We start from the raw sequence: 288,358 nt of genomic DNA on the forward strand, positions 1-288,358 counted from the left end.
TGCTCCATAAGTCACAAAGAAAGAGGTACAGTGGATTTCTTTGGATATTGGAGAAAATTATCACTACATTTCAGTTGGCTACTCTGAGTGATTTGGCTAGGGTTGCAAAAGTATGACATTTTTAAATGGAGCCTTAGCAAGAGAAAATTTAGGCTGGACCAGACTCCATGAAAGCAACTCTGCAATGAGCTTTATAACAATAAATCCAATCATTTCCAAAGTATCTGTGGCAGAAGACGATCCTGTAGAAAGCCCATGTCAAGCCTTAATAGGGGAATCATGCTGTAGGTACCTAAGATTTTAATGCAAAGTTCATGGCCAGTAACTATTCTTTTGATTAAAAGTTCCTTCTTTTTTTTTTTTTTTTTTTTCCAGAAACAACATCCTGGGAGTCACTAAACAACTGATTATGATAGAGCGACAAATAACCTAAGCTTATGCTCATGGACTTGGTGTTAACTAATACTCCAAGCTATACAATTGGTTGGGTCCAGAAATTATCCATCAATTAGAAATGTTGTATCTACAGGTTTGACCTTAAGCAGGTCCTGAAGTACAAGTAAGTTGCATAAGCACATATTTTTCTCAAGAATAACAAAACCAGACACTAAAGTGGTAAGGACAAATTTTAATTAGTGACAAATTACTGCAATAGGGAAGAGGGTCCAATAGAAACAGAATTCAATTTCAACTGTCTTGAAATTCACTGGTTCCACCACAGATACTTTGATTGATAAAACTCTCCCTTTTTGAGAACATGAAGATATACTTGTTTATGGATAGTCATATTCGGATAGGTGAGAGCATTTTGGTATTTGGAAGATAAATTTAGAAGAAGAATACACATTAATGTCAGGCAGCTAACATTAGCTGTATAGGTGGACTGTAGAGGACCTTTGCCATCTCATGTCACCTAATATTTTGGAGTATTCTTTTTATTTTCTGTAATCTCTCAAACTATAAGGCCTGTTTTTCCTGACTAGAATTCAGAAAACTTACATTTGTAGGTTGCTTACAGTTTTAATAAGAACAGACATATAATCTAAGTTCCAACAATCAGATATGACTGTGAAAGACAGAGATGCATAAATAAGACAAGTAAGAAACCTGTTCTATATGGGGGAAAGGATAGTGGTAGAAGCCTCCCGTTTTTCAGAAGTGGCAGTAATATTTCACCAGCACATTTTCCCAATGTAGTCACTGTTTTTAGAATTAGCCTTTAGTCTGGCTCGCTGAGTCTCCCTGAGATTTTGTAATCTTTCTAATAGTCTGAATAAATTCATTTTCTGTGTAAATTGGTCTGTATACAGTTGTTTGCACCTGGGTACTGTGACCCATATAGTAAAATAATGGCCACTGAAACCACAAGAATAAATCATTTCACATAGGAAGAGCATATATAAACGTAAAGCAGGCCTGAGAACACACTACTGAGAACTTTACATTGAATCATGTGAAGTAGGTGAAGTTAACAAGAGAGAAGGATAAAGAGATATCAGAGAGGCATGGAAACAATCCAAGGTGCATGGATCATCACATTCAAAAGTGAGAGTGTTTCAAGAGGAGAATGATCAGTCTGTTGAATGCTCCCAAATGGGCAATAAGTGAACAGTAATAATAGTATTTGTGATATTTACCTGATTATCTAATTTTATTATCAGAAGAACCCTATCATAGAGCTAGTAATTGTTGCCATAAATTAAGAAGAATGTGGATGGCAGGGAAATAATAGTGGACATTGTAAATAACAATGTAATCGTAATGAAAACAGATTATTAGTTGGAGGAAGACAAGGGGCTTAAGAAGGCCTTGTTTGTGGTATGAAAATTTAGGGAAATTTAAAGAAAAAGAATGAGGCTAGCACTGAATCTATAAATTACTTTGGGCAGTATGGCCATTTTCACAATATTCCTATCCATTAACAGGGAATGATTTTCCATTTGTTTGTATCCTCTCTCATTTCCTTGAGCAGTGGTTTGTAGTTCTCCTTGAAGAGGTCCTTCACATCCCTTGTTAGCTGTATTCTAAGAATTTTATCTCTTTGTAGCAATTGTGAATGGGAGTTCACTCATGATTTGGCTCTCTGTTTGTCTGTTACTGGTGTATAGGAATGCTTGTGATTTTTGCACACTGATTTTTATCCTGAGACTACTGACTTTCTTCACAGAATTAGAATAAACTACTTTAAATTTCATATGAAACCAAAAAAGAGGCCACATAGCCAAGACAATCCTAAGTAAAAATTTTTTTAAAAAAATGGAGGCATCATGCTACATTACTTCAAACTATATACTACAAGGCTACAGTAACCAAAAAAGCATAGTATTGGTACAAAAACAGATATGTAGACCAATGGAACAGAACAGCAGCCTCAGAAATAACACCACACATTTACAACCATCTCATCTTTGGCAAACCTGACAGAAACTAGCAATGGGGAAAGGATTCCCTATTTAATAAATGGTGTTGGGAAAACTGGCTAGCCATATTCAGAAAACTGAAACTAGACCACTTCTTTACCCCTTATACAAAAATTAACTCAAGCTAGATTGAAGACTTAAATATAAGACCTAAAACCATACAAACTCTAGAAGAAAACCTAGGTAACACCATTCAGGACATAGGCATGGGCAAAGAATTCACCAAAAGCCAAAACACCAAAAGCAATGATGTTTTGACGAAAACACCAAAAGCAATGGCAACAAAAGCCAAAACTGACAAATGATATCTAATTAAACTAAAGAACTTGTGCATAGCAAAAGAAACTATCATCAGAGTGAACAGGCAACCTACAGTATGGGAGAAAATTTTTGCAATCTATCCATCTGACAAAGGGCTAATATCCAGAATCTACAAGGAACTTAAACAAATTTACAAGAGAAAAACAACCCCATCAAAAAGTGGATGAAGAATATGAACAGACACTTCTTAAAATAAGACATGTATGCAGCCAACAAACATATGAAAAAAAGCTCATCACTGGTCATTAGAAAAATGCGAATCAAAACCACAATGAGATGACATCTCATGCCAGTTAGAATAGCGATCATTAAAAAGTCAGGAAACAACAGATGCTGGAGAGGATGTGGAGAAATAGGAATGCTTTTACAGTGTTGGTGGGAGTGTAAATTAGTTCAGTCATTGTGGAAGACAGTGTGGTGACTCCTCAGGGATCTAGAAGCAGAAATACCATTTGACCCAGCAATCCCATTACTGAGTATATATCCATAGGATTATAAATCATTCTACTATAAAGACACATGTACATATATGTTTACTGCAACGCTATTTACAATAGCAAAGCCTTGGAACCAACCCAAATGCCCATCAATGATAGACTAGATGAAAAAAATGTGGCACATATACACCACTGAATACTATGCAGCCTAAAAAAGGATGAGTTCATATCCTTTGTAGGAACATGGATGTAGCTGGAAATCATCATTCTCAGCAAAGTAATACAGGAACAGAAAACCACACACCACGTGTTCTCACTCATAAGTGGGAGCTGAACAATGAGAACATGGACATAGGAAGGGGAACATCACACACTGTGCTGTCGCGGCAGGGGTGGAATCTATAGGAGGGATAGCATTAGAATAAATACCTAATGTAGATGACAGGTTGATGGGTGCAGCTAACCACTATGGCATGTGTATACCTACGTAACAAACCTGCATGTTCCACATCTGTATTCCAGAACTTAATTATATAATTAAATTAAATTATATTAATTATATTATATATATTATATATATATAAAAAGAACAGAGGTATATTGGTCGTGTTTCTAGTGAACATAGAGAATACATGATTCCAAACACAGATACTTCAATGTGTCTTTTTTATTGTAAACTTGATGGCACTGGGAAAGTTTATGTTTACTAGCAGGAAGTTAAGAGAATTCTTGTCTAGCCCAATTTCTATGCAAAGTACAGGACAAGGTTATTTGCTAAGAGAGGAAATGAGAGGGTATAGGTCTGAGGAGATAAATTGTTTGAGAGAGATCTTACAGAAATGAGATTAAAGTAATTAGAAGAGCAGAAGAGCTTCAGTGTTATGGCTACATTAGGTCTTCCTATGTGATTTTCTCAAGGAAATCTCATCAAATGTGTTTAGGATACAAATTACCAATCACCACAATCACTACACTTATCCTGAGTTGGGAAACTGGAAACATAAGATAAAGATCCTTGCCATTGTCTTCATCAGTTGAATGCAGACATGCAGACACTATGATAAAAACCAGAGGGAATAATGTGGTCAAGGAGAAGGTGGGGATTGACCTTAATGTGGGACTGTTTCATAGAGATGGTACCCTTTACTTGAGTGAATGGAAGACTTGGGGACTACGTGTATGTGAGGTGGAGAAGTACTCAGGACAAAAGCAGTGTCCTTTGAAAATGTCTTGGTTTTGATAATCTACTCTCTACGCATTCTAAAAGAATGTAGATAGTTAGGAAAACAGCTCATACACGTTTCTCACAAAATATATAAACTTAGGTTGCAAACTCAATTCAATTCATTTAGTTATCTTGTATTATCACCTTCTGAGTAACACCTGGATCAACTGGAGAGTCTAGGCAGAAATACTCAAGACATTTTAGATACATTCAGATATCTAGTAATATCAAGCAATAACTAGAACCTTGATATTATTAACAATAACATTTTACTGTGCTGATAGGGCCTTAGGCAGATACAGCCATCAACTGAATAAACAAATCAGTAAACCAGCATTTACGTTTAGATGGCTGAAAACAAGACAAAAAAGGAAACAAACAATTGAAGACAATTCTCAGGACATTCTGGGATTTTACTTTCCGATGCTAGGTTAGTGTTAAGCTTATCAGTTACTTTTATATGGTGTTTCTTATGATCTAAAAGCAGTATGACAAGGGGTATCAGTTATACTGTCTGGAAAGTAATCCGTAAAGTGACTGAGGTAACACATGAAAAGTAAAATAATCTTCTATAGATAGTTAAATTTGCTAAACTGGAGGTTGAGAACTGAAGTTTAATTCTATCTTGTTTCTTATATATCCTATATTTTTCTACTTTTTATGAAGAGCAAGAATAGATTACTGTCATTGTTATTATTTAGGGAATACTTAGGAATGTTTTATCAGAAAATTAATATATATATATTTTTTAGATGAAATCTCACTATGTCGCCCAGACAGGTATGCAGTGGCGCCACTGCTCTCTGCTCACTGCAACCTCTGCCTCTCAGGTTCAAGCAATTCCCCTGCCTCAGCCTCCCAAGTAGCTGGACTACAGGCATGTGTCACCATGCCTGGCTAATTTTTTGCATTTGTTAATAGAGATGGGGTTTCTGTATGTTAGCCAGATGGTCTCTATCTCCTGACCTTGTGATCTGCCCTTCTTGGCCTCCTAAAGTGCTCGGATTACGGGCATGAGCCACTGCGCCAGACCAATACACTTCAAATGTAAAATATTAGAAGATTTGTAGGTTCTCCAAATATCTGATTGCATGTTAGTTAATATTTCTTCCCAAGGAGAAAGCAATACCTAATTTGAAATAGAAGTTATAATAAATTAGAATTTACTTTATAAAACTGCTTCAAAACAAACTTTGTATTTATTCTTTATTAACTGAAGGATATATTTATTTATCCCCAATTAGTTCCCACTTGAGGTTCTGATGGAAGGTAGTTTTACCTCTGTATGCTTAAACACTTATTTCAGATTACATAGGGTAAGAATGGCTATCACCACTTCACAGGTCAGCTAGTGGCCCTGAACTGTGGCCAAAGTATCTGAGCTGCCTATTTCTTAATATAAATTATCAAATAAGACAATTACACTTAATGCAAATCAGGCTTAGCCTAATGCACAATTGCAAGTGGTAAAGAATTGAATCCAGTATACTTTCAGAAAAAAATAGCACTGTGTATACAGAGATTTTGCACCTTGGTTCTATTATTGTTGCTTTCGTATGATTTGTTTTTGTTCTGCAGATGCATAATTGGATTAATCATGATCCTTGGGTCATGATACACTCTTATTGTTTGTCCATTCATAGCATTCTCTCCTCCTTCTCTCTTTCATTTCATTCTTTATTACATGTATTAGTTATCTTTTTATAATAATCATTCAGAAATAGAAAATAAAACTTAGGAAATCTTAGACAATAACTTACACCTAATATATGGTTGATCTTGGCTAATTCGTTCCCCTGCCTTTGGCTAACTTGTTAACACTATCCTGAAATGTTTCATGGCTTCCTACATGTCTCTTTTATACAGCTTATCACATGTATACACATGCATACACACATATATTTTCATTATTTTTAATTCTATAAAATGGGTTGCATGTTGTATGTAATCTTTTTGATTTTTTTTCACTTTTGAACCATATTGCTATGTATCACTGTAATTTAACTACTGGATAGTATTTCATCTAATGAAGATAAATACAGTTTAATAATCACTCTAATTCATGAGCATTTCAGATTTTGGTATTACAAGCAGTGATTGACTATTATTTAATAAATGTTCCCTCTTGTACTTATGGAGAAGATTCTTCTGGGTATATAATTAGGAAGGCAATTACTATACCATAGGATACATTTATATTTGCCATGGATATTTATCCAGCTTTAGTTGTCATTATTTGAAACTAAATTAAGAAAGGAAAAAGAAAAGTATTTTTTCTCCAATGACATTTTGAAAGTAACATGATCTATTTCTGACTTGAAATAGTTAATCAGTAAATAATGTAGAAAAATTACTTGTAAATGGGTCTGCTTGTATCTTGAGAAGTTCATTTTGTAATAATGTCTCTCATTTCCTTATATTCATTGAGATTAACCATAAATAAAATGTCATACTGACACAGTTATTATCCAGTATTTGGCAGGTGTATGATGCCACAAGGAGATGAATAAAGGTTACATATGGAAATATTGAAAATGTTTCCTCCATTATAAAGAGCAACTTTTAGAGAAGAGGGCCTCCATATTCATAAATCTATCACTTCTTGCCTTATTTTTATTAAATTTTTAATTTTCATTATTTCCTACAATGTGACATACTGTTTTTGTATTATCTCTACCTACTTTAACACATTCAGAATTACTATGATGCCAGTAATTTTATTTCCAAAATTGAAACTGGTGGAAGTCAAATCATGTTGCACTTCCTGGCAGCAGGGTTCAAGTCTAACTCTTATTATGTAATTGTTTGTTCAGTGTATTCTGCTTGTAAATAGTGGTCCTACAATATGTTTTGTGACATTCGAATGGATTGTCCATATTTCTTCTTAATAGCACTTGACTTGATGATAGTCCTCAGACTATTAATACATTCTGCCATCATTCTGCCATAATTGATCCCATTTACTGCTATGCTTCTTTTGCCCCATTTTGAGGAGAAAATATAAATTTGCATATAATCCCTTTGAATACACAAAATATGCATGAATTACTTTCTGTACTGTTCAGCAAAAGTATCCATGAGCAGATAAAGGCTTATCTGTTTTTTGAGTGATTAAAGGTTTGAAGCAGACACAGTAAACAGTAACTGTTGAAAGTGAAGCAAAAGTAAACCAAGTTCTCATTTCTTATCCTTACGTTCATATGCTGATGCTCTTCCCATTTTGGTAACTTCCCTTTCTCTTGAGTTGGAAAAAAGATGGAGCCCTAACAGAGTTCCAAATTTGTAGAATAATGGAACAATCAGTATTGGACTGAATCAGCTGCCTGGTCCTTCTCTCTTACTACTAAACGTACCTCATAGGAAATGGAAAGGACAGCATCATTCATTCATCCCTTTATTCAGTAGTCAATCAAAACTATACATAATTATTAAAAACCTAAATCCTTCTTTCCACTGTGTCTGAGCAATACACAAAACCTCAAGATATTATTTTCTCTAAACACTATTTTATTTTAGGTACTAAAGGAAAAGACATACATGACAACTTTGTCACTGACAGGCTGTGTAACACTTAATGCAGTTCTTTAGTTACCTACCTAAAAACTATAACAAGTAATGGTTGTCAAGGTTGGAAAAGGTTTGAAATTTCGATTATCAGCCTATATATTACACATGAGTTGGGACACCCAAGTTTATCTGTAAGGAAGATAACTAAAAAATGGAATATATCCGGAAGATAACTAAAAAATGGAATATATTTTGCCACAAAAATAATTTTATACGTAGAGGTGAGGTTTTTAATCAGTACATAAAGTGAGCTTAATTCATGATGAACTTGGTGTACCTTGTAGTGTTATTTGATTTATAACTACCCACAACTGACATTTTTTTCCCTAAAGAAAAAATATTTTCCAAATTTCGATTCATTCTTCACGTAGGCAACAGCATCTAGAAACAAGATAACTACATGAGAGAATACATATGCCTATATGTCTAGATTTGCAGATGTGTATTCAGTTATGAAACCTGTGAAGGAAAGGAAAGGAGGGTTGCCTGGACTGGAAGTCATCGAGGGTGCTTCAAACTTATATTCATTCACCTGCTTGGGTGCAAATCATTCACAATTTGGAAAATTGTTCACCATTGCAAAATATGCTTCAACTTTTCTAACTCCCATGTGTGAGAGAGAATGAGGAAACTAATAGTAAGTTAATAAATGCAGTCAACAACTGTATTAATCAACAAATGCAGTAATGCAGTCAACAACTATTGATCATTCACTATGTTCCAGGAACATAGCACGAACCTATGCTAAATATCAAGATTTAAGTTTAGAAATACTTTTCCAAAATGTTCAAAGTGTAGTGGCCAACATCAAGTTTACGTATATTAATTTTATTGAAAAAACTAGTTGTAGTTCAGCCAATCAACTGTGTGAGTTGAGCTCACTGTTTGATCTTTCTGACATTGTTTTATCATCTATAAAGTGAGGATAAATGAACTAGAAGATGCCAAGTATTTTTTCAGTTGAAAAATTGAGCGGACTGTCAATGAAATTGCCAATAAATGAAATAACATGGTCCAAGGGGTGTGCATAATTCAAATTCAGTCCTGGCAGGTCATATTTGGAGATGGTGGATGTGTGGTAGCTTATGCTTCAAAGAGCAGTGGACTTTAGTGTAAAGTTAGTAACAAAGTTATAGTTCATATGAGGCCTATGTTGACTGATGCAGTATTAGCTAGTGGCTGGAGTATCATTGGATGCTGAGAGAAATGAAGAATAAAATACTGCAAGTATGTTCTAGCCATGTTATTATAGTAGGCACTAATAGGAACAAAGAAGGGTAATAGGGCAGCAGTTCAAAATGTATATTAGTTAGGGATCAGAGGTTCTAAGCTACAGAGACTCTTTCATTAATATAAACAGACAAGTAATATCACTGCTTAAAGAACATCTGGGCCGGACATGGTGGCTCACGCCTGTAATTCAAGCACTTTGGAGGCCAAGGCGGGCGGATTACCTGAGGTCGGGAGTTCAAGACCAGCCTGACCAACATGGTGAAACCCCGTTATAAAAAAATAAATAAATAAGAAAAAAAAGAACATCTGGTAGCTCACTGATTTAACGGAAAAGCTGAAATATTCTATTTGGAAAAAAGCAAGAAGCAGGTAGCTCTGAGGGCTTAGTAGCAAGAACTACTCAACAATTTCATCAGTGTGCCGCCATCATAAAGAATGACATACAGCCGAGTACAGTGATTCCGCACAGGATTCACATTCCAGAGAAAGAGTTTCCAAGTTGCCTAGCAAATGTCATGTGAACATTTCTCAACTAGGAAAAAACAGCATCTTGATTTTTCAGTCTTATGAAAGACTATGCCTAATGGGCAAGAAAATTCACAAAAGGAAATTAGGATGTTATTTCCAAATCCATATCCTTAGCCAGGCCAAGGGCCAGGATCCATATTCATGGAGAAATAGAATGGTAACAATAAGCCAGGGTAAGAAGCCTGGCATATGAACTTTGCATAGAGAATTTCCACCTAGGGTGTAGGCACCTGAAATCTATTCCACAGCTCCCTCACTGGTAGGAAAGACATCTCCTAAATATACCACTGGTTCCAGATCTTGCTAACTGAAAACCTCTGAAGGACTGATTCATCTCGGGTATACTAACAAGTTAAGTGTATAATTAAGCACTTTCCATATTTTCAGGCACACAGAAATTATGGGTAGCAGTTACTGACATTAATGTTGATATATTATTATAACATAATCATCATAGTTACCATTAAACATAAGTTGAATGAGAAGAGATTCAGGGAGAGAAACTATTTCAGTATGGTTTGGTTATAAGTCCACTTAGAATTCAGGTAGAATACTTGGAATAGAAGAAGATATGAATAAATAAAATGTAATACTTTCTCTGATACTATCTCTGTGATTCTGGACAAGTCACTGAACCTCTCTGCACATGCTTCCTCCTATGTAAAATGGCATTAATAGAAATAGTAATACTGCCTATTGTATACGGTTATTATGAGAACTGAGGTAACACAATGAAAAGTGCCTGGGACAGTGCCTGATACATAATAAACATTATGTAAGTGTTATCTCCTCTTCTTGGTATCATTATTATTACTTTAGAGTTCACAAAGTGCTTTTCACATATGTTACTTAATTTTATTCATGCAAACAATTCTGTAGTGAAAGTATCCTTAAAATTTTAACAGTAAAAATAGGTATTTTATTTTTATGATATGGATAGTAATACTCTCATCTTTTAACTATGAGTCTATTATATTAGACCTTATAGTTGTATAAAAAGTCGTATCACTGAAGGACCTCCATGAAGAAAAAAAAAAAAGACAAAATTCCCAAATGCTGGGTAATAACATTTAATAATAATTGGTAGTTACATTTAACCTTTAATAATAATTGGTAGTTACATTTTACAATTTTAGTGTAATCATTTATGTATACATAAGTGATGTATACATCATGTAAGTGGTAGGGAAGAGGTCTCCTAAATATGCCAATGGTTCCAGATCTCAATGGCATATACATCACTTATTATGTGATGCACACATAAATGATTCTAGTGGAAATACAGTCTTTGTTCTTTATGAATAAAAAACAGATGCTCTCTTTTATAATGAGAAAATAAGAATATTAAATTACTGTCCTAAGTCTCAAGATTACTTGGCCAATTATAGTCCTCTGCCCTCTTTCCTTCCACTTCCACCCACAACCCCACACTTTCTCATTTCTATTTGTACCTTCTGCAAAATGGTCTCTCTGGGCTTCATTGCTCTTTTAATATGGTAAAAAACAGAAAGGCCCATTTTCAAAGGAAACTTTAATATAGTGCTGACTGACAAGGCACAGAGCAAGTAAAGGTCCTTACATTTTCCCCCAAATCTAAGATATATGGGTAAAGAATAATTGTCTAAATAAAGTTTTTTGGTGGGATCATATCACAGAGATGTCTATAATTATTTAAATTTTATAAATTTTTCTTCTGTGATGTAAAAAGATATAAAGGCATTTTCTTTCTAACTTCATAAGATGGTTCAGAAATTTCAAACAATGGCAACAGGATCATACTGATCAATGCTTATCCTGAAATAGAGATACTTCTTCTCCCTTACAACAAAAAGTTTAATTTTGAAGCTAGTATAAATTATACTTGAAATGTATTATTTACTTCCATGTCTAAGTCTTAGGAATTAACTCTAATCCATGTACGGATGTCTGATCTTGATCCTTGTGTTTTGAAAGATTTAACTCACTTTATCCTCAGAAAGTGTTACTCATACTGACTTAAAAAACAATCAGATAGCAAAGTAGAATTTACATCTATTTCTTTTAAATAAATGCCACCAATTTGGCCATCTCTAGCATCTAACTGCACTTATTTTATTCTTCCAAATGTAAAGGAATATTTCAATCATCAAATTTTACTTAATACAGTGTAAATTTCTCACCACTATAATTATCATAAGCACATCCTGCATGTGTCTAAAAAGAACATTTTAAGAAGTGTGCAAACTGGAGTTTTTCTGTCAGGATAACTTTATGCTCTACACTCAGTTTCCACTTCTGCAGTTACAAACATGACAGCTGTTTGTATTTGAGTGCCAAGAGTGTGGAGTACATGTTCACTCAGTTGCTTGCTGCCTATCTAAATCCTGGCTTTGATTTTTTTTTTTCTAGCTATGTTCCCTTGGACAAATTACTTAAATGCCCTATGCTTCCTTTTCACCTAATTGGAGATAATCATAGGGTTGTTAGAAGGATTAAACAACAAAATAAAGAACAAGTATGGAGTGTCTAGCACATGTCAAAGGCTGAATAAATGCTGGGTACTATCTGCCCTAATAAAGTGATAGTGCAAAGTCATATGAATTATGGTGTGATTTTCTTTTAAATAGAATCTCTATTTAAAAGGAAATCACCACATAAGCCATAATTATACTAGCCTTAGAAATTATTTTTTGAAGTATTCTCTTGGGAATAGTATCAGCATATTAATTTGGAGTTGGAGACATCTTCACATTTATATAACATTTCTTCTTCTAGCTTTTTTTTTTTCATTCTCTTCACCCAGTCTCTTATGTTCTCTTCTATTAATAGATTTTATCAAGTTGCAAGATAAAATGCCTAGTCAGCTATGGCAACTCCACTTCTTGGTCCCGGGTCACAGTGGAAGGGGAACATGCTACTGTATTATCTTATTATCTTTTTCTTTTTTTAACAGACAAGGTTTTTCTCGGTCACCTAGTCTCACCTCAGACTCCTGGGCTCAAGCAAGTATCCTGCTTCAGCTTCCCAAAGTGCTGGGGTTAGAGGTGTGAGCTACCATGCCTGGCTCCCCTCCTCATTTTAAAGTTTCATGTCACTCTGGAGTGGACTGCCTCTGGAACTATCCTAAAGAGAAATGTCACGCCAGGGAGATCCCAGGGCGTGTTCCACATCCTCAATACAAGATAGAACAAAAAGGCACTAATGGTCCTTCTACTGCTTGTGGTGTTTCCCCTTAAATACCCGAGGTAAAATATAGGAAATAATTTATTTTTCAAAGTTCAGAAGTCGTTTCAAGAGGTTTGGATCTCTTTTTTAAAAATGTCGAATTCGAGTGTGTGTTTGAGAGAGAAATGAGAACCAATGCTGGTTGAAGTGTCTCACATATCCAGTGTTCCTGAAATGATTACTTATTCATGAAAATGTCGTCTTAGTTAAGTCGTTAAAACTAACAGCAGAGATTGTTCTGTTCCCTCATCATGTGTCAGGGGTGCTGTCCTTAGGCAACTCAGGAGCTCACAGTAACACAGTAAAGACCCAAAGTGGTAGAATCAAATTAAGCAGCAAAGTTGAACCAAATTAAGCAATGTTAACTATTTATTTATAGCTCACCATGTTCTAGAAGGATTTATGGCAGCTAGAATTTCATCTCTAGGGTTGAGAAAAAGAATAATATGTTTATAATTCAGTTATATTTACTGTATGTATTAAACAGATATCCTGAAATTAAAGAAGTATTCTGACATTATTTGGGGAAGCTGGTAAGAGTAAAGTAATACATAATCTCTCTGCACATTCATCACTCTACCCCAGGACAAATTCAAAAAGCTATAGTTAATTTGATCTCCTAAACCCTCATTATAACAATTTTTTAAAGTACTATCCTGGGGAATGATGATACATTTTAGTAAGAGAACTAAAAGCAAAGTATTAAAATGCCAGTTTTTAAAGTGTTATTAAGGTTTATCTGCTTATAAATACGTTACTTAAGTGAATCTGGAATAATTTGGTTTCCAAAAAATCCTCCTTTGGAATTTTAAGGCACATATAGGGAAACTTAAAAAAATCAATAATATGAGATAACTAAATTTCTACTTTCTGAATGATTTTATAAGTATTAAACCTTTCTGTTCAGTAAAAACAAGATTAATGTTTCTCAAACATTGGTGGACATCAGAATCACCTGGAAGCCTTGATAAAACACAAACCTAGTGTTTCTGATCCTGTATTAGGTCTGGAGTGAAGGCTTAGAATTTTTATTTCTTACAAGTTTCCAAGTGATGCTAATATGGCTGGGTTGCTTTACATATGGTCCGAGATAACTAAGGTTAATTAATGTTATCACATGGAAATCTTGCTGCTCCAGTGGACTGACTAAACACTTACATAAACACAACTACTGATGGAAATACAACAAACATTCACCAACCATTTAAGTAGCTAGAGCAAAATTTAGATTAAAATATCATTAGAAAATACTACAAATACAGGGTATATGCCTATAAAATATATAATTATTTAAATGTCTTAAATGTTAGAACATTATTTTATTTTCAGAAACTTTGCTTTCTATGAGGAATAGATCCTTAAAATTCCTTTCATGTTAAATAAAAACAGGACTTTCGTATTAAATAAAAAACAAAAAGAGGCTGAGGTTCTTATGTGTTTGTCATACTCTGTAAGATTTAGAAAGTTCTTAAAAGACCAGTATATTTATTAACCAGATAAATTTTGTATTGTACAATTCCGTAATTAGGAAAGAATAACTTTTAATAATAATAAAATCCTATATGTTTTTTCAACGTTAGATAAACATTACCATGTTAATTATCTCCTTCAGCAAATATTGATGCAGTTGGGTCATTATACTGACTGCTAATGGAAAGATCTGTTTTATAAATCTGCCAAAAGTTAAAGCTTAGTATGCTTTATTTTTGCAAATAATTTATAGACCATTAGTGCTTCATATTTGATGAATAAATGAAATTAGGTTATCATAAGCAGAGCTGTCAGTATTGCCCATAATGTGACCTTCAGAAAATCTGTAATTATATGTAATATTTCAGAAATGCAAATGACTTGTTTCCATATCTCTCTTGAAATATGCTGCCCTTGGCTAAAAGACATCAACAAACATCATTAAAAAGTACAAAGCCTGTGAGATAATTGTATATATTTTTCCAAGGACAAAACAATCAAATTTGTTTTCTCTCCCCATTTTGCTGATCACTACAGCCTCACAGTCTATCTAAACATCTCTGGAGGGAGCTTTGTACATTTTAGGACATTATTGTTTGAAGACAATCTGTAACTTGGCTACAGACTTGAATAGCAAGATGCTGCAACCCTGAAAAGGTCAAAGATGCTGTTCCTCTGGTTTGCTTGTTGATAGAATAACTTGTCTACAGCAGTTAAAAAGATCTAAAATAAGCTAATCATAAGCTAGTAATTTTCACTGTGCCTTAAGGTTCATAGTTAAGTATATATAAAGCTTTGATGACAATTGCAAAAAGTTGTGTTTGTGAAAGTTTCCTGAAGTGCCAGGAAAGCTGCATATAACAGGCAGTGCAGTTAAGTAGGATGGAATTGGAAGACGAAATTCCTGAAGATGAAACCTGAGTACCACTTCCTGGTGGTGTGAACTTGGGCAAATTGTTTAATATTCCTTTGCCTGAGTTCCTCATCTCTAAAATAGAGATACAAGCAATAATTGTACCTTTCTCATACAGTTGCTGGGAGAATAAAAAAAGTCAATATATGTCAAATGCTTAGGTAAGTGTCTGGCTATTTTGTATGATACATATATATGTATAATATTTATATATTTTATTATAGAAATTTATATAAAATTTATGTATTTATCATTTATAATAAATAGTATATGAGTTACAGCAATTATCACTTTTATTTCCTTCATTTTTACGATCATTCCATGGTTCCCTTTGTTTCTTACCCTATCTTATATCCATTTTCAATGCTGATCAATTTCTACTGTCTCCATTACTCTTATGCCTAAAATCCTAATTCTAAAATTAGACATTACCTAAATCAAAACTGTTATAATATTCTCAAATACTAGCTTAAATCATTCATTCTTTCTTTCTTTCATTCACTGCTTTACTGAAACACAAATAAAAATGTCTCATTTTATCATTTTATCTTCTTTTTGATCAGCAGATTTGGACCTTAATACTAATTAACTACACCAGTCACTCTGATATAGACTGAAACACAGAATAATGAAAGTTTAAGTATCATATACTTGGTGGAAGTTAAATGTTTATATAAAATGGATACCAAATGGAAATAAAATGTTTCTCTATTTTGTGCATTAACAATGATCCCAACATCTTGCATCTTCTTTTATAATAAATACATTTCCCAAGCTAATTTTCAGACCCTGAAACCTTGAAGACTACTGAAATTAATAAATTTGTTGTAGCTCCAAAAGTTTCTTAGCTGATCATTACATTGGCTGGCCGGAATGAGGAAAGGGCCATTGCTGATACTTGTGTATATTTGCCAAACTTGTTTAATCATAATGAAAGACAGAAGATGAAGGTGTCATGGAAAGCGGATTTTGTGTAATGCCATGAACTGAGATGATTTACATAAGCGTTCAGAGGTGTTCACAGAAATCAGACATTAGAAAAATCCCTCCTAATCCAAGATTTGGAATATCCTTCTTGTAGTCAACTGGTACTTGTAGTATAGTGAAGTAAATTATTAGCCCTAATTACCTACCTATATCCGTGCTCTTTGCCATGTAACTGCAAGTTCTCCCACTCAAGGTGAATTGTACTCCTCTGTCACTTCTCTTTGGGCTTTATCATTTGATGTACTTTGACAATGCATGTGGACTGAAGTGCTCATGTGACATTTCCCAGCCTAGCCTTTTCATCTTGCTCAACTGCCACTGCCATGAGAGGAGCTTCTACTGAGAAGCTATTTCCTCCTCAGCCTGGTTCCCAGAATATGCACATGTGGAAGAGAAGAAAGCCCGACTTTCAGCAAGAAGCCTATTCCTATGCTATCTGCAACCTGAGCAGAGCTTCCAGCACAGTCCAGTCCAAATCAGCTGACCCTTGAGTAATCTGCCTATACCAGAGAAATGAGTATTTTTTTGTATGCCACAATAAATATTTATTGTTATGATTATCTATTACATAGCAAAAGCTGACTGACATACATTTAGTTTCAGGATTATTGAAAAGGCATTATCTTTTCAAAAAAGCTAGAAATAATTTCAAAGATAATTGTGCCAGATGACATAATTGTATATACTTTGTAGATGGAATTAGCAAGATTATTTTTAATGCAAATGACATTTAGGAATGCTAATTAACTTATGAAACACTATCACATATAATTAATAAAGGAAATTTATATTCTCTGTTCCCTAAATGGCACTATAGGAAAATATGTAATATGTGCTCGTTAAGTTTGTGGTTATGATTATAATAATTAAAATGAAGTCAATAAAAGTATATAACTGAAAAAAAATCAACCAAACATAACTATAAATTGCATTTTAGATGGATATTGGGACGTATAAAGTATCTCTAATAACTTGAGAGTACACTATTTAACAATTAGAAGACTAATATTTCATCAACAGAATCAAAACAAGTATTTGTTAAAAAACAAAGAACATTTTAAACAACTAACAGTATTTTCAAAAGAGCACAACAAATGTATTGGCCATATAAAATTGAAATAAAAAGAATTGATTCCAAATGTTAAAAAAGTTCTACTTCTATATGATTCTCCTCTAAGATGAAAGCAATGATGTAAGTTCAACTATGTAAGAAAAAAGTTTTAAAAATTGCATTTATGGCCACTTATATTCAAACAATTTGTGTTGATAATGCAACAAAACTTTAAAAATCTCTTTCATTACCATTTAGCATCAATTACATGGAAATCTTTCACAATTTCAGTATCTTTTAAGAGACAAACAATTAACGGTCCATTTTACAGAATAACAGAGCTAAACTACATTGAATGAAATAAGATACAGTTACATAGGAAAAAGGATGGCACTACCAACTGAAACTGGCTGATTTTAGTATAGACATATGACTCACAAAATTTCATGCACATTTAAGACTAACCATTAAGTTGAATTGATAATTATGTTTAGAGATCAATTCTAAAATTCTAATTAAAATATTTTTGAAAATCTTTTCAGTATGAGATTTTCATATATTCTACTTTATTGTGCTTCTAACGTGGTAAATTGCTAAGAAACTGAGCTATTTTTTAAGAGTTTCTATCTCTGCTGAGTTCAAAAGAATGCCCACTCTCCATAAATAAAAAGTAAATAAAGGAAATGCATCAGAAAGTTGGATAATAATGTCATCATGCTTCTGAAGGAATTTCTTGATTTCTTTGTCATCATGACCTATACTTGAATTGTTGCCTTCTTTGGTTTCCTTTTGAAGAAGCTGCTCCAGAACCCAGAAAAGGTAGAAAATGCTTTCATAGCGTGTCACATCATAACTGGCTTGTTCCTACAAATAAACAACAAACTCCTTTAAAAATAATTGTTTATAAATTACCTAAGAAAAATTTCATATAAAGATACCATATTTTGAGGTAAAAGAAAAATATTTGATATATTTAACACCTTCTGTCAAAGATGGGGAAATTAAAAAAAAATTACTTTTTTCAAAGACTTTACAGTCATGGTGAATGACTTTTCTTTCTTGATGGTTCATGAAGCTATAAGTCCTTTCTCTGCATTCTTGCAGAGAATACTAAAATGAATCTAAGAATATTTGGCAAGAAGCCTTACCAATGACTTGGCAAGGAGTCATACCAGTGTTGAGTGTTAAATTCAATCTTTTGCTAAAACTTTTTAATTCATGGTACTTATTTTGATATTAAACAATCCTAGAATAGGCAGAGTAATTATCTGTAGGTGACCAGATGTTATATCATCCTGAATCTAACTGATACAACTCAGGGAGTGGTAACATTAAATCATATACATAGTCATGAGGAGAAATGTAGATGCACCTTGTAGAATTTTAATTTGGTATAGATGCTTGAATGTGAGATAAGTCAAAAAAAGGCCTAAACATGAGACAATAGCAAGCATAAGATGAGAGAATAACAGAATCAGTTAAGAAAAAAAACTGGCTTTATCATTAGCTAATTAATTAAGAAATGTGTCAGAAGCTCTATGAGGTGAGCAGATTGCTTATCACTATTTTATAGGCAAGGAAATGGAACCTCTGAAAATTAGACTAATTAGAACTCAAATCCCCAGATCCTAACCAGGAACTTTTTTTTTCTCATACATTTTGTTCAAGTTCATTAAGAAAGTATTAACATTGGGAAAAAAGAACACTGTTGGAAACATTTATGGAATCTATTCACTGTATTAATGCAAAAATGAAAGAACATTGTTTTAGAGCTGGGACAAATATATTCTTCAATAAGGTGTCCCAATAAGCAGAGTAAGATATATACAGGCATACCTCATTTTAGTGTGCTTTACATTACTGCACTAAGATATTGCAATTTTTTCAAATTGAAGGTTGGTGGCAACGCTGTATCAAACTAGTCTATCAGAGTCAATTTTCCAATAGCATGTGCTCACTTTGTATCTGTGTCACATATTGGTAATTATCACAGTATTTCAAACTTTTCATTATTACTTTATCTGTTACAGTGATCTGTGATCAGTTACCTTTGATGTTACTACTTTGTTTTGAAATACCACAAACCATGCCCATATCATATGGTGAACTTAACTGGTAAGTGTGTGTGTTCTGACTGCTTTACCAATTGGCCATTACCCATCTCCCTTACTCTCCTTAGGCCTTCTTATTCTCTGAGATGAAAAAATATTGAAATCAGGCCAATTAATAACCTACAAATGGCCTCTAAGTGCTCAAGTGAAAGAAAGATTTCACTGTCTCCCATTTTAAATCAAAAGCTAGGAATGATTAAGCTTAGTGAAGAAGGCTTGTCAAAAGCTGAGACAGGCCAAACTCTAAGACTTGTGTCAAAGTTGACCAAGTTGTAAATTAAAAAAAAAAAAAAAAAACAGTTATTTAAGGAAATTAAAAGTACTCTTCCAGTGAACACACATATAAGAAGGGTAAACAGCCCTGCTGGTAATATAGAGAAAATTTTAGTGGTCTGGATACAAGATACAAGATCAAACCAATCACAATATTCACTGAAGCCAATACCTGAACCAGAGAAAAAAGGCCTAACTCTTCAATTTTATGAAAGCTGAGAAAGGTGAGGAAGCTGCAGAAGAAAACTCTGAAGGTAGCAGAGGCTGGTTCATGAGGCTTAGAGAAGGAGTCACCTTTATACAAAAGTACAAGGTGAACCAACAAAATGCTGATACAGAAGCTGCAGAAAGTTATCAAGAAGTTATAGGTAAGATATAGGAAGATTTATTAATGAAGGTGACTACACTAAACAACAGTTGCTCAATGTAGATGAAACAGCCTTCTATTGAAAGAAGATGCCATCTAGGAATTTTGTAGCTACAGAGGAGATACAAATGCTTAGCTTCAAAGGATTGGCTGACTACTGTTAAAGATTAATGCAGTTGGTGGCTTGAAGTTGAAGCCAGTGCACATCTACCATTCCAAAAATTATGCCATGTATGTACCTATGCAATAATCTTGTATGTTCTTCACTTTTACACCAAAACCTAAAATGCAATAATACATATATTTAAAAAATTACAGAACCCTTAAGTATTATGCTAAATCTACTCTGGCTGCAATCTATCAATAAAACAACAGGCATGGAGGAAAGCATTATTTACTGAATATTTTAAGCCTATTATTGAGACTTACTGCTCAGAAAAAAAGATTCCTTTCAAAAGATTACTGATAATTGACAATATACCTGATCATCGAAGAGCTCTGATGGATATATATAATGCTTTAATATCTGCTAACACATTTGTTATGGAGCCCATGGATCAAGGAGTAATTTTTATTTACAAGTCTTATTATTTAAGAAACTTATTTTATAAGGTTATATCTAACATGGATACTGATTCCTCTGATGAGTATGGGCAAAGTAAATTGGAAACCTTCTGGAAGGGATTCATCATTCTAGATGTCATTAAGAAGATATGTAATTCATGAAAGGAGTAAAAATATCAGCATTAACAGGAGTTTGGAAGAATTTGACTCTAACTCTTATTGGATGACTTTGATGGCTTCAAGACTTCAGTGGAGGAAGTCATTGCAGATGTGGTGAAAATAGCAAGTGGAACAAAATTAGAGGTGGAGCCTGAAAATGTGACAGAATTGCTGCAATCTTATAATAAAACTTGAATGGATACATACTGGTTTCTTACGGATAAGCAAAAAAAGTGAGTTATGGATATGGAATCTTCTCTTTGTTAGTATTCTATAAATATTGTTGAAATGACAATAAGGTTAGAATACTATATAAAATTAGTAGTTAAAGCCATGGAGGAAATAAAAAACAATACTAATACTGCTTACAGTGTAAGAAACATATGACAACCACACAATGCATGCACCTAGAATTTGATCAACATCAACTAAACCAACCAACACCATGTGCCTTATACAACCAAATTCATGGATTCATCTTTAGGAAAAAGTCATCTACTAAAAAAGCAAATTTCAAAAATGGGAAAAAGCATCTCATATACCATATGTTAAAGTAGGAACATAAGAAACATGAAAAAGGAAAGATTATGCCTCTAAACATAGTAATTCTCCAGCAACAAATTATAATAGAAAATAAATGTATTAAATCCTAGAAAAGGAATTCAAAATATCAGTTTTTAAAAAGCTCAATGAGAGAACACAGATAAATAACACAAAGAAATCAGAAAATAATTCATTATATAAATGAGAAATTTATCAAATAGATAGGTATCATTAAAAAGAACTTAGGAGAAATTTTAGAACTGAATAATTCATTGAATAAAATACAAAATACATTTAAAAGCTTCAATCAACTAGATCAAGCAGAATTTAAAAGTCCAGAACCTGAAAATTGTTCTTTTGAAATGATCTACTCAGATGAAAATAAAGATGATAGAAAAAAAAAAGAATGAATAAAGAATATGTGACATTTGGCACATGATAAAGGAAACAAATATTTGTATTTCTAGTGACCCCAAATGCAAAGGGAGAACCAAAGGGAGAGAAAAGCAATTTGACAAAATAATAGCTGAAAACTTCTCAAGTCTATTTTAAATAGAGATTTAGACAGCCAAACACAGGAAACTCAGAGGTCCCCAAAGAGATAGAATTCAGAAAGTTCTTCCTCACAGTACATTACAATGCAGTAAAAAGAAACAAAGAAGGTCATTATATAAAGGAACCAACTAGAAAGAAGAGATACTGATTCTAAACAAATATGCACCCCACACACAAGATCAACTAGATATACATAATAATACTTACATCAGATAAAACTGTAAAAATTCAGAGACAAAGACAGCAATAGCAAGAGAAAAGCCCATGGTCACTTTTAATGAACACTCATCATATAAACAGTGAATTTCTTAGCAGAAACCTTACAGGCCAAGAGAGAAGAGAATAATTTAATCAAAGTTTAAAAAAAGGAAAATAATTCTGCCATTCAAGAAAAATATACCCAATAAAGATATTCTTCATAAAGAGAAATTATTTCCCAGACAAGCAAAAGCTGATGAAATTCACCATTAGACTGACCCTACAAGAAATGCTGAAAAAAGTCTTATAACCAGAAATGAAATAATGATATCTACCATTATGAAAACACACAAAAGTTTATTATGCACTAGTAGAGCAAACGAATAAAGAAGACAAATAACTTAAATGGTACCAATACAGAAAACTGCCAAATCACAATAAAAAGCTAACAGATAAAAGGAAAGGAACAAAAGATACATAAAACAGCCAGAAATCAATTAATAAAATGGCAGGACTAAGCCATCATATATTAACAACAACCTTGAATATAAACAGATTAAACTTTCCACTTAAAAGATATAGATTGGCTGAAGGGATTTAAAAACATCACCCAACTATATGCTGCTTACAAGAAACTCATCTCACCGGTAAAGACACATACAGACTGAAAATAAAACTATAGAAAAAAAATTCAATGCAAATGAGAAGTCAAAAGGAGCAGGAGAAGTGATACTTAGATAAAATAGACTTTAAGTTAAAAAAATTGAAAAGAAAGAAGTCAATCTATGGTGATAAAGGTACAATTTACCAAGAGGATAAAACAATTTTAAGCATATATGTACCCAACACCATCGTCTACAGATATATAATGCAAATATTATCAGATCTAAGGAGAGAGATAGGTTACAATACATCAATAGTTGGGAACTTCAACAACCCACTCTAAGCATTAGACAGAGTATCCAGACAGAAAACAAAAAGAAGTATTGGATGTAAACTGAACATTAGACCAAATGGACCTAACAGACACTTACAGAACATATCTTGCATGAATACAAGTTCTTCTTATCAGTACATGGAATATTCTCCAGGACTGACCATGTTAGTACACAAAAGAGGAACTTTAGAAATGGAAAAACTACATTGAAATTAAATAACATGTGCTTGAATGGGCATTAGGTCAAGAAAATATTAAGAACAAAATTTTTAAAATGTCTTGAAACAAATAAAAATCAATACTCAACATATCAAAACATACAGGATATGGCAAAATCAGTGCTGAAAGTTTATAGTAATAAAACCCTATATAAAAAGGTAGAAAGATTTCAAACAATCTAATGATGTAGTTCAAGAAAGTAGGAAAACAAGAACAAACCAAATCAATTCTTAATAGAAAAAAAAAATAAAGATCAGAGCAGAACTGATAAAATAGGAACTCATACAAACAACATAAAAGATCAACAAAAGTTTTTTTTTTTTTAAACTAAACAAAATCAATAATCTGTTATCTAGGCTAATTAAGAAAAAAAAAGGAATATCCAAATAAATACAATCAAAAATGAAAAGGGAGACATTGCAACAAATACTACAAAAATACAAAAGATCATCATGGACTATTATGAACAACTATACATTAACAAAATGGATAATCTTGAGGAGATAAATAAATCCTGGATACAAACAATCTGCTAAGATTGATTCAGGAAGAAATAGAAAACTTTGACAGATCAATCACAAGTAATTAAATTGAATTAGTAATAAAAACATCTTCCAACACAAAAAGAGGTCAGCACTGGATGGATTCACTGTTGAACTCTATTAAACTTATAAAGAGTAACACAAATTATCCTCAAACTCTTCCAAATAACTGAAGAGGAGTGAATTCTCCCTAACTCATTCTATGAGACCAGCATTACCCTAATACCAAATCCAGACAAGGCTGTAACATATAAATAACACTACAGGTCAATATGCCTAATGAACAGAGTTGCAAAAATAATCCACAATATGCTAGAAAACCAATTACACAGTACATCAAAAGAAAAATACACCATGATCAAGTAGAATTCATCCCAGGAATGCAAGGATAGTTCAATATATGTAAATCAATAAATATAATACATTACATCAATGGAATAAAGGACAAAACCCATGTGATCATCTCAATAGATGAAGATAAAACATTTGATTACATTCAACATCTTTTCATAATGAGAAAGTTCAATAAACTAGCCATAGAAGGAACATACTTCAATATAATAAAAGCCATATATGATAATCCCACAGCTAACATCAGACTAAATAGAGAAAATCTGAAAGCTTTCCCTTTAGGTACTGGAACAAGTGATGGATGGCTAGTTTAACAATAACATTTTTATTCCACATAATACTAGAAGTCCTAGCCAGAGCAATTAGGCAAGAGAAATAAATAAAATGCATTCAAATTAGAAAAGAGGAAGTCAAACTGTTCCTTAAGGCAAATGGTATCTTTTATCTAGAAAAACCTAATGACTCCACCAAAAATTCTTAGATCTAATAAACTCAGTAAAGTTGCAGAAAACTGAAACAACATACAAATCCCTGTAGAATTTCTAAACACTAATAACCAACTTATTGAGAAAGATATCAAGGTGATAGTCTCATTTAAAATAGCTATAAAAAATACCCAGAAATACATGTAACCATAGTGGTTAAAGACCTTTACAAGGACAACTACAAAATACTGATAATAAAAATGGAAGAGAACACAGATAAATGGACAGACATCCCATTCTCATGGATAGGAATAATTAACATTAAAATAATCACACTACTAAAAGTAATATATAGATTCAATGCAATCCTTTTCAAAATACCAATGTCAAGAAACAATCCTAAAATGCACTTGTAAACCAAAAGGAACCCAAATAACCAAAGCAATTCTGAGAAAAAAGAGCAAAGCTGGAGAGACCACACTACCTGACTTCCAACTATATTATAATGATTAAGTAACCAAAACAACATAGCATTGATATAAAAGCATACATAGACAAATTCAACAGAATAATGAATGTAGAAATAATTTCCTTTATTTATAGCCAACTGATTTTCAACAAAGATATCAAGAACATCATTGGAAAAAGGACACCCTCTTTAGTAAATGGTGTTAAATAAGTTGTATATCAATAAGTGAAAGAATGAAAATGGGTCCCACTACCTCTCCATATACAAAAGTCAACTCAAGATCAATTAAAGACTTAAATGTAATCCCTGAAACTATGAAACGACTATAAGAAAACAAAGAAAACACTTCAGTACATTTGTCTAGGCAAAAATTTTCAGGCAAAGACCTCAAAAACACAGGCAACAACACCAAAAAGAGAAATGCATTCCTGTGTTCATTACAGCACTACTCACAATAGCAAGTAAAAGAAATCAACCTGGATGCCCGTCAACAGTGGAGTGGATAAAGAAGATTATATATATGGACATGCTTTTGTGTATATATATACATAAAATCTTTTATCTAGAAAATGGAATATATATATACCATGGAATACTATTGCAGCTATAAAAAGAGAACAAAACCATGTCTTTTACAGCAGTGCAAATGCAGCTAGAGGCCATTACCTAAGCAAATTAACGCAGGAAGAGAAAACCAAATACCACACATTTTCACATATAAGTGGAAGCTAAACATTGAGTACACATGGACATCAAGATGGAAACAGTAGACACTAGGGACTACTATAGCAGTTAGGGTGAGAGGGAAGGGGTAATAACTGAACAACAACCTAGGTATGCTCACTACCTAGGTGAAAAGATCATTTGTATACCAAACCTCAGTGATACACAATTTATATATCTAATAAACCTGCACATGTACCCCATGAAGCTAAAGTGAAAGTTAGAAAAAAAATTTGATTTGGACTATAGTGAACTAAGAAGTTTCTGCATAGCAAAGGAAATTATCAACAGAGAGCAGAGGTAACTTACAGAATGAGAGAATATATTTACAAACTGTTGATCTAAAAAAGGAACTAATATCCAGAGTATACAAGAAACTCAAAACAATACAACAATAAAAAATAAATAATTCAACTAAGTGGGCAAAGGACATGAGCTAACATGTCTTAGTAGGAGACATACAAATGGGCAACAGTTATACAAACAAAAAATGCTCTACATAATCATCAGGGAAATGCAAATAAAAACTACAATGTGATCCATCTTATCCCAGTTAGAATCACTATTATTAAGAAGACAAACATACAAAAACAGAAGCTGGTGAGAAAGTGGACAAAAATGGAATGTTTATGTACTGTTAGTAGGAATGCAAATTAGTGTCGCCATGGAAAGCAATATGGTGATTTCTCAAAAAACTAGAATAGAATTACAATACAATACAACAGTGCCACTACTATTTGTCCAAAGGAAAATAAATCAGTATATATAAAGGATACCTGTGTCCTCATGTTTACTGGAACACTATTCCCAATAGCCAAGATCTAGAATCTATCTAAGCATTTATCAACAGAAGAATGTATAAATGTCTTAGACACTGTAGTGCACAGTCATACAGAGCGAGTTCAGATGTTTCTCTTTGAAGTCATGGTCTCTTGAGTATGCCCATGCTCTGGGTGTAAGCATAGTCACCATAGAGAGCTATGTCCTGTGAACTCTGAGCCTGCCTTCTTTTTTGGCTTCCCAGGTGTTTCATAATCACCCATGCCTTGCATACAGTTATCAATGTGGCAATGGATGAACCTGTGCCCTGAGCCCAGTGCCATTACTGCCCCAGACTCGAGAGTCATTATTCCCTCCTTGCAAGCCTGTCCTTGAGGCCTCAGCCCTGTGTTTGATCCACTCATCAGATTCCAGTGCCACCACAAATATGAAAGGGCTAGCAAACTTAACCCAATGCCAAAATAGATTGCTTCAATTACATCTTCTCCAGCAGGAAAATAAAAGACTGAAAGACCTAGTAGTGACTGTTATTAAAGGTCCCAGCAATTCTCACCACAACTGCAGATATCCACAGTATTGGCTGCTATTATGGAGAGATTAAAATTCTATTTAAAAAATTCTGGAGCTGAAAATACAATAAAATGAAAAATACAATTAATATTTTCAATAGCAGAATGCATCAACATAGAAAAAAAAGGTTGAAAGACAAGTTATTTGAAAATATATAAAGAAAAGAAGAAAACAATTTATGGAACAGATTCAAAAGATCAAATATTGTAAATTATGAGTTAAAGAAGAGAAAGAGAAATATTAAAGCACAGAAATCTTATATTATTTAAAAAGCTGAAAATTTCTACAATCTATGGAAAGATAAATTTTCTGATACATAAAGGGCAAAGGTAATCACATTCAATCTAAACAAAACTGTACAAAGAAATATTATGACCAAAGATTCAAAAATCAAAGTCAAAGTGAGGATCATGAGAGTAGCAAGAAAAAGAAGCATATCACATATAAGGGGTTTTCAGTAAGGCTATGAACAGAATCTCAGAATTCTTAGAGGTCAGAAGAGACAGATAATGTATACAAAATGCCCAGAAACAAACAACCCCCCAAAACAACAACAACAACAAACTGCAAACCAAGAATAATTTATCTGGCAAAGAAGCTGTCTTTCAGAAATGAATGAGAGATAAGGATTTTCCAAGATAAAAACTGAGTTCATCACCCCAGAACTGCCTTAGAAATTGTGAAAAGGAATTATTTAAAGTAAGAAAATGATGCTAATAGTAACCTAAAACATGAAAGTATAAAACTCACTGGTAACAAGTAAGTACAAAGTAAAATTCAGAATATTCTAATACTGTAAGAATGGGGTGTAAATCACTTAAATCTTTAGTATGAAGCTTAAAAGAGAAAAATACTAGAAATAATATGAGATAAAATAATCTGTTAAAGGATACACAATATAAAAAGATGCAAATTGTGAGAATGAAAACATAAAATGTGGGCAAAGAGTAAAAGTGCAAAATTTTTTATAAAATAAAAGTTAAGTTTTATTTAAAATAGCAAAGACATGGAATCAACCTAACTGCTCATCAACAGTAGCCTGGATAAAGAAAATATGGTGCATATACCCCATGGAATATTATGCAGTCACAAAAATGAATGAGTTCATGTCCTTTGCAGCAACATGGATGGAGCTGAAGGCCATTATCCTAAGTGAATTAAGACAGGAACAGAAAACCAAATACTGTATATTCTCATTTATAAGTGGGAGCTAAATATTGAGTACAAATGGACAAAATCAGAAGACCAATGATACTGGGGCCTACTTGAGAGTGTGGGGGTAGGAGGAGAGTGAGGATTGAAAAACTACGTGTTGAGTACTATGCTTATTACCTACATGAAAAAATATGGTGTATACCAAAGCCCTATGACACGCAATTTACCCATGTAACAAACCTGCACATGTACTCCCTGAACCTAAAATAAAAGTTGGAAAGAAAATTAAAGCTACATTGTTGTCAGCTTAAAACATACTGTTATATAACTATAAGATGCTTTATGTAAGTCTTATGGTAACCAGAAAGCAAAAAGCTTTGTAGATACACAAAAGATAAAAAGTAAAAATTCAAAGCATAACACTAGAGAAAAATATCTAATTACAAAGTGAGACTGTAAAAGAAGGAAAAAAATCTACAAAATAACTAGAAAACAACAAAATCACAGTACTAAGTTCTTACTTTGCTATAATTACTTGAAAGTAAATGGATTAAATTCTCCAATCCAAAACCACTGAGTGGCTGAATGGATAAAAAATATATTACCCAATTAAATGTTGCCTACAAGAGACTGACTTCACCTTTAAGTACATGGATATACTGAAAGTGGAGAGAAAGAAACAGATACTCCAGGCAAATGAAAACCAAATACAGAAAGGGTCGCTATACTATTAATAACATAAATGTGGCTACAAATGTAATGCACCACATTATCATAATGAAGAAAAAAAGCCATATGATAATCTGATACAGAAAAGGCATCTGGCAAAATTCAACATCATTTCATGCTAAAAACTTTCAATGAATTAGATATAGAAGGGACGTATCTCCACACAATAAAGGCTATATATGACAACTCCATAGTTAACATCATTTTCAATGGTATAAAGTTGAAAGTGTTTCCTCTAAGACCAAGTACAAGACAAGGATACCCACTCTTCCCACTTGTATTCAACAGAGTACACATGTTCCTCAACTTACGATGGGATTGTATTTGAATAAACCCATTGTAAGTTGAAAGTATTGTAAGTTCAAAATGTATTTAATAGATATAAACTATCAAACATCATATCTCAGCCTACCTTACCTTAAATATGCCAGAACACTTACATTAGCCTAAAGTTGGACAGAAAACATCTAACATAGAACGTATTTTATAATAAATTGTTGACTATCACACGTAATTCACTGAATAGTCCTCAAAGTGAAAAATAGAATGGTCGTATGAGTACTCGAAGTATGGTTTGTGCTGATATTGCATTGCTCTGACACTACTTTAAATTAAAATTTTGTAAGTTAACCATCATAAGACAGGGACTATCTGTATTGAAAGTCCTTGCCAGAGCATTTGGTCAAAAAATAAAATAAAATAAAAGGCATTCAATTAAGAAAGAAGTTAAACCATATCTGTTTGTAGACAATATAATCTTGTATATAGAAAACCCTAAAGACTCCATCAAAAAAATGTTACAATAAATAAGTGGAAGGTGTGAGCCCCAAAAATCTGAGACAGGTCTCAGTTAATTTAGAAAGTTAACTTTGCCAAAGTTGAGAACATATGTTTGTGACACAGCCTCAGAAGGTCCTGATGACATGTGCCCAAGGTGGTCAGAACACAGTTTGGTTTTATACATTCTAGGGAGACATGAGACAATCAACACATTCAAGATGAACATTGATTCAGTCTGGAAAGGTGGGACAACTTGAAGCAAAGGTGAGACTCGAAGCCAGGAGAGGGTTTTCCAGGTCATAGGTAGATAATATACAAATAGTTTTATTCTTCCAAGTTTCTGATTAGTCTCTCCAAAGGGGGCAATCAGATATGCATTTATCTCAGTGAGCAGAGGGGTGACTTTGGATAGAATGGGAGGCAGCTTGGCCCTAATCAGTTCCCAGCTTGACTTTTCACTTTAGCTTAGTGATTTGGAGGCCCCAAGATTTATTTTCCTTTCACAAAGAATACAAAATCAATATACAAAAATCAGCAGAGCTTTTATACACTAACAATGAATAAGCCAAACAGTAATCAAGAGAGTAATTCCATTCACAATAGCTACAAAAATCCAAAATACTTAGTAAAAATTTACCCAAGGAAGTGTAAAAACTATACATTAAAAACTACAAAATTCTGATTAAAGATATTGAAGAATATACAACTAAACCGAAAGATGCCCCGGGATCATGGACTGGAAGAATTAAATTGTTAAAATACCCACATTATCCCAAATAATATACAGATTCAATACAATTCCTATCAAAATTCCAATGAATTTTGCACAGAAAAAGAAAGATAAACAATTTTAATAATTGTATAGAGTTACAAAATACCTCAAATAGCCAAAGCAATCTTGAACAAATAGGGCAAAGCTGAATGCATCACACTGCCTGATTTCAAAATCTGCTACAAAGCTATAGAAAAAGAACAATCTCTTCAATGAACGGTGCTTGGAAAGCTGAATATTCCCATGTAGAATAAAATTAGACACTCATTTCACACCATATGTGAAAATCAACTCAAAATGGATAAAACATTTAAACTTAAGATCTGAAGCTATAAAACTGCTAGATAAAAAAGGAGAAAGCTCTATAACATTGGTCTCGGCAATTATTTTTTGGATATGATCCCAAAGTAGAGGCTAGAAAAGAAAAGCTAGTCAAATGGAATTATACTAACCTAAAAAGCTTCTACACAGCAAAGGAAACAGTAAACAGAATGAAGAAACAACATGCAGAATGGGAAAATATATTTTCAAATCATATACCTGGTAAAGGGTTAATATTCAAAATATATAAGAAAGTCAAACAATTCAATAGTAAGAAAATAAACAGCCTGATTGAAAAATGGGCAAAGGACCTGAACAGACGTTTCTCAAAAGATGACATACAAATAGCCAATAGGTATGTGAAACAATGCATTAACATTACCAATCATCAGGGAAATATAAATTAAAACCACAATGAGGTGCCACCTTATACCTGTTAGGATACTATCATCAAGAAGGTAAGAGATTACTGTTGGTGAGGGTATGGAGAAAAGGGAACCCTTGTAAACTCTTGGTTGGAATGTAGATTGCTGAGTCCTTATAGAAAACTGTGGAGAGATGCCTCTAAAAACTTTTTTTAAAGAATGTAGCAAGTCTATGATCCAGTAATTCTACTACTAAGTATATATCTAAAGGAAATAAAAATCACTATGCCAAAGTAATATCTGTACTACCATATTTATTGCAGCATTATTCATGATAACCAACATAAGGAATCAACCTATGTGTCCATCAACAGATGAATTGGTTGAAGAAAATGTACTATATATACACAATGAACTATTATTCAGCCTCAAGAAAGAAAATAAATCCTGTCATTCAGGATAACATGGATGAACCTGGAGAATATTATGTTAAGTGAAATTATCCAGGCACAAAAAGACAAATACCACACAATCTGACTTACATAGAGATACTAAAAAAGTTGAACTCAGGGAAACAGAGACTAAAATGTTGGTTACCAGAGACCAAGAAATAAGGGTACTGGGGAGAGGTCAAAGGACACAAAGTTTTTGTTAGATACAAGGAATGTCCATCATGGTAACTAAAATTAATAACAATATGTTATATATTTGAAAATTGTTTTTAAGTGTTCTTATCACAAACAAGTATAAGATGTAATGCATATTTTTTAAAATTCAAACCCATGTAATTGAATTTCTACCCTCTGTAAAAGAAATAATGGATTTGATCATAATTTGGCACAGCTAGTGTTATTCAGATACCACAGATAAAGTTAGTGTCAGTTACATCCAGCATCATTCACTAACAATTGCATACAGTAATTTATGGGGTATAATGCAAACAAATTAAAATTAAGGAGCATTTAGTTTTATTGTGTTTGCTTAGATCACCAATGCAGCAAAAATTCCAAATTATCTTTCTAGTTGTCAATGTCAACAAATTGGAAATAGATTTTTAATTTATTCAATTAGGTGCAAATAATATTCTCATTTTTCTGTAGATCTATTTTGAGTTAAATGGTGGGTGCTAAATCTCAAGAGGTTTGGAGGTTTGAGTTGGTGCTTTTTAATGTATACACTTATGAAAAAAATTTTCTATATACTATAAATATACATAATTTTTATCTTTCAATTGTAAGTTAGATAGAAGAGTGGTGGAAGCTGCCTTAGAAATTTCAGGCTAGGTTCTCCTTTGGTATATCCATTGTCTCTCTTATCTTATGTCATTTAATAAAAATAAAATGGTAGAGGCAAAATGAAAAATACACACAAACTAGCTCTTCGGTTCAATTGCAGTATACTCATACTCCTATAAAATTTGATAATATATCCATAGGTGATGTGTATTATGTGAATAATGTGTGTGTGTGTGTATACTATTCCCTTGATTTGAAATGGCTTTTATTATCAGTCTCCAATTAGCATCATCTTGAACAGCTTTCAGTACCTATCACAGATGCCATGTATCCATTGAGCCTTTCTTGAGCCCTATAATTTTAACTATTCTGCCTTATATTCTTTTTTTTTTTTTTTAAAGAAAGAAAGAAAAAGAATAAAGAAGAGGAGGAAAAAGGAAGAGAAAGAGAGAGAGAGAATGGGAGTATTGCTTTCTTGCCCAGGCTAGAATGCAGTTTAGTAATGGGTATTGAAAACCTCTTTTATACCAATAATTATACTTGATGTAAACAGGAAGGAATAAGGGAAGAAAATAACAAATAAACAGTCAATCAATATTTCATTTAAACCTATGAAATGCTATGTGATTACTGAGGAGTGATTTACTTCCAATTATGTAGTCACTTATGGAATAGGTGTGAGGTGGTAATGTATGTTTTATGTATTTGAAGTGGAGAGTTCTATAAATGTTTATTAAGTTTACTTGTTCCGGGTCTGAGTTCAAGTCCTGGATGTCCTTGTTAATTTTCTGTCTCGTTGATCTATAAAATCGTTAGCTCTTCTTGTTACATTGATCCTTTTGCCATTATGTAATGTCCTTCTTTGCCTCTTTTGCTCTTTGTTACTTTAAAGTCTACTTTATCAGAGGCGAGAATTGCATCTCCTGCTTTTTATTTGTTTATTTTTACTCTGATTGGTTGATAAATCTTCCTCCTTCTCTTTGTTTTGAGTCTTTGTGTATCGTTGCATGTGAGATGGGTCTGGATGCAGCAAACCAATGGGTTTTGGCTTTTTATCCAATTAGAATATATATAACTTTAATACTAGTATTTGATGCTAGCTGGCTGTTTTGCCCATTAGTTAGTGTAAATTTTTCGTTGTGTTAATGTTCTTTTCTTTTTGATATATTTTTGGAAAGGCTGATATTGGTTGTTCCTTTATAGGTATAGTGCTTCTTTCAGAAGCTCTTGTAAAGCAGGCCTGGTGGTGGTGAACTCTCTAAGTACTCGTTTGTTCGCAAAGGATTTAATTTTTCCTTCGATTATAAAGCTTAGTTTGGCTGGATAGGAAATTCTGGGTTGAAAGTTCTTTTCTTTAAGGATGTTAAATATTGGTCCCCACTCTTTTCTGGCTTGTAGGGTTTCTGCTGAGAGATCTGCTGTAAGTCTGATAGGTTTCCCTTTATGGGTAACCTGACCTTTCTCTCTGGCTGCCCTTAGTATTTTCTCCTTCATTTCAACCCTAATAAATCTGGCAATTATGTGCCTTGGGGTTGGTCTTCTTGAAGAATATCTTTGTGGTGTTCTCTGTATTACCTGGAGTTGAATATTACCCTGCCTTGCCAGGTTGGGAAAATTTTCCTGAATGATATCCTGAAGAGTATTTTCCAACTTGGATTCATTCTCTTCATCACATTCAGGTACACCTATCAAACGTAAATTAGGTCTTTTCACATAGTCCCATATTTCCTGGAGACTTTGCTCATTCCTTTTCATCCTTTTTTCTCCAATCTTGTCTTCTCGTTTCATTTCACTGAGCTGGTTCTTGACTTCTGATGTCCTTTCTTCTACTTGATCAATTCGACTGTTTAAACTTGTGCATGCTTCGCGAAGTTCTCATGTTGTGTTTTTCAGCTCCATCAACTCACTTATATTCCTCTCTAAATTGTCCATTCTCGTTAACATTTCGTCAAACCTTTTTTCAAGGTTCTTAGTTTCTTTGCATTGGGTTAGAACAAGTTCTTTTAATTCACAGAAGTTTCTTATCACCCACGTTTTGAAGCCTGCTTCTGTTATTGGAACACACTCGTAATCTATTAAGCCTTGTTCCGTTACTGATGAGGAATTGCGATCCCCTGTAGAGGGAGAGGTATTCTGATTTTGAGTATTCTCTGCCTTTTTATGCTGATTTCTTCCCTTCATTATATATTTATCCATCTGTTGTCTTTGTAATTACCGACTTTCTAACTAGGTCTCTGAGCAGACGTCCAACTTGTTGATTCCCAGCGCCGAAATCTGAGCAGTCCACTGCGCCGGCCAAAATAGCAGTGTTAAGATTGATGGTGCTTTTCTGCCCAGGAATCTCCGGACTCTGCACCAAAAACTGGCGTGCTAAGGCACCAGCGAAACCGCCGCGCCGGCCACAAGAGTCGCCCTGGTGACACGTGGGGCTCCTCTCCTGGGAATCTCCTGGTCCGTGAGCAACAAATATTCGTCTGAAAGTGTGGCGTCCTTTTGTTCTCTGCGCTTTCACTGGGAGCTAGGAGCCCGAGCTGCTAGTGATCAGCCATCTTGGATCTCTCCTCCTCTGCCTTATATTCTTGTTAGTTATACATTTGTTTTATTGCCTGTTTAGACTCTAAGCATATTGAGGGGAGCACATATATTCTTGTCACTATGGTTTCTAAAGAGTATACAGCAATGTCTTTCCTTTCCATAATAGATCCTCAATATATATTTATTGATTTGAACACGAATTGCAGTACTTTAAAAAGTTACAACTATATTTCCTTTCTACATATACCCAGTAATGAGATTGTTGTATCATATGGTAGTTATATTTATAATATTTTGAGGAATCTCCCTACTGTTTTCCATAATGTACTAATTTGAAATTTGAATGTACTAATTTGGATATACGAATTTGGATGTACTAATTTCATTTCCACCAACAGTGTATAAGAGTTCCCTTCACTCTGCATCCTTGCCAAAATTTTTTTTTTTTTTTACTTTTTGATAATAGAAAGTCTAACTGGGATGTGGTGATACTTCATTGTGGGTTTCTTCATTTTTTTCCTTTGCTGTTCAGAAGCTCTTTCGTTTGACATGATTCCATGTGTCTATTTTGGTTTTCATTGCCTGTACTTTTGAGGTCTTTAAAAAAAGAGTCTTTTATCAGTCCAATTACATGAAGTATTTTCTGGTTTTTTTTTCCTGATAGTTTCATAGTTTCAGGTTTTACATTTAAGTCAAAGAGACATCTGCATACCCATGTTTACTACAGCACTATTCACAATAGCCAAGATATAGAATCAATTCAAAATGCATATCTAATGATGAATGGATAAAGAAAATGTGTATATATGGAATACTATTCAGTCCTAAAACAGAATAAAATACTGTCATTTGCAACAACATTTGTGGCAACATGGTTGAAGTGATGGCTGAGACTCTTCCCCTTGTTTTAGAGTAACTTTTACATACTAGCTGTCAAGTTGGGACTTATCCACACCAGCACTGGAAAACATCCAATGCAGGTGGAACGTGCCCACCTAGAAAGCATCAAGGCGTTTTGCCTGAACATTCTTCCGGCAGCTGAATGAGCTCAATACTGAAGCAAGATGGCTGTGTATATCTGACACAATGCTATCAGTTTCTCTTTTCATTTAGGTCTTTTAGTTGGAAGAAAGCTGGAAAGGAAGATTTTATAATCCCATGATTAATTCTCTCATTATCTAATCACATTTTATATAATGGGGAGCTTTCTGAAAATAAAATAATTTTCTGGTTAAAAAAAATCACCAGATAGTAAGCAATATCAATTTCTCCTTCTTCCTCATAATCAGATTCCAGGTTCCAGATGACAATGGATCAGTTAAATATTTACATTATTGACTATCTTTTTATCTAATGTTGATTAAAGAGATGTAAGTATAAGTAACTGAGTTAGGCTTCTGGGAGAGCTCATTAATCACTGGAAAAGCACGTTCAAATGCACATTTCACGTTCCCCTTTATTAACATTCCTGCTTGAAAATATACATGCAGTGCTTGGAGATGGAATAGCCTCTTGCAAGCTTGAGAATGAGTGTCACCATGGATCAATAGAGAGGGTCGCATTCCCGACAGCAATGTGCAGCCCAATATACTCACACAGTATGGTTGTTCCTTTCCTGCACTATGCCACATTCCCGTCTTTCATTTTTGTCCTTTAAAATGGAAACCTTGAGAGTTCATCTAGGCAGGGAAGGAAATCTTCAGGTCCCTTACTCTTTAAAAGATGCTTCATTCTCTATCTCTGATACAGAAAAGACAGAGAAATCTAAAGGGACAAAAAGAAAGTCACATTCCTTGGATGCAAAAAAAAAAACAAACAAACAAACAAAACAGTGGAACAAAGGGTACTGTACATTTGAGGTTCAGCTTGTAGTATGGATGTTTATATTTAATGCTGTAAAATATAAACATGTAACAGCTCATTAAATCAATCTGATAATGAGTGCTAGCCAGGGACATGCAGAGCTGTAGTCTGATTTGTTCAGAAATAAGCGTGCTCCTATGGAAGGGGTAAAAGCACAACACAACATTTTTCTTACTCCTACAAAGGCAATAAGTAAAAGAAAATATTTAGCATATTACAGAGCAGAAAATCAAATCAAGGAGCATAGCCATATAACTTAAATGTTAAACTAAATGTTCACTGAATATAATATACAATTGGGTCAGCATCCTAGGTGCCAGATTTTATTAGACAGAAGCATTAAGTAGTAATAACTAAAATGAGTCATCTCTAAAAGAACACATTCAACGTAGTAGTTTAAACGAAAAGGTCAGTTGTCACCATGAGAATTCAATAGGAAACTTACCCTGACTTTTAATAAATTATCCTTTTTTATTTAGTAGAAGGTAAAGAAGGTAGTCGATTTTAGTCCAGAATTCTAGGGGGATGAAGTTAACTCCCTATTATCCATTTACTAATCAGCATGAAACTTCTGAAGCATAGGAGAAAGTACCGAAGCAGCTAACAAATAAGCAGGGGCTCAGCTAGGGGCCCAGTAAAGTAGAGCATCTGACCATGGCTTGCAACAGTGCTCAAATGCTCAAGAACAGAGTCAAAGAATCACATGCAAGTTATATACATATTTACATATATAAAATCAATGCACTCATGATTACAACAGAAGCACATACTGGTGTAAAAGTATGTTTCTTCCAAAGGTTGTGTTACATTCTTTCCCTCTCCCCATAACCTAGGTGTTGGACCTATACTGAGAGATTATAAAGCTCTGGTTAGAGTGGAGTACAGTTAATTAGGGGAAATTTCCTAGAGGTTACTATTGTGAGGCAGGGCAAAAAGTGAGTGAGGGGCATAGATTCATGAATCATCTTTTGATCCAAGCACCCAGCAAAGAAAAATGAAAAAGACTCCGTAAGTATTAATCCATGTCGCTTTATACAGATAACAGCAATTATTTGCCTAAAATGCTAAATCCAGGAGACTAGTTCTAAAGGCTTTATGTCTAGTATGTGTGGTAACTTTGATGAAAAGTTCTAAAACTGTTAATATTTTTGATCTTGATATTTTACACTTTTTTCCTATTGAAAACAATTCAACAAGTATGCAAATTGTATATATATTTGTGAAAGCAATATATATATAACATAAAAATTTTAAAAACTATGTCATTATATGGCTTGTTTAAAAATGATTTTCTTATTAATCTATTTTACTTACTTTTCACAAATCTATTTCTTGAAGTTGAATTTATATAACAAGGTAACAGCAAAATGAGTAAACTGAAAAATAAAAGCCTATGAAGAGGAGTTTGTACAAGAATCACAAAAAGAAAAAGGTATGTATTTGTCTAACACAAATATCAACTGAGACTCCCAATAAGAACATATGTGGCAGAGGCCCTTGTTGGTTGATATCTCTGAGAAATCAGAATGTTACTTTGTAAGTAATATTCTATGTAGAGAATTCCTTCTTTGTAAAGGAATACCATCAAATTAACATATATTAATTACTTTATTAAACCTCAGTTCAGTCATTTACTAGTTATATGATCTGGGCAAGTTATTTAATCTTTCTCAACTTCATGTTCCTCATCTAAAACTTGGAAATAAGAACAGTAACTCCTCCATTCAGTTGCTTGGAGGATGAAATTATATATTTAAACCACAGCAGAAGAGTATACATTTTTAAATAAGTATTATCTACTATCTGTTATCATTATCATTACTGTTATATTTTTACCCAAAGTGAAAAAATAAGAGTCTCAACTCTTAAGCTACTTTGTAACTAGGTAGAAATTACTAGTATTATTCAAATACACTGTGGTGAATTCTTGAAGCCATTTCAAGCTCATTGTGAACTGCTCGTCTAGAGATGGTATAAAGAACCTGAGAATGCATCATTATCTACTTGTCCCTATCAAGAAAGTCCTTCATAGACAGTAGTAATCTAGAAGACAATTCCTTTTTCTCTGGAAGGATGGTACTAAGGAATCTAAATATGAATTGACTTTTTAAAGCCTTTTTAATTTCAGAAGGCCATGAAGAAGGTGTAAGTGTGGGTTAAACAGAGTCTTATGAGATATGAACAACTAAAAAAAGGTCCATTCAACCAAGTGCCTATCTCTGACACCCTAATGTCAAACAACATTTTAAAAACAAGCTTGATTTCTTTATTTAAACATATTCTCTGGTTATCTGAATAATGTCAGATGGGAAAATTTGTTCAAGTCTATTCTAGAGGAAAGTTGATATGATTTCCTGATCCCTAAGTAATGTGCCTTTATAGTGTCTAAACCAACATCATCATAGATTAACTCCTAAGTGCCTTAAAAAATTTATCTTCACACATTTATCTGGTGAAATATCCTGTGATTTGACTCCCATTTACCACTTTCTTGGTCAACCAGATTGAGGAGACTGGTGGATATGGTGATAAAATAGATGCCACACTGATGTAAATTCGTGCAAAAACTGTACCTTGCAGCTACACTACTTTCTCAGTATCTCTGTCTTAATTATGTGGCTATCAACCCCACTTATAAGAAATTTCCTCTATTTTATACTACAATATTACAACAATCTAAAGCTGGAAATCTTTTTCAAGTACATATGAAAAGCAAATAGATCATTTATTAGCCTGGACTTCCATCATCACAATAGTTCTTAACAAAACAATAATGATCAGGCAATCTGTTTATTAATACAAGCGTTTATTATGTGAAAGAACAGGGTTCAGAAACTGGAATAAAAGCAGCTAAATTCTCTAAGGACTAGCTCAGTTGGTGTAACTTAGGAATTTAAAGCTTTACATGTCTGTGTGCGTTGCTCTACTCCCTCCCTTCCTATCACAAACATTTACTGGGTACTCTCATGTGCCTAACTCAATGGTAGGCACTGGGGACATAGAGATGAATAGAAAATGGTCTCCACTTGTAAGAGCTCCTAGTGTATATCTAGAGAGATAAAGAAGCAAATAAATAATGGCAATGCAGAGTACACACTGTGAATTATAAAAGAACTCTAAAGGGAATAGTTTTAGGGTGGGAGAAGATGCTGAAGGGCAGGAAATGAGCTGAAACATGAAGGATGATTCTGCAGACTCAGTTCCTTCTAGAGTATGGCAGGATTCTTGAGGAGAGGTGACTTGAAAATTGTTGTCAGCATAGGAAAAATATCTGTTTGGTTGCTACCAAGGAGTACCTGCTCTGCTTAGTGATGATGCACTCAGGCAAGGAGGAGGCAGAGAGCTTAAAGGGAGAGTAGGGAGAGGTGTCATTAATCTCTGAAACAACTCAGAATAATCTTTACAATTTAGCCTTCTGTAAAACAATGGGACCAGATTTGCCTGATGTGGGCAGTCAAGGGCCAAATAAGTTTTATGTGTTAACAAAACCTCAGAGTGTGTCGGGATCCATGAGGACTATAGTCAGTTAAATTTATATTTTTTTCTCTGAAGGAAGATATGGATAGACAAGAGGAAGCATAAATGCAGTATTTTGGGGACAGTATAAAATATTTCATTGTTAGGCTAGTAATTAAGACAGAGTTTGAGAAAAGAGATCAAAGCTGGTGAAATATACAGTATATATTGAAAAGTAGAGATCTGTATGTCCATTATTGATGGAAAACAAACATTTAAATAGTCAGCAAGGGTAAAATCAACAGGAAATAGTCTTCCTAGGACTCTGAAGATTTTCTAAAATAGCATCAAACTCTGCCCAACCAGGCAAAATACAGGAGGCCAGATTTGTTGGAAAAGTTCAGTGGCTGCCCAGCCAGGCAAAAACCACAGGCTAAAATCATTTCCTAGGGTTAAAACTTTGAAAAATTTACCAAAGTGACCAGGTATACTTTTTATGAGCAGTGGATACAAAACCCATGATTAGTGACAACAAAAAGATCAGCTCACAGAGACCAGAATGTTTCTAATAATTTTGTTTAGAAATTGAAAGCAAATTTTACTGACCTCAGATTATTACTTTACAAAAGACAACTGAACAGAACTGATTCAAAGAAATCAAAAGTCAGCATGAGGCCGGGCGCCAAGATGGCCAAGAGAAGCCAGCGCCTGAATGCAGCTCCGAGTGAATGAGATGCAGAAGGCTGGAGGACTTCACGGTTCCAAACGAGGTGCAGGGTTCTTTTCTGTGGGACTGATAGGGCACTGGAATCGGGCCTAGGGAAGGAGCCACAGGGCGAGAACCGCCCAGCGGGGCAAATCAAGAAGGCGGGGCAGGGGGTGGGGGCGGGGGCGGGGGCACGGGGTTGTTCCCCACCTGAAACGTGCAGCCGGCTTGAAGGGTGGGGACCTTAACCCCCCTTGGTGCTCCATTTAGGATCCTGCGCTTGCCTCATCCCTGTTGCAACCTACAGTACACAGGTCTGGCAGGGAGGGGTGGGCAGTCAACGCAAATCTGAGCAGCTGCTACCGCCAGGCTCGGCAAGTTGTTGCAGGGACCTGGGCGGGAGTTTGGACTAGCTAGCAGGACAGACTGTCCCACTGAGGGAGGCAGAGTTGAAAGCAGGGAAACAGACCATAAGGCTTGGCAGGCCCCATCTCCACAGAACTCAAACTGAAGCCCTCGCTTGAGAGCTTAGCAGCAAATATACCAGCTTGACCTCAACCAGGAAGATCAAGCTCTGGGAGAGATGCCATTAGGAAGGCGGGGCCAATCTCACCTGCAAACAAACTCCAGGGAAGGACTACCTGCTTAGCAACCTGACTGAACCTGAGAGAGCCCAGCAACGCCTTCTACAGGCCAAAAAAGGTACAGCACCAACCTCAATAGAAAATCGTCTGCTCAGAGACTCCTCCTGAAATCACCAACTTCAAAGATTAAAGGGAGACAAATCCACGAAGATGGGAAAAAAACCAGCGCAGAAAGGATGAAACCACCAAAGAACAGAACACCTCTTCTCCCAGGGATCACAACTCCTCACCATCAAGGGAACAAAAAAAGACAGAGAATGAATCTGATGAACTGACAGAAGCAGGCTTCAGAAGGTGGGTAATAACAAACTTCTCTGAGTTAAAAGGTCATGTTCTAACCCAATGCAAAGAAACTAAGAACCTTGAAAAAAGGTTAGACGAAATGCTAACTAGAATAACCAGCTTAAGGAAAAACATAAACGACTTGATGGAGCTGAAAAACACAGCACGAGAACTTCGCAAGCCATGCACAAGTTTCAACAGCCGAATTGATCAAGCAGAAGAAAGGATATCAGAGATAGAAGATCAAATCAATGAAATAAAATGAGAAGGCAAGATTAGAGAAAAAAGATTGAAAAGAAATGAACAAAGCCTCCAAGAACTATGGGATTATGTGAAAAAACCTAATCTATGCTTGATCGGCATACCTGAATGTGACGGGGAAAATGAATCCAAATTGAAAAACATTCTTCAAGGTATTATCCATGAGAACTTTCCCAACCTAGCAAGGCAGGCCAACATTCAAATTCAGGAAATACAGAGAACACCACAAAGGTATTCCTCAAGAAGAGCAACCCCAAGGCACATAGTTGTCAGATTCATCAGGGTTGAAATGAAGGAAAAAATCCTAAGGGAAGCCAGAAAGAAAGGTCAAGTCACCCACAAAGGAAAGACCATCAGACTCACAGCGGATCTCTTGGCAGAAATCCTGCAAGCTATAAGGGAGGGAGGGCCAATATTCAATATCCTTAAAGAAAAGAACTTTCAATCCAGAATTTCATATCTGGACAAACTAAGCTTCATAAATGAGGGAGAAATAAAATTCTTTGCGGACAAGCAATCGCTGAGAGATTTCATCCCTACAAGACCTGCCTTACAGGAGCTACTGAAAGAAGTACTAAACAGGGAAAGGAACAACCAGTACCAGCCACTGCAAAAATGTACCAAATGGTAAAGAATAATGATGCAATGAAGGAGCTACATCAATTAATGGGCAAAACAACCAGCCAGTAACAAAATGGCAGGATCAAATTCAAACATAACAATATTAACGTTGAATGTAAATGGCCTAAATGCCTCAATCAAAAGACACAGATTGGCAAACTGGATAAAAAGTCAAGACCCATTGGTGTGCTATATTCAGAAGACCCATCTCACATGCGAAGACTCACACAGACTCAAAATAAAGGGATGAAAGCAGATTTACCAAGCAAATGGAGAGCAAAAAAAAAGCAGGGGTAGCAATCCCAGTCTCTGATAAAATGGACTTTAAACAAACAAAGATCAAAAGAGACAAAGAAGGGCATTATATAATGGTAAAAGGATCAATGCAACAAGAAGAGCTAACTATCCTAAATATTTATGCACCCAATGCAGGAGCACCCAGATACATAAAGTAAGTTCTGTAAGACCTACAAAGAGACTTAGACTCCCACACTATAATAGTGGGAGAAATTAACACTCCACTGACAATACTGGACAGATTAATGAGGCAGAAAGTCAACAAGGATATCCAGGACTTGAACGCAGATTTGGACCAAGTAGACCTAACAGACATTTACAGGACATGCCACCCCAAATCCACAGAATACACATTCTTCTCAGCACCGCATTGCACTTACTTCAAAATTAACCACGTAATTGGAAGCAAATCACTCTTCAACAAATGCAAAAGAACGGAAATCATAACAATCTCTCAGACCACAGTGCAATCAAATTAGAACTAAGGATTAAGAAAAGCACTCAAAACCGCACAATCACATGGAAACTGAACAACTTGCTCCTGAATGACAAATGGATAAACAATGAAATGAAGGCAGAAATAAAAATGTTCTTTGAAATCAACGAGCATGAAGACTCAACATACCAGATCCTAAGGGACACATTTAAAGTCGTGTCTAGAGGGAAATTTATAGCAAAATGCCCAAATGAGAAAGAAGGAAAGATCTAAAATTGACACCCTGTCATCAAAATTGAAAGAGCTAGAGGAGCAAGATCAAAAAAACTCAAAAGCAAGCAGAAGACAAGAAATAACTAAGATCAACGCAGAACTGAAGGAGACAGAGACACAAAAAACCCTTCAAAAAATGAATAAATCGAGGAGCTGGTTTTTTGAAAAGATCAACAAAATTGACCGCTAGCCAGACTAATAAAAAAGAAAAGAGAGAAGAATCGAATAGATGCAATAAAACACAATAAAGGGGAGATCACCACCGATTCCTTGGAAATACAAATGACCATCAGAAATTACTACAAACAACTCTATGCACATACGCCAATAAATCTGTAAGAAATGGATAAATTCCTGGACATTTGTACACTCCCAAGACTAAGCCAAGAAGAAGCTGAAACCCTGAATAGACCAATAACAAGATCTGAAGTCGAGGCAGCAATTAATAGCCTACCAACCAAAAAAAGGCCAGGTCCAGATGGGTTCACAGTTGAATTCTACCAGACATACAAAGAAGCTGGTACCATTCCTGTTGAAACTATTCCAAACAATACAAAAAGAGGGAATCCTGCCTAACTCTTTCTATGAGACCAACATCATCCTGATACCAAAATCTGGCAAAGATACAACTAAAAAAAGAAAACTGCAGGCCAATATCCAGGATGAACATTGATGCAAAAATCTTCCATAAAATAGTAGCATGAATCCAACAGCACATCAAAAAGCTAATCCACCATATTCAAGTAGGCTTCATACCAGGGATGCAAGGCTGGTTCAACATACACAAATCTATAAACATAATTCACCACGTAAACAGACCAAAGACAAAAACCACAAGATTATCTCAATAGATGCAGAGAAGGCCTTCGAAAAAATTCAACAGCCCTTTATGCTAAAAACTCTCAATAAACTAGGTATAAATGGAATGTATCTCAAAACAATAAAGGCTATTTATGACAAACCCACAGCCAATATCATACTGAATGGGCAAAAATTAGAAGCATTCCCTTTAAAAACTGGCACTGGACTAGGATGCCCTCTCTCACCACTCCTATTCGATATAGTATTGGAAGTTCTAGCCAGAGCAATTAGGCAAGAAAAAGAAATAAAGGGCATTCAATTAGGAAAATAAGTCAAATTGTCCCTATTTGCAGATGACATGATCGTATATTTAGAAGACCCCATCATCTCAGCCCAAAACCTCATTAAGCTGATAAACGACTTTGGCAAAGTCTCAGGATACAAAATCAATGTACAGAAATCACAAGCATTCCTATACACCAATAACAGACCAACATAGAGCCAAATCATGAGCGAACTCCCATTTACAATTGCTACAAACAGAATAAAATACCTACAAATACAACTAACAAAGGAGGTAAAAGATCTCTTCAAGGAGAACAACAAACCACTGATCAAGGAAATAAGAGAAGACACAAACAGATGGAAAAACATTCCATGCTCATGGTTAGGAAGAATCAATATTGTGAAAATGGCCATACTGCCCAAAGTAATTTATAGATTCAATTGTATCCCCATCAAGCTACCACTGACCTTCTTCAGAGAACTGGAAGAAACCACTTTAAACTTCACATGGAACCAAAAGAGAGCTCGCATAGCCAAGACAATCCTAAGCAAAAAGAACAAAGCTGGAGGCATCATGCTACCTGACTTCAAACTACACTATAAGGGTACAGTAATCAAAACAGTATAGTACAGGTACCAAAACAGAGACATAGACCAATGGAACAGAACAGAGGCCTCGGAAGCAAGGCTACACATCTACAACCATCTGATCTTTGACAAACCTGACAAAAACAAGCAATGGGGAAAGGATTCCTTGTTTAATAAATGGTGTTGGGAAAATTGGCTAGTCATATGCAGGAAGCAGACACTAGATCCCTTCCTTACACCTTATACAAAAATTAACTCCAGATGGATTAAAAATTTCAACATAAGAACTAACACCACAAAAACTCCAGAAGAAAACCTAGGCAAAACCATTCAGGACATAGGAACAGGCAAGTACTTCATGATAAAACACGAAAAGCAATGGCAACAAAAGCCAAAATAGACAAATGGGACCTAATTAAACTTAAGAGCTTCTGCACAGCAAAAGAAACAATCATTAGAGTAAACTGGCAACCAACAGAATGGTAAAAAATTTTTGTAATCTACCCATCAGAAAAAGGGCTAATATTCAGTATCTACAAAGAACTAAAGCAGATTTACAGGAAAAAAAAAACAAACAAACCCATTCAAAAGTGGGCAAAGGACATGAACAGACACTTTTCAAAAGAAGATGAATATGTGGCCAACAAACATATGAAAAAATGCTTATCATCATTGGTCATTAGAGAAATGCAAATCAAAACCACATTGAGATACCATCTCACGCCAGTTAGAATGGCAATCATTAAAAAGTCTGGAGACAACAGATGATGGAGAAGATGTGGAGAAAAAGGAACACTTTTACACTGTTGGTGGAGTGTAAATTAGTTCAACCACTGTGGAAGACAGTGTGGCAATTCCTCAAGGATCTAGAAATAGAAATTCCCTGTGACCCAGCAATCCCATTACTGGGTATATACCCAAAGGACTATAAATCATTCTATCATAGAGACACATGCACATGTATGTTCATTACAGCACTGTTTACAACAGCAAAGACCTGGAACCAACCCAAATGCCCACTGATGATAGACTGGACAAAAAAAAATGTGGCACATATACACCATGGAATACTATGCAGCCATAAAAAATGATGAGATGTGTCCTCTGTAGAGACATGGATGAACCTAGAAACCGTCATTCGCAGCAAACTGAAACAAGAACAGAAAACCAAACACGGCATATTTTCACTCATAGTTGGGTGATGAACAATGAGAACACTTGGGCACAGGGAAGGGAACAACACTCACAGGGCTAGGTCGGGGGTGGAAGGGAGGGGAGGGAGGACAGCAGGGCGGGGGAGGTGAGGGAGGGATAACAGTGGGAGAAATGACTGATGTAGGCAACGGGGTGGTGAGAGGGGATGAAGACAGCAAACCACCACGGCATGTATGTACTTATGCAACAATCCTGCAGGATGCAGGACGTGCACATGTACCCCAGAGCCCAAATACAATTAAAAGAAAAAAAAAGTCAGCATATTTGTCCCTTTTTGTTCCTATTTTTACTATGTATCAACACTAATTCAATACAGTTTATCAGAACATGAAATCAAAGTATTAGTGAACTGCACAACAAATGAAAAGAAGAAAAAAGCTGTACGCATTCTGTATTCTTATGGACATTCATATTATGTTTATTTTTTCTTTTTTAAAAAAGTACAATCCATCACCATTCCCCATTCCTTTATTAATCAGGTTTTCTGAGGTATAATTTACCTACAGTGAAATTCACCCTTATCAGGACTTTATATACTAATTTTGATAAATTACTTTTGAGAAGAAATATCATAATATTAAAAATATCTGCATAAAGAAAAAGTAACCATACACTTCAAGTATATATTAATATTTCAAATATTTTGTTACCTTCCATATAATTTTTATTAAAAAATATGCACACCATTTAGTAAGTCTGCTTTTAACTACAATTCATAAAATACTTCATATTTAACTATAATTTTGTTGCCTCAAGATATTCTAGATAATTTTTTTCCACTTAATAAATAGTAAACATATTTTCTCTTATGATTTTCCTTTTTTTAAAATAATTTCAACTTTTGTTTTAAATTCAGGGGATACATGAGCAGGTTTGTTATATGGGACAATTTTTTTTTAAGTTCATATGTAATACAAAAAGCTTAGGAGAAGGAACTAGACTTCAAACTATGAGATGGTTTTTCTAATTTAATGATTTTCATGATCTTCATGTTGAGAAACAGCTGGGGAAATTTTTCCGTCACAAAAAAGGCAAATGGTCCCAGAAAATGCTTTCTTGTGTCAGTGGCTGGCAAGAGTTATTACCTGATGATAAATGTTTTTAAAAAGAGGCAAAGAACAAGAAAGGAACTTAGGCTCATTGATAATTTTGTAAGTTCTCTTCAAATAACATTTCCTTAGTGACTAAGTCAAGCACAGTGCTGAGATAGAAATTACACAACAATCAACAAAAAGTATGGCTTTGTATCCTTTAGGCCTTACCATTCGTGGTTGAGTTACATATATAAATAATTACAGAATAATATTATACGTCTGCAGGAGGGTCATGTCCAAAGTGTTACTGTAGTAGCATTGCTGCTGAATGAGTTATAGTCGGAAGGAAGCCAATGCTCAGCAAATCTCTGTTTAGAAAATTAAACGAGGAAAATCTTCAAAGTACAACTAAATGCATTTTGGGAAATTCACATTAACTTAAATACACTAAAAATAATGCAAACAGAAAAACTTAGGATGCATATATTAATACACACGTTAAAAAAGTGGTTCTTGCAGACTTTAATATAGCTATTGAGAGGTGCCTGGCACTCACCTTCTCCACAAAGCAGGAGCAAAAACAGTCAGTAGATAATCAAACATCAAATATGGTATCTAATAGAGAACAATGGGATTCAGCAGGAAAGTGACAGAGCTCTGAAGCATAGAAAGAGAACGAACCAAAGAAGACAGTCTGGGTAGGATTGGCTTGAAGCCAGGAGGCACTCTCTATTGTGGGAAAAATACCTTTTTCGACAGACATCCCCACTGCAGACTCCTGCAATCCTAGCCAAGGGAGACTTCCTAAGCCCTTGTGGGCCCTGAGACTGGTATATAAAGTTTCCTGGAATCCACACAATGGCACTGTTACAGAGAGGGAGTTTATACTGAGTTCCACACCCTCTCCAAGATCCAAGCAGATGAAGCATGGAGCCATCTGGAGAGCCCAGCCCCCATGAAACAACATCCTGTTTGGGGTCCAGCAGCCCCTCTGTCTCCATATCACTGAAGCCCTGTTGACATCATCCTACATTCATCCAGAGAGCTGCAGTGACATAAGGCCAGCTGGACTGAGTGGAGGGGCTGGGTCCCAAGCGTTCTCACCCATGCAGTGTCCTCTACCTCAGGAAATGGGCTGCCTCCAGGACAGAGAGAGTAACAGAATACACTCACTAGAGCCCCAGAGCCACCTGCTTCAGACTGATGCCACTGACAGCAACCCTGCCCCCTCCAGCAGTAGGGCCAGAGAACACCTAAGCGGGTTCTGGGACAAGCCTGCACCACCAACTGCCACCATTTCCAAGTCCTGAGCATGCCATCTGGAGACTCAGGGATATACCTGCCCTCCCCAAGTCAGCCCATGCCCACATGCACCATTGGGGGATACGACAACGATGCCTATAGCCTCTTGCAGTGGCACCTATGCATATGTCTAGGAGTCTGGAGATCAACCTGACCTTACCACCACCAGCAGCACTCACCAGGGAAGCCTGAGGAAAGGTCGCCTTTGCCACCACCACTGCTAGCAATGACACTCAAGCACTATTGTGGGGAATAGGGGATGGCCTGCATAGACTCCACTACCATCACAGCCACTATGTATACCACTCATAGGCCTGAGGACATGCCTATCCACCCAGCCCACCACTGCTACTTACAACACGCAAGCAATATGCATGGAAGCCCAAGGACTGGCTCACCCAGACGTATTACCACTTGTCTCAGTGGACACTGGCTGGGGGCCCGAGAACTGGCAAACCGTGCCTGAGCACCTGCCCTCTTGATGTTCCTCTCCCCAGCAAAATCTCACCATAGCATCCACTAACATCTGCAGCCCAAGCAAATGAGGAAGACGCAGACAAACCTGACATTGATTACAGCCCCCCAAATCATACAAAATCTACCCTACTGTGCAAACTCACATTCAAAGCAAAATAATATTATTAAATCAACACTATAGACACATCAAAAAAATGTGTTTTCCTATGAAAATCAATCCATACAACTTGAAAAAGCAACTATTGTACCATATACACAAATTTCAATATAAGGACATGAAAATATGAAAAAGCAAGGAACATGACAACTTCAAAGGAACACAATAATTCTGCATTAACAGATCCCAACAAAAAGGAAACCTATGAAATGACTGAAAAAAAATTCAAAATAATAATATTAAAGAAACAGTGAGACACAAGAGAAACTACACAAAACAGTCAGGAAGACAACACATGATCTAAAAGAGAAATTCAAGACATATAGATATCATCAGAACAGAAATCAAACTGAAATACTGGAACTAGAGATTTCAATAAATAAAGTTAAATCACAAAAGTCATCTTCAACAATAGACTAGATAAGCAAAAGAATTATTGAACTTGAAAATAAACTGTCAGACAAAAAAAAAGAAGGAAAAAAGGAAAAAGAATGAGAAAAACATATGTGATATATGGAATATATTTCTGTTTCACCAGAAGGTGAACAAATATATGAATTTTCAATGCTGTAGAAGGTGAAAAGATGGGCAAAATAATAGAAAACATATTTAACAAACTCATAGCTGAAAACTTCCCAAGTTTTATAAGAGACAAAGACATCCAAATATAAGGAGCTCAAATAATCCCAAAAAGATTCAATTCAGAAAGTTCATTTCCAATATATGTTAGAGTAAAACGGTCAAAAGTAAAAAACAAAGAGAGAATTCTGAGAACAGTAATAAATACAAAACTATACTATTTCATTTTCACGGTGCTCTAAAAAAGTACTTGAGCTTGGATAATTTATAAAGGAACAAGGTTTAATTGATTCACAGTTCTGCAGGGCTAAAGAGACCTCAGAAAACCTACAATCACGGTGGAAGGGGACGCAAACATGTCTTTTTTCACATAACAGCAGGAAGAAGAAGTGCCAAACAACGGAGGAATAGCCCTTTATAGAGCCATCAGATCTTGTGAGAACTCATTCACTATCACAAGAATAGCATGAGGGTAACCACCACCATGATTCAATTATGTCCCACTGGGTCCATCCCACAATATGTGTGGATTGTGGGAACTATAATTCAAGATGAGATTTTGGTGGGGCCACAGCGAAACCTTATCATTCCACCCCGGCCCCTCACAATCTCATGCTCTCACATTTCAAAACACAATAATGCCCTCCAACAGTCCCCCAAAGTCTTAACTCATTCCAGAATTAACCCTAAAGTTCAAGTCCAAAGTCTTATCTGAGACAAGGCAAGTCACTTCTGTCTATCAGCCTGTAAAATCAAAAGTAAGTTAGTAACTTCCTATAAGCAGTTGGGTACAGGCACTGGGTAAATACACCTGTTCCAAACGGGAGAAATTGGCCAAAAAAAAAGGGGGGGGGCTACAGGCCCATACAAGTCCAAAATCCAATATAGCAGTCATTAAAGTTCCAAAATGATCTCCTTTGACTCCATGTCTCATGTCCAGGTCATACTGATGCTAGAGGTGGATAGGCTCCCATGGCCTTGGTCAGCTCTACTCCTGTGGCTTTGCAGGGTATATCCCCCCAACACCCAGCTGCTTTCATGGGCTGCCATTAAGTGTCTGCAGCTTTTCCAGGGACATAGTGCAAGCTGTCAGTGGATCTACAATTTTGAGGTCTGGAGGGTGGTGGCCCACTTCTCACAGTTCCACTAGGTAATGCCCCAGTGGAGACTCTATATGGGTGCTGAACTGTCCTAGCATAGGTTCTCCATGAGGGCTCCGCCCTTACAGTACACTTCTTCCTAGACATCCAAGCAGTTCCACACATGCTCTGAAATCTAGGCAGAGGTTTCCAAACCTCAGTTCTTGACTTCTGTGCACCCACAGGCCCTACACCACATGTAAGTCTCCAAGTCTTGGGGCTTGTACCCTCTGAAGCAATGGCCCAAGTGTCACTGTGGCCCCTTTTAGCCATAGCTAGAGCTAAAGCAGCAGGGACACAGGGCACCAAGTTCTGAGGCTGCATAAAGCATGGGTGGGGGTGGGGGAAGGAGGGCCCTGGGCCTACCATTTGTATCTTCTAGAACTCCAGGCCTGTGATAAGAGTGGCTGCCATGATGGTCTCAGACATGCCCTGGAGACATTTTCCCCATTGTCTTGGCAATTATCATCTGGCTCCTTGTTACTTATGCAAATTTCTGTAGCCAGTTTGAATTCCTCCCCAGAAAATGTTTTTTACTTTCCTTCTGCATTGTCAGGCTGCAAATTTTCTAAACTTTTATGTTCTGTCACCTCTTGAATGCTTTGCTGCTTAGAAATTTCTTCCACCAGATACCCTAAATCATCTCTCTCAAGTTCAAAGTTCTACAGATCTCTAGGACAAAGGCAAAATGCTGCCAGTCTCTTTGCTAAAGTGTAGCAAGAGTCACCTTTGCTCCAGCTCCCAAGAAGTTCCTCATCTTCATCTGAGTCCACTTCAGCCTGGATTTCATTGTCCATATCATTATCAGCATTTTGGTCAAAACCATTCAAGTCTCTAAGAAGTTCCAAACTTTCCCACATCTTCCTGTCTTCTCAGCCCTCCAAACTATTCCAACCTCTGCCTGTTAACCAGTTCCAAAGCTGCTTCCACATTTTCAGGTGAAGACAACGGCAGATACCACAGAGAGTAGAGTGATTTACAACAGCATCCCACTCTGTGGTATCAATTTACGGTAGGTATTAGTTCGTTTTCATGCTGCTATGAAGAATAAACCTGGAAATAAATCTAACCATAGAGGTGAAAAAACTCTAGAAGGAAAATTACAAACTTCTGATGAAATGAATTGAAGAGGATACAAACATATGGAAAAACATTCCATGGGCAGGGACTGGAAGAATCAATATGACCATACTACTCAAAGTAATAAAAAGATATACAATGCCTATAAAAATACCAAAGGCACTCTCCAAAGAGATAGAAAACACAATCCTAATATTTGTATATAACCACAAATGAACCCAAATAATCAATTCAATCCTTAGCAAAAAGTACAAAGCTGGAATGATCACACTACCTGGCTTCAAAATATACTATATGGCTATAGTAACCAAACCAGCATGATATTGGTATAAAAATAGGCACATACACCAGAGTAACAGAATAGAGAACCTAGAAACAAATGCATATATTTACAGCCAACTGATTTCAACAAAGGTATCAGAAACACACACTGGGGGAAAGATACCCTCTTCAATATAAGGTATTGAGACAACTGGATACCCAAAGGAAAAAAATAATGAAACCAAACCCCTATCTCTCATGATGTATAAAAATCAACTCAAAACTGATTGAGGATTTACATGTAAGAGCCCAAATTATAGAACTACTAGAAGAAAACAGGGGAAATGCTTCAGGATATTGGTGTAGACAAGGATTTTATTGCTATAAATGCAGAATTACAAGCAACAAAAATAAAAATAGACAAATAGTACTATTACATTAAACTAAAAAGCTTCTGCACAACAAAGGAAAAAATCAACAGAGTGAAGGAACAATCTGTTAAATGGGGGAAAATATTTGCAAACTGTTCATCTGATAAGGAACTAATATCCATAATATACAAAAATCTCCAACAAGTCAATACCAAAACCAAAAACAAATAATCTCATTAAAAAGTGAGAAAGGAATCTGAATAATTTTTCTAGAGAAGACATATAAACGGGCAATCAGTATGAGAAAAAGTACTCAACATCATTAGTCATAAGGGAAGTGAATATAAAAACAAAATTAGATATCATTTTACTTAGTATTACAATGGCTATTATCCAAAAGACAAAAAATAACAAATGCTGGTGAGAATGCAGAGGAAAACAACTGTTGGAGGGAATGTAAATCTGTATAGTCATTATGGAAAACAGTATGGAGGTTTCCTAAAAAAAACTGAAAGTACAACTACCATGCAATCCTGAAATACCATTACCAAGTATTTATCCAAAGAAAGTAAATCAGTATATCAAATGTACATATGTACCCCCCGTTTATTGTAGCACTATTCACCTTAGCCAACATATGGAAAAAAAAAAGTCCATCAATAAATGAATAAACAAAAACAATGTGATATATCACATAATAGTATTTCACTGCCTATATATGTATATACCCATACACACACACACACAAATAGTATTTATTGCAACATAAAAAAGAGTAAAATCCTGTCACTTGCAGCAAAACGTCATTTGCAGATGGAACTGAAGGTCATTATGGCATGTGAAGTAAGACAGGCATAGAAGACAAATATTATAGGTTGTCACTCATATCTGTGAGCTAAAAAATGAGATTAGAATAATATTTACCAGAGGCTCACAGGTGGGGGTGGGGTGGGATGGAGTTGGAGATGAAGAGAGGTTGGTTAATGTTTACAAGCAGTTAGAAAACATAAATTGCTGTGTTTGATAGCACTGTAGGATTACCATAATTAACCATAATTTATTAAATATTTCAAAATAGCGAGAAGATGAGAAATGTTCTCTGCACAAAGAAATGATAAATATTTGAAATGAGACATATCCTAAATACCCTGGTTTGACCGTTACATATCATTTGCATGTATCAAAATATCACATGTACTCCATAAACATGTGCAATAATGTATACATTAAAAAAGCTACTACTAAAAAGCTCTTATCTTTTTTCAGATACATATGGTAAACCCAATACCATGTATTCTGAGAAACTACCTACATTTGTACATTTGTGAGAGAGATATCAATTAATTTACTTAACAACAGATGCTTGTATGAACTTGGACATATGCTTTATAAGCAATTATTTTCTAAAAAAGATGTCCATAGTAAGTTTACTATCATTGGCTAATATCAAAGACATATTTAAAATAAAAAATTAAGCACATTTTAAATGTATTTTTTCTTAATTTTAGTCTGAAATTTTAATAAATTTTACCTTTGTTAGGAACTAAATTAGAAGAGTGTTACATTCTTTCTTCAAATTAACATCCCAATATATTGTCTGGATTTATATAAAAATGACATTAAGAACTTTACATAAGATAATGTATTTAATTCTACAATGAAAATCCTCTAAATACTCCAAGAAAGTGGCTTCAGCAGAATAAAATATTTTATATGAAAGTTTTTTTGTACTTTATTATGTTTCATATGTAAAGAAATGCAGTTCCTTGTAAAATGTTCCAGTTATTGGGAACAAAGCCCACTTATCTGGATGTCTAGTTTCCAATGTCAAGCATCCGATAATTTGCAGACCCTGAGACAGTGAAAAGGCTTCCACAAAAACCCTTCCTGGTAGACGACAGGAAGTAGTCTATGCAGGGAAATCACTGATATCCTCTCAACTTACATCAGAGCTAATTCATATCTTCTCAACCCACATCAGAGCTAATTCTGATGGTAAGAAGGTCAGAGGAAAAAATGCTACTAAAAGACATTACTAGAAGTGAAAATTGAGAGCAAAGGGTAAGATAGAAAAAAATATACAACTCCAACATGAAAGTTTCTGGATCTTTTAGAGTGGGAAAGAATCTCAATATGATTGCACTGCAAATATAACTATGACACAAATCAAAAACAGATGACTATTCTGAAAAATTTGGAAATGATGGAGATTGTGGAATCATGTGCTTAATGATTCAATCAATCATGGCTATATAAAACACCAATAAAATATTTGAACCACCAGGTTTGGTGTAGTTGTCTGGCTAGTGAACACACTGATAGACTGGGAGGATGATGCACTCTGATTCCATGAGAAGAGGGGACATAAGCATTGGGTTCAGGACTCTTCCAGACCTCACTTTATGTGTCTCTTATTTGGCAGATTCTGATTTATGCATGTGCCTTCCTGAGTTCTGTAGGTTACTCTAGCAAATTATTGACTTAAAGGAAATAGCAGGAACTCTCCCATATTTGAATCAATTTGTTCAGAAATGTAGGTGGCTTGGAAACCTCTGAACTTGCAGTTGGCATCTGAAGTGAGAATATTCTTATTGGTAACTGCACCTGTAACCTGTGGTGCCTGCACTAATTCCAGGTGGTTACCATCATAATTGAATTAAACTGGAATACACTAACATGTCTTGAAATTGAGTTAAATTATGGGAATTATGCAAATGACCTAAGGAAGTCACAAAAATATAAATTTCACAAGATTTTCCCCTCGTATTTCACCCTTTCATTACCTCATATAATACTGTTCAACTAGCTATCCCTTGATGTCTAAGACACTGACTTTTTCCAGTTCAAAATCATTCAATTAATACAGAAGATGGCATAGGCAGTCCAAAAAAATAGATACTCATAACCACCAAACGTGTGAGAAATGGAGTGACATATCCAGCAGATGAGGACTGCCTTTTTCTACCCAGTTTTTCCATTAAAACCCAAATGCAAAAGCAGCAGCATATAAGTAACCACAGGGAAAATGCAACAAGCTATGTTTTTGTATTTATGGTTTCTACAAATTTGACCTAGGCAGTTAAATACAGAATGAGTCAGAAGTCATTAGAAACACTTATATGTTCTTTTGCAATACTTTTTTATAATAAAATGAAATTTTGAAAATGGTATACTTTGTCCAGAATGTTTTGGGTTTTTTTTTTTTTTTTTTTTGGCTAAACATTAGACCAAGGAGACTCTTCCTGATAAACAGGTTCTGTAGTTGCAGAAGGTTAAAAAGATTGACTACTATAATTCTCTTCTTGGAGACCCATAATTCAAATAGAAACTTGGAGATGCTTTCAGCAAATTACTCTGTTTAACACATTTTCAATATTTGTTGAAGAGAAATCTTTAGAATGCTTTTTTGTTTATTTATAGAGAATCAGTGTCCTGCAGGACACAATGTTGGGACTAAGAAGTGATTAGAAAAAGCCAATGTAAGCTTTAAAAGACATTAAGTAGTCATAGAAAAAAAAAATCTAGATACTTTCAAATGTCAAAAAAAAATGGGGTCATGTTTACTGACATCAATAAACATATGTAATCCAAAAATACAATAATTATTACTGCATACTAATTTTTAATTTTAATTAAAAGCCATATAAAATATATCTGATTTTCCATGTGTAGAATCAAATTTTGTTTTTTAGATCCAGAGCTAAAGGACTACTTCACTAAGGTGAACAAGTCAGAAAGGAAAATTTCTATCCATTTTCCTGGAGTTGCTTTGTTGAAGAAAAATCCATTAGTAAGCTTTCAAGGATTTTTCTGTTTCAAAAAGTCATTTACATTCCTCCACAGGCAGTGTGTTTTTGAAGTGTGCAGCAGGAGGATGGGTGGTGTCTTCTTTCATAACTAGTGTCACTCAGGAGGTCAAGAACACTTGGGTAAGTTCTTTGTAGATTCTTTCAGAGTAAGCAAAAAAGTGACTTTGTTCTTTCTGTTCGTACTTTTATGTTTAAGACTCTGGGAAAGATGAAATGCTTTCCTTATTAATTTTCCCCCAAAATTTATCATTAAAAATAACATTCTTTATATAAAATGGCATAAATACAAAGTGGTATCAGTGATACATTGATTCAATAGAGACAATTACAGTGCTGCCATCATAAGGCTTGTACTCTGGCAATGTGAACAGATAATAAACGAGTAATTGTGTAAATAATCATTAAGTTCTATGATGGAAAAATGCAGAATTCTCTGATAGAACTCCACATTTATCACAGTTATTTCTGTCTGCATATTATACAGCTTCTCAGTGACTTTTCCATACTTCATCAATAATAAAAGCTATCTCATTCTAAAGCACAGGTGCCCAAACAGAATAGCTTTTTTTGCAGTATTTTATTTAAGTGTATATAACAGGCTCTATTCCCTTTGTTCTGGGTTTGCTTCACACACATGGGGGATCAGATATGCATTCTGATCAGAGGATGGAATGTGAAGCCCCAGATACTCTGGGATGGGCGTTTTTGAAAGCAGATCCTGTAAGGCCCCTGGTCTTGTGTACATTGACAGGTTATTCCTAGCATGGCATGTTCTCCTTGTATCGATATCATCTCAGACACCTTCTAAAGCTGCAACAGAAGTATATATTGTAGAAAACCACAAAGGTCACTGCTCTCGGGGCATTTTTATCTCTTCAACTAGTAATAGGCTTGAAATAGCAAGGAGAAAGGGATTTTTCAACTTTAATATTGAGAAAAGTATGCTGTTTGCCATACCATAGTTATGAAAAGTACGCATGACCTAAGAGTTCTAAATTCAGCATTTTGCATAGTCTCAAAGAACCTCTGAAAACTAGATTTAAGGGGGGAATAAGCCACTTATAATTAATCTCTAATTTGGTTTAACTCAATCCATGTGGTTTATCATTTTAAGTGTGGTTGATGTGCATGGTGTTTATTCTATATATAATACAAGAGAATTCCAAAACATACTCTTATCATCATTTTCTAATTCTCAATGCTTGACTCACTTTAAGAAATGAAAAAACCAGCAGTTAATACTCAAACTTTCAAAATGTTCATAGCATATAAACAGAAACACTGTTATATTTGATTTAATATATTTAATTATTTAATATGAGAAAATATTTACATACTTTTTTATATCAAATTCAAAGGAAAATAAGTATACATTTTAGTTAATTTGTTTTCTCAAGTTACTTATGTTTAGGCAACTATAATAATACTCTTTTCATGGTGAAGATATATCTGGTCCCCTTGATTCTGTTTATCAGTATAATTGAAAAAAATTGATTTTGATTGTTTTTAAAAGTTTGAAGGTATAGGTCACTGAGTATGCTAACCTCATGAGATTTCAAATGCTGTCCACCCACCTTCGATAAGTGTCTATATGTTGCCATACTATACGTAGTACCATGTAGAAGCCTGGATTACAAGTTAAATTTTAAAATGCCCAGTCCTAGACCTGCAACTCTGTTATTTTAAGTTAAACCATACAACACTTTTTTGATAGTTCTGACCCATAAAAATAGCAATTTCACATGATGTAATCTAATAAAATATATATTTCTATAGCACTAAATAAAATTCACTTGAGTGGTTTGTGTTATCTGTTAATTAAAAAATAAAATGAAACAGAACAAATATAACAGCAAACCTCTGAACAAATATCTACAGGTCATTTGAAATTAAAACATTCATTATAAAATAAAGTGGTTATTTATGATTTAGGATGTTAACAGTCATTGAACCCAGATTGTTAATGGCTAACTATTGATTTCATGAAATTAACTCTTAAATGATCACTATCTAAAGTTTGCACAATGTCTCCATAATTTCTCTATTATTATATTTATTTTTCTCTTAAGACTTAAAAGCTCATTTATTATTAATTGTGAATTTTAGCTAAAAACCTATTTCAAATCATTTATAGTAGTCATCAGGAAAAGTCCTATAACTTATTTAACACTTCATGTTTGGAATATCAATAATCAGTGTTATTTAATTTATTAATTCCTTTTATTTGCCATCTAAAAATAGTGAGGCCTCAATATCAAGAGGTTATTTGTTCATGTATTTACTTATTTTATCTGATCCAAGTAGGAAAACTTATGCAGAAATCCAAGGGAATCAGCTTTTCCCCAGTAACACAACAATGCCACCTCTGATGACTACTCAGTACCTGAATCAAACCAGTCTTTCAAAACTGGTTACTGCAAAAGAATTGTTTGATGTATTATATTACGAATTGACTGAATTACATTTTAGTTATTAAAGACTGAGCGTCATTAAATACTCCCTTCCCATCTATTTCCATCAGGTTCAACTCATTATGACTTGGTCATTTCTAATTCTTTGTGAAAAGTACCAATGAAGTTTTCAGAATAGTCATACCATGGATTATCTTTTTCAAGCAATCTTTTTGTTCACATTTAAATTGTTTTTTATTTTCTTATTGTGTCTCAGTAAGAATAAAACTTCTTGAAGGGAGGGAGAATCATTCTCACATCTTCTAGTGCCTTTTCTCGGGTTCCTTATCCAATAAGCTTTCCAAAAAAAAAAAAAAAAAAAAAAAAAAATGGCTGTCTACTTGGTTTTCGGATCACAGCCTTTATCCCCCTTCCAAAATAAAACTATCAGGGAGACAGACACAACAATTCCAAACTATTCATTTTAGAAATAGCCAGAGGTGACATTTCTGAATATCACAATTTAAGATGGTTATTCAAGTCTGAACCATGAGCCATCTACTTAGATAGATATGTGAGTCAAAAAGGTTGGAAAGAAAATCTTCCCTTGTCAGCAACCATCAGCTGGTTGACGCTTGAGGGAAATGGCTTAATTTTCCTTCCTTCTTAAAACTGGCATTTCAACTGTCAAAAGATTGTTTTCTAAATATTGGCCATAAAAATCTGAGCAATAACAGATGTTCAACACAACTTTGAAGGGTTATAAGAGATTTAGAAAAAAATATAAACATAATATATATGTAAACACACACACAAATATATTTTTTCACAAACACACACACATCCTGTGGGTAGCTAGTGACACTTTCACTAGTAAAAGTGAATTGTCATTACATTAATTTGCTTCAGCTAAAAATGAGGTTTTTATATCTTTGTGAAATAATTAAATTCAAAGTGGGTATTTCCAGGACTTCTATCAGTATGAATTTTAAACTCCATTTTTTTCTTAAATGTTCCACATTATATTTTTAGCCTTAAATTGGTAGTTGCCTCACAAGAGGCAATTGTCTACTCTGAAATAGAGTAATAGAAGAATTATATTAATGGGCATGACCTTAATGTTTAAAATTTCACTCTGCATTTTTCTTTCTCTTCCTTCTTTCCCTCCTTTTCCTTCATATCTTCCACAACTTTTCTATTTGTCTAATTTGAGAGGTACTGCCTGAGACATTTTGTCCTTGGAGTTACTATGGTATTTTGCCTCATATATTGCTAAGGCATTATGATTAATATTTTCAATGGGTTTAACTGATTAATAAACAGATTGTTTTGGCAGTAACACGGTGAGGTTCCTGTTATTAGACATTATATAAGGAGAGGTGGCATTTAAGGGAAGGCAGAGGAAATTAATATTTATCGAATACGAAGTATGGTCAATCATTGTGCTAGATATTTGATATATAAATTCTCATTTAAAACACAATGGGGGCAGGGTGCGGTGGCTCACGCCTGTAATCCCAGCACTTTGGGAGGCCGAGGCAGGTGGATCATGAGGTCAAGAGATCGAGACCATCCTGGTCAACATGGTGAAACCCTGTCTCTACTAAAAAAAAAAAAAAAATACAAAAAAAAAACCCAAAAAAAACCCCACAATGGGTTAGGTGGTTGTGTTAGTCCATTTCCTGCTACTATAACATATAACCACAGACTGAATAATTTATAAAGAACACAAGTTTATTTGGCTCATGATTCTAGAGGCTGCGAAGTCCACAAGCATGGTTCCAGCATCTGGTGAGGGCCATCCCATGGCTAAGGGTATCATATGGTGAGTGAACACAGGACACAGAGAGAAAATGGGACCTGAACTTATCCTTTAATCAAGAACTGACTCCCATAATAATTAACCTATTCCTGCAATAACAGCATGAATCCATTCATTAAGGCACAACCCTCAAGGCCTAATCACCTCTCAAAGGCCCAGCCTCTTAAAACTGTTACAAAGGCAATTAAGTTTCTAACAAATGAATAGTTGGGGTACACATTCAAACCACAGCAGTAGGATAATTATCACTATCATACAGATAAAGAAACAGTGAAGCTGACCTGGGTCATAATAGAGCTGAGATTCTCATGAAGTCTCTATGGCTCTGAAGCATGTGCTCTTTCTTATTCTAAATTCTACTATCAAGTGGTGTGACCTTGGAGAAGTCAGTTATATAATGATTTGTATCATCACATTCCAGAAAAAGGACTTGAAGTAGATGAATCACCTAATCTCTCTGGATTACAGTTTCCTCATCAAAAAAATGAAGACTTCAACTCAGTAATCCCTTGGAGAGTATCGTTTGATGAATTCCTTATGTCCTAGAGTTCCCCCAAAGCGCCAAGATTAATGGGTATATCCATCTCTCATGCTATATGATATGCATCTTACCATGTAATATGCATTTCTTTGAAACTCTTAAAATTTTCACATTTCAAAATCTGTTAAATTATGTTTAAGACATTTATTTAGTATAAATAAATTTATTAAGACATTTATTTAGTATAAAACAATCTATGATTTTTTAAAGATAAAAATCCCTTTCCAAGATCCTGAATTTCTGAATTCTTGAAGGCTGACAAATCACTAACAATAGCTAAAACTACTTTCTGTTTAGTTTACATACCCATTTCAAGGTTCGTTTCACAATTTCAGAGATTTAAAATGTGCTTTGAAGGGTTTTATATATTTTACGATGATGTCAAATGTAGCAAAAAACTAAAACCATTGTTAAACAACACTCTGATCACAAGTCCTTCATACGTATCACATAGTCTCTTATTAATACAGTCATTCATTCATATAACATTACCTAATGGGCTACTATATGCTACATAAAATGCAGGGCTTCTACGGTAGTGAAACCAGAAGATGTAGTATGTCCTTTCCAGGAGTTTATACTCTAGCAGAGGAGATAGGAAATAAATGGCTAAACATATATACACATTCATATACACATAGAATGTTGAGTAAAATGAAGAAAACAAATAGAACACTGACACAGATCAAAACAGGAGATGGGGACATATTCTTGATATGACCCTCAAGGAAGCTGAAGGCCTAGAGAATAACCACTTTTTTGTGTAGGGAAGCAGGACGAGCACTTCAGGTAGAGAAATTAACATGAGGTGAGTTAGATGACTGGGTCCATGTACACATACAAAAAAGCTAACAGTTCCTTCAGCTATGACCCCTTAGTTTTAAAAGTAAGCAAACTAAAAGTAAGTGAAGCTTTTAAACTCCCTGCCTTTTTCAGGGCTCACAGAAAAACAACTCTGCCACCTTACATAAACATTTCTCCAGAAAGCAACTTTTTATTCACTGATTTATTTATTTTTAGAGGCTGGGTTTTGTTATGTTGCTCAGGCTGGATTAGAGTGGTTATACATAGGCATGATCATGTCATATTATATACCAGAACTCCTGGGCTCAAGCAATCCCCCTGCCCCATACTCCTGAGTAGCTGGGACTGCAGGTGCATGCCACTGCAACTGGCCACAGTAGAAAAGGCCAAGATTCAGGAGCAAATGTGAGAAAAGACCCACAGCAACATATATGGCATCAATAGCGTCACGTTTTCTTCCAGCAAAAAATCCCCAAAAAACAAAACAAAAAAAATCTATTCTGGCAAAAATACAAAGCTATTAAAAGGCTCTAAATGGTGGCCAGGGAACACTGCATGTCATTTAAGGGAGCCAAAGAATTACTGGTACCCTGTTCTTCCCATTTCCTTATATTACTGTAATTTAATGTTAATATCAAAATGATCCGAGCAAACTTGGACTCTTGAAGAAATCTAGATAAAATCACATTTGGAAAAAAAATAATTATCTTGGAAACTTTTCTATGACAATTTTAATAAAGCCAATAATCTAGAAATGTGGATGCCCTAATGGTGTCTAGGACTGTCATTCGATTATGTTCACTAGTGTTTTATGTCCTTGTAGATCTATGTCCTTCTACACTTTAAAATCTTGAGGAAGAAATGTGACTCACTCTTTCTGTGTAGTTCCAACTTTAATAAAGTTGACATGTCACATTTAACAGAATAAAAATAAATATTTAAAAATATTTATGTATTTATGTATTAAAGAAAGAACATGAGAGGTCAAGATTTCAGGCCTAGCCCTGGTTTTGCCACTTGCTCTATGGTCCTGAAAAAGACTTAGTTTCTCTTTATTTGACTTGAGGTCTCTTCATTTGTAAAAAAAAAAAAAAAAAAAGATGGACTACATAAGAGAAACTTAAATGATCTAAGTCACCTTCAGCTGTAGAAATCTATAATTATCAAAAACAAAGTGAGATTTCATCTGAATGTTAAGGAATTGCAACTCATGGTGCTAAGCATGCAAATATGAAACATGTGTGAGATGTATCATTTTTACTATAAAAGTCTTCTTTATACATAATTCACAAGCATTTGTAAAAAAATTCAAAATTAGTAGAAAATCTCTCTCAAATCAAACCTACACTGGTATATTTAATCTAAAAAAAATGTACTTCATAGTTATTATAAAACGAAAAAGTAGTTTTAGTAACATTATCAGAAAACAATAGGATGAGCAGGTAGTACAAATTCAAGACACAAGCTTCTTTTGGAAACTATACTTCTTTGCTGTAAAAAATAAATTTTAATAATTCAACTACCTGATGAAAGCCAGCACATCACAGCTTCACTCAGAATGTAATTACAGTTTTGCTAGCTCTGTAACATTCATGTTTGTAAACACTCTGAATGGCATGTAATTATATGTTCTCTCCTAAAATGGTCCCTGAACTTCCCTGCTAAATGCCTTTAAAAAGTCATTCCAGAATTAAAGAAAGTCAAATAAAAGATATATCCATTTAACTTTAGAGTTTGAACATACTGCTTTACAAAGTAAAGTGACATTCAGCAATATTACATCACTTAATCTAAACTTAAGTGATGATTCTTTTGTTCATTTCCTTGGCATTCTAAATATGGAAATGCATTTAGTCCACCTAACCTGCAAAATGCTATAGCTTAGCCTAGCTTAACTTAAATGTACTCAGATCACTTACATTAGTCTAAAGTTTAGTAAAATATCTGGCAACAGAGTACACTTTGGCATATCTGTTGTTTACCTTGGTGATTGTGTGATTGGGAGCTGTGGTTCACTATCCCTGCCCAGCATTGTGGTGAGAGAGTATTCTTCCACATGGCATTAGCCCCGGAAAAGATCAAAATTCAAAGTACAGTTTCTGTTGCATGTGTATCACTTTCATATTATCTTAAAGTAGCGGAAGCATTGCATGTGGGGGACCGTCTGTATTATAGTACTTGCCCCCTTTCCTCTCTTTAGTGGGTGATGAGATAGCCCTGAGAAACAGTGCCACATCTGTGCGGAGCCAGAGCTCTGATAAGAGGGAATGTCCAGGAGTTGTGGGGAGGAGATAGGCACTCATTACATCCCTATACTTCCCAATTCAACAGGTATGTATTGAGGGTCCACTTTTACCCATCCAATCAGCCCCTCTCATAATCACCAAATATTTATCCCAAACATGCAACATTCTCAAGACTTCTGTACTTGCTTCCCCTTCTTCTTGATATTTGCTTCATCAAATTTTCACAATCCATTCCTTCACTTCATATTGGCTGGTGTTCAAATGTCAACTCTGCCAACTCAACAGAGACATCCACCCTAACTTTGTTCATTTCCTAGGATCAGTACAACAAAATAGCACAACCTGGGTAGCTTAAACAACAGATAATTATTTTCTTACAGTTCTAGAGACTGGAAGTCCAAGACCTTGGTCTCTAGGACTGGCAGGGTTTATTTCCTCCAAGCCCTCTCTCCTTGGCTTGCAGATGACTGCCCTTGTGTAGCCTCTTCACATGGCTATCCCTCTCTGAATATTCACCCTTAGGATTTCTTCCTGTGTCCAAATTTCCCCTTCTAATAAGGACTTTAGTCAGATTGGATTAGAGCACAGTCGAAAGCATTCATTTTAACTTAATCTCTTCTTCAAAGGCTTTGTTTCTAAATATGATCACATTCTAAAGTATTGGGGATTAGGGGTTCAACGTATGGTATGGCAGAACACAGGTTAATACAAATGTCATAACTGACCATTCTATCTAATGACAAAGCTTCATAATGTTCCCTCTCCTCACTGTAACTTAGTTTCCTTTGTAGCACTTATTATTTGACATAATTTATATGTATTTGCTTTTCCTCTGGCTCCCTCCCCTGGAATGTAAGGTCCAGGAAGTACTTTGTTTTGCTCACTGCAATATTCCCATCACATAAGTCAGTCTCTGGCATAGAGTTGATATTGAGTACATAAATATTGAATAAGTAACTTTTCTGAGGACTCCTTCTGCATTAGGCATCCGGCTGGGATGAATAAGAAATGGATCCAGATGGAGGACATGTCCTGACAGCAAGGGAGTAGACCTCAAACAAGGATTGCTGTATGAACCATGGGTGCTGTTCTTCCAGTTGCCAATCTCTTCTTTTCCACCTTAGTGACCAGGCTATGCTGCCTGTGGGCACTGCTGGTTGGGACCTCAGAGATGATCACAGGATCAGGAGTACAGGTGAATTAACACCTACTCTATATGTAGACTAGTTTATCTATCCTATATTCATTCTTGAGAGAGTTTTGCTTAATAGCTTTGTCTTTCTTTTGACTTAAAGACTGAGGACAACTTTAGATATGGCTTATTATCTTCCTTTATTTTTGATCACTCTTAATATCTAGACTTCTACTCTAAAAACCCATGGTTTATGCAACAGTTATTTGGAAAAAGAAGGGGGAATCAAGCGGAAAGTTTATTGAACAGTGCTCTAGATTTTTAAGAACTTTTGACTTTAAATTTGCATAGTAGTGTGTGTGTGTGTGTGTGTGTGTGTGTGTGTCTTTATTTATTTATTTTTGCAAGGAAGACATGGAAGTTTTTCCTTTCGTAAGTATTCATCCTGTTGATCTGTCAAACTAATGAATGCTCTGTATCTTAGATTTTTTCAAACAATTTGAGACATTAAAACTGCCATATTTACTTGTATAATTTTTCACTGAATGAAACTGATAAAAATCAGTATAAAATTTGCAACCAAAATAACGCTACCTCTACTTATCAACTGCTTATTTTTCATGATGTTGGCATTCTTTTCTTTGCTTTTAATTTCTTTTTAATTCTTTGCTGCGGATCTACCAAGGTTTTTGATACTCACTGGCTAAAAAAACATGTCGTAGAATGATGTTTACCAAACTGTGTTTGGTTAAAACATGTTTCATGTAGACATTTTTGAAGTACGAACAATAATAATAACAGACAACCATATGGTACAATTATAAAAAAAGATAATCAGAAATATTATGTCTACCACTCAGAATAATAACAATACAAGAACTATCATGGAGTATTTACCATGTGTCATATACTGGACTAAGCACTTCACATGTACTACATCAATAATCCTCACAATAATTTCACAAAGGAGAAAACTGAGTCTTAGAGAAGTTAGCTAACTTGCTTAAGTTCACCCAAGTACTGCGTGCCTGCAGCAGGATTTGAACTCTTATTTGCTTGACTCCAGAACTCAAATTTGTATGAATATACATGTGGCCTTTCAGAGAATACATATGCAAAATTTCGAATGAGAAAGCCCATGTAAAAAAAGAAATAAAAAATATTAACATTTATAAGACAATAATAACATTTTTGTTGCATGGAAGTTTAAATCTTATTAAATGCCTGATTTTTCCAGAAAAATAATAGTTGATCTATGTTGACATAGTTTAAGCATCCAAAAAGCAAAATTAAAAGAGTGGAAGCTGTTGTCTAAAAACAACAGGCCTAGACTTTTTTATAGACAAATTATCAAGCTTTAAGAGGTAGATATTAGGTTGGTGCAAAAGTAATTATGGTTTTGTAGTTAAATTAATGGTAAAAAACACAATTACTTTTAGACAAACCTAAATTCCCTTCCAATCTAAGCCTCTACAAACCAATCAAAGGACCCTGTGGAATAAGACATGCAAATGGAGAGTGTGTTATAGAGAAGAGAGATAGACAATGAAGTGACCATTATTGTATGGAAAGGATCAATTCAGATAACTTCTATGAGGGTGATAGGGATGGGAGAAATTCTACATCGGATACTGCCAAGATAATCCTCTCTGAAAAGGTGATATTGTTATTAGATTAATGATGCTCTGAGAGACAAGAAGTGGCTGAACATGGTAAGATAGGAAAAAGCTTCATTTCAAGAACAAATAACGACAAGGGAAATAACCTGAGCCAGAAAGATGAGGAATATGTTCAAGAAATAGAAGAAGAGAAAAAAATCTTCATGTGAAGAGGGAGAGAAATATGAGATCCTTTTGGAGAGGCAATTTCAGTGATTCAAGTAGTAAATGGTGGCATTAGTTATGGTGGTTACAGAGGAGACAGTGAAAAGTGGAGAGGTTTGAGTTGCAGTTTGGATACACTGATATTCAATATACATGCACTGTATATACATAATATACATGTCTGTATAGCCATTTTGATCTTAATATGATCAGGGAGACATAAATACAAAGTAAAAACTCATTTTATAAGTCATTTGATATAATACTTTGAAATGTCATAAAGACATTCTCAGAAAGTGTGAGCTTGGAACAAGAAATGTAGTTTATTAATAATAAAGCGATGTTTCTTAATGAAATAAAATCATTTTATAGCATTTCAATCCATCTTTCTTATCCCGGTTAACACTTATCTGTGTGAATAGGTTTTCTATTAAAGTATACTGACCAGACTGTTTAATGAATCTTTCTAGACTATATTAAGGCTCCACTTTCCACTGGAATCATAAACCAGCTAAATAACAGATTTAGGTGCACATAGCAGCTGATATCAACTCTCCCCTTCTGACATCGTTCAAATTTTATTTCACAGATTTTCCACAATCACTTTTAGAAACTCACATATTACAGTAGAGAGAGGAGTGGAACAAGGCCAGAAAATCCAGATCCAAATACTGCAGCTAATTAATAAGGGATACTGAGCCTCAGTTTATTTAACTGCAAAAAGAGAATGCTCAATGTCCATTTTGCTTCTTGTAGCATTATTCTGAGACACAAATAAGTGATGTGAAAAGAATTTTGAAAATTTTAAGCTGTAATATTTGGTTATTCTGTAATAATTTATAATTCTCGGAAACACATGAATTTCATAATATCTGGACATTAAATGGAATAAAACCTAATAACATCAGCTCAGAATATTTATAAGATTTGCATCTGGTTTTTGATCAATGGCAGATTTATGATCCAATGATCATGGTGGATCAGAAGTACTCTGCTACTGGTTCCCCCAGGTGGGACTCAAGACCTCCATCTCTAAAATGAAAGTGTGGGAATCACCAAATATTGCATTTCAAATGCTTCTCTGAGTACATGAGATCAGTAACTAAGAAAAAATCAAGAGATTCTTTTCCATGATTTAATATGCATGAGTAGCCCCAATAAAAATTCTTTTTGCTTAGGATTGTCTTGGCTATATGGGATCTATTTTGATTCCATCATGCTACCTCACTTCAAACTCTACTACAAGGCTACAGCAATCAAATTCGTCTATATATCTGTTTTGATACCAAAACAGATATATAGACGAATGGAACAGAACAGAGGCCTCGGAAGTAATGCCACACACCTACAACCATCTGATCTTTGACAATCCTGACAAAAACAAGCAATGGTGAAAGGATTCCCTGTCTAATTGTTGGGAAAACTAGCTAGCCATGAGCACAAAGCTGAAACTGGATCTCCTCCTTACACCTTATACAAAAATTAACTCAAGATGGATTAAAGATTTAAACATAAGACCTAACACCATAAAAACCCTAGACGAAAACCTAGGCAATATCGTTCAGAACACAGACATGGGCAAGTGCTTCATGACTAGAACATCAGAAGCAATAGCAACAAAAGCCAAAAAGACAAATGGGATCTAATTAAACTAAAGAACTTCTACGCAGCAAAAGAAATTATCATTAGAGTGAACAGGCAACCAACAGAATGGGAAAAAATTTTTGCAATCTACCCATCTGACAAAGGGCTAATATCCAGCATTTACAAGGAATGTAAACAAATTTACAAGATTTCAAAACAAACAGCCCTATCAAAAAGTGGGTCAAGGATATGAACAAACACTTCTCAAAAGAAGACATTTATGCAGCCAACAAACATATTAAAAAAAGCTCATCATCACTGGTCATTAGAGAAATGCAAATCAAAACCACACTGAGATACCATCTCATGCCAGTTAGAATCACAATCATTAAAAAATCAGGAGACATCAGATGCTGGAGAGGATGTAGAGAAATAGGAATGCTTTTCCACTGTTGGTGGGAGTATAAATTAGTTCAACTATTGTGGAAGACAGTGTGGCAATTCCTCAAGGATCTAGAACTAGAAATACCATTTGACCCAGCAATCCCATTACTGGGTATATACCCAGATTATTATAAATCATTCTATTATAAAGACACATGCACACATATGTTTATTGTGGCACTGTTCACAATAGCAAAGGCATGAAACTAACCCAAATGCCCATTAATGATAGACTAGATAAAGAAAATATGGCACATAGACACCATGGAATATTATGCAGCCAAAAAATGATGACTTCTTGTCCTTTGCAGGGACATGGATGAAGCTGGAAACCATCATTCTCAGCAAACTGACACAAGAACAGAAAACCAAACACCACATGTTCTCACTCATAAGTGGGTGTTGAATAATGAGAACACATGGACACAGGGAGGGAACATCATACACCAGGGCTTGTCAGTGGGTGGGGGGCTAGGGGAGAGACAGCAGCGGGGTGGGAGGCTAGGGGAGGGAGAGCATTAGGAGAAGTATCTAATGTAGATGACAAACAACCATGGCACCTGTATAACTATGTAACAAATGTGCATGTTCCGCACATGTACCCCAGAATTTAAGTATAGTAAAAAAAAGAAAATAAAAAAGAATCCTTTCTGATATAAATAGATATTTCTTAAAAGGAGACATTTATGCAGCCAATAAACATATTTTAAAAAGTTTGACATCACTGATCATCAGAAAAATGCAAATCAAAACCACAATGAGATATCATACCAAGTGATACGACGTAGGCATACCAAAACCACAATGAGGTATCTCATTGTCAGAATGGCCATCATTTAAATGTCAGGAAGCAATAGATGTTGGCAAGGCTGTGGAAAAATAAAAATGCTTTTACACTGTTGGTAGGAATATAAATTAGTTCAACCATTGTAGTAGACAGTATGGCAATTCTTCAAGGATCTAGAACCGGAAATACCATTTGACTGAGCAATCCAGCATTGGGTATATACCCAAATGAATATAAATCATTCTACTATAAAGACACATAGTCATGTGTATTTATTGCAGCACTATTTACAATAGCAAAGACAGGGAACCAACCCAAATGCCCATCAATGATAGAGGATAAAGAAAATGTGGTACATATACAGCATGGAATACTGTATAGCCATAAACAGGAATAAGATCATGTCCTTTGCAGGGACACAGACGAAGCTGGAAGCCATCATCCTCAGCAAACTAACACAGGAACAGGAAACAAAAAACCAAATACCACATGTTCTCACTCATAAGTTTGAGTTGAACAATGAGAACACATGGTCATAGAGAGGTGAACAACACATATCAGGGCCTGTCGTGGGGTGGAGGGTGATCGGAAAGAACTGAGAGGACAAGTCACCAGGTCACTAGGTGCAGCAAACCATCACGGCACACGTATACCTTTGTAACAAACCTGCACACTTTGTACACGTACCCGTTTCTTTTTAAGAAGAAATAAAGTAATCCTTTCCTTAGAAAATTATTTTTTTGCCCATTAAAGGTGCCTAAAATTCGGAATGTCAGATTAAAGGGAATTACACGCACAAAAAAACTTAAAAGTATATCCTGCTTAAACTGTATAGAAACTTAATAAAAATAATTTGTGATGGAAATATACAGAAGAGAATTTCAAGGAAGTAACTATTTCGACCAAATCCTGCTAGTTGGCTAAAGCTCTAAATCACACTTTAAAAGATATTCTAATATTTAGTAAATATGCCTTTCTAACTGCAGTCCTTGAAAAGCGCCTTAAATTTTATTAAAAGGCAAATGATGTTTTTTGGACACTATATTTAGCCAACTAATATTTATGGAAATCTGATATAGCAGGATCATGAATTATAATTAAATGAAAAAGAAAGAAAAACTCCAGTTGCTATATGCATAGATAATGTATTGTACCAAGTAAGTTAAATATTATTTAACAAAATAACTCAAATAATTTAATGCATAATACTTTTTGACACTGCAAGTATTTTTCTAATATAATTAAATTTAATTTATTTAAAATGTTCTGATTAGTTGTACATGCCTTTGAGCATTAATGTATTAACTAGACTTAGGCGCATCAGGTGACACACTTAATATGCCATGATGCTAAAAAATAAAAATAAAAACAAAAAGTCCAAATCTTTTGTTCACCAACAACATAGTAATGGAAACCAAAGTCATATTACTTCTTCATTTAAGGGTATTTCTTTACAGCCAATATAATAAAGATTTCTAAACAAATTACTTTCTGTTAGATAACTGAAACTACTGTATAATTTTAGATGGCAGACTTCATTCATTATAGATAGGACAGATAAAACTTATACCTGAATATGATTCATTTTATAGTTTTAGGCATTATTTATAAACGCGAAAATATGTCATCGTTGTATCACACAAATTACTAAAAAGTACACACCCATACAAAAGCTAATGTTTCTTATGTACTTAGAATGAACTGTGATGGAGACTACATCTGATCAGCAGTGACCTGAACATCTCTATGCACAGTATTCCCTCAAAACATATGGTTAAAAACATAGCTTCATTAGAAGAGATTCTGTATTCACCAACTGCTTGATTTCAAAGTTACTGTGAAAAGTAACTTCATTTAGCAACATTATTTTATGGGGAGAAAAATTCTGATTCTACACGCAGTTAAAGAAATATGATGCAACTTAGACTAGTAAACATTGCAGCTGGCATAGATAATGTGGTCAAAATGGCTCCAGTGATTTAAAGTGACAACATCAAAGGGGCCAGATGGACAGATACAATTAGGTAACTCATGAGCAGGAGAATATTCCAACACAACTCATATAACTTGTGGCTTTTCTTTAATGGGGTGGGGGACAACAGGTGACAAACCGTGGCACTGGAGCTTTGCACTTATCACTTACAGGAGATAATAAAAAATACTTTTAAATTATTGCCTGTAGGAATGGTAAATTTTTATCAAAGGCACAGAAATCATTCTTTGTGATGAAGCTAATGTCCCACTCCTTTGAACAATACTCTTTTTCCAATGAATTCATCACTAAAAACTTCCTACTGCTTCAACCATTTGCTTAATAGCAGACAAAATTAAACTAGACCCATATTTTTTAAATATTCTACTCTGTAGGTCTTTTAAGTAATCAGTAATTACCAAAATGAGAAATTTTGTCCTGGATATGACTCAATGAAATACAACCATCTAGGCTGTATAAAATATACAGTTCAAAGCTGCCAACACAATGTAAAATTTCACTCAAAGCCTCTCTAAAAAAAACTGCTGGCAGATGTACTCCAGTAAATGGGAAAAAAATAGATTCTAAAAAGAAAAATTTGTTGACATAAAAATGGAATACAGAGATACAAACTGATATTCATGTACAAAACCAACCAATCAAATCAAAATTGTGGTAAGGAGATTAGCATAATACAGACTTTATTGCAAATAATTATTAATATATAATAAAAAAGTACTCAAAATATGGAATTGAAATCTGAAATGGGCACAAAATGTAGAGTGATGTGCCTCTGCTCAGTGTATAGGTAGGTGGATAAGATGAGAGTGCTTAGGTCTCTTTTTTTTTTTTGGTCTGGGGCTAATACTGATTATCTCTATCCAGTGACTCAAAAAATATACATTTCAATATATATATATATAACTAGAATACATTAACTTTAAACTAATAAAGGGAAAACACTATAAACAAGACAGGAAAGAGAGAACAAAAATAAATTATCAGAGTAAACAAACAAAAAAAGATGGTAGAAATACGTATTAACTGTGAGATAGAAGAAAACAACACATCACTAATTACCATATTTAACTTGATCTCAATATAGGGCCTCAATTTCTTCCTTCATAAAAATTATCAAAATTTGCAATTATTTTATTCTTCTTGTTCCAGGTCTCTCCCTCCAGTTCTACCCTAGTAAAAAGTATGTGCCACAAGGGAAAAGATTATCATTTTTATTAACTAATACCTTTTCAGTAATTTGCATAGTGCCATATGATGTTTACCTTATGACAAATATAAATTAACAAAGTACTAAATAAATGAATAGATCAAAGATACAACAGGCAAATGCTAAAAAAAAAAAATACAAGTAAACATGGATATATAATAGATAAATTAGACCTCAAGGTGAAATTACTGAATAAGAGAAAGTTATTTCATATTTAGAAAAGTTACCATCCCTGACAAAGTTATATCAGTCAACTTACAACTGAGACACAAAAAAATGAATTACAAACAAAACAAAAAAACTGTAAAAAACAGAGGCAACAGATATATCTACAATAATATTAGGAAAAAATTAACATTTCTAAGATAACAAGATGAAGTAGACAAAAATATAAGTAGGTAATGAACATACACAGAGACTGTTATGCAACAAACAGAGAATATATTCTTTTGAAATAACCATGGCATATTAAGAAAAATACAATAGTCATGTGTTAGGTCACAAACAGGTCACAAAGAAAATTTCAAAACACAACAAAAAGTGTAAGTCAAAGGCCATTTTTAACCATAATGCAATTAAATTGGAATTTAAAAAACTAGAATAGCAAGAGTGCCCACAACAAATTCAAACTACTTGGAAATAAAGAGACAAGAGTGAATATTGTAAAAATGTGAACTATTAAAGAATAATTGCAATCTCACTATAAATTCTAAAAAAAATACATTAATGATATAACCAAGTTGACTGTAAAGTTAACTAGGAAAAAAATATCAAAATTATCAAAAACTAATAAAATTTTTAAAACCCCCAAATCTGACTCATATAATTAAAAAGTATGACAGAGTCTCATGTTGCTGCCTATCAGATGCATGGCAAATCAGCTGTACTCAGAGGCTGCATTCTACTAGGAATTCAGCTTGAGAAATCTGTTATTACCTATCTAAAAGCAGTAATAGTGTTCAGCCAATAGATTGTTAAGATTTAAACTTTTCAAAATTTCAATACATTAAAATCTGTAGATATTTTTCAAAGTTTGCATATCCCAATTGTTAAGTAACGCATTAATTCACTTACGGCACTTTATTTGCCAGATACTTTGTCTAGTACCTAAATGACATTTGAATTGCACTGTAGGGTTTCCAGTGTTCTTTCACATACCTGATTGTAGCATCCATGAGACAGATGCATTGACATTCTTCATACACACACACACACACACACACACACAAATACACACACACATACACATACAGCCGCAAAGATGTTTGCCAAAATCTGTATAGCTGTGACTGATGGGACTGGGTCTGGATGTCAGGCCTTAGCCAGACTCTTGCAATTTACACCCTGTAGCTCTAAGAGGACCAACATTGGGAACTTAGACTCACAGATGGAAATGAAAGGGTATTTCCAAAATCACGCAACATGCTCATAGGCTTATGTCACTAAATAGGTTTTCATTACTGTATTTTTCTTCCTTATTTCTCCATTCATCAAACTGTTAGCAATACTAATTTCATGAAGCCTGTCCTTCCTGATAAATTCAAGCAACCCTTTATGTATACAATGGCATAGACAGGGCTTTATGAGAACATAGGACTGGGATACCAGATTCTGAGATTAGGTAGGCACCTGAGTTGAGCCTGAAGGAAGGGAAGGAGTCAGAAGAGAGAAGGAAGGGTGGGTTTGAGAATGGCATTCCAGGTAGAGGAGTAGTGTCAACTACAGCAAGAATGTAAAAAGGAAAATAAGGTACTTAAGTGCACACTGTGCGAGATGAGGCTGAAAAGGCAGACAGGGACCAGTTCCTAGAGCTTCTTCACTGTGCAAAGAAACTTGAATTTTACCCTGTCACTAAAGAGACAGGATAAAATTCTTGCCAGAGAAAGGATGTAAGTAGGAAAAAAATACTTTTTAATAGAGCCTTCTGGAAATCATCTGAAGAACTGACTTCCAGGGCAGGGCAAGATACCAGAAGAAAATTGTATTAAAAAAAAAACAGTGATTTTAAAAATGTATTGACAAATTACTGTTGTATGTATTTATGAAGTATAAAGTGATGTTATGATTTTTAACTCAATGTGAAATGATTAAACTAACATATCATGACCTCAAATACTTAACATTTTGTGATAAGAACATTAGAATATTCCAATAGAGTATCATTCTTCTAGCAATATTAAAATGGATAGTTCATAAGAATGCACAGTACATAGTTTGAATTCTCTTTGAAAAGAACTTGGTAAAGTTCTATTTAATCCACTGTTTCAATGATCATTTCCTGATTCTACTCATTCCACATTGCATTAAACACAGATGTTTCCTTATTAATGTGACAGTTGTGTTTCCAATTCAGAAGGGGTAAGACTTTTCTGGAACCATCTTTTCAATAGTAGCAGAATTATTCCCCATTAAATCTTTACTTTGTAAAGCCAATCCCATTAGTAAAGCATGGAAATCTTTTTACTTTGTCTATTTTAAGAATCTTCCAAGCATACTCATTAAGGAACTAGAGTTTAAAGTAAGATAGACCTCAGCCTTACTTAACCACATGCAGTTTTTCCATCTTCTTTGAACCTCAGTTCCTGAACTATAATAGATCTTCAGTAGAGAGGTCTGTAATGTTCAAATGCAGTAATTTTCCTTCTTTTCTTTAAAGATGGATTCTTGCTCTGTTGCGCAGGCTGGAGTGCAGTGGCACGATCTCAGCCCACTGCAACCTTTGCCTCCCAGGTTGAAGCAATTCTCCTGCCTCAGCCTCCGAATAGCTGGGATTACAGGTGCTGACCACCATGCCTGCCTAATTTTTGTATTTTTTTTTTTTTTTAGTAGAGACAGGGTTTTGTTTCACCATGTCAGTCAGATTGGTCTCAAACTCTGGACCTCAGGTAATCTGCCCAACTGGCCTCCCAAAGTGCTGGGATTACAGGTGTGAACCACACAGCCTGGCCCTAAATGCAGTAATATTCTTAATTATCTAGCACAGTTTCTACATACAGGAAGGGAAAAAAAATCCATAATACCTATTATTATTCTTTTTTGGACAGCATAAGCTGATCCTTAACAGTGGCTTTGAAACCAGCAAGCTTTTGATTTTACCTCAGGCACCAGTTTCTGACCTTAGAAAAGTTATCATCTCATATATAAAACAGAGCAGAAAGCTGAAACTGGATCCCTTCCTTACACCTTATACAAAAATTAATTTCAGATGGATTAAAGATTTAAAGTAAGACCTACAACCACAAAAACCCTAAAAGAAAACCTAGGAAATAGCATTCAGAGCATAGGCATGAGCAAGAACTTCATGAATAAAACACCAAAAGCAATGACAACAAAAGCCAAAATTGATTAATGGGATCTAATTAAACTAAAGAGCTTCTGCACAGCAAAAGAAACTATCATTAGAGTGAACAGGCAACCTACAGTATGGGAAAAAATTTTTGCCATCTATCCATCTGACAAAGGGCTAATATCCAGAATCTATAAGGAACTTCAACAAATTGACAAGAAAAAAACAACTCCATCCAAAAGTGGGCAAAGGATATGAACAGAGACTTTTCAAAAGAACACATTTATGAGGCCAACAAACATATGAAAGAAAGCTCATCATCAATGGTCATTAGAGAAATGCAAATCAAAACCAAAATGAGATACCATCTCACACCAGTTAGAGTGGCTATCACTAAAAAATCAGGAGACAACAGATGCTGGAGAGGATATGGAGAAATAGGAACACTTTTACACTGTTGGTGAGAGTGTAAATTAGTGCAACCATTGTGGAAGAGAGTATGGAAATTCCTCAAGGATCTAGAAGTAGAAATACCATTTGACCCAGCAATCCCATTACTGAGTATATATCCATAGGACTATAAATCATTCTACAATAAAGTCGCATGCACATATATGTTTACTGGAGCACTATTTACAATAGCAAAGCTAGAACTCGAAATACTATTTGACCCAGCAATCCCGTTACTGGGTATATACCCAAAGGATTATAAATCATTCTACTATAAAGACACATGCACACCTATAAATAGCAAAGACTTGAAACCAACCCAAATACCCATCAATGTTAGACTGGATAAAGAAAATGTGGCACATATACACCATGGAATACTATGCAGGATGAGTTCATGTCCTTTGCAGGGACATAGATGAAGCTGGAAGCAATCATTCTCAGCAAACTGACACAAGAACAGAAAACCAAACACTGCATGTTCTCACTCATAAGTGCGTGCTGAACATTGAGAACACATGGACATAGGGAGGGGAACATCATAGACCGGGACCTGTCAGGGTGGGGAGCTAGGGGAGAGATAGCAGGGGTGTGGGGGGATAGGGGTGGGATAGCATTAGGAGAAATATCTAATGTAGGTGACGGGGTGATGGATGCAGCAAACCACCATGGTATGTGTATACCTATGTAACAAACCTGCACACTCTGCACATGTACCCCAGAACTTAAAGTATATATATATTTAAAAAGCAGAGCACATGATACCTATACCAGAGGGTTGCTTTGGGTTACTCTGAGGATTACCTGAGATAATGTAAGTCAAGTGTGCAGCTTAGTGTCTAGAGCAAGCACTCAGGACATGTTTATCACTTCTATGATCACCCACTACCACAACCATCTGCTATTATTACTACCCTTTTCTGTGCCCTGTCATAAGTGTCACAAGCCAGACACAAATGGTGTCTACATAAAGCTCTTTAGATAAGGTACTGCTATGTGGCTATTACTAGGGTAAATATACACTTTGGCCACATATTTTTTTCTTCTTTTTTCTCCAACTATATGTTTTAATTTTTAAATAAAAATAATACATATTTTTCTTATTAAAAGAGACATACATAGTACCATGGAAATTTGGATAATTTGGATTACCAAAAAAATACATATGTCATCTATAACCCACCACTCCATAATTACTGCTGACATTAACACTGCATTGTACATTATTCCTTTTTTCTATTCATTTCTGGTTTTGGTTTTGATTTTTTTTTTTAATTTAAAGAAACGTATATAAGACATTGAGTATACTGGTCAACTATTTAATTTCAAATATTGAGGGGGAAAATGTTGGGGTAAATAATACTATCTCTTATTCAGACATAAGGGGTAAAATTAATAGTAAGTCATAAATAGAGTAAATTTCTCAAATAACCTTAACCAGAATCCAAATGACTTATAATACTCAATATTGTCCTTTCAAGAGAAACACAAAAATAATAATTTTTAAAAGTAGAGCTTAGTTTTTAAAAAGAAGCTCATGGTCATACAGAATTAATACAGTCTCTTTAGTTCAGCTAATATCCAACAAGAATGACATGTACAAGCATCACACTCTCCAAGATTCATAACTGTCAAGAAAATGTTGAATTATGCTGAACTAACTCTTTGTTAAACAAAATACAATTAACTAGAGTAGCCCATTAGTTGGCTATTCTAGTAGAATTTTGTAGTCTGTGAAGAATGAGCCATCAAACACAGATCTCTAATGTCATTACTTTTTAGATTATACTTTCTAAATCTCCCATGATCTCATTCCCTATTGTAACAGAACTTATTTTATGTTCTGATACAGAACTATTCACAAAACATACATGCAAGGGTTCAGACCATACTTTAGATGTAACTCTTCTCAAAGACTGAACCTCAGCATTTTCACAGAGTAGTACTTCTCCAGACCTTGGTCTATCACAAGATTTCATTGTAGTTTTCAAAGCACCCTGATGCACATTGCCTCATACTCTTCATAGGCCTTTACATTATGTAGTGTAGGCATTGTAATCTTTGACTTATAATAAAGGAACTCAGAATTAGAGATATTAAATGCCATTTTTTCCTAAGGTCAAAAATCCCTAAAATTGCAAAGATAGCATAGCACTTTTGTTTTTGCTATTATTAAAATGAACAACTATGGAAAAGTCTCTGAAACTCCTTAAAGGTCTTTTATCTTACATTAGTAGATGCAAGGATTGATCTAGATTATATTTTATTTTTTCTTGATGTTCTTTAAACCTATGAGCTATAATGCAGTAGGGCACGATGCTCTGGGTTCTAAAACTGATGTATTAGAAAACCATGTTCTGCTGGTGTTAACCTCTCCTACTGGCGTTATTAATCTCTTTTCCTATACATAGTGTTATGGTCTCCCTAATGAATTTGTGACTCCCTAATTCATATGTTGAAACAATCAATAATGTCATGGAATTAGGAGGTGTGGCCTTTTGGGAGATGATTAGAGTCATGAGGGCAAAATCCTCAAGAATGGGATTAGTGCCACCATAAAATAGCATCAAAAGAACTCATTCTCCCTTCCACCATGTGAGGATGTAGCTAGAAAGCACCATGTATGAATCAGGAAACAGCTGCCAATGCCTTAATCTCCAACTTTACTGTCTCTAAAACTGTGAGACAAAGAACAAACAGAAAAACACAAAAGCAAAAAAGCACAATAGAAAACAAAAGCAAAAAAAAAGTTGGTTATTTATAAGCAACCCGGTTTATGGCATTTTGTTACAGTAGCGTGAACAGAATAAGATACATGGGAAATTCCCAAAGTACAGTTCACAATCCGATGTGAGTTTAAAACTATCAGAACAAAACTAATATTAATACATTATTTGTCTCTTTCACTGTGCCAATATTTGCACAGATTATGTATAAGGCATGGTGAATAAAACTCTGGACATCATAGCCCCTCTGATGACTGTAGCATCACTTGAAGAAAGTTATTTTATCCATGCATTTTTATTTTCAAAGGTTTTTGTTGCTGTTGTTTGCTTTGTTCATTTTTAACCATGTGCCACGTCCCATAGCCTCTGAGGTTTTCTGATACAGGGAGGCTGAGGCTCAGCTTTCTAAAAGAGAGACATTTTCATTCTTAGAGCAAAGCTACCAAGCTCAGATGGCATTTTTATTTCTACAGAAAGGAAACAAAATAGTATGATATTTAAGTTAAATAACAGAATTTGATTAAAATTCCAAAAATAAAACTTTACTACAAATTTGAATCCCTAATTTGGCCCACTTAAGTATAGAACTTAGATGTTCAATTCACTTTTTAAATGATTTCCCAGAGCCACTTGCAAATAAGCAAGTTAAGTTATATTCCAATAAGGATGTATGTCTAAGCCATTAAAGACTAACCAGATACCATGTAGTAAGAGTTCACTGTTTTAGAAGCTATCACTATTCCCTCTTTCAAATCCCTGCTTTCAACTCTGTAGGTGCTTTTCAACAAACTAGTTAAAGACCAAAATGAAACAGAATACACAATATAGTTATCCTCTCATATGCCTCGCTAATTTGAACACGTTTAAGATAAAAACACACATAAATACTGCTATTAATTTGTACTGGATTCTGCCACTGCTTTTATACTTTAATATTAGATATGCTCTTCAGTATGGGTTTAAAGCCAATATGCCACATGGGATAAATACTTATGGAAACGTTGCCTCACATGTTAACATAACATTGTATAAAGTAGCAGTTCCACCAAAAAGTGTCATATTCTCAAGAATAAACAGCAACTAACTGAATCAAAGAGGTTTTCCAGAACCATTACAGAGAATCAAACTAAGTTGCTACTTTGGCATTCCAGGCATCACTAAATACCTTTTCTACTTTACAATATCTGCTACAGCTCTATAATAACTCAGACTGTAAAGGAGAGGTCTTTCTTCAAAAAATTATTTGGAATTCTCATTTTTCCTTATTTGCATTCTTTGAATATGTAAGCACCTTCAAGAAAATATACCAAAAAGAAACTAATGCTTATATAAAACGCCATGAACCATAAGTTATAGGTAAAAAATTGTTATCTCCAAGTAAAGTGTTAGCAAAAAGATGGAATGCTCTTTTGCTCAGAGTGAATAAAAATGCAGTTATATTCCTATCAGTTCACCTCTCTCTCACACACAGGCACCTTTTTGTGCCATCACTACCTTCAGCTGACCTGAGATGCCCCCTTTCAGTCCCACTCTCACTCCTATGAGGCTTAAAGCCTTTATTTTCTGTGAGGTTGTCAGGGAACGCCCAGCCACCACAAAAACTTCTTTTATCTTATATGTTTTTGACTTGTTCTCTACATTAAAACATTAACATTTTCTCTATTTACAAATCTGAATATATTAAATAATATACATAGCTGTTTCTTCAACAATTATTTTTAGGTTAATATATAAATGGCTTATTGTTATTTTTCATGGAAATAACACTTTCCTGTTTTTATTTTTGTTGTTTTGAATTGTGTTTCCCTAATGTTAGTGATGCAATTTTTTTTTTTAAAAAAACACCAATTATATTATATATGTGTTCATTAAAAATAATTATTGATGATCTACTTTGGTTTGGATACTGCAATCACATTTCTCTTCCAATTAAACTCTAAGTATCCCTGTGGCTTAACCCAGGACATTCAGCATCACACTTGCCCCATGGTAAGAGCTCAATAAATATCACAATATTAATAACAATAAGATAGTTTTAAAAGAAGCTACAGTTCATATTCAAAATAAATTGGTTAATAAATGAGAACAGAAGTATGATAGCATGCTAAACAGCACTGCAACAATAGAATTGAGACTACCTTTTGTCTCCTTGACCTGGCTCTGCACTTAGTGTGACAACTTCAGAGTTTCCTTGAGAGAGGAGTTTGGCGGTTGGCAATCTAGTTGAGAAGGGAGTGGGAATACACAGCAGAAGACCTAGATGTTCTGTGTCACAACCACCAAACGCACTTTCCCTGAGGTCCCGGCAGAATCCAGCCCATGGCCCATAGTAGGGACTCTAATGATGCATCCTCATAACTGCCCTTCTTTAGTTTTCAATCAAATCACTTTTATTCTTTAATTTTCATTTACTTATTAAGATGCAATGTGCTTATCACTCTTGTGGGCACTGTTCAAATGTCAGGGACCTGTCTCCCAGGCCGTTTCCTTCTGCTTCCCATGCTGCCATCATCAGAAATGATTCCCTTGCCCTGTGGAAGAACTTTCTAAGGCTCTGCAGTGAACAAATAGTCTGCCTGGTCAATTGCAATGAATTTCATACCTACTCTACACTAATAACTAGAAGTGTTCCAGTTCTAAAACCTGAAACTCCCAACTTTTACACCCAAATGCAGCTTCAGTTTTCCTGTTTCTTTCTTTTAATCCCTGGACTTGTCACTGGACACCATTAGGCCATCCAGATACCTTATAATTGCTTCCTATTCTTCAATAAGTGCTTTTAAAGCACCAAATATGTGCCATGCGTATCTATCTCATATAGTCTCAGAAAAACATAGAGAGCCTTAAATTAGTTTGTACCCGAAATCATTCTTTGGAAGAACTCAAAGGATGCCTGCATAAAGTAAAGGCACATAAAGTGAAGTGGAGATACATATTCCAATGTTCTTTCCTTTCCTTTTTTCCTTTCTAATTCTGAGTGAATTACAGCTTGGAAAACAAGTAATGTGAATTTCAGGATCAGTGAGAGTTACTGATTACAGATTACTACATTTTATTTAAAGTGAAAGTCTTCATTCAATCAACACATTCTTTCACAGATGATTGATAGAAATAGAACAATAAATAAGAAATTTTCACTAACTTCAGTACATTCAAAAAAACAGACATGTAAACAATACTGGATTAATTGGTTCCATTAAAATGTGTTAAGGTCTATAATACAAAGATAGGAGTAGGAAAGAGATGGTTGCTCCTGTCCATGTTGATTAGAGAAGTCTTCATAGAAGGCATTAGGTTTCAATTGCATCAGAAAATTATTCTGAACAAATATGATTTTACTTACCATAGGGAGCAAGAGAAAAACAATCAGGAAAAGGTATGTTACTGAAATGCATTTGAAACTTTCTCGTGACCCTACAATGACTCTGCTGACTTCTTTTCAGTGACTCATAGACCTCATCATGGCAGCCATTAAAACTGCAGCAATACATTTTCATACTTATGGAAAAAAGGATTAATCATATTTAATTGACATTTTATTGTTAGCATAGACAAATACAAAGGAAATAATTCTCTTTATTTTCTGTATTTACTCCACATTTCCCTTTAATTAATTATAATCTAAAGCACAGAATTATTTTGACAGTGACCACACACCTGGATCGTCCACAACTATTTGTTCTGTATATAATGGCTCCATGAACACCATTTCAGAACACTGAGAGAGAGCACCACTGAATCTTTTATTTAAACTCATTTTCCATTTTTCATTAACTCACCAAAAAAAAAAATTCCCTCACTCCTTTTAACTCCTAGTAAAAGCACAGAACCCTATAAGATGACAGTTATTGCTAAAAAGTACTTCCTCAACACAAAATCCTTCAGTTTCTCAACAAAAGAATCTACGAGGAAAAAATAATCTCTAAGTGAGAGGCTGATTGAGCTACATGAAGAAACGTAATGCACAGCCTAAAAAAAAATTCTAGACTTGCCAAGCAACAGGGTGGAGGATTCAGGGGCACTAATGCTATATATACTTCAAGATATAACCAAAGCCCTTGAACTGCCAATGCTTAGTACTCCAGTTTCTCTGTATCCCATAAATTCATCAAAAAGTACTATAGCTAACGTACAGAATTCCATGCCTGAGTCAAGTAAAAAGCACTGAAAACAAGTGCCACAACATGCTCTCCAGCAGAGGAGTGAAGATGGGTTTTTACTGGTGCCTAAGTACACAATGACCAGGGACAGGGAAAATCCACATGGACTTCTTTAGAGAAACTGTATTCAGTTCTAATGGTGATTTTCTCATTAGATATAAGTAAAAGGAAAAAGCCAATTAAACGACAACAACAAAAATAATACAGATCCTACGAGAAACGGTAAATTATTTTAAGAAAAGGAATGGTATCCTAAGTTTAATAAAGCAGAGCAAAACTCTGAAAATAACTTACTGAAGAAACAAGAATAACCAAAGAAAATATTGTGACATGTTTAGTGGCATGAAATGATACATGTCCATTATAAAAAGCTAAAATCCAATATAAGGAGTGAAATCAAAATGGAATATGATAAACTGAGAATAAAAATAAAAAAGAATTAAAATTTCAATAAAAAATTGAAATTCACATTGAAGATAAACTCAAGAATTATTACAGAAAATTAAGTAAATGGTGAAGAAAAAATTTGAGAAATTCACTTGATAGTAATACAGAAGAACAAAGAAATGAAAATAATAATAAAGATAATAAATATAACTAACTGGAGCTCTATAAACCCCATAATGACTGGTCTTTTCAAAGATATAATTTTTAAAATATGTCCTTAGCTTAAAAAAAAAAAAAGATGCTGGTTTAAGGATTCAGTGCACTTAACAAAAAATCTCAATGAAAATACACAGTTTTACTTTTGAATGTGTAAAATACATAATAAAACTAAAGTAACTGAATTAGTGCCATAGCAGTGTACAAACTGATAGGCAGATCAATGAACAAACACTATATATGTGAAAATGAAGTTTATGATAAAAGAAATATCCCAAACAAAAAGAAAAAGTTAGTAATACTAAACGAACAACTGAGAAGCTGAATGTTTTCCTACTTAGAGTTCCACCTCAATCCATGCATTAATATACTTTCCAAATATATTAAATAACTAAATGTAGAAAATTAAGATATAAAATTGCATGGAGATCTAGTCATACAGTGAATAAGGTGACCAAATTAATCCTCTTGCTAGAGAGTATGTGAAAGTAATAAACACACTCCCCCTCACAGATGCATGTAGACACACACATATATATAAACTTATTGAAAGGGAACACTCTGAAAAATAAGGACTATCTTTGGAAGTTAGAAACAATAAGAAAGAATAATACAAAAAGATGATCTGTCAGACAGTACTGAAGCTACCCTATTAGGAGAATTTGCCAATTCTTCCCACCCAGCATCTTGGGTTTTACCTGACTACCTCAACACAAGGTAGAAGACAAAGGCTACTAGCTGTACAGTGTGAAATTTTAAAGCTGAGACACCCACATAAAGCTGAAGCCATCAAAAGGCACAATCAGTAGGCAAGCTGGGGAAAAAAAAGACTCACAGGGCAAGATAGTGTGAATTCTTCCTAGGTTTCATTGGTTCTCAGTGAATGGGAGAATGTAAAAAAAAGTCTCTGAAAATTTAAAGTCATTAACCTACCCTCCCTCACACAGGCTGGGAATGTAGTTCACATCTAGTTTAAAATTTGTACAGACTGTCTTATTCCTTACAGGTTAATGAGTCCTAGTTCCCATAGCCATCTGTACATCATTTTTCTGGGAGGAAAGAGATGCGAAGATTTTTGACTCTTTTCCTTTTCTAATATTATTATCATTGCCTTTAACTGCTTTCCTCAACATGTGGCAAGGATTAGAGGATAGATTCAGGTATGGTCAGTCACTATTATAAATACAACATTAAATATACTCTGATACATTCCCTGCATAATTTAAATTTAAGAATAAAAAACATTTATAAAATTATCAATTTCTGTATATCCATTTAATGTTTCATATTAAAGTCATGATTCTCTAACAAAAAAGATTTCAATTTGCAATAAAACTTTTGAATTGCTATGCAGAAATTTCGAGAGCTGAGAAGGCTAAATGCAGTTCACTGAGTGATTGCTCTAGATCTTCAGAAGATAGTTGAAATTAACCACAATGTATTCATATACTGCTGGAAGGTTTCTGTTATGTTCTTAAGGCTTGGGAAGATGTTTTACTATGACCCTCCAATGTAGATGGAGAGATTTTGTTTACAGGAATAAAAATAATCAGAAATTCCAAATCTACATTTTAGGACTGGCTTTGTGACCAGGAACTCTATTCTTAAAGAATTATTAGGCCGGGCACGGTGGCTCACGCCTGTAATCCTAGCACTTGGGAGGCCAAGGTGGGTGGATCACCTGAGGTCAGGAGTCAAGACCAGCCTGGCCATCATGGTGAAACCCCATCTTAAAAAAAAAAAAAGAATTATTAGGGAAGAATAACATTAGGAGAAATACCCAATGTAGATGATGGGGGAATGGATGCAGCAAACCACCATGGCATGTGTATACCTATGTAACAATCCTGCACAATCTGCACATGTACCCCCCAACTTAAAATATAATAAAAAATAAAAGAAAAAAATAATTAATACCATGAGGCATAAAAGTGTGTATGATGACTCTGACAAGAAAAAGACAAATGCAAACAGATTCATGAGTCATTCTAATAAGCATCAGTAGTGACATTAGGCCTATGTCAGCATCTGCTCTAAATGATTCTTGAGATACTCTCCAAACTAAAATGATAGGAACAACCGCAAAAGTGATTCTGATGTAATCTGTTTGAAGACTACCCATAAACATCAAATTGGACTGACTGTCCTGTAAAGTCTTTGATTTAACTCCCTGAGGATAAAAATACTTATACTTAACCACGAAACTTGATTATAGAATTAGGCTCAAAGGAGTGGATTTTTCAAAGCCGTTAAACTCGTTAGCCACAGAGCTAGAATTAGAACTCAGGGCATTACTGAGTTCCCTCACATTTTATCCATTCTATTACATGTCTCTCTTAATGTCTATGTTCATGTCATGATCAAATCATGAGTAAATTAATGATTATTTTTAAATGTCAGCCTAACCCTTTTTAAATAAAAACATATAGCTTATTTTCATATTTTGAGTTGCATTGTCACAGCATCTTTAGAAATGTCTTCTGAAATTAGAAAGCAGAGCCATTACAACACAAGTATATCAAGACCTATGGTGTTTAGTGATAATCATCCTGGTCTTTAATACACTGACCATACCCTCTAGCAAAAACTAGCCAGAGGTCAGATGGTGGTTCTGAACAACTTGTTCTGTAATCATTTTTTTTTTTTAAGTATGTCTGCCTACATTTTGACATCTTTCCTCCGGTTGGTTTTTCTCAACAGGGCTTTGAATTAAAACAGTGAAAGAATAATTTAAATTACCAAATATTTAATATGTTAATAGAGAGGATTTTGCAAAAATCACTATGGGATTTTCTGCCAAACTGCTCTTTAGTTTAGGATTCTTTGAGTCTTAAATTGATTCATCATCCTTTCCAGCTTTTCTGATGAAGTGTCAAAAATATTCAATAATAAATGAAATTTAAATTACATGAAAGATGTGTGACTCAGGATTTGCCTGGCTCTAAAGTATTCCATAAGCTGCCTCTCTAAACTAAGTCTTTCCCAGGGTTTCCCAGAGAACTAAGGCATAGCATGGTTTAGTGAATGCTTCTTAATTCAAACCACCATTTCACTGTCCTCTACGTTTTGAGACATCAGTGTAATGTCTTTATCTGATTGCTTTTTTTAAAAAAAATAATAGTAATGCTGGCCTCATAAAATGAGTTGTCAAGTGTTGTCTCTTTTAATTTTTGAAAGAGATTATATACAAATGGTAATATTTCTTTCTTAAATTTTGGTCAAATTTGCTAGTGAAAACATCAAGGCCTAGAGTTTACTTTGTTGGGAGATTTTAAACTTTTAAATCAATTTGTTAAATTGGGTAAGACTATCAAGGTTACCTATTTCTTCCTGAAGGAGTTTTGGTAGTTTGTATTTTCCAAATAATAGGTCCTTTTCATCTAATTTGTTGAATTTATAAACTAGAGATATTTAGAGTAGTCCTTTATTACCCTTAACACCTGTAATGACGTCCACTTCTATTACAGGCACTGGCAAGTTGTACCTTTTCTTTCTTTCTCCAAATGCTTGTAATTTGGGAAAACAATGCTTATAATTTGGAGAAAGAAAAATTGCAATTTACCAACGACTATAATGGAAGTGGACATGATTACAGGTGTTAAAAGGGTAACATCTGTCAATTCGATTGTTTTCATCTTTTCAACATCATTCATTTATGCTCTTATATTTATTATTTTCTTCCTTTTGTGTGGTCAGGGCTCAATTTTTTCTTGCTATTCTAGTTTCTTATATTATTGATTTAGAACCTCTCTAACAACTAGCATAAATTCTACATTTCTCAAATTATTACTGCTTTACAAAGTGCATCTCATAAATTCTCATGTCATACTTTCATTTACTTCATCCTTTTTCCAATTTCTCTTGAGACTTTGTGTTTGAGCCATAGGTTATTTTTAAATGTGATGTTTATTTATAAATTGTTGAAGGATTTTCTAGATATCCTCCAGCTATTAATTACTAGTTATATTATGGTTGGAGAACATCCCATGTAGGATTTATTATTATTATTATACTTTAAATTCTGGGGTACCTATACAGATCATGCAGGATTGTTACATAGGTATAAACATGCCATGGTGGTTTGCATCCATCCCCTCATCATCTACATTAGGTATTTCTCCTAATGTTGTCCCTCCCCAATCCCCCCACACCCTGCTATCCCTACCATAGCCCCACACCCCCCAACAGGCCCTGGTATATTATGTTCCCCTCCCTGTGTCCATGTGTTCTCATTGTTCAACACCCACTTATGAGTGAGAACACGTGGTGTTTGGTTATCTGTTCTCATGTCAGTTTGCTGAGAATGATAGTTTCCAGCTTCATCCACATCCCTGCAAAGGACATGAACTCATCCTTTTTTATGGCTGTATAGTATTCCATGGCATATATGTGCCACATTTTCTTTATCCAGTCTATCATTGATGGGCATTTGGGTTGGTTCCAAGTCTTTGCTATTGTAAACAGTGCCACAATCTTCTTAAGGTCTGTTTCATAGTCCAGAATGATATCTCAATACCTACTCCATACCCCTTGAAAAGACTATGCATTCTAGTGTTACTGGGTCAAGTGTTCTAGAAATGACACAAGTCAAATAGTTGATGGGTTTGTTAAGGTTTATATTGCTGATTTCATGCCTAATTTTATTATTACTGACAGAGGAGTAATAAAACCTGCAAGTATAACATATTTATCCAATCCTCCCTACAGTGTTATCAATTTTGCTTCACAAGTTTTGGAAGTTTCAAGCATTTGTTAGGCTCACACACATTTATCATTATATTTTCTTGGTGAATGGACACTTTTGTCAGTATGTAATATCTCTCTTTGTCCTTGATGTTCCTTGTTTAGAAATATATTTTGGCTAATATTAACACAGCCAATCGAACTTTCTTTGGATTAGTGTTTGCACACTATAGAACTACGTTCTTTTAAATTATTTAAATGCTTATTAGCTTCCACTTAAATTTTTTTTTGTTAAAGGTCTTTATTATTTTGTTCTAGAGGTTAAAATATACATTTATAGGGTTGAGTGTGGTAGCTCATGCCTGTAATCCCGCACTTTGGGAAGCCCAGGCAGGCAGATCACCCAAGGTCAAGAGTTTAAGACTAGCCTGGCCAACATGGTGAAACTCCGTGTCTACTAAAAATACAGAAACTTTAGCCAGGTGTAGTGGTACACTCCTGTAGTCCCAGTTACACTGGAGCTGAGGCAGGAGAATTGCTTGAACTCTGAAGGCAGAGGTTGCCAGGAGCCAAGATCGTGCCATTGCACTCCAACCTAGGCGACAAGAGCAAAACTCTGTCTCAAAAAATAAATACATATACACATTTAAAATTTCTCAGTGTATGTAGAGTTAACATTTTCTATTTCAATTGGAAGCCATACAACAGAAAATTCTTGATATCCTGATAACTTCATATGTCAGTTATCATATACATTGCATCCATATACACCAAGTAATGTTTAAGCTTTGCTTCATCGGCATATATGTTTTTAAAGAATATAATAAAAGCAACATGGCCTCTTATATTTACCCTCTCAAACACTACTTTTGCTCTGCCTTTATTCCTGAGATGACAAGTTTCTCTGTTATATCACAACTCCCTATAGTCTAAAGCACTCCTTTTAGCGTTTCTTTCACAGGTCTACTGACAATGAATTATGTTAATTTTCCTACATCTGAAGAACAGTTTACTATTCTGAAGGATATTTTTACTAGATGTAGAATTCTAGGTTGACAGTTAATTGCTTTTAGCAACTTGATGTTGTTCCACAACCTTGGAGACACAATGGTTTCTGATGTGAAAAGTGTGGTCATTTGCAATTTTGTTACCCTGAATATAATGTGCCATTTTCCTCTGGCATCTGTAAAATGAAACAGATGGTAATTACAATGTTCATTTTTTGGGTAATGGGTACACCAGAAGTCCAAACACCATCAATATGCACTATATGCATGTGACAAACAGGCACATGTACCCCATGAATCTAAAATAAAATATAATTTAAAAATTATTAAAATTTTTAAAAATTAAGTATAAAAAGAGAATTATCTTTAATTTTCAAGAAGTTTTTTATGGTATGTCTGGGTGAGGTTTTCTTTGAGTTCATTATGTTTATGGCTTATTGAAAATTAATACATTTATGGTTTTCTCCAAATTTATAAAGCTTTTGGCCATTATTTCAAATATAGTTTTGTCACAAATTTCTTTCCCTTTTCCTTTAGGGACCACAGTAGTATATATGCTGTACCTTTTGATACTGTTTCACAGATTCCTGAGACTCTGTTCAATTTTTTGCAGTATAATTATTCTCTTAAGATTAGATCATTTCAACTGGGGTGTCTTCATGTACACTGACTTCTTTGTTATCTCTATTCTGCTAATGGGCTCATCCAGGGAATATTTTATTTCAGACAGTATATTTTTCAGTTCTAATGTTTACTTTTTAAGACATGTATATGTTAAAATTATGCACATATATATCTGTATATATATGAGCATAAAAGTTTTTGCATTAAAGTCTTTGGTAATTTCAACATTTGAGTTACCTCAAGGATTGCCTCTGATGATTGTCATTTGCCTTGAGAACTGGGGTCAACATTTTTCTGATTCTTTTAATTGTGTATATTGAGTAGTTTTTGACTGTACCCTAGAAATGTTAAGCATTATATTGTAAGTACTACATTTTTTTGCTTTTATAGAATATTGATTTTCTTTTTTATAGTGTAAAAGCAGCTATAAAAAAGCTGTATTCCTATAAAACTTTATTTGCAAAAGCAGGTGGCATACCCACAACCAAAATCATTAGGTTCAGAGTACAAATTTCGCCTTGCCTTCTATTAGTGGTAGTTTCAATGTCAGTTTTCAATGTCTTTTCTCTGAAGTTTGGGTTTTTCCCATTATGTGTACCACTTGGGAGTTTTCCTGGGTCAGTGCTTTACATCATAATTCAGTTATCAAAGTCTCTGCTATGTTGTTTGGATTTTGTCTCACACATGTCAGGGGTGAGTCTGGAAATTATATCCTTCCTACAGAGAATTAAGGATGCCCTTCTCCAACTCTCTCCTGTCCAAACAGTTGTTCAGAGACAGCAGCAAGCTGGAGAAGAATATCCTTAATTCTCTGTAGGAAGATTCACCTTAATTCACCTCCACCCTCTTCTGTTCCCAGAAGTCTCTTTATGTACTTTTTCTTGCCAGAGAGACTGAGTTTTTCTCAGTGCTTCCACCATTCATGCTACTCGTACACAATTACATAACCATTACAATACCCACTGCAGGAACCAGATTTTAGAAATACAAAAAGAGAAACAAAAGTCCCAAGGATTCCTTCCAAACTCTGCAGCCCATAAAGTCCCCATTACCAGTCCTATTGCCCAGAAGTTGTTTCTGTTAAAGATTTTGCTGCTCTCAGTACAACAGAGTTCCTTGACAGGGGCTGCTCTTGAATCAAAGCTTGGACATTTAAAAAAAATGAAAAAATGATAAACATATTCTGTTGGTTTTTTTTCCTTTGTTTTGACTTCTTTAACAACTCATATACTACTTTTTTACATTTCAGAGTTCTCAGGTAGTTGATTTTTATATTTATTTTCAAATTATTTTGGTTTTAATCAATAAGAATGATAGACTGTAGTGGCTTTATTATATCTCATCTGTTATACTAAATCACATTTTAGATTTTGAGTTTAAAGAGTTTAAAGTGTTATTTATTATGTTAAGGCAAAATTATAAATCAAACAATCTTTATTCTCTGGCCTCCCACAACAAATCTTTCAATCTCCTTCAGATGCTCAGTGCCATGGTCACACAAAAATTCAGAAATTACAACCAGACTAATTTAGTACCTCTCCAAAGTACTTCTTAAACATTTGTCCTATATTTATGTTGAGACGATAATGGACATCGTAAGATTACATAAGTACAGTAAAAAAAAAAAATCTTTGTGGTTACCTAGACCTGTTTTCCACAGAAAAAAACCATCTATTGTCAAACATAATACCTGAACACTTGTTCCTGAAGATGGCTCTAATAACATATTTTTTATAAATGCGTATTAGTATCAGTGGGATTTTATATTTTAAGCTTTATATATTGTTGAATAATAATAATTTCAGCTAACAAAAATTGGGCACTTATGACAAGTTTGGTAAATGCAAATGTAGATTACCTCACGAGAGCCACAAAAACTATGAGATGGGTGGCACTGTTGTCAATATTTTAAGAAGAGATAAATTGAGGCTTAAAATGATTAAGTATTATTTTAATTTTCATTTAAATATGTAGTTTATTTGTTGAGGAAAATGAGTTGTTTTTCCTGCACCAACTAGGTTTTAGTTGCATCCTTGTGGTTCATTTAACATGTTCTTCTATTTGTTTTCCCTGAAAGTTGCAATTCATTCTAGAATCTTTAGGTTTGATTCATTGACAAAACTACTTCAAAGGTCACACTACAGTTTAACTAGACAGCTGATTCCAAAGTTCATGCTCTTTACCATTTGATTTAGTTTATCCTTGGAGATTCTCTTAAAATGTTCTAGCCTGTAAGTGGAAAATACCCTAGCTAACTTTTACCTTTGTTACTAGCTGAGCTCAGAAATGGAAGTTTTTCTTAATAAGTAGCAGTTTCAAAAAGGCATCCAATTATGTGGAAATTTTTATGCCAGTAGGGTATTTTGGGGGAATGTTCAGCCTTGTTTTATTTATACCTAATAATTATTTGAATTAGAAACACCAGTATGGAAGAAAACTGCACAAATCTGATAAAATAGGGCTCATTATCCAGAATTTCTCTTAAGTTCTAGTTAAACAAAACAAAATTAAATAAAGAAACTTCATGCCCAGAGCCCCTAATCTCTATTTTGTCTACTTGAGCACAATTTGATGTGAATTCTAATTCTATTCTCTCTGATAGACTGATTGCTGACAGAGCCAGGCTTCCTAAATCTAAGATATGATCAAGACATGCATAATTTCAGAAAAGAATATGGTTCCTCTCTCAATTGAAATAGGTCATCTGTTTCATGCTCTGAGCTATGATTACTTTTCTTTATCTTATTAAAAATGCTTATTTTGTTGCTACATTTTGCCTTGATATAGAAAATTAGTTTCTTTTAGAGAAGTAAATGTATAAAGTCATTCCAGATTCAGAATCTTTAAACTGCATGTTCTATTTTTATTAATGAGTTGCTTAGCTTTTATTTTACTTTACAAGGAAAACAGACAGAAAAGTAAAAATGCTTCCTGATGTAGGCTGCAGAACCTTTGAGATTTCTCCTGTTAATGTGCTTTTCTTACAAATTTTAAAATCTATTTTAATGTAGAGTTCTAATCTACTTTGTAAACATTAGGTCTCTGACATATTTATATAAGTATGCATATAATACCCTAAATTCAGATTTCACCTGTGCTTATCAATATTCCAAAAGCATTATTCAATTTTTAATAGCTTGGTTACTGCACCCAAAAATACGCTGATCAGATAGAGGTATGACCGCATCTAAGGAGAAAAAACATTTCTGTGAAAAATCACTTAAAATTTGAGGTTTCATTTTAAATCAATATACATCTGACACCTAAAGACATGTTTTATTTCCTATATAAAAATATTTACAATGCAAAAAACATGCATCTTGAGAACATGCAATTCATAAATCGAAAACATTACAGATTCTGTTTTTTTAAAATAAATTTTTAAAACTATATAGACAGTGAAAGTGTCATGTGGTTTGTATTTATAATTTGTTTTGTGTTTATAATTTGTAAAAATTATCTTTCATTTATAATTTGTAAAAAATGGAACATTTGGGCATCTCTCCTTCTCAGATACTTCCTTCCTTTTAGATCAACATTAATTTTTCAAAATCTATGAATGTTAATACAGAAATAATTCATTTATTTTAACTATTATAAAATACTCGTTTTACATATACCACATCAAGCCATATTTTGAAATAGAAATTTATGCTATATCCAAATTTAAGCTATTATAAACATGCTGAAATGAACATCCTTGTACAGATCTCCTTGGTATAGTGAACTTGCTATATTTTACACGATATGCATCTTTAATTTTGTCAGGTGATAATTTCTATTTCCCCATATAATCATAGTATCTGATAGTGCTGTCAAGTTAAGTTTTAAAAAGATATTATATCAATATAATCAGTATGAACATTTTATTGTTTTTGTAATTTACATTTTCCTGGTACCATGAGGTTGAGCGTCACTCATGTTAATTAGCCTTTTGGGTTTCTCCCCATTTTTTCCTTTTTTCTTTTTTTTTTGGAAGTTTTTATACTCTTTTTTTTTTTTTTTTCCTCGAGACTGAGTTTCACTCTTGTTGCCCAGGCTGTAGTGCAATGGAGCACTCTCGGCTCACCACAACCTCTGCCTCCCAGGTTCAAGCAATTCTCCTGCCTCAGCCTCCAGAGTACCTGGGATTACAGACATGCGCCACCACACCTGGCTAATCTTGTATTTTTAGTAGAGATAGGGTTTCTCCATGTTGGTCAGGCTAGTCTCAACTCCTGATGTCAGGTGATCCACCCGCCTTACCCTCCCAAAGTGCTAGGATTACAGGTGTGAACCACTGCCCCCAGACTTTTCTCTTCTATTAAACTACCTTTTCATATCCTTAGGCCCACTTTTCTCTATTTCTAATTGGTTTCTAGTTCATTTTATATATAATATAAAATTATAATTATAAAATCTTATAAATTTATATTATAATAGTATGTTATTTATATTATAAAATTTATATTATAAAATTATTTTATATTGTATATAAAAGTATATATCATATATATCATTACATATATTAATGTATACATTATATATAATTTATAAGTATATAATACATATTATTTATACATAATTATATATCATATATCATATGTATTATACATAATAAAAGTATATATTATATGTAATTTAAATATAAAATGAACTAGAAAGCAATCAGAAACAGAGAAAACCATACTAATCTTTGATTTATTATAAATTTTAAAGATTTTTAACAGAAATTCCTTAATCTTATTTACCATGTCAACAACTAAAATATCTTCATAAAAACATTTTATTTATAAAGGTTCCACAGAAAGAAAGAAATGTTCCGTAAACAACTCTCTTTGCATATTGAGGCCCCAGGAACTTGATAACAAGTTAGAAGGAAGATGAAGCAGCTGCTGGTACTTATTGGGCATATGGCCCCAGGAGAAACAAAAGAAAGCTGAAGAACCAGTCTACTTTCTTGTTAAATGGACCTCCTGATGGTTGCTAGTAGAATGAAACCTTATCTATTGAACGTCCTGAGCAGAAAGCTCCTGAGTAAAGAATTACTTATATCAAATAAACTCAGAATCTATGAGAAAGAGTTCCTCAAAGATGGTTACACAATCTATAATATTTTCTAGATTATAAAAGACATGTTTAAAAACTTACAGCTCCTTCTGTGTGGGAAACCCTACAAAATCTCACTTGGGGACCTCATTTAGTATTCTAAGTCTGAAAGACATGTCTTATATGCAAAACAAGGACCCAGGGAACCATACAGGATGTCACACATCTCTTTCTGCTTCATCTGTGCCCTTTGATTCTCTATATCTTTGAAATTATTAATAAAGCTGATACTGAATAAGATCACTATGATTCATGGGATCCAATTGGACAATACAATCATGAGTGTTGGTTCACAAGTGTTGGCAGCTATTTTGTCAGAGCCTGACCTGGACCCCCCACACTAAACCTCTCCATTGCCTAGTGTCTGCCTTGTTTCGAGATTCTCTCTCTCAATGCTTATCTGAGTTTATGTGATACACCATAGAAACCATATGTCTTTCTACTGATCTCAGTTTCTTCACAAAATGCTATTTCTGCTACCTTCCTGCTTAACCTGACCTCACGGCAACTGGTAAGTTCTATTCTACCTTCCTAGCAAATAATCCAGGGATGCTCCACTTCAGCCAGAGCCTTGAAGACAAATTCGATTCTACTTGGAAAGCAACACATCACTTATGAATAGGGTGGAGTTAAGTTATTTTTTGGTTTTACTTTAATGACATCCAGGTTGGAGCTGAATTGGTATTCTTTAAAACATCCACCCAAATGTCCATCAATGACAGACTGGATAAATAAAATGTGGCATATATACACCATGGAATAATACGCAGTCATAAAAACAAACGAATTCATGACCTTTGCAGGGACATGGATGAAGCTGGAAAATATTATCCTCAGCAAACTAACACAGGAACAGAAAACCAAACACCACATGTTCTCATGCATAAGTGGGAGTTGAACAACAAGAACATATGGACACAGGGAGGGTAACATCACACACAGGGATCTGTCACGGGGTGGGGTAAAAGGGAATGTTAGAACAACTACTAATGCATGAGAGCTTAAAACCTAGATAAAGGGCTAATAGGTGCAGCAAACCACCATGGCACATGTATACCCATGTAACAAACCTGCATGTTCAGCACATGTATCCCAGAACTTAAAGGAAAATAAAATAAATACAAAAAAATCCACATATGTAAACTCAACATGTACACTTCTTTTTCAATGTCACCTTTCCAGAATAAACAAAACACATTACTTTGTTAAATATTGAGAGATAATTATATAATGATAAGACAGCTTTCAGTAGCAAAAACTTCTAGTAATAGCTGATCAGAAAGCTGATTCTGTGAATATCACATCACATCTAGATATCTAGAGAAACATAAGTTATTAAAAACTTCATATAAAAATTTTAAAAACTTACTAAAACCATGATTGCTTTTTACATAAATATTCACCCCACAGATACTCTGTAGCTGTTTACTGACTGATCTTGTTAGATATCAGTTACTTGGTTTCTATTTGAAAAGAGGGAAAAAATCTTTCCAGAAAAACAGCTTCTCATGAAACTTTCCAACACAATGTTCCAATGGCATAAAGCCTGATAATTAAAGTCAATATCTTGACTTTTGTTTCGTTTTTGAATAACTATAAACAATATAGGCCCTTAGAAAATCAAATATGTCACTGGTCTATGATATCATACAGAAGACACTTTCATTATGTTATTGTTAAAATAAATAGAAAACTATGGTGATTATGTCATAAGATGGTGAATATACAATAATTGTGATGAGAAAATGCTGTCTCTAAAAAAAAAATGGCAGACACATCTTAATGTTAACCTACTGATAAAGAAAAGACAACAAAGGGGAAAATCCAAAATACACATTTAACAAGATATTAGGAAACTTTTATCCTCAGCAATGCATAAATAATTTCAACAAGACTCAAGAAAACTACATTCAAATAGACACAGCTAGAGAAAGGATACTAGGACAAGAGAAGACAAAACCACCTTTCAAAAATCGGATTCGATGGTCACAGTAGAATATATACAAAAAATGTATTAAATTTGAAACAAATATCTACTTTACTTTCTCTGCTAAAAAGTAGGTGAGACAACACACATACCAGCTGCATGAGACTAATATAAAATGGTGTTAGTGAAATACAAATAATAACATGGTTAGTCAGTAACAGAAATTATTCCATACATCATCGTCCAGGTTCTAGAGTCAGACTTCTAGGCTTCAACAAACTGGTGCTGTACTTCCTATGACTGTGGGCAGGCTACTTAAACTCTCTAATCCTAATTGCTCTCTTTCGTAAGACGGGAATAAGACAAATTACTAGTGTAGTTAAGAGAATTAAATGACGTAACTTAAAATTAATCACTAAACAAAAATATATGCAAAATATTTGCAGGACTATGAAATGTTTGGAATGGTGTTTGGCACATAAGGCTTCTCAGTAAATATTTATGATAATTATTATTGAATCCTCCATTAATATTTATTAAACAGATCTATCTTCTGCCGTCAAATACCTCAGAAATTCGATTAGACTTATATAGAGTACAATATGATGTGTGCATATATATATATATATATATACACACACACAATCATTTTTTGAATTAGTGACTACTTAGAAAAGTTTATATCATTAAAAACTAAAACCATTCTTCAGACAGTTCTTGGTGACATCTTAGCTTTCATTATATTGACAAAGAAAGTCTTTAAAGTGAGCTAAAACACTAAGTATAAAAGCACTGAGAAAAATTATATTTCCTTTAGGTTCAAAAATATGTTAAGATTTCAAAAACTATATTTTAGTTAAGGTACAGTTTACACATAATAGAATGCACAGAATTTAAGTGCACATTTTGATGAATTTGTAATTGATATGTCAGAGTTGTACATATTTTGGAGGTACATGGGATATTTTCATACATGTATACAATGTGTAATTACCAAGGTTATTGGGATATCTATCACCACAAACATTTATCTTTTCTTTATGTTGGAAACATTACAATTTTTCCCTTCTAGCTATTTAAAAAATATTTAAAAAGTTAATTAAAATTTCTATAATTATATTTAGTTATAATTAACTATGTCTAAAATTCACTAACTGTGCTATTGAATACTAGAACTTATTTCTTCTATCTAACTGTAGTTTCATACTCATTAATCAACTTCTCTTCTGCTCCCTGCCTCTGATAACCACCTTTCTACTCTCCACCTCAATATGATCCATGTCTTTAATGTCTTTAGCTCCTATCACATATGAGTGAGAACATACAATATTTGTTTTTCTATGCCTGGCCTATTTCACCTAACATAATTGCTGCTGCAAATGATGGGATTTCATTCTTTTTTATGGCATAACACTATTCTATTCTATACATATACCACATTCCCTTTGTTCATTCGTTGATGGACACTTAGGTTGATTTCATATCTTGGCTACCGTGAGCATGTGAGTGCCAATATCTCTTTCCTTTCTTTTGTATATATAGCCAGCATTAGGATTCTTGGATCATATAGTAGTTCTATTTCTAGATTTTTGAGGAATGTTCACACTGTTTTCTATAATGGCTATGCTACTTTACATTCCCACCAACAGTCTATAAGCATTCTCCTTTCTCCAAGTTCTCACTAACATTTGTTACTTGTTGTCTTTTTAATTCTAGTTGTAGTGAGATGATATCTCATTGTGGTTTTCATTTGCATTTCCGTGATGATTAGTGCTGTTAAGCTTTTTTTTTTCATACGCCTGCTACCCATTCATATGTTGAGTTCTTTATATATTCTGATAAGCCTTTGTCAGATAGCTGGTTTGCAAATATTTTCTTCCATTTTGTGGGTTGTCTCTTCACTTCGTTAATTGTTTCCTTTGCTATGCAGAAGTGCTTTACCTTGATATATTCTCATTTGTCTATTTTTGCTTTTATTGCTTGTGCTTGTGAGGTCTTACCCAAAAAAATCTTCGTCCAGGCCAATGTCCTATAGCATTTCCCAAATGCTTTCTTCTAGTAGTTACAAAGTTTCAGATATTACATTTAAGACTTTGATCCATTTTAAGTTGATTTGTGTATATGGTAAAAAAATGAAGATATAGTTTTGTTCCTTTGCATATGGATATCTAGTTTTCCTGGCACCAATTATTAAAGATACTCTCTTTTCACCAATGCACAACTTCTTAGCAAAATAAGAGCAAGCAGAATTAAACAATATAAACCTGGCAAACACTAGTTATTGTTGTGGTGTGACTATTTTTCTTCTGATTTTAAAGTATCTTAACTGTCAGAATATCTGGGTTTGAATTATAGACAGCTTTAGCATATGCTCTTTCTGCAGTCTTAGTCAAGCTACTTCACCACCCTAATGTTTTGTATTCTTATCCATAAAGTAGGTGAAAATTATAACTGATTCACGGAGTTATTGTGAAAATTAAGTAAGAATATATACATAATTTTCTCTGCACGTACTGATATCCTCCAAACAATCTATTCAATCAAACTCACTTTCCACATTGCTTCCTATTGTTAAATGCTAAGACTTCACCCTGTTTCCTCAAAATCTTTGGCATCTCTTGTTACATAACATCCTAATGCCTCTACATTCAGTTATCCTCTGCTTATTCAGTTCAAATGCATTTTTCAAGTACTTCCTCTTCCATAAATTCTTTCTTGCAACCTACTATGGTCAGTTCCTTGATCATGGAACTCCTACAAAAAGTACCACACATTTTAACACTTTCCTCTTTTTCAATTACTCAATATAGCTTACTTTTTTCTCCTTGACATCAGTGAAAATAACTTTAAAAAAAATCTAACAGAGCTCTTAAGAGATTTTATCATTCAGTAGTCAGTTGAAAATTTGCTGACTAGATGATATACCATGTCAGACATCAAATTCAATTAGATTGCATAATAATTTTAGACTACGTCATTAGATGTCAGTACTTTGTTAAAAGCCATTTAAATTATATACATATACAATTTTTTATTAAAGTTCTTTCTCTTTACCAAGACATTTCTACCTATCTCTAATTTCCTTTAATTGTGCCTTTTGACTACAGAAATGAAAAGAATATTAAAGTAGCTATCAAATGGAATACATGTAATAAACCAATGTCAACATTAAAATATGAGAATGACTTATGTTGCTTCTATACATTTGTCACCAGTGATATAGAAGACTTTGCACAGATAAAAGGGCTTAGAGCAGTGGTCTTCAAGCTTGGCTGAATATTGAAATCATGAAGGTCTCTAACAATACCAATACCAGAATTCCAAATTCAGAGAACCCTATGTAATAGGATTGGCATATGACTTGGCAGCAGGTATTTAAAAGTTAGCCAGATGATTTTCATTAGCAATGAGGAATGAGAAATACTGGTTAGGGACTACTCTCCATTCAGAATCCTCTCCAGTTCACTTTTCTCTCACTTTGCTTTACAAACATGCTGCCTGCCTGGAGGGATTTAAACTTGTTAATCTAAGCACTCTTCTACAGTCACCCATGGCATCTTTGGCACATATATGCAAGTAAGGATTATAAAGTGGTTTTACTTTCAAAATCCTTTCTGAAAGTATCTTTCTGTAATTTTGGTAGGCAGTAATATTACACAAATATGTTAAACATAAAGTAGTAACTAAAATATCAGCCTGGCAAGAAGAGAGGAAAAAAGGGAAAAGAAAAGAAAAACCTGTATTTACATTAACTATAAATGAGAGCTACAGTTTCAAGTTATGTGTACCTGACTGATGGCTCCCAGATCCTCAGCAAAGCCATTAACTTCTGATAGAAGCAGAGATATAATAGATTTTCTCAACAAGCTGCAATTTCCCAGGGTTACCAGACTCTGAGAGACATAATGCTGCACCTGAAACTAAAGACAAAAATGAGTAAGTTTCTATATTCCATCAAGTAAAATCAAAATGTATTTTCTAAGACCTTACTACTGAGCTAAATGCTGTGAGGAGTATAAAAAGTATCATCATAATTCTCAAACAATATACATAAAATATAGGTCAGTCTCAAGCAAAATCATAAAATACCCAAATTATAATATTATAGGCCCTAAGATTTTCTATAGCAGTTAATATTTTGAAACGTGAAAAGGGGGCCAAAATGGAAGTTTTAGTTGAAGTAGCAAAAGATAATAGTTTAGGTAATAGGCTATGTACAGAATGAATAAAGGAGATGATAAACCAAGATACTTAAGCTCTTAGTTTTTAGACAGACAGACAGACAGACAGACAGACACAAACAAAAGGGTGAGAGGAGAAGGCTGAAGATGTCTTTGGGAAGAGCTGTTGGTCCTCGATGAGTCCCACCTCCACACTGGAGAGGGACAAGTGGAAGGAACTTCACTATTTGCCACAAGTCAAAAGAAAGGAGCTTCAGAGTGATGAGAAAAATGTGGAACACACTGAATTTTCATCTAAAGGCAACAAAATTACTTACCATTTAATAAATTTAAAAGAACAGTGGGAAACAATAAAGCACATTCCATAGTTATTAGGAGAAAGGCCATTTGATTATTAATCATATTAAGGTGTGTATAAATCATAGCTGGAGTTTTATTAAATCTATTCTTTAAGTAGCTGGGAGAAAGGAGCTCTAAGGAGGATGTCAAAACACAGAAACAGTCATATACTTTGTCATTGCTTTTTACAAGCTTAAAATCATACTGAGGAGACATTACTTTCAATTAGGAATAAATAATGCCATGTGAAACTAGGAAATGTCACATCTGTGTCCTTCAGGATGAACACTTACAGGTAGATATCTCTTAAATTGATATTTTAACAGTACACATTAATTCTGAAAGTTAACCAATGACAATACGAAAGTGAATGGATAATAGCAGCCCTCCTTAACCTTTTTGGCACCAGGGACCAGTTTTGTGGAAAAAAATTTTTCCACGAAAGGTGGTCAGGGTGGATCATTTTGACATGAAACTGTTCTACCTCAGATCATCAGGCATAAGATTCTTATAAGGAGTGTGCAACCTAGATCCCTCACAAGCACAGTTCACAATAGAGTTTGCACTCCTATGAGAATCTAACTCCACAACTGATCTGACAGGAGGTGAAGCTCAGGAGGTAGTGCTAGTTCCCCTGCTGCTCACTTCCTGCTGTGTGGCCTGGTGTCTGGGGACCCCTGGATAACAGAGTTGATTGAAATGTCTATTAAGTTAGTAAAAATGCTTACCATAGTGACAGGCACCTAGTAAGTGCTCAATAAATGAAATGTTACAATTTAGGATGACAGTATGAAAGCATTCATGACTAACATGAATTTAGTTCACCTTGAAAAGTTAAATACTGTAAATAAAATATATTTTTCTAGATTTAATACAATTCTATTGAAGAACATTGCTGAAAAGAGAATTTCATCATAAAGAGCTCTTCTGTAGTATAGCTATAAACTTTCTTCCCAACATGACAAGTCCATACAAAGACTATAAAACCATTAATGTGGTTTAAAATTATATGAATATTATTATCAAAATAATCTCTATTCTTCCTTACATTTTAATTGAGACTTGTCCTTTTGTAAATACAGTGGAATTTTTTTGAAAGACTGACATGGAAATTAAGACTGACAACAGTATTATATGTGAAGCTACTGTGGTCCAAACCACGGGAGGACACACTCAACACACATGATAGTCTTTTTCTATCACATCTTCCTGTATTTCAGAAGCTGGAGAACTAGAAGTAATTCTTCTCAGATTCCTCTGCAGTTAGTTAGGATTTTAAATGTGAGTTCTGTCAATCAAAAGTACTCATTTGAGACACTGATTTAGAAATGTGTTACCAAGGAAAAGAAGTAGGTACAGGGCATGAATTTTGTTGGTACAGATAGCAGCTGAGGTGTCACAGTTCTGGTTCATCCAACAGCTGGTTCAGAGCTACCTAATTACTCAGGTTCCTCTAATCACAGTAGAAGTAGCAGCTACTTTGGTTGCCCAGGGATTTAGAGAGTTATTCCTATAAATTTAGCATTCCTAAATATATTTTAACCTAAATGTTTACCTACAGGACTGACAAAGCTCAGTGCCACATTAGTCTTGAAATATGAATGGGTAGAAATTCTTATAACTTTCCTAATTAATTTTTCTATATTAACTGTGCAGGAGATAGGAGGAACTTGGAGAAGAGCCATGAATTATTGTAAAGTTAATTAGGTAGTGTTTCCAGTTACACAGTGCTGTTGTTCCAGAAGTAGTTACTTTCCTGGAAGGATCAACACTGCCCTTAACACTTGTTAGGTAGAGCCCTGGAATTCTTCAGAAGTTTATGGGTCTAACGCATGTTGGAATACTCCCTCTAAAGTGAAAAATCAGTTGCTTTAGTATGTATTTACTATCACTAAGAAAAAAGATACAATGTTTGATAAGCCTTTGTGAATACTGGAGACAACATATTACCATTTGGCTTAGTATTTGGAAGCATATTTCAAGTAAATCACAAGGCTGTACACCTTAAGAAGAGGCCAGAATAGTATATAAAGATCTCCAGCTGGTCTAAGTTGGGAAACAAAAAGCTCTGTCCTTTAGATCTCATGATCAGTAAGATCCAATGTACTTGGAGTTGGTCAGAATATCAAATGGAGTCTGTGGCCTATTCTAATTAGAAAATCACAAAGGAGGGACTCTGGGTTTAGAACAAAGTCGTACCTTTCTTGTCAAGTAAAATTATTCTCTATAGAAAATAAAAATTTACATATGTCATTTAGCCCTGCCATAAACTGAATGCCTGCCTGATAGCGGAATACCAACTAAGTGTATACCCAGAGCTACTCATTTGAATGAGGCATTACATAAAGCCAAAAATGCACAACAATACTCCATTAAGTAGCCATAGCATAAACAAAACTGATATCAAGTTAAAACTAAAAGCAGAAGTGAATGTTGTTTGATCTCTCAGTACTTATAGTTCCAACTGGGAGACTTCCTCTTATAAGGATGAGGTAGTGTTCAATAGTAGAGAATTTATGTTCTAAACCAGAGGCCAATATATGAGGCTCTTTCTCCCATGAGTTTCAGGGTGGATGAATAAACTGCATGCACAGAGTATAGATTGTAACTGAAGACACTCCTCTAACAGCATACCACAACACTTCACCCTACTATGATGTTTTTTAAATAATTTGAACAAAAGCTTAAAAATTAAATTTTAGATTATGCAATAGCAGGAGAGACAGACACTGTGAGTAGCACATCAAGATGATTCAAATAAACTCTCTAAGCTATAATGATGAGTCGCAAATAAGTAAAATGCAATAGAGACATATATGTTTTGTCTATTCAAATTCCTGTAACCTATTAAAAGAATCAGAATTACAGATACTTAAAATATTTGCTACCTGCTAAGCACGTATCCAGATTTAAGCTAAAGATAATTAATATCCAGAAGAATCCAAAAGCCTCAAGAAGGGACCAATGGGCACCTTCATAAAGGTTCTTGTATTTTCTAAGAAAATGTCTCCTGTGGAGCTTGGAGATGGGGCAGGCAGTGATTTCTGTTAGACTTTGTAATTTGGGAAATGACTTGTTCACACCAATGTGATTCTGTTTGAGAATCTGGAGAGCTCTGAGGCCCTCCCTAACAATCTTTATTAAGAACCACCTGCCAGTATGTAAAGCGATTTGTGCCTATTTATGACCAACTTCTCAAAGGCAACCACTTAATAAACAAAATTTCACTTCCTTATCATTGGGGAGTGTATGACATTTGAATAGAAGTCAAAAGTAATAATAAGGCATGATATTTTATGAGGTCAAAAGAATGTGGAGGCTGCAGAAACTATATGCCTTCTGATTGTATAAAATCCAGTTTTATTCTTGAGTCATTTACATTTGTTTAAAGATGTATATACATTGCTAACATCAGATACATCAAATTACAAGAAAATAAAAAAGATGAGTGCCATAAGCTCACAAGTGAATTCTGTAAAATAAAATTTAAACAAAAAAGTTGAGATCAAAGGTACATGATTATCACTGAACAAGTGGCAGAGATTGGTTATATGGAAAGACTGTCTAGAGATGCATGTTAAAATGAGGAACAATTCTTTTCTATGACATCTATTCATATAGCTCTACTAATGAAGGAAATAAAGTTAAACCAACTAAGAATGCCCATCAATGATAGATTGGAAAAGAAAATGTAGCACATATAGACCATGGAATACTATGCAGCCATAAAAAAGGATGAGTTCATGTCCTTTGCAAGGACAGGGATGAAGCCAGAAACTATCATTCTCAGCAAACTGACACAAGAACAAAAAACCAAACACTGCATGCTCTCACTCATAAGTGGGTATTGAACAATGAGAACACATGGACACAGGGAGGGGAATACACACACAGGAGCCTGTTGGGAAGTGGGGGGCTAGGGGAGGGATAGCAGGGAGTGGGGGGATGGGGGAGGGATAACATTAGGAGAAATATCTAATGTAGATGACGGGGAGATGGATGCAGCAAACCACCATGGCATGAGTATATTTATGTAACAATCCTGCATGATCTGCACATGTATCCCAGAACTTAAAATATAATAAAAAAAAGGTTTCTTATATATAACATAAAAAATACATAGTTTAGAGTAAAAGTTTCTGCTATAATTATTTACATAAAATGATGTTCAAAATAATTAGATGTGTTAAAATTCTCGATAAGAGAAGAAGTTATTCATGAAAATGTCGTAATTCTAAAGAATAGGACAAAACAAAATTAAAGCTATAATAGTTATGTATTCATTCCTTCGATAAATATTGAATACTGAATGTAATTAATCTATGTTCCGGTGATTCAGCTAGTCCCTATTATCACTTAGAATTCAATAAAAAATAGTATTATTTTTGCTTCAGTAATTACTTCTGCTTATGTTGTACAAGATACTTTAAAAAGCTGTAAAAATGCAATCCAGCTTATCATGATCTGAAAGGATACTTTTCAAAAAGTTAAAAATATTTACTCTCACACAAATTTAGAATTAACACATGTCAATGATATATTTATAGCATCAATGAGGGTAAAGAACATTTGAGGAACTGAATATAGAATTTGAAAAAAAAAAGCAATTAGACCATTACGTTAGATACAAAACTACTTAATATCTTACATGATAAACGCTTACCATAACTCAGGACTTCTTTTCTACTGTATAAGAATCATTTACATCTATATTATAGAGGGATCTACAGAATAACATGAAACTTCAGAATCAGGGCCCTGCCAAAGTACATTCCCCTAAAAACTTAAATAATAAATTAGGTCGTCCTGTTAGATGAAGCCCCAGTATGTCACTGACAGGACAATCAACAAACTTTTGCCTTATTTCCAGAATTTCTGATAGTATATCTTAACATCAGATAAATCAGTACATTTTAATGTCTTGCAGAATTCTTAAGAAACAGGTCCTCAATGGTGAAAAGAAAAAGAAAAATGTGAAGAGATATAACATGAAATCAGACAAAAAACTTTCAGAAAACGAATAAGCTGGGGTTGCCCTGCTGACAAAAGGCACCACCAGCACAAAAATTTCAACTAAGACTTTGGCCTTTATTATGTAGAAGAGAGACTAACATGTCTAAGATTAAGCCTAAAGGACTATAGTCTTAGTGAAATGTGGCCTGGTAAAGATCTAATGTGTCAGCACAAATAACCCCCAATAATTAATAATAATAATCATACCCATAAGTAGCACTATTAATCATCGCCTATAACAATCTGCAAATCCAGCCATGTCTACGTTGGGTCTGCAACAAGGAAACCTCATGCTGAGAGATGAAGCTAATTTTTTTTTTCTGGCAACTGCAAGATGCAAATACAAAACCACTCTTGAGGAACACACTCTCAATTCAGGTTTTCAGAATTCTGATAGAATAAAATCAAATATTGGTTAATAATGAAAGTTAAGTAAGTAAACTGGAAATCTGTTAAATAATAAGGAAAAATAAAAAATTGGACTTCTAAAGACTTCGGACATTAATTAGACTTATCTGATATGGAATACAGAATAACTATAAGGAATGACAAGAACTCTTTGATAAAAATAAAAATACCAAAATAAGAAATATAAACATTAAAGTTTAAAACTCAGTGAATAAAATAACAAACAAATTAATTACAAGTAAAGAGAAAGGCAATAAACTGGAAAATACATAGAGAAATCATCCATAATACAGGAAAGAGAAAGCATGTGCATGTAACATATGAGTAGAGGTTAAGAGACATAGAGAATAGAATAAGAAGGTGCAATATCTTTAAATAGAGTTCAAAAAAAGAAAAGCAAAAAACTAAGAGACTACTGGAGAAGAAACAATACAGCAAAAAATAAAGGAAGAAAGGTTTTCAGGCCTAAGAAACAACAAGAATTCGAATTCCCAGAGGAAAGAGCACAATGAATACTAACATTAGACTGACAACATAATTACCAATAGCAACAATAGAAGCCATACATCTTTGATTCAGTATCTTCAAGTTACTGTGACAAAATATGTATTAACTTATAATTGTATACCACTATCCTTTAAGAACAGAGAGAAATTAAGGTATTTTCAATGTATAAATATGAGTCACTTTAACATTGATAGAACAGTATACAGGGACTTAAAAAAGAAAACCAGTCCCAGGAGTCTCTTTGTGTCTGATATTCTGAAAAGGTCTGTTTCCCTTTTCTTATGTCTATTTGTTTTAAAGTTTTAAAATATCTACATTTATATTTTATTTTGGCCTCTATCAAAACATCTCATATTCTGATACTGACACTGCCAAGTATACAGTGAGAAAAGGAAAACCATTCAGAAAACAAAAAAATATTTATGCCCTCAGAGAGCTTGTAATAAAAAGCAAACTCACACTTAATCAGCACATGAAAAAAATAAATGAAGAAAAGAATGAAAAGCAGGTACATGTAAAAGTTAGATATTGTAAAAGCTAAAAGTTATTGAAGAAGAAAATAGAAATAGATCAGATTCAGTCCTCAAAGCTGCTCTAAGTAAAGGACTCTTCCTTAGAACCAACAAAAGATCAGATAGAGGATATGGAAGTAATTATTCAGGTTCCAAATAAAACCAACATACTAAATCCAACAAGATATCTATCTAGGCGATATTAAATCACAAATAAAAACAAAGCCTTTATTGCTTCCTAAACAATTAGCTGTTAAGTTTCTTTAATAGAGGAAAGGTATCCACCAAATTCAAGTCCTAAAGTATTTTCTACATCATAGATTAACGTTTTCCTTGGGGAAGGGGAATGACAGAGTGAAGAAAACTTTGGGTGAAAAGAAAGAGCTTAGGGTATCACTTAGGAATGTTAGTTATAACATCCTCATCAGATTAAAATAAATTGGGTTATTTTTTTAAATCCTAGGAATATTCCCCTAAAGTAATACGAATTATCATTAGGTTTCTGGTCTGATAATGATTTCTCTAAGTTTTGAGCAGTAAAATGAATAAAACAAAACATTACCTCTATAAAAATGTTAAACTAGTACCACAAATAATAACTAAAGTGAAAAAAATCATTCAGAAAACAGTCCATAAAGTAGGACAAAAAAGAGTCAATAGTGCTAGTCAAAAAATATTATAATCAGTTAAAACAATGAAGAGTGCAAAATAGCTTAATAGCAAAACATATGAATAGGTAATTGATACAGAAATTGTAAATACCTATATAAAAGTTCTATATCCCCAAATAACCAAATTAAAATTAAGATGTCACTTTATGCTTATTAAGCATAATACAGAAATAGTATAAAAGAATAAAAGTACTATATGTCTACATTTAAATTTTATTTTCTTATAAAAGCTAAATTATAAAGCAACACAGTGAGACCCTGTCTCCACAAAACATACAAATACAAATAAAATAGCTGGGTGTGGTGGTATACACCTGTGGTCCCAGTTACTTGGTGACTGAGGCTGGAAGATTGTTTGAGCCCATGAGCTATGATTGTGCCAATGCGCACTGACCTACGTGACAGAGAAAGACCCTGTCACTATTTAAAAAAAAAAAAAAAAAAAAAAAAAACTAAATATCCAGCAATGTAACAATGTAGGAATAGGTAAAATTAGGTTAAATCTACTCAATATATACCACAAATCACAACATTAAAGTTATGTAATGACACAGAATACTTACAGTACAATACATAGTAAAAAAAAATGTGAAAAATAATGGTTTAAGGAAAGCAAGTGGTGGTTTTAAAATAGGTTTAAAATTTTATGTATATTTAAAAAGACCAGGAAAGGAAAATTTTAAAGATTTCAGAGAAGCAAGATGTGAAAATTAATTCAATTTAATTTTAGACTTCTACTGGTGTTGATGTTTCTGTTTGAAAAAAAAAACTGTAGAAAATGTAAATTTAAGAAATCAATTAAACTGATATAAATATTATACATCATTAAACTTCTAATGGGACACACTTTTTTTAACCTTATAAAAAGATAAGCAAAATAAGGCTTCTATTTTGAAAATTCTCTAATACTTTTCAGATATAATCTAAAAGAAAATTAGACATAAAATAATTTTCCAGAGATGTTCATTTTAAACACGGATTGTCAAATAAAAACTCACAGTAATTACCAAAATAGGTTATGCAGCAATGTAAATTTTTCAGACTAATAGTGTAGATGATAACAACAACAAAAACTGCAGAAGGCCAGGCGTGGTGGCTCACGCCTGTAATCCCAGCACTTTGGGAAACCGAGGTGGGTGAATCACAAAGTCAGGAGATCAAGACTATCCTGGCCAACATGGTGAAACCCCATCTACTAAAATACAAAAAATTAGCTGGGCGTGGTGGCACACGCCTATAGTCCCAGCTACTTGGGAGGCTGAGGCACGGGAATTGCTTGAACTGGGGAGGTGGAGGTTGTAGTGAGCTGAGGTCGGACCACTGCACTCCAGCCTAGAGACAGAGCAAGACTCCGTCTCAAAAAAAAAAAAAAAAAGAAAGAAAGAAAAAGAAAAACAGCAGAAAACACAAAACTAGCTCTAATTTAACACCACACTGAAAAATTGTTCAATGACTTGTTTTATAGATTCTAATTGGTAGGTTTGCACACACTGGCTAAAATCTCTGCAGCACGTGAGCAATGCAGCTCAAGTTGCTGCCAAAAAAACAAACAAGGGACAGTGAGCAGAAAGAAGATATTGCTTGAGTGAGTGACACAGAACTACGAGATGTTGGATTTAAAATATGGGAGACTACAGGAAATATGAGATCTCATGTCACCTAACATCTGGGCCCTAAAAGCCACTTTGATTTCATTATTCAGTCCTATTGAGGAAAGAAAAAAAAAGAGGATAGAAAAGTAAAATAAACACTAGAACAAGATTTTTTCAATGACATTGTATTAAAAAAGTGTAACAGCACTTTGTAACCCATAAATATATGCAATTATAAATTTTAATATATAGTAAAAATAAAAAATGAGAGGATTAGAGAAATAATATAAAGTCTAAAAGGCTAAATTAATTATTACTTTGTGGCATATGGCAAACTTCATTTGAGATGGCACAGATTTTTTTCTTTTTTGAAAGATGCTGAAGGTAGGTTGTATTTTTTTTTATTGTATCACAGATTTATGGAAAATGAAAAGGGCATGAAGTTCAGAGACAACCCAACTAATAATCAATGATAATCAGAACTCAGGTCAGCAGAAATGTAAACATAAAGATCTCCCTATGACTCTGCATCAGGCAACAAAGGTCACCGTGGATACTACAGAGGAAATCCAGATGATCCTGAACTCAAGGATGCTCTTGCCACTCTGGAAACTTTACCACCTCTATCCTCACAGAATCGTTCATGCTTGTGAAAGAGCAAGCATGCATAGTACTGTGAAGAACAAGTTCTACTAATTTTCTGCTTTCCAGGGGCTTGTCTGAACCTAACCTATAAAGCAGATAAAAAACGCTGCCCTTAATACCTATTATATATTCTCTTTTACAGTAACTCGGAGATACCAAAAATAACGTATGTATAAGAAAAATAGAATAGAGCTGCAGGTAAAATGCTGACAAACAGTGAATATTTAGGAACTAAAAACAAACACACACACACAAAATAGTGTCATTCAACAATGAATGCAGGATGAATTACAGCTTCATTAAATAATATGACTAGATCTTAACAGATACATGTCTTAACAGATACAACATTGAGCAAAGCACTGGAAGTTACTAAAGAATATTTATGCTATAATTCAATTTACAAAAAGTTCAAAAGTATAGAAAGCTGAATTATGTTCTTTAGAAACACAAACATAGATAATGTTACCACTTTTAAAAAGTAGTAGTAACATACAAGTCAGGCATTCAGTATGTTCAACAATGGGTTTTCCAGTAAGAAGATACTGCTTTAGCTAAATAAAAACAGAAATCCTGTTGAGTAGTAAAATCAAGTAGGAAATGATATGGGAAAGACATGTATAGGAAAAATTTGAAGTTTAGGGGCACATTCTTTTGGATGTTTCTAACAAATTTTGTCCAGGGTCTGAACCTAGAATTTTAGTAGACAAAGTGTAGTTTCACTTAGACATTCCATTGCTCCTAGCACGCACCATGGATAAAGGCAGCAATTAGGAATTTGTTTAAGGCTAAATGAAGGTTTGTCTATTTCCAAGTGTCCACCTATCTTTTAATCAGCACTCCCTGTTTATGTTACCTTGTCCTTCTACAAATGAAAAAAAGCAAAAGAAAAAATAATAGTGAGTATAGGAAGGACTGTTTGCTTGTCTAAAGTGTCAATAAACTTCTTTTACGTAACTAGCATGCAGCAAAGTCAGTTGAGTTTAGTCAGGGACTTCCACGATGCACAAAGATAAACCAGCAGAAGAATGGACTGGGGAGGCTGTGCCAAGAGGGTGGTACGGAAATGCCTAGGGATGAGTTCCTCTAATTCCTAGGGCTTCATTGCATTTTGTTTTATCTCATTTAGCTTTCACTTTCCTTTGTCTGTGGGTTGATTACCATTGAACTGAGGCAGATTTATTGTCCACTGGAGGCCAAAACTAATTTCTGAACATGTCTTCACTATGCAGAGCACTGGTATAGAGACCTTTAGGACATCTCCATAATACCTTTAATGTCACTTTGTTGAGCACTAGAAGTATGGAGCTAATATTTTATGACTAAGATATTTTTATTAACAAAAATGATTACTGCTTATTTTCTTACTGACATCAGAAACTAAACAATTCTTTTTTGATAATCATAAAAAGTTTATTTTTCCTTAGATTTTTACATATTCTAGAGCAACAACTGATCACTTATGCATTCTCATTGTTAACATTTCTGTAAGCAATCTCGTCCTTATCTCAGTTGCTTCAGTTTGATTTTTTCCTTTTTAGCCATGAATGTCAGTATGTGTTGTTATGCCCCCTTCTACAGCCACGTAGCTATAAAAACTGTATAACTTCAACACAACCTAAGCAGCTGAATTAACCTAAAACACTATCTTGCTTTTTCATTGATCCTCATTTGAATGCATCTTTTAAATTATTATCAGTAGTATATAAAGTATAATTGGCAACTTTTGAGTTTAAAATGTACTTTTTTATTTTACCGATATCACCTCCAATACAATCCAATTTGATTCGGTTCTGAGTAACACTAAGTCAAAGCTTCAGAACAAATAGCTGTCAAAGATGGATTGCCAATGTAAATAGTACTTGAGTTCAAGTAAACCTTTTAAAAAATACTCCCTAAATGATTCTTTGAGCTGTAAAGTTACTATAATTGTGAATACCACTATTTAGAATAACCCATTGCTTAATATCGAATTCCACCTTGTCCTGATGAAATCCTTGCCATTATCTGAATGTTTTTTGTCTTATGGATTACATTCTATGTTTGCTTAGCCCTTCAGGCTGTATTTCACGCCATATCCTTTTTTCAAATAAACACAAAGACTCTACTTGTTACCTGGCTACAGACTACAGAAGATAAAAAATACATATTAATTCTGTTATTCAATGTGAACTCCCAGGCACCATTAAAATACTGTGCACTATTATAGGAATACAAAAGAATGTAACAGTAATTATGTTTTGGGGAATATTTTAATTCATTAGAATATAACTTTGTTGAAAAAAGATAAAATTGAAAATTTTGTGGCAGAGACTGCCTGCCTCCTTACCAGCAGATCCCTTTCCCTTCCCTCCAAGCCCATTTGCCAGCTTCCCTTGCACTTGGAGAAGGCATGTGACTGGGTTCTGGGCAATGGACAAAGGCCAGGACTGGAAGCACACCACTTCCAGTCCTGGCCCATTAAACACCCCCACGCGATTCTTCAGATCTGATCTCCACCTGTCTTTCAGCTGGATGCAGAAAATCCAGCAGAGAATTCCAAGGATTTAGGGAATTGTGAAGCAACTGCAAGAAAAAAGCCAGGATTCCTGAAGCAGCACTTGCAAAGCTTCTCAAAAACACCTGCTTAGAATGTATGTAGAAGGAATAACCTTGCACTGCACTAAACCACTGAGATTTGGGGATTGATTACTACAGCAGTCAACCTACCCTGACTAATGTGAATCAGATATATATTTTCCCTATCTGTTGGGAAAACTATCACCAAATTTCCATTCCTATTTTTATTGTTTTAACTTGCTAACGTTTGCATTCTAATTTCATTTTTCTCAGCTTTATTAAGGTATAATTGACAAATGGAAATTATATAGCGACCATTAATTGATTAAGTTCTGAACTCAGTCTTCTTAGTTTTTTATATGCTACCATTTAAAATACAGATTACAACCCAAGTAAACACCAGGAATCCTGCATGTGCTCAAATATCTAATTGCTGACAATAATCTGCATCACATTGAAAGGCTGAGGTGCCCTACCTTTATCTTTCAAAACTTTATCAGTGTTTGGACTCGCAGTAGCTTTTGCCATAAAGCCAGTATCTGAGCACACAAAACCAAAACAGACATTAATCTATAAAACGCTTTTAGACTTGCATACATGTCCCAGAACAATGTACAAGATTTGTAGTCAACTACTAGTACTTATAAGTAAATTTTAGCAAAAACTAACTAAATAGAAGTTTTTGGTAAAAACTCTGTTTTCTAAAAAGAACATAAAGAAACACATTAACCTACTTCACTGCTCTAAATAAGAGTTCAACTGAGAGGATAAATGAGAAAATAAGAGGACTGCCAGTCACTGCTGCTGAAATCCCTTTATTCTCTAAATACATCTATAGTAGGGAAGATTCTAAGCCTGAGTCTCTCTCAATTTCCAAAGAATTAACCTATGTTAAACAATATACTCTAATCCATTCCACAAACTTCCCTTAATAATCTTGGCATACAATTGTGGTGCTTTAAAAATTATGGCCTCCAGATTCTCTGGCATTTCTCCCATCGAAAGGTAGAGTCTCTGTGCCCTTTCCTCTTGAAACTGGGTGTGTTGTAACTGGTTAACCATCAGTGCACAGTGGGAGTGATGCTATGTGACCTCTCCCAAAGATAGATCATAAGAGACCATGCAGCTTCTGCCTTGCCCATAAAATGCTCCCCACTGAAAGCTTCAGCTACTGCATAAATAACTAACAATTCAGAGGCCACCATTCTGTGAGGAAGCCAAACTAGGGCACATGTAGAATCCATATGGAGAGGCCCAGATTGCATAAATAAACAGCCCTCAAGATGACATGGAGATCCAGCATCCAGCTGCTTCAGCTCCTTCTGTTCCAGATCCATATCACTCTCTGGCTGAAACTTCATGGAAAACCTCAAGCCATAACGACCCAGCAGAGCCCTTACCAAATGTTTTACCCACAGAACCTGTGAGAGATCATAAAATGATGAGTCTTGTTTCAAGTCACAAAGTTTTAGAGTGATTTGTTAAGAAGCAATAGTAACAGGAATAAGAACGTCTAACCATTGAGTAAAATAACCATATAATCTCTACTGACTGTCATATATCACTCTGCTGAGAATCTCTTTAGTTTTGATACTATCTTTTTGATACAGGTTAGTTTTAGGTACCTCAAATCTAAAATTGTATAAGGAACTAGCTAGTTTAAAACAACTGCTGTACCAAAGATCACTAAACATAGTTTCATTATCATCTCTCTTGACCTCATATGCAGGGGATATATAAGAATCAAGATGAATGATGTTATAATGTATAACATTCAAGCCAAGAAACTACTGTCATAGTAAACAATAAATTTTTGAAATGTATTTTAAAATAAAATTTCAACAGGATGAAATCCTAGTCCTCCTTCTCATTTATATTAACTTGATCAACTTTATAAAAAGAACTATGCCTGTGTACTACAGATTAAATTAAGAACCTCCTTCTGATTGATGACATACTTTGACAAATAAGTAGTTTAAAAAACAATGAAATCTACTAGTTAATGATATTTTAAAGAGTAAATTAGAATTAACTATGCTAAAATTAAAATTATAATTTGAGTAGACACTATCTAGAATACAAATATATCACAGGCAATTACCTCACAAAAATACAGCTGATTAAGTAATCAGAGGTTCACTTAAAAGTGCTTTCCTTCTGGACAGCTCATAAGGATAGAGATTTCCTGAATATTAAATGTTAAACAGCAACTATGTAACACCTTTTTATGAATGCATAACTGTCTGTTCTGAAATTTTTCTCAAAAAGAATTTTACATTCCCTTTTTTGAGAAAAAATTGGCTCTGCCCATAAGCACTCATATAACCCTCATGTACACTGCAAATAAGTTTTTTTTGTCTAAAGATTCAAGTCACGTTCTTAATTTTCACAATAGCTAGTTTTTCTGCTTAGTTACCAGATGGCCAAAATGTACGATCCTCAGCTAGTACTACTTAATATAAACACTTCAGATATTTTCCAGAGAGTTTAATGTTCCCTAAAGTTCCAACCCAGCAGAACCAGTTACTAGTGATCCTAACAGTCTAGCACATGCCTTCATTATAGCACTTCTCAGACTTTACTTAGTGTCTAAGTTCTCATACTTTAGCAAGGTCAGACACTGTCTGTGGCAAATGAACAAGTGAATGAATATCATCTAACACCTCATCAAAAACAAGGTGGAGAAAACCAATATTAACCAAAAAAAAAAAAAAAAGTCAACTGTTCATTCTTCTGACATCTCTAATTTCAGCCAAGTATCATCTTAGATCACTACTAAAAAGTATATCTGACCTGTATTGGCCAGTTTGCCTTCAGAAGTGCCTCTACTAAGTTATGATTTAATGTTGTGGGCTTGACTGACCAGGAACCAACAGAATAGATAAAACACTTGAAGATTATTATTGCTGACATGCCATGGCTGCAGATATTATCCTTTAATAACATATGGATCTAGGATATTAGTTATAATTTGCCTAAGTGTGTTAACTTCTGGCTCCTCATAGTGATAAGCAATATAACCCTCAAAATAAACAAATTGCCCGTCTGTGTGACTGATTGCTTTGGCTGCTGGAAGAGAGGGCAACTTTGGAGACAGTGCATTCTATTCAGCACCCTTTCTTGTGGGGGTTAGAGGATATGGTGGAAGTTTATCAAAAAATTTAAAAAGCAACACCAAGGGGTCATTCAGTTCAACACAGTAGTCACAGTAATCCTTTTAAGGAGGCTTAAAAGGAAGAAATGAGCTCCCACTATTTGGTACAGTGGGCACAGAACACAATCCATATGTTATATGTATGTAAACCAAAAAGTATCTGAGACAAGTCTTAATCAACTTAGAAGTTTATTTTGCCAAGGTTAAGGAAAATGGCTAGGAGAAAAGAAACATATAATCACAGAAAGTCTGTGGTCTGTGCCTTTCTCCAAAGATAACTTTGAGAGCTTCAATATTTAAAAGAAAAAAGTGGGATGGAGAGGGGAAAAGAGAAGATACGGTAATCCACATGTTGCAAGAGAAAAGGAATAGGTAGGGGAACAAGTCTTCTTCATATTCTTCTTGTATTTTTCTTGTTCTCAGTAAATCAGCACTTTACATAAGGTAAGGTGAACATAGATGAGGTCCCTGTGGAGATATTTAATGTTTTATCTGTAGCTAACCGCTTAGTAACAAAAGGAAAAGGCAGTTGTTTCCATGACTCAGCTTTCAGCTTAATGTTTTCCTTTGGCTTAATAAATTGTGGTCCTAAGTTTTTATTCCTTCTATGTGTTTACATAGACAGGACTATACTTTGAGAAAGTGAAAATACACCCAGCTACCACTTGGCCCATGGTGTTCCTAAACAATTCTCTGACAGAATTTAGCCAAGCCATAGCAGAACTGCAAAAAAATGATTAACCATTCTTCCTTTTGCATGATTGCTGCTTTCTTATCAATGAACCTTGAGCCCTGTTTTATGTCTCTGGACTCCTGAAGAAAGATTACTCAGATATTCATTTGCTAAACTGTCCCCTGCTTTTTAACAGTAACCAAATCTAGAGCCAATTCACACTTCCTAAACTATGCTTAGAGTCATGCAGCATATGCCCAAACAAAATCTCGTAACTCTCCCTTACTGAGATACTGAGATACTATGTTAGATGTACTTAGCTTGTTGAACATCGCCTCAGATGATATCTTTTCTAGCTCTATGTTAAAAAATACTGGGACCAGGCACCGAAAATTTAACTGTTGCTCGAGGATATATTTACTCATGGAAGATAAGATTTTTATCCAACCAAAATAACTTGCTCATCAAGACTTGCTTCAGGATACTCACTTACCTATGCCCATCAATCCAAAACTATCATGTCACATATTCTTCCCAATCCCAACCATCTCCCTGCTTGGTAAGACTCACCTGAAAACTACTCATTTCAGGCCCTAAAATTCTATAACCTTTCCCTAATATTCCCATTTGCAGATACTCCTACATCTCCGTCAAGGGGGTGCTATTATAAACCTAGGTTTGCAAGATCAACATGTTTTATTTTCTCATGGTCTTTTGGGGTATTCAGAATCAACAGCCCACAAGTTTTCATCTGCTCACATAACAAACAGGTATTACTGCATAGAAATATCTATGGACTAGGAAACACAAAGGCTCACTTATATGGTGCCCTTGGGAAATTACCAGAGATCTGATCAGTCTAAGCATCCTGATATTTACCTTGCTTTCCAGCCCTCCACCACCAAGGAGCCAAACTTTGTATCACCCATGATTACTTACCTCAAGAGTAGGGTAATTTCCTCTTCTAACTACAGGTGACATCAAGGACAGAGAGTTAGAAACAATTCCCTACATAATATTATATGTATATAGTCTAATCTATCTCTCTATTTTCTCTTTCAAAGTCTTCTACCCTCTTAACCTTTTCCTCAAACCAAAAAAAAATTAATAATCTCTACACAATAGGAGTTATATATTTAGAAAAATATTTAGAATTTTGTATATTCAAATTTCTTTCCTTCCTTGCTTTTATTTGTATTTTTTATTCTTGTGGGTATTCAAACTTCTGATAATTAACAATTATAGAAAATTTTTGTGTGGACTATCCAAGGAACAATTATTCATGAATTTACAACAGCTGTTTGTATATGTTCTGGTGTTGAACTTTTCAAGAATCATCACAAATATTAATCCCAAATGTAAAAGCAACTGTTTAGGAAAATAAAATAAAAGTTACAAGCCACATATTTTAGCTATAACTTCACAAAATATAGTTGTTCACTGCCATTATCTAAATAACCTCCTTTTAACAGAAATAAGGTTTATTTCTATACCCATCTTTCAGGATCCTAAAATACATTACTTTATGTAATATAAGAGTTTATTAATTGCCTGCAAATGATCTTAGAAATCAAGTACATGCATCAAATATAGTTATTGTGAAGGTCTGAAATGAGCAAATAAAAGAGTTAATTATAGCATCTTTATTTCCAAATCTTTATTTGCATATAAACACTATTTTAAAAATACTACATGATAATTCCTACCAAATATAACTTCTTAATATGCATCAAAATGTTAAAATACATTAAGATTTACTTATAACATGGCTTATTTCAAGTGCCCTTTTATAGAATATTTTGAAATTATCTCATCCTTTATATATAAACTATCATAAAATTTGTTCTATGAACAAATTTCAAAACATAGTTCATAGAGCAGTGGCTCACGCCTATAATCCCAGCACTTTGGGAGGCCGAGGCGGGTGGATCACGAGGTCAAGAGATTGAGACCATGCTGGTCAACATGGTGAAACCCCGTCTTTACTAAAAATACAAAAATTATCTGGGCATGGTGGCACATGCCTGTAATCCCAGCTACTCAGGAGGCTGAGGCAGGAGAATTGCCTGAACCCAGGAGGCGGAGGTTGCGGTGAGCCGAGATCGCGCCATTGCACTCCAGCCTGGGTAAACAGGAGCGAAACTCCGTCTCAAGAAATAAAAAATAAATAAAAAAATAGAGCACATTATGTTTATAGAGTTCTTTATGCTAGAATTTTAAGCATTCTCTCTCGATTCAACTTTCTATCCTCAGAATCACCTTATGATTGTTCACCTTTTACAAGATTAGTGATTTGTAGTTCAGAGAGGTGAACTAATTTCCCAAGGTCACACAGCAAATAAATGGTGAAGTCAGGACTCAAATCAAGACCACTTGACAATCTGATACGAGTCTATGCTTATTAACTACATGCCAAACTACTAAACACGTGAGTCCTTAAATAAATCTTTGTTCTAATATTGGAGATGAATCTATAAACAATGGGATGATGTCTCTGATATCTATTTATACAGCTTTAATCAATTGTTAAAATAAAATTAGACTGCAGCTAAGTTTTAATTAAATACTCTTGAATATCTAATCATGTAATCAAATTCAATATAAGCAGTTCTGATTTAAGGTAGATAGATTTTTTTCTTTTCCTCCTGCTCACAGCAAGAGATCTATTCAAGAAGATGTATTCATATACATTAATTAGGAGACAGACCATGGATTCTCACACTATAAAAAGGAATCATTTATAACATCCAAAATACAAACAAGCATAAATACTGCTATTTTTATACCTGAAAAATGCATGTTATTTGTGAATACTTCCTTCTATATTTTGTGGCTACTTATGTATTAACCTTTGATTTTTATAAATTCAAGGAGTCTATAACATGTATTTTTCCTTTAATAGCAAGATTCTAGCCAAATGCTAAAGCCTCACGAAGTCTGAGTTTTAATTACTTTTCTTGTTATAAAAATGATATCCTAGGAATTTTCTCTAAGTTTAACATTAATGTTCAAACAAATGCTTGTGAAATTTATTGACTAAATTGCCTTTACTTTTTATTTTCTGGCACCTGGCAGATGCCTTCTTTACCACTTGTCAAGCTCATAAATAGTTTTACTTGTATGATCATACTCTTAAATGTGCTTATCCGGACAGCAGCTGGCCTAGAGATTAGTGCCTATTCATGAGAGACTGGGACAAACTGCTCCTATTCTTTTTTTTTTTTCCACAACATTTACCATCCCAAGCCCAGAACTAGGCTTAGAGAATCCCCAACAGGTGGCCTGGAGGAAGATTTGGAGATCTATTCAAGTGTTAACTACAGATTTTTCCTACTTGGCACCAGAAAATGCTGAACCATCTGCTAGGTATACCTCAACACTCATTAAAACTATCTTGTCATGTTTCTTCTCACCTGGGAAGACTGTGTGGACATTAATGAGATTCCATATCTGATGGTGGGCAACACATGGAAGCCAGACTTGCTCAGCATGCATTGATTTAGCTTACTTTAACTTATATTCATTTAGCTATGCCCAACAACATAGGTCTCATTCTTGGCAGGTCTTATATTTCTAGTGTTGCCAACTGCACATGATATTAGGGAATTCTTTTCTTTTTTCATAGTGTAGACTGTAGAGAAAGCTGAAAATTTCATTACGTCATACAACTAGAGCAAATTAAAATATAGGAAACTCAAGTTAAATTTCAAATAAACAATTTTTTTCAGTATAAGCATGTCTCAGACATTGTATTTCATCTGATAATTTCACATGCAATATTACGATTATTTAAATTTGGTAAAAGATATTTAAACCCTCCCTAATATTAACCAGTTAGTAGGTCAATTTGACTTGATGGAAAGACGACTGGAGAATATGTCAGAAGACAGAATTCTCAGCCTCATTCTACTTTCCACCAGACTCTGTGACTCTAGGTATATGCCATTGACCTCTATGAGCTCCATTATCATTACTTATAAAATGTATAATATATCTTTCCTGTAAACCGTACAAGACTGAGAATCAACTAAGTGAAAAGAAGTGAAAGAATTCTAAAAACTGAACATAAGGGAAGCCTATCTATGATATTAAAAATTAGTAGGTTTTTAATACAGGAAACTCATGTTATCTTTTCACATATAAATTACAACCCATCTGTTTGAAAATAAGACTACTGCATTCATTTCTCCTACTATTCCAATCTGCATCTACCCAAACCACTCTACTAAACTATTTTTGTAAAGGTTACAATGACTTCCTTAAATAACCTAAGTAAATCCTGACCCTATATTCTCTATTACTTAACCTTGTTTAGTTCACTACATTTACTACAATATGCAATAGTTTCTTTACATATTTTTCCACCAGCACTTAGTTCACTGTTTGGCACAACGTAGATGTTCACTGAATACGCTGAGTAAGTAAACAAATAAATGCCGCTTAAATATACTCATCTAACAGCGTGCGTCTAACACTGTGATGCGCCACCCAGATTACATTTCAATGAAGCACTTGTTGCCCCAACCACAAGGAGCGCTTATCTGCAGATAGTCTTCAGCTGCCAGCTCCTCCAGACAATGCCTCACCTGTAGAGAGCCACGTCACTCAAAGTCATGCCCCTTCATAGAATGGCCCACATTCCAGAAATGACCACTGCAAGAGTATAATGACCTGGTGTTCTGGCCCAACTTAGGACAGCCTTAAAAATCCATTCTAGCTCCAGGAATCCCCAGGGTGTCAGTGAGCCTATTGAGGCTCCACTTCTCTTTCTTATGCTGTTTCTGTCCTTTCTCTTCTAAAGAGGTTGATCCTAAAGGCCTTCTAAATAAATATCCTTCACATTACACATCTTCCTAGAATCTGCTTCCCAGGGAATTCAACCTGTGAGATACTCAAAAAAGCTTTTAATAGTGATAAAACTCTCTCTGAAACAACCTCCTCTCAAGGTTTTCATCTTTTCATCTGTTGCCTGACCTCCTTTTTCCAAAATTTAAAATACCAGACTAACCCAGGACCAATCCTGGTCCTCTTCTTTTTTCATTTTTGTTTACACTCTCTCTTAATTAATCTCAGACATTTCTATACTTTTCGACATTGAGGGTCTCCACACTGATCTCTCGTCTATACCTCTCTTCTGAGTTTCACACTTCTAGAGACAAAAGTTCAGTTGAATAGCATCTCCTTTTAGTGACATCATCTGGAATTAGGGATACTCTTGCTGCCCTTAATCAATTTGCCAAATACTGACCACTGAACTGATTTTTTCAAAACAAAAATGGAATCACATTATTCTTTTGCTTCAGTAAATTTCCATTTTATTTCTGACATAGATTCAAATCATTTTCTATAATCTAAATACTTTTTTTATTAGTGAATATTGATATTTCATACTTCATCATATTTGTAGCTGGGATCCTTTTCAGAGTGAAATGGAATGCTACTAACAATTAGTCTAAGACACCAGGCCATAACAGAACTGGCCCAAGCAATCACAGACACAAGTTCACTCTATGTATAATGTGTCTACTGTACTCTTTTCAAACTTTCTGAAGTTAAAAAACACTTAGACACTCCTAATTCCAATGCATTCTAAATAGTTTTGCCTGGGTAAATAACTGTTAACATATCTGTTATATATTAATAGTTTGTTCCTAAAAGACAGAACGTTCTTACCTAGTGTCCCCCAAGGATCTGACAAGCAGCATTTCTCATTTCTATACATTATTTTCAAATAAACAAATTAGTGCTTGTTACCTAAAATTTTATAGCTAAGTGAAATTGTCAGTTCCCCAGAATTTCAAATTGTGGGGTACCAAGTGCTTCTGAGTTACAAACTTCAGTAACAACACTGAAAATGACTGAGGCCACTAAAACAGGCTTTTCATGCTTTCAAAATCAACTTTAATTACCAGTTGAAATTCAGCCCAATTTGGAAGTGTGTGGTAATTAGTAAATAAACAAGTCTAAGGTGGAGATTTTTAACTACTGAATATTATAAATACCAAATTAAAACTGCATGAGATATCTTTATGGGTTTTACAAAAGACAGATGCTAAATTTGTCTGCTGAGGAGAGGGTGAATTCTATGCATTTAAGCTGATGAATCTCCAGTGCCTAGTAAAGTGTTAGTAATCTGATAAACACTAAATATGTGTTTGTTGACTTAACAAGTGGTCTGGGCCGGGCGCGGTGGCTCACGCCTGTAATCCCAGCACTTTGGGAGGCTGAGGCGGGTGGATCACGAGGTCAAGAGATCGAGACCATCCTGGTTAACATGGTGAAACCTCGTCTCTACTAAAAATACAAAAAATTAGCTGAGCATGGTGGTGTGTGCCTGTAATCCCAGCTACTCAGGAGGCTGAGGCAGGAGAATTGCCTGAACCCAGGAGGCGGAGGTTGCGGTGAGCCGAGATCGCGCCATTGCACTCCAGCCTGGGTAACAAGAGCGAAACTCCGTCTCAAAAAAAAAAAAAAAAAAAAAAAAAAAAAAGTGGTCTAACCATTTTCTCTTAGACTTGATTATCCGCTGATCATTATTAAGTTGAAGTATAAAGCAAGTGGATATACTTAGCGTATGTGCAGCAGAAAGTAGGTACAAGGCCCAGAGACAAGTGGAAGTACACAACAAAATGCTCCCCAAAGACACTGCATATGAGGCAGCTATATTTAATGAAGAATCAAGGCCAGAAAAGGTGGCTTACGCCTGCAGTCTCTCACTTAGGGAGGCTGAGAGGCAGGAGGATCACCTAAGCCCAGGAATTTGAGGCTACAGTGAGTTGTGATTGTGCTACTGCACTCAGCCTGGGTGGCAGAGTGAAACATTCTCTCAAAATATAAAAAATTTAAGAAAAGAAAAGGAAATGAAGTCTAGCATTTCTCTGCTCTTCCTAGCATCAACTTCTCAGTGTTCTTAGAAATGATTACACACATTAGTTGTAGCTACTTTACTGGATTTCAATTCCAGTTACAAAATAAAATATTATGGTAGACACAGCATTACTATGGTAGTATTCACAGCCTTGGTACTGATTTAGGCTTCAAAAAAATGAAATAGTTGAAAATTTAGCATCTGTCTTTTGTGTATAAAACCCATAAAGATATCTCATGCAGCCAAGGTGTTTAATCTGGTACTCTGCAGCCTTTGGTGTTCATTGGAATAACCTCTGGGATATTTTCAAAATGCATAACCATAAAATTTTTCAAGAACCATAAAATCAGAATGTTTGTGGATAGGCCCAGGCATCTGCATTTTGGAAAATCTTCCTAGGTAAGAGCCATTATACTACTCTTTGACAAGCCCGGTTCAAGCTACCTTTTAAGTTAAGCCAGGAAATATACTAACATTGTGTACCCATATCTGGAGTGATATTATTAGCAGGCTTAGCAGTATTGGTCACCCTTAGACTAGATCTTGGTTTTACTTGAAATATTCCAGCAACAATGTCATTTTTTAAAGAGCAAGGGTAGATAAAAACATGATTTGCAAATGTCTGTTGTTGAGACTGGGGATGTATTACATAGTTGTTCATCCCTACTTTTGTATATGTTTAAAAATTCCCGTAACTAAGAGCTTTAAAAGAAGGGCCACTGGTAAAACAAACATATGATTTTGACTAAAATGACATGAAGTCCAGCTAATTCTATTTCTCAAATAACTTTTGAATTATATTCTCTGTTCTTTCCTGCCACCACCCTATTTCAGGCCTTTATTAGATTTTACCTGAAATCTAAAATTACTTCTTAACTCACACCAGTACTTCCTAATAAATTTGTAATTCACTGATTCACACATCCATTCTTAAAACAACAACAACAACAACAACTTATGAAGCACATCTATTTCCAAAGAACTAGCATATGTCAAGAAGCTGATATCCTCTCAGGGCTGCCAAAGCTAGTTTTCTAAGTCATTAATCTGATTGGACCACTTCACAGGGAAAACAAAACAAAGCAAAATTATCACCTATGACAGTGGTTATTTTAAAAGGTCAGATAATAAATATATTAGGCTTTACAGACCTTAGATCTCTGTTGCAACTACCTAACTTTGCCATTGTGGTACAAAAGCAGCCACAGACAACACATAAACACATGGGCGTGGATGTGCTCCCGTAAAACCTGATTTACAAAAACAAGTGGCAGGCTGGATTTGACCCAATAGCACAGTTTGCTAATCCCTGATCTGTTAATAAACAAATTCCTTAAAACAGTAATTAAAGGCCTGTAACAACCAAATTCCTTGAAAATAATGATCTAAGACATTCAGTTAATATGACCTCAAACCACCCATATACTTTTATTTCCTGCACAACTTCATGCTCTGGAAATTCCTCCATTTTTATTTTTTACATCACCACAGCCTTGATAAATATTTGGTTCAAAACTTATTAATACTCCAATAACCACAACAAGTATCCCTTTATATATAAAGTTTTCCCTATATTCTATACTTACCTTGAATCTTGAGAGAGTGAGAATCACCCCATAGAAATACCTGTTACATAAAGTTCTATGAATGCAATTATACATTATAAATTCCTTAAATTCTCCATGTTTATCATCACTGCATCTAACCTGTAACCAGAGAGTTTATCAAGGGCATTTCTAGATGCTCCAAAACACCAGTAAGTATAGTATCATGGACACTGACAGAAACCTTAGCCTCTCTGGGTAGATATTATGTTGTTTCTAAGAAAAGACCACTGAACAGCACTGATGAAACTGAACCTTATTTCTTTCTCTTAAAGCCCAAAGCAATAAATACGCAGAAGTGGAACTTCAAGGAGAATTAACAGCATGTTTTCTATGCATTTTATGTATACGCTTTGTTCTAAAGTTATTTCTTATTCCTCTTTTTTTTTTTGGCCATGACCATAATGAGATTTTGGCCATGTTTTCTCCTCAAGCAAAGCAATATGAAACTGGTCAGATGAAAGGGATTGTGAGAGGTCAGGTTATTTTCATCCCTCTTCTCTTAGGAAGAAACATTCTTTACATCCTAAGAAAAGGAGAAATGATACTATTTTTAAAGACATCAAGAGAAAGAGATTTTATAACCTTCTCTAATAATCTGTTCTAATGCTTAACAAATTTTGTTGTCAGAAAAAAAATCTTCATGTAAGTCCTTGTGCTACAGAATAAAATAATTATGTTTCTGTTTTTAGGAGAAAGAGAAAACAGCAAAAATTATCTATGTAAAAAGCTTGTATATATTTTAAAATATTAAATTATCCTTAATCTATTTGCCATTATCCTTTTAGAATTTTTATTCCTTGAAGCAATAATCCTGGTTTTTAAACTGCAAGGTGTTTGAAACCTATTTACAAATGTTTTCCTGGTCTAAGACACCAGTACTAAATAACTGCTTATACTGTCATTATTTCCCTACAACTTATAAAAATGTAATATTCTAATTTCTATTTAAATGGAATAAAATACAGAATTTAAAATTCAACTCCTATTCTTTTTAGACCTCGAGTAATAATGCCCCCCCAACGCAGTTTTCGTAAGTTGATCTTACATAAAAGATTTTTCAAATATACATTTTTATACGGTATAATATCTAATTAAAAATAAAATAAACATAGTGTTATCAAAAGTGGGAGGCTAGAAAGCTCATAAAATTTTAACGAGTCGCCTTAAATAAGAAAAACATAGCAGGGAACACTGATGGCTCACAGAATAGTATTCATTCATATTCAGAGCACTACTATACAGAAGTACAGTATCTAATCAGAAGGCTGAAGGAGTGACATGGTAGGAAGAAATTCTTATTTGCATCTAAGTTTTACCATATTTTACATATTATTTACCTTTTCAACCTAAATGTATATTTTCAATAAAACACTCTTTCTCCTTCAATATAAAATACCTTCTATTACTTAATTGTATTTTATTGTATAATTATAAATGTTCCAAACAACAGATTTTTCAATATAATTTCAAAATGTTTTATGGTTAAAATGGCATATGCCAAATAATGATGCCAAAAGTACAGATAAAACCTGCTGACCAAAATCCAATGCCCCATAAAATAAATTTGTCATACTGTACCAAAATCATATTTACAAACATACATGTGACTAAAACTCTATTAAATAAGATTAACAGACAATGCTTGTATTAGAAGACTAGATAGCTATCATGTATAGATCAGTGCCTATCAAACCTAGACATACTTCAGAATCACCTGGAAAGCTTTTAAAATGATAATGATATCTGAACTCCATCACCTAGATATTTTACTTTTTCTGGGATGGATCCTGAACATCAGTATAGTCAAAAGCTGGTAAAATGACTGTAGCACACAGAAAAGGATGTGAACTACTGATAAAGCAAACAGAAAGAAAAAAGAAATGATTTTTATATTCAGCATACACTAGGACTGACAATCCCGCCCATCTAAGGGCAAAGTAGAGATTAAAGAAAGAGAAACCCACTTAGCCTGCTGAAGTAAAAATGTAATTTTATTGACAGGAAAGGGGCAAATGTGTGGAAAGGGACCAAATATGCAGAAAGAACAGACAGACTCATGAGAAATGATAAGTTGTCAATTAGCTAGTTTTACAGTCTCATCAGTGAGTTTCTCTCTCTCTTGAAAACCACAACTTACTTATTCTACTATTCTATTCACTCCATTCTCTATAAAAGCTAGATTCTACTCTTTTCCCACAAATGAATATTTTGTTCAACCCTTGTACAACCTAAAAGGTCTAGAGTTCACCGGCAGCTGCTTCAGGTGCTTGTTCCAATTCTAAATTCCTAGGAATGTAGATTCTTGCTTGAATTAAGCAACCTCCTCCAGAAAATAGGTTATAACCAAGAAGGAAACAGGTGTACAAGGGTAGGGGGAGTATGTGATCGTAACAACTGAACTCATTTTTAATGAGTTTGTTTCTAAAGTCTCTATTTTGTTCCACTGGTCTGTGTTTCTGTTTTTATGCCAGGACCATTGCTGCACAACAGGGGACTTGTGTGATCTTAACAAGTAAACTCATTGTTAATGAGTTTGTTTCTGGGTTCCCTGTTCTGTTCCATTGGTCTATGTGTTTTTATGCCAGTACCATGCTATTGTAGTACTGTAGATCTGTAGTATAATCTGAACTCAGGTAATGGGATGCCTTCAAATTTGTTCTTTTTGCTTACGATAACACTGTTTTTCTCTTTTTTTCATGGTTCCATATAAATTATTCCATATTCATGGATTGGAAAACTCAATATTGTTAAAATGTCCACACTACCCAAAGCAAACTACAGATTCAATGCAATCCCTATCAAAATACCAATGACATTCTTCACAGAAATAGAAAAAAAAAAAACTGTGCCAACTAATGTCATTCTAAAAGATGAATAATATCTTTCCTTGCAAGTACCCAGTAAGCTTTTTTTCTTTTCAGTCTTAGTTGTTATTTTCTGTCACTACTATCATCAGCTGTTGCCCACGAATGAAACCTACAATGGGCCCAAGACTATGATGATGGCTTACAGAAAAACATCTTTTGGGTATGCAGTCTCATAACACTCTCTGATGCTTCTGGCCTGCCATGGTGGGTATCTCCCTTCCAAGAACAGGACTGGATAGAATATGAGGAATATATGATCACTTCCCCAAATTACATAATGGTATTAAGTTCAAGTATGACTACAGATAAAATTATCTACTGGCCCATTAATATTAATACTACCCTTTCTGAAAATGGACATGGGAAGAGTTGTTTTTCTGCTACTGAAACTAACTCACTTGCTCTCCAACTAGTAATATCCCAATTAAGAACAAAATGACCAGATACCACAATGGTATAACTCAAATATGGAAGGAGTTTCTTTGGCTAACTCTATCTTTTGGTCAGCTTAGTCATCTTGCCCTGCACTATACTGTGAACCAAACAATCATTTTAAAGATAGTTGGCCAGATTAAACAAGGATAGGGGATGGATACGAAGATATAGATGTTTATATAATATTACAAAGTACTGATTAGTATGCTACAGAATGGGCACTATATCCAGGAATCTATTTGTAGGTTCCAAATAAAATGCTTTAGATATGTGGCACCAAACTTAAGGCTTTGGTTACCCTCCCTACCACCCCCCGCCACCAATGATTAGGAAGATGTTCTTTGGGTTATACATGGGCACAAGGCCAGACAGTTCATAGCCTTACAAAGCCTGTGAATCTCCCTCATTCGAAATCCTGCTGAGCACTATCTGTTTTCCTTTGGTATGATCATTTTTTTCTTCCTCAACTGGACACTAAAGATGTTATTTGGCATGTGGAAGCTCTAAAAAATTATACAAAGAAAGCTTTGAATGATTGCTTCATGAGAATCTCTCTTTTAAATACTCTCATGAGAAAGGCTGGCCTCCAAAATTGCATATTTTTGACATACTTACTGATGCACAAGGGGAGACTTGTGTGATCCTAACAACTGAATGCTATGTTAATATCCTTGATGCATCACACAATATCACTAAATCAATAACTGATATGAAAATCAAAATAATCAATCTCTCAGACCAAACTCCCACTATGAATTATCAGCCTCATGGATTTTGGGGGGCCTGGGATATCTGGGAGCAGAAGCTGCTTCTTGGTTTAGGTGTTATAAGTTATTTACTGTACTGTTTTTTGCCTTTTCTGTGGCTGCAACATTTGCCTTCAATGGAGCCAATGAACTGCTGCTAAAGCTATAAAATATCAAGCACCCTCCCTCTAAGCCCAGGGACTATCATGAAAAAGGTAGGCATGTTAAATTGTAAGTGCTGGTTTTAAAGTGTGGAGTATAGGAAAACAGCCTGCTGCATGACAAGAATGATATCATCTGGAAGCAAAACTATCATGATAACTGATATTTGACTCCTGCATACCAAGGTGTTCTGTAGCAAAGTCTTGAGACAATGTTTGGAACATAAATAACACCTTGTAAAGATGCTTATCAGTGGTCACAAGGGTTGACAAGAAAGTCTGAAGTATGACCGTCTGTACCTGTTTTTCACTAAAAGCTTGATAAAGAATGGTTTTTGGAGAGTGGGTGCAAGGATCCACCATCTCACAGCCACCTGAGACATTACTTCCGTTCATAAGTCCCTACTAAATATTTTTTCTGAGAAATTGGATTTATATTTCTTTGGCTTCTCAGCTCCCTTAGCCCTTCAGGGTAGGTTCACACATACCTGCTCACCAGAGAACAAGCAAGTACTTTCATGGTCTAGCAAATGGACTATTTTCATGTATATTTTAAAAGAATGTGCATACTGCTATTGTTGGCTAGGATTTTCTATATATGTCAGTTAGGTCAATTTGGTGTTTAATATTCTTACAGATTTTTCTACCTACTTTTTCTATCATTTACTGCAGAAGGAGTATGAAATTGTCTATCAGGCCTTTCAATTTTTCAGTTCTGTGGCTCTGTTGTTAGGTACAAATACATTATGTTATGTCTTCCCAATATGTATTGACACTTTTATCCTTATGAAATGTCTTTCTTTGCATTATTTCTTTCTTAGTCTATTTTGCCTGATGTTGATGTACTTATTCCAGCTCTCTTATGCTTACTGTCTGCATGTTGTAACTTTTCCCAACATTTTAAACTTATTTTTGCCTTTGAATTTAAAATGCCTCATATATAAATAGCATATAGTTTGAACCTACTTTTTTTTTTTTACCAATCTGACAATCTCTTTTAATTAGAATGTCTACTTCGTATTTTAATTTTTAATTAATATATATTTATTAAACATTTCATAAGTATTTGATTATTTGAATAATAATCAAAATGTTAGGATTTAGGCCTGCCATTTTGCTTTTTAATTTTTTCTCATTTATTTTTTATTCCACTTTTCCTTCTTTACTACCTTCTTTGCATCAAATGTATACATTTTATGTTTACCTGTTGATTTTTTAGTTATATTTTTAATTTTAATGGTTGCAATGAGTATTACAATATGAATCTTAGACTTAATAATCTCCTTCAAGTAAGTACTGACTTATTGTCAGTAAAACAAAGCAAACTTCTTAGATATATAATTTATACATATAAATTATAAATGTTAATGGTCTAGAATATATACAAATGTTAAAATGTTAATACTCTAGAAAGAGCAATTTAAAGAATGACAGTTCTAAAATAACTGTAACAGCTAAAGATTTGTTAATATGGCAATGAGGTATATTATTATCAGCTGGTGGAAGGGATCTTTCCCAACATTGGATATATTATGGAAGGTCCAAGCAACTGGTCTAGCAGTCAAGGACTAGTATCTAAACATCAGGACAATAACAAAGACAAATTAAAAAAGAGCCCCTTTGAGCCAAAGACAGTGGTATAGGAATGTAATAAATAGGCATTTCAATTGAAATAGATTTGGGAGTAACAGAAGAGGGGGTGGGTAAAAAAAAGTCATAAAGAACTTTTTGTTGATCCTGAAAATTCTACCTTTTTGTATAATAATCAATACAACAAAATAAGAATAAAACAACAAAGACATGACTACCTCTGAATCTAACTCTGCAGATTAGTTACCTCAGAAAACTAACTCATAGATGATACTACTTTTACTACTATTTTATCACTTTAGCAAGGGAAACAAACAGAGAAAATACGAAAAAGTTCAAAGTGTGAGTTTATTTGGGGATATCTGTTCTGTTCTATTGGTCTACATGTCTGTTTTTAGCCAGTATCATCCTGTTTATATTACTATAGCTCTTTATAATATGGTTTCAAAACAGGGACTGTAAACGCTTAAGCTTTGAGCTTCATTATCCAGATTGTTTCTGCTACTTGGGGTCTTTTGAGGTGCCATAGAAATTTTAGCACTTCTTTTATATTTCAGTGAAGACAGACTTTGGAATTTTAACGGGGATGGCACTAAATCTGTAGATCACTTTGCTGGTATGGACAATATAAATTATTGCAATTCATAAATAAGAGATATGTTTAAATTCTTGTCTTTCAGTTTCTTTCATAAACATAGTATTCATGGTACAGATTTTACACCTCTTTCATCAGACTTATTCCTATTTTTAATGCTATTATAAATGAGATTGCTTCCTTGATTTATTTTTCAGATAGTTTGCTGTTAGTGTGTAGAAGCACAACTGAGATTTTAAATGTTGATTTTGCAGTCTGCGACTTTACTGAATTCATTTACTAATTCTAACAGTTTTCTGATGGCATTTGTAGGGTGTTCTATATACAATTATGTCATCTGTGAACAGAAATAAAGTAACTTACTCCTTTCTAATTTAAATATTTTATTTCTTTTTCTTGCCTAATTGCTCTGACTAGAACCTCCACTGATATGCTGAATAGAACTGTTCTGAGTGAACACCCTTATTAAGTTCCTGATGTAGAGGGAAACCTTCAACTTTTCACCACTGAGTATGATGTTAGCTGTGGATCTGCTATACACGGTCTTTATTATGTTGAAGTCCATTCCTTCTATATCTAATTTGTTGAAAGATGTTATCGTAACAGAATACTGAATTTTCTCAAATTGTTTTCTGCATGTGTTCAATCATAATTTTTACCCTTCATTCTGTTAATGTGGTTATGATGAAAATATGATTAGCATACTTTACACCTAAAAGTATGATTCATCCATATGATAAATCCTACCCTATCATAGCATAAGATCCTTTTAATATGCTGCTGAAATTGGTTTGCTACTATTTTGTTGTACACTTTGCATATATGTTCATCAGGGATATTGACCAGTAACTTCCTTTTCTTGTACTATCCTTGTCTGGCTTTGGTATCAGAGTAATGCTGTCCTCTTAAAATGAGAGTTTGGAAGTGTTCCCTTCTCTTCAAATTTTGAAAAAACAACTGGAATTAATTCGACTTTAAATGTTTGGTAGAATTCACCTATAAAGCCATCTGGTCTTGAGTTTTTAATTGTGGCAGTTGGTTTTGTTTGTTTGTCTTTTCTGATGTAATCTCTTTTTTCATTATTGCCATGTTAAGATTTTCCATGTCTTCAGGATTCAGTCTTGGTAGGTTGTATATTTCTAAGAACTTGTCCATTTCTTCTAGGTTATTCAGTATGTTGGCATATAACTAACAGTAGTCTCTTACGATCTTTTGCATTTTTGTGGTACCAATGGTAATGTCTCCTCTTTCTTTATAATACTATTTATATGAATCCTCTCTCTTTTTTTACTATTCTAGCTGAAGGCTTCTTAATTTTGTTTATCTTTTCAAAAAACCAACTCTTAGTTTTGTTTACTTTTTCTACTGTCGTGTGTGTGTGTGTGTGTGTGTGTGTGTGTGTGTGTGTTTTCTAAGCTAGGTCAAGGGTAGGTAGAACAAAAGGATTGTATTTTGCTGTGAGTGTATGCATGCCTATAGGCAGACTGCCTCTAACAGAAGGAAAAGCATGTCTTTTTAATCATTTGGGATCTCTAAACTCCATGAAGCTATATAAGCAAGGAGTAAGACTGCTGGTGACAGCGAAGTCAGAGAATTGTTGTATTTAAGTCTATCATCTTTCTAGTTTCATTTATTTCTGCGCTAATTATTATTTCCTTTATTATGCTGCCTTTGGGCTTCTTCTTTTTCTAGTTCTTTTAGATGTAAAGTTAGGTTGTTTAAGATCTTTCATTTTTAAGGGAGTCATTTACTGCTATGAACTTCAGCCTTAGAAGTGTTTTCATTACAACCCATAAGTTATGCTATGTTGTGTTTCTATTTTTCTTCATCTAATATTTTTTATTTCCATTTTTATTTCTTCTTTTATCCACTGGTTGTTCAAAATGCATATCCTTGTGAATTTTACAAGATTCCTCCGGGAATTGATTCCAGCTTTATACTATTGTGGTCAAAGTATGTATACATGAGATGATTTCAATGTTCTTAAATTTGTTAAGTCTTACTTTGTGGACCAACGTATAACTTATCCTGAAGAAAGTTCTCTATGGACTTAAAAAATGTGTATTCTGCTGTTGTTAGATAAAATGTTATGTGTATGTCTGTTTGGGCCATTTAAACTACAATGTTATTCGAGTATGGTATTTTTTTTCTGTCTGGATGATCTATCTATTGTTAAAAGTGGGGTTCTGATGTCCCTTACTATTATTAAATGGTATCTTTCTCTTCAGTTCTGTTAATATATGTACCTAAAACAGGTGCTTTGATGTTGGGTTCATAGATGTTAACAGCTGTCATTTCTTTTTGGAGGAACTAACCTCTTTAACATTATACAGTGACATTTTTGCATCTATGACAGTTTCTGAATAAAAGATTATTTTGTCTGATATAGGTATAGCCACTCCTGCACTCCTTTATTTACTATCTGAATGGAATATCTTTTTCTATCCCTTCACTTTCATCTCAGCTGTGTGGTTAACACTGAAGTGAGCTCTTTGTAGGCAGCCATGTGGTTAAATATTCTTCTTGTTATTTTATTTTAATCTATTCATCTACTCTGTGTCTTTTGATTTAAAAATTTAATCCATTTACTTTTAAAGTAATTGTTGACAGGTAAGGGTTTACTACTTCCATTTTGTTAATTATTTTCTGACTGTTTTGTAATTCCTTTGTACCTATCTTCTTCTCTTGCTGTGTTCCTTTTTGAGTTATTAATCTCTTCTTTGGTACGCTTTCATTTTTTTCTCTTAATCTTTTCTGTATCAATGAGAGGCTTTTTCTTTGTGGATATCAAGAGCTTACATAAAGCATCTTATTTATAACATTCTAGTTGAATCTAGGAATAACTTTAATCATATGCAAAAATTACACTTTAACTTCTAACTTCTTCTTTCCTCCCTTCCATCAATAACATGCTTTTGATATGATACTTTACATTATTTCATACTGTGTATCCATTAACACATTATTGTAGCTATAATTATATTGAACAATTTTTGTCTTTTAATTTTTATACCAGAGTTAAAATGACTTATATACCACCATTACAATATTAGAATTTTCTGATCTTCACTATATATTTACCTTTTCCAGTAAGTTTTATTATTTCCTGTATTTTCATGTTGTTATTTAGTGTCCTTTCATTTCAACTCAAAGAACTCCCTATAGCATTTCTTGTAAGACAGTCTTGTTATGAACTACCTCAGCTTTTCTTCAGGAATATCTTTATCTCTTACTCATTTATGAAGGACAGCTTTGCTGTATAGAGTATTCCTGGTTGCCTTTCTTTCTTTCAGCACTTGGAACATATACTACCACTCCTTTGTGGCTTGTAAGATTTCTATTGTGAAATCTACTGATAACCTTATGGAGGTTTACTTGTATGTCATCAGTCCCCTTTTCCTTACCACTTTCAAGAGTCTCTCTTTAATAGCAAGCTCAGAAAAAGAAATCCATGCACTATGGTCAACTAATTTTCAATAAAGTTGCCATGAATACACACTGGGAAAAAAAAATCTCTTCAATGAATAGTGTTGAGAAAACTGGATATATACATGCAAAACAATAAAATTAGATCCTTATCTTACACCATATACAAAAATCAACTCAAAATTGTTTAACGACTTAAATATAAGACAAAAAAAATTCTAAAACTACTAGCAGAAAACATAGGAGAAATGTTCCATAGCATTAATCCAAGCAATATTTTTTGTATATTATCCAAAAGGACAGGCAATAAAAGCAAAAATGAACAAGTAGAATTATGTTGAACTGAAAAGGTTATGCATAGCCAAGGAAATTATGCAAAGAGTTAAAAGACAACCTCTGAAATGGAAGAAAATATTTGCAAGCCCTGTATAAGATGAGGGGTAAAATCCAAAATATATAAGTACTTAAATGATAGAAAGAAAACAAATGATATTACTCAAAAGATGACACATTAATGGTCACCAGACATGAACAAAAATCTGCTCAAAATCGCTATTAGAGAAGTGCAAATCAAAACCACAGTGAGATATCACCTCACACCTTTTAGAATAGTTACCATCAAAAAGACAAAAGATAACAAGTGGTGGCAAGAATTTGCAGAAAAAGAAACTCATACACTGCTGGTGTGAGTGTAAATCAGTACTTTCATTATGGAAAACATCATAAAGATTCCTTAAAAAAGTAAAAATACAACTATCACATGATGTAGACATTCCACACCTGGGAATATATCCAAAATAAATAAATATTTTGAAAAAACATATATTCTTCCATGTTCACTGCAAGCCTACTCACAATAACTAAGATATAGAATCAACCCAAGTGTGCATCAACACTTTCTTTATCTGAATAAAGAAAATGTGGTGGGTACCTGGAAAGATGACCAAATAGAAACAGCTCTGGTCTGCAGCTCCCAGCAAGATCAATGCAGAGGGCAGGCAATTTCTGCATTTCCAACTGAGGTACCCGGTTCATCTCATTGGGACTGGTTAGACAGTGGGTACAGCCCATGGAAGGCAAGGTAAAGCAGAGCAGGCCATTGCCTTACGCGAGAAGCACAAGGGGTCAGGGAACTCTCTCCCCTAGCCAAAGGAAGCCGCAAGAGATGGCACCATGAGGAATGCTGCACCCCAGGCCAGATACTATGCTTTTCCCATGGTCTTCACAATCTGTAGACCAGAAGATCACCTCGGGTGCCTTTGCCAACCAGGGCCCTGGATTTCAAGCACAAAACTGGGTGGCCATTTTGGCAGACACCAAACTAGTGGCAGAAGCTTTTTTTTTTTTATACCCCTGTGGCACCTGGCATGCCAGGGAGACAGAACTATTCAGTCCCCTGGAAAAGGGGCTGAAGCCAAAGAGCTAAATGGGTTTACCTCAGTGGATTCCACCCCCAGGGGACCGAGTAAGCTAAGATCTACTGGCTTGAAATTCTCACTGTCAGCACTGCAGTCTGAAGTCGACCTGGCACACTCAAGCTTGGGTGGGGTGTCCGCCATTACTGAGGCTTGGGAGGCAGTTTTCCCCTCACAGTGTAAACAAAGATGTGGGGAAATCCCAACTAGGCAGAGCCCTCCACAGCTCAATAAAGCCACTGTAGCCAGACTGCCTCTCTAGATTCCTCCTCTCTGGGCAGGGCATCTCTGAAAACAAGGCAGCAAACCCAGTCAGGAGCTGGGTTTATGAAAGAGGCGGCTATGGGCACAGCTTCAGCAGACTTAAATATCCCTGCCTGCTGGCTCTGTGCAGCAGAACTCCCAGCACAGTGTTTGAGCTCTGCTAAGGGTCAGAATGCCTCCTCAAGTGGGTTCCTGACCCCCATGTCTCCTGACTGGGAGATATCTCCCAGCAGAGGCTGATAGACACCTCACACAGGAGAGCTTCAGCTGATACCTGGTGGGTACCTCTCTGGGAAGAAAGTTCCAAAGGAGGGAACAGCAGCAATCTTTGCTGTTCTGCAGCAAGACGATAAAGCACGAAGACAAGATTAGAGAAAAAGAAAAGGAATGAACAAAGCCTCCAAGAAACATGAGAATACGTGAAAAGACCAAACCTATGTTTCATTGCTATACCTGAAAGTGATGGGGAGAATGGAACCAAGTTGGAAACAGTCTTGAGTATATTATCCAGGAGAACTTCCCAAACTAGCAAGATAGGCTAACATTCAAATAAAGGAAATACAGAGAATATCACAAAGAAAATCCTTACGAAAAGCTACCCCAAGAAACATAATCATCACATTCACCAAGGTTGAAATGAAGGCAAAAACGTTAAGGGCAACCAGAGAGAAAGGTCGGGTTACCCACAAGGGGAAGCCCATAAGACTAAGTGTATCTCTCTGCAGAAACCTTATAAGCTAGAAGAGGGTGGAGGCCAAGATTCAACATTCTTAAAGAAAATAATTTTCAACCCAGAATTTCATGTCCAAACTAAGCTTCATAAGTGAAGGAGAAATAAAATCTTTTACAAACAAGCAAATGCTAGAGATTTTGTCACCACCAGGCCTGCCTTATAAGAGGTCCTAAAGAAAGCACTAAACATGGAAAAAATCAACTGATAACAGCCACTGCAAAAACATACCAAATTGTAAAGACCATCCATCGACACTAGGAAGAAACTGCATCAATTAACGCACAAATAAATAGTTAGCATCATAATGACAAGATCAAATTCACACATAACAATATTATCCTTAAATGTAAATGGGCTAAATGACCCAATTAAAATACACAGCAAATTGGATAAGCAGTCAAAAGTCATTGGTGTGCTGTATTCAGGAGACCCATTTCATAAGCAAAAACACATATAGGCTCAAAATAAAGGGATGGAGGAATATTTAGCTATGGAAAGCAAAGCAGGGGTTGTAATCCTAGTCTCTGATAAAACAGACTTTAAACCAACAAAGCTTAAAAGAGACAAGGCCATTACATAATGGTAAAGAAATCAGTGTAATAAGAAGAGCTAACTATCCTAAATATATATGCACCTAATAAAGAAGCACCCAGATTCATAAAGCAAGTTCTTAGGACACACAAAGAGACTTACACTCTCACACACTAATAGTGGTCCCTCCGCCTTCTGTTGATGCCTTTAGAGGGCTCAGCCTGCCTGCACCCAGCTGAATAAACAGCCATGTTGCTCACAAAAGGCCTGGTTGGGATTCTCTTCATTCAGAGCACACATTCCTGGGTTTTGGCACCAAATGTTAAAATGCACGATCTGAATGAAACCCCCCCTCCAACAGGCTTTGTGTGAGCAACATGGCTGTTTATTCACCTGGATGCAGGCAGGCTGAGGCTTAAAAGGACATCAGTGGAGGGCAGAGAGATAGGAGCTGGTTTTATAGGTTTGGGGAAACAGTGGAAAGTTACAGAAGTTACAGTTGGCAGTTTTTTGCAAGTTGGGAGGAGGTCATAGGTTGCAAGCTGGGAGGGGGTTGTAGGGTGTAGACTCATGAGGTTGGTCAAGCTGGGAGGGCATTGTAGGGTGTGGAGTCACAGGTTGGCCAAGGTCAGTTACAAAGTCCAATGGCCTTGTCAATAGAGGCCAGAATAAGAAACAATAGAAGAATATCTCAGGTTAGTTAGGCATTGCAAGTGTTGATCATTTCTTCCAGCAACTCATCTGGGGTGTACATGCAGGTCACAGAGATTTCCATGCCATTCATGGTGAGGTCAGACCTGACAAGTGGGAGACTTTAACACCCCAGGGTCAAAATTAGACAGATCAACAGACAGAAAATTAACAAGGCTATTCAAGACTTGAACTCAGCTCTGGACCAAGCGGACCTAACAGACATCTACAGAACTCTCCACCCCAACTCAACAGAATATACATTCTTCTCAGTACCACATCACACTTATTCTAAAATTGACCACATAATTGGAAGTAAAACAATCCTCAGCAAATGCAAAAGACAGAAATCATAAGTCTCTCAGACCACAGTGCAATCAAATTAGAACTCAGGATTAAGACTCACTCAAAACTGCTCAACTACATGGAAACTGAACAACCTGCTCCTGAATAACTACTAGGTAAGTAACAAAATGAATGCAGAAATTAAAGTTCTTTGAAACCAATGAAAACAAAGACAAAATGTACCAGAATCTCTGGGACACAGCTAAAGCACTGTTTAGAGGGAAATTTATAACACTAAATGCTCATAAGAGAAAGCAGAAAAAAAGGCTAAAATCAACACATTAACATCACAATTAAAAGAACTAGAGAAGCAAGAGCAACAAATTTAAAAGCCAGAAGAAGACGAGAAATAATTAAGATCAGAGCAGAACTGAAGGAAATAGAGACGTGAAAAACCCTTCAAAACATCAATAAATCCAGGAGCTGGTTTTTTTGAAAAGAACAACAAAATGGATAGACTGCTAGCCATACTACTAAAGAAGAAAAGAGAGAAGAATCAAACAGATTAAATTAAAAAAATGTTAAAGAGGATATCACCACTGATCCCACAGAAACATATACTACCATCGGAGAGTACTATGAACACCTCTAAGCAAATAAAGTAGAAAATCCATAAGAAGTGGTAAATTTCTAGAAACATACAATCTCCCAAGTCTAAACCAGAAAGAAGTCAAATCCCTGAATAGACCAATAATAAGTTCTGAAACTGAGGCAGTAATTAATAGCCTACCAACAAAAAAAAAATCCAGGACCAGATGGATTCACAGCCAAATTGTACCAGAGGTATAAAGAGGAGCTGGCACCATTCCTTCTGAAACTATTCCAAACAATAAAAAAAGAGGGAATACTCCCTAACTCATTTGATGAGACCAGCATCATTATAATACCAAAACTTGGCAGAGATACAACTAAAAAAGACAATTGCAGGCCAATATCCCTGATGAACACTGATGCAAAAATCTTCAATAAAATATTGGCAAACCAAATCCAACAGCACATCAAAGAGCTTATCCATCAAGATCAAGTCGGCTTCATCCCTGGGATGCAAGCCTAGTTCAACATACGCAAATCAACAAACATAATCTGTCACATAAACAAAACCAGTAACAAAAACCATGATTGTCTCAATAGATGCAGAAAGTGCCTTCAATAAAATTCAACACCCCTTCATGCTAAAAACTCTCAATAAACAAGGTATTGATGGAACATATCTCAAAATAATGAGAGCTATTTATGACAAATACACAGCCAATATCATACTGAATGGACAAAAACTGGAAGCATTCCCTTTGAAAACCAGTACAATACAAGGATGCCCTCTATCACCACTCCTATTCAACACAGTATTCAAAGTGCTGCCCAGGGATGCCCTCTCTCAACACTCCTATTTAACATAGTATTGAAAGTTCTTCCCAAGGCAATCTGGCAAGAGAAAGAAATAAAGGGTATTCAAACAAGAAGAGAAGTCAAATTGTCTCTGTTTGCAGATAACATGATTATATATTTAGAAAACCCCAGCGTCTCACTCCAAAGCTTCCTTAATCTGATAAGCAACTTCAGCAAAGCCTCAGGACACAAAATCAATATGCAGAAATCACAAGTATTCCTAAACACCAATAACAGACAAACAGCCAAATCATGAGTGAACTCCCATTCACAATTACTACAAAGAGAATAATATACCTGGGAATACAACTTACAAGGGATGTGAAGGACCTCTTCAAGGAAAACTACAAACCACTACTCAAGAAAATAAGAGAGAACACAAACAAATGGAAAAACATTCCATGCTCATAGACAGGAAGATTCAATATCATGAATATGGCCATAATGCCCAAAGCAATTTTTAGATTCAGTGCTATCCTCATCAAGCTACCACTGACTTTATTCACAGAATTAGAAAAAAACACTTTAAATTTCACGTGGAACCCATATAGCCATGACAACCCTACAATCCTAACCAAAAACAACAAAGCTGGAGGCATCATGCTACCTGACTTCAAACTATACTACAAGGCTACAGTAACCTAAAGAGCAAGGTACTGGTACCAAAACAGATATATAGACCAATGGAACACAACAGAGGCCTCAGAAATAACACCACAAATCTAGAACCATCTGATCTTTGACAAAACTGACAAAAACAAGCCATGGGGAAAGCACTCCTTATTTAATAAATGGTGTTGGGAAAACTGGCTAGCTATATGCAAAAAACTGAAACTGGACCCCTTCCTTACACCTTATACAAAAATTAACTCAAGATGAATTAAAGACTTAAACATAAGACCTAAAACCATAAAAACCCTAGAAGAAAACCTAGGCAATACCAAAGATGAAAACCTCATGACTAGAAAAAGCAATGGCAATATAAGCAATGGAAACAAGAGCCAAAATTGAAAAATGGGATCTAATTAATCTAAAAAATCTCTGCACAGCAAAGGAAACCATCATCAGAGTGAACAGGCAACCTACAGAATGGGAAAGAATTTTTCAATACACCCATCTGACAAAGGGCTAATATCCAGAATCTATAAAGAACTTAAACAAATTTACAAAAAATAAAAAATCAAAAAGTGGGTGAACGATAAGAACAGACACTTCTCAAAAGGAGACATTTATGCAGCCAACAAACATATTTAAAAAAGCTCATAATCACTGGTCATTAGAGAGATGCAAATCAAAACCACAATGAGATACCACCTCACACGAGTTAGAATGGCAATCATTAAAAAGTCCGGAAACAACAGATGCTGGAGAGGATGTAGAGAAAGAGGAATGCTTTTACACTGTTGGTGGAAATATAAATTAGTTCAACCATTGTGAAAGACAATGTGGTGATTCCTGAAGGATTTAGAACCAGAAATATCATTTGATTGAGCAATTCCATTACTGGGTATATACCCATAGGATTATAAATCATTCTACTATAAAGGCACATCCACACGCATGTTTATTGCAGCACTGTTCACAATAGCAGACTTGGAACCAACCCAAATGCCCATTAGTGACAGACTGGATGAAGAAAATCTGGCACATATACACCATGGAATACTATGCGGTCATTAAAAAGGATAAGTTCATGTCCTTTGCAGGGACACAGATGAAGCTAGAAACCATCATTCTTGGCATACTAACACAGGAACAGAAAACCAACCACCACATGTTCTCACTTTTAAGTGGGAGTTGTACAATGAGAACACATGGACATTGGGAGGGGAACATCACACACTGGGGCCTGTCGGTGGGTGAGAGGATAGTAGAGGGAGAGCATTAGGAGAAATACCTAATGTAGATGATGGGTTGATGGGTGCAACAAACTTCCATGGCACGTGTATACCTATGTAATAAACCTGCACGTTCTGCACATGTATCCCAAAACTTAAAGTATAATTAAAAAAAAAATCACTCAGTATCAGCTGTTACCATGACAGTCACTCAAAATTCAATTGATTATATATATATATATATATACACACACACACACACACATATATATATACTTTCCCTAACAAAAACCTCTTTGCTCCACTATATTTTTCCTTAGTGAACCTTCCCCTATAGATGTAATTTTCTTTTTAAGAACATTAAGAAAATACTTTAATCAAATAATTCCCATTCCATAATTTTTTTTTCTTTTACACAGGAATGGTGGATATCTGAAAGGCATTTAGGAATGTTAACTCAGAGACTGTGAAAGGCAAAAACATGGTCAAACTGTGGATGTGCTTAAGATGTTTCTGTGGCATTTATTTGAAACTAAGTATGTGACAGGTACCATCCAAGACTGTAATACTATAAATTTGATGGGAGCAATCTAGGTAATTTTATTATCCAGTGAGGATTAGGGGCTCTGGTCAAGCCAACAAAGCTGATGAGTATTTATATTCAATTGCAGTTGAAAAAAAATGGCAGCTCCTTCCTCAATTTCCTGCTCTCTAGCTCTCAAAGTAAGAGCCTGCAGCCAAAAGCTCTCTAACAAAGAAATGTAAACTGAAATCTCTACTCATATCTACTCTTCCCAAATTAAGTACTAGTAATTTCTCCCACCTTCTCACAAAAATAAACTAGCAAATTGGCATACACACACACACACACACACACACACACACACACAAATATCCTTACTTTGCTTTTTCATTCTTGGTAACTGCTTTGCAGAATCATATACGAGAGTCAAACAGAATTGAAGGAAAAAGTAGTGAGATATGAGAAATGTCTAGTCTGTGTCCCACCATTGCCTTCACTGAAGGCCCTCCCTCTTACTCTTCCTGCTATGTCTTTCTCTATTCCAAAGAGTTTACTGCAAATATGGAAAATATGATACTTCTAGATACCAAATTAGGCCTGTTATCTCCAAGTATTAATATATACTTGAGAACTGCTTGAAACAAATATTCGCAAGGATGTTAATGATAAATGTGGCCTTTATGGATCATCTCTTACTCCAGAGAGCTGCATTTAACAATAAAATAATAGTATTTGCATAAAGTTTTACAAATTTACAGAGTACCTCCACAAATATCATTTTATCCTCCTCCAATCCACTTTCAAAAGATAAAATGCAGTCTCAGAGAAGGCATATAGATTTCTAATAAGTGAAAAACTCTGATTTCCCAATCCAAATCCCCAGTAATTTCCTGAATTCTATACTATTTTAGCTCAAATGATTAGCTGATGGAGAAATTTCAGTGTATTATGTCATAAAGGTAAGTAGGATAGGAGTAGGGCATATGGGCAACTTCTAATCAGCCTCAGTCCTTGAATATGCTTTGCTCTTTGCAACTGAGTTCTTGGAAACTTTGGACAAGTAGCTCTTTATAAAGTGAGAAGGAGATATAGAAGGTTTAATACAAGTTGCCTCGGATGGTAAGTGAACAGGACTCAGATGGCCAATTACATATTTTTTTCCATTTATCATGGGGTGTAAAAGGAGAAATTATTCCATCAAATATGGTATTCTGAAAAATCAACTCAGGGCAAGTCAATTTAATTTGACATTTACATTTAACAATGCTCAGCATGCAGTCATTTGCGGCTATTACTTACCAGACTGCAAATTTTTAAAAGTGCTTCTTAATAACCCCTGTGATTGAATTGTTGTTCTGCCAGCTTTAATTGACACTCTTGCACCTAAGAATGTACAGTTTCTTCAGTATTGATTCCCTTGGTATTAAATTAATTCATAAGAAATGAAGTCTCATGTTCATAGATTTGAAATGCATCAAAGAGATAAATTAATCTCTTTTATATAGCATTTGTTGATGAGCAGAAAGTCTCTCCCAGTTGCTGAGTCAGGTTATGTCAACCCAACATTTGCCAAAACAGCTTGCATGTGATGCCTGCTCAACTCACAGTGTCTACTTAGTAACAGTTGAAATTAGAAAACACATAGCATCATATTGGGAGACTGGTGTTCAATGCAGCATTTGAAAACTTCAGTAGTACCCATAACAAATCATCCAAAAAAAAAAAGTTTGTTCTTTCAGTTACTTAGTGGTGTGTGTGTATATTCTGAAATTAGTTGTCTCTATAGCATAGTAGTTCTCCATGAACACTGAACATTAGTATTGCCTGTGAAACTTAGAAACTTCACATTTCCAAAGATTCAATGGGTCTGGCTGGGATTCATGCATCACTATTTTTAAAAATAGGCTAAAGACTCCTGCTAATTTTATGTCAGTTAGTAGAAAAATTTGAAGAAATGCACACTAGAGTTCTCTGTGACTGTTTAATTTGATTTCTCTTAATTCAATTATTTAAGATTAGATTGCTATAAAAAGAAGTTTCAATATTATTCTCTAAGGAATGTATCTTCTGGCAAATATAAAGACTAAACAACCATAAACACATATTGATAAGCGGACATACACAAATCTTGTTTAAATGTAGCATGAATTAGTGTTCAAATATTCTGATTTGAGTTGTTTTGATTTTACTTTTAAATCATGCAAAGATCAGACTAACAACATTTAATTCCTGACATTTTGTTCTACTTGATGTTCTTTCTCATAAAAAATGCTTACCATAAAAAAAGGAGATATTCATGGAAATTAATAAAATGAAAAAAAGGCCTCTTACTTTGGACTAAAATTGATCTTATATGTTAGAATAACTTGGTTTGACAATACAAAGTAAAACTTTGTATGAGGTAAACTAAGACAAATTTCCGAGCCTGTTCTGGTTTCAAGTACTTAACAAAGCCAAGAGAAAAAAATACATACTTTTGTTATATTTTCTACAGTTTCTAACATCTGAAATTACTACAGTCATGTAAAGCTATCAGCTTCATCTGATTTTTCATGGAAATAAATTTGAACACATATGTAAAGTAAAACAATCTTTTCATCATAAAGGAAGGTATACTTTTAAGTTATTTTGTCATTTGTGCTTTCTATATACTGAGGTATATGCCTACCACAGAGTAAACACATATTGCTATATATATTCTCACTTGCATCCCTGGATTCATCCAATTGACTCGTTTCTCTTAGATAAACCTAAAGTCATCAGATTTGTGACTGCCAGGAAATAGAAAGGCAGAAAAGCCTCATATTTCAAATAATGATCACTGCAAAATGTAGGTAAAACTCAATTATTCTGTTTCCCAGATAAAAATGTCACCATGATTTTCCTTGAGCATGCAGAGTGATAAACAAAGCTGCAGTTGACCACAAACATAAACAGTGGAAAAAAAAATAGATTTCCAAAAATTATAATGACCCCTTCATATTTTCAGGCAAAAGTGCTAAGGAGAAATAAAGTTAATTTAAATGGTTGCTAATTACTATACGTGTTATATTTACTCAATCATAGACTGTTATAGATTTGAAGTTGCTAGGTCTTTGATTGAAAATAATAAAAAATTTTACATATATCCATTAAGTTATTCATTCAAAACTTACATTAAAATATTATTCTTATGTGTAAAATGTGTATCAGCAATGGCTATTTTTCCACTTCAATCAAAGCTACATATAAGAACCTATAGATAACAATAAACACATTAAACTGTGAGATTAGAGAAGTGGCCTCAATATTCTCATTGCTATCTAAGTTGCATTCATTTTCCCCTTGAAAGCAACCTGTACTCTCCTCTTCCAGACCTTTTCCTCATGAAAAAATAAAAAGATTCAATGTTGTCTGGCCAAAATGTCAACCATACTGGAATAAAGTCTCCAAAATACTTTCATTTTGGTATTTTGTGATGTAAAATGGGAAAGAATTTCAGACAAAACTAAGTAAATGAAAATTTATCGAATGCTTTATCTTAAGTATGTATAATTTATTATATAACAATAATAATTCAATAAAGCTACTTTAAAAGCTTTGAGCAAAAGAAGAAGATATTTTTTAGAGACAGAGGTCCTTTTCCTCATTTTAAAATCACATAATGTCTTAGGCTAATAGTGAAGATTCATCTACTTTCATTGTTTTAGGGTACCTAGCCAAAATGGACTCAAGTTCTCCTCTTCTCTCATCCCTCCCTTAATCCTAACCAACAGTTTAACTTTTATTTCCTACAGAAATTCTAAATGCCAGAATTCAAGCTGCATTCACAACATTCCACAACATTCCCCTCTCTCCATTCTGAGTCCCAGTGACCTGTGACTTCTCAGAGCAGAAGATACCGGAAAAAGTCAATTCTTGGGTTTCCCAGACAAAACATCACCATGATTTCTCTTGAGAGTGTAGAGGGTTAAACAAAGCACACAATCATGCATTTGGCCCTGAAACCCAGTGGGTAACCATTGCAGAGATGGTTCTCATCAAAGATTTATTTATAGACTAAAAGGAAGAAGAGTTCTCTGAGCTTAGAGGACAGACAGTAGCAGAGTACAGGACCTTGGGCTCTCAGGAGCTAGAACTAAGAAAACCATAGCTTTGGTAAGGCAGCAACTGTCCTGTTTAAGAACAGAACCTCTTAAGTAGGCCTGCCTGGGTCTCTTTATGCCTCAGTTTTCTCATCTGTAAAACAGAGATAATAAAATACCTTTGCTGGGTTGCTATAAAGAGGAAATAAAATGATACTTGCAAAACACATAGAACTCAATAATGTGAGACCACAATGACTGAATAATTAGAATCAAAATATTTTCAAAATTTAATGTGTATGTGAATTAGCTGGGGATATTATTAAAAACGGAGAATTGTATTCCATAGATCTGGGATGGGGCTTGATATTCTCCATTTCTAATAAGCTCTCAGGTGATACCAACATGGCTGGTTTATGTACCACATTTTGAGTAGCAAATTTTTAATGTATATTAACATTCTGTGGAGGAAAATAATGCACAATTTCTGGGAAATCTGACTGCACTGATATAGACAGATCATAAGCATTCAAAAAATAAAATAAAAAGAGATATCCATTTAACTCTACAAAAGCAATCCCTAATTATCATGTGATACAGAATCAGTAAACATATTAATGTCAGATTAATATTATACTTCATTTTAAAAGTAATTCTGGTCAGGTACGGTAGCTTAAACCTATAATTCCAGCACATCAGGAGGCTAAGGAACCACATCAGGAGGATTGCTTGAAGCCAGGATTTCAAGTCGAGCCTGGGTAGCAAAGCAAGACCCTGTCTTTACAAAAAAAAAAAAAAGTTTTAAAAATTATCTGAGCATTGCTCTGTGCACATGCAGTCTCAGCTACTAGAGAGGCTGAGGTCAGATCACTTGAGCCCAGGAGTTTAATGCTGCAATGAGCTATGATCACACCACTACACCTCAGCCTAGGTAGCAGCATGACTCCATCTTTTTAAAAAAAGAGTAAATTCTATATATAAATATTAATATTCATATGTGTGGCTTATTGGAGCATATGATTTTGGCATGATGATCCTGACATACACTTTTAACAGAAGAAACATTAGCTACTCATCAATTCAACTATTTCAATAAGATAATATTAGAATTAGAATTACTTAATTCAATTGGACTGTAATGTGTTAAGGACTGTGCTAGGTCTTTTTGTTTCAAATATGGGGGAACCAAAAGGTCATGATATAGAAAGGCAAGAGTATATTAATTAATAGATTAGCAAATATATAATTTGAACAGGGAAACCACAAGAAGGTCAGAGAAAGAAGCCTGTGCCCACAGCTGCAGGCAGTCAGCCTGCAAGCTGGTCTGCAGTGATCCTTGGAATACTCTGCTTTTTCTTAAGTTGACCTGAGGAAGTCTCCATTCTTTACAAACTCTCTACAATACCTATTATTTTCCAGTACCCATCTGTTTTAATTAACTACTGACTAAAATTCTGACTTTCAGACATTCCCAAGAATTTCAACTGCCTATCATGTCATGTCAAGAGAATCACAGATATTTTCTCATCAGGATACTGTTTGTTTTAAAATGTTAATTCTCAAAATGAACATGAACAGCCACAGCCATCTGCGTATCATGCTCCTCTGCTATCTGTTTCTAAGAGTTTCCAAACTAAAGTAGAATTAAGGGGGAATGAAAATAGCATTTTGACAGAGATAACTGGGAGATGAAAACCTGGGTAAGAGGCAAATTATTAACAACAAAAAAACAGCTATGGTAAAATGGCATAAAATATTCACAGTCAGTAGTTACAGAAACAGCAATCAAAAGGCACATGTGTCTTAAGTAAGCTCAGCAAAAATGATATGCAAATATGTTCACTTTTATAAATACATAGTTTTAAATTATTTTGGATTATTTATACTATTCTTCTCCAGCATTAGCTCAGAAAATTAAGCTGCTTATATGCAAGTAATAATAAGACTGCCAGAACAGTCAGATTTGAGAATATCTTCAGCAAATATATGACAATATTACTGAATTATCTAGTATCACAGTTACATATTTTTTTTTTTTTTTTTTTTTGAGACGGAGTTTCGCTCTTGTTACCCAGGCTGGAGTGCAATGGCGCGATCTCGGCTCACCGCAACCTCCGCCTTCTGGGTTCAGGCAATTCTCCTGCCTCAGCCTCCTGAGTAGCTGGGATTACAGGCACGCGCCACCATGCCCAGCTAATTTTTTTGTATTTTTAGTAGAGACGGGGTTTCACCATGTTGACCAGGATGGTCTCGATCTCTTGACCTCGTGATCCACCCGCCTTGGCCTCCCAAAGTGCTGGGATTACAGGCGTGAGCCACCGCGCCCGGCCCACAGTTACATATTAATCATATGACAAGTTTATGACTTAGAACACCCTTCAGTTCTTAACCTTATTAAGCTTCTGAGTAGCATGCAGCAAGGCTGACTATTCTCTTCTTTTTGAAATACTCTTCTGTTGGCTTCTATGACAATACTTTTCTAATTTTTCTCCTATTGCTTTAGTCGCCTAATTCTTTAACTTCTTTGCAGGCTTCTTCATCTCTACATGACCACTAAATGTTGGCACTCCTCTAGGCTCAGTACTAGTTCCTCCTCTCTTTCTATTCCTGATTTGTTTTCCCACATCCTTAAAAAACCTCTATATTCTGACAAAGACTAAATTTATTTCCAGGCCAGTTCTTTCCTTTAAGCTCCAGATTGATAGGGCCACTGCCTTGCTTTGCAGTCATCTGTCTTACAGTCATCCTACAATCATCATTAAACTCAGTATATCTGAAAGGGGACTTGGGCTCCTCTCTCTATCCCAAGTCTGTTCTCCCAGGCCTTCTTATAACTATAAATGGCACCTCTATGCACCCAGTTGTTAATGATCAGAAACTAATACTGTTGTCTATTTTTCCATATCAAATCCTTTACATTCTCCCCCTAAAACTTACTGGGTTTTGGTATGTATGTATGTATGTATGTATGTATGTATGTATGTATGTATATTTTGTTTGAGACAGGGTCTCACTCTATCACACAGGCTGGAGTGCAGTGGTATGATCACAGCTTACAGCGGCCTTGACTTCTTGGGCTTAAGGATTCTCCCACCTTAGCCTCCCAGGTAGCTGAGACTACAGGTGCTCGCCACCCTGCCCAGCTTTTTTTTTTTCTTTTTTTTTAGTAGAGACAGTTTCTCCATGTTGTCCAGAGTAGTCTTCAACTCCCAGGTTCAGACAATTCACCTGCCTTGGCTTCCCAAAGTGCTGGAATTACAGGCATGAGCCACCATAACTGGCCTAGTTTTTACTTGTATTAAAGTTGTTCAGATATATGATATAAGACAGTTTTATAACATTTACTCCATAGCAAGTAGCACCCTACTCCTTTCCACCATCACTTCTATTTGCAATTCTTTCAGCTGATTGTTTTTTATTTACCTCTGTTATCCTCAATGACATAAAAAATACTGATTTTCTACTATGGATGCTTATGATTTGACTTACTTTGCCCCGTACTAATCTCCCTTGTCTCCCTCTCTCCCTCCTTCCCTTCTTCTCTCTCTCTCTCCTACTCTCTCCAATATACACACACTTTTCCTCAATAATCTTGATATATCACTACTCAATGTTTAGGTTATTTTAACTACATAAATACTACACACAGCCAAGCCATGTAAAATACTATGTATTTTTTCCATTTTGGTACATTTTCCCTATTGTTAATAATTACCTTGTTTTATTCATTGAACTAATTTGTATGTACCAAACTTTCCAAATCTTTATTAATTTATATGTTTTCATAATCATATTTTTTAAATTTAAAGGTTTTTTTATTTCCCTGAAAATTTTAAAACACCATTTTCTTTTTTTCATGGTTATAAAGCAGGCTCTTACCTTTCTGAGAATATATGCATTTTAAATATAAGTGTTACGTTTCTGCCTGCTCTCTGGTTCCCCCATGTTGTCTTCAGAATCTAAGTCTTGTTATTAGAGTAGTTCCTCAGATATTGCTAATCTTGATTAAATGGGTATACTTAAGAGCAAGGACTGAAAGCTAACTAGAAGCTCTTGGTTCATGGGTAAGGCTTGCGCACTGTAAGCTTTAGTGCAGGATGGTTTGGCTGCTCTTTTTCCTTTAGGGAGCTTTGATATCAATATATTCAGATCTTTCCTTTTGGTATGGTCAATTTTATTCTATTTTTTATTTCCAACGAAAAAAAATCCAGTCTTTTTCTGACTGTGGGAGAACAATTCCCCTTCCCTGAGGTAGAAGAGGGGTTCCAGGATTCTAAGTGCTTCCAAAGCACATTTCTGACCAATCTTCCTTACTGTATATTCTAGCACCTGGCTTCCATTTTCTCTTCCAGAGGCAACTAGTAAAGGTAATTTATGAGTCTTTGGCAGATTTTACTGTGTTAAGTTGGTTAATAGCTTTCTCAAATTTTCCCTTATGATTCTGTTTCCTTGAGTCTGCTAAGGCATTTATCAATTGTCTGTTTCTTTTCTAGCTTCTAATATTTTTTTGCTCCTGTACAGTCTCATTTTTCTCCATATGTTTGTGCTTTTTTGAAAAAGTTCTTCCTATCATTTTCATCAGGATAGGTGCAGTTTAGATGTGTTTCCTCAATCTATCAACTTTAATGTGAAAGCTTCCAGTGTATACTTTCCTCCCAGTATATATTTTAGATGCATACATATCTCCATGTCTACTTAACCACCAAAGTAAGCCACTATCCACTCTTACCTGGACTACTACTACACAGCCTAAATTGTTTCTCAACTTCTACCTCTTATCTTTTGCTAATCAATTATCTTAATGATATCTAATGTTTCAAAATCTAAAAGAATCAATTACTTGCCATCACATATCAAATAAAACCCAAACTCCTTGCCATGGCCTAGCCAGTTAAGATGTTTTGTGTTGGCATGCTGCAGAAAACCCAATTCCAACTATGTTACATAGTTCTAAAATGCACTGACTCATATCATTGGAAATCCAGAAACTACAGAGGCTTCAGGATTGACTTAACATGACTCTGGCTTGGATTTACTATGATTCTCTCTAGGTTTTATCCTTCTTTATGTGGCTGCTTATTCTTTCAGATGGCAGCAAGATAACTGGAAGAGTTCCAGTTTTACATCTTTCACAACAGAATAGGTAGAGAAAGAGCTAAAAGTTGCCTCTCATAATCTTCCAGAGAATGAGGAGAAACGTTCCCAGAAGGCTGAAGGAAGCCACTTCTGAGGCCTCATTGGACTGAAATGCGCCAAGTTTCTACTCCAGGCAAAAAAGATTAAATAAATTATCCTTCCTATGTTGAGGAAGGCATAGATATTTTAGTAAATCAAAGGGTAAGAGTGAAAATTAATACTGAGTAAGTATAGTAGGCAGAAAAGAAGCCCCCAAAATATATCCACATAAAGTCCCTCGAATCTGTGATTGTTACCACTTTATTTAGAGAAAGGGTCTATGCTTCTGCACAGCAAAAGAAATAATCAGCAGAGGAAACAGACAACCCAGAGAGTGGGAGAAAATCTTTGCAATCTATACATCCAATAAAGGACTAATATCCATAATCTACAAGAAACTCAAATCGGCAAGAAAAGAACAAAACAATCCCATCACAAAATGGGTTAAGGACATAAATAGATAATTATCAAAAGAAGATATACAAATGATCAACAAACATGAAAAAGTGTTCAACATCACTAATGGTCAGGAAAGTGCAAGTCAAAACCACATTGCAATACCACCTTACTCTTGCGAGAATGGCCATAACAAAAAAATAGATGTTGGCAAGGATGCAGTGAAAAGGGAACAATTTTACATTGCTGGTGGGAATGGAAACTAGTACAACTACTATGGAAAACAATGTGGAGATTCTGTAAAGAACCAAAAGTGGAAATACCATTTGATCCAGCAATCCTGCTGCTGGATAACTACCCAGAGGACAGTAAGTCATTTTACAAAAAAAGATACTTACACACGTATGTTTATAGCAGCACAATTTGCAACTGCAAACATATGGAACCAGCCCAAATGCCCATCAGTCAACAAGTGAATAAATAAATTGTGGTATACAAATATGCCATGAAATACTACACAGCCATAAAAAGGAATGAAATAATGGTATTCACATCAACCTGGATGGGATTGAAGACCATTATTTTAAGTAATGTAACTCAGGAATGGAAAACCAAACATCGTATGTTCTCACTCATAAGTGGGAGCTAAGCTATCCAGACTCCAAGGCATGAGAATGATACAATGTACTTTGGGGACTCAGGGCAAAAGGTGGGAGTGAGAGATAAAAGACCACAAATTGGGTACAGTGTATACTGTTTGGGTGATGAGTGAACCAAAATCTCAGAAATCACCACTAAAAAACTTAATCATGTAACCAAATACTACCTGTTTCCCTAAATCCTATAGGATGAAATAAGAAAGAAAAAGGGTCTTTGCAGAGGTGATTAAATTAAGAATCTGAGATGAAGAGATAACCCTGAATTGTGCAGGTAGTCCCTAATTGCTATCACAAGTATTCTCCTAAGAGAGAGGCAGAGAGTTATTAGACAAATGGTGGAGATTATGTGAAGATGGAGCAGACAGAGGTGCAGCCACAAGCCATGAAATGCTGGCAGCCCCTAAAAGATGTTAAGAGGCAAGAAAATATTCTCTCTTCACGCTACAAGAAGATATGTGGCCCTGTCTACACTATTATTTAAGAATCCTGGCCTCAGAACTGTGAAGAGAATATATTTCTTTTGTTTTAAGGCACTAGTTTGTGGTAATTTGTTACATCAGTCATAGAAAACTAATATAGTAAGCAATATAGCAATCCTTGCCTGTCCACATTTTTCTCCACTCCTTATGCAGCGTTCTACCTTTCTCTTTAACAACCTGAACACACTGTCTCCTTTCAAATATTCAAGTAACATGTTGGCTCAGGCATATATGCTATGATAACTGTCTTTCAATGACATGTTAGACTACAAAAATTCTTACTCCAACTCTTTAGCTACTTAACTCCCTCTTGTCCTGTTTAAAGCTACTTCCTGCATTAGGCCTTCCTTGTCTCAACAAATCTAAATTAAGTCCTCTCGTATAAGCCTTAGGTAAATATCGTTTTACTCTCTATCTCCATGGGTTCCATTGTTTTAATTTTTAACTCCTACAAATAAGTAAGAACATGTGAAGTTTTTCTTTCTGGGCCTGGCTTATTTCACTTAAAATAATGGCCTCCAGTTCCATCAATGTTGTTACAAATACCAGGATCTCATTCTTTTTTATGACTGACTAGTACTTCATTCTGTATATGTACCACATTTTATTTATGCATTCATCTGTTGATGAACACTTAGACTGCTTCCCAATTTTAGCTATTGTGAATAATGCTGCAGTATACATGAGACTGCAGATATCTCTTTGATATGTTGATTTTCTTTCTTCTGGGTATATACCTAGCAGTGGGATTGCTGGATTATTTGAAGTTCCATTTTTATTCTTCTGAAAAACCTCCAAACTGTTCTCCACAGTGGTTGTACTAATTTACATTCCCACCAACAGTGTACAAGGCTTCTTTTTTTCTCCACATCCTCACCAGCAGTTGTTATTATCTCTCTTTTTAATCAAAGCCACTTTAGGGTAAGATTATATCTCATTATGGTTTTAATTTGCATTTTCCTGATGATCAGTGACATTCAGGACTTTTTCATATACATGTTTGTCATTTGTATTTCTTTGGAGAAATGTCTACTATTTGCCCATTTAAAAATCAGACTATTGGGATGGGCGTGGTGGCTCATGCCTATAATCCCAGCACTTTGGGATGCCAAGGTGGGTGGATCACAAGGTCAGATAGAGAGAACATCCTGGCCAACATGGTGAAACCTGTCTCTACTAAAATTACAAAAATTAGTTGGACGTGGTACATGATCTTTTTAATGTGTTGGGGAATTGGTTTGCTAGTACTTTGTTGAGGATTTTGTAACAATGTTCATGAGAGATAATGGCCTGCAGTTTTCTTTTTGATGTGCCTTTGATTTTGCTTTCAGGGTAATATTGGCCTTTTAGAATGAGTCTGGAAGTATCCTTGTCTCCTCTACTTTTCAGAAGAGTTAGAGGAGAGTTGGTATTAGTTAAAATTTAAATGTCTGATAAAATTCCGAAGTGAAGCCACTCATTCCAGGATTTTCTTTCCTGGGAAACTGTATTTCGCCATTAATTTTATTTTATTTCACTTTGAAGTTTATTTTATGATAGTCACAAAAAGAATGATATGTAAAATACTAAAGTAAATTTCTACAATTAGAATTTCAGGTGCACAATTTTCTTTTATTTTAGGATTAGGGGTACAGGTGCAGGTTTGTTATATAAGTCAACTCATGTCATGAAGGTTTGGTGTACAGATTATTTTATCACCCAGGTTCTAAGCACAGTGCTCAATAGGTATTGTTTTTTACCCTCTCCCTCCTCCTACCAACCACCTATCAGTAGGACCTAGGGTCTGTTGTTCCCCTCCTTGTCTTCATGTATGCTTGTTATTTAGCTCTCGGTTTTCTGTTGCTTTTTACTTTGCCAAAGATAATGGTCTCCAGTTCCATCCAAGTTGCTACAATGAACATGATCTCATTGTTTTTATGATTGCAGAGCATTCCACGGTGTATATATACCACATTTTCCTTATCCAGGCTACTGTTAATGGGCATTTAGGTTGATTACATGTCTTTGCTGTTGTGAATAGTGCTGCAATGAACATATGCATGCATCTGTCTTTATAGTAAAATAATTCATATTTCTTTGGGTATATATCCAATAATGAGATTGCTGGGTGAAACAATAATTGTCTTTTTAGTTCTTTAGAGAATCACAACAATACTTTCCACAATGGCTGAACTAATTTACACTACCACCAACGGTATATAAATGTTGCCTTTTCTCCCCAACCTGACCAGCATCTGTTATTTTTGTATTTTTTTAGTAATAGCCATTCAGACTGGTTGAGATGGTATCTCACTGTGGTTTTGATATGCATTTCTCTAATGATTAGTAATGTTGAGCCTTTTTTTCATATGCTTGTTAGCCATATGTTTGTCTTCTTTTGAAAAGTGTCATGTTATTTTACAGCTTCATATTAGAGTGTTTTTTTTTTTTTTTTTTTGCTTGTAAATTTAAGTTCCTTATAGGCTCTGGATATTAGACTTTTGTCAGAGCATAGTTTGAAAATATTTTCTCCCTTCTTGTAGGGTGTCTATTTACTGTTGATAGTTTATTTTGCTGTGCAGAAGCTCTAAAGTTTAATTTAATCCCATTTGTCAATTTTTTTTGTTTTGCTGCAATTGTTTTTGGTGTCTTCAGCATGAAATTTCTGCCAGGTACTGTCCAGAATGATATTTCCTAGGTTATCTCCAAGGGTTTTAATGATTTTTGGTTTGTTTCACATCGAAGTTTTTGATCCATCCTGAGTTGACTTTTATACATGGTGTAAAGAAGAGGTCCAGTTTCAATCTTCTCCATATGGCTAGCCAGTTATCCCAGCTCCATTTAATGAATAGGGAGGGAGTCCTCTGCTCATTGCTTGTTTTTGTCTATTTTGTGAAACATCAGATGATTGGAGCATTATTTCTAAGATCTCTACTCTATTCCACTGGTTTATGTGTCTATTTTTATACCAGTACAATGCTGTTTTCTTTCCTATAGCCCTGTAGTGTAGTTTATAATTAGGTAATGTGATGCCTCCAGCTTTGTTCTTTTTGCTTAGAATTGCTTTGAGTATTTGGGATCTTTTTTGGTTCCATGTGAGTTTTAATATACTTTTTTTTGTCTGTGAAGAATGTGATTGATATTTTGACAGGAATTGCATTGAATATACACATTGCTTTGGGCAGTATACCCATTTAAATGATATTATTTTTTCCTGTTCATGAGCATGAGATGTGTTCCATTTGTTTGTGTCATCTCTGATTTTGTTTGAGCAGTGTTTTTGTAATTTTCATTGTAAACTTTTAATTAGAGCTTCAATCTCATTGCTTGTTATTGGTCTGTTCAGGCTTTAAATTTCTTCATGGTTCAATCTTGGTAGGTTGCATATGTTAGGAATTTATATAACTCTTCTAGGTTTTCTAATTTATTGGCATGTAGTTGTTTAGAGTAGCTACTAATGATACTTTGAATTTCTGAGGTATTGGTTGTAATGTCTCCTTTTTCATCTTTGATTATATTTACTTGAGTCTTCTCTCTTTATTCTTAGTCTAGCTAAAGGTTTGTTGATTTTATCTTCAAAAAGCAAGTTTTTGTTGCTTTGATCTTTTGTATTATTTTTCATTTCAATTTCATGTATTTCTGTTCTAATCTGCATTATTTCTTTTCTTCTATTAATTTGGGGTTTGGTTTTTTATTGTTGTCGTTTTTTTTCCTTCTGGTTCTCTAAGATGCATCATTAGATTGTTTACTTGAAGGTTTTCTAGTTTTTTATTTTTATGTAGGTGTTCACTGTAGGTGTTCACTGCTATAAACTTTACTCTTAGTACTGTTTTTACTGTATCTCACAGGTTTGGTATACTGTCTTTCCATTTTCATTTGTTTCAATAAATACTTTTTTTCCTTCTTAATTTCTTCATTTACCCACTGGTAACTCAGGAGCTTATTGTTAAATTTTTACGTATTTGTAGAGTTTCAAAAATTCCTCATTATTGATTTCAGTTTGATTATATTGTGGTCAAAGGTACTTGATATAATTTAAAATATTTTTAATATTTTAAGACTTGTTTTGTGGCCTCCCATATGTTCTATCCTTGAAAATGAGCCATGAGCTGAGAAGAACATGTATTCTGCAGCTATTGGATGTAATGTTTGGTAACTATCTATTAGATCCATTTGGTATATAATGTCATTTAAGTCCAGTATTTCTTGGTTAATTTTCTGTCTAAATGATCTACCCAATGCTGAAAGTCCAGTGTTGAAGTCTCCAGCTAGTATTTTATTGGACCTATCTCTGTCCTTAGCTCTAATAATATTTGCTTTATATATCTGGGTATTCAAGTGTGAGTACATATACATTTACAATTGTTATAACCTCTTACTGAACTGACTCCTTTATCATTATATAACTTTTTAATCTATTTTTATGGTTTTGTTTTGAAATCTATTTTGTCTAAGTATAGTTATTTTTGTTCTCTTTTGGTTTCCATTGGCATGTGATATATTTTCCTATCCCTTATTTTCAGCCTATGGGTGTCTTTATAGGTAAAGTATGTTTCTTGGAGGCAATAGAGCAATATGTATTTTTTAAAATCCATTCAGCCCCTCTGTGTTTTGATTGCATAATTTAATCCATTTACATTCAGTGATATTATTAATAAGCAAGGACTTACTCCTGCCATTTTGATATTCATTTTCTGGTCATTTTGTGGTCCTCTCTTCCTTTATTTTCTTTATTCCTGTCTTCTTTTAACTGAAGGTAATTTTTTTCTGCAGCTACATTTTAATTTCTTTTCTTTTATTTTTTGTGTATCTGTTGTATGTTTTTCTAATTTGAGGTTACTATGAGGCTTCCAAATGACATCTTATAACTCATTATTTTGAACTAATGACAACACTGATTACATAAGCTAGCAAATTAAAAAGCAAAGAGAAAACTGATAAAGAAAATTCTACATTTTAACTTCATCCCTCTGCTTTCTAATGTTTTGTTATTTCTGTTTATTTAGATCTTAGTACACTATGTCTTGAAACATTGCTGTAGTTATTATTTTTGATAGGCTCATCTTTTAGTCTATTTAACATAAGAGTAGTTTACACACCACAGTTATAGTGTTATAATATTTTGTGTTTTCTGTATACTTACTACCAGTGAGTTTTGTACCTTCAGGTGATTACTTATCACTCATTAATGTCCTTTTCTTTCAGATTAGAGAATTCCCTTTTGCATTTCTTGTAGGATAGATCTGGTGTTGATGAAATTCCTCAGCTTTTGTTTGTCTGGGAAAGTATTTCTCCATGTTTAAAGGATATTTTCATTGGATATACTATTCTAGGATGAAAGGATTTTTCCTTCAGCATTTGAAACATGTCATGCCACTCTCTTCTAGCCTGTAAGTTTTCTGCTGAAATGTCCGCTGCCAGAGGTATTGGCAGTCCTTTGTATGTTACTTATCTGTTTTCTCTTGATGCTTTTAGGATCATTTCTTTACCCTTGACCTTTGGAAGTTTGATTATTAAATGTCTTGAGGTAGTCTCCTTTGGGTTAAAATCTGCTTGGTGTTCCGTAACCTTCTTATACTTGAATGGTGATGTTTTTCTCTATGTTTGGGAGATGATCTCTTATTATCACTTTGAATAAACTTTCTACCCTGAACTCTTTTCCTCCTCCTTCTTTAAGGCTAATAACTTTTAGATTTGCCCTTTTGAAGCTAGTTTCTAGATACTGTAGGGATGCTTCATTCTTTTTTGTCCTTTTTTCTTTTTTCTCCTCTGACTGTGTGTTTTCAAATACTGTCTTCAAATTAATTCCTTATTCTGCTTGATCAATTGTGCTGTTAAGAAAATCCAATGAATTCTTCAGTATGTCAACTGCATTTTTCAACTCTAGAATTTCTGCTTGATTCTTCTAAATTATTTCAATCTCTGTTAAATTTATCTGATAGATTTCTATATACCTTCTCTGTGTTACTTTGATTTTCATTGAGCTTCCTCAAAACAGTGACTTTGAATTCTGTGTCTAAAAGGTCACATATCTCTGTTTCTCTGGGTTTGGTCACTGGTGCCTTATTTAGTTTGTCTGGTGAGGTAATGTTTTCCTGGATGGTCTTGATGCTTGTGGGTGGTCATCAGTGTATTTAATGCAGTCTTTGCAATCTGGGCTTGTTTGTACCTACACTTCTTAAGAAGGCTTTCCATGTACTCAAAGGGACTTTGGGCATTATGATCTAAGTCTTTGGTCACTGCAGCTGCATCTGCACTAGGAGGCACCCTAAGCCCAGAAATACTGTTGCTCTTACAGACTCACAGAGTTACCATTTAGATGGTCTTTGGTTAGATCCAGAAAAATCCCCTGCATTGACAGAAACTCTTGTTCTCTTGTCTTAACTTCCCCCAGATGGAATGTCTTTGTCTTGGCTGAACTGCCTGAAACTGGAAAAAGGTTGACACAAGCACCCCCGTGGTCACCACCAGTGGGACCTGGCTGGGTCAGATCCACAGCCAGCAAAGCACTGGGTCTTGCCCAAGGGACACAGCGGACACTGTTCATAATATCCAAAGTCCCTTTGAATACATGGAAAGCTTTCTCAAGAAGGGTGGCTACTGCTTAGCTACCACCTATGTTCACTCAAGGCCCAAGGGATCTACAATCAGAAGCTAGCAAATCCAGCCAGGTTTATGTCCCTCACTTCAGAGTGGCAAGTTCCCTCTAGCCCCAGCCAGGTCCAGAGATGCTGTCTGGGGGCATGGGCCTGGAATCAGGAAACTTAGAAATCTACCTAGCACTCTATTCTACTGTGGCTGGGCTTGTACCCAAGCTGCAAGGCAAGTCCTTCCCACCCTTCCTCCCCATTTCCTTAAGCAGAAGAGTATCTCCCTGTGGCCAGCACTATCCTGGGCACACAGAAAGAAGTGCCTGGCTATACCAATGTACACTCAAAGACCAAGGGCTCATAAGTCAGCTTGTGGTGAATGGTGCCCATCCTAAGTCTCTCCCTTTAGGGCAATATGTTTCCCTCTGACCCAGGGCAAGTTCAGAAATGCCATCCAGGAGCAAAGTCTTAGTATTGGGGATCCCAGGTGCTTTCCTGGTGCTCTGTCTCACTGTGGCCAAGCTGGTACCCAGGCTCCAAGTAAAGAACCCTTTACTCTTCTGTCTCCTTTTCTCAAGCAGAAGTAGTCTCTCCCCAAAGTTACCATAGCTGGGAATGTTCTGGGTCACACCTGAAGCCAACCATGGCTCTGGGTCTCACCAAAGGCCTGTGGTGCACACTGCCTGGCTACCAATTTATTCAGGGCCCAAGGGTTCTTTATTCAGCAAATGATAAATGTTGCCAGGACTAGGCCCTTCCCCTCAAGGCAATGGATTCCCTTCTGCCCCATGGTGTGTTTAGAAATGTTATCCAGGAGTTAGAGTCTGTGATGGGGGCCTTAGAAGTCTGCCTGATGCCTTATTCTAGTATAGATGAGCTGGTATCCAAGTTGCAAAACAAAATTCTCTTTACTCTCCCCTCCACCTTCCTCAAGCAGATGGAAGAAGTCTTGGAGGTACAAGCTGAACTGCCTGGGGTTGATGGAGGGGGTGACACAAGCACTTCCTTGGTTGCCTCAGCTGGTATCTCACTAGGTTCCATGTACTCCAAGTTCCCTGGCTTCAAGCCCAGACAGCACCAGGACTTGTGCAGGACTTAGAGTCCTTGTGGTCTAGGTTGCCTTTCATGTTTATTTAGAACCCTAGAACACTTTAGCGCATGGTGGCTGGACTTGCCAAAAGTCAGGTTCCAACTGCTAGGATGGATGATTTGCCTCTAGTCAGGGATTGTAGAAATGCTCCCTCTATGGGCACAAGCTGAGTTCTGCCCCCTGTTGCTTCCCACTACAGAACAGCACTAAGCTCCAAAGCAACATCCCACATTGTTAAATTCTTTCTCCCCCAAACACACAGATCATCTTTCCGTGCCACATGGCTGCAGCCAGGGAATGGGGAAGGAGTGATGAAAGCGAATCAAGACATATTTTCCTTCCCTCTTCCATGCCTCTTTCCTTAATGTGATGTGAAAAATCAGGTACTATTACAGCTCACCTGATTTCTGGTTCTTATGAAGGTCCTTTCTTGTGTGAACAGTTGTTCACTGTAGTGTTCCTGTGCAGGTGAAGGGGGTGCAGTGATTGCTAGAGGCTTGTATTCAGGCATCTTGCTCTGCCTCCTTTGATAGTTTTATTTTTATGTACACACAAGCAAAACCATATAACTTACTTATAGCCAATAAAAAAGAACAAAAAACAGGTGATCCTATATTGTACCACAGAACAGGATGTTTCTTTCTCCTTTTGCTGTCCATAAACACATTTTTTTTTTGAGATCGAGTCTGGCTTGTGACCCTGGCTAGAGTGGAAGGGCACAATCTTGGCTCACTGCAAACTCCACCTCCCAGGTTCAAGCGATTCTCCTGCCTCAGCCTCCCAGGTAGCTGGGACTATAGGCGCCTGCCACCACACCCAGCTAATTTTTGTATTTTTAGTAGAGATGGGGTTTTGCCATGTTGGCCCGGCTGGTCTTGAACTCCTGACCTCAGGTGATCTACCTGCCTCAGCCTCCCAAAGTGCTGGGATTACAGGTGTGAGCCACCATGCCCGGCCCTATAAACATGTTTACACATAATATAATTCAGCAACTTACCCAAAGCAATGTAAATATTGTCTTTATAAAATTTAGAGAAATGGCACTAAGGTCTTTCATTACCAATGAATATTTTCTTTAACCCATAAACAAAAGTCAGTTTATTTCTTTTGCACTTAGGAAAAAAAGGTAGAAAACTATAAAAATTAATGATGGAAATATGACATAATAGCAAGAGGAAAATATCTGCAATCATATACCTGAACATGAGACCCAAGTCTTCTACTACTGGTTATTTACTTCCACTGAGTCCATTAACCTGCCTGACCTCAATTTTTTCAGCCATAAACTGAAGACAGTAATAACAATCATGACACAGAGTTGTTGTCTGAAGAGATAATAAGTTCCAAGGGAAAGTGCTTTATAAACTATAAAGCATAATAGGAAAGAAGACTGCTATTAATTATTTTAGTAAGAGGTATTTAAATGTATAGTATACTTTGAAAGTAAAATGAAGAAAGTTCTGTTCTGTCTCTTTTTCCTTCCTCTGCATGAGCAATGTAAGTTAAACACTGCTTTGAAAATTCAGAAAACATTTGATTTATATATTGATGCAGTCATCAAAAGAAGTATTAAGATTCTGGTTTATGATATAACCGTTTCAGTAAATGCTCATCTAATTAAAGTAAAATTGCAGGAATATTAACCCAAGATTTTTCCTTTTTTTTTTTTATGACAGCTTCTTGCTCTGTTGCCCAGGTTAGAGTGCTGTCATGTGACCTGTGCTCACTGCAACCTCTGCCTTCTGGGCTCAAGCAATCCTCCGACCTCAGACTCATGAGTAGCTGGGACTACAGGCATCCACGACCATGCCTGGCTATTATTATTCTTTTTTTTTACTTTCTGTAGAGACAGGGTCTTGCCATGTTGCCCAGGCTGGTCTCAAACTCCTAGGCTCAAGTGACCTGCCCGCCCCAGCTGCTGGGAATACAAGGGTGAGCCACCATGCCTTGCCTGGCTTTTCCTTTTTTTTAAAAAAATACAACTATGCACAAGGATGAAATGAGGCTTAACCTTAGACTTCCTTTATATTTCCCAAGGAATATTCTCAAACAAAGCAGACTGGTTAAGTAACTGATTAATAACCATAACCATAAAAAATCAAAAACCCAGAGGATCAGGCTGTTGGAAAGTTAGCAAAGGAAGAAAAGCCTGTAATTACTGAAACAATGTCCTAACTTGCAGCAGAGAAACATGTAACAAATACTGCTGTACTTACTCTTTCCACTGGTCCCTTCCTATAGAGCTGTGCTATGTTGTATCTCTGATACAGGATATTAAATTTGGTGATTCCCTCCTAGACTGTCATTTTTTCTTCAATCATAGTGATTTTTGCTTAGATCATTTCAGGTAGTTTAGGGATAAATTTGAAGATATGGTTCATGAAATTAATAAAATTAATTGAGCAGAATCAAATCAAAAAGTCAACATATTTTACTGGTCAATACAATTATGGCATGATTAAGTTTCAAGATACAACTAAGGAATACACACTAGTAAAAAAAAAAAATCTGATTTCATGAGCCATATCTTCAGATTTATCTATAAATTGCCTGAAATGATCTAAGAAAAAATCACTGTGATTGAAGCAAAAATGACAGTCTAGGAGGGAATCACCAAATTCAAAATCCTATATCAGAGATGCAACATAGCACAGCTCTATAGGAAGGGACCAATGGGAAAAGTAAGCAAAACCATAACATTCAAATAGTTAAATTTACAGAGGATTTTCCAAAATTAAAACAGAAAGGAAAATATCCACTATGCTCAGATCATCGGTCAATTGGAAGCTGTGGCTGTGGAAAATAGTGAGACAAAAAGATGATATCCAACTTCCTAATGCATATGGAGGTACTTGATGTTAATAAGAGCTGCTGCTTAGAAAATCAGCTGATGGCATTTAAGTTTGTGAGAGTATACAAAATATAAGTTGTCACTTCTTTTCATTACCTTATTTTCAATTCAAAAAATACCTCATGTTGCTGCTACAACAAACTCAGCATTGTCTTGGGCATAGTGGAGAAAATAACATATCACTTCCTCAAGAGAAAAGTAACAAAAAGAAACATTTATTAAGTACTTATATGATGTCAGATATTATGCTAAGTATTTAGCTCTATGAAGTGGTCACATTTATTACCTATATTTTACAGTTGTAGAACTTGGAGAATGGTAAACTTGTCTAAAATCAAAGCTAATGAATAAAAGTTTCAAAATTCTAATTCAAGCTATTGATCTCAGTGCTAAAAATGATAAAAAAAAACTTGTTCATTTAAGATTATTATTTTTTATGTAGGTATTTATCCTTATAAATTTCCTTATTACTATTTTTGCTGCATCCCATGGGTTTTGGTAAATTCTGTTCTCATTTTTGTCTTGAGATACTGTGAATTTCCCTTTGATTTATTCTTTGACCCAAAGTTTGTTCAAAATTAAATTGTTTAGTTTCTGCATTCTTGTGAATTTTACCATTTTACTTATTTTTGTTGAATTCTTATCTCATTATATTGTGGTCAGAAACATCTAGAAATATTTTGACTTTCTAAAATGGTTAAGACTTGTTTGTGACCTAAAATTTGATCCATCCTAGAGAATATTCTGTATGCATTTGAGAAGAATGTGTATTCTGCTGCTGCTGAGTGGAAAGTTCTATATATGTCAGTTAAACCCATTTACTCTACAGTGTTGTTCAAGTCAGCTGTTTCTTTATTGATTTTTCTGTCTGGATCTTCCATCCATTATTGTAATTGAGATATTAAAGTTCACTACAAACAATAAACTAAGCCCAAAATAAGCAGAAAAAAAAGAGAATAATAAAGATTACAGCAAAAAATTGTGAATAAGGAAACAGTTTAAAAATAAAAAAATCTAAGAGTTTGCTTTTTAAAAAGATAAAATAACTGAAAAACCCTTAGCTAGAGTAGGAAAAGAAAAAGACGACAAACAAAATCAGTGGTCAAAAAGGAGACATTATAATGGATGCCTGAGACATAAAATGGGTCATAAGGGAATTGTTATGAACAATTACATGCCAACAATCTGGATGGCTTATAAGAAATGGATAAATTCCTAAATATATACAACTTACCTAACCTGAATCAGGAAGAAACAAAAAGCCACAATAGACCAGTAACACATCAGGGGATTGAGTCAGTAATCAATAGTCTCCCAACAAATGATCTGATGACTACACAGGTGAATCCTACCAAATACTCAAAGAGGAAATAAGACCAACCTTTATTAAACTCTTCCTGAAAATAAAAAAGGGATCACCTCCAAACACATTTTATGAAGTCAGGATTATCCTGATACCACAACCAGGAAGACGCTACAAGAAATGAAAACTAGAGCTTTCATTTCAAACTTGTGATGGTATAGATGGTTCTATAGATGAAGTATATATTTCCTATGTCACTTGCCATTGTGTCAGCCATTGCTGAACAGTTGGTCAACAGTTGAAGAACAAGTGAATGAATGGCTTTCTTGCAGGGGTAACTGTTGCAGTTGGAACCTGAGTTTTGGCAAGTCCTGCCACCATGGGCTAAATTATTATGGGGTTCTAAATAAACATGAAAGGCAACCTCGACCACAAGGATTGCAATTCCTGCACAAGTCCTGGTGCTGTGCTGGGCTTAGAGCTACAGAACTTGGAGCGCATGAAACCTAGTGAGATACCAGCTGAGGCAACTAAGAAAGTGCTTGTGTCACCCCCTCCACCAACCCTAGGCAGCATAGCTTATACCTCCAAGAGCCCTTCGATCTGCTTGAGGAAGGTGGAAGAAAGAGTAAAGAGGACTTTCATTCACAAGTTTATGTGTAGTTTATTCTACACATTCTCCTCCTTCGATTCCCAAGGCTATTCTGGTGTAGGTGTAAGTCATAAAAACCTCCAATACATATATGAAGGAAAGACTAGACTGGAAAAATATTTGCATCATCCAGTAACTCTGCTGTGGAATATAAAAGTCAGCATCTTCAAGGTTCCAAGTTACATAAAGACTGCTTAAAGTAGTTTTTAAAAAGAAAGCAAAAATACATAAAGAAGTTTAAGGAAATATTAAGTATTTAAGATATTTTGATGGTTTAGAAATGGATTTTATATCCCAGATGCAACTACGGCAAATCTGATATTTAATTCCTGATTGACCATGTCAAAAAGAAAAAGATTTCCATTTTCCAGACAGAAAATTCAATATCTTTCACAAATGCCAAAAGCTTAATCAAAAAATTTTCTAAAATATTGATCAAGTCATACCTTAATAGATAAGGAAAGAACAGCTGTACATGCAACAAATTGGTTTATCAGTGCAAATTTTATAAAAATTTTGAAAACTCAGATGAAGCTCCACTGTACAAAAACACTAAATGTTAGATCATAACACTGAGGCAAATATTTAACAATGATTTTTCCAAACAAACAAGGTCCAATAACCTTATTCCTACAGTGAAATATAGCAAATAAGTTAGACATTTTAGTTTTCTCTATTATATTTTTGGTAGTCAATTAAAGAGGATTAAAATGTGAAGCCACTTGGAGTTTCCCAGAAAAGGATCAGATAGTAAAGAAGGCAGAAATAATATGAAAGAGAAACTCTCTACTATGTCTCAAGAGCCAAACAATGAAACAATTTCAGGTTACCTCAATGTCACTTGCTAAAAAAAAATCCCTGAGTACATCTTTCTAACCCATGTTATCCCTTTCTAACCCATGTTATGTTAAATAAGTAAGAAGAAAAACATAACCAAGCTTTATATAACGTGCTCCTTAGCCAATTCACCCACATCTTCAGTGTCCATGGGGCATTTGCCACTTATAAGGGAAAGACCAAAAGAAGAGAAAAATATTCTTCAACCTCAAGACATTTGCTAGTCAATGTCAGAAAAAGAGCAAATTCAATACAGTACAGACAATCCATCATGAGGAATTTAACATTCACAGCAGTTTGGGTTTTTTAGTAGTTATTCTCAAAAGTTTTGAGACTTTTTGAACAATAGGAAGTAGAAACAGACAAGGGAAAACATAAGAAAAAAAGAATCCAAGGGTGCTGATAATAAAGCAGAGAAAGTAATTAAAAGTAGAGAAGAACAAGATTGAAGAAAAGGCATCTTTTCAGAAAACTATGCTGTAGCAATTAGAAGCCAAAGGTGGAGACATCATGACAAACAAGAGCTGCAGACAGCTGCAAAAAAAAGATCCAATAAGGGACTCTTTGAGCCACAAGGCTAAGGCACAACAACAGACATTACCCAAAGGGATGTTTAAATTACTAGCATCTTTATGAATAAAAGAGGGATTTATTACTTACCCGATTTATATGATTGTTTCCTAAAATAGCATGTAGTAGGGTTTTCTCAAATTCTTCCAACTTCTTTGAACACTTTTTAAGAATATGATTAGATAAGTTATTGTCACTGATCAGACTAGCTAAAGTACCAACAGCTTCTGTCCAAAATCTTGAAAAAGGAAGTTTGGGATTATGGTAAAAAGTGATCAGGCCATCCAGCAACTGAAAAACAGACTCAGAGACTGTGGAATAGTCTTTTTCAAAGTGGGTTAAGTCTCTTTTAAGACTACCTGATTCTGTCAAGTTCTTCAGTTCAAGTAGATACTGCAAGAATTGCATGTGAGAAGACAAAGGATTTTTCAGGATAGCACAAGGTTTTTTCACAAGAGAAAGTTGTGGAAAGTAAGTAGAGGTACAGCTTTCCACAAAGTGCTGGGACAGGTTTGAAGTTTCAGTTCTCTGCTCACTTGACAAATCACACCCAGAATCTTCCATCGAAGTTAATGTACTTTCAGAACTCTTAGGTTCCTGAGCCTCCAACTGGGAAGACAGGTTTCCTGAAAAAGAAAGGAATGGAAGGATTATCTTCATGCAACTAAAATTTCTTCATGTAAAACCAGCCATTGATGTTTACCTTAAAATAAGAAATAAATACACATTAAACATTTAACAAGCAATAGTGTAAAAACTGAGTAAAGAAAAAGCTGTACAAGAAATTTTATAGACTGTAGAATGAGATGGTTAGAAAGCAAAGGTGATTCATTCATGTATTTTCAGTATTTCAGACTCTCACTCAATTACAATGCCAAGCTTAAAAGACACAAAGGAGAAAGCCACAAGACCTGAAGGAGGTCACAGTCTGGTAGTGAATCCAAGAGGTAACTACAAAGCAGTAGAGTGTACCCAGACATAGAGATTTGCTTAGGGAACTATAAAATCAGGAGGACCATTGAATAGCCCACCTTGTTAGATTAGTATATCCTGGAAGAGGTCAGGATGGAACTACTTATAAAGTAGCAGTTCAAAGCTAAAGTTAGGAGAAGAAAGAAGGCAAGAGAATTCCATACACCTAAGGGATAAGTGTAACAGCACAGATACAACAGGAAAAATAATAGCATTTGTGTATGTGAGGACCTGCAAGTAACCTGAGTCGTTTCCACAGAAAGTATAAGGTAAGAGACTAAGATAAATAACATAGAGGCCAGATCATTAAAGATAATATAAGACATACTAACAACCTTACAATTAATCCTGTAAAGTGTAGAGTGAATTTCCAACTTCAATAATGTAAGAACCCTTTGGAAAATGTATGCAATACACACATATCTGATATACACATATAAATATATACAGATAATATCTACATATCTCTGTATATGTATATTACATATATGTATGTGTATATATATAATGTGTATGTACATATGTGTGTATATGTGGTATAGATCCATGAAACTATGCCTATAACCTCTAGAATGTCCTCATCTTGACTGAAAAACACTGCATTTAGAGCTAAATCTAATAACTTATAGGTCACTCTTTGACAGACATGCCATCATAAACAGAAACAAAGTGGTGGTTGTTTTTAAAATGATTACCAGTAAAATGCACAAACCAAATTGAAAAGTTCTCATTGAATATTCTAAAGTACACACACATATCCATGAAACTAAGTATGAGAAATACGGCTGTCAGCAATGGGAACAGGAGTGAGGCACTGAAAGTTGTAATGCAGAAAAATGAAATGATCTTATTTTAATTTCATCACTCTGTTGGTTATAGAAAGGGCTTATTTGAGGAGAACATAAAAAAATTGAGAGATTAACTGAAAAGCACCTCTATAAGTCCCAACATCGGGTGAAGAGTGAAATGAATTAAGTAGCTTCAGTGGAAGAGGAAGAAAAGGATTTACTGGGAAAATAAACACAAAATATCAACATGTAATCTGGAGACCTGCTTATTGACTGAATACAAGCAATGAAGTGGAAGTAGGAATAAATGCATCCCATGGTTCTGACTTAGGTGACTAGATAGATTATTGTGCTACCAACTGAAATAGTAAAATGATAGAAGAACTGGCTTGGGAGAGACTATAAAAAGTCCAGGTTTAGTCATGTAAATTCTGAAGCAACTGGAGAAAATCTAGTCAGAGATGATCCTCTAGATATTGGTCACATAAGCCTAAGACTGGGGAGAAGGTCTAGACTGAAACTATATTTTAGGAGTCATGGTGTGTAGGTGGGAGACTCTATAAAAATGGTTACAATCACTCAGAGAGAATATGGGCAGTGAGTAAACAGAAGATCAGAAAAGGGACCCTGAATGGGATCAATATTTGAAGGCTAGATAGAGACATAACAGTCATTAAGAAAACAGCGAAGGAACAATTTAAAAGGTACAAGAGAAAACGACTGTGTCATACAAGTCAAGGAAATATTTTCAGGAAGAATTACGTATACGAATCAAAAAAGTCCACCAAAACAATGAGTTGAAAAAATATCTGTTGGAATTGCTAATTAAAACAAACAAACAACACCAGTTACCTCATCCACAGCAGCTTTATCCAGAGCAGTTTTGGCCAACTAGACAGGGTGGCAGACAGAGAACTTATTGCAATAGACTGAAGAGTAGATGAGAAGAAAGTCAGTGAAGACTGGAAGTCAGCAGAGAAAGTAAGCGAAAAACACTTCTGAGAACTTAGATCAGGAAAGCATAAAATGGATAGCAACTGCAGACAAATGTGACATGACGAATTGAGTGAAACAAGCAAATATATATTTTTTTAAAGTGGATAAGCAAAGGCTGGAGATAATGAGAGAAAAGAATGGCAGGTGAGACATGGCCCTGGAGAAGGTAAGAGACTGAGTCAAGGACCCCAGTAGATCCAGCTGGGATCTGTAAAGCCAAAGTAAACACTTTTATCTAAGGCTGAAGGAAAGAGGGTAAGAAAGTATAGGACCGTACAGAACTACTACCGGCATGTAGGAAGTTAAAGGAGATTTCACCCGGCAGTCATATTTTCTTAGTTTGAGAAAGGGGGACAGTAGCTGAACAGTGCACAAGAATAATGGTAAATGTGACACCTTCTACATTATCCACCATATATTCATAAATCTATCTGATTCATTGCTCTGGTCCTTCAGAAAAATCAGAAGCTGATGAGGTAGAATTGGAGGATTGAGCTTTAACTTAGAGTTCATTCATTTAACAAGTATCTACCATAACCATTAAAAATGTGCAGATAAGTGCTCGTTAATTATCACTACAATTTCTATAAGCCATGCTTACAAGAATGATCATGCAGAAAGTTCAAAAAGTAGTAGTAACCAGAACAATGATCTATCATTTTTATACTAAGACAGCCAGATAGACTGATCATTTTAAGTGAGACACTGAAAATGACTTCTCAAGACATCAACTTCATTCTTCACATAAATAAAGGGAAATATAGACTACAGGAATCAAGAAAATTATATTTTTCTTTCATGGAAGTTAAAATTGTTCAAAAAAAGAAAAGAACAATTGCATTAACTTACTCAAATTTCCATAAAGGTAAGCTTAACTTCATGTGTAATGATTTCAAGAAAAACTCACAAAATGAATACTTCAATGGATAAATTAGGAAGCAAAAAGGCGATTGCTAGTTTTTCTCTTTACTCCTCACTGCCATTCCTTTTGGCAAGCCACATCCATTCCATCTCATCCCTTTCAGGCAGGACAAGTACAAATTTGAGGAGTACTTCTACCCATGTACGCTATGGGGACAGTAATACACAAAATTCGCCACCATTCTTACTGGCTACTTTATTTCTATACCATCAGAAAAATATCATCAGAGCATATGTTAGAAATGCTAACATGGAAAAACACACAAAGAAGAATCTCCTTTGAGTGCTCTTAAGGAATGCTTTAACACCACCACAGAGGACTATGCTGGGATTTTACACAATATGGCTTCCAGTGTTAAAGTTCAAATATCAAATTGAAAAAAAGAATTTTTTATTCATATTTTGTTATACAACTGATATTCACAAAAACCCTGAAAGATATGTTATTATTATCTCTCTTTTGCAAATTAGGAAATGAAAGCTCAACTTGATTAAGAGAACTGAGAAGAGCCACACAGTAAACAAGTGAAATCATTACATTCCAAGTCCAATCACCTTACAACAAAAGCAAAGAGGCCTGTGTGCTTCCATTCCAGCTTCTGAACGTTTCCATTACAGTGTTTATTGATTTCTACATGTTATCCACTTGTTTATGAGTTCCTTAAGACCAGAGGCCCTGTCTCTTGTCATCCTTATGATCCTTTCACTGAACAATAGAATCATCCATAGCAGACACCTCATCAGGGGAAACACTTAGAGCTGCAACTTGCTGCGGGATATGACAGGTCTTCTCTCATCTTTAAAATTTAAAATGAACCAGGATTAACTCCTTGGAAAATTACACCAAACCACAACAATTATATAGATAGCCTAGAAAGCTGAGATAGAGGGACAGAAATAGAAAGAGACAGAAGGAGAAGGGTGGGGATAGAGGAAGGGGGGGGAGAGAGAGAGAGAGAGAGAGAGAGAGAGAGAGAGAGAGAGAGAGAGAGAGAGAGAGAAACCAAACCAAAAGAATATGGCTATTGCAATAATTCTTTAAAATCAGCTAACAAAAAGCCAATAATATGATTTTTCTTAGCATATACTATTAATAACTTTTGTAACTCATGACCAATTTAATTCTGCTCCTATCTGTCCTCAATGATGGAAACTCTGATGACTACAAATAGCATTTACACTGGAAACCAATTCCAACCATATTGGAAACCATTCATGATGCCCTAATAAGGTGAATAATAGTGGACAGCTGTGACTATAGTATATCTCCTTAGAAGAGAAAAAACACAAATGGAAAAAAAAGCTTTCTTAGAAAAAATTAAACATTTTCAATATAGTATTAATAAGTTACAATATCTTGTAATAGTCATAAACCTTGCTTGAGTAATATACAACAAGGACACAGACTAATAATATATCCTTGTCCCTTTAAATGGGTCTTTCATAACTTCAATCAGATTTTATTCATTTGCTTGTATAACTGAGTTAGACCTCAAAGCATCGCTAACTAAGCATCTTACCCAAAGGAGAGAAATGATAATGAAGTCATGCTGGTGCAACTTTCTGTAATTCCTATTTTTCCAGGAAAGACTAAGGTAAAACAAAAGTCAAATAAGGTTTCTCTCTTCATTTCTCATTGGGCAGATGAGCTTGGGGTAATGGCTCTCCAATTTATTGCACATGACCTATTTGTCATTAGATTTAATAGAGGTAAAATACACACACACACACACACACACACACACACATACACAGCCCACTCCAGCACAGTTTGACACATATTAAGTGTTTCCTATTTTCTGTTATTACATAATTATGGATCTCAGCAATCTAAATAATGCTGAAGTATGCAATCAGAAACTAAAGTATGCAATCAGAAACAAATGCTAAAGTATGCAATCAGAAAAGTACATGAAATAAGATATCAATTAAAAGTTATAATAAATGCCCAGCACTTTGGGAGGCCAAAGCAAGCAGATCATGAGATCAGGAGTTCAAGACCAGCCTGGCCAACATGGTGAAACCCCGTCTCTACTAAAAATACAAAAATTAGCCAGGTGTGGTGGCATGCACCTGTAATCCCAGCAACTTGAGAGGCTGAGGCAGGAGAATTGCTTGAACATGGGAGGTGGAGGTTGCAGTGAATTGTTATCACGCCACTGCACTCCAGCCTTGGTGACAGAGCAAGACTTCATCCTAGAAAAAAAAAGTTATAATAAACAAAACCTACAGAGTCCATCTATGATATTCTAAGTCCCTCTTACACACTGGATCCTATAGACTTTCTATTTCATTTTGCTGAACGCTTAACCCTTACATTTTCTTTCCATTTTTAAGGTTCACCTTGATCCCATTTACCATTTTAGAGTGGATGTCAAGTATACTCAACAAAATAGAGGTGGGACCCACCTGTCACACATCATGCCCTACAAATACCCACACCAAGATCAACAGTAAATCTGTATATTTTGAGCTGCCTCTCACAATTATCCACATTCACATCAGCAGTTTGTTTTTGTTTTTTTAGAACACATTGTCTCATTTGTTGCCCAGGCTTATCTCAAATCCAGATTCCTGCCCTAAAGGGATCCTTCCACTTTAGCCTCCCCAGTCACTGAAATTAGAGGCGCCAACCACTGTGCCCAGTCACATGAATTCTTGATCCCTTTTCTTACTTATTTCTACCTTCCCTACCTTACCCATAAAATTATACCCATTGATATGCTTTGGTTCTGTGTCTGCACTTAAATCTCATCTCAAACTGTAATTCCCCGGTGTCAAGGGAGGTACTTGGTGGGAGGTGATTGGATCATTGGGGTGATTACCCCCATGTTGTTCTCATGATAGTGAATGAGTTCTGACAAGATCTGATGGTTTTACACGGGCCTCTTTCCCCCTTCTCTCTCTCTCTCTCTCTCTCTCACCTGCTGCATATAACACATGCCTGCTTCCCCTTCCACCATGATTGTGGGTTCCCTGAGGCCTCCCCAGCCATGTGGAAATGTGAGTAAATTGAACCTCTTTTCTTTGTAAATTACCCAGTCCTGGAAAGTTCTTTATAGCAGTGTGAAAATGAACTAATACAGGAAATTGGTACTGCAGAGAGTGAGGCACTGCTATAAAGATAACCTGAAAATCTGGAAGCAACTTTGGAATTGGGTAAAGGCAGAGACTGAAAACGTTTTGAGGGCTCAGAAGAAGACAGGAAGATGTCAGAAAGTTTGGAACTTCCTTAAGACCTGTTAAATGATTTTGACGAAAATGCTGATAGTGGTGTGGACAGTAAACTCCAGGCTGAAGTGGTCTCAGATGGAGATGAGGAACTTATTGGGAACTGGAGTAAAAGTCACTCTTGCTATGCTTTAGCAAAGAGACTGGCAGCACTTTGCCCCTGCCCTAGAGATCTGTGGAACTTTGAACTTGAGAGAGATGATTTAGGGAATCCAGAGGAAGAAATTTCTAAGCAGCAAATCATTCAAGAGGTGACAGAGCATAAAAGTTAAGAAAATTTTTTGCAGCCTGACCATGTCTTAGAAAAGAAATACCTATTTTCTTGGGATAAATTCAAGCCAACTGCAGAAATTTGCATAAATAATCAGGAGCCTAATGTTAATTTCCACAACAATAGGGAAAATGTCACCAGGGATGTCAGAGACCATAAAGGCAGAACCTCCCATCCAGGTCCCCAGGCCTAGTAGGATAAAATGGCTTCCTGGGTTGGGCCCAGGACCACACTCCTGCTCTGTGAAGTCTAGGGACTTGGTGCCCTGCATCCCAGCCACTATAGCTCCAGTTGTGGCTGAAAGAGGCCAAGGTAAAGCTTGGGCTCTTGCTTCAGAGGGAGCAAGTCCCAAGCAGCTTTCATATGGTGTTGGGCCTGCGAGTGCACAGTTCAAGAATTAAGGTTTGGGAACCACTACCTAGATTTCAGAGGATGTACAGAAATGCCTGGATGTCCAGGAAGAAGTCAGCTACAGGGGCACAGCTCTCATGGAGAACGACTGCTATGGCAGTGCAGAAGGGAAATGTGGGGTTGGAGCCAAAGCACAGAGTCCCCACTGGGGCAATGCCTAGTGAAGCTGAGAGAAGAGAGCTACTGTTTCCCAGACTGCAGAATAGTAGATCCACCAAGAGCTTCCACTGTGTGCCTGGAAAAGCCATAGGCACTCAATGCCAGCCCATGAAGGAGATGCCGAAGGCCATGGCACCCCTTGCATCAGCAGATGCAAGACATGGAGTCAAAGAAGATCATCTCAGAGCTTTAGGATCTGACTGTCCCACTCGATTGTGGACTTGCATGGGGCCTGTAGCCCCCTTTGATTTGGCCAATTTCTCCCATTTGGAACAAGAGCATTTACCCAATGCCTGTACCCCCATTGTATCTTGGAAGTAACTAACCTGCTTTTGATTTTACAGGTTCATAAGTGAAAGGGATTTGCCTTGTCTCAGATGACACTTTGGAGTACGAATTTTTGAGTTAATGATGAAATGGGTTAAGACTTTGGGGACTGTTAGAAGGGCATGATTGTATTTTGAAATGTGAGAAGGCTATGAGATTTAAAGGGACCAGGGGTGGAATAATATGGATTGGCTCTGTGTCCCCACCCAAATCTCATCTTGAACTGTAATCTCCATGTGTCAAGGGAGGGACCTGGTGGGAGGTGATTGGATCATAGGGATGGTTTCCTCCAAGCTGTTCTCATGGTAGTGAGTGAGTTCTCATGAGATCTGATGGTTTTATAAGGGGCTCATCCCCCTTTGCTCTCTCACCTGCTGCCATGTAAGACAAGCCTGCATCCCTTTCTGCCATGATGGTGGGTTTCCTGAGGGTTCCCTAGACATGTGGAACTATGAGTCAATTAAACTTCTTTTCTTTATAAATTACCCAGTCTCCAGGCAATCCTTTCTTTCTTTCTTTTTTTTTTGAGATGGAATCTTGAGTCTTGCTCTGTCTCCCAGGCTGAAGTGTGCAGTGGCACAATCTCGGCTCACTCAACTTCTGCCTGCTGGGTTCAAGTGTTTCTCCTGCCTCGACTTCCCTAATAGCTGGGATTACAGGTGTGTGCCACCATGCCCAACTAATTTTTATATTTTTAGTAAAGATGAAGTTTCACCAGGAGTTCGAATTCCTGACATCATGTAATCTCATTTGCCTCAAACTCCCATAGTGCTGGGATTACAGGTGTGAGCCACCATACCCAGCCTCAGGCAGTTCTTTATAACAGTGTGAAAAAGAACTAATACACTCATAGAACCAAATGTCAAAAGGGTAATTTTTTCTGAACTCTCTACAAGTGCATAAAAAACTTTATAGAACTGAACAAATCATCTTCATGAATCGCACATAAAAACATACAATTTATGTTTGCCCTTCATGTTGTACATTTCAGCTAATATTGTGATCCCTCCTGTCACTAGGCCCAGAGTAAAAAACCATCCTTGGCTCCTTTCTCTCTTCTACCCTCCACGTACAATGAAAGCACTATGTTATGCTGATTATAACTTCTACATGTGTATTAGAGTTTTTCAGAGAAACCAAAATATATATATATTCACACACACACACACACACACACAAATACCATATATGTTAAGAAACTGACTTGAACAATTGGCTGAAGCAATTGTAGAGGCCGAGAAGTACCAAGATCTGTAGTGAGCAAGCTGGAGACCCAGGGTACCATTTGTAGTCCAAAAACCAGCAGACTTAAGACCTAAGAGCTGATGTTGTAGTTTGAGTGTGAAAGCAGGATAAAACCCATGTCCCAGCTCAAGGCATTCAAGCAAGAGGAGTTTCCCCTTACTTATGGAAGGGTTAACTTTTTCTTTTCTACTCAGGGCTTCAACTTATTGGATGAGGCTAACCTACATCTGGGAAGTAATCTGCTTTACTCAGTCTACCAGTTCAAATAATCTTATCCAAAAACACATTTTCAAACACACAGAATGATGTTTGATCAAGTATCTGGATACTCCATGACCCATCAAGTGGACATATAAAATTAACTGTCATAACATATGTATCTGAATCTGTCCTTCCCTAGTCCCTTCCACCACTTTAATCCATACTATTATGATTTATTGAACTGATTAACACAATTACCTCACCTAGCTGATTACTGGCTTCTGGTTCTGTCCTCCTCTAGGCCACACTCTAGACCGATCTGAGAGTCACCCTGCTAAAATATCACTTTGCTAATAGAAATTCTGTCCTTAAAATCTCCCAGAGGCTACCCATACCTTACAAAACAGAATCTTCCATGCTCTTCAGTTTTGCCAACAAAGCCTTTCACTGTGTGGCCCCTTCTTCCTCCTCCAACCTTACCTCTACTCTCATCCTTACTTACATGCAAGCAACTTTAAACTCCTTACAGTTCACCAAAACATGCCACACTAATCAACATAACTATTTACATCATTTATTTCCCATCTGGTGTGTTCTTATACCATAATCTAGAGATGTAATGATTTTTCAAACCCTGCTTCAAATTTTCTGTGAAACCATCCCTGCTCTCTCCAGGCACAGAAAGTATCTCCCCTGTCTATGCTATCCTGTACCTCCTTACACATAATTCTATTACTATACTCATTAACCTGTTTTAAGTGAATTAGTGACTCCCTATTTTAAAGAGGAGGTTCTTCAGGGAAGACACAGTTTATTTGGTGGGTATTACTGTTGTTTGACGCCTGGTCTCCTACATAATTGGTGGTCTGAATACACACATATATATATTTTTTTCAACATATCTATGTTCAACATTATATATAAACAGATATATATGTGTGTGTGTATACACATAAACAAAGGTTGAAATCAAATAAAATATCTTCAAATGCACTGAAATAACATCACAGGCATACATAATTTGTTAGTACCATCTATGATTTCCCAGCATTAATAATAATCACTTACATGTACAGATGCTTTAAATTGAACAATTTAAAAGTAATGTTTATGCCACCTGGTGGTCAAACAGGATATGTTATTTTTAACTATTTCATAATTCATAATTTGATATGACAGGGTTTCAGTTTAAAGAAATTGACTTCTGCCTCTAGAAGGATATATTTCAGCACATTGCAAAGCATTTTTGAGAAATTGTGACAAAAGGCTTCAACTACAATAATGCTGGGTGACTTCAACACCTCACTGATAGTATTAGACAGATCATTAAAGCAAAAATCAACAAAGATATGGAGGACCCAAACTAAGCACTGGATCAAATCGATCTGATAGACATCTATAGAACTCTCTGCCCAGACACAACAGAATATACATTCTTTTCATTACCACATGGCACATACTCTAAAATCGATCACATAAACATAAAACACTCCTTGGCAAATGCAAAAGAACTGAAATCATAACCGCCACTCTCTCAGACCACAGTGCAATTAAAGTAGAATTTAAGAATAAGAAAATAACTCAAAATCATACAATTACTTGAAAACTGAATAACCTGCTCCTGAATGACTCTGGGGTAAATAGTGTGATTAAGGTAGAAATCAAGAAATTCTTTGATACTAATAAGAACAAAGATACAACATACCAGGATCTCTGGGAAACAGCTAACACAGTGTTAGGAGGGAAAATTATAGCACTAAACATCAACATCAAAAAGTTAGAAAGATCTCAGTTTAATAACCTAACATCGCAACTAGCAGAATTAGAGAACCAAGAGCAAACCGATCCCAAAGCTAGCAGAAGACAAGAAATAACCAAAATCAAAGCTGAACTAATAGAGACTGAGACAAAAAAAACTCAAAAGATCAACAAATCCAGGAGTTGGTATTTTGAAAAAATTTTTTTTAAATTTTAAGTTCTTGGCTACATGTGCGGAACATGCAGGTTTGTCACATAAGTATACATGTGACATGGTGGTTTGCTGTACCTCTCAAACCATCATCTAGGTTTCAAGCATGCATTAAGTATTTGTCCTAATGCTCTTCCTCCCCTTGTCCCTTACCCCCTGACAGGCCCCAGTGTGTGATGTTCCCCTTCCTGTGTCCATGTGTTCTCATTGTTCAACTTCCACTTATGAATGAGAACATGCAGTGTTTGGTTTTCTGCTCCTGTATTAGTTTGCTAAGAATGATGGCTTCCAGTTTCATCCATGTCCCTATAAAGAACATGAACTCATTCTATTTTATGGCTGCACAGTATTCCATACCATATATGTTCCAACAAGCAATTGGGAAAGGATTCCATATTTAATAAATGGTGCTGAGAAAACTGACTAGCCATATGCAGAAAACTGAAACTGGACCTCTTCCTTATATCTTACACAAAAAGTTAGATCAAGATCGATAAAAGACTTAAAACACAAAACCATAAAATCCTAGAAGAAAACCTGGGCAATACAATTCAGGACATAGGCATGGGCAAACACTTCATGACCAAAACACCAAAAGCAATTGCAACAAAAACCAAAATTGACAAACGGGATCTAATTAAACTAAAGAGTTTCTGCACAGCAAAAGAAACTATCATCATTATGAACAGAAAATCTACAGAATGGGAGAAAAATTTTGCAATCTACCAATCTGACAAAGGTCTAACATCTAGAGTCTACAAGGAACTTACATTTACAAGAAAAAAAAAAAACCCCATCAAAAAGTGGGTGAATGATATGAACAGATAATTATCAAAAGAAGACATTTATGCAGCCAACAAACATATGAAAAAAAGCTCATTATCACTGGTCATTAGAGAAATGCAAAGCAAAACCACAATGAGAGACCATCTCACTCCAGTTAGAAAGGCAATCATTAAAAAGTCAGGAAAAGCCAACAAACATATGAGAAAAAAGCTCATTATCACTGGTCATTAGAGAAATGCAAATCAAAACCATAATGAGATACCATTGCACACCAGTTAGAATGGTGATTATTAAAAAGTCAGGAAACAACAGTTGCTGGAGAGGATGTGGAGAAATAGGCACACTTTTACACCATTGGTGGGAGGGTAAATTAGTTCAACCATTGTGGAAGACAGTGTGGCAATTCCTTAAGGATCTAAAACAAGAAATACCATTTGACCCAGCAATCCCATTACTGGGTATACACCCAAAGGATTATAAATCATTCTATTATAAAGACACACGCACACATATGTTATTACAGCACTACTCACAATAGCAAAGACTTGGAACCACCCCAGTTGCCCATCAACGATAGACTGGATAAAGAAAATACTGCTAAAACAGATACAGTGCTAGCTAGACTAAAAGAGAGAAGAGCCAAATAAAAATCAGTTCATTTATTCCATTCTAGCAATTTGCATCACTCTTCCAACTTTGAATATACCAAAAGAGACAGCACGCTCAAATGCATAAAATTATAAATGAATGAGATGGTTTGTTTTAGCTGAATTGTCTTCACTGCCTGAGTTTCAAAAAACAACACAGCATGTTTGTGGGTCAGCTGGGCTCACAACTATTTGACCATACAATTCCCCTTGCCTTTAGGTGCTCAACTCTCTACTTTCCTGGTTGTCCTTTCTCTCCAAACCAACCTTTAACTCTCCAACACAAACCTTCCTCCTTGCTGTGCTTTTGGTACTAGCCCTCATTCCAGCTTTGTGATGTCCCGATCTTTCCCACTATCTCAAATAATTTCTTTAGGCAGATGACTCTCTTATCTGTTATCTGTATTTCTAATCCTGACACCTCTCTCAAGTTCAAGTCACCAGGTTTCCTTGCTTGCTTCTATCTCACTATGACTTGACTTCAGTACCTGAAACCTCATTTGTTCAAAAAAAAAAAAAAAAAAAAAAAAAAAAAAAAATCACCATTTCCACCTACACCTGATACAAACTTCCTGCTAGTACTGCTACTACCCTCCAGTCTCCAGGGTTTGAAGCCTGAGAGTCAACCTTGACTTATTCCTTGACCCCCACATACATTCCACTGACAGATGATATTGATCCTATCTTCTCCTTCTTTCCTTGTTCCCATTTGGGGCCTTTGCATTAATCCTTCCCTCTGCCTGGGATGCTCTCCTCACTCCCACCCCCAGTAGTCTCAAGACTTATTCCTTGTTATCATTCAAGCATCTCTTTCAATGTCCCTTCTTCAGAAAGATCTCTCTGGTCACCTAATCTCTATCACATCATCCAGTTTTAATTCTCTAAATATTACTACCACTTCCTGATCATTTCCTAATGGTATATTCTGTCCATGCCCTTAGGAATGAGCACTCCTTAAGTGTCCTGGACTCCCCGATTTATTGCTATATCCCAGAGCCTTTATTGTTGAGTAAGAGCTCAATATTTCTCAACAACTAAAAATAGCAGCACCTCTTTTATTTCCATGCCAAAGTAATTACATGTAAAACCTGAGCTGTAACAGTGATATCTGTATTTCCAATCTCTTCCCTCTCTCAAACAATTCTAAACAGTGATGCCTAATTACTCCTCCTAAATAACCTTATCCTTCACATAACCTAAAGAAATAACTTATGGAAAGTATACTCTCTTAGACATACATAGCACATACTCAATAAATGTTAAATTTCCCCTTTATTTTCCTGCTGAAAAATCCTTAAAAGGCCACTCACTGCCTACAGAATGCAGCACGTTTTCCACCGGCTGTCACACCTTTTCTTAATAGGCTGTAACCTAGTTTGCCATCTTATTTTCTAGAACACCTCTTCATGCTCTGTATGCCACAGTCAAATTACACCTTTTGCCAGTATATTCCTCTATCTATACTTTACATTGCTCCCACTTGCTTAAATAGCCTAGTACCCACAGCTCTCTAAATCCTATCCATCCTTCAAGGTATGCAACTTCCTTCAAAAAGACTTTTAAAAGTCCTGTTCTCTAAGACAAAATAATTACTTTCTCTCCTCTGAACACTAGTATCTTTCTTTGGACTACCAGTCTCATTGGGTTTAATTAATGATGTGATCTTATTCTCACTAGACTGTGTGATGCTATGGGCAGGACTTAAACTTTATCTTTCTGTATTTTCTACACTCTTTTGTACCTTACAAATACTGAATTAAAAGGGACTGAATAAATGACCAAAATAATTGCTCTGAAGGAAAAGAGTTAGTATAGAAACACTAAGAGCTGATAAGAGGAAACATCTCTCTTTGGATTCCATTATTTAAGGGTCAAAAACTTGCAGTATAGTAAAAAGTAAAAAGCATAGTCCTAATTCCATTTCCTAACAAACAGGAAGTGTCAGGATGAGAGAAGGCAAACACTTAATATTGTGATGTCAATATCACACACAGCCCTACTGAATAAGGCCAAAGCCATGATGATACAATCTGCTACAAAGTGAAACAATGATTCCACCTGCATAATTTCCATTCATCAATGCATGAATGCTACCATGAGGAATTGGTACAAACAACAAAATTACCTAAGTCAGCAATACACCCAACTCAGTGCCCCTCATACACTACACATGCCAAACCACACAGCTCTCTCCACAAGCTAGCCCCAATTACCTTTCCTCTTGAAATTTCATAAAACTCTTATCTCTCCTTGAACAAGCCTTTCTCCTAGAGAATTTGCCTGATTTTGTTTCCCACCAAGACCCTTCTTTGACCTCACCTCTTGGCCACAGAGTTCCAATTGCTCATATCTACGCTCTGGGGATGTTACTTTTAAGCTAAGTTGGTCCCCTGAGCCTCCCTTGATAGGCAACACAGGTTGATATTTGTTTCTACCATGTGTCTACCTCACTCTCTTTACTGAAAATCAGATGCACTGAGATCTTATACCCAATGCAATGTTTCCTTAACATATTATCGTAAGAAGAAAAATACTAAAATTAATTATTTATAAGCATAGGCATTCAGAATTTCCTAGGGAAGGTTTCAGAAAACTGCCTTTTAAGTAAATATTCAGAAATTTTCACAACTGTATGTTCCCTACGTCGTTTGTACCCTATAAATGCTGAATAAAAAGGGGGTAAATAATTGAAGAAGTCCCTGAAGTACCTCTTTGCTCTACTCCCAAACTCATGCACTCAGTTTGCATTACCTGTTTATTGCTGGATTCAAGGCCACTAAGTCATTATAATGAAAGATCTTACATCTCTGGTTTTCAGTCTTGCCTGCACATTGGAGTGACTTAGGGTTTTTTGGAAAACACCAATACTAGCCCACAACCTATGCCAAATACATCAGAATCTCTGGGTGTAAAACACGGATACTATTATCTTTTAACGCTCCTAGGTGATTCCAGTGTGAGAAACATTATCTTATATTAACCCATTTTTATGCCTGAGGTCGCAACTTTTTGAATCTTGAAATCAGACCTTGGCGATGACCTTGAGCAGGAGGATATAAATAATTCCCTCCTGCTTAGTGTTCCAATAAGGGAACACTAGACATAAATGGGTTATGTTTATACTACTATTCTTTAGCAGAGAATTGGGATATGTCCCATTTCTGCCATCTTCACTCTCACCTTTGTGACTCCCAGAATGTCTTCCTACTTCCTCTCTCGGAGTCCATGTTAATTTCTTTTTAATCTTTAAAAGTTCAGCTGGAGCTCTGCTCCCTTTTCAGGGCTTCTCTTCACTTATTTTCTAATTTGCAAAAGTAGAGCCTTATATATTCTAACTGTCCCATCCTACCTTATGCTAAGCCATTATCACTACCCTTATGGGCACAGTCCTATTATATCCACTCTCAGTTTCAACCCATTCTCCATACAGCAGCCAGAGCAAGAAGTTTAAAACTCCTCGTTAATGTCCTACCCCCTGGAATAAGCCTTGCCTCCGCCCCCTCTTTGGCCTCATCACTCACCCTATATTCTCTGCTCCACAGCCACATTGGCCCATTCCTGCTCAATGAACTTTCTGCCTCAGACCAACCTAGATGGCTCCACTCCTTCAGGAGTCAACTCAAACATTCCCTTCTGAATAAGGGCTTCCTGATGATCCAGTCTAAATTAGTAGCCCCGCTCTATTTCCAGGTAATCCATCACTTCAACCTGGCTTATTTTATTATCACCATTTAAAACTCAGTTTTCTTGCTTACGAGTTTACTTTTTAAAGTATATATCCTCCATGTAAATATAAATCGTATCACTTTTGTCTTGTTCCTGGTAAACTTGCAGAAACCGAAGAGTTTTGGTTGAATAAAGAAATGAATCAATTAACCAATGAACAAATGAACATGAATCTAATTCAAGACAAAATTATATGCATCATGTGTACTGTCTTTACACGTGACTACTTTAGGAGATCATACCTTTCTAACCACACCGTAAGTTCCTAATGAGCAACAAGCAGACTTTTTCTTCTTTTCCAATCTTTAGAACTGAGCCAGTATCATACACTTAAGTACCTATTAATTATTTTGGCTATTTTAGATCAGCCTCATTATTGTATTGAAAAATATTTTTTAACTTTCAGTTACCTATATAATCATCCAACCAATAAACATCTCCCTAAATTGAATGTTTACTATATCATGCCTGAACAAGCACAACAAGTCTACAATTTTAATTCACCTTCCAATTCTTCCATCTTTCACTTCCACTCTCTGAATCACATTCATTTTACTAGGTACTGCGCAACTTATAAATCTTAAAATTACAGGTTCTGCCTGTATGTGGTCATTGATTTGTCCAATAGGGAGCCAAGAATATTTTTCTCGAACTAATGTACAACTGTTGAGATCAAAGAGACAGATATCTCAATCAGGAAACTTCTGTGAGGATGCTGCAAGTCTGAGTTGCTTCTCTAGGGATAAGGCCTTACTGTGAACAGAAAATTTTTTAAAGCTGGCCTTATATAGGATTATGGTTTATGGATTCTGGTTTCAAAATTTCATTATTATTATTATTTTTTTTTTACATCTGACACATCAAAACCCATCCATGAAATGCAGGCTTTGTTTAAAAGCTATCAGAAAGTTCACTGTGAAAGACTAGAATCACGTATTTTCTAAAACTTTACTGACAATCACAGATATCAATGAAATTGCTATCAGAGGACAAGAAAGCACAAACTTCAGAAAATTATGGTAATTACTATATTTTGCTAGAATTACTTAAAATATAATTGTGGTGGGCAATACTACCTTCCAACACCTTCTTCTTATTTATTTTGGCATCAATAGTGCAGACTGTCCATGGGAAGTGCTAAACATATATCTTGAAATAACTTAGCCTTCTCCAAAGAAATAATCCCATAGTCCTAGAATACATAAAACATTCATAAAATCCCCTTTAATCTTCACATCTGATGACTATTGATAGTGTTTCTCCCAAGTGATGAAGATTATAATATAGGCCATAATATGCATCAGTCATCCTATTAGTGCTTTTCAAGGTCTTGATGTATTTACCTGCTGTTCCCCCGGGGTGCAGGGAGTCCCCATAAATTCTGTTGATCCAAGTAGACAGACTCTGTTCTGACCTTCACTAACCCTGGAGGGCCCAAAATCACCACTCACATTTGAGAGACCCTCTCCCTTTTATGTGGAGGTATCACCCCAAAAGAAGTCTAACAATGGAAATTATAGGTACCAAAAAAATTATAATTTTTGGCTCATTAAACACGTCACCTTTCCCTCCCAAGGGTACTTTTAGTCCTTATAAACAACAAAGTAATTCAATAGCATATACATACATCACTGTTGGATGAAGTTTTTTCTTTAAAGCACCAGTTTCAAAATCCTGGATCCCTTTTGAGCACTACTTTTTATTCTCTCCTACAGCTAGTCAGTTATTAAATAAGCTGCATAATTTTCTTGTTACAAAATGCACCACACTGAAACCTTTACCCTTGCTAGCATCCTAGTCCATTCTCTTCTCATCATGCTTAGAATACACCCATCTTCTCCTACTAGACTTTTCTGCTTTAGTTCATCTCTCCTACATCCCACATACAAATGGTGTAGATTTTATACCAATCCTATCACACAGTCCTTTAATGTCTCCCCTCTGTTTAATGTCTTAGGGCAAACGTCATAAGAACAATCATATTTTCTGCCCTGGACATACTAAATCCAAACCTCAGGAAGTTCTTCCCTTCCTGGTTGTATAAACCCCTTCTTATTGATGCTCTGTGTTTCCTTGTTCACCTGCTGTCTCTTCTCTGAAAATTCCTAACCATATGTCTGCAGTTTTCTTTCCATTAATATTCTATGAAACTCACTGACAGTTTGGATCTTCCATATATATGCTACTTCTTTCAAAAAGATGTGAGTAAGCAACTGACCTCCTGGTCACTTTAATGGATAGTCATCAGTTTCTCCCTTGCTTGACATCTCATCTATTTCCTCATTCTGAAAATATTCTCATTGTTCAACTCCCACTTATGAGTGAGAGCAGTGTTTTGTTTTCTGTTCTGGAACTTAAAGTAAAATAAGATAAAAAATATTCTCTTCACTTGGTTTATATGAACCTCCCTTTCCCAAAATTATCCTACTAATTCACCTTTCCTAGTTACATTTTGCCAACTTTTATTCTCACCATTGTTTACCATTCCAACTGAATTCTACCCTTGCCCAAGTTACTCCCCTTTCTTGCCAATGCCAGGGCAATGAAGTTTTTTTTTTTTTTTTTGTATTTTAGTAGAGATGGAGTTTCACCATGTTGGCCAGGATGGTCTCGATCTCCAGATCTCTTGATCCACCCACTTCAGCTTCCCAAAGTGCTGGGATTAGAGGTATGAGCCACCATGCCCAGTCTCTTGAATTCCTAACAGGTCTCTGCACATTCAGTCTCACCCCTGGCAAATTTATCTCAGGATGGAGCCCAGTGGGTGGTCTTTTCAATTGCAAATCTAATTGTGTCACTCATCTGCTGAAAATACTACAATAAAAACTGCATTTTTCAAGCACACAGATAATTCTAATGTGCAGTGAAGTTTGAGAACAACTCCTCTAACCATATTCACTTCCAAACCTTGTGGTATTCTTTTATTCAGAATACTTTCTCACCTTTCAAAACTCACCTATCCTGAATATTATTCAATCTTCAGATTTTATTTTAAATGCTTCTCCTCAAGAAGGCTGTCTCCGATATTCTACATCAGATCTGATTCCCCTGTAATTGGTTCCCATGACACCTGTTAATATATGTTAACCATCTGTTTTCTTCCTTTGACTGTAAACTCCAAAGAGGAAGTACCGTATCTGTTCTCCCAGTGTATCGCAAGCAGTTAGCATGGTGCCAGGCACAAGGTAGATGCTCAGCAATTTCTACTAAATGAATTTTATAACAATATTCTTTTTAAAAAAAGTATTATAAAAGCTCAGAGGTAAAAAAAAGATTATGTCACTGTGGAATTACATATTCTTCTCTTAAAAACTTATAAAAGTGTTTGAAAATATATAACCCCAGACAACCCAGAAATAAAAAACAAAACAAAAAAAACCTGTAACTGGCTTTAGATCCAAGATGGCCGCTTAGGAGGAAGTCGGGATTGCAGCTCCGAGAGAAGGCGCAGAGGGTGAGTGGACGCCGCATTTCCAGACAGATTTTTACTGCCCACAGACCAGGAGATTCACTGGAGGAGAAGCCCCACGGGTCGCCAGCACCGCTGGTTTGAGTGGCGAGGCCGCTCAGCCTACGCCCTGGGGCAGGGGACAGTGGCTTCTTATACAGAGCGAGAGGGACAGAGTTCCCTCTGAGCCAGCAAGGGGAGCAGAAGCAGGGAGCCAAGCCAGGAGACCCCGGGCAAGGGAGCGCCACGAATCTCAGAGCCGCTGCTTTGGCTGAGGCAGCGGCACACAGGGCAGCGGATTTTAACTGCCCACAGACCAGGAGATTCACAGGCGGAGAAGCTCCACGAGTTCCCAGCGCCGCTGGTTGGACCAGAGCAGCCGCTCGGCCTGCACCGGGGGCGGGGAGCAGCGGCTCCTTGAGCAAAGTGAACGTGACTGTGTCCCCTCTGGGCCAGCAAGGGGAGCTGTGGCAAGGAGGCAAGCCAAGAGATTACCGGGCAAAGAGGGCCCCTCTGGAAACACAGCTGAACCCGGGACGGTCCAGCTCTGTGGGGGAGGGGCGTCCTCCATCGGGAAACACCCTGCAGTTCCCAGGGCAATTTGCTGTAACCAAGACAACCCGCCACTACAGAGACTCCGTCACTACAGGGGCGGGCCAGCATAGCGGAAGCAGTTCTAACTACACCCACAGGACTGCAGGGAAGCTCACACGGAAGCTGGGCGGAGCCCAAAACAGCTCAGTGAAGCCTCTGCAGGCTGAGTGTGACTAGACTGCCACCTTGTGGGCAGGGAAAACGGTAGCAACACAGCTGAAAAGCATAAAGCGCTAACCCCCTGGGCCAGAACACCTGGGGAGAAGAAAAGGGGGTTTATGAGTTCAGCTGCTGCAGACTTAAAATTACCAAAATCAGAAAGACAGCAACTACAAAGTCAATAGGCGAATAAATCCACAAAGATGGGAAGAAACCAGCGCAAAAAGGATGAAAACACCCAAAACCAGAACACCTCTCCCCCTACAAGGCAGCATAACTCCTCACCAGCACGGGAACAAGACTGGACGGAGAATGAGTGTGATGAAATGACAGAATCAGCTTTCAGAAAATGGATAATAAGAAACTTCTGTGAGCTAAAAGAACATGTTCTAACCCAATGCAAAGAAACTAAGAACCTTGAAAAAAGACTTGATGAAATGCTAACGAGAATGGACAACTTAGAGAGGAATATGAGTGAATTGATGGAGCTGAAAAACACAACAGGAGAACTTCGTGAAGCATGCACAAGTTTCAACAGCAGAATTGATCAAGCAGAAGAAAGGATATCAGAAGTCGAAGATCAACTCAATGAAATAAAACAAGAAGGGAAGATTAGAGAAAACAAGGTAAAAAAAAATGAACAGAGTCAACAAGAAATATGGGATTATGTGAAAAGACCTAATCTACGTTTGATAGGTGTACCTGAATGTGACGAAGAGAATGCATCCAAGCTGGAAAATACTCTTCAGGATATTATCCAGGAAAACTTCCCCAACCTAGTAAGGCAGGCCAATATTCAAGTCCAGGAAATACAGAGAACACCACAAAGATATTCCTCTAGAAGAGCAACCCCAAGGCACATAATCATCAGATTCACCAGGGTTGAAATGAAGGAGAAAATACTAAGGGCAGCCAGAGAGAAAGGTCGGGTTACCCACAAAGGGAAACCCATCAGACTCACAGCAGATCTCTCAGCAGAAACCCTGCAGGCCAGAAGAGACTGGGGGCTGATATTCAACATCCTTAAAGAAAAGAACTTTCAACCCAGAATTTCATATCCAGCCAAACTAAGCTTCATAAGTGAAGGAAAAATAAAATCCTTTGTGAACAAGCAAGTACTCACAGATTTCATCACCACCAGACCAGCTTTACAAGAGCTCCTGAAGGAGACACTACACATAGAAAAAAACAACCAGCACCAGCCACTCCAAAAACGCATGAAATGGTAAAGAGCAGCAACACAATGAAGAATCTGCATCAACCAATGGGCAAAACAGCCAGCTAGCATCAAAATGACAGGAGCAAACTCACACATAACAATATTAACCCTAAATGTAAATAGACTAAAAGCCCCAATCAAAAGACACAGACTGGCAAATTGGATAAAAAGCCAAAACCCATCAGTGTGCTGTATCCAGGAAACCCACCTCACATGCAAGGATACACAAAGGCTCAAAATAAAGGGATGGAGGAAGATTTACCAAGCAAACGGAGAGCAAAAAAAAGCAGGAGTTGCAATTCTCATCTCTGATAAAATAGACTTTAAAGCAACAAAGATCAAAAGAGACAAAGAAGGACATTACATAATGGTAAAAGGATCAATGCAACAGGAAGAGCTAACGATCCTAAATATATATGCACCTAATACAGGAGCACCCAGATACATAAGGCAAGTTCTTAAAGACTTGAAAAGAGACTTAGACTCCCACACATTAATAGTGGGGACTTCAACACACCATTGTCAATATTAGACAGATCAACGAGACAGAAAATTAATAAGGATATCCAGGACTTGAACTCAGACCTGGAACAAGCAAACCTAATAGACATTTACAGAACTCTCCAGCCCAAATCCACATAATATACATTCTTCTCAGCACCACATCACACCTACTCTAAAATTGACCACATAATTGGAAGTAAATCACTCCTCAGCAAATGCAAAAGAACGGAAACCATAACAAACAGTCTCTCAGACCACAGTGCAATTAAGTTAGAACTCAGAACTCAGAAGCCAACCCAGAACCGCACAGCCTCATGGAAATTGAACGACTTTCTCCTGAATGTTGACTGGATAAACAATGAAATGAAGGCAGAAATAAAGATGCTCTTCGAAACCAACGAGAACGAAGACACCACATACCAGAATCTCTGGGACACATTTAAAGCAGTCTGTAGAGGAAAATATATAGCAATAAGTGCCCACATGAGAAGAAAGGAGAGAACTAAAATTGACACCCTATCGTCAAAATTGAAACAGCTAGAGGAGCAAGATCAAAAAAACTCAAAACCTAGCAGAAGACAAGAAATAACTAAGATCAAAGCAGAATTGAAGGAGATAGAGACACGAAAAACCCTACAAAAAATCAATAAATCCAGGAGCTGGTTTTTTGAAAAGATCAACAAAATAGACAGACCACTAGCCAGACTAATAAAAAAGAAAAGAGAGAATAACCAAATAGATGCAATAAAAAATGATAAAGGGGATATCACCACAGATGCCACAGAAATTCAAACCATCATCAGAGATTATTACAAACAACTCTATGCACATAAATTAGAAAACCTGGAAGAAATGGATAAATTCCTGGACAGTAGCCTCCTCCCATGCCTAAACCAGGAAGAAGTCGAAACCCTGAATAGACCAATAACAAGGTCTGAAGTCGAGGCAGCAATTAAGAGCCTACCACCCAAAAAAAGCCCAGGCCCAGATGGTTTCACAGCCGAATTCTACCAGACATACAAAGAGGAACTGGTACCATTCCTACTGAAACTATTCCAAATAATCCAAAAAGAGGGAATCCTTCCCAAATCATTTTATGAGACCAACATCATCCTAATACCAAAACCCGGCAGAGACTCAACAAGAAAAGAAAATTACAGGCCAATATCCATGATGAACATAGATGCAAAAATCTTCAATAAAATACTGGCAAGCCAATTACAACAGCACATCAAAAAGCTTATCCACCATGATCAAGTAGGATTCATCCCGGGGATGCAAGGCTGGTTCAATATACGCAAGTCTATAAATGTAATTCACCACATAAACAGAACCAAAACCAAAAACCACATGATTATCTCAATTGATGCAGAGAAGGCCTTCGACAAAATTCAACAGCACTTTATGCTAAAAACTCTCAATAAACTAGGTATCGATGGAACGTATCTCAAAATAATAAAAGCTATTTATGACAAACCGACAGCCAATATCATACTGAATGGGCAAAAACTGGAAGCATTCCCTTTGAAATCTGGCACTAGACAAGGATGCCCTCTCTCACCACTCCTATTCAATATAGTACTGGAAGTTCTAGCCAGAGCAATCAGGCAAGAAAAAGAAATAAAGGGTATTCAATTAGGAAAGGAGGAAGTCAAATTGTCTCTATTTGCAGACGACATGATTGTATATCTAGAAGACCCTATCACCTCAGCCCAAAATCTCCTGAAACTGATAAGCAACTTCAGCAAAGTCTCAGGATACAAAATCAATGTGCAAAAATCACAAGCATTCCTATACACCAATAACAGACTTAAAGAGAGCCAAATCAAGAACGAACTGCCATTCACAATTGCTACAAAGAGAATAAAATACCTAGGAATACAACTAACAAGGAACGTAAAGGACCTCTTCAAGGAGAACTACAAATCACTGCTCAACGAAATAAGAGAGGATACAAACAGATGGAGAAACATTCCATGTTCATGGTTAGGAAGAATTAATATCGTGAAAATGGCCATACTGCCCAAAGTAATTTACAGATTCAACGCTATCCCCATCAAGCTATCAATGACCTTCCTCACAGAACTGGAAAAAACCGCCTTAAACTTCATATGGAACCAAAAGAGAGCCCGCATACCCAAGTCAATTCTAAGCAAAAAGAACAAAGCGGGAGGCATCACGCTACCGGACATCAAACTCTACTACAAGGCTACAGTAATCAAAACAGCATGGTACTGGTACCAAAACAAAGATATAGACCAATGGAACAGAACAGAGGCATCGGAGGCGACACAACATATCTACAACCACCTGATCTTTGACAAACCTGAAAAAAACAAGCAATGGGGAAAGGATTCCCTGTTCAATAAGTGGTGTTGGGAAAACTGGCTAGCCATATACAGAAAGCAGAAACTGGACCCCTTCCTGACACCTTACACTAAAATTGACTCCAGATGGATTAAAGACTTAAACATAAGACGTAACACCATAAAAACACTAGAAGGAAACCTAGGCAAAACCATTCAGGACATAGGCATAGGCAAGGACTTTATGACCAAAACACCAAAAGCATTGGCAACAAAAGCCAAAATAGACAAATGGGACCTAATCAAACTCCACAGCTTTTGCATGGCAAAAGAAACAGTCAATAGAGTGAATCGGCAACCAACAGAATGGGAAAAAATTTTTGCAGCCTACCTGTCTGACAAAGGGCTGATATCCAGAATTTACAATGAACTAAAAAAGATTTACAAGAAAAAAACAAACAAGACCATTCAAAAATGAGCGAAGGATATGAACAGATACTTTACAAAAGAAGACATACATGAGGCCAACAAACATATGAAAAAATGCTCATCATCACTGGTCATTAGAGAAATGCAAATCAAAACTACATTGAGATACCATCTCACGCCAGTTAGAATGACGATCATTAAAAAATCTGGAGAAAACAGATGCTGGAGAGGATGTGGAGAAATAGGAACACTTTTACACTGTTGGTGGGAGTGTAAATTAGTTCAACCACTGTGGAAAACAGTGTGGCGATTCCTCAAGGACCTAGAAATAGAAATTCCATTTGACCCAGCAATCCCATTACTGGGCATATATCCAAAGGATTATAAATCGTTCTACTATAAGGACACATGCACACGAATGTTCATTGCAGCACAGTTTACAATAGCAAAGACCTGGAACCAGCCCAAATGCCCGTCGATGATAGACTGGACAGGAAAAATGTGGCACATATACACCATGGAATATTATGCAGCCATTAAAAACGAGGAGTTCACATCCTTCGTAGGGACATGGATGAACCTGGAAAACATCATTCTCAGCAAACTGACACAAGAACACAAAATCAAACACCACATGTTCTCACTCATAGGCGGGTGTTGAACAAAGAGAACACATGGACACAGGGAGGGGAGCACTATACACGGGGGTCTGTTGAGGGGGAGGGGGGATAGCGGGGGGGTGGGGAGTTGGGGAGGGATAGTATGGGGAGAAATGCCAGATATAGGTGAAGGGGAGGTAGGCAGCAAATCATACTGCCACGTATGCACCTATGCAAAAACCTTGCATGTTTTTCACATGTACCCCAAAACCTAAAATGCAATAAAAAAATAAAATAAAATAAAATAAAATAAAATAAAATAAAGCAGTACATCATACCTATGAATATCAGGAAGGCCCAATAAAGATGCACACTTTGCCAACTACAAAAAAAAAAAAAAAAAAAAAAACCTGTAACTGGTCAATTTTCAACCTAGAAATTAAATGCCTTTAATTTCACCATTAAATGAAATATTTTAAGGATGACAATAATAACTCATCACATACCATAAGTATATGAACTAATTACAGGCTTGTTATGAAGACAAGAATTATTCACACACTGAAGTTCGGAGACACATGTGATTCCATAGCTAACACTCTTTTTAAGTATAGTCTATCCGCTAATAAAGCCCAAATGGCAATTCTGTAAGCACATTAGGAATATGGCCAAAAGCCGTATGCTTGATTCTGCAGACTCTGTTCTCAAGAATAGGAAGAAAAAACAAAAATATGCCTAATTCTGAAAAAGAAGCACAGCCAAAGAAAGCTCACTAGTCAATCATTACACTGCCCAATATGATTAAAACGGTAAAACCACAATTACTTTGGCACCAACCTAATATATTCTTGTGATTAGTAAAATGGAGAGCTCAAAGTCCATTTTCTGTAGATACCTAATTCAAGCAGAACTCATTTTCACTGATTTTTACTATTGTGTTGGTCATAAAAATAAAGTCCATTCTCAGGGGTTTTATGGTTTTTATAACTAGTTAGAAACTAGTAAAACATCATAGCTTTAGTATTATGGTTCATCCATCCATCACTCATTATAAAATCAGTGGTCTAGGAAATTAAATACACTTGACCAAAAGAGCAGAATAATCTCTTACCATTAAGAATTAAAAGTCACACACATTTTTTTTCCAGAAGAGAATAAACCAAACTAAGTAGGTTCTGCCTTACCAGAATAAATGATTTCACACAACTCACACTGTATTCTGTTTAATTCATCAAATCTATATTGGGTGTTACAATGGAAGGGCACTGACAAAAGGCTAAAAAGACTCAAGTGATAAATAAAGGATGGCTTCCTACCATCAGAGAACTCAGAAAACACAGGGCAACAACAACTCTCCTGCAAGGCAAAAAGGCATTTCTGTTAAACACAGGTTTGGTGATATGCTAGAGGGTTAACAGACAAATTAGTTCAAACTAGGGAAGAACCAAAAAGATTTGATATTGTATGAGTGTTGAGAGATTAAGGAGCATTTATTTGTGGGGGGGGTCTTTCATACCAGGAAGAAGCGCAGATAAGGGCACACAGGCAGGAGCACAAGTAATGGTGCAGAGAAAGTAGAGCTGGAGAAGAGGTAATGCAGAGATAGAGACGTAGGGCTGAAAAGAGATTCTGGATGCACAACAGAGAGCGAGCGCCTTGAATGCAATCAGCTCCTAGATCATGTAAAACCATTCACTGTTTAAAACGTGATCTTAATTAACACATGATTTTTAAAAATTCACTGAAGCCCCTTCTAATTTTGCAGACTAGATGCTACCTAGTTTATGAATTGCAAATAAAAAGCCAATTATATCTTTGAAATTAAATTTGTGGAAATGTTTTCACAGTGACAATCATAAATTGTTGAAGAAAGAACAAAATGATATTATAGTGTGTGAAATTTATGGGAAACTTCCCAAATTAGATAGTATTCATGTTTCAGATGTTTATATTATAAAGAAATAATAAAAATAATTCAGAATCAAATATGAGTATATTAAAAAGAACTGACATGTTATAGACTATGGTGTTGTTTGCTTTACTTTTTTTTAACTTTTAAGTTCAACTGCAGGTTTGTTACATAGGTAAACTAGTGTTATGGAGTTTGCTGTATAGATAATTTCATCATAAGAGCAAAGACATGGAATCAATATAAATGGCCCTCAATGATAAATTGGATAAAGAAAATGTGGTACATATACACCATGGACTACTGTGCAGCCATACAAAAGAAGGAGATCATGTCTTTTGTATGGACACGGATGGAGCTAGAGGCCATTATCCTTAGCAAACTAACACAGGAAGAGAAAATCAATACCACATACTCTTACTTCTAAGTAGGAGCTAAATGGCAAGAACACAAAAGACATAATCTTAACTGTGTGAGAAAAGAATTGTAGAGAAAAAGGGTGGCAGACAACCTATTATGGGGGTTCCTGAAACAACCAAGTAGAGACGATGTTTGACAGATGACAGATATCACAAAGCTCATTGTGGAAGGGGAAGAACACTGAAAATTATATAATTGGTAAATCAGAACAAAAGAATAGCAATCATATTAGAGCTTTTTATAACAATGTAGCCACGGAATAGGGAATGAAAATCAAGTTCCATTAATGTAACTTAGAGAATAACTGAACACAATAACATGTGAATTCCTACATTTTCTGAACAATTTATTCCTAAGAGAAGCAGACCACCAGACCTGTAACACACTGAGGATCTTTCACTTTTGATTCTGGACTAAAATTAGACAATATGGCCGTGATGCTCATCATTCTTACTGAAAAAAAATACTCACACAACACTCTTAAATATTTGTCCTAACCTTTTCCACAACCTAGTCCACCTAATAGCTATAGATTCAGTTATTTGTAAGATAGAATTAAACAATAAAATTCTCAATTCCTAAAAAAAAAAAGAAAAAAAAATCTTAGGTTCTGCTGCTAAGGAATTAATGAACTTCCCATCAGATTATCAAGGCCAAGGGGAAAGAAAACTAGTATTTCTTTGTTGCCTATGTGACAGGAAGCAGTGTGTGAAGCATTCCTCATTAATCCTTCATCATAAGCTCCTCATTACCCAAATCATTGTCTTCCTCATTTTTCAGAGGAGGAGAGTCAGTATCATGGAGGTGAGCAACTTGCTCAAAAGAAGTTAGCTAATGTTGACAGAGCTAATATTCAAATTCAGACACATCTGACTCTAAAAGCCATGCTCCTTCCAAAAAGCACTCTGTTTCCAAGAATTTGTCTTCGGCAACCTTTCTGTTCCATCAATAATGCTTCTTCTCCCTTTGTTCTTTCTTTCTTCATTAATTTATACATGCTCATTCCTAAATTAATCACTGAGCACCTACTGGATGCTAAATGTTGACTATGATCATTCATTAGTGTCTATAAGTGTTTTATATTAAGCATGGCATCCTAAGCCTTGCCCTTTTCCTTATTCAAATCTATTGTCAGAATGGTTGTTACAATCACACCACTTGTATTTATTTCCAAGATGCATTCTAGTAAACATATAAATCCATGATACTCATGCCATAAAAATTATGTATGTACTACCTTCTGTAAATATAAAAATCCTCATCAGTTGGGGGAAAAAGCATGTACTACAGAACTAACTAAAACATAATATCCTAATTAAGTAAATTTAACACTTGGGAACTGTTGGAAAAGTTGTTTATTAACAGTATTAATATTAAAACTTCTGAATTAAGACAATGCTGCCACAAGATTTTTGAGTAATTTTAACTAAAAACTATGCAGTTATGTTCACATGTGTGTATTTAGAAATAAACTAAGTATCCTCTTAATTAAATATTTACTTGTAAATCCTGCAATAAAAAGCACCTCTACATCAATTGATACAGGGTTTCTTGCAAAAGTTCAGCATAGTGCCAATAATATTTCATAGCCAGCTTATATAAGAAGTCATCTACAAGGTGTATCAATGGAAGTAATGATACCCCTTTCTGAAAAGGCATTTTAACTAATCATGCGCTTCTGAGTATTCCTACTAATTTAAGGACCCTTAACACCATAGAAATCATGGAACTATCATAAAGAGTTCCATTTCAAAAGTATACCCCAAATGCTCAATAACCTACATATGATAACAAGAGGTAATACTGAAGGAAAAGCAGAAATGCAACTACTTCTAATTTTTAAAAGATGTACCTTATAATACTACTTTTGAGGGTAAAAGAAACTGTTACTTCTACTAGTTACCTTTACAAAAGAAAAAAAGGGGTTAGAATCAATGCTAGCCTCATTTTACAGTTGCTCAGTATTCACTCAAGGGAATTGGAGATTCCCTCCAAGAGCCCAATTCCAAACGCAGCCATGCCAGCAGCACTTCTCAATATGCACAGAGACAACTCCAACTGCCCACAGAACCACTACCCCCCTCACCATTGTCATTCATGCTCTCAAATCTCTCAGATTCATGTAGGAAAATATAGTAGGAGGCATCCCCCAAAAAGGTCCATGTCAGAAAAGTCCACATCAATTCCTTCCATTCTTTCTTTCTTTCTGGCTTTATAAAGTACAAGTGACAAATAAACATTATATATATTTTCAGTGTGTAAGGTCACACTTCTAATACTACTTTTGAGGGTAGAAGAAACTGTATATTTCTACTAGTTACCTTCACACAAATAAAGCTGGGGGGGGCGGTTGGAATCAAGGCTAGCTCTCATTTTACAGTTGCTCAGTATTCACTCAAAAGAGTTGGAGATTCCCTCCAAGAGCCTGACTCCAAATCCAGCAATGCCAACAGCACTTCCAAATATGCACAGAGGCAAGTCCATGTAGGTTGTGATATTTACATATACCTTGTGAAATAATTAAATCAAGCCAATTAACATATATATCATCTTACATACTTAGCATTTTCTGTGGTAAGACCATTCAATATCTACTCTTTGCAATTTTCATGGATATGGAACATTATTACTAACTACAGTTACTATACTGCACAATAGATCACCAGAATTTATTAATCCTAACTGAAACCCTTTGACCCTTTGAACAATCTCTATTCTCCCCCAACTATCAGCTCCTGAAAGACAAATATGGCATTATCTCGCTGTTATGTGGAATCTAAAAAAGCTGACCTCATAGAAGTAGAGAATAGAATGGTGGTTCCATTCTTTCTAATAAATAATTGTAGTGCACTTCAGAGAATATCCCAGTAAAATAGAGAGATTAAAATTAGGTGATATTAATAATGAAAACTGCCAATGAGGGCATTTAGGTCGACTACAGAAAAAATAAAATTTCACCCTAAGCCAGTGGTTCTCAATCTCAGTTGTATTTTGGAATAACCTAAGGACTGTGAAAGAATGGTATCTCAGTCCAAACCCCAGATATTCTGATGTAATTGGTCTGGGGTACAACTCGGGTATCAAGACATATAACAGTTCCCCAGACAACTGTAATGTAGAGCTAGGGTTTAGAGTCACTGCCTAGAACTCCAGCCTTAAGTCTACCAATACAAAAGAGGGAAAGACTTTCAGAAAGTCTTTCAAGTAACAAAAATAATTTTTTAAAACTAATGTTATATATCGAATTAATGACACTTTATTTTTCATGCCTATGGAAGCTCCTCAGCACCACTACAGGCCTGCAGGAATCCAGGTACAAAAGGCCTGGACTCATATGGTATTTACTGTTAAAAAGGTTAAATTAACAACTAAGTTTGTTGTCACTGTGTTCATCATCACAGAAAACTGTACATGGGCAAGGCACTTCTTTAAAAAGAAGTTTCAGAGGGACGAGAAAAATACAAATCACCAAGGCACACGTCTTCAGGTCCAGCCCCCACTGTATCTCTCACCCTCGCAGACAACAGAGAGTTGCAGAGCCACACAAAGCATGGACTCGGCCTACTTTGAACTGATTTCTGCTCAGAAGACAAATAGGATAAGATGCCTTGTGGTTCACAGAATAAAAAATAAACAGATGAGAATAAACACTCCCTAAAAACACACAGGCGTAAATAACACTGGAGTTATTAAAAACATAGCTATTAATGCATTTAGGTATTAAAATGTGCAAAATGCTATACAATTTGTATAAACTGGGAAAAGGTCATTCTGTCAAAAATACTATTTCACAGAAAGAAATGAATTATGCTAATTCCAGGGGAAAAGATATTTGTTAGTAGAATATCAAAGGATGAGAGGGAGGTGCCTAAATTCTGCATATTCTGTTTATTGATAAATTAGAAAATTTCAAGTACTATAAAAAGTATGTATAAGGCTCAGAAGCATTATTTTTACCAGTTACCTTTTCACCAACTGGTATTTGTTAAACTGATGTAAAATTTAATTTATAATTAACATAGAAAATTATGTTAGGACATAATATCATGTAATTATAAATGTAATTTATAATTAACATAGAAAAACTTGCCTTACTTCATGAAAATAATTTCTGCTGCTTTATATTTACAAACCTAGTCAAGATGATCATTTTAAATTTCAAGCCCAGAAACATCTTTGAGAAACTACTGGGATCTCATGGAATCCAGCACCACAAGAGGATACAAAGGCAACCTAATCTTTGTTCTTCAAGTGATGCACTAATTTTTAAAAGTAATGAGGAATATTTAGAGCTCAGCTTTTGAAAACATAAGAAACAGCTTTCTCTGCATGCAATCCTTTCTTGTGGACTTTGAAGCACAAAAATTAGCTTACATAGTCTGAATGTATTAAAGATATATAAGCAGTATTTCTCTGCTAATATGAGAAAATAGAGAAAGCCCAAAAACAAGAAAAATTATTTATTACCAAATAATTAAGGATGCTATAAAGGAAGAAAAGGGGTGATATCTTTCCTTACCCTTTATAAGGGTCACGATCAATATTCCTTTAACAAAAGATAGGTGGATTAGTCTGTTTGTGTTGCTATAAAGAAATACCTGAAACAGGATTAATTTATAAAGAAAATAGGCTTACTTGGCTCATGTTTCTGCAGGTTATACAAGACACACAGTGCTGGAATCTGCTTCTGTTGAGGGTCTTAGCAAGTTTATAATCATGGTAGCAGGCAAAGGAGAGCCAGAGTGTCATGCGCCAAGAACAGGAGCAAGAGAGAGGCAAGGTGTCACACTCTTTTAAACAACCAAATCTCACATGAACTCAGAGCAAGAACTCATTCTTCACTGAGAGAAGGACATAATGTCATTCATGAGGGATCTGCTACCATGATCCAAGCACCTCCCACTAGGCCCCACCTTCAACACTGGGAAACACATTTCAACATGAAATAGGCTGTCTAAGCATGGTGCCAGCATCTGCTTAGCTTCTGGCGAGGCCTCGGGAAACTTATAATCATGGCAGAAAGCAGGGAGCCAGTGTGTCACATGGTGAGTCAGGGAGCAAGAGAGAGAGAGAGAAGTGCCAGGTTCTTTTACACAACCAGATCTCACATGAACTCATAGAGAACTCACTCATTACCATCAGGATAGCACCAAATTATTCTTGAGGGATCCATCCCAATGACCCAAACATCTACCACTAGGCCTATCTCCAACACTGAAGATAACATTTTAACATAAGATTTGAAGGTGATGAAACATCCAAACCGTATCAACAGGTTAACAGAAGAAAAAGATAACATTTATTTAATCAAAGTTTTACATGATATGGGAGGCTATGGAATTGACAACCAAAAGATTCATGGAAAATCGTCTGTTTTATGCTTAGGTTTGGGGCAGAATGGACAGCTATATAAAAATGTAATTTAACAAAAATGATATGACCTAATGGTAATAGTCAAAGAGAAGAAACCCAGCAAGGCCTGTCTGTTTGGATATTTCTTGGCCTCTCTGTGTGCCATTCATTCCTTGTGGGCACAGGGCAGGACCTCTTCTGAAATAAGTGTCTCATAATCTACTTTCAGACAAGGTAGGGGAGAGAATTTCCTTATGGTCAGCTCTTACACAGAAAGGCAGAAGAAGGCTAATGTTTCTAGGTTTTTAGCTCTAGTTTTTGCAGAAAGCGATTCTAGTTTCTATGACCTGCCTTGGGGAAAAATAATTCTAGTTTCTATGGCCTGCCTTGGGGAGAAATGGGAATAGGAGAAAGAAGGGAAGAAGGTCAGAAAGAGACTTTGCTTCTGAGGCCCTTTGTGTTCCTCAGTTTGAAGTACTCAGCATACCAAAGCACCACACTTTAGGGTATCATTTTCTGAGTCCACAAAAATGAGAAACAATGGATTTGCTCAATGACTGAAAGCAGGTCACAATACCTCAATGTCTACTTCACAGCACACACATCCCTCAACAGTGGTATTCTCTCACATATTTAATTACCAAGTCAATGCTAATAAATGCCCACATACAATTTAAATTTAAAATTCATGTAAACAATGTTTCTGTAACAGGAGATTCATGCGAAAAGACCACCATTGACTTGTAATATAAGAAAAATGTAATAATTCCCCTTCCTGTGATGAGGGGGTGCTACCACCCAAATCACAAATAGAGCCAATGTGGATCCCACATACACAGTGACAGATATTCGTTCCCAAGTGTTATACTTCTCTGCTGGTTTCGTACCATTTTTATTGATACATGTGCTTTGTCTGCATATTCTATTTAGGAATTCATTCAAATTCAAGTTATATCAAGATTACTATTTTAGCTTTCAGTATGACTCAGCACATAATGCAAGTATGTATGTTTATAGTTCCACATGTGTGATATTACTTTTAAACTTTATAAATTTGTTGCCTACAACATGTTGGCATTCATTTGTGCAATACATTTCTTTTTAGCTATGTCACTTTATGTACTTTTCTATGGATTGATAAAATAGTATAATTAGAATTTAACGTTTTTACTGGTTTCCAGTATACAATGCAGTGAATTCCCTATCCAAAATGTTTCCCCTACACTATGTCTCTAAAATTATTTCAAGTTGCTATAAGAAGATGTATTCCCCTGCAAAAAAAATAGGGTATTTTATATAATTCACATATGGGTGCTTATTAAGAACAAAGGAAGGTAGTAAGATAAGAGGGAGGGAGTTCTTCAACAACACCCAATCATTAGATCCCTATTATGCTTATATACATATTGCACTGAACAGTATGAAACAGTATCAAACATAGTTGTTAGGGTCATTTTAGAACTACTATTTTTTTGTTGTTGTTGGTTCGTTTTCTTTCATATCTGCCACTGCGCTCAATCAGGCTCTTAATATTAACATTTATTCTTTGGTGACCGGGAGCCAAATGTCAATTGCTACGGAGCAATCTTTCAAAGCTGGCCTACAAATCCCTCTTAATTTGCTGCACTCAGGTGTTTCGAATAGGGAATGATTACATTTCTATTGACTCTTTTCTGGTGAAATTCTTTCTTATGCTCCCTGAACACGTTTCACTTTTGTTTAAACCAGTAATTCTCAAACTCCAGCATTCATCAGAATCACCTGGGGGGCCTGTTAAGCCACAAACTGCTGAGCCCCACTTAGAGTTTGATTCTTAATTGAATCCAAATTGGTAGGCTCTGAGAATTTGCATTTCTAACAACTTCCCACCTGATCCTCATGCAGCTTGTGGTGACCTCACTGATCTAATGAAAGTACTGAAAGTCATTTTTCTAGAATTCTATAGGAACCTCACTCCATTTACTATATATTTAACCTTTTAGATAACGTATTTTCCTCATTTCCTTATCTATAATCAAGGCAAGAGGTGAAGACGACTTCTTAGACAAGAGTTGCAGCAGCATGGAAAGAAATTCAAGAACGAAAACCGAAAGGCAGTTGAAAAAAGAAACAATGGGGCCAGGAGACAGATTTCTGAATAAAGGGCACTGGGGGAGAAGTGGGAGAAGAAAATAAACTTTAAAGAATAGCCCCTAGAAGACCTGTCAGAAATGAACTCAGCAAAAACACAGATAAAGGGGCATCTACTCGTACCTTCAGAAGGGTGTCAGAAAGAGAGATGCTGACATATTCTTGAGGTCCAGGATGAGTCTTTCCACTTGTGCTCTTTAGTTCTACGTTTAAGACCCTGAGCCACCAATGATTCTTTTGTTATCCTCTACCTTCTGTATCGTCTAGTTTTCTTTCTCTGCTGGTTCCTTCCCAAAGTACCAGCATGCCGTCCTTCCATTCGCACTCTCCTCAACTACCAACCTCTTCTTCTTCCCTGCACAGCCAAGCCCCGCCCCTCCCCGCCCCGCTGCGCACCGCACCTCCACTCACCTCCACGCACCGCCCAGCACCGCCACGCACCGCCACGCACCGCCCAGCACCGCCACGCACCGCCTACACACAGTTTCTTGCTAGTCAGTGGTTCTCAGACCAGCAGCATCAATATGAACTGGAATCGTATCTGAGATGCAAAATCTCAGGCTTACCCCATTTATCCCGTTTATCTAATTTCCTGTTCTATTTGATAATGGGATTGATATTATACTATACATTTTTCCAGCCTAAAGTCCAGAATCATCTACCTGAATTTATTCACTGCACATTAAATTTATACTAAAAAATAAATTTTAAGATTTCTAGGATCCATATTAAATCCAGAATCCTCGTGGTACATGTGGATTTCTAGCAGAATCTTAAAATTCAAAAACAGATAAATAGGAAGTTTAAAAGACAAAACTTGTCAAAAAATAAATAAATAAAAGTAATCCTAAACATAAAGACGATTGCAATTTGTTATAGCATTAAGCTATTCCAAAAAAAAAAAAATCACATTAAGCAAAGACCTAGGAATGCAAAAGTACTTTAAATGGTTTTAGCCTTTTGCTGCTTACTTACTTCTGATGAGAAGCTAACATTGTCATTCTTCATTTGTCCAGTTCTCATTAAACTACTTATAAACATGTGTGGCTCTCTTTAAGTCAGAAGTCCTAATACCCTGCTTTACTGGGTCTTGTTCCTGAATTCAGGATCTTGCTCTCTCTATTCTACTTCCACTGTTACAGGGGCTTGGCAGATATCTAGAAACTACAGATTAGCAAGGCCATTTTGTTCCTGGTATGAACACTCACATAGACCATTTCTAAACTTATTTATTCACCAAATAACCACCAACCATGACAGGAACTGTGTTAACTATAGAAATACAGTGCACCTAAAGTAAAATGAATAAATTAAAAATAAAAAAATAATAAAAGAAATACAGTGGGATGAAAATAGTCTCTGAAGCATAGAGTTTGGGTCTCACAGGGAAGACAGACTACTTAAACAATTAAAATTTAGCTCACATATACAAAAGTACAGAATATTATGGGGACCCACATCAGGAGAACCTAATCTAGTCTAGGGAAATAGTAAAGACAAAAGCAATATTGAAACTGGATCAGAAAAGAAAGAATAGTACACCACGAGACCAAAAGGAGGGGGAGAACATATCCTACAGAGAGAATATGTGTAAAAGCCTGGAGCTGAGCAAGAAGGTCCACTCAAATAAGTGAAAGAAACTTAGTACGTCTCAGTGCAGAATGTGTAGGATGTGGTGGTGACAGGTTGGGCTGGAGAACTAAGTAAGCACCAAATTCTGGAGAAGTCTGTAGTCCAGTTTAGGGCCTTTGGATTATATCTGAAATAAGATGACTTGAGACTAGACTGCAATTTAGACTAGAAAGGGGCAAAGGCTACAACTAAAGGCATGCCAGTCTAATTGGGATAAATTAAGTAAGACCAAGGAAGTGGCATCAGGAATGGAGAGAAATGCAGAGATTCCAGAGATACATAGAAAGCCGAGTCTACCTAACTTGAGCATTACCTGGACTTCTAATATACCTTCCTGGAACCCAGTTTAGGCAAAGAAAATGATTGTATAATACGATGAGATTTAGAACCAAGTACTAGGAACAGATTTGGGAGGTATAATGATTTATCTGAGGAATGCTGCATACTATAGAATGCCCTAACCTAAGCCCAGCCTCTGAAGCACTGTTGCTTTTTCAGCCCCAGTTCCTTGTGCCAGTATTTTTGGCCCTTCTAACTCCTAATCTCTACACGTCATCTAGTGTCAGCTCCTGTTACGCTAATTAAAATGTTTACATTTATAAAGTATTGCCTTGTCATTATTAAAGCCATTTGATATTCTGAGCTTTTTAAATTTTTAATTTCTTTGTATGTTGACTGTCTCAAATATTCAAAGATTAATTCAATTTTATATAATGAGTAAAACATGTCTAACGTATAATTATAAATTTATGTTAAATTATTGTAGAGCCTCTCAGAATCGCTATCAAATTAAAGATACATCTTCTTATGTTTATGTGTATTACTCCTGTATGTTTTAAATCAATTACAATTTTAAACTTCCATCATTATTGTATTAGACAATTTATATTATGAAAGCTTATATGGAAACTGAGAAAGAAATCCTTATGTATTCAATTTTCACACTCTTTCAGCATCTGTAAAACAGTGAATGCCCCAACTTACAAATGCTGAGCTCCACAGTTTTGTCGGTAAGTCAGTTATTTGCAGTGTTTCCTCAGTACATGGTCTGGAACAGGGTGAGAACAAAGAGGTGAAACAGAGGCCAACATGGGTGGGACCAGGAAAACAGTCATCAGAAAACTAAGGCAAGCTCCATCCTGGATCTGTCAGGATGAAGATGGGGCTGCTGCAATATCTGGCCCCTGTTCTGTCCTCTTGTCACCACCGGTCTAGCTAAAAACTGTTTCCTGAATCCATGCTTACACAAGCTGAGAAGGTAAGAACTGGGGAGACAGTAGAGCAGTGAGAATTCAGTCCTCAGGCTATAGGGCAGAAAAGAGAAGTGAGGGGACCAACTTGAGCAATGTGAGCTCAAGGATCAGGAAGCTTCATCTGGCTGGATTGGTTATTTCTCAGGACCCAAAACTTAGAACGAATTCAACCATAACTACTTATACTGCTCTGCATACTGCCCTCCACCTCTATTACCCTAAGCTCTCTATACAATTGCCCTGTACTTAATGAACATTTACTAAATAAACACGTACATCAATGAATTAACTTAGTTTGATTTTTTCTTACTTTCTTTTCACTCTAGCCAATTGTTCATCCAGTAGCCTATCTATGATTTATGAATGCATTAACTACTTAAAGTTGTAGGCAAAAAGGCACAAACCTGACACTTTATCCATCCACTTCTCTCCTTTGAATATCACATGACCATGTAGTATAATAGCAACTGTCCAGATTCCTCCTGCCCCACCCACATGCACTCTCAAATTTTAATCCTAAATCTGCCCACGGAAGTTCTATGCTATTTTTCCCATTAACAAAGGCCTGCTCTTGTCATTATAAACCCTTCAATCCCTAGTCCAGTTTAGAAATAGCCACTAACATCTTCCTAGCTAGTCTCTGTGCTGTGAATCTTTCTCATCTACCTTTTCAGACCTAGGCTAAATCCCTGCTAACATTAAGAGTCCCTCTTTAAAAGGAGGCTGTTGTAGTGTCAATGAAATCAATTAAAAAATTGACAAAAATAAATTTAAAAAGAGATTCTATAAAATAAAATGTATGTAATCTTTCACAAAGAAAAAGAGCATAGCTTTTCACTGTGATTTTTTTCTCCCATAGACCAGGATGATGATTAACTGTGCCTGCCACACATCACCAAAAAGATTTTGAGAAATGTGTCACTGAACATGTAGAATGCTTTTTCTTCCTTCCTTCCTTTCTTCCTTCCTTCCTTTCGTTTTTCATTCTTTCATTCCATAAATTATTAAAGAACATTTAAGTAAAATGAAAATGTGGCATAAGTCAATAATCAAGCTCTATTCATCCCTTGTCTATATATTCTAGTCCCCTAGTAAATATAATAAAGAGGTATACTCATTAAGAAGCTGTAGAAAAAAAAGAATACCGAAATAATGAGTTCCTGAAATGCTGTATAAAAAGCATATCAAACTTTTTGTTTGTTTATTTTGCCATTTTCACTTTGCTTTACTTAATTTTGGGTTGCTTGGTGGCTTCAATGAATAGTCAATGCTGTAAACTGAGTTCCCCAGCCACACAATCTGTCAAGAATCATTTAATTCAACATTTATTGAGTACCTGCTATCTCTAAACACTCAACAACAGTTGCACATATGAAGCAACTAAAAATTCTAGCAAAAAAAAAAATGTAATAATTTAAATATACCTGTGATATAGTTTTGACTTACAGGTATGGAGTTTTCTTAGAGCAAGGCATGCCACTATTTCATGTCATCCTTACATAGCTGCCACATTCTTCATTTATTTTCCTGTCACTGTGTGCTCCCCTTTTGTATATTTTTTTCTCTCCCCTTTAATAATTACTCCATTTATCTAAATCTATTCATGTATTCATTTTCAAAATTTAAGGTAACAGAGAAACAGATTACTTCCAATCATCTGCACAGAAACACTGTACCTGCAACTCCTGCCATGAATAAAATTGACTTTAACTATATGATTATTGAAATTTTTCCCACAGGCACTATAACTGAAAGTGTTCAGCATAAAAGCAAGCTATCACCTAGGTTCCTCCTATTAGGCACACTCATGTTACAAAAACATAACATGCACATTATATCAGCATTATGAACAGACTCTTGGATAGTAAATAAGAGTTGTGATATCATGGATGTTTATGATAGTCATGGTTTAAGATTCCTGGAAATTTTAACATTTGAGACATTATATTAATTGTATAACTCCAAAGGAAATAAATGAAGAAAAACTGACTATGTTTGCCATTCATTCACTGGATACACTCAAAGAGCCCATTACCAAAAGGACTCTACTGGATTTTCATGATAATTCCCAAAACTAAAGTCTCCTATTACCCAGAGCATGTATGTGCGCCCTACACCTGCACACTATGAATGTGATAATGCCTCATCTTCCTCTGCTACCCCTGGAATATTGGAATCTGCAGGCTTCCCACCCACACTCATGGCTCTGTTCAGTATGAGTCTCATCTACAGCTATCACTTCACTATTCCTTAAATCTAACAAATCCTAAGTCTGCGTCTGTAGTTCCAGCCTGCTCATCATCTCTGACCATATTTCCATCTTCCTTCTAGATAATCCATATTCCAGGAATTAGTCTACACTCAGTCAAACTTGGTATCAACCTTTTATCCTATAAGCTTATTTCTGTGTTCACCATCTGAATTCAAAGTAGCACAATCTATTTAGCAGGCTAGGAGGGAAACCCTATTTAGGTATTTAGATATTATCCTAAATACTTCTATCCCCCTTAACCACTCTCTGAAACCATTCATAAATGTCTACAGAAGTGTCTACTCTGAACGCATTCATACATGTCTGCCCTTTTTGTTCTCACTATCGCAAATCTAGTTCAACTCATTATTCCTCATGTGGGCTTTGGTCAAAACTTTAAAAACTGGTCTCCTTGCCTCGAATCACCACTATAGCCAAAAAGTCTTCTATGCTCCTTTTTCAGTGGATGAACATTTGCTGAGTACCTTCTATGTGTTAGGCTTTGAGCTGGGCAATAAGTAAAGAGACCTAAGAAAATGAAAGGTCTCTCCTCCATAAACTTAAACTCTAGTTCAGGAGATAAACCTGCAACCAAGTAAATAAACAAATAAGTAAATACTACACAGGAGGTGCTTCTGTAGGGAATAACCAGTGGGGGTTCACTAGAGAGGTCAGGAAATACCTCACTGAGAAGGTGTCACTTAGAATAAGATCTAAGAAAGAGACCAGTCCCAAAGAGTCAAAGAGAAGAACCACCTAAGAGAGGTCCATGGCAACAAAGAGATTTCAAGGGCTGGAAGGAAGGCCATGTTGATTAGAGCCTAGCTGATAATGGTGAGAGTGTGCGAGATGAGGTGGGAGAGGTGAGTAGAGGTGAAATCACCCACAGCATTTTGGGCGGCTATCAGAAGTCTGAATCTAATGTGAACCCTAATTAGAAGTCAGGAAAGAGTTTTATGCAAAGGAGTAACACTGTGTGATTTATGTTTTTTGTTCTAACTTGCCAGAATTATGTTTCCCAATCATGAATGTCAATCTTCTGCTTCAAAAAAGCCCAGTGGCTCCTGATTAATGGGGTGACCACATATTCTAGTTTGCTCAAGTAAACCCAGATTTGCCCTTGTGTTCCCAGTGTAATTATTAATAGACACTTCCTTTCACCCTCACAAGGGTCCTAGTAAAAACCATAAATTGTATGGTCAACTTACTGATAAGTAATACAGTAAAATATTCCTTAGGTTGACATTCAAGGCCCTTCTGAATTCAGTTCCAAACTCCTTCTCTATCTTTCTCCCCCATGACGTCTCCACCTGACAAGTGTTTTGGTCATTCTGAAACGGAATGATGGCAATATTCTGAATATACTATGTATTTCTCTACTCCTGTGACTTTGCTCATGCTCCTGCATCTTACTAGATGCTCTGTAACCATTTCACTGACAAATGGACAGAACTTTGAGACCCAGAAGTAAAAAGACTTCCCAGAAACTAGGCAGAAGGAATAATTTCTTCCTCTGTATTTTGTCAGTCTCTCTATTACAGTATGTATCACAACTAGGTTAATTATTCATTCGTCTGTTATCTCCGCTAGACTGGAAGATAGTAGCAAGGACAGCACCTCTTTTTATGTGTTTTGGGGTCCTTTCCACCCACACATCCCTGACCCATAGCTGGCATTTCACACTGAACTGCTAGATTAACTACTGAATATAAAAGCAAAATAAAATGTATCGTAAAATAATAAAGTTGAACAATGATATTTTAAAAGACCTTATCGCCTTCACATCTATACTATTTCCATTCTCTAACTTCATTCCAAAGTCAAATGTAGCCCCATTCATTCGAAAGTGACAATACAATTTTAATGAATGACCAGAAGTTAAAAAAAAAAAAAAAAGGTATAAGGCTAGAAGAAGATGTTGAGCTTTCATGGAAACTAAAAATTTTCATGTTTTGGAGATACATTTCTAAATAACTGTGCAGCTGAAATAAAACAGTTTGACATTCTACCAAAAGGCAATCTTATATACTCACCACTCTTAAAAAATCCTGAACAAATCCTGCTCATAACAAGTTTTTGACGTAATTGCAAAACTTCAGCTTCCAAGACTTCAACTTTTGATCTCCATTTCGACGACTCCTCAGACAGCAACATAGCAAGGTGCTCTGTGTATTCTCTGCTGCTTTTGTCTGCTGGTTTTGAGCGAATAATTGCCAAGGCCAGAGCTAGCTTTGAAGTTCTCAAATACCATTTTTGAACATCCATCCTGGCTTTTGTCCCTATCATTTAATAAGAAAAAAGTTATAGAATTCTTTTTAACTTGTGCAGTGCATTTCATTTGCTTAAAATTGATTTTGCAGAGTAACACTAATAAGTTTATAATAAAACTTGACACCAAGTAACAGAAAAAAATTCAGGGATTAAAAACAGTATGAGAAAATTATGCAGAAGAAAAATGCACACACACATGCATATTAAATATATTAAGATTCAGTAGTAGGTTTAGACAATTTGACAACTTCTTGGGGTGGAAAAAACACACATTAATTCATTTAGTTGTTTCTAACCAGAGACATACATCAGAATCTCTAAGGGAGCTTTTAAAATATATTCCCTCAAAATTCTGATTCAGCAAATCTTGGGCATTATATTTTGAAATATATTTTATATTTTAAGGCTTTTATATTTTGAAAAGAGTCCAATGAATGACAAGAACCATTAAATTCAATCATCTATGTATAAATTTAAGTCCTTCCTTTCCTCCAACCCATTCTGTTAAATTCTGCATTCTGTAATGAACCTTTTACTTTCTACTTCTGCCTCTAGCCAGCCCTTTCCAATCTATATGGAGAACAGTCTTTTTAAATATTTGCATCATTTAAGTTGGGAGTCTACTCTTATTCTTTACTTCCAAGAATTTTTAATAGTCACTGTGAGCATACTTTTCCAAACCAACGATGTGTCACAGTCTTAAAATATAAACGTACTTATGAAGACCACATGACAGACCACAGCATACACTGGCTTAATACCATCCCTACTCAAGTTTAAACCCCTTGTGGCCTCCGCCAGGCTTTATTAGATTATCATGAGAGTTGTATACATAAAATATGCTAAATAAAAATGTTTAATGAAGATCTAAAAGTAAGATGACCCAGAATATTCAGGACTTTCAGTTGCCCCACCGATCCTATCAACATGATTTCAAATTCTTCACCTTACATTTCAAACTTTATTTCCTTTCATTTTCCTAGCCTATCTTTCCATTATGGTTGGATCACATTCAACCAAACAGCTACAGCCCAAGTGTACTCCTGTACACATCTCTGCTTATAAATTTTCCACTCCTGTGATGACCTGACTTTCTTATATAGCTGCCCAAGCCCTGACTGCACACCCTTTAAAGAACAACTCATATACCACCATATAAAATCTTCTCAGGTCTTTTCCCACCCACAGCAGTGTGTAACTATCTGATATCCTGTAATCTGGCACTGAAAATGTACAATCTAACAAATAGCTTAATGCTGTTAAATTATAATTAGCAGTGAACACAAAAATCTGTGTAAAATATGTTCATCACAGCATTATTGTTAATATTGAAAATGGACTGACAAATAGTTAAATTAATAATGGTATGACTATACAAATGAATATTAGCCATTAAAAACTAGATTTTCAGCAATTTTTTATTAGCCTGTAAAAGTGTTAAGTACAACAAATGAGGACATGAAATTATAATGTACAGAAGGACCCTAGTTACATGAAAAATGGGTAATATAAAAAAGTAAATAAAATAATCTCTAACTATAGAATTATTGGTGTTTTTATCCTCTTATCTTCATTTCTTTGTTATTTTTCTAATTTTTTGCAATGAACATACATCACATTATAATTAAAAATTTAAAGAAACTAAATTTGCAAAATCAAAGTACACAGCCTTGTATTTTCACAGCTGTTGACTACTCCAATGACTAGGTACTGTTAAGATGAACAAACTAATTAGAATTATAGCTCCACTTATTTTAGCTTTTTCAACAACCATTTTACTCCCTGGATCATCCTCCATCGGTCGTCAGCGATGGGAGCAGTGGACTCTGACACTCATTACTCTCAGAAAAGTACCCTATGTGCACAGCACAAACATATGGTTTTTGAGACCCTCATCAAGAAGTCAGTCTGCTAATATATAAAATGATACTGATTTTTTAAAAAGTTACTTATTCGAAGGTGGTTCATTTAGAAAAGAATCTCTCATTTGATATAAATAATGAGATTCCAGGCCAAAAGAAAAAAAAAAACTAGAAAAAACAGTTTATTGGCACAAGAGGACAAAGTTCTCTGGATAATAAAAACACAGCAAATTCCTTGTCATCCTGTAGAGATATTTAATTAACTGATTTAAGCAACCTGATTTATTAAATGTTCTGATTTTTAATTTGCTGCATATGGTTTGTTAATAGTGTTAAAATCAGGCTGAATATCAGCCATCAGAAAGAAAGACCAAATTATAAAATTCTTCTGGATTGTAACTATATCAAGGTCAGGGTTATTTGTCTGAACATTAATTAGATTTGTATTACAAATGAAAAGAAATAATTGCTAATAAAGAAGTTTAGCACAGGCTTATAGGATATAAATCACACTTAAAACACACGCAGAACTACAACATAAAACCAAACAAAACCAGGTTTTTAAAACTGCTTCCTCATGTTTGTGTGTGTGTGTGTTTTTATAAATGTATGCCTTCTTAATTTTAGAACAGCATTCCTATCCTCAAAGTATCACTGGCAAAATAAAGATAATTCTGTTTCCCCTAATGTTTCACGGAAGAAAAATGAACTTCTGTGAGACAAAAAGGAAGATATACTTGGCCTTTGTCCCCAGTTCCTAACACAAACCTCCTAAATCCCTTAGAATTTCCTAAGGTAGCTCGTGGCAGGCCCCTAGAAAACTTCAGGATAGGAACTAGTTGCCAGAAAGATCAAACCATAATTAAAAGCTTGGAACTTTCAGTCTCACCCCCTAACCTCCAGGGAGATAAGAGGGACAGGAGACTGAATTAATAATGCATTATGCTTTTTTGATGAAATTTCCATAAAACCCCCTAACCAATGGGGTTCAGAGAGGTTCCAGGTTGGTGACCACATCAGGATGCTGGGAGGGTGGCATACCTAGAAGAGGTGTGGAAGCTCTATGGAATCCTCACATACATGGCCCTATGCATCTCTTCCATTTGGCTGTTCCTGTGCTGTATCCTTTATAGTAAACTGGAAATATGATTTGATGTGCCTTACTCAGTTCTGTGAGCTATTCTAGCAAGTTATCAAGCCTGACTAGGAGGGTTGTGGGAACCTCTGACATTACAGCTAAGTCAGACAGAGTGCAATACTTGCAACTGGTATTTAAACTGAGTGCAGTCTGATGGAACTGAGCCCTTAAACCTGTGAAGTCTGATGCTAACTCCAGGTAGTTAGTGTCAGAATTGAGTTGAATTGTTGAACATCTAGTTCGCACCCAGAGAATCACAACTAGTTGCTGCTATTAGGAAACAACCCAGCTTCCTAAATATATTCTCTGTTTCACAGAGGAAAAATCAGTAGTAACTTTCAGAAAGTCTTTTAAAATTCAATTTATGCTCAAGTAATTGGAGTAAATAATGAAAATGAACGTTTAATATCTCCCAAGAAGGTATGTACTCTCTCTTAATTCTTAACAGTTTAAAGTGTTAATAGTCTTTTTAGAACAGAGCATCAATTGAATCAGGGCTTGCTTTTTTTTTTTTTTCCTTTTTTTGCATTTGTGAGCAGTTCTTACTATATTAAAGCGGTGCTGTGAAAAAATTTCCTCATATTCCCTATGACCCTGGATTTTCCTTCAGGTAATGCATGCAGAAGCAGATATTACAAATATTATTTTGACCATTTTTATTTATTTCTCCTGCCCTAATTATTCCTTATTGAACTTTAATTTGCTATCAGCTAGCTGATTTTCTGAACTGACAAGTGCTTTGAATTATAACTTCAAATTCTAAAGTTACTTCATTACTAAGATCACTGACAAAACATCTATTTAAAAAAAAAGATTTTTGCACATTGATTTTGTATCCTAAGAGTTTGCTGAAGTTGCTTATCATCTTAAGGAGATTTTGGGCTGAGACTATGGGGTCTTCTAAATATACAATCATGTTGTCTGCAAATAGAGACAATTTGACTTCCTCTTTTCCTAATTGAATACCCTTTATTTCTTTTTCTTGACTGATTGCTCTGGCTAGAACTTCCAACACTATGTTGAATAGAAATGGTGAGAGAGGGCATCCTTGTGCTAGATTTCAAAGGGAATGCTTCCAGTTTTTGCCCATTCAGTATGATATTGGCTGTGGGCTTGTCATAAACAGCTTTTATTATTTTGAGATATATTTCATCAATATGCAGTTTATTAAGAGTTTTTAGCATAAAGACTGTTGAATTTTGTCAAAGGTCTTCTCTGCATCTATTGCAATAATCATGTGGTTTTTGTCTGTGGTTCTGTTTATGTAATGGATTACATTTATAGATTTGCATATGTTGAATGAGTCTTGCATTCCCGGGATGAAGCTTACTTGATTGTGATGGATAAGCATTTTGATGTGCTGTTGCATTCAGTTTCCCAGTATTTTATTGAAGATTTTTTCCTATTCACCAAGAACAGACAAACAGAGAGCCAAATCATGAGTGAACTCCCATTCACAATTACTACAAAGAGAATAAAATACCTAGGAATACAACTAACAAAGGATGTAAAGGACCTCTTCAAGAACTAAAAACCACTCCTCAAGGAAATAAGAGAGGACACAAACAGATGGACAAACATTCCATGCTCATGGTTAGGAAGAATCAGTATTGTGAAAATGGCCATACTGCCCAAAGCAATTTATAGATTCAATGCTATCCCCATCAAACTATCATTGACCTTCTTCACAGAACTGGAAAAAACCACCTCAAACTTCATATGGAACCAAAAAAGAACCTACATAGGCAAGACAATCCTAAGCAAAAAGGACAAAGATGGAGGCATCATGCTACCTGACTTCAAACTATACTACAAGGCTACAGTAATCAAAAAAGCATGGTACTGGTACCAAAACAGTGATGTAGACCAATGGAACAGAACAGAGGCCTCAGAAGTAATGCCGCACATCTACAATCATCTGATCTTTGACAAACCTGACAAAAACAAGCAATAGGGAGAGGATTCCCTATTTAATAAATGGTGTTGAGAAAACTGGCTAGCCACATGCAGAAAGCTGAAACCACACCCTTTCCTCACACCTTATACAAAAATTAACTCCAGATGGATTAAAACTTAAACATAAGACCTAACACCATAAAAACCTTAGAAGAAAACCTAGGCAATACCATTCAGGACAAAGGCATAGGCAAGGACTTTATGACTAAAACACCAAAAGCAAAGAGAACAAAAGCCAAAATAGACAAATGGGATCTAACTAAACTCCAGAGCTTCTGTACAGCAAAAGAAAAAACCACTAAAGTGAACAGGCAACCAACAGAATGGGCAAAAATTTTTGCAAGCTACCCATCTGACAAAGGGCTAATATCCAGAATCTACAAAGAACTAAAACAAATACACAAGAAAATAACAAGCAGCCCCATCAAAAAGTGGACAAAAGATATGAACAGACAGTTTTCAAAAGAAGACATTTATGTGGCCAACAAACATATGAAAAAATGCTCATCACCACTGGTCATTAGAGAAATGCAAATCAAAACCATACGGAGATACCATCTCACGTCAGTTAGAATGGTGATCATTAAAAAATCTGAAGACAACAGATGCTGGAAAAGATGTGGAGAAATAGGAACGCTTTTACACTGTTGGTAGGAGTGTAAATTAGTTCAACCACTGTGGAAGACAGCGCGGTGATTCCTTAAGAATCTAAATAGAAATACCATTTGATCAAACAATCCCATTACTGGGTATATACTCAAAGGACTATAAATTGATTTATTATAAAAACACATGCACATGTATGTTCATTGTGGCACTGTTTACAATAGCAAAGACTTGGAACCAACCCAAGTGCCCAGCAATGATAGACTGGATAAAGAAAATGTGGTACATGTATACCATGGAATACTATGCAGGCATAAAAAAGGATGAGTTCATGTCCTTTGCAGAGACGTGGATGAATCTGGAAAGCATCATTCTCAGCAAACTGACACAAGAACAGAAAACCAAACACCACATGTTCTTATTCATAAGTGGGTGTGGAACAATGAGAACCCATGGACACAGGGAGGGGAACATCTCACACTGGGGTCTGTTGGGGGTTTGGGGGACTACGGGAGGGATAACAGGGGCAGGAGTTTGGGGAGGGATAACATTAGGAGAAATACCTAATGTAGGTAACGGGGGGAATGCAGGCAGCAAACCACTATTGCATGTGTATACCTATGTAACAATCCTGCAAGATCTGCACATGTACCCCAGAACTTAAAGTAAAACAAAAATATATATATATCTGAAAAAAAAAAAAAAAAAAAAAAAGAGCCACAGACCATTCCTATTCAAAACTGGTGGGAATTTTAAATTACATAGTCATTCAAGAGGACATTTTCCTAATATGTATCAAACACCTTCAAAATATGTATTCCCCTTTGTCCCAGCAATACAAGTTCTAAGATTTTTGTCTTCAATAAATGATCAGAGCTGCATACAAAACTTTATGCTCATACATGATTTATAGATACATCATCACCAATATAAAAAAACCAGTCACCAGTGTGAACATCTAATAATAGAGATCAAATTGTGATATATCATATAATTCAACTAAAAATGTTTTTGAAAATATTTGAAATTATGGAAAAATATTTCCCACATGACATTAAATGCACAGTAAAACATAAAACGGTAAATGCAGTAAAACTATAAATTTAAACAGATCTATAGCTATATAGACATTAATACAGTGAGAGATTTTGAGATAAAATGGGAAAGAGAAAAAAGAGGGAAGGAATAAAAGAAAAAGAGAAAGATAAAAAGAGGGGAGAGAAGAGAAGATAAAATAAAAATAACCCTTGACAACAAGTTGAGGAAGTCTGAATGATATTATTTTCTTACTTATACTTTTCTATATGCACTAGTCCATTTTGCATTGCAATAAAGAAATACCTGAGGCTGAATAATTTATAAAGAATACAGGTTTATTTGGCTCATGGTTCTGCATTATTATAGAGAGGCATGGTGCCAGCTTCTGCTTCCAGTGATGCCTCAGGAGGTTTTTACTCATGGTAGAAGGCACAGGAGCTAGTGTGTCACATGGTGAGAAAGGGCAAGAAAGAAAGGGAGGTCCCAGACTCTTTTTCACAACCAGATCTTAAGTGAAATGGTTACTGCAGGGAGGCCCTAAGGCATTCCTGAGAAAGCCATCCCCATAACCCAAACACCTCCCATTAGGCCCCACCTCTAATCTTGAAGATCACTTTCTAACATGAGATTTGGAGGGGACAAATATCAAAACCATATCATTATCATTTCCAAACTGTCACAATAAACATTATAAGACATACAAGACAGAAAACTATCTTAGTATTGATCCTACAGAAATTGACTGTATTCTATATTTTTCTAAGTGTAAATTACAGAATATGCAGAAGACTGAAACTGGACCCTTTCTCACACCATATACAAAAATCAACTTAAAATGCAATAAAGACTTAAACATAACATGAAACTATAAAGTTACTAGAAGAAAACATAGAGGAAAAGCTGCATAACATGGGTCTTGACTTTGAATATGACAGAAGGATAGGCAACAAAAGTAAAAATAAACAAATGAGATTGCATCGAACTTAAATGCTTCTGTACAGCAAAGGAAACAATCAACAGACTGAAGAAACAATCTGCAAAATAGGAGAAAACAGTTGCAAATCACATGTCTTATAAGAGGTTAATATCCAAAATATATAAAGAACTCCAAAACCTCAATAGCAAGTCCTCATATGTACAGGCAACCAAAGCAAACATGAACAACTGGTATCATACCCAAGTTAAAAAGCTTCTGCACAGCAAAATCACAACCAACAAAGTGAAGGGACAACCCAAGGAATGGGAATAAATATTTGCAAACTATTCCCCTGACAAGGAATTAATGGCCAGAATATATAAGGAACTCAACTCTATAGGAAAAAACTCTAAGAATACGATAAAGAAATGGGCAAAAGATTTGAATAGACATTTCTCAAAAGAAGACATAGAAATGGCAAACAGACATAATGAGAGTGTTCACAGCATCACTGATAATCAGAGAAATGCAAATCAAAACTACAATTAGATATCATCTCATCCCAGTTAAAATGGCTTATATCCAAAAGACAGGCAATAACAACTGCTAGTGAGGATGTGGAGAAAAGGGAACCCTAGTACACTGTTGGTGGGAATGTAAATTAGTACAACCACTATTGAGAACCATTTGGAGGTTCCTCAAAAACTCTAGGAATCTCACTTTGGGTGTATACTCCAAAGAAAGAAAATCAGTACATTAAAGAGATACTTGCACTCTATGTGTGTTGTAGCACTATTTATAATAACTAAGATTTGGAAGCAACCTAATTGTATATCAACAAGATAAATGGATAAAGAAAATGAGGTACATATATACAATGGAGTAGTACATTCAGCCATAAAAAACCATGAGATATAGTCATTTGCAACAACATGGATGGAGCCAGAGATCATTATATTAAGTGAAATGAGCCAGGGACAGAAAGACAAACACTGCATGTTCTCACTTATTTGTGGGATCTAAAAATCAAAATAATTGAACTCTTGGACAAAGAGTATATAAGAATGCTTGCCAGAAGCTGGGAAAGGTAGTGGGGGGACCTGGGGGAAGATGGGGATAGGAAATGGGTACAAAAAAATACACAGAATGACTGAGACCTACTATTCAATAGCACAATAGGGTGACTACAGTCAATAATAATTGTTTGTAACTCAAAGGATAAATATTTGAGTGGACAGAAACTGCAATCTCCATAATGTGGTTATTTCACATTGCATTCCTGTATCAAATTATCCCATGTATCCTATAAATATATACACATACTATGTACCCACAAAAATTTTACAAAATATAAAATGAAAGTTTTTAAATCAATAGCAAAAAACAACGAAAAATGTGCAAAATACATGAATAAAAAATTCTCAAAAGAAGACATATAAGTAACCAACAAGTGTACTTTGTAAAAATCTCAACATTGGTAATCATTAGGGAAATGCAAATTAAAATCACAATGAGATATCATCTTACCCAAGTTAAAATGGCTTTATCACAAAGACAAAAGATAACAATTATTGGTGAGGATGTGGAGAAAAGGAATCCTTTGTACATTGTTGGTGAAAATATAAATAGTATAACCTCTATGGAAAATAGTATGGAAATTTCTCAAAGAATTCAAAATACAAGACCATATGATCCAGGAATCTCAATTCTATGTATATATCCAAAGGAAATTAAATTAGTACGTCAAAAAGATATTTCCACTCCCACGTTTACCACAGCATTATTCACAATAGAAAAGATGTGAAATCAACCTGTGTCCATGAATAGATAAAGAGATAAAGAAAATGTGGTATATGTAATAATGAAATGCTATTCGGTCTTTAAATAGAAATTCTGTCATTTTCAGCATTAATGAACCTGGAAAACATTACACTGAGTGAAATGAGCCAGGCGTTCAGAGACAGATTCTGCATGATTTCACTATATGTGAAATCTAAAAAAGTCAAACTTACAGAGACAGAGATAAAATGATGGTTTCCAAGAGTTGGGGGCAGAGAGGAAAAGGGAAGATGTTAAAGGGCACAAAGTTTCACTTAGACAAGATGAATAATTTCTGGAGATCCATGGTACAACATGTGACACAGTTAAAAATGTTTTGTATACTTGAAAATTCCTAAAAGAATAGATCTTAAGTGTACTCACCACACACAAAGAAAATAAGTATATGAAGTTATTGATATGTTAATTAGCTTGACTTAACCATTTCTTGACTTAATCATTTTATACAATTTGACATTGTATACTGTAAATTTATATAATTTTTATTTGTTGATACCTAAATAAAACTGGAAAAATAAATAAAAGATTTTAGCTGATTAAAAAATGAAAAGTGAAAAAGCATTTTGTATGAAGTCTCTGAGCTCTACACCAATCACGTTTTTATTGTGATGAGAAGCTTAGCCTATAGCGCTCACCTCCTTAATTTTGAGACATCTTCAACTGTGAAATACACCAACAATTCAACAACAGCTTGGGTATAGACAAGGGGAATGAGAATGAAAGAAGAGAACTGCACATTAAACATAACATTAACTGAAATTTTAAAGGGCTTTCAGAATTGAGGAAACATGGTCAATGGAATGAGACTTCTGCCCCCTAGAGAAGTCTAATCTACCTTCCTGATCAGCTTTCCCAAATTCCACTAAGCCCACTGATTTCAGGCATTTCCACAGCCCACAAATGAAGCATGTCCCTTCCTCTGAATGCCTTTTCTGTTCTTTCCACTAATTCAGAGGACACACGGATTTTAGAAATGTAGTGGGAAACTTTCCAGTATGACCAAGCAGCAAGCTACTATCCCTTAGATCCCCAATGCCATGAACACTGGCTCACAGCAGGCACACTACTAAATACTAGTGAGTAAACGAATGAATGAATACATCAATATAGGTCTTACAATCACAGGGCTACTTGGTCAACTCTTAACCCTGGCTCTCATTGAACCTTTGTCAATTATATACCAGGAGAATAATGTTGGAGTGTGAATAGGTTAGGAAAGGAACCTAATTAGTTAACCAAAATGTCACATCTGTCTCTCTTCACTCAATAAGGCATCCTTTCTTGACAATTTCCACTGAGTCTACTCTCTCCAAACTATGCCCTTCTACCATATAACCTTCAATGTTCACCAAAATTATCGAGTAAAGAAAATACAGGAAAGGTAAAATCTGTTTCACATACAGTTTTAGGTAAGAGGGTAAGCTATAAGGGAGAAAACCAGATTTTATCTAATGTGTGACCTACACTAAATACTTGCCAGGAAAGCAAGAAACTGAAGGACATGGGCTAAACATTCCTCAAATCACTGAGATGAACTACTAAGGCGATGTATGGGTGCAGAAGGAAGTCCTCATGTACTATGACGGTGAAATACGCACTTACCAAATGCCAGTGTGGGGTACAGCAGAGCTGGCAATGCTAGAACAGTAATAAATTACAAGATTTTTGAGATAATTAGTTTCACAGTTTCAGTAAAGTTTGAACAAGGTCTAACATGTAATTTTTGGATTAGATCCATCTGACAAATTTCCTAATTATTGTTACAGTTTCAGTACATACTGTACTGTAAAGTGTTCAGTAGAGTTATATCATATAAAATTTTACATAAAAGAATCAGTATTTACTCAAGATTTTGAATTTTTCTACTTTAATTATTAAGGGCTCCGGTAGAAGCATTTACAGCAGAGAGTCTGTGCGTGACAGGAGGCTTGCAAAGATAAAAGGATACTGGCTTCTTTTCTCCTTTCTGTTCCCATCAAAACAAATCAACTATCCATCATTTTCCTCTTGTTGAAAAAGAGTTAACTAAGCATAGATTTTAATTGTCTATAGTCTCTTAACACTATTTTTTAAAAGTTCCATCCCACACATTGCCTTTTGATTTCAAATTGCTTCTTTGTTTTGTCACAGGAATCATCTTCTCTGGATTCTGGTAGAATTTCACACAGGAGCATGCAACACACATATTTTATAAGTTAAGAGAAAGAACAGTGATTCAGATATTTCTACATGGCACAACCAGCAATCACATTCCACTATGTAAATCCATAAAAGGGAAGGGGACAAATACATACTATTAAAACAGATTGTCAAAAAATATTTTAAAAGAACTACAGGTATTACTTGGTTACACTGGTATTTCACACACAGAAATTGACATAATCCTTCTCACTAAGATGAACACATTGCTCATAGAGTACATAAAAAATAGTCTGATGAACTACATAATTCAAATTCATAAACTTCACAAATTTGGATTCTTTATAAGGCTATATATACCCTGGAAGTGAAAAAAAATCCTGTGTCATAAAATAAGAAAGAACACACGATGAATACAGAAAGCAAAGAAATAATAACCAGAAAAGACAACTGAGAGAGGTTGTGCCAATCCCAGGGGAGAGGCCAGACTTTTGAGGACCAGCTGAGCCAGGGCCTGAGCTTCAAGGGAAAGAGGTGATTAAAGCAGGGAGATGCTGAAGTACAGAGTCCCCTGAAAAAGGTAAATGGCCCTATACAAAGGAGTGATTTTCTAAATGACAAATTAGGAATTGGATTTTTTTCTAACTACTACTATGTAAAGCCTTCTGAATATACTGAAGATACAAACTCAAGAAAGTAAAGACCCTCAGAAATATTCTTTTAGGGCTCATTTTTAATTCTGATAAAGAATCCTACTTATCATCAGTCTTACTCATTTAAATTTCATCAAGGAGAACACGACAAATTTCAGACAGCAATTGACGGTGTATCACAGCTTCTCTCAGGGCTCCATTTTACAAGTAAATCTAATACTTCCTTTATTATAGTCTACATGGATTTTCATACTAAAAAACAAAATAGAGCTCTACTTTCACTAGCTTAAATAGCCTACTAAGAGAGAGGGACTGTTTCACAAATATGGAGCCCTTCCATTCTATACATTTTCTAGCACATGATGCCCTTTGCATTTTTGGCCTGTTAAACTCAGTTCCTTAACTTGCTCCAGGTAAGAAACACACAAAGGTAATACAGCTCTTGTTGCAGGTTAGCCATCGCTCAGGACTGGTCCTCTAGTTTCCAGGTTCTGTGGCCAAGTATCCTCTGAAATAAGAGAATAACAGATTCAATCTACTTTCATACCACAGAAGTTGCTCTTCTCCACTAAAGATCCATCAATTCATAGGATCCATGCTACTCCCCCCACTAACCCACTGAGAACCACGACAACCCAAACCAGCTAAATACTAGAAGGCCAAGTATCCTCTGAAATAAGAGAGTAAGAGATTCAATCTACTTTCATACCACAGAAGTTGCTCTTCTCCAGTAAAAACCCATCAATTCACAGGATCCATGTTACTAACCCCACTACTTCACTGAGTACTACTACAACCCAAACCAGCTAAATACTAGAAGACTATCCTTAAAAAACTACAACACGGGCCAGGCGCGGTGGCTCACGCCTATAATCCCAGCACTTTGGGAGGCCGAGGTGGGTTGATTACGAGGTCAAGAGATCGAGACCATCTTGGTCAACAAGGTGAAACCCCGTCTCTACCAAAAAATACAAAAATTAGCTGGGCATGGTGGTGCATGCCTGTAGTCCCAGCTACTCAGGAGGCTAAGGCAGGAGAATTGCTTGAACTCAGGAGGCGGAGGTTGCAGTGAGCCGAGATTGCACCATTGCACTCCAGCCTGGGTAACAAGAGCGAAACTCCATCTCAAAAAAAAAAAAAAAAAAAAGAAGTTTACTCAGCAGGTAAGGAAAGCATAAGCCAAAGTACACCTCTTCCAGGAAGTCTTCTTCCCTAACCATTTCATCCCATAATGATTGTCCCTTCTCTTAACTCTTGTTGGAGTACTTATCACCTAAACCAATCACCATCTGCTTTTGCCGTTTTTCTTCTCTATTAAGTTCCTTGAGGATCAGGGGCTATGTCATCTTCCCCTCCTTCACTCCTCCACCAACACCCCCAACAGGGTCTGAATAAGTCAGTATGTTCTCAGTTGAATTGGGGCACAGAAAGACTAAGCCCTAGCCTTCAGAAGAGAGGGCCTGCAGGTTGAATCTAGCTCTATGCTTTGCCAGCTGAACGACTCAGAGCAATCTCTGCATCTCATTTCATCCATAAAGCAAAAAATATATTAGTAACAATTGTTTTAAACTGTTTCAAATATGAAAGTAAATCCTTCTTGAAAAGTATTTATGATAGTACATGGCACATAGTAAGCACTTAAGAATTATTAGTTATTATCATTACTAGTACTAGTACTACTACTACTATTACACCCATACTATTATGCTATTTATTTGGAGGGAAGAAATGAGTCTTGGAAACTACTTAATGCTTCATTTTGAGGTCTCCTTCCTTTTATTAATTTAATCATTATATTGATCAATGTCTTCCTTGACACCCAATCAGTAATCTTGAATCCAAAGAGCAGATCCTGCATAACTAGAAAAACAATTAGTCAATTCTGTGCCCAAATGTTCACTCCCCTGGCAATGGTAATTGTTCACTTAACAAAAGCATCTATCATGATTGTTGTTATTAATTGAAGTTTTCACTCACCTTGTATCCCTGACTCCCTGCTAAAATAATTTGTTTAACTCCAATATGTTTGTAAAATCATAGATACTTTTATAAATTCATTACAAATACAGATTCTTCCAAAACATATATCTCCCTTCTCATTTAAAACAGAATATAGGCTGGGTGCAGTGTCTCACACCTGTAATCCCACTTTGGGAGGCCAAGGCAGGTGGATCATGAGATCAGGAGTTCAAGACCAGCCTGGCCAATATGGCGAAACTCCATCTCTACTAAAAATACAAAAATTAGTCAGGTGTGGTGGTGCACACCTGTAATCTCAGCTATTCGGGAGGCTGAGGCAGGAGAATCACTTGAACCAGGGAGCCTGAGCTTGCAGTGAACTGAGATCAAGCCACTGTACTCCAGCCTGGGCAACAGAGTGAGACTCTGTCTCAAAAAAAAAAAAAAAACAAAACCAGAATGTTAATGTACAATGCATTAATCTGGCCATTATTCTACCATACAAACTATATCTGCAATGCTTTGGTATTTAGCAATGATAGATTTGTAGCATTTTTCTGAAAGCCCCCTGGTGATTAAAATACATTTTAAAGCAAATTAAAAATAATTTTAAATAAGCAACTGTGGAATTTTTCAGTTACTCTGCCCAAACATAATTCTGCAGATTTAAATTCAGGAAAGTCTGACATAGAACTAACTGCTAACAGCATTATTTGATCTGGGTAGATGTGCAAACATTGAACACCAAAAAGCATGTGTCAATAATTCATAGGTCTAAAGTCAACTCTCTTCGGCAAGGAAAATGTATCTTTTTATTTCTTTTCCTATAGCCCAAGACACATTTTTTGCTGTGAGAAAATTATTTCCTCTTCACCTGTCAGTAGACAGATCACCTGTTACAATCAGATGTTCTGCTGACTTCAGTTGTTTTCTTGCATTAAGACTAGGCAGACAGCTAGCTCTATATGCATGTCACTAAACCACAAAAGACAGGAATCAGTCTGGAAGTTGAGCACTCTTTACACCTCCAGTAATCTTAACTTCACAACCCCCTTTAGGCAGACGAATGAAGTTTTCCTGAGAACTCTATCTAGGCAGGTAGCATGTTTCCTAGACTTTGTTCAGGCTGAGAGCCAAGCTGAGACTCTAGCATTCCTCTAGGCCTACCTAATCTCCTATTTGTAGATCCTAAACACATCTGAATTTCTGCATCCCACACCATTCCTGTTGATTCCTCTTCATCTACTAGCTCCAAAAACCATATTAACATGGGAACAGTCAACTAGCTTGGGCTGTCACCACTTTGAGACAAAGCCCTTACAGATAACACTGTCAATCAGAAACCAGATATCAAGATAATGATGGGCTACAATGAGTTAATAAATAGACAATGCAATGATTTGTTGCTACTTTAAAATAAAAAATTTGCATGCATTTATCCATCAAACTGTGACCTTGAGACATCAGAAAATGAAACCAGTAGTAAACTTTTTTTTTTCATTTTAACTAACATTTTAGAATTTTATAATCACAATATTCCACTCTTGGGAGTCCAGCTCAGATAACCATTTTGTCAGAAAACAACCTTGCAGAACAAGGAAATTAACAGACTAATAAATATATGGAATTGAAATATCAAAAAAAATAGGCTGGGTGCCATGGCTCATGCCTATAATCTCAACACTTTGGGAGGCTGAGGAGGGCAGATTACCTGAGGTCAGGAGTTCAAGACCAGCTGAGCCAACATGGTGAAACCCCATCTCTACTAAAGTCAATAAAAAATTAGCCAGGCACAGTGGTACACACCTGTAGTCCCAGCTCCTTGTGATGCTGAGACACAAGAATCACTTGAACCCAGGAAATGGAGGTTGCAGTGAACCAAAATTGTGCCACTGTACTCCAGTCAGGGTGACAGATCAAGACTCCATCTCAAAAAAAAAAAAAAAAAAAACACACAAATTTGCCAACTGTGCCTTTCTACTGCTAAAAAAAAGAACCATGTTGTTGTCCTTTTTGATGACCAGACCACATCAGCAACCTAAATCTGATTGTAGTATGTTTTATTTATAAATCGCCTGCTACATCCTGAGCACATAGCAGTGATAGAAAGAGATAAGCATGGCTAAGAATTCAGGTAAGATGAAGAGAAAAGGTAAGAGATTGTTTGCACTTTTAAATATAGCATCAGAAAAGGCTTTAGTTAGTTGACATTTTAAGCAAAGATGCAAAGGGAAACAAAGGAACAAGCGACGCGGATGTGGAAAAGCACGAAAAGGCAGGCCAAGCAGAGGGATGTTGAAAGGCCTGAGTCAGGGGCTATGATACATACAGCACTTTCCCCAGTATCATCTTATTTGATCACATGATAATCCTGTGTATTAGGGTTACCGTTATGTCCCTACTACAGATGAAGATCTGAGACTTGGCCATATTGCCACTTGCCCAATGTCACACAGCAGGCGTCAGTGCTGAGATCTTAACCTAGGTGTTATGGCTCAGTGCAGAAATATTTCTGCCTTACTGCATGCCTCCTAGCTGTGTTCAGTTCTACATATTAAATCTTCTCATAAATAACCAACGAACTATACTGTCAGAAAAGGTGACGGTAATAGTGATGAGTCTACAAACCACATAGAGCTGCTGAAAAAAGGCTTACAGAAATACATTTGAAAGGTTCCCAGGGAGAAGAGGGAAGAGAGCTGTTCAATATTTCTCCAGAAAGCAGAACTTGAACCAACATGTGCAAATTAAAGGGAGACAAATGTCCCATAAATAGGTGAATAAGTTATCTAGTGCCGGGAGCTATCCAACAATGAAATGCTCTGTCTTGTGAAGGTATGAAATGCCAATTACCAAGTTACTCAAGCTTAGGATGCATGGCCATCTGTCTGAGATGAGAAAAAACTTAACATCCACTGATATGAAGACTATATGGATTGATCAATATCTTTTCCAATTCTGATTCTGTGACTACACAAGCCCCTGGGCAGAGTTGTGCGGTAGTTAAAAGTTCCAGCTGTGAAGTCAGACAGCTGGTTAAAATGCAGGCTCCACCACTTACAGACTTTACCTTTCTAAGCCCCAGTTTCCTTATCTGAAATAAGGATAATAACAAAAGCTACATCATAGAGTTGTTGTGAGGATTAAATGAGATAATCCATTTAAAGGATTTAAAACAGTGCCTGTTACATAGTAAGAATCTGCAAAGTTTAGCTATTATGATACAGATATGTACATTTAGGAGCATGTGTATAAAACGTACATGTAATATATAATAATATGTGAAAATGTGTTTCCCTCTCTCTGCTTTTACTCTTTTACTCAGCAGTAAGACTAGTTCAGTATCCAAAACTGAAGTCTTACAGCATAGACGACTACAAGAGGGCGCTAACAATAACAGTAATGATAAACCCTTAAACAGTCAGCTTCTTAACCTAATCATTGCATATTGCATCTCTCTTTATCATCAGCATTGTTCTGTAAAAGATGGTGCAGAAAAGTGCATCTTTTAAATATTTTAGGCACTAATTTAAAATGTATGAAAGAAAAATCATAATTTTTTTAATCGAAGCAACTATTAAAAATCCAGTCTTTCAGCATGAGAAAGAGTATTTAACAATCTGCGTCTGTGTTTTTGATGTATGAGTATGTGTGCAAGAACTCAAGTGTACATATGTATGTATGCACAGACGCACACACGTTTCCTCTTTGAAAATAAGGGTGCTAAACTGGAAAGCCAATGAATATTTTTAATTAAATCTTAATAAATAAAATGATTGTAGACATTTCTTAATGGGGGCAAATATGTTATGCATGTATGTCTGTATTAACAGAAAATGAAGGATAAATAAATATAGAAAATTGCATCTGTATGCTGAAGTCTGGAGTTGCTTCTAGATGATGGAAAGTGAGTTCACAATTTTAGATTAATTTGCCATCACTCTTTAGTCACTCTGGAAAAAGTAACATTTATTATTCATAAAGAAGACATTCAGGAACAGACCTGAATGATCAAAGAAAGCCTGCACTTCAGAAAAAAACACAGAAAATATCACTATGCTTTATTTCTGCTGTGGGATGCTCACTGCTTTTAGAAAGTCATGGTATGATAGATTACAGAAAAGAAAAAGATTACTTTCAAAACAACAGCTTTTTTGCAATATAATAGTATATGTAAGGATTTATATCCATCATCTTATTTAATCCTCCTCATAATCCTGTAATGTACCTGTTATCATCTCTGCTTTATCAATAGAGGCTCAGGCAGTAAAAGACAAAGAAATAGTTTGACTCCAAAACTTTTAATCTTTCTTCATTGACTGCCAAGTGAACACACTAAATTAGCATAGACACAGATAATCTATTTCAATACATTCCAAATACAATAAAATTAACTTAACATCAAAACTATATTGAATATACTGTGTATCATGGATACTAAGGAGCTTTCCACTAGAAGAAATGATCCAGTCTGTTGCCCAAGGACAGGGTCAAGAATCCAACCCAGCCTCCATGGACATGAACAGTACTGAAAATTTAATACCTAACAATCAGCTCTTAGAAATTCCTTCCAGACACTCTATAACTTCTGCTTATTAATCTCAAGTCCACCCTAGAAAGCAAAACAGCATAATGTTCACTTTCCCAAATCACCCTCCAAGAATCTAAAGCAAACAATCATGCTGTCCCTCTGCAAAATTCCTCATTTCTCATAACATCACAATATTGAGTTTCCTTTTCATTCTGGCAACCCCTCTATTGAGTCCCTGATTGGTCAAACTCCCTTTCCAGTAACACTCAATATTAAACCTTCAATTTGGTGATGGACATAATCAGTTACAACTTCAATCTTTTTCTTAATTCCACCCAAGATGCTACTAGATTGTTGAACTGCCAGGTCTCAGTAGTGATTCAGACTGTCACAGTGGAGAAACAAATTATAAACCTTTTTTTTATTCAACATTGCTTTTACAGATAGATCTATATAGTCATGCAACTGATTCTGCTGAAGACCAAAAACACTGCTACTCTTCCAGCTTCACTTTTCTCCACTTCCTGTAGACAGTTTGGCTACACAGGATTCTTGCTGTCTCCCTAACAAACCACTTGCTCTCATGATTATGAATCTTTTTGTCATTGATAGTTTCTGAGGAATACATCCTTCCCCCATTTTCCTGCCTACAGATTCTCCACTCACCCTTCATGGTCCAGTTCAACTGCCTCTTTCTGAAATTAACTGTTCTCTGTCTGCATTTTCACAGCACTCTGGGATGCTTTTTATCACAAGGTAGTATCTACACTTGGGGGTCTTTCTCCCCTGAGAGTGAGTGAGCCATCAGAGCCAAGTACTATGCCTTCTTTGTGTTATTTCTGGCACATAGCTCAGTGGGAAAGACTAAGACATATTATATATGAATGCCAAATATAAAGGGGTGTGAGTGAAATAGTTCACAGAAGGAGTGATTAATTCCAGGTAAGGAGTCACAGAAAGTTTCATGAAGTAGTTGGTACTTAGGAGAAGACAGGATAAATTAGGGCAATTTATTGATATGGACATGAGATCATATGGACAATGGAAAAGGCATCAACAGAGAGATGAGAAAAGTCATGAGCCTGGCTGAAGTAGAAAGCATGGTGAGACTCAAAGGGAAATGTAATAAATGTCTGTTGGATACCTCTGAAAATTGGATACTCTGAATTAACTTTATAATCATTTGCTTGTTTAATTATTTTATTACCTCATTTAGAATTATGTAATGTGGAATTTAGTATCACTGTTTAGAGCTCAGGAAATTAAAGTTCGGAGAAGGTGGCTTTCTCAAGGCTATGCAGTTAACAGGTGATAAAACTGTTATATATTCATCTTTCTGTACATATTATTCATCTTTTTGTACATAATATTTCCATAATACAATTTCTGGGCTTGGGAGTAGGAAATAAATGTAACGTTGATAGGAATGCACTTCCCTGAACTACCATGTGGTCATCTTGTGCCTGCCCTGACGACCACCATCTCAGCCTACCACCACATCAACACACGCGTGCCCGTGTGCACGCACACACACACACAGGCATGTAGAAACATTAACACCAAAAGTACTTAGAGATAAAGGAGTTGTGTTATTTTTTTCTGGACTTCTCCAGTAAGACAAGAGGAAGTAATACTGCATATCAATCAATTCTAAAATCACCATGAAAAATCATTTCAAATATATTATGAAGAGGCAAGAATAGCATAGGAACTAGAAAAGCAGGAGAACTTGACTGCCTAGCTTTGCCCCTTACCAGTCATGTGACCTCAGACAGAGATTACACAATCTCCCTATGCCTCAGTTTGCTCATCTGTAAAATGGATATCAAAATAGCACCTAACTTATAAAGTTGACGAGGAGACAAAATTAGTTCATTGACATGTGATCCTTATGAACTCTATCAATCACATTGTAAATACTCATTGCAGTGTTTGATCCACTTGGGACTAATATATAGCCATGATTCAATCCCAGGCCCACTGCCTCCAAAGCCTGTGTCTCCACATGGACCTAACTATACATTTATGAAGGACTCAAGGAAATAAACTAGTGTGGGTTAGTGCGAATGGGAGGAGGAAGAACTTCTGAAGTTTACCTGGAATGTCTGAAAGATGGGAACTCAGAGAGGCAAAAGCAGGGCAAAAGAGCACGTCAAATGGGGTAAACAGAGCAGGCAGCATATAATGGCATAGGTATTCATGGGAGAATGCATGAGCTCCTTGACTACAGAATACAGCATTTTAGGGAATAAAAGAAAATAGCATAGGGAAGTTGGGGTCTTGAAAGTCAGTCAGAGGAGTCTTGACTTCTTTAAGTAGACAGCTGGAAAACAATGCAGCCTTCAGAGTGAATAAATGAAAAAAAAATCCAAGTGGTGCTTTAAGAGGATTATGCAGGGAAGGAAGGAGCTGGGGGATTGTTGACACCACACAGTAAAGAAGGACTGGAAGAACTAAGCCAGGATGCTGGCAGTGTGCACAAAGAAACAAGAAACTCTAAAAGATATTGGAGGGGCTTGCTTCGATATTGGAAAGAGAGAGGGCAGGTGACAGAAGACTGGAATATGATTCCAATGTTAGGTCAATGAAGTGATGGATCCCAGTTGGAAGGCCTACTAAAATTACTGGAAAGCACAACATGTACAAAATAATACTGACATAATATTCACTCAGACCACTTGAACTATTCTCTGAAATTGTCTAATTCTTTACTGAACTTCAGCTTTTTAATCAATTAGTAATGAAAATGAGGTAAGCAAATTAATAATTAAGGAATCCAGTTCCCAGCCATGTAGTTTGAATTAGTGCCTTTCTCGGTGATATTATGCAGAAGCCATATTTTTAAAAAAGAACAGGAAACTGGAAATTTGTCTATTATTTGCCACTAATGATTTTTACAGCAGCAATCTGGTATGAAATGCACTGAAAGTCTTTGAGCTGAAACAATTGCTTCATTTGCTGTCTGAGATTATGCTGTAGTTACTTGTAATCATACAGCAAATAAGGTAACACAATTTTGGCTTTGGGAAACTGATTTTGATGAACAGGGTTTACTAGAAATATTTGTAATTTTTTAAATCTATTTGTTACATAGTTCAAATACTGTTAAGTAATCATCAAATAAATGATGGATGATGGATAGTGGGTGAATTTTTTTAATTAAAAAATTATAAGAATAGGAAACTAAATTATCAAGAGTGTATTATTAATTAATACTGAATTATTTAGAGCCATATCTATAAGAGAAATAATTATTCAGTAAACGACAACCTCTTGATAACTAAGTGTTTTGTGCACTGTTATGAAAAGGCAGATTATAATAAGCAACTAATGTTCTTTCAGTAAACGTTCAGCACCACTTATTGGTTGTGCCAGGCACTAGAGCTAAGGATCTCCTTCCCCTTAGGAGTGTTTAATCTACTGTAAAGAAAGAAAAATAAATAAATACATAAAATACAAACTAATACATGAATAATAGAACACAGATAAAGTACACCAACGGTTCAGACAAGACAGAAAGTACCTTTCTCCTACCAGAAAATAAAAAGCAATGTATCATAAACCAATCAGTTATGGTAAAACCTATTTTTGAGAAGTTTTAAAATAAGCTCTGCTTTGTTTTGTTTTGTTTTCTAATCTTGCATGAGACAGACATTCATAAAAATAGGAAGGCCTAGGAAAAGGAGTGAGCAATCAATAAGCAGCCTCTGAAATATATTTTCTAACAATTTTCTTAAAGATTAAGAAAGTCATATCTTGCTCTCAAACAATCAAAATTACTTCCTAATGGGTTGTTTTCATTCTTCTACTCATCCAGATTAAACTAAAGCACACGTTAAATACAAGAGGATTTATTTTCCAGAGTTCTGTCATGGTGAAAGCAATCTAATCAAAAATGAAATGAAGAATGAGCTCACTGAATAAATCAGAAGGAAGAATTAAAGAGCTGACAGATATTTTGAAAGCCTGTTAAAAAATAAATTGGACTTTCATTATAAAAATTGACTTAAATGAAGGGTACACTTAAGAACCTACTTTAGAACATTTCCTTAAAGACAATTTATCAACTGAAAATATTGTATTTTAATATATTTTGCTATATTTCCAAAAAGTAAGAAGTATAATAATGGACCTAAGAACAGAATGAAATGTCCAGATAAAAAAATCCCAGAACAGATACTGGGATTTTTTATCTGGACATTTCATTGATATTTATCTGGACATTTCACTGACATGTCAAGATATATCTGAGTCTACTGATGTCTGTGGTTTAAATCTGAAACCTACATAAAAATTTTAGCAAATTACTTTAGTATCCCCAATAATGATAAAAAAAATGATTAGTATACTTTTGATATTTCAAGGAAAACCTAAAAAAAAAAAAACGGGATAGTAGACACCCCTCTTAAGATCTTCAATTTGTAAAGTATTTTACCTCCTTGATAGAAAGCCTTAAAATATACATAAGTCTAATGACAGAAAGAAAAAAAGCCTTCATCCAAGACAACTGTTCATATTTTTAAATAGCAGAGGGGAAAATATAAAAAGGGTTAAGATCATATTCTCCCTTGAATTAGCAAATAAGGGAAGAGGAAATGTTGGTCCTTCTCATACTCATTGGAGGGCTCATGCTTAACTAAACTTCATCAGACAACACATAGAAAAAGAAAAACAGCTTTTCTTCTAGCCACTCTGTTTTAAACAGATAGAGATGGTAAGATACTCAAAAACTTACTGTCTGAAGAACAGAGGATTAAAATGTGAATTTGACTCATTCTTTAAAATTCCAATGTAAAGCACAAGGACAGTGGATAGAAGTTGTGTATATAATATTCTATCTGCCAGATGCATTTAAATTCAATTTGATTATCAATGTAAAAATATTACATTTCAATATATTTTGCTGTATTTCCAAAATGCAAGGGGTATAATAATGAACACAAAAAATAAATAGTAGTAGTACTATATTTTTTGCTTATATTTAGTGTTGTATTATGGTTTTTAATTTTTTTTAACATATTCAATCTGTGGTTGGTTTGAATTTATGGATAAAGAACCCACAGATAAGGAAAGGCTACTGAATTTGCTTTACCCAAAATGGCAGTACCATAGAGTATATGTCATAGAACCTAAAAATCTGAATACAGAACCATTTAGCCTTCGTTAGGTAATTTTCCATCAAATATCCTGTTCCTTACTCTTTTATTCAACAGATACACTTAATTATCCCCAATCCGTCAGGCACTGTGCTAGACACAGGGATATAACAGTCAACAAAACAAGTCTATCTCTGCCTTCATAGAGCTTTTAGCTATCAATTATTCCAATTTATAACACTCCCTGTTCAGTAAGGAATCTCAGAGATGCTGTAAATCAGAGATTGGAAAACTATGGCCCACAGGCTAAATCTGGGTGGCCTGCTTCTACAAATCACATTTTATTGAAACAGACCTCCCCATTCATTCATGTATCATTCCTTTCACACTACAGCTTTGCAGTTTAGTAGTTGCAACAGAAACAGTTATGGCCTGCAAAGCCTGAAACATTTACTCTATTAAATAAATATTCATTTTTTTCTTGCACTGTATAGAAATAGTTTGCCAAGCCTTGCTCTAAATAAAACCTAATGCTTTAAGGATGTATATTAGAAGATACATACTGTGACTCATAAAACATCCCCGAATTCCTTAATTACAAACCATATAATGGGGGATTGACTTCCTACAGAGACGTATTTCTACCATTAGAAGGCTTATTTTCACTTTCTTTCCTTGTAAAGGCAGGTAACAAAAAAGCATTATGTGGCTAGTATCTTCTATTAACAGCTTACTCTCTTCAGATAATGTTAACATTGTCTTATACCTAATCTTTTGATAGATCAGAGTTCTTCCACATCATAGAATGCCCATTTTTTAGAAAACATCCTTTTCTCTGAAGCAAATCAAATAATCTTGACAAGGGTGATTTTAGGCTATCTTTTAAATTGAACAATAAAATTGACTGTAAAAGCACTTAGCCAACACTCAAGTGCTATATAAATGCAAAATCATAGCAGCAATAGTACCTTCATTTCCCTGAAGAGATGTGAGTGGATGCTTATTCCCCAATCACTTGACTCAGAGAGCATTAAAATTTTAAATGAAAGAAAAAGAAGACTAACCTTCATTGGCTGTTATCAAAAATTCCTAATAAGAAATGACAGGCCTTGTGCTCACTGTGGTTATTCCAAAGGATGTTAAGAGACTAAGTCAGTGGTGGCTGTGGCTGACCATCGATTTGCCATTCCCAAAACCCTTTTCTTTCCCTATTTGGAATCAATGTAGCATGAATAAAATTAAATGGCCATTTAGTTCATATTTAGCCACCATAATGCAGAAATAACTGACTTGAGAAAGATCCTTGCAAAGTCTTGGTTTTTGAAAGTTTTCCCACATTACCACGCTACTGGCAAAATACATTTCAAGTGCTAAAGAGTGGAGAATTACCTCACCAGTAAACAGAACCAGAAATGAGATGACAATAGGGCCAGAGAAGGTCACAATAGGGGTGGGAGGGCTGACTTGGTAACAGGAGAAATCTCTTGTTTCTCCTGAGCTTGGAAGAGAAGCCTGTGTTTTAAGTTCTTGTTTTAAGTTCTTGTTCCAAGAACATGCTATTCTTGAAAATTCCGTCTTTAATACCCTCAGACCTTGCCAGTTCCTTCTGATTACAGGTAATGGAATTAACATTCCATACTCTTTGTTTCTATCAGTTATTACAATTGTAGCTGGATAATCCATATGCAGTCAGTTGTTTGATGTCCATGCCCCTTAGTGGTAAGTGAGCTCCACTGAGCCCATTTCCTGTCTGTTCAGAGCAGAAATCTTTGAGGCTAACACATGATGAGCTCTGAAAATCTTAGCTAAATAACTTAATGTGAATGGATAGATAAGCCAGCTGGATTCTAGGCACTCTGCTGGCACATAAGGAAGCTCTGATTACTCCATGATAGTCTCCTCAAAAATAGTGGCCAATATCTTCCTTCCTGTCCTTTAACATAAGTTATATTCTAAGAACATGCACTAATTGTATACCAAACCCTTGTACCTTTTCCATCAATCCTCTCCTCTCAGCTTGTTCAATGTCATTCCCTGTATGGACATCTGCCTTTCAATATATAATCATGTTCAGGTTGCTCCCAGTTTTAAAAAAGGGGGAAAAAAAATATCCAATCACCCCCACCTGACGTAGGTGTTCTTACCAAGTTCTCAAATGACATAATAACTGTCAAACCTTAAGACCGTTTGCAAACCCCCATTCTATTTCTCTGCAGTATTTGACCCTGATGACCACTCCTCTACTCTTAAAATACTTTTCTGACTTCAGCAGCCCTACTCCTGTGATTATCCACCTGTATTTTAAAATGTTTCCACATTTTCCTCAAACCATTAGTATCTCTTGTCATTAAGATTGTATCAGCCTTCTAACTAATCTCTAACTCCCTCCAATCTATTCTCCACAATGTAGTCATACTTATGTTTGCCTCAACAACGCTCCTAAGTGACCTAGCCTAATTTAGCTAGCTTTGTTATAATAAATTGTCACTCTGACCTTCAGCTTCAAGCATCTTGGTATGACAGAGTTTCATATACACATGCCCTATGAAAGAATTAAAATATTCTCTTTGATCCTCACCATAATATCCAATGGATCTCTAACATCCTTAGATACACTAAGACATAGTATAAGGTAACATTTTCTAAGCTTTAACAAGCCTACAGAACACTGTTTTTGAAAAGATGATTCCAAATACTGGCATTCAGACTGAAATTCACAAAAAAAGAATAAAAAACATATTCATGGTTATCAATTTTTGTCTGATCATTTTCAAATTTCACATCTGAATTATGTCATTTATGGTCCATTGCCATGTCCTGCAAGTCATCCATACATGTTTCAAATTACACATGCTCTTTATTGCATTCGATCTAAAACTCTTCTGAAGCACTAAGTCTTCACATATAAAAATAAATAGAATAATGGATAGCAATTCACGAATCCCTGTCAAGTGACTCAGTCTCTTTGTAGTCATATGATACACTGTAAATCTCTAAATTTTAAATAAAAAACAAAAATACAAACAAGACCCCCAAAAGTAATCAATGTGTGTAATTTGACACAAATGTTGCTACTGAACAATATATCTGTTCATATTTTTTCTACATTATGTGTATTTTATGAATACTAAGCAACTGCACATTGCTTTATCTATGTTTCCTGATGGAATTCAAGTCCAAATGTGTCTGCAATTCCTGACTATAAAACTATTCAAAGCTTTTCAGTGCAAGATACTTCTCCAGACTTAATTCCTGCCTCTTTAAACAATCTAGACTTACCAAGACATTATGTTTTGTCCATACGTGGCTTCCTGCCTTTATTCTTACCAACCCCTTCATGTGTAATGTATTCCTCACTCCTGCCTTCATTTTTCAAACATGTTTCTTATCCCTCCTTAAAGGGCCACCTCCTCCATTAAGCTTCTCCATCAAGCCCCCATGTCGGACACTACTTTATCAGATACTTCTTATGCAAATTCACCCTATACCCTCAATGCTTCTTACGGATCTATATATCCTTTGCTAACTGAAGCCTGTGAGGTCTTTAAGAGACCACGTCTGTCCCACCTTTGACATCTACAGCACTTCACCCACTTCGTCCAATAGAATGGATGCTTAACAAAAAATCTGCTCAGTGAATGGATTTGACAACTCCATCGAAGAACTTAAAACACAGGCTTCTCTTCCAAGCTCAGGAACCATTTTGGCGGTCAATCCAGTCTAGAACAGGCTCAGACGCTAGAACATACCACAGAAACCCACACAGGTGGGGGCGGACGCTTCAGCAGCTCCACAGCAAATATAGTCTATAATCAATTAGGTAAATAGTAACGTCCAAACGTGTGCGGAGCTCCATACGCACCTGCAAATGCTGCGAGTTCAGGTCCAAACCGAGGGCACGGGAAAGGGATCCGTGGTCCACAGAGCACAAAGCCAGGCCCTGAGCGGTGGGAAGACGCCCTGGAAGGCTGTGGAGGGCCAGTTCCGCCTGCCTTCTGGGTTCCTGTAGCGGAGGAAGGCGCCCTCAAGCGGGCACGAGCGCCCTAGAGCAGGCACTCCGCGCCATCCCCAGGGGCGGGGTTCCAAGTGCTGCCGCGCAGGTGGGCACCAGAGCCTTGGTCGAAATGCTGGCCAGCGCCCCCTGCCTTACACTCGTGGAGGAAGTGAAGAGGGAGCGGATCTCGAAGACCACAAGCCCCAGAAGCCCCTGCGGCCGACTCGGCCCCTTCTGCCCCTCTTGGCGGCCTGTTCTGAGGAGGAGCCGAGGGCTCCAAATGCCAGTCGGAGAAAATGCCTTCAGCTCTGAGCAGGAGCCTAGTCAATTAAGGCACTTGCCCCGGGGAACCTGGCGGTCTTTAATTTTGCCTCTGGGAAGGAAATGGCGCAGGCCAGGTCTCTTTACTCAGGAGAGCGCCCCCTCTGGCTTGCTCGCCTGAAAGTGAGATTGAGGACTTGAAGAAAAAAACTTTAGAGAGACGGAATCTTTTTCTCACGGAAATAAATGCATTGATTCTAATGAGGGAGCAGGACGGGAAAGGGGGATTTCGAGAATTGATGAAAAGATGAATTATAAAACGATTTTTTTTTAAAAGTGAAATTAAATTATTTCTTACAAGAAATTGTGATTGTACAGTAATTTTTCTCACTTTTCCATTTTTCATATTGTATTTTCATCTTTATTCTTAGTCATATTTTTTGCATTATGCTGTTTTATAATTCTTTCATACACTAGAATCTCAACTGGATTCTAAACATCCTGAAGGCAGATTCTCTGTAGTACGTAGTATTACCGACAATGCTTAGTTGCTGTTAAGTAGACGTCTCAACATGTTATTTATAGAATAAAATATCTAGCATTTCTAAATAGAGGTTTGTTAAACTTATTTTACTAAATGGATTTTATTTTATTAAGATATTCATTTGAATCCAATCAGTTATTGTAAATTTCTGTACAGTGTTAAGCATGAATTGCTTTAGCCATCTGCCCTTTAAAGAAACTCAAGAATTTTAAGTCTACTGCAATTTGTTTAATATATCATTCACCTTTAAATGCTGCAGAGGTAAATTTAAGGTAAACCAAGATTGAATCATCTTGAACCCCAAATTAATGAACACTAAATTATTTATTTATAAATTTATTATTTATAAATTATTTGATGTTCTTATTGACCAAAGTAAAATTCAAGCATCATAGTTCATTTCTCACAGAGGTAAACAGGGTCAAGTAGGGGAAAGGCAGAATAGTTGCCTGTGTTGCTGCATGTATGAAATTCGATTTCAGTTCCACTCATTCATTCATTTAAGCATATTGGATTGAACTCCTGTTATGCCAGCACATAACAGGAGTTCAATCCTGTTGCACTCATGGGATAAGTCATGATTATTGCCCTATACAAGTGCACAGTCTGTTAATTAAAACAAATGGGTGAACAAACAATCAAAATACAGTGCAATCACTGAAATCCAATGGGAAAACTGCAAACTGAGTTTTAACAAAATCTTACCCTTTCACATTAAGCCTTATCTATTAATCTAAGTAAAAATTATAATTTTCTTTGAGCTTCTGAAAATGACGTGGTTATGAATTTTCCAAAAGTGTATAATAGAGAATAACTTTCAGGAAAATTGTACAAGTTTATTTTATTTTATTATTATTATTTTTTACCGATTTTGGCCTCCCTCATTTTTGGGGGGAATACATAATAAGTATATATTTGTTGAATAAAGAAATGAATGGACTCCAAGCACTTGAAGTGTTTAATTCTGTGCCTTTTAGAAACTGCTTTTCTTTTTTTGGTGGGGGGGATGGAGTATCACTCTGTTGCCCAGGCTGGAGTGCAATGGCGCGATCTTGGCTCACTGCTACCTCTGCCACCTGGGTTCAAGCGATTCTCCTGCCTCAGCCTCCAGAGAAGCTGGGATTACAGGCATGCACCACCGCTCCCGGCAAATTTTTGTAGTGTTTAGTAGAGACGGGGTTTCACCACCTTGGCCGGGCTGGTCTTGAACCCCTGACCTCGTAATCCACCCTGCTCGGCCTCCCAAAGTGCTGGGATTACAGACGTGAGCCACCGCGCCCAGCCTAGAAACTACCTTTCTAAAAAACGTCATTTGCTATGACCCGAGCCATTTTTCTAAAGGAGTTTATAAATAACAGAAGTTATAAATGTACAAAGATACATATAAGGTCTTTTACCTCTTCCTGTTATTCTTTGCATTTAAATACCTAGGATCTGAATGGGGCTTGAGCAGTTTAGTCAGTACAAGAATGTCTTCAAAAATCTTGCTTCTCTCATGTAACAGTTTCAAGAGAGCAAGTTTATTAAAAGCCAGTCTATATATTAACAAAGGAAATTATTAATGGTAATGATGAATGAATTTTCAGAGTTTGAATAAAACCACAAGAGAAAATGGTTATTCTGTTTGCAAAATATAAAACTGCAAATAAAGAGAACACTAAGTTATTATTAGCTGGTTTACTACAAAAACAAATCATTAAAATGGATACGAGTACAAAAATGTAATCAAATAACACACATTAACACAAATAACACCTTAGTTGCTGTGTGTTATTTGAATATTAATTCTAAGATAGTTAATTTAATTAAAAACAGCAGAATAATAAAATGTCAGATAAAAATGTGAGTCATTTTTAAAACACCTATTGTTTAAAAATAATATTACTTAAAAAATAAACATTTTGCATTATTTTATAATATAAAACTCTTCTATCATAAACTCTTCTATCATAAAATAGAAAAGACATCGGTAATTCCTAGGCCAACATGCCTTACACAGAAAAAAAATATTAGCTTTGTGTTCAATTTAGCAGTTCAAAAAACATTTATTATCTTAGGTACTACTTAGAAACAAGAAAAGCCCTCTTTGGAATGTCCTAGAAGCCTAGTAAGAGACCCAAATATTAAAATCAAGTACAATGATTAATAATAACTAGTAAATATTGTACATACTATACCTGGTAATCATGGACTACCTGATTAAATTAATCCTCACAATATCCTTATGGGGCAAGTAATGTTTTTAATCTTTATTTTACAATAAGGAAACTGACTCTGATTGATTAATTCATCCAAGGACATTCAGCTTGTAGATGGTAGCGCTAAGACCTCCACCCCACCATATCTTACTTCAAAGTGCATAAACTTAATCAAAGTGAATAAACTTAACCGTTTATTCCAGCACATCCAGGAAGCCAGCTGAGTCTGTTTAGCTGCCTCCCTTTAATTTTCCTAAAAGCTTCCTTTTCAGAGTGTTCCATCCACTAATGTCTTAACATTCTCCCTGGTATCTGAGGCAGCTACCTTCACAACTCTTTCATGTCTTTTAACTGCTTCTCAGTCCTTTGGCTAATCTTTTACCTGATAACTTTCATACCTGCTTTTGCCTCATACTCATATTGGTCATCACTTACTATTGGCTTACTACTTACTTCAAATTGGTCTAACAGCCTAGAATAATCTTCAATCAATAATGAACCTATGGTTATTTGATTTAACATTATTCCACAGAATCCCACATGTCATTATATTCAATAATTCAATTGCTATTAACACAAAATTAATAATTTATAATGTCATTTACACAATTATGAGCATATCACAGATGCCCTCTTGCAACTTTTTCCCAACCTTTGTCAATATGGTGGCAATCTTTGTTTCAAAAGAGCAAAGTCCATAAAAGTTTACAAGTGTTTAAATCTACTTACCTATGTTAAATATATGAAAGAAATAAGAAAAAAGTGTGTTTTAAAAATACTTAACTTTGAAGCATAAAGTGTAGAATTGTAGAAAAGTGAAAAAGATTGAAAATACAGCTGAGGAGATGCGGTATTTACAACCGTGAAGAATATCTCATTTTAATATACCTGAAATCATACATTGTAAAAAGAACTATTCCCTAAATTAAAGTATTTTACTTTATCTACTTATATTTGTGAGGAATTTTCAAAAGTGTTTTAATTGAAATTTCTATTTTGAATGTACAGAAAATGTTTAGGCTTTGAAAAAAACACTGAAAATAATCTGTTTCTAAAGTAAACAAGAATTTGTTGTATGAATATTGCATCCTATTTATGTGTTTATAAGCTCAGTTTTATGTGTTATTTTGTTTTCTCAGAACCCCGTATAGTGAATTTTCTGCTTTTTTGAATGAAAAGTTTCACAGTTTTACCAATAGAACTGATGAAAGGACGTATAAAACAAATGAGACGAAACCACTAAAATTATAAGCACCATCAAAGCCATATTAGGTCTAGTAGGAAAGAAGAAAGATACTCTATTAAGATATCAAATAAAAAAGAAAATCACTGAGGCACGTTAACAATTGGGAAAATGGACTTTAGAGGCACATATAGTGAAACCTTCCATGGAGACAAAAGAGCTTGTTCAGTTACACTTGGAGCCATTGTGACTTTCTGAAAGAATGGTTAACAAAGGAAGGTAAGGCAAAAGAGGTGCTCTGAAGAAGATGTACTTTTAAAGTATTCCATTTGCATTAAAGAAATATGAGAATTAGGCAGAAATATCAAGAAATATTCAGAACTAAATGCCGGCAAGACCAACATTAAGAAAAGTACAAAGTTTATTTAATGATGGGGAAGTTTTTAAAGTCACAATTCTTAGGTCTTACTTCATAATGGAAATATTAATCAGTATAAACATTCAGGGTAAAATACAATGTTAAACAAAAGACTATTAAGATTAGTTGGGGCAAAGAAACTCACCAATTATTTTCGTGAGAGGAAGAAAAAGCAGAGTAGTGGCAAATCTATTAGTGGAAGAGTGTGATTCTGACTGTGTAGACACTACAGTCTATGGCTCGACAGGACATGCAAACTGTTGAAAATAGAAAGGTTGGTACTAAAAACTCTTAGAGATACAGAAAAACCCAACTCTCATCATCTTCTTGTATCTAGCAATATATCTGTATTATATTCAGTTGAGTTTGTTGCTTTGCTTTTTTTTTTTAAGATAAGAGACATATAATATAGTAAATATGAGCATGAGCTCTGAATGAAGACTGCCTAGATTAGACTCTCAGTTTTGCTTACTAGTCACCTGACCCAGTGTAAATTGCATTGCTTTTATGACTTCAGTTTCCTAATCTGTAAAATGGAGAAGATAAGAATTGCACTTATATTAAGTGATATAATTCATATATATAGCACCTTACAGAGTGTCTGGACCATACCAAATTTTAAATAAATATTTGCTGTTATTACTGCCTGAATTCCTACCTCCCTTTGCTTAGTGATTTTTTTTTTAATCAAATCCAAGTATAAAAGTAAATAGATTGCTGTAGTAGATAATTGCTCTTTTCTTTGCCTATTAGCAAATGAGTATGGATAATGATTTTTTTTTCATAACGAAACCCTCAATTATTTTTATTCTTGGTAATAAAAATTTATGAATGGATTTGGATCCCCAAAGAAACACAACTTTCTCTGTAAATCTTTCTCAATTCCTTTTTCATACACTGCAACCCAAAAATTACATAGAAAAATCATTGTTTTTGAGTACAACCTTTTCCAAACCAAACATTTTATATTTTGTGTAATATAGATAGATAACTTATCACAAGCATCCAAAATAAGCTTCTTACTTCATCGTATTCTCAAAATATAAACTTTAAAGAGCTGTTTTAAGATTATCTAAAAGCCAATTTTTATTCAGAGAGAAGATTGAACTAGCAATAGTAATATCATTTTTTTTTCTGTATGTGACATATAACCTGAGGGAACAGAAAATAAAGAATCAATTAATTTTATACAATTATAACTTCATTAGTCACTTTGTCATTGACAGTTAAGATGTTCTAAATAGTTTTATACAGTTTTTTCTGCTTCATCTTCCATTTGTTAGGTATTTGTCTGGGTGCAAAAATTAACCTAGACGCTGTTTAAGATGCAAACCTGATATGTCAAGACAATCACAAGTAACGACAAAGTCTATTGTTTATTGATACCTCACCCCTTGCCTAGAACTTTGCAGATCTCATAGCATATAAAACTCACAACTCTATAAAGTAAGTATTTTTATTTTATATTCCCTTCCATTAACAAATTACAGCAGTTAACATTTCCAAAGTCACTCAGACACTTTAAGTAGCAAAGTCAAGGCTCTGACACCCATTAATCCTAAATAGTTACTTTCTGGCCTCAGGGTTATTTCCTCCAACTAAAGCAAAATCCCACCCTCCCTGCAACCCTTCAACCCCCACCACTCCCTTGACACATACTGAAAATAGGTGACTTTGATTTGGGTCAGAAAATTTAGTACAGGTGAGACTTTCTGATGATTCACCTTCAGGGCTAAGTGAAGCACAGTTGTATATCATGACAAACTGTAGGGACTAATTGTACACTAAAACCATATTGCTGTGTATTCTGCTAGTTAGCCAGCATTCATTTACATACCCTCTTCCAGATGATACTATGCGAAGAGTTATTACTTTGACACTAGTGGTACTGCCTTATTACAGTGGAAGAAATTTGCATCACAAATGGTAACATTTTCTTCCCCATTTACACTATATTAACTATAAACATATTTTTCTCCCGTTGCTAACTTAAAACCAGAAACATGCCCTTTCTACTTCCACTGTTGGAGGGGCTGTGATATCCTGAAAAAGATTGAATTTAGAGCCAGAGTACTGGGGATGTAATCTGTATTCTGCTATTTATTGCACTGTGACCCTGAGAAAATCAGTTTCCCTCTGTGTAAAGGAAAGGATTTGGGCAAGATGACTTCAGAAATACTTTTCTGCTCTTAAATTCTATTAAATAATTATGCCTAGGATTCTATCATTAATTTTCAACTTGCTTCAAATTACTGAAGTTGTCCCTTTATCCCTCTGTATAACCTTTACATTCCTATTATTACTCTAGGGAAAAATGTATTTTGTAAACCAAAAATAAAATTGTAACCCACCCCCAACCAAATAAATGGAACTCCCCTCTTAGCCAAGGGCATTCTAAAGTATACCTGAAATGCTAGTTCAGACCATGTTGGGCATGGGTGTTTGGAAATACTTTAGCTGCTTTGCCTGTGGAGTAACCATTCTTTATTCCTTTACTTTAAACTTGCTTTCACTGAAAAAAAAAAGAAAAAAAAAAAAAAAAAGCTCATACCTGTAATCCCAGCACTTTGAGAGGCTGAGGTGGGCAGATCACTTGAGGTCAGGAGTTCAAGACCAACCTGGCCAACATGGCAAAACCCTGTCTCTACTATAAAATACAAAAATTCCCCAGGTGTGGTAGTGGGCACCTGTAGTCCCAGCAGCTTGGAAGGCTGAGGCAGGGAGAATTGCTTGAACCCAGGAGGCAGAGGTTGCAGTGAGCTGAGATAGCGCCACTGCACTCTAACCTGGGCAACAGAGAGAGACTCTGTCTCAAAAAAAAAAAAAAAAAAAATTAAAAATTAAAAAAAAAAAAGGAAATGCCTCACTCATTGTACCTTCCTCCTTTTGGAATTCAGGCACAACTGACCAGTATTAACGTTAAAACAGAGACTTTAAGACTGACAAAACAGACTGCTCTATAAGTCTAAGAGGAAACATTTAGTCTATTTTCTCTGAAGCTCACTACCTGGAGGCTTCAACTGAACAATTAGAAACTTGCTCTCCACAGCCCCTTATCTTAACCCAGACACTCCATCCTATTGATTCCAGGTCTTCAGATGAACTCTTTCAACCAACTGCCAATCAGAAAATCTTTGAATCTATCTATGGCTTGGAACCCATCCTTGCCCCACCTTCCTTTGAGTTGCCTTATCTTTCCATACTGAACCAATATACATCTTACACGTACTGATTGGTGTCTTGTGTCTCCCTAAAATGTTAAAAAACAAGCTGTAGCCAGATCACCAGGGACACATGTTGTCAGAACCTCCTGAAGCCATGTCAGGGGCATGTCCTAAATGTTGGCCAAATAAACTCCTAAATTAAGCCTGGTCCCAGATAATTTTTGGTCTATGATTTCTGCATTCCTATTTTTAAAAAATGACAGATGTAGCCATATTAAGAAAATATTGATAAATACATAATGCTGATTGTTTGTATAACTTAAGTACATTCGGTTACTGATCTTTAAGTGTTGGGGTTTATTGATGGCAAAAATCAGGCTGCCTTAGTCTCTTCTAGAATTACGCCACAAAACTGTTGCACCATTGGGTCTCGGGGACTCTGAAAATACTGTATTTATTTATTGATGGCCCATACGGGAATGCTGGTTGGACACCTAAGAGGTGCTATTTAGAACACTGAGTAAACATTGTAGGGATTTCCACTAAGGACCTCAGAGTCTCTTGGGGAGTTAAAAAATATTATAGCTGTGGTTTAATGGGAGCCAACAATGGATGCCATTGGAAACAGAGTAGTGGATACCAGACTGTTGAGTCTGGCTGTCAGACTCTGGCTGAAGGATAAATGAAAACTCTCTACATTCTCTTGTTATCTACTCTTTGCTATTAGCTCAAGATAAGAGGAATAGTCTGCCTTCAGTCATAACTCTCTCTTGAGGCTTCTACAAAACTTTGGGCTCCAAGAAGGTTTGCATCCATTTTATAATTTGTCCCACCACCCTGACCAATCTCCTACAGCAGACTCTTGGGGGAGGGTAGTTAGGAGGGAATTTTTGAAGAGGTAATGAAAAACTGAATTCTAACAAGACAAGTAAACAAAGGATGAACAGTGTTTTGGGGAGAAAGTACCTAGCCTAGATCCTAGGCCAAAGGGGGTGTGGTGTACCAGTGATAAGGACAGTGGGCAGAGAAATTCTAGGCAGAAAACGGTGGGTTCCTGACAGAAACCACACCTTTAAGCTGAAAAACCTAAAACCTATGGCCCAAAGTGAGAACTTCTATCCCAGTTTTCCTGTTTGAATACTGCCTTTTCCTAAACTACCCATGGCTCACCCCACCCACCATCCTGTGCCTATAAAGACCCCAGACTGAGCCTGCAGAATGGAGAAGCATCTGGATAGCAGGGACTACCGCTGAACATGAGAGAAGTGGCTTGACTTCAAAGGAACAGCTTGATGGGATCACTTCAGAGAAGAATCCAGCCGGAGACAGCCAAACTGCAGAAGAATATTACCTACCCGCCCCATCCCCTTTTCAGCACTTTCTTACTGAAAGCCACTTTAGCTTGCAATAAAATTCCCCACATTAAGCATCCTTCAATTCAATCCTGTGACCTCGTTTTTCCTGGGTGGACAAGACCTCGGGAGCCCAGAGCGTGGATACAAAAGGCCCTTCGCCCGTGCTGGCGGAGGGCAGCCGCCTTGCATGAAAAAGCAAAGGGCCCACTCAACTGTTAACACTTAAGCCATCCGTGGACAGCAGAGCTAAAAGAGTACTGTAACTTACCCCCTGGGGCTTCCAGAGTTGCAGGCACCCCACCTGGACGGTGCAGCTGGGCCTGCACAGAGTTCACTCCTGCTGGCACCCAAAATTATTCTCTCTGTCTTCTGTACCCACTCACCTAAGCTTTCCCTCTGCAAGAGGTAGAACGCAGCATGTCCAAGTGACTGGAGTTTGATCCTGCCAGTGCTGAAACAGTAGGCTGGTTGCAGCACACATGCACTCCAGTTACCACCTTGTTCAGTTGTGCACTACCTCCCAGGAGAAGTTCAAAGTGGTGGACTGAGTTAACGAGGCACTTCTATCACTAGTTCCATGAAGGGGTCAGGGAAATATCTTACTTCACCAGAATGAGTGTCAAAGTACATCTATTGGTAATTTTAAATTGTTACCTTTTTGAAATACAAAAAGATTTTCAATTCATGATCCTCATATATGTTATCAAAATAAGCTTGTCTGTGCTGATAAATTAATGATACCTAAATTCTCACTTCCCTACATACTACTCAACTCTCTGCTGGAAAAGTTATTTCCAGTTATTTATTGTGAAAGAGTCTATGGCCCCTGTGTGCACATCAGAAATTATAGTATTACTACCCATTGTAATTCTTACCTGTTCTTTCAAATTATTCTCCTTATGCTGAAAATCACTAGCTTTTGTTCATGAATAATAATACGTTTTAAGAGTTAAAACTGAATGTCTGATACCATATCTTCAGATAACTAAAGCTCCTGTCCTCAATGATTTCACTATCTGATTATCTCTTAGAAATGCTGCTCGATTGAGGACTGCTTTTATACTATCCAATGCCTCCTCTAGATAAACAAATTTCAAAATCTCAGCTGGAGGTGAGTGTTTGCCTTCATAATAAACTCATCAGAAGCTTATTGTCTTCATTCTTTTCTTGCTCTTGCTTTTGAATCCATCCTCAAGCAAATCCTTTCCTTTTGTTTGTTTCTTGGTTTGATAGGGCATATTAATGGGACAGATGCAGGAATAGTCTTTCAAAGTATTTGGAAGAGCTAAAATTTCATTTATAAATTATTCCTGTCCTAACACTTCACACAGTTGCTATGTCTCCATGCATTACTAAAAGAAGCCTGTGACATCCATAATAATCATTTCCAGTTCTGGGCAACACAGTATACCGCCCTTAGCTGTGATCCCTGTTACACAGCTTTCCTTCAGCCTCCCTGTAGATGAAAGAAATTAAAAACAGAAAAATGTTAATGGAAGTATTTACATATGTGTTTTATAATTAATATTAGATAATATAAGAATATTAGAATATTCTGGAAACTACTTTTCAACTCAAACCTGTGAAGATATTAATATTTGAATATATTGATCCAAATAAGGTTTCTTTGCTTTAAGGCATATAATTTCCATTTGAAATATTTTGATAAAATCAAATGCAAAAAAAAAAAAAACAAATGCAATAATTACTTATATAAAGTTAAGAAAGCCAATTAAGTTTTTTATTAAAACAATAATACAAAATAGTAGTGAAGGTTAAGAAAGCTGGTAGGAGAAAGATGTGATATTAAGAACTAGTTTATTTATTCGTTGATAATATTAATTCTTGTCCAAATGTAGTTCAAACATGAGTGATAAGCCAGAATTTTCTTTATGAGAATGGTAAAGGAAGTATAGAAAACTCCTTCCTGAAATCCAAACCTGCTGTATGCTTGAGGCACACATGTCAGCATTGTGGCTAAAATTGCAAATTCTGGAATCGGATTTCTTCGACTCAAATGCTAGCTTCAGAAAACTTATTTAACCTCTCCAAGTCCCAGTTTTCATATCTATAAAATGAAGATTATAATATGGTTGTGAAAATTAAATAAGAGTATTTCAACTGTGTAACAAAGAGTATGACACATGGAAAAATGTCCAATATGTTAATTATTATTAACAGACAAATAAGACATACTAATTTCCTTGCTATACTCAATACTTCCTTCAGCATGACCACGGTGCTTGCCCATCAGCACGTATGAGCACGCATCAGGGTGAGAGTATGTGTATTAGAGGAGAAAGTAGACAGTATCGTCCCTATTTTTAAACCATTTCTATGATACTATATTCAACTTTTTTTCTGAGAAATACATTCAATTGTGGTTTTTGTTCATGATGTTCATGTCTGCAAGCCCAAATTTAATTTAGAAATTTAGATTTGAGATATTATTTCCAAATTTAGAACAGAACAACAGAAGAGAAAATTAGGTAAAAATGTTTTGTACTTCACAAATTTATTGCAAGAAGCATATTATAACTATGAACAGAAAAACTGCATATTAAAAATTTATATCTCAATACAGTGAGGTTCTACATTGCCTAAGTAGCTAATTAATTTACTGAATCAATCTAAAAATACAAAAATTGTTAAATATAAGATATAATTAGTCATCAATTTATTAACATCAAATTTGAAAAGTTGTAATTTTCTCATTTGTTTTAATCTGTATGTTTTAGGTAATGCCTTGGACATTGTATGCAATTAGTAAATAGTTGCTAACTTGAACTGGAATATGCAAAATAAGGTTTAGAATAAATAGAGTAGATTGAATAACAAAGCAAAGAATAACAATAGCATCCTGTTTAAGATTGAGAGGCTGTTTAGGTAAGGTTTAAAACTGAAGTCATATCAGTCCCTGTCTTGTCAAGAGCTTTTAATTTGTTATTGTTGTTTTTTTTTGAGACAGAGTCTTGCTCTGTCACCCAGGCTGGAGTGCAGTGGTGCCATCTCCATTCACTGTAATCTCTGTCACCTGGGTTCAAGCGATTTGCATGCCTCAGCCTCCCAAGCAGGTGGAACTACAGGTGCGCGCTACCACACCAGACTAATTTTTTTGTATTTTTAGTAGACACGGGGTTTTGCCATGTTGACCAGGCTGGCGTTGAACTCCTGACCTCTGGTGATCCCCCCGCCTCAGCCTTCCAAAGTGCTGAGATTACAGGCGTGAGCCACCGTGCCCAGAGCCGTCGTACCAGGCCAGCTAGTGAATTTCTAACTAAATGTCTAATTTTGCAAAGAAAGCTAGCTATATTCAGCATGCTCATTTTAGCTTTTAAACAATTAGCTGTGTGCCTTTGATCATGTAATTTAACCTTTACTGGTTTCCATAGTGCCTCATCTGTAAAAGGGTAACAATAATGTCCTGTGTTGTTGGAAATGGCTTGAATCAGGAATACTGGACAAGGCTTGTCAAACTAGCATATTCCAGGGCTCATTTTTAGACTTTTGAGTAAAAATCTCAGTGGCCAGACTTGGGAAGCTACACTGAAAGAAATCCTATGTGATTCTTATACTACCAACCTTTGACACCCATTAATGACTGATCAAAGGAAAAGAGTTGCTGCTTAGCATCGATGAATATGAGTTGAGCTGAGGCATTGTCTCTTCTGGGAACAGAATTTAGATATCTAATGATTCTCTAAAAGTTATAAAATAGAATAATAAAAAACATTTACATGGAAGTAAAAATAAATAATATTATGTACTAAATTGTTATTTATTGCCTCCAAAATCAGGTGAACAACAATGAAAAATAATATTTTTATGTGAATAGTAATATCACAAGCTTAGAATTTGCAGTTTTTCCTAGAACTTAGGCCTAGACTTACCATACATATATAACTTTGCTATTATGTCTATATTTTTGGTTTTCAAATCTATGTGGAGCACAAAATCTGTGACTAGGCATTGCTATGACCACTTTACACATTTTAATAAATGTAATAGTCATGCAGATATGCTGTTTTTTTGATACTATATGAGTTTCCATTTCCAGCACACATTCATACCGGCTTATCAAAAGAAGAATTAATAGGAAATGTACTTTCTTCACACAGATTCCCTCTTCAAAATTGGAATGTGAGCAAAAGAGTGCTATTCTGTTTGAATTGATTCTATTTGGCTATTTGGCTGCCTTTTTACGGTAAAATTGTAAAGACTCACACAGAATTTATCATTATATGTAGAAAAGGGAACCAAAGATACAAGGAAAAAGTAATTCAGAAAATATTCATCTCAGAATGCATTTTCTAGCAGAAATAAGAAAAACTTGCTGGAACCTTTTAATGTTTCTGTATTTTCAATAATAAATGATTTGAATAATAACTCTATCTAAGATTTTTACATTTTTTTCCTTTACAAAATAGAATATATTGTTAGCTCCAGAAAAGATAAAGGAGAAAAACCTTTGCTCAATGTAGCAAAGGCCTTGAACATAGCTACCAAAAACACTGCACACTTTGTAGGGAGTCTGACTACTTTTAAGCAAAGCATGAAAAGATAAACTTGAAAATTGGAAAAAAAAACATTAAAGTTTTAAATTAGGTCAAATGATTTTTCTGCTGGCAAGTGTTTCCTAGGTCTTGTTCTAATAAAAATACATTTGATTTTTCAAAATTTCAGTATATGTGTCTACAATCATTTTACCAGAGACATGCTTGCCTGTAAGCAGCTCCTAATGTTCAAATTAACCAGTCTGCAATCCAGCCACCACATTTTCTTCCAGTTCTACTGTCATCACAATTGTGCTGGCTCTTTTGATTCTGACTTCATAATTCTATTTGTTCACTGATTCAACAAATAATTGTAAGCTTAATATATGCTACTATGTTAGACTTAGTAGGTAAAATTTAAAAAAAAAAAGAACATCCTCCACCCCTTTAAAATGTTGGACTCTCAATACCCCAAACTTCCTAAACTTTGTTATATCCAGAGCGAAGTCCCAATCACAATCAAGTTCAAGGCAGGTAATAACAAATTCTAGTCTCTGTTAATTTTATTCCTAGCATCAATCTCATGTATAACTATACTCTATGTGTATAAACTTTAATGTATTTTAAAATTTTTAACGTATTTTTTTCATATCTCATGTGCATTGAAATTAATTGCTTTATTCAAATATGCCCTTATTTTGTGGTGAGAAAATATCTCTCGAAGGTAATCAGTGTTCCTTACTTGCAATTTCTGAACTACTATTAGTAAAATAATAAACTCTAACCCGATGCCTATCATTGCAGTTTTTACATATAATTAATATGACCAAATATTTTTAGTGATTTATAAAAGTTTATTACATATGTTATCAGTCTTTTGCTCAGGCTAACATTTAATCAGTTAAAATACTGCTATTTTAAAGTTAATGATAATAAGAATTAAAGGTTAGTTATAACAGCTTAGAATTATAACTAAATTTTGGAAACAATTATGCTTAAAGGATAAAGGGAAAATATAGATTTCCTGACTATAGCAGGTTATGGCCAACATAAAGGCCTGAATGGACTTAAATGACCTGTAGGACCTATCTGATTATACCAGGAACCAGAAATGCTAAAAGGCATTTATGAACACAAGTTCCCAGACTCAAAGTTAGAGTCACAGCCATGGAGGATCTGTGGCCAAAAGCGGGAGCAGGTCTTGACAAGGAGGTGGAGCAGAGGATGAAGAGACAGGGAAAGCCAAGAAAAACCAAGCAGTTCAAAAATTAAGCTGAATCAGAGTTCATAACTGCCCAAGTTTTTTCTTGATTGGACGTTAGGTGGGGATATTGTGTTGTCCGAAAGGTAAAATATTGAGGTAAACAGATTTGGTTCACAGCTATGTGACAACGGAGTAAGCATTGCCCCTGTTAATATTCTCAGTAATAAAGGATATTGTCTTACAAAATTTATATACTCATTTATTTCCTCTCACAATTTTTTAAATTGTCCATTCTTAGAATGCTGCAATACCTAGTTTTCCAGACACTATTCAGAATAATCCACCTTATTTATTAATGCCACCAATAGTCATATTCAAACTCATGCTTTGAGATGAAAAGGTTGTGAAAAGCTACTAAACTCCAAAGGATACAGACTAACAGGTGATGACAGAATTATAATGTCCACATTCTGTGAAAGCTATGTTATTTAGTAGATATTTAATAGATTTGTAAAGGTCTACAGATTTTTAAACTGCTTATTTTTAAAAAGTTATTTGTTAATAAAGATTTCGCAAAAAAAGTCTTCAAATATTTATCCTCCTATTCCCTACTATAAAGATTAATAGTCAATTGTTTTAAAATTAAGGAACATTTGTTCTTTGAAGATGATGTCCATTTCTCTGTGACTTATTGATAAAACCTAAAATGTGGAGCTTCATGCATGCACTAAAACTATAATAATTCTCTCTTGACATATGTGGCCCAAATCCTCTATTTATTTTTCTGCCAATTCACAACTCTAGCAACAAAGTTTTCTCATTTATAAAACAAGGAAAACAGTCCCTAGACTCTTCTTCCCCAGCCCTGTCATCTCACAGAACCATAAAGTGCATTATGCTTAGACTTCTTTTAGTAAAATAATGTATTCTTATATAACTGTTTCCAAAATGGTGTCCTGATCCAAACACTTAACAGAGGATTCTTGGATCTCACACAGGAAAAAATTCCAGGCGAATACATAGAATGAAGTGAAAGCAAGTTTATTAAGAAAGTAAAGGAACATCACACACTGGGCTAATGGAGGGACAGTGGGCGGTGGGGAGGTTGGGGAGGATAACATGGGGAGAAATGCCAGATATAGGTGACAGGGGGATGGAGGCAGCAAACCACCTTGCTGTGTATGTACCTATGCAACAATCCTGCAAGATCTGCGTATGTACCCCAGAACCTAAAGTACAATAAAAAAAAAAAAGAAAAAGAAAAAGAAAAGAGAAAGGAAAGAAGCAGGAAGGGAGGAGGGAGGGGAAGGATAAAAAAAAATGGAAGGCAGGAAGGAAGGAATTGAGGGAGGGAGGGAGGAAAAAAGCAAGAAAAGAAGAAAGTAAAGGAATAAAAAGAACAGCTACTCCATTGGCAGAGCAGTGGTGTGAGCAGCTCAGGTGGTTACGGTTATTTCTTGATTATACGGTAAAAAAAAAAAAAAGAGTGGATTATTAATGAGTTTTCAAGGAAAGGGGTGGACAATTCAAGGAACCAAGGAGTCCTCTCCTTTTTAGACCCTATGGAATAACTTCTGGATGTTGTTGTGGTGCTTATAAACTTTCATGGCACTGGTGAGAGTGTCTTTTCCAGCTTTTTTTTTTTTTTAACCACAATCTGTTTTATCAGCAAGGGCTTTGTGACCTGTATTTTGTGTTGACTTTTTATATTATCCTGTGACTAAGAACACCTGACCTCCTGTGATTGCAACCCAGTAGGTCTTCATCTTATTTTACCCAGCCCCTATCCAAGATGGAGTCACTCTGGTTTAAACACTTCTGACATTACTACATTCTTTTTTTTTTTTTTTTCACTTTTTAAGTGTCCCCTGAGAATCACTCAGACAGATCCCGAGGTAAGGCTGACCACACTGGTCTCCAGGACCCACAGACGTGACAAGAAATATAGGTATCAGTGAGTCTCACATTTGACTTGGACTTTCTTATTTTTAGCCTGTGGTACTTCTGCTCCTCAAAAGTTTTATAACTTACCAAAATCTCTATTAGCGTTCATTTGAAATAAACAGAAACCTTAACTCAAACTGGATGAAATACGTAAATTTACATACCAAGATGTCCACAAGTAGGTTGGATTTGAGGTTTGATTCAGCAGCTGAACAACATCTTCAGGAACCCAGGTTCTTTTCATCTCTCCATTCTCTTATCTCCAGAGTCAAATTCAGACCTGTCTGACCTGCCCGGACCCTCATAACTTGGACCCCAAGGCGCGACTGAATTAGACCAGATGAAAGAGGAGTTCAGGCTTTATTGGAGAGTCTCCGGGCGGACTGGACTCGTAACAGGGGAAGAGTCAGCAGTCTCACCCCGGCTTTCTTTGTTTGGCGGTTTTTATAGGGGTAGAAGGATTGGGGGAGTGGGAGAGCTGATTTGGCAGGTGGCAATGAGTCAGGTTGGCTGTCGGGGGGGTGGGGGGGATGTCTGCCGGGCGGGGAGCTTGTCCGGCTGGAAGTTACTGGAGAGCTGATGGGGCGGATGGTGATTGGTTCAGTTGGTTGCCCGGCCGGAAGGCTGCTGGAATCGGGCCGAGCCAAGGCGGTAGACAGAGGGAGATAAGGGACCCTCCTTGCGAGGGAGGAGGAGCTTTCATCATCCAGAAGGCTGCTGGAATCGGGCCGAGCCAAGGCGGTGAGATAAGGAACCCTCCTTGCGAGGGAGGAGGGGCTTTCATCATCCGGAAGTTAGGCACTTTCCATGTGGCGGTGGGGGGGGGGGGTGCCCAAAGGTCCTCCACCAGACATTCCCAACTCCTTAAAGAGGAAAAAGGGGCGGCGGCTTTCTTTCTGGCTACTTCCTGCTGATTTTGGGCGGCGAAAGGGAAAAAGGATAAGGAGTTAGGTTGGCTGGAGGAGGCTAGGGGTCTGGAATGAGTGGCTGTAGTAGCATTTGATTAACTGTGGCCCGAGTAAGTTCTTGGAAGCGCCGTTGTAGAAACTCCTCGTTCAGCAGTGAGCAGGTCTAGAGCTTTTCGGTTCTGCAAAGCAACTTGGGCTACAGAGGTGATCTGTCGTTGGAGGGATGCCAGGGACTTAGCAGAGTTATTAATAGCTGCTTGGAATTGCGAGGTTAGGCAAGCTAAGGCTTGGTGAGAGTGGCTTAGTGCTCTGCCCCCTAACCTAGCTGCCAGTGCTGAACTAGCAAGGGAGAGGCCTATGGCGAGGGGCAGAAAGGCAGCCTGGCGGGTGCGGTGATGTGGCATTTGTTGTATTTGAAATTTGGCCGGGGAGTAGATAGTTAGTTGGGGAACTAAGGTTACTGGGAGGCTTAAGAGAGTTGGTGGCAGGCTATTATGGAGAGTTTTTGTTAGGGTTTTGTTATACTAGAAAAAGGTTTCCTGTGGGGCTGTTAAATTAGTAGTTACCGGTATGGTCCGGTTACAGTTAGAGTAGTTTTGGCCTACAGAGTAGCATATTGGCAGCTGTGTGAAATCAGGTGGAGTATAGAGACTTACCTCTTTGATGGGAGGGAAGGGAGAAGTGGAGGCAGATGTCTTGAGAGGGAAGGGATAGAGAACAGCAACAAAAGGGGTTTGTTCCAGTGAGGTGCACATGAGGCACGAGGTTAGGTTGGTTAGCCCGGAAAGGTTGGCTAGTGTAATGCCTTCCTTAAGGAAGGTGAGCCAGGAAAACGGAGATGACTGTGGCTGTAGGTGGGTAGTTAAGGTTTGTTCCTGTTGTTTTATGGTGGTATGGACTTTATGTACTGTGCGCTCATATGCTCACCATATGTATAGATGGGAAGACGGATAGGAGGTAGTGTCAGTTTTATATATTGATGCCTTTTGGGGAGATGTTCAGCGACTATTCTAAGGGTTAGTTATTATAAGGGAGAACTGGATGGAACCAATTATGGTATTTCCTTCTCCATCTATATTTGGAACAATTTTTAGGCGAGAGGGGTGATTTTGCGCTTTTGTGGCTGGGTGGGTGGAACACGTGCCCTAAGTGCACCCCATGCAGGAACGCCAGGAGGTAGTTTTACATTCTCTTGTTTGATCGTGCCTAAAACAGAGTAGAGGGTATGGGTAATGGATGTTGTTAAACCTGGTAAAGTTTAGATAGATGGTGGTGCTGCACCCTGTTGAGGGGCAGTCCGAGGTTGCAAGGAGGTGATTATGGCTGTAGGGGGGAGTGTTACAGATGAAGGTGGTCTTGGTATAGTTTTTAGTTAGGTAGAACCTCTATACATAAGGGGTGTGGCTGCTAGACCTTGGTAAGTTTGATAGATAGAGGGCCAGTAGGAACAGCTTTTTATAGTGAGGGAGATTTATGGGGGGCTTTTTTTTTTTTTTTTTTACTCGGGACAGGTGGATCCAAGATTGGACTTCAGCAATTTTTATGGCTGATGGGGTGGTAAGGATGACGGTGTATGGTCCCTCCCATCTGGGGGTGAGGGGTTTTGGGGAGAGGGATTTGATAAAGACTGAGTTACCCGGAGATATTTTTTGGGTAGTTTCGGATGACTGGATGGGTTGGGGAAGAGAAGCATTGGCGTGTTCCCTGAGGAGGTTTTGAAGGAGGGTGAAATAAGGGAGGTAACTGTTTAGGGGTGTGACGTTGGGTGATGGGGGAGTTGAAAGTAGGAAGGGGTGACTGTATAGCAGCTTAAACAGGCTTAGCTGTGATGGGCCTCAGGGGCTTGTTTGTAGCCTGGTGAGGGCTATAGGGAGTAAAGTGACCCAGGACTGGCGGAGCTCAAGCACAAGTTTGGTTAAATGTTCCTTGATGAGGCCATTGGCCCGCTTTACCTTACCAGAGGATTGAGGATGGTAAGCAGTGTGTAGCTTCTATTGGATTCCTAGAGAGGTAGAAACAGCATTAATAACTTTAGAGATGAATGCTGGGCTGTTGTCAGATTGTATGGTAGCCGGGAGTCCGAAGCGTGGTATGATGTCCTGGATAAGGTGAGTGGCTACTGTTTCTGCAGATTTAGAGGCTGCGGGGTAGGCTTTGATCTAGCGTAGTTGATGAAGCTGACGCCGAGGATGACAGGAACCCTGGGAGTTGGTTTTTGCACAAACAGTGCAAGAGGATTGGACTTCCTGTATTGTATTAAGGAGGTGGTGGGGGTGAAAGAGCGGGCTGAGGAACTGGTATAAAGCTTTAGGTCCGATGTGGAGTGAGTTGTGTATGTCTTGGATTATTTGGTACTTTTGTTTTTCAGGGAGAATAAGGAGGTTATGTTTGAAGGCCCATTTGTTTTGGAATTGAACTTCGGGTGAGGACTGAAGGTTGGCTAGTTCAGTGGGGGAGTATTGAGGGTTGTAGGTTTTGGAAAGGAAGCAGAGGGTGGCTGGAGGGGCCTTTTCCCTTGCTGTGGCTCTGGCAACTGAGTCAGCAAAGGCATTGCCTTTAGCTACAGGAGTAAGTGTGGATTGGTGTCCCTTGCAGTGGATGATTGCTACCTTATGGGGAGCTGGATTGCCTGAATAAGCTGAGAAATGAGCTTTTTATTGAGAACAGGGGTACTTTTAGTGGTGAGAAAACCTCGTTCTTTCCATATCATGCAATGTGTGTGTGCAATTAGGAAGGCATATTTGGAGTCTGTGTAGATGTTTACTGCTTTTCCGGTTGCTCAGACTAGCGCTCGAGTGAGAGCGACTAATTCAGCTTGTTGCGAGGTAGTTCCCAGGGATAAGGGCTGAGTTTTAATGATGTTAGTGTCTGTGACGATGGCATAGGCAGCCTTTTGGGGTCCTGGGGTGTTAAGGGTTGAATTACTGTTGACGTAGAGGGTGACTGAGGCTGTTGGTATTGGCTGGTTAGATAAATTTGGGTGCGGGGACTGGCTGAATTTAAGAATTTCTGAGCACGAGTGTTGTGCTGGAGGTTTTGAGGGGAGAGGGACAAGAGTGGCAGGGTTTAGTGGAGAGCAATGTGAAAGAGTGATAGCAGGGTTTGGGACTACTGAGTGTACAGGTATGACGGCTGCATTGATGAGGCGGAGATTTTGGACTAGTTTATACTGGCTAGAGGGTTTTCGTACTGGTAAAATGGGAGTATTACATGGAGAGTTAGCTGGGATTAGCAGACTTTATTTCTTTAACTTTTTTTTTTTTTTAATGATAGGGCGGAGGCCTAGTTGGTGAGTTTTGGAGATTGGAAATTGGGGACAGGCGGGAAAGGAGGTAGGATTTTTTTTAGGTGGATGCATACTGGCTGGTGATGGGAAGCTACAGTTGGAGTACTGGTGTCCTAGACTTGGGGACAGACGTCAGGGAGAAGTTGGGTAGGTTGGCAGGAGGTTGGTGGGTCTGCAGCAAGGGAGAGGAGGAAGGCATTGGCGTGAGGAAAGAAGATAGTAGTTTTCAGTTTGGCTAAGATATCTCGTTTCAGGAGAGGCACTGGACATGAGGGAATGACTAGAAAGGAGTGTGTGAATATAGAGGAGTTAAAAGAATACGTAAGTGGAGGGGTTTGGCTGGGAATGGAGGGAGTTCCGTTAATTCCCATGACAGAGACCTGGGAAGGGAAAGGTTTTCCAGAATAAATGGGAAGTACAGAGTAGGCAGCCCCCTGTGTTAAGCAAGAAGGAGACACTTTTACTCGATACTTTGAGCACGACCCTGGGCTTAGCAAGGGTAACCAGGTCGGAGAGCCAGGGCTCTGCTAGTTGTTTACTAGCCCTAACAGTTCTGGGAATGGAGAGTTTTGGATGCCTGGCTCCTGGACAGCACGAACAGGTTCCAGGCCTCCAGTGACTGTCCCCTGTTGTCCAGTATGCCGATCTGGAGAGACCGGGACCCTGGATGAACTGGGGCAGTCAGACTTCCAGTGTCCCATAAGCTGGCAGATGGGACAGGGCTTGGTGGGTGGATGAGGCTGGGGACAGGCCTTAGACCAGTGTGTTTTTTTTTTTTTTTTTTTTTTTTTTTTTTTTTTTACATTTAAAACACGCACCCGGAGGAGTGCGGGAATTGCTTCTAGGTTTCTGGTTTCCTGCCGGCTTCAGGGCTGCCACTAGAGCTTGGGTCTGTAAAGTGACCTTCTGCTTTATTTGGGCTTGGCGGGCTGCCTCAGCTGTGTCTTCCCTAGCATTAAAAACTTTAAAGGCCATTTTCACCAGGTCTTGTATGGGGGGTTTCCGGACCTTCCTCCACTTTTTTAGTTTTTTCTGGATGTCAGGGGCCGATTGAGAGATAAAATGGGAGGCTAGGACAGTGGCCCCATTCTGGGAGGCAGGGTTTAGTCGGGTGTAACGGACTAACGCTTCCTGCAAGCGGGTGAGGAAAAGGGCAGGGTTTTCATTGGGGAGTTGAGTGACTTCCTTTAATTTGTCATAATTTACGACTTTGTTAGACACAACATCCATGCCCCTGAGGAGGTACCGGATTATGCGGTCCTTCTGGGGTATATTAGACCTATGACCAGCCTGATACTTCTACTGAGGGTCTTTATTTGGGACTACTTTAGGGCTTAAAGGGACCTGGTTATTTATAGCGTGGTCCTTATCTGCTTGGTGTCTGGCTGCAGCAAGGATACGCTCATGCTCCTTTACTGTGAGTGTGGAGGTACAGATAACGCGAATGTCATGCCAAGTGAGGCTGTGTGCCTGAGTCAGATATTGGAATTCCTTGATATAATTGGAGGGGTCTGCTGGGAACGAGCCAAGTTGCCGCTCAATCTGTGACAGATCTTGGAGTGAGAAAGGGACATGGACCTGAACTAACCCTTCTGTGCCTGCTACTTCTTGAAGAGGGGCTAGGATTGTGGGTTGATGAGAGCGGGTATGGGCGGCTACCGGGGAGGCAAGAGGAGGTGGGGCCTCCGAAGCAGAAGGCGAGGAGAGGGTGGGGGCATGGGCTGCCGTCGGAGAGGTCAGGGGAGGCGGGGCCTCCGGAGCGAAAGGCGCGGAGGGGGTGGGGGTATAGGCTGTCGCCGGAGAGGTCAGGGGAGGCGTGGCCTCCGGAGTGAAAGGCGTGGAGAGGGTGGGGGCATGGGCTGCTGCCGGAGAGGTCAGGGGAGGCGTGGCCTCCGGAGTGAAAGGCGCGGAGGGGGTGGGGGAGGAGCGAGCGGCTGAAGGTGGCTCTTCTCTCTCCTCTTCTTTTCTTTCCCTTCTCTTTCCTTTCTTTCCTCTCTCTTTTCTTTCTCTTCTCTTTCCTTTCTTTCCTCTCTCTTTTCTTTCCCTTCTCTTTCTTTTCTTTCCTCTCTCTTTTCTTTTGCTTCTCTTTCTTTTCTTTCCTTCTCTTTCCTTTCTTCTCCTCTCTCTTTTCTTTCCTTCTCTTTCCTTTCTTCTCCTCTCTCTTTTCTTTCCCTTCTCTTTCCTTTCCTCTCTTTTCTTTCCTTTCTCTTTCCTTTCTTTCCTCTCTCTTTTCTTTCCCTTCTCTTTCTTTTCTTCTCCTCTCTTTTCTTTCCCTTCTCTTTCCTTTCTTCTCCTCTCTCTTTTCTTTCCCTTCTCTTTCCTTTCTTTCCTCTCTCTTTTCTTTCTCTTCTCTTTCCTTTCTTTCCTCTCTCTTTTCTTTCCCTTCTCTTTCTTTTCTTTCCTCTCTCTTTTCTTTTCCTTCTCTTTCTTTTCTTCTCTTTCCTTTCTTCTCCTCTCTCTTTTCTTTCCTTCTCTTTCCTTTCTTCTCCTCTCTCTTTTCTTTCCCTTCTCTTTCCTTTCCTCTCTCTTTTCTTTCCTTTCTCTTTCCTTTCTTTCCTCTCTCTTTTCTTTCCCTTCTCTTTCTTTTCTTCTGTAGGGGGGAGTGTTACAGATGAAGGTGGTCTTGGTATAGTTTTTAGTTAGGTAGAACCTCTATACATAAGGGGTGTGGCTGCTAGACCTTGGTAAGTTTGATAGATAGAGGGAGATTTATGGGGGGCTTTTTTTTTTTTTACCCGGGACAGGTGGATCCAAGATTGGACTTCAGCAATTTTTATGGCTGATGGGGTGGTAAGGATGACGGTGTATGGTCCCTCCCATCTGGGGGTGAGGGGTTTTGGGGAGAGGGATTTGATAAAGACTGAGTTACCCGGAGATATTTTTTGGGTAGTTTCGGATGACTGGATGGGTTGGGGAAGAGAGCCAAGGCGGTGAGATAAGGAACCCTCCTTGCGAGGGAGGAGGGGCTTTCATCATCCGGAAGTTAGGCACTTTCCATGTGGCGGGGGGGGGGGGTGCCCAAAGGTCCTCCACCAGACAAGACCATTTGTGGTTAGAGTTGGGTGTCAGCAACAACCACTACACAGTTTCTTATTCAAGGCCAGTGAGAGAGAAGTAGACTTCCTTCCACTGAGAGTGATGAAGAATTTTCCTAGATGCCTCCAGAAAACTTCTTGCATCTATGCTTAGCCCTTTACATGAATTCTCTCATTTACTTCCACACTATCCTATTAAATAGGTACTATTTATAATCTCCATCTTGCAAATGAGGACACTGTGGGTAAAGACATTAAGTGTCTTGTTTAAGGTTACCTAGCCAGTATTGGAAAGGAAGTCTCATCACCAAAACACAACAAGTGGAGATGGATTCTTCATACAGATTGAAACAAAACAAAACAAAAAAAGTATTATTTTTACTGAATAACTGACATTATTTTATGAAAAATAATGTCATAAGCAGATACAGTAATAGTAGAACTGTTGCTTAGCTGCATTACATATGAAATAAGGGGGTTTTTTTTGAATCCACCTTATGAAACCTAAACATTCTTTCAAATAATTATTTCTATGGGAAAGCACATTCTTATGTTCAAAGAGAGAAAACAGAATAAAGTGTGATTTCAGAGGTTTAAAACCACACACTAGGTTGAGAAAAAAAATTGAAATTGCTTAAAAGCAACTAAAAAATACTTGGACTTTAAAAATTATCTGGTTCATTGATGATCACATTTAGGTAAATTACTGGTTATTTGATAACAAAAGTTGGTGGGGAAAATTTTTTCACCTTCCTTAATTTTAGAATGTGCTTGAAGACAAGTAAGCAGATAGGAAGAGAGTGATATACATAGAGTGAAAAACAAAACCAATAAAGAAATTAATTATAAAAAAATGAATGGCAGGAGTACAATTAAAAAGAAATGTAATAGTTATGCAATCAGAAAGACTGACAGAATGAATTGAATAATTATTTTAATGAGAAAAATAATTTTACAGATATTTTTTCACATTGAAGTTTGATAGGATAGCATGAGAAAGGAATTTGCAAGAACCAAAATGGTAACTTTAAAACATGTGTGAAGTTTTTCTAGTAATAGCTTCGGGGAGGAAAGGATAATTGGAAAAGTTTCCTGAAGGGAAAAGTAAAATTTTAACCAAGTAAGATGAAAGAAAAACGATCAAAGGTTGTGCCCTATTTGCTTGCTGGAAGGGAGTAACAATAATGGGTGGGAAAGATGAGAAGAGAAACTGAGTGGAATATTTTTTTTTAATTTATGGACAGTCAGAAACACCACCTTGTTCATATGATAGCTGAAGAAAAAAAGGTCAAATCTATAAGGATAGAATTAATGTGGGCCATGTACAATTGTGATTAAAGCAAATCAAATGATGGAAAATTACAAGCTTCAGTTTAAAAGATTCAGCTTAAAAACTTCAGAGTGCAATATCAGCTGTCAAAAATAAACAGCCAGATTAAAGATTATCAGAGAAAGAAGACAATGGGAAAATAGCAGAGGTGACAAAAACTGCAGAAATATTTTATTTTTATTTTTAAGTAAAAACACAAAGGTATAGAAAATAACTCTAAAATTGTGTTGGAATTTTAGCCCAAATATTTTAAATCAGAATAGTTGGTGTTATTATTTATTAAATTCATTTCTAAAGCCCTTTCTATAACAACACAACTTGTGGAGAGTAGCATCTTTAAAAGTACTAGCAATATAATAAAAAGTCACTCTTTAAAAAAAAAAACTTCTTTCTGCTTCAATAAAAATTTTGTTTGAAAAAAGAAGACTATACCTGTGTACCAGTGTATAAATTCTTTACCCTTAGTCAATCAAGTTGCATCAGTTAAAATTTTCTTTGAAAGATATTGCTTATGGCTTCTAGTTTGTGTTAATTCTTATCATCTTAAATAAAATTTAGAAAGATCAGATAAATATTGTATCATCTCAGATCGAAAGCGTAGCACTAAAATTGTCTAAAATAGGTTTTTACAGGGAACTGGAAAGTCAGTTCTGTGGTATTTTATGAATTTAGCCTTTAATGGTCAACTTTATTAAATTGATAAGAAAAAGTACTCTAACAAACCTTCCAACAATGATTATGGATTTGATATGTCATACTGGTTGAATAGTCCAAATTCCACATAAGTTATTAACAGAAGCATAGAATGTAATATCGCCACAGTATTGCTTCAGTGATTTTTTTCATATAATTTATGAGCTGTAAAGTAAAAATCTTACTTTATTGGCTCTTTCTCAACGTTAATGTAGGAATTTGCAGAGGGGAATATCAGAAAACACAATTTAGAATGTAGTATTACAACAGCTAAAATTTGCAGGAACTGGAGATACTGACTATTTAATTGGTTACAATCAGTTATTTGTTTATAATGGCAATAATGATTGTTATAACTGAGTGAGTTGCAAGGAAAGAGCCACGCTCTGAGATTGATTCAGGAGTCCTTTACTGCCTGCGACCGAGAGGCTGCTAATGCTCAAAATTCTCGCAGTCCCGAAGAAGGGGCTTGATTCCTTTTTATATCTTGTTTAGAGAAGGCAGGTGGCAAAGCGGAATTTTACAGAAGCAAAACAAGCAAGTTAGTAGGAGGTAGCTGGTAACCAGGAGGCAGGAAGTTCCCAGGATTGTTGGTTACCAAGTGGGATAGCAGGAGGGACTTTCCACATAATCAGTCACCAAGGTGGGTAGGGTATTCACAATAGCAGGTAGACTCACCAAGCAGGATGTAGTTACAACGGTTACAGGTACTGAGAACAGCGTGACTCAAACCTCAACGATTCAGGTCTTTGAGTACAGCGTGACCCAGTAATGCACCTGAGGGGGTTGTGGCAGGGAGGGAGAAGCTAAGATGGAACTTGTCAGGCTCACAGCTAAGATGGAGTCAGTTAGGCTAGCACAAGTTAGGCTAGCACTTGATAACTTTATTTTAAAAAATATATATAGAGAGATTTAATTTAATAGTATTCATATTCATATATATATATATATGTATATATAAAATAGCTCTCTCTCCAGATAGGTAGGTAGATACATTGATTGATTGATGGATAGATAGATCTCATTTTTAGAGATGAGATCTTGCTATTTTGCCCAGTCTAGTCTCAAACTCCTGGCCTCAGGCAATCTTCCCACTTCAGCCTTCCAAAATGTTGGAATGATAAGCGTGAGCCATCAATGATAACTTTAAAAATTAAATCTATGCTTTCCATTTATCATATTGTTCCTCTATCCTTCAAATTATTATCTTACTTGTTTTACACATAGGACACGAACTGTGAAGTGATTTGCCCAAGGTCATTCATTCATTTTCGAATTGAACAACCAATATGATTTGCAAAACAATCTTCTCAGGGAATAAATTAAAAACATACCTCAACAGATATGAAAGTTCACAGTTTAATTATATATACACATCCATAGCTTCTTCTACACAGATTATTTAGTCATCTCACCAGAGAGATTACTCTGAAAGTAAGAAAACTGAGAGCCATTTTCAATTGTCATTTTAAAGGCGTGCTCCTAAGAAATTCCTTTGTAATAGCATTTTCTAATTTGGGAAATGCAAAGTGCCATGGATTCCAGAGTACTTTGTTGCCATTCTGAGTGGGTTTAGGAGAGGCCACAGACAAGCTGTTTGTGCACAAAGCTTTTAATCAGAGATAATGGTCAATATTGAATTTTGCAAGTCTTTAGTACTTATTCATTTGCTTTTTTTTCTCAAAATTCTAGTAATTCATTAATATCTTTGCTTTTCATTTTGAATGCTGGAATACTTGTCTTTCAACTCATCACTGTTATTACTGGTGCAATAATTCCATATCCAAAAAGAAATGCAAATATGTGAGCACCAATGTATCTATGTATGTCCATAATGGCATTTTTAAGAATGTATAAATATTTGAAAGTGGTATAATAGAGAATGTTTAAGGCCACACACTGTGGCTCATGCCTGCAATCCCAGCACTTTAGGAGGCTGAGGCAGGCGGATATCTTAAACTCAGAAGCTCAAGACCAGCCTGGCCAACATAAAAAAACCCTGTCTCTACTAAAAATACCAAAAGAAGCCTGGTGTGATGGCTTATGTTTGTAATCCTATCTACTCAAGAGGCTGAGGCAGGAGAATGACTTGAATCTAGGAGGCAGAGGTTACAATGAGTCAAGATTGCATCACTGTACTCCAGCTTGGGCAACAGAGTGCGGCACCATCTCAAAAAAAAAAAAAAGAGAAAATGGTTAAGTAAATTATGAGAGCCTTAAACAACAGCTTATTATTGTACAATTTAAGATGATTTATGTGTCTTTTTTCACATGAAAAAATTATTAGAATGAAATATTTTAAGTGAAAAGTAGGACTACGAAGTGGACATATAACATGGCCTAAATCATTTAAAATTTACATGTGTAGATAATACTAGAAACACACTCCAATGTTAATGGTAGCTTATTTTATCAGTGGCAATTTCAGATAATCATCACTTTCTTCTCTTTTACAATTTGGAAATCTTGTCTTGATTTCCAAATTGCGTCTAATGGACATGCATTTGATTTATCATTAAAAATACATACTACTTTAAAAAATGGCTATTATTCTTGGTGTAATTTTTTAAAATGTAAATAATATTTTTTACTAGTATTTATATTCAGAACAAGTCATTTCTGTGACTATACATAATTTCAGTTCCTCCTGACTCTTGAAATTGACAGATGATATCAAAGAAAACCATAATTACTGTTATTTTCTATAAAATTATATTGCACTTTAATGCTTCTTGGGCACTTTCAAAAAGCATGGATCTTTATAAAGTCTGTGAAACATGTCATGAATGATGTGCAAAAGGAAACTAAATTGTGTTAGTACCCAAGGAATACACAAAGAGTTCATGTTCTCATTACCTGGAGTTTCTTACGTGGACCTTGAAATATGAGTCTTGTTTCAAGAATACAAGGCAGGAATTTCTCCTTTAAAATTAATATAATGTAATACATTTTAAAGTCTTTGGGAAAATGTGAATGATTAGAAAACATAGGATACCTGATTGTATACAAGGAATTCAGTAAAAAATCTTATAGTCCTCTCTGCAAAGAGGAATAGAGAAATTTTTCATTATTGTGGATTCATTATGAATGTCAACTTAAGAATCTCTTAATTATTCATCAAGATTCCTCCCTCTCTATATTAGTTTTGTAATGGTGACATAAAAATTACTACAAACATGATGGATTAAAAGAACAAAAATTTACATTCTCATAGTTCTGGGAGGCTAGAAGTTTAAACAAGTTGTTGGCAGGGCCAGGATCCCTCTTTAGGCTCTGGGGAAGAATCTTATCTTCTAGTTTCTGAGGTTACCAGCAACACCTTCATCACTTTAATTTCTGCCTCTTTTTTCACGTTCCCCTCTGTGACTGTCTGTCTAAATGTATTTCTTCTTACAAGGACAAGTCTTATAAGGACATCATTGTATTTGTTCCCACTCTACCAGGGATTTTAACTTCAACATATTTTTTGAGGAGAGACACAAATCGAAGCACAACACAGTCTCTCTTCTGTCTTTTCTTCCTTCTTTTTCTCTCACTTTCCTTTTTCTTTCTTTCCTTCCTCCAACAAATGAAACATTTTCTTCTCTTGTCCTTGAAGCTATGATCTCAAGATGTATTTACACATCGTTGGTCACTCCATGTCAGTCTCCTTGCTGAGTCTTCCTTTTTTGTTCAACCTTTAAAGTTTACTGAGCCCAGTACTTGATCCTGGGCTTCCATGCCTTTATAATCTTTACTTTTTCCCTAGGTTATTGTATCTATTTCCTGCTTTAAATACCATGAACAAATCCTTGTATTTTGGAATTCCTCAGGCCTTGGTACCAGGCCATCTTACTATGCACTCCAGTGCACTTACTATGCACCTCTTTACTAACATTCATTTCTTGTGTGGTATTATTCACTTTAGGCTTTCAGACGTTATCTACAAGTAGAAAATTTTAATAACTGGCAGTCTCCTATTTTCTGAACTCTAATCCTTTTTCCCACTTGCCTATTGATCCTCTCCATTTAGTATCTCACAGATATCTCAAACTGAACATGTCCCAAATTCATTGCAAAGAGTTCTTCCTCCCACTCCTAAGAGGATTGCTTCTTTAGTATTTCTCATCTCAGGAATGGCCCTAACTTCCATTCAGTTGCTGATGGTAGTGACTGATCTCAGATAATTCAGATTTTAAGCCCAGCTTCCCTTGATTTGCATCCTAATATTAGCGGAAAAGAAAAAAAAGAAAAAGAAAAACCCAAAGGAGACTGAAAACAGAGTCAGAAAATAAGAGAATGGAGAGTCACAGAAGCAAAGGGGAAAAATGTCTTAAGAAGAGATTTGCCTGTGGTTTAAAAGGTGATACATTTCTTATAATGAAAAATAGAGTTTCCATTAAATACAACAACATCAAATTCAGTGATGACTTTAGAACAGGGGTGTCCAATCTTTTGCCTTTCCTGGGCCACATCGGAAGAAGAATTGTCTTGGGTCATACATAAAATACACTAACACAAACAATACCTGATGAGCTAAAAAAAAAAAAAAAAAAAATTGCAAAAAAAAATCTCACAATGTTTTAAGAACTTTTACAAATTTGTGTTGGCCTCCTTTGAAGCCAACCTGGGCTGCATGTGGCCAGTGGGCTGTGGGTTGGACAAATTTGCTGTATAAAATGGGCCTTTAATGAAGATGTTGCCAAAGAAAGCATTGAGGTATAAATGGGGGATGAGAAAGCAGAGAGGAATGGTGAATTAGGTCAACTCTTTGGAGAGAAGCATGGCTGTGAAGGCAATGAGAGAAATAGGATGGTGGCTTGACAGTGTTATGAAGTACAAAGATAGATTTGCTGCTTAATTCATTTCTTTATTAATTTGTATTATTTTTAAATTGAGAGAGAGCATATTTGAATGCTAATAGGAGAGTCTCATTACAGCTATCAGAGACGGGGAGACAGAACACTTGATGAAACAAAACCTTTAAGAACATAAATTGGGATGAAATCCAAGAATATATGATAAATTTGATCCCTGGTAGACTTTCACCTCTGAGATTAAAATAGATGTCTTCCCCTGAAATACTTTCTAGTACAAATAAATTTGTGGGTTAAGAGATGTAAAGGTAAAAGAGTACATTGAGGATATCTTCTGTTTTTGCTGGAAGTATGTGGGAAGATCTTCACTGAAAGTGAATTGATGGGGGTGGGGCATGATATTTCTGGGGAGTGAAGAGGACGGGAAACATTTTCCATCGAGATTGGGAGAATGAGCTGACTAGAAAAGCATGGAAGAGAATCTGGCAGTCTTGGGGGCCAAACTGCAATTGATAATAAAAACATTCAGGGTAATAACAATATGCTCTGCTTCTTTAACATATAGCTCTTATGTAGATTGCCAATATACTGATAAAGAAGTTGGAGATGCGGTTGTCACCTTGGGCAGCCAGTTGGTGGCTGCTGGGGACATTACAAAATGGCATTGGCCTTAGTGAATTCGCCACAAATTAGAGGCTAGATCACAGCTAAGCAGGATTAGAATTTTAATCTGTCAGACTCTGAAAGGTCATCTTTGAGGGGCAAATCTATGTTACTCAGACTCATAACATATAATGTGTACAACATTTTATTAATGACTGAAAATTTTTTATTTTACAATTATTAACAATCGGTAACTTAAAATTACAATGACAATTTATTAATTTATAAGTCCTGGTAGAATTAAAAGGCCCACACTAGCACGATCTCACTTTTTTCTCATTGCCCTGAATACTAGATTATAATGAAATAGTGGTTTTATAAACATGAAATTAAAGCAAAGGGAATTAGGTAAAGAAATTATGCAGTTGATTACACAGAATATCTAACAGTCTTGTAAACAGGTTTTAGCCAGGAGGACAGAGATGTCAGATAGATTGGGCCCAGACACCTTACCTTTGGGCAGTGATAGGCTGTGTATAGAAAATGCAGCACTCTACCTCATCTCTTTTTTTAGCTTTCTTCACCTCTTTTTTCACTCTCCTAACACAACTTGTTTTTTTTCTATAGGCTTATGTTGGCCTGGGACCCCTTAAGTAACACTCAGTGACTTCACATATCTCTGCTTTATTTTATTATAGGCAAATTCGTAATTAATTTCCACATGACAGTCTTAACATTTTTCCATGTTCTTGAAATAGATTGCCAAATCATACCAATTTTATCTATGCTTTAACAAAATTAGTTTATATTCGGATACTTCATTAACACAATAAAATCAAGGAATACCATAATTTCTTAGTTTTCCCCTATTTTTATAAGTTTATTTTTAGTCTGTGACCAGTTTATGAAAAGAAAGATAATAAAGATAATCTTAAAATTTACAAGTGATATATGAACATTAAGTTAAGTGGTTTTCTTTAACATTTATCAGCAACTTCCCGAGAAAATTTTCAAGTTACTGCTAATTAGCCCAGTTTACACAAAGTAAACACACAGTACTTTCAACTAGAGAACAAATCATGTCCTGTTAATTAGCTTGGTTAATGCAAAGTAAACACACAGTACTTTAAACTATAGCTGTCATCATTTTTAAATGAAGTGTGACTATTTATACGTTTATCCTATGAGTTTTCCAAACTGTAGAACTAAAATGCTGAGTAAAGAAAAACTGATATTTTTCTCTCAGTTTCTCAAGAAAGTTCTATCCAAAATATTTTCAAAAATCTACTTTAGTCTTCTCTGCAGAAAATAAAAGCCAACAATAAGAAAGCTTTTGAAGGAATCACAGAAAACAAATTTATAAAAGAAATAACTATATGTGCAATAATTCTTAAGTAACACATTGACTTGAAATAAAATTTACAAGAATGCAAATATAACTTTTATAGAAAATATTTTAGTTTTGTTCTTTTTTGATTTATAGTGCTTAAACTTTGAGTTTTTTTAGATAAATATCTTTAGCATTTAAAAGTTCACACAAAATAATTGCAAAACCATTTATTCTGTTGCAATTAAAAAAAGAAACAACCATGAAGGCAACATGAAAGAATAATAAATGGATTTGTACACACAAAAAAAATCCACTTTAGGACAGACAGTTGCCATAGGAATATATTAAAAATAAAATCACAATCTTATCAGAGTACATGTATTTTTGAAAAGATTTAGAGGACTTTTCTATTAGTCTTAATCTTACTCTGATGCTTAAATCTATCCAGATTTTCTTATACTCCAACTATTTCTTTCCTAGATACATGCTAAAAGATTGTTAAACAGAAACAGTCTATTGAATATACCTCATCTAGAGATAACCAGGAGTCCTAATTTCTGATCTTCTATAACCCAAGCTAGAAGACAGTTGGGCTCCATTGCCACCAGTGTCCTCAGTAGTAAGTGTTTACACTGTGCTACCTTAAGAACAGCAATGCAATTATGACAGGAATGATGCTAATAACAATGTTTGAATTATTTGTCCCCTCCAAAACTCATGTTGAAATTTAATCCCCATTGTGACAGTATTGAAAGGTCAGAGCCTTTAGGGGTGATTGGATCATGAGGGCTCTGCCTTCATGAATTGATTAATCCATTCAATTCATGAATGAATGGATTCATGGGTTAATGAATTAATGGATTATAATGGGAGGTAAACTTGTGGCTTTAAAGGAAGACAAAGAGAGACCTGGGCTAGGGTGTTAGCAGACTCGGCCTCCTCACCATGTGATACCCTGCATCACCTCAGGACTCTTCTGAGAGTTGCCACCAGCAAGAAGGCTCTCACGGGATGCAACCTTTTGACCTGGGACTTCTCAGCTTCCATCACTGCAAGAGATAAATTTCTTTTCTTTATAAATTACCTAGCTTTAGATATTCTGTTATACGCAACAGAAAATTGACTAAAACACTACTTTTTCATTGAGTCCCTGTGTATCAGTAATTTTCCTTATATTGTTTCTCCTAATTCCATTTAATCTTCAAAGTAAACCTCTCAGCAATCCAGTTGCAGGTTAGACCCTACACTGGTCTAAGGCCTGTTAGCTGGACTCAGAGACTTTTGGGTAGATTTTCATCATTCTGGATTCACACATAGAGGTTTATGAATCTACTTTCACCTGGCTCTGTTAGTCTAGGGTTGCCAATAATAAATTACAAAAATTTCATTCAAACTTAACTGTATCTCATAAATTATATAATTCTGTGACCAATAGAGGGCATCTGGCTCAAGTAAAAGGTTTCCCAGTGAGTTTTTAGGCATGGCTATTTGAAGGGTAACCTAGTCTTTTTTTTTTTTTTTTTTTTTTTGACACAGAGTCTCACTCTGTCACACAGGCTGGAATGCAGTGGCGCAATCTTGGCTCACTGCAACCTCCGCCTCCCAGGTTCAAGCAATTCTTCTGCTTCAGCTTTCCGAGTAGCTGGTATTACAGGTGCCTGCCACCATGCCAGACTAATTTTTGTATTTTTAGTAGAGACAGGGCTTCACCATGTTGGCCAGGCTGCTCTCCAACTCCTGACCTTGTGATCTATTGCCTCAGCCTTCTAAAGTGCTGGGATTACAGATGTGAGCCACTGTGCCTAGCAGTGACTTTATCTTATATACATAAAGCTGCATATTTTGGGTGACATTCAGGCCTCATGAATTTTTGATACTACCTCACTTTCTCACTCTATGATCAACCATAAATATGCACCCTACCACCAATTCCACCACCTCCACTTTGTCTCCCACCCTACGTCTGGGTTGAAGCTTTTCTTCTACCTTGGATGATTTTTGTCTGACTTGTAACCTCACCATACTGATTTCCTTCTATATCCTTTAGGTAAGAAGAACCTATACGATTCACTCGAATGTTTTCTCTAGATCTTTCCATTGATCTGAGCTTTCTTTCACCATGTGTTTATAGAGTGGTCACAGATCATTACTATCCCCCTTTTCATTAATTAAAGGAAAAAGATCCTAAAGGGAAACATGGTTGAGTAAAGTTACAGTGCCATCTAGCCGCTAAACACAGGTTTGTATGATTTAAATACAATATACCCTACATTTTATTATGACCCCAGTGAGACATGATATTGGCCATGGAAACCAAGGGATCATTCTAAGTAATACACCACATTTTAAACTAACACTCATAACACTAAAGCAAGAATTGAATCAGAAACAATTTTTATCCCTGGGGCACACTGACAATATCTAGAGACATTGTTTGATTTTTGTGACTTGCAGGGGTGATGGTGCTACTGGAAACTAGTGGATCCAGATTACAAATGTTGCTAAACTTCCTACAATACACAGAATATCCTCTCATAACCAAGATATATCAATAAACAAAAATATCAATAATATCAATGTTGATGAACGCTAAGTTAAGCTCTTGGTTCTCTGTGAAATAGTACAATACTTTGACTACTTGGGAGACAGGTGTGCTTTATCTCTGACAACTCCCCACCTGTCTATCTGGACATCTATGCTAAGTGCTCTATGCTGTTTCCTATACTGATTTCTTTGGAACTATTGGAGGATGCTCTTTTAAAAGCATTCACCTTCATGTACTGAATGTTTATTCCTTTGGTCTTTAGTTATGCAAGTATTTTCAAAGTGAGCACCCTAAATAATTATATGATTACAAATTTATTTCCCAAAGCTCTCAAAAACTATATGTGGGAAAAAAAAGAGAATTTTGATTCAACTCATTTTTGTCAGTATATAATCTGAAGGTGTTCATCTACTTTAAACATATAACAATTATTTGTAACATATAAAAAGAAATCACAAAAACGCATTTCTGTGTTTAATATAAGAAAAATACTTTTAGAGATGAAGAATGAGAAGAAGCATACAGAAGTATATGGACACCTTTCTTATGAGTACTTACTACTGTGTTAGTTTGTTTTCATGCTGCTGATAAAGATGCACTCAAGACTGGGTAATTTATAGAGAAAAAAAGATTTAATGGACTCACAGTTTCACGTGGTTAGAGAGGCCTCACAATCATGGAGGAAGGCAAAGGAGGACCAAAGTCACATCTTATATGGCAGCAGACTAGAAAGAGAGTATGTGCATCAGAACTCCCCTTTATAAAACCATCAGACTTCTGAGACTTACGCACTATTACAAGAACAGTACAGGAAAGATCCACCTTCATGATTCAATTACCTCCCACTGGGTCCTTCCCACAATCTGTGGGAATTATGGGGGTACAATTTGAGATTGGGAGAGGATGCAGCCAAACCATATCAAGTACAAAAACAAGCAAAGGTAAAGAATTCTACCCTTGCAGAAAAGCAGAGATTACAAAGTTTCCAGCCTCAACGACAACAACAACCAAACAACCCAATGGAAATATGGGCAAAGGACCTGAGCAGGTATTTTTTCAAAGAAGATATAGGAATGGCCAATAAATACATGAAAGGATGTTCAACATTAGAGGTAATTAGAGTAATGCAAATTAGACTATAATAAGATACCACTTTATACTCATTAAGATGGTGTGTGTGTGTGTGTGTGTGTGTGTGTGTGTGTGTGTGTATGTATGTATACGAACAAACAAAAAACAAATGTTGGTAAAGACGTGAAGAAATCAGAATCTTTGTGCATTGCTGGTAGGACTGTAAAATGGTATAGCCACTGTGGAAAACAGTACGGTAGTTCCTCAAAAATTAAACATAAAATTACTATATGACCTTTTTGGGTATACGCACAAAATAATTGAAAGTGGATACTCAAACAGCTAGTTGTACAACCATATTCATGGCAGCATTATTCACAACAGCCAAAAGGTAGAAGCAACCCAAGTGTCCATCCATGGATGGATAAACAAAGGCAGTATATACATATACACTGAGTATTATTCAGGCTTAAAAATAAGAAAATTCTAACATATGTTACAACGTGAATGAACCTTGAAGATATGGTGCTAGTTAGATAAGCCAGTCACAAAAGGGCAAATATTGCATGATTCCACTTATATAAGGTATGTAGAGCAGACACATTCATATGGACAGTGAAATGCCAGCTGCCAGGGGATAGTGGGAAGGGGGATCAGGGAATTGTGGCCTAATATGTATAGAGTTTCAGACTGAGAAGATGAAAACGGTCTGCAGATGGATAGTGGTGATAGTTTAACTACTATATGAGTGTACTTAATGCCACTGAACTGTACTTAAATGGTTAAAATGGTATATTTTATGGTACACATAGTTGATCACAAAAAGGTTTCCAGTCCAACTGGAAACAACCAAAATATCTATCAGCACGCAAATGGATCAATCAAATGTGGTATGTTCATATGATGGAATAACATACAAAGCAAGCCTGAATAGATTTCAGACATAATTTTGAATTAAAGAAGCCAAAGAGTATGATTCCATTTATGTGAAGCAGATCAGGAAAAACTAATCTACAGTTGTAGTAGAAATTAGAATAATGCTTACCTTTGTGGCAGCTATTGACCTAGAAGGGGTATGAGGGAGGCTCCTAGTGGCTGGAAATGAGTGACATCATTTTTTTTTTTTCTGGGATTCTGATTTTAATGGAGTTGTAAACCAGAGGCTAGGGGCAGATAATGAAATTTCAGCTAGTTTCAGATTGCAAAGATGTGGCCCACATTTCTTGCAGTTCTCTGAAGTTGTTTTTTTTATCATTATACTTTAAGTTCTGGGATACATGTGCAGCTCTTGCAGGACTGTTACATAGGTATACACGTGCCATGGTGGTTTGCTGCATCCTTTCCCCCATCATCAACATTAGGTATTTCTCCTAATGTTACCCCTCCCCTATCCCCCCACCCCCTGCTATCCCTCCCCTAGCCTCCCCACCCCCCAACAGGCCCCGGTGTATGATGTTCCCCTCCCTGTGTCCATGTGTTCTCGTTGTTCCACACCCACTTATGAGTGAGAACATGTGGTGTCTGGTTTTCTGTTCTTGTGTCAGTTTGCTCAGAATGATGGTTTTCAGCTTCATCCATGTCCCTGCAAAGGACATGGACTCACTCTTTTTTATGGCTACATAGTATTCTACGTTGTGTATGTGCCACATTTTCTTTATCCAGTCTATCATTGATGGGCATTGGGGTTGGTTCCAAGTCTTTGCTATTGTAAACAGTGCAACAATTAACATGCATGTGCATGTGTCTTTATAATAGAATGATTTATAATCCTTTGGGTATATACCCAGTAATGGGATTGCTAGGTCAAATGGTATTTCTATTTCTAGATCCTTGAGAAATTGCCACACTGTCTTTCACAATGGTTGAACTAATTTACACTCCCACCAACAGTATAAAAGTGTTCCTATTTCTCCACATCCTCTTCAGCATCTGTTGTCTCCTGATTTCTTAATGATCGCCATTGTAACTGGCATGAGATGGTATCTCAGTATGGTTTTGATTTGCATTTCTCTAATGACCAGTGACGATGAGCTTTTTTCCATATGTTTGTTGGCTGTGTAAATGTCTTCTTTTTTTTTTTTTTGAAATGGAGTTTCACTCTTGTTACCCAGGCTGGAGTGCAATGCTGCGATCTCGGCTCACCGCAACCTCCGCCTCCTGGGTTCAGGCAATTCTCCTGCCTCAGCCTCCCGAGTAGCTGGGATTACAGGCACGTACCACCATGCCCAGCTAATTTTTTTGTATTTTTTAGTAGAGACGGGGTTTCACCATGTTGACCAGGATGGTCTCGAAAATGTCTTCTTTTGAGAAGTGTCTGTTCATATCCTTCATCGACTTTTTGATGAGGTTGTTTTTTTTTTTCTTGTAAATTTGTTTAAGTTCTTTGTAGATTCTGGATATCAGCCCTTTGTCAGATGGGTAGATTGCAAATTTTTTTTCCGATTCTGTTGGTTGCCAGTTCACTCTAATGATTGTTTCTTTTGCTCTACAGAAGTTCTTAAGTTTAATTCAATCCCATTCGCCTGTTTTGGCTTTTGTTGCCATTGCTTTTGGTGTTTTAGTCATGAAGTCCTTGCCTATGACTATGTCCTGAATGGTGTTGCCTAGGTTTTCTTCTAGGGTTTTTAGGATGTTAAGTCTTATGTTTAAATCTTTAATCCACCTGGAGTTAATTTTTGTATAAGGTGTAAGGAAGGGGTCCAGTTTCAGCTTTCTGCATGCAGAAAGTTTTCCCAACACCATTTAATAAATAGAGAATCCTTTCCCTATTTATTAGGGAAACCTAATAAATAGGGAATACTGCATGTTCTCACTCATAAGTGGGTATGGAACAATGAGAACACATGGACACAAGGAGGAGAACATCACACACTGGGGCCTGTTGGGGGGTGGCCAGTTTTCCCAACACCATTTAGTAAATAGGAAATCCTTTCCCCATTTCTTGTTTTAGTCAGGTTTGTCAAAGATCAGATGGTTATAGATGTGTGGCATTACTTCACAGACCTCTGTTCTGTTCCATTGGTTTACATCTCTGTTTTGGTACCAGTACCATGCTGTTTTGATTACTGTAGCCTTCTAGTATAGTTTGAAGTCAGGTAACATGATGCCTACAGCTTTTTTTTTTTTTCTTAGGATTGTCTTGGCTCTGCAGGCTTTTGTTTGGTTCCCTATGAAGTTTAAGGTGGTTTCTTCCAGTTCCATGAAGAAGGTCAATGGTAGCTTGATGGGGATAGCATTGAATCTATAAATTACTTTGGGCAGTGTGGCCATTTTCATGATATTGACTCTTCCTAACCACGAACATGGAATGTTTTTCCATCTGTTTATGTACTCTCTTACCTTGAGCAGTGGTTTGTAGTTCTCCTTGAAGAAATCCTTCACATCCCTTGTTAGTTGTATCCCTAGATATTTTATCCTCTTTGTAGCAGTTGTGAATGGGAGTTCACTCATGATTTGGCTCACTGTTTGTCTATTACTGGTGTATAGGAAGGCTTGTGATTTCTGCACATTGATTTTGTATCCTGAGACTTTGCTGAAGTTGCTTATCATCTTAAGGAGATTTTGGGCTGAGACAATGGGGTCTTCTAAGTATACAATCATGATATACATCTTGACCTGGGTAGTGGTTACAGGGTATCAACATATATAAATATTTATTGAGCTGTAGCCTTGAAACCTGTGCATTTCATGGTGTGTTTATACCTAAATTTAAATTTTTAAAATTCCCATGCTAGGCTGAGGACCTAAGTCAGTTTTACTTCCTGAAAAAAAGAGTTGATTGGTATTCTTATATTTTTGAAGTCAGAAAAAGACTACAGTTGACTTTGCCTTGTGCTGTCATTAAAATAAAGCTGCTGGTTTGTGGAGGCAGGAGTAAAGCCAGGATGTGGTAGTGCAGGAAGTAGAGACTACTTGAGGCATGCACTGGATTACCAGGTTGGTGATTGATTGGCGGTAACCCCAGTGTCGTTACAGGTGGTTGCCCTGGCTCACCAATATAAGTCCTGTAGAAAGAGAGCTATAATTTAAAAATTTAACGTGTTTTTCCCTTTCTGAGTAATGACCTTCTATCAGTTTATCCCAGGAATCATTTTGTTCGAGCTGGGGAAGTGGTGGTGAAGGTGGTTAGAGATCAGAATTTGTTCTGGAGGATTGCTATGAAAAAAGGTAATAGTTTCTGTAACTCAAAGTAGTTTTATCCAACAAAAATGTAGCCTTGCAGGCCAGCTTATTTTCTCAAGAAACAATGTTTCAAATTATACAATTCTTCCACATCCCAATTTTTCATGTCCAAGTATTTGGTACATGAAGGGAATCGGGGAGGATAAATGCTGTGTAAAGAGGAGGAGAATGAAAACAATTGCAGATGTTACGTACCAAAGGAACAGCATCACAGCAGTAGCATTCCTTCTCCCCAAAAACTCCAAGACACTTAAGCCGCATACTTGTCATGTTCCTCCATTTAATCCTATGCTATCTACTCAGGTTATCTATTGCTTCAACATAAACCACATCAATTAAACCATAAGAGTTATTTGTTTTCCTCAAGAATCTGGACCCAGAGAGTTCTCACCCCTAGTCTTTCATGCAGTTGTAATCAGGGGTAATTGAAGTCATCTTAAAGTCTTCTTTTTCATCATGGTCTCTTTCCGTGATGACCTCAGGATAATTGCACTTGTTACATGGCAGCTAAAAGTAAATGTAACTAGGTAAACAGATAAATTGCCTGACCTTTTAAAACCTAGCCTCAAAAGTCACACAGCATTGCTTTGACCTGAATTGTATTTCTCTATTTATTTAGTCACAATGGTTGAGCCAGGTTCAAGTAGAGATAACATCAACTCTACCTTAATGATAGGAAAAATACTTCAGAATTTGCAAAAATATTTTAAAAACACCACATGATATTATTATGGAAAAAGGAGGAAGGAAGCTATCTGAGAAACAAAAACTAAATATTCAACAGAGACTGAACACTGCCTGAGGAGACTATTCACAATTTTTTATCTAAAAAAGCTCCTAGTTCTAGGAGCTGCAAAGTCCAAAATCATGGCATTGGCATCTTGTGTGGGCATTCTTGCTGTATCCTCCCATGGCAGAAGGTGGAAAGAGAAGAGAGTGAACTGATTCTCACAAGCCCTTTTTATAGTGGCATTAGTTCATTCATGAAAGCAAGACCCTCATGACCTATAAACTTCACAAAAAGTCCCACCTACCAACACTGTTGCATTGCGAAATAAGTTTCGTGAATTTTGAGAGACACATTTAGACCATATAACTCATAGGGGCCTGAATTTTGGTCACCAGCTAAGCTGTTATAGAGAGCTAGGCCCTAAACCCTGAATCCAGAGTCACTATAGCTCTACGCATGCTCCTGTTTCCAACTTCAGCTCCCTGGATGCTTCACAAGCACCTAAATGTTACACACCATTAACGATCCAAAAGCAGAAATGCCTGCACCCCAGGCACTAGTGCCATCACCACTCCAGACTGCAGAGCTATAGTCCCTAAGTGCATGCCCATGTTTTAGATCTCAGCTCTTTGGCTATCCCCTGGGTGCAACTCATAAGACATTTGTACTACCACTACCACAAGAGGACCCACAAACCAAACCTAGTGACAAGAGGGATTTCCTCAGACACAACTTTTTCCAGTGAGATAAGAAGAAATCAGGAAGATCTTAACAACCATCACCACCAAAGGCCTCAACAGACCTTGTTGGCCCTGTGACATCTACTGAAGTGATCATGAGAATCCCTGAAATCTTCATTGCCAAACTTGGTGTATATAGAGCTGCACAGAAAATATGCTTCTGCACCCTAACTGGTGCCAGAACCATTGCTTCCCAGCCAGGAAACACCATCTCAGCCTCCCATGGGGCAAGGTTTTTCACCAACAAAACCAGTCTATAAAGTTTGAAAAAGGAGACTACTCCACCATATGTGCTGACATCAACATGAGGCAACAAGAAATATGAAAAACCGACAGGACATTTCAGCATTCACAGAACATAATAACTCCCTGGTAGTTGAGACCAAAGAAATAGAGATTTCTAAACTGCTTGACAAATAATTAAAAATAATTGTTTGAAGGAAGCCCAATCAACATCAATAAAATATAGAGAAACAATTTGATTAAATCAGTAAGATAATAAATGAACAAAATTAGAAATTTGACATAGAGACTGAAATAATATGAAAAAATTACCTAGAGCTGAAGAATACAATGAATAAAATTAAAAATGCAACAGAAAACATCAGCATTTGGAATTTATCAAGGACAAAAAGAATATGTGAACTAAAAAAAAGGGTTATTTGAAAATATACAAAGAAGAAAAAAGAAACAAATGCAACAAAGGAAAGCACAGAATTTATGGAACTCCATCAAGAGAGCTAAATTTGCATTATAGGAGTTAAATAAGGAAAAGAGAAACAAAAAGGGGAAGAAAGCTAATTTAAACAAATAATAGGTAAAAATTCCCAAAATACTAGGATAGATGTAAATATTCAGGTAAAGGAAGGTCAAAGGTCTCCAATCAGATTCAATTCAAATAGGAGTACAACAAGGCATGTATCAAACTGTCGAAAATTAAAGACAAAAAGAGGCTCCTGAAAGCAGCAAGAGAAAAGAATATCATACACAAGAGAATTTTAATATTATCTTATTTATCAGCAGAAACCACACAGACCAGGAGTAAGCAGGATGATATATTCAAAGTCCTTTAGGAAAAACAAAACCAGAAAACTGTTAACCAGTAATGCTTTACCTGAAATAGCTGTGTTTCAGAAATGGAGAGAGAAAAACTTTCCCGGAAAAACAAAAACTGAAGGAATTAGGTAAAGAACAAACGAAGCTCAAAGCCCAAGACCCCATGGCTTCTCTGCTGAGTTCTAATACACATTTTAAAAAGAATTAATACCAATTATTCTCATTCTCTTATAGGAGGGAATAGTATAGCATTATGAAAAAGTTTGAAGGCTCCCCAAAAAACAACAGTAGACTTACCATATGATTCACCAAGCCCATTACTGAGTATATATCCAAACGAATGAACTTAGTGTGTCAAAGAGATCTCTGCACTTCCCTGTTCACTGCAGCATTATTCGTAACAGCCAAGATATGGCATCAATTGATGAATGAATAAGGAAAATTTGGTGCATATACAAAATTTAATACTATTCTGCATTAAAAAAGAAGGAAGTCTTATCATTTGCGACAACGTGGATGATCCTGGAGGACATGATATTAAGTAAAATCAGCCAGACACAGAAAGGGACAAATACCTCATGATCTCATTTATTTGTGGAATCTAAAAACAGAGGAACCCATAGAAACAGAGGGTAGAGTGGTGGATGCCAGGGACTGTGGGGGAGGTTTGAAGTATCATTTGTAACAACATGGATCAATCAGGAGGACATGATATTAAGTGAAATAAGCCAGGCACAGAAAGACAAATACCTTATGATCTCATTTATTTGTGGAATCTAAAAGCAGAGGAACTCATAGAAACAGGGTAGAGTGGTGGATGCCAGGGTCTGCAGTGGTGGTTTGAGGGAATTGTGGAGATGTCAAAAGAATAGAAAGTTTAAATTAGACGAGAGGAATAGGTTCAAAAAATCCATTTACAACATGGTGACTACAGTTAATAACGATGTGTTATATACTTGAAAATTGCTAAGAGATTAAATTTTAGGTGTCTCTCACACACAAAATAATGTATTTGTGAAGTAATGCATATGTTATTTTTCTTGATTTAGCCATTTATATATATATATATATCTGTCAAGACATCATGTTTTAGATTATAAATATATAGAATTTGTATCACTTAAAATAAATTAAAAATTACATTAATTGAAAATTAAATTATAGAAGACTATTGTATTTTCATATTCCCATAAAATTTAAAGCCATCTCAAATTGAATATTTTGAAAAGGTAAATATGAATATGTGAGAGGATGGAAGTGAATAAGATTAGAGTGCCTTAGAAGGATCTTTGATTCTATGTACAAGTATTTATTTATTTACAAAGACAAAATATAAAATATTTGAAACATGTATGAAGAAAATCTAAAACTTAGAAAATGGCTACGTTATGGTAACAGAAAAGTCCTTTCTTAAAAATTCCATATATTACTTTTATGTGTTCTATTCATTTTTATAATAAATTCTTCAATATAATTCTTCCTCTAATGGTGGGATTTCACCAATTTGAACACTTCTATATGGAAGACACTTGTTCAGTGGAGCCCTATTTAACAGTACACATATCAATTTAACTTGGATTGAAGTAAGAATAATTTCCCAAGTCAAACTGTAGACTATTGAAATGATTGATAGAAATGAGAAAATATAAAATTCTGATACTATAGCAAATGGGCTGGTGTATATTTACATGTGTTGTCCCAAAGGCCTGATGTCTCATGCCTGTAATCCAAGCACTTTGGGAGGCTGAAGTGGTGGATTACTTGAGGTCAGGAGTTAAAGACCAGCCTGGCCAATGTGGTGGAATCCAGTTTCTACTAAAAATACAAAAATTAGCCAGATATGGTGGTGTGCACCTATAGCCCCAGCTACTCAGGAGGCTGAGACAGGATAATCTCTTGAACCAGGGAGGCAGAGGTTGCAGTGAGCTGGGATCTTGCCACTGTAGTCAAGCCTGGGCAATAGAGCAGGACTCTGTCTCAAAAAAAAAAAAAAAAAAATTTCTAAGCTATATGTATGCTATCACATAAAATACATCTTTACCTAGAATTCTATTAAATGCATCTAAAATTTATTGAGATATTGCCACATTCTTTGATAGACAACTGAGAATAGAGCATAACTTGAAGAAGGAAGCAGAAATTAAATAAAAATTTCAACAAGTAATTTCACAACATGATTTCTTAGTATGGTGCTTTAAAATTAAAAAAAATAGACTAGCAGCAAGATAAAATATTTTAATATTTATTAATATTTAATAATTATTTCATGTATCTTCATTAATTTAATAGTATTTGTTTCTAAGTATGTTTAAAGAAGAGTCTCAACTGTCTCTGCTATGCACTTAAAAAAGACAGCTGTAAAGACAGACTAATATTTTGGAACTAGTATGTCATTATCTCAAATATCATCAGTAGTGATGATGCTGTTGGTCATATAATTTTCTGGAATTAAAAACTCTTTGAAACTTCAGAACTAAACAAGGTGCAATGGAATGTTGATTTGCACAGCAGTCATGTTCCTGAAAATTTCACAATATATCAGAAAACAAATTGTCAACCTTACTGGAATTAACTCCAGTAGAACAGCTGAGGATAATGTAAAACCCAGGGAAGTTCAGTTGTTCAGGACTACCCTGTACATTGTGAGAATCCCAGAATCCTTGGCCTTTGCTCCTTAAATGCCAGCTAACTCTCTCCAGCCATCATGACAATCAAAATGCCCTCATAATTTTCCAAAATACCCTCTAGAGGTAGTGACACTCAGGTTTAGAATTAAGGTCTCCTAGCAAATTATTCACAAACCATTATCCCTCAAGCCAGACGGCCTCCAACTGCCTGCTCCACACAGCCGCTTTGATGAGTAATCAGCATCGCTAACTTGAACATGACCAAACAAATTGTGGATCTCTCCACTCAAGCTTACTTTTCTTCCCCCAATGTTACTCATAGCAGTCAGTAGCAAATCCATTATTCCAACTTCATTATTCAGCTCAGAAACTTGGACCTCTTTTTCTTCCATGCTATGTCTTTATACATGCTGTATAAGAAACTAATTCCTGTCACCACCTCCACTAATAACATCCTATTGCAATTCACCATTATCTCTCACCTGATTTAGTGCAATTGTTTTCTAGATTCTACTTTCACCATGTGATCAGACTTATTCTTTAATCACAGAAGTCAGATCATGTTACCCCTCTGTTGAAAAACCTTGTCAGCAACTTACTATTTTCCTCAAAATAAAAGCCATTATATTTTAAGACCTGTAAGATTGGCCCCTTCCCTCACCGCTCTGACCTCACCTTACAGCATTCTCTCTACCTAATTTATTCCTCTTCAGCTACACTGGCTACTTTGCTGTTCCCCGATCATGCTGAATATGCTCTTGCCTCAAGGCCTCTGCAGTTGCCATTTCCACTTTTTGAACTCATTCCTTCAGATGACTTTGTGGCTAGCTCTCTCATTTCCTGCAGGCCTTTACTCAAATACAAGTTCATCAATTTTTTTTTCATGACTTTAGATAAAATAACAATCTCTTTCCGGCCTTTACCATTCTTCTTGAATTGTTAGTCAGGGTTCTCTGGAGAAACATAACCAACAGGATTCCCTCTCTCTCTGTCTTTCTCTCTCTCTGTTGTTTTGGGAGAGGTTTTAAGGAATCAACTCACGTGATTGTGGGGGCTGGCAAGTCTGAGTCTGGAAGGTAGGCTGGCAGTCTGCAGATCCAGAGCAGAACTGTTGCAGTGATGAATCCAAAGGAAGTCTAGAGGCAAGATTAATTCTTCTGAGGACCTCAGATTTTTTCTTTTATGACCATCAATTGGGTGAATAAGGTACACCCACATTATGAGGAATCATCTGCTTTACTTAAAAATCTACTGACTTAAATGTTAATCACTTCTAAAAAATACCTTCACAGTCTCATCTAGACTGGTGTTTCACCAAAAATTAGGTAACATGGCATAAGCGAGTTAACATGTAAAATTAAACATCACATCTCTTATTTAGCTTTATGTTTCTCCATAGCACTTGTTATCTGATTTTATATGGTTGCTATTTGTTTCTTATCTGTCTTCCCCTACTGAAACATAAGCTTCTTTAGGATAGGGACTTATTTAATTGTTCACTACTGTATATCCATAGTATAGAATAAACAGTGCCTGGCATATAGTACATTCTCTATAAATATTTGCTGAGTGCATGACAGAATGCTATGCATTCTATTACACACCACTGAAACTACTTGACAACGGTCATCAATGACTCTCATGTGTACAACAGAGAAAAAAATTCACTTGAGGCCAATACAACTTACCAGTTTCCAAAAGGTAAAGATTATATAAAAGACATACTTTTTATTATAATGTTTTATGTAAGTTTCTCTCTATATAAAGCATGCTTAATTTTTATCCCAGAGTACATATTTGATAAATAAATCTTCCTGCTGGTTTGAAAGAGAGAGAGAGAGAGAGAGAGAGAGAAAACAGAGAAAGTGAGAAAACTCCCTAAAGTGATAGAGATGAATCCTATGGTCTTTGTTACAGACTTTAAAAAAAATCTTGTCCCTAAAAACGATAAACAACATCTTTAACAAAACAAAAATTTATTTTTTCTAGATTCACTTTGTACCACATTGCTCTTAAATATATCTTCTATAAAATTTCTTGTGTAAAAGAATAACATGAAAATTAGGGTTTTCATTTTCAGAGAAATAAAAAATTCATTAAAATTTCAATTTCTACTGCATGAATAAGTTTTTTTTTTTTTTCATTTTTTCCAAGCAAACACAAAATAACTATATATTTACATTGTGGGTATATTCAACATTGTTTGTGCCCTTTATTTTCCTAAGCACAATAATCTAGGGCATAGATTTTTCTCAGATTTTTCAAATCACAATATCTTCTCCTAGCACTGAATATGGAAATGAAAAATAATATAATATCGGACTTATAATATCCTTCAAACTCTTTATCTTCTGCAATTCCTAAAATACTATATGGAAAACCTATGTGCCATTAATCTTTTTGACTAGATTTGTATACCCACTTCATCTCAGGTCGTTGTCAGCTTAAATCAGGGTTTTGTTAGGTGACTGATTTGTAGGTTCATTTTTACATGATAACCATATGCAGACCAAATAGTGATGTAACATGTTTAGTCTAGGAAAATCATTACTCATATATTATTTGCTACTCAGTGATTAGACATGTTCTTTT

General features: G+C 35.8%; 1 protein-coding gene across 1 annotated transcript; it reads right to left on the reverse strand.

The window, feature by feature from the left end:
- Positions 1 to 17,962: 17,962 nt before the first annotated feature.
- MEI4 (meiotic double-stranded break formation protein 4) lies at positions 17,963 to 240,003 on the reverse strand. The gene is made up of 5 exons (XM_012471784.3): positions 239,939 to 240,003; positions 212,106 to 212,351; positions 169,308 to 169,843; positions 102,087 to 102,218; positions 17,963 to 18,220 (listed from the first exon to the last, which is right to left on the reverse strand). The coding sequence occupies exons 2-5, from the start codon at positions 212,335 to 212,337 to the stop codon at positions 17,963 to 17,965; spliced, it is 1,158 nt and encodes a 385-aa protein (XP_012327207.2). The 5' UTR covers positions 212,338 to 212,351; positions 239,939 to 240,003.
- Between the last annotated feature and the right edge of the window lie 48,355 nt (positions 240,004 to 288,358).

This window comes from Aotus nancymaae, unplaced genomic scaffold, assembly GCF_030222135.1.
Source record: "Aotus nancymaae isolate 86718 unplaced genomic scaffold, 86718_ANA_hifiasm-v0.15.2.pri h1tg000040l, whole genome shotgun sequence".
NCBI classification, from domain to species: domain Eukaryota; kingdom Metazoa; phylum Chordata; class Mammalia; order Primates; family Aotidae; genus Aotus; species Aotus nancymaae.

Bases quoted from the DNA above. Each gene is read 5' to 3' on its own strand.
- MEI4 (XM_012471784.3), bottom strand. From the start codon at position 212,337: ATGGATGTTCAAAAATGGTATTTGAGAACTTCAAAGCTAGCTCTGGCC. The intron at 169,844-212,105 runs GTGAGTATATAA...TTTCTTTTTCAG, and splicing joins TTCAGGATTTTTTAAGAGTG to GAAACCTGTCTTCCCAGTTG. The intron at 18,221-102,086 runs GTACACATAACT...GTTTATTTGTAG, and splicing joins ATCTGGGAGCCATCAGTCAG to GAACAAGCCAGTTATGATGT.